General features: G+C 46.9%; 1 protein-coding gene across 1 annotated transcript; it reads left to right on the top strand.

Moving 5' to 3' along the window:
* The first annotated feature begins 67,832 nt into the window (after window positions 1–67,832).
* Window positions 67,833–217,250, top strand: LOC139248173 (probable G-protein coupled receptor 139). Its single transcript, XM_070871915.1, has 3 exons — window positions 67,833–68,060; window positions 76,584–76,716; window positions 216,340–217,250. Exons 1-3 carry the CDS (start codon window positions 67,833–67,835, stop codon window positions 217,248–217,250), a joined length of 1,272 nt encoding a protein of 423 aa, XP_070728016.1.
* The last annotated feature ends 71,108 nt before the right edge of the window (window positions 217,251–288,358 follow it).

Raw genomic sequence — 288,358 nt, 5'->3', positions numbered from 1 at the left:
GGACCCCGGGTGAAACAGTGTCTGATCTCACTGGGCTCCCGGGTTACACACGGTCTGATGCCTCCGGGGCCCAGTGTTACACACTATCTGATCTCACTGGGTCCCCGGGTTACACACTGTCTGATCTTACTGATCTCCCGGGTTACGCACTGTCTGATCTCACTGGCTCCCCGGGTTACACACTGTCTGATCTTACTGATCTCCCGGGTTACACACTGTCTGATCTCACTGTGCCCATCCTCCTCGGGTGATATACTGTCTGATCTCACTGAGCCCCGGGTTACACACTTACTTTTCTCACTGGGCCCCCGGGTTATACACTGTGTGATCTCACTGTGTCCCCGGGTTACACAATGTCTGATCTCCCTGGGGTTCCGGTTAAACACTCTCTGATCTGACTGGGCCGCATGGTTTAACTCTGCCTGATCTCATTGTAGCACCGGGTTACACACTGTCTGATCTCACTGGGCCCGCGAGAAACGCACATTCTGATCTCACTGGGCCCCCGGGTTACACACTGTTTAATCTCACTGGGCCGCCGGTTGACACAGTGTCTGATCTCACTGAACCCCGCGTTACACACTGTCTGTTTTCACTGGGCCCCCGGGTAACCAGCTGTCCGTTCTCACTGGGCGCCTGTGTTACACATTGTCTGGTCCCTCCGGGGCGCAGGGTAACACACTCCCTGATCTCACTGGGCCCCCGGGTTACACACTGTGTGATCTCGCTGGGCTCCCGTGTTACATACTGTCTGATCTCACTGGGACCCGGGTTGCACACTGTCTGATCTCACTCGGCCCCTGGGTTACACACTGTCTGATGTCACTGGGCCCCCGGGCTACACACTGTGCGATGTCACTGGGCCCCCGGAATACACACTGTCTGATCTCACTGGGCCCCCGGGTTACACAGTTTCTGATCCTTCTGGACCGCCACACACTGTCTGATCTCACTGGTCTCCCGGGTTACACACTGTCTGATCCCTCCGGGGTACCCGGCTTACCCACTGTTTGATCTCACTGGGACCCCGGGTTACACACTGTCTGATCTCACTGGGTCCCCGTGTTACACACTGTCTGATCTCACTGGGCCCACCCCCGGGTTTCACACTGTCTGATCTCACTGGACCCCCGCGTTACACACTGTCTGTTATCACTGGGCCCCCGGGTTAGACACTTTCTGATCTCACTGGGCCGACGGGTTACGCAGTGTCTGATCTCACTGGGCACCCGGGTGAAACAGTGACTGATCTCACTGGGCCCCGGGTTACACACTGTCTGATCTCTCAAGGCCACCGAGTTACACACTGTCGGATATCACTGGACCCCCGTGTTACACACTGTCTGATCTCACTGGGTCCCCAGGTTACACACTGTCTGATCTCACTGTGCCCCCGGGTTACACACTGTCTGATCTCACTGTTCCCTCGTATTTCGCAATGTCTCATCTCACTAGGCACACCCCGGTTTCACACTGTCTGATCTCACTGGACCAACTCGGGTTACACAATGTCTTTTGTCACTGTGCCCCCGGGTTAGACACTTTCTGATCTCACTGGGCCTACGGGTTACGCAGTGTCTGATCTCACTGGACCCCGAGTGAAACAGTGTCTGATCTCACTGGGCCCTCGGGTTACACACTGTCTGATCCCACTGGACCCCCGGGTTACACGCTGTCTGATCTCACTGGCTCCCCGGGTTACACACTGTCTGATCTCACTGTGCCCCCGCGTTACACACTGTCTGATCTCACCGCGCCCCCGGGTTACACACTGTCTGATTTCACTGGGGCACCGGGTGACACATTGTCTGATCTCACTGGGCCCCCGGCTTATACACTGTCTGACTCATTGGGGCACCGGGTTACTCAGTGTCTGATCTCACTGGGCCGCCGAATTACACATAGTCCAATTCCTCTGGCCCTCGCTTTGCACTCTGTCTGATCTCACTGGTCCCCCGGAATACAAGCTGTGTGATTTCACTGGGCCCCCGTATTACACACGCTCTGATCTCACTGGGCCCTACGGGTTACACACTGTCTGATGTCACTGGGCCGCCGGGCTACACACTGTCTGATTCCTCTGACTACCGGTTTACACACTGTCTGATCTCACTGTTCCCCCGGATTACAAGCAGTGTGATTTCTCTGGTCCCCCGTTTTACACACTGTCTGATCTCATTGTTCCCTCGTATTACACAATGTCTGATCTCACTGGGCCCCCGGGTTACACACTGTCTGATCTCACTGGGCCCCCTGGTTACACACTGGGTGATCTCACTGGGCGCCCGGTTTACACACCGTCTGATCTCACTGGGGCACCGGGTTACACACTGTCTGATCTCACTGGGCTCCCAGTTTATACACTGTCTGATCTCACTGGGTCACCAGGTTACAAACTGTCTGATCACACTGGGCCGCCGTGTTACACACTGTATGTCCTCACTGTGCCCCCGGGCTACACACTGTCTGATCTCACTGGGGCACCGGGTTGCACACTGTCTGATCTCACTGCGGCACCGGGTTACACACTGTCTGATCTCATTGGACCCCTGGTTTATACACTGTCTGATCTCACTGGGGCACCGGGTTACACACTGTCTGATCTCATGGGCCCCCGGGTTACAAATTGTCTGATCACACTCGGACCCCGTGTTACACACTGTATGTCCTCACTGTGCCCGCGAGTTACACACTGTCTGATTTCACTGTGGCACCGGGCTACACACTGTCTGATCTCACTGGGCCCCCGGCTTATACACTGTCTGACTCACTGCGGCCCCGGGTTAATCACTGTTTGATCCCTCTGGACCCCCGGTTTGCACACTGTCTAATCTCTCATGGCCCCCGGGTTACGCACTGACTGATCTCACTGCGCCTCCGAATAACAAACTATCTGATCTCACTGGGCCCGCGAGATACCCACATTCTGATCTTACTGGGCTCCCGGGTTACATACTGTCTGATCTCACTGGACCCCGGGTGAAACAGTGTCTGATCTCACTGGGCACCCGGGTTACACACTGTCTGATGCCTCCGGGGCCCAGTGTTACACACTATCTGATCTCACTGGGTCCCCGGGTTACACACTGTCTGATCTTACTGATCTCCCGGGTTAGACACTGTCTGATCTCACTGGCTCCCCGGGTTACACACTGTCTGATCTCACTGGGTCCCGGGTTACACACTGTCTGATCTCACTGTGCCCATCCTCCTCGGGTGATATACTGTCTTTTCTCACTGAGCCCCGGGTTACACACTTACTTTTCTCATTGGGCCCCCGTGTTGTACACTGTGTGATCTCACTGTGTCCCCGGGTTACACACTGTCTGATCTCACTGGGCTTCCGGTTAAACACTCTCTGATCTGACTGGGCCGCATGGTTTAACTCTGCCTGATCTCATTGTAGCACCGGGTTACACACTGTCTGATCTCACTGGGCCCGCGAGAAACGCACATTCTGATCTCACTGGGCCCCCGGGTTACACACTGTTTAATCTCACTGGGCCGCCGGTTGACACAGTGTCTGATCTCACTGAACCCCCGCGTTACACACTGTCTGTTTTCACTGGGCCCCCGGGTAACCAGCTGTCCGTTCTCACTGGGCGCCTGTGTTACACATTGTCTGGTCCCTCCGGGGCGCAGGGTAACACACTCCCTGATCTCACTGGGCCCCCCGGTTACACACTGTATGATCTCGCTGGGCTCCCGTGTTACATACTGTCTGATAACACTGGGCCCCCGTGTTACACACTGTATGTCCTCACTGTGCCCCCGGGTTACACACTGTCTGATCTCACTGGGGCACCGGGTTACACACTGTGTGATCTCACTGGGACCCGGGTTTCACACTGTCTGATTTCACTCGGTCCTTGGGTTCGACACTGTCTGATGTCACTGGGCCCCCGTGCTACACACTGTGTGATGTCACTGGGACACGGAATACACACTGTCTGATCTCACTGGTCCCCCGGGTTACAAGCTGTGTGATTTCACTGGGCCCCCGTATTACACACGCTCTGATCTCACTGGGCCCTACGGGTTACACACTGTCTGATGTCACTGGGCCGCCGGGTTACATACTGTCTGATTCCTCTGACTACCGGTTTACAAACTGTCTGATCTCACTGTTCCCCCGGATTACAAGCAGTGTGATTTCACTGGGCCCCCGTTTTACACACTGTCTGATCTCACTGGGGCACCGGGTTACACACTGTCTGATCTCACTGCGGCACCGGGTTACACACTGTCTGATCTCATTGGGCCCCCGGTTTATACACTGTCTGATCACACTCGGACCCCGTGTTACACACTGTATGTCCTCACTGTGCCCCCGAGTTACACACTGTCTGATTTCACTGGGGCACCGGGTTACACATTGTCTGATCTCACTGGGCCCCCGGCTTATACACTGTCTGACTCACTGGGGCACCGGGTTACACAGTGGCTGATCTCACTGGGCCGCCGAATTACACATAGTCCAATTCCTCTGGCCCTCGGTTTGCACTCTGTCTGATCTCACTGGTCCCCCGGAATACAAGCTGTGTGATTTCACTGGGCCCCCGTATTACACACGCTCTGATCTCACTGGGCCCTACGGGTTACACACTGTCTGATGTCACTGGGCCGCCGGGCTACACACTGTCTGATTCCTCTGACTACCGGTTTACACACTGTCTGATCTCACTGTTCCCCCGGATTACAAGCAGTGTGATTTCTCTGGTCCCCCGTTTTACACACTGCCTGATCTCATTGTTCCCTCGTATTACACAATGTCTGGTCTCACTGGGCCCCCGGGTTACACACTGTCTGATCTCACTGGGCCCCCGGGTTACACACTGGGTGATCTCACTGGGCGCCCGGTTTACACACCGTCTGATCTCACTGGGGCACCGGGTTACACACTGTCTGATCTCACTGGGCCCCCAGTTTATACACTGTCTGATCTCACTGGGGCACCAGGTGACAAACTGTCTGATCACACTGGGCCCCCGTGTTACACACTGTATGTCCTCACTGTGCCCCCGGGTTACACACTGTCTGATCTCACTGGGCGCCCGGTTTACACACCGTCTGATCTCACTGGGGCACCGGGTTACACACTGTCTGATCTCACTGGGGCACCGCGTTACACACTGTCTGATCTCACTGCGGCACCGGGTTACACACTGTCTGATCTCATTGGGCCCCTGGTTTATACACTGTCTGATCTCACTGGGGCACCGGGTTACACACTGTCTGATCTCATGGGCCCCCGGGTTACAAATTGTCTGATCACACTCGGACCCCGTGTTACACACTGTATGTCCTCACTGTGCCCCCGAGTTACACACTGTCTGATTTCACTGTGGCACCGGGCTACACACTGTCTGATCTCACTGGGCCCCCGGCTTATACACTGTCTGACTCACTGCGGCCCCGGGTTAATCACTGTTTGATCCCTCTGGGCCCCCGGTTTGCACACTGTCTAATCTCTCATGGCCCCCGGGTTACGCACTGACTGATGTCACTGCGCCTCCGGATAACAAACTATCTGATCTCACTGGGCCCGAGAGATACCCACATTCTGATCTTACTGGGCTCCCGGGTTACATACTGTCTGATCTCACTGGACGCCGGGTGAAACAGTGTCTGATCTCACTGGGCACCCGGGTTACACACTGTCTGATGCCTCCGGGGCCCAGTGTTACACACTATCTGATCTCACTGGGTCCCCGGGTTACACACTGTCTGATCTTACTGATCTCCCGGGTTACGCACTGTCTGATCTCACTGGCTCCCCGGGATACACACTGTCTGATCTCACTGGGTCCCGGGTTGCACACTGTGTGATCTCACTGTGCACCCGGGTTACACACTGTCTGATCTCACTGTGCCCATCCTCCTCGGGTAATATACTGTCTGATCTCACTGAGCCCCGGGTTACACACTTACTTTTCTCACTGGGCCCCCGGGTTATACACTGTGTGATCTCACTGTGCCCCCGGGTTACACACTGTCTGATCTCACTGTGCCCATCCTCCTCGGGTAATATACTGTCTGATCTCACTGAGCCCCGGGTTACACACTTACTTTTCTCACTGGGCCCCCGGGTTATACACTGTGTGATCTCACTGTGTCCCCGGGTTACACACTGTCTGATCTCACTGGGCTTCCGGTTAAACACTCTCTGATCTGACTGGGCCGCATGGTTTAACGCTGCCTGATCTCATTGTAGCACCGGGTTACACACTGTCTGATCTCACTGGGCCCGCGAGAAACGCACATTCTGATCTCACTGGGCTCCCGGGTTACACACTGTTTAATCTCACTGGGCCGCCGGTTGACACAGTGTCTGATCTCACTGAACCCCCGCGTTACACACTGTCTCTTTTCACTGGGCCCCCGGGTAACCAGCTGTCCGTTCTCACTGGGCGCCTGTGTTACACATTGTCTGGTCCCTCCGGGGCGCAGGGTAACACACTCCCTGATCTCACTGGGCCCCCGGGTTACACACTGTGTGATCTCGCTGGGCTCCCGTGTTACATACTGTCTGATCTCACTGGGACCCGGGTTGCACACTGTCTGATCTCACTCGGCCCCTGGGTTACACACTGTCTGATGTCACTGGGCCCCCGGGCTACACACTGTGCGATGTCACTGGGCCCCCGGAATACACACTGTCTGATCTCACTGGGCCCCCGGGTTACACAGTTTCTGATCCTTCTGGACCGCCACACACTGTCTGATCTCACTGGTCTCCCGGGTTACACACTGTCTGATCCCTCCGGGGTACCCGGCTTACTCACTGTTTGATCTCACTGGGAACCCGGGTTACACACTGTCTGATCTCACTGGGTCCCCGTGTTACACACTGTCTGATCTCACTGGGCCCACCCCCGGGTTTCACACTGTCTGATCTCACTGGACCCCCGCGTTACACACTGTCTGTTATCACTGGGCCCCCGGGTTAGACACTTTCTGATCTCACTGGGCCGACGGGTTACGCAGTGTCTGATCTCACTGGGCACCCGGGTGAAACAGTGACTGATCTCACTGGGCCCCCGGGTTACACACTGTCTGATCTCACTGGACCCCGGGTGAAACAGTGTCTGATCTCACTGGGCCCCCGGGTTACACACCGTCTGATCTCTCAAGGCCACCGAGTTACACACTGTCTGATATCACTGGACCCCCGTGTTACACACTGTCTGATCTCACTGGGTCCCCGGGTTACACACTGTCTGATCTCACTGTGCCCCCGGGTTACACACTGTCTGATCTCACTGGGCCCCCGGGTTACACACTGTCTGATCTCACTGGGCCCCGGGTTACACACTGTCTGATCTCACTGGGGCACCGGGTTACACACTGTCTGATCTCACTGGTCCGCCGAATTACACATAGTCTAATTCCTCTGGCCCCCGGTTTACACACTGTCTGATCTCACTGGTCCCCCGGGTTACAAGCTGAGTGATTTCACTGGGCCCCCGTTTTACACACTGTCTGATCTCACTGTTCCCTCGTATTACGCAATGTCTCATCTCACTAGGCGCACCCCGGTTTCACACTGTCTGATCTCACTGGACCAACTCGGGTTACACAATGTCTTTTGTCACTGTGCCCCCGGGTTAGACACTTTCTGATCTCACTGGGCCTACGGGTTACGCAGTGTCTGATCTCACTGGACCCCGAGTGAAACAGTGTCTGATCTCACTGGGCCCTCGGGTTACACACTGTCTGATCCCACTGGACCCCCGGGTTACACGCTGTCTGATCTCACTGGCTCCCCGCGTTACACACTGTGTGATGTCATTGGTCCTCCGAATTACACACTGTCTGATCTCACTGGGCCACCGGATTAAACACTGTTTGAACTCACTGGGGCACCGGGTTACACACTGTCTTATTTCACTGGGCCCCCGGGTTACACAGTTTCTGATCCCTCTGGACCCCCACACACTGTCTGATCTCACTGGTCTCCCGGATTACACACTATGTGATCTCACTGGACCCCCGGGTTACACACTGTCTGATCTTACTGGGCCCCCGGGTTACAAACTGTCTGATCGCACTGGGCCCCCGTTTTACACACTGTGTGTCCTCACTGTGCCCCGGATTACACACTGTCTGTTCTCACTGGGCCCACCACCGGGTTACACAGAGTCTGATCACACTGGGACCCCGGGTAAAACACTGTCTGATCTCATAGGTTCTACCCACGGATTACACACTGTCTGATCCCACTAGGCCCCCGGGTTGCACCCTGTCTGATCTCACTGGACCCCTGGGTTACACCCTGTCTGATCTCACTGGTCCCCCTGGTTACACACTGTCTGACATCACTGGACCCCTGGGTTACACACTGTCTGATCTCAGTGGGCCCCCTGGTTACACACTGTCTGACATCACTGGACCGCTGGGTTACACACTGTCTGATCTCGCTGGGCCCCCGGGTTACACACTGTCTGATCTCCCTGGCTCCCCGGGTAACACACTGCCTGATCTCACTGGGCCAGCGGGTTGCACACTCTCTGATCTCACTGGACTGCCCGGTTACACACTGTCTGATCTCACTGGGCCCCCGGGTTACACAGTGTCTGATCTCACTGTTCCCTCGTATTACACACTGTCTGATCTCACTGTGCACCCGCGTTATACACTGTCTGATCTCACTGAGTCCCCGGTTTTCACACTGTCTGATCTCACTGGACCCCTTCGGGTTACACACTGTCTTTTGTCACTGGGAACCCGGGTTAAACACTTTCTTATCTCACTGGGCCTACGGGTTACGCAGTGTCTGATCTCACAGGGCCCCCGGGTCACACACTGTCTGATCTCACTGGACCCCGGGTGAAACAGTGTCTGATCTCACTGGGGCCCCGGGTTACACGCTGTCTGATCATTCCGGGGCCCAGTGTTACACACTACCTGATCTCACTGGGCCCCCGGGTTACACACTGTATGATCCCTCCGGTGCCCAGTGTTACACACTATCTGATCTCACTGGGTCCCCGTGTTACACACTGTCTGATCTTACAGATCTCCCGGGTTACGCACTGTCTGATCTTACTGATCTCCCGGGTTACCCACTGTCTGATCTCACTGGCTCCCCGGGTTACACACTGTCTGATCTCACTGGGTCCCGGGTTACACACTGTGTGATCTCACTGTGCCCCCGTGTTACACACTGTCTGATCTCACTGTGCCCATCCTCCTCGGGTGACATACTGTCTGATGTCACTGGCGCACCAGGTTACACACTGTCTGATCTCAATGGGCCCCCGGGTTACATACTGTCTGATCACTCCGGGGCCCAGTGTTAGACACTCTCTGATTTCAATGGGCCCCCGGGTTGCACACTGTGTGATCTCACTGGGCCCCCATATTACGCATTGTCTGATCTCACTGGGCCCCGGGTTACTAACTGTCTGATCTCACTGGTGCACCGGGTTACACACTGTCTTATTTCACTGCGCCCAGGGTTACACAGTTTCTGATCCCTCTGGACCCCCACACACTGTCTGATCTCACTGGTCTCCCGGATTACACACTGTGTGATCTCACTGGACCCCCGGGTTACACACTGTCTGATCTTACTGGGCCCCCGGGTTACAATCTGTCTGATCGCACTGGGCCCCCGTTTTACACACTGTGTGTCCTCACTGTGCCCCGGATTACAAATTGTCTGATCTCACTGGGCCCGCGAGATACGCACATTCTGATCTCACTGGGCCCCCGGTTTTCATACGGTCTGATCTCAATGGGCCCCCGGATTACACACTGTCTGATCTCATTGGACCCCCGCGTTACACACTGTCTGTTCTCACAGGGACCCCGGATGACCAGCTTTCTGATCTCACTGGGCCCCCGGGAATACACACTGTCTGATCTCACTGTGCCCCTGGGTTACACACTGTTTGATCTCACTGGGCCCGCGGGTTACACACTGTCTGATCACACTGGGCCCCCGAGTTACACACAGTCTGATCTCACTCGGCCCGCGGGTTACACAATGTCTGATCTCACTCTGCCCACGAGTTACACACTGTCTGATCTCACTGGATCCCCGGGTTACACACTTTCTGATCTCACTGGGCCCACGGGTTACACAATGTCTGATCTCACTGGGCCCCCGGGTTATATACTCGCTGTTCTCATTGGGCCCCCGGGTTACCAGCTGTCTGATGTCACTGGGCCCCCGGGGTACAAACTGTCCGATCGCACTGGGCCCGCGAGTTACACACAGTCTGATCCCTCTGGACCCCGGATTACACACTGTCTGATCTCACTTGATCCCCGGGTTAGACATTGTCTGTTCTCACTGCGGCCCCGGGTTACACACTGTCTGATCCCTCTGGGCCCTCGGTTTACACATTGTCTGATCACACTGCGCCCCCGGGTTAGACACTGTCCAATATCACTCGGCCCCTGGGTTACACACTTTTTAATCTCACTGGGCCCCCGGTTTACACACTGTCAGATCTCACTGGGACCCCGGGTTACACACTTTCAGATCTCACTGGGTCCCCAGGTTACACGCTGTCTGTTCTCACTGGGCCCCCGGGTTACACACTGTCTGATCTCACTGGGCCCCCGGGTTACACACTGTCTGATCTAGCTGGGCCCCCGTTTTACACACATTCTGATCTCACTCGGCCCCCTTGATACACACTGTCTGATCTCACTGGGCCCCCGGGTTACACACTGTCTGATCTCTCCCGGGCCCAGGGTAACGCACTCTCTGATCTCACTGGGCCCCCGGGTTACACACTGTGCGATCTCGCTGGGCTCCCGTGTTACATACTGTCTGATCTCAGTGGGACCCGGGTTGCACACTGTCTGATCTCACTGGGCCCCTGGGTTACGCACTGTGTGATGTCATTGGTCCTTCGAATTACACACTGTCTGATCTCACTGGGCCACCGGATTAAACACTGTTTGAACTCACTGGGGCACCGGGTTACACACTGTCTTATTTCACTGGGCCCCCGGGTTACACAGTTTCTGATCCCTCTGGACCCCCACACACTGTCTGATCTCACTGGTCTCCCGGATTACACACTGTGTGATCTCACTGGACCCCCGGGTTACACACTGTCTGATCTTACTGGGCCCCCGGGTTACAAACTGTCTGATCGCACTGGGCCCCCGTTTTACACACTGTGTGTCCTCACTGTGCCCCGGATTACACACTGTCTGTTCTCACTGGGCCCACCACCGGGTTACACAGAGTCTGATCACACTGGGCCCCCGGGTAAAACACTGTCTGATCTCATAGGTTCTACCCACGGATTACACACTGTCTGATCTCACTAGGCCCCCGGGTTGCACCCTGTCTGATCTCACTGGACCCCTGGGTTACACCCTGTCTGATCTCACTGCCCCCCCTGGTTACACACTGTCTGACATCACTGGACCCCTGGGTTACACACTGTCTGATCTCAGTGGGCCCCCTGGTTACACACTGTCTGACATCACTGGACCGCTGGGTTACACACTGTCTGATCTCGCTGGGCCCCCGGGTTACACACTCTCTGATCTCTCTGGCTCCCCGGGTACACACTGCCTGATCTCACTGGGCCAGCGGGTTGCACACTCTCTGATCTCACTGGACTGCCCGGTTACACACTGTCTGATCTCACTGGGCAAACCGGGTTACACAGTGTCTGATCTCACTGTTCCCTCGTATTACACACTGTCTGATCTCACTGTGCCCCCGCGTTATACACTGTCTGATCTCACTGGACCCCCTCGGGTTACACACTGTCTTTTGTCACTGGGCCCCCGGGTTAAACACTTTCTGATCTCACTGGGCCTACGGGTTACGCAGTGTCTGATCTCACAGGGCCCCCGAGTGAAACAGTGTCTGATCTCACTGGGCCCCCGGGTCACACACTGTCTGATCTCACTGGACCCCGGGTGAAACAGTGTCTGATCTCACTGGGGCCCCGGGTTACACGCTGTCTGATCATTCCGGGGCCCAGTGTTACACACTACCTGATCTCACTGGGCCCCCGGGTTACCCACTGTCTGATCTCACTGGGCCACGGAGTTACACACTGTCTGATATCACTGGACCCCCGTGATACACACTGTCTGATCTCACTGGCTCCCCGGGTTACACACTGTCTGATCTCACTGGGGCACCGGGTTACACAGTGTCTGATATCACTGTGCCCCCGGGTTACAAATTGTCTGATCACACTGGGACCCCGTGTTACACACTGTATGTCCTCACTGTGCCCCAGGGTTACACTCTGTCTGATCTCACTGGGGCACCGGGTTACACACTGTCTGATCTCACTGGGCTCCCGGGTTATACACTGTCTGACTCACTGCGGGCCCAGGTTAATAACTGTCGGATCCCGCTGGGCCCCCGGTTTACACACTGTCTAATCTCACATGGCCCCCGGGTAACCAGCTGTCTAATCTCACTGGGTCCCCGGGATTACATACTGTCTGATCTCACTGTGCCCCCGGGATACACACTGTCTGATCTCACTGGGGCACCGGGTTACACACTGTCTGATCTCACTGGGGCACCGGGGTACACACTGTCTGATCTCACTGGGCCCCCGGGTTACACACTGTCTGATCTCGCTGGGCCCCCATTTTACACACATTCTGATGTCACTCGGCCCCCGTGATACACACTCTCTGATCTCACTGGGCTCCCGGGTTACACACTGTGTGATCTCGCTCGGCTCACGTGTTACATATTGTCTGATCTCACTGGATCCCCGGGTTGCACACTGTCTGATCTCACTGGGCACCTGGGTTACACACTGTGTGATGTCACTTGGCTCCCGAATTACACACTGTCTGATCTCACTGGGCCCCCGTCTTTGACACTGTCTGAACTCACGGGGGCACCGGGTTACACACTGTCTTATTGCACTGGGCCCCCGGATTACACTGTTTCTGATCCCTCTGGACCCCCACACACTGTCTGATCTCACTGGTCTCCCGGATTACACACTGTGTGATCTCACTGGACCCCCGGGTTACACACTGTCTGATCTTACTGGGCCCCCGGGATACAAACTGTCTGATCTCACTGGGCCCCCGTGTAACACACTGCCTGATCTCACTGGGCCCCCGAGTTACAAACTGTCTGATCTCACTGGACTCCCGGGTTACGCACTGTCTGACCTCACAGGTTCCACCCACGGATGACACACTGTCTGATCTCACTGAGCCCGCGAGTTACACACTGTGTGATCTCGATGATCCCCGGGGTTACACACTTTCAGATCTCACTGGGCCGCCAGGTTGCACGCTGCCTGTTATCACTGGGCCCCCGGGTTACACACTGTCTGATCTCACTGAGGTAGCGGGTTACACAATGTCTGTTCTCACTGGGCCCCCGTTTTACACACATTCTGATGTCACTCGGCCCCCGTGATACACACTCTCTGATCTCACTGGGCACCCGGGTTACACACTGTGTGATCTCGCTGGGCTCCCGTGTTACATACTGTCTGATCTCACTGGGATCCGGGTTGCACACTGTCTGATCTCACTGGGCCCCTGGGTTACGCACTGTGTGATGTCACTGGACCCCCGAATTACACACTGTCTGATCTCACTGGGCCCCCGGATTACACACTGTCTGAACTCACTGGGGCACCGGGTTACACACTGTGTTATTTCACTGAGCCCCCGGGTTACACAGTTTCTGATCCCTCTGGACCCCCACACACTGTCTGATCTCACTGGTCTCTCGGATCACACAATATGTGATCTCAATGGACCCCGGGTTACACACTGTCTGATCTTACTGGGCCCCCGATTTACAAACTGTCTGATCTCACTGGGCCCCCGTGATACACACTCTCTGATCTCACTGGGCACCAGGGTTACACACTGTGTGATCTCGCTGGGCTCCCGTGTTACATACTGTCTGATCTCACTGGGACCCGGGTTGCACACTGTCTGATATCACTGGGCCCCTTGGTTACGCACTGTGTGATGTCACTGGGCCCCCGGATTACACACTGTCTGAACTCACTGAGCCCCCGGGTTACACAGTTTCTGATCCCTCTGGACAACCACACACTGTCTGATCTCACTGGTCTCCCGGATTACACAATGTGTGATTCACTGGACACCGGGTTACACATTGTCTGATGAAGTATAATGTGGATAAATGTGAGGTTATCCACTTTGGTGGTAAAAACAGAGAGACAGACTATTATCTGAATGGTGACAGATTAGGAAAAGGAGAGGTGCAACGAGACCTGGGTGTCATGGTACATCAGTCATTGAAGGTTAGCATGCAGGTACAGCAGGCGGTTAAGAAAGCAAATGGCATGTTGGCCTTCATAGCGAGGGGATTTGAGTACAAGGGCAGGGAGGTGTTGCTACAATTGTACAGGGCCTTGGTGAGGCCACACCTGGAGTATTGTGTACAGTTTTTGTCTCCTAACCTGAGGAAGGACATTCTTGCTATTGAGGGAGTGCAGCGAAGGTTCAGCAGACTGATTCCCGGGATGGCGGGACTGACCTATCAAGAAAGACTGGATCAACTGGGCTTGTATTCACTGGAGTTCAGAAGAATGGGAGGGGACCTCATAGAAACGTTTAAAATTCTGACGGGGTTAGACAGGTTAGATGCAGGAAGAATGTTCCCAATGTTGGGGAAGTCCAGAACCAGGGGACACAGTCTAAGGATAAGGGGGAAGCCATTTAGGACTGAGATGAGGAGGAATTTCTTCACCCAGAGAGTGGTGAACCTGTGGAATTCTCTACCACAGAAAGTTGTTGAGGCCAATTCACTAAATATATTCAAAAAGGAGTTAGATGAAGTCCTTACTACTAGGGGAATCAAAGGGTATGGTGAGAAAGCAGGAATGGGGTACTGAAGTTGCATGTTCAGCCATGAACTCATTGAATGGCGGTGCAGGCTTGAAGGGCCGAATGGCCTACTCCTGCACCTATTTTCTATGTTTCTATGTTTCTATGTTTCTATGTTTCACTGGGCCCCATGTTACACACTGTCTGATCTCACTAGGCCCCCGGGTTAGACACTTTCTGACTCACTGGACCCACGGGTTACACACTGTCTGATCTCAATGGGCCCCCGGGTTACAAACTGTCTTATAGCACTGGGCCCCCGTGTTACACACTGTATGTCCTTACTGTGCCCCCGGGTTACACACTGTCTGATCTCACTGGGCCCCCGTGTTACACACTGTCTGATCTCACTTGGCCCGCGAGTTACTCGGTCTGATCCCTCTGGACCCCGGGTTACATACTGTCTGATCTCGCTGGGCCCCCGGGTAACACACTTTCTGATTTCACTGGGCCCCTGGGTTACACAATGTTTAATCTCACTGGGCCCCCGGGTTACACCCTGTCTGATCTCACTGGGCCCTTGGGTTAGACACTGGCTTATCTCACTGGGCCCCCTGGTTACACACTGTCTGATATCACTGGGCCCCCTGGGTTACACACTGTCTAATCTCACTGGACCCCCTCGGGTTACACACTGTCTTTTGTCACTGGGCCCCCGGGTTAAACACTTTCTGATCTCACTGGGCCTACGGGTTACGCAGTGTCTGATCTCACAGGGCCCCCGAGTGAAACAGTGTCTGATCTCATTGGGCCCCCGGGTCACACACTGTCTGATCCCACTGGACCCCGTGTGAAACAGTGTCTGATCTCACTGGGCCCCCGGGTTACACGCTGTCTGATCATTCCGGGGCCCAGTGTTACACACTACCTGATCTCACTGGGCCCCCGGGTTACACACTGTCTGATCTCACTGGGCCACGGAGTTACACACTGTCTGATATCACTGGACCCCCGTGATACAAACTGTCTGATCTCACTGGCTCCCCGGGTTACATACTGTCTGGTCTCACTGGCTCCCCGGGTTACACACTGTCTGATCTCACTGGGGCACCGGGTTACACAGTGTCTGATCTCACTGGGCCCCCGGGTTACAAATTGTCTGATCACACTGGGACCCCGTGTTACACACTGTATGTCCTCACTGTGCCCCCGAGTTACACACTGTCTGATCTCAGTGGGACCCGGGTTGCACACTGTCTGATCTCACTGGGCCCCTGGGTTACGCACTGTGTGATGTCATTGGTCCTTCGAATTACACACTGTCTGATCTCACTGGGCCACCGGATTAAACACTGTTTGAACTCACTGGGGCACCGGGTTACACACTGTCTTATTTCACTGGGCCCCCGGGTTACACAGTTTCTGATCCCTCTGGACCCCCACACACTGTCTGATCTCACTGGTCTCCCGGATTACACACTGTGTGATCTCACTGGACCCCCGGGTTACACACTGTCTGATCTTACTGGGCCCCCGGGTTACAAACTGTCTGATCGCACTGGGCCCCCGTTTTACACACTGTGTTTCCTCACTGTGCCCCGGATTACACACTGTCTGTTCTCACTGGCCCCACCACCGGGTTACACAGAGTCTGATCACACTGGGCCCCCGGGTAAAACACTGTCTGATCTCATAGGTTCTAGCCACGGATTACACACTGTCTGATCTCACTAGGCCCCCGGGTTGCACCATGTCTGATCTCACGGGACCCCTGGGTTACACCCTGTCTGATCTCACTGGCCCCCCTGGTTACACACTGTCTGACATCACTGGACCCCTGGGTTACACACTGTCTGATCTCAGTGGGCCCCCTGGTTACACACTGTCTGACATCACTGGACCGCTGGGTTACACACTGTCTGATCTCGCTGGGCCCACGGGTTACACATTGTCTGATCTCTCTGGCTCCCCGGGTACACACTGCCTGATCTCACTGGGCCAGCGGGTTGCACACTCTCTGATCTCACTGGACTGCCCGGTTACACACTGTCTGATCTCACTGGGCAAACCGGGTTACACAGTGTCTGATCTCACTGTTCCCTCGTATTACACACTGTCTGATCTCACTGTGCCCCCGCGTTATACAATGTCTGATCTCACTGGACCCCCTCGGTTTACACACTGTCTTTTGTCACTGGGCCCCCGGGTTAAACACTTTCTGATCTCACTGGGCCTACGGGTTAGGCAGTGTCTGATCTCACTGGGCCCCCGAGTGAAACAGTGTCTGATCTCACTGGGCCCCCGGGTCACACACTGTCTGATCTCACTGGACCCCGGGTGAAACAGTGTCTGATCTCACTGGGGCCCCGGGTTACACGCTGTCTGATCATTCCGGGGCCCAGTGTTACACACTACCTGATCTCACTGGGCCCCCGGGTTGCACACTGTCTGATCTCACTGGGCCACGGAGTTACACACTGTCTGATATCACTGGACACCCGTGATACACACTGTCTGATCTCACTGGCTCCCCGGGTTACACACTGTCTGATCTCACTGGGGCACCGGGTTACACAGTGTGCGATGTCACTGGGCCCCCGGAATACACACTGTCTGATCTCACTGGGCCCCCGGGTTACACAGTTTCTGATCCTTCTGGACCGCCACACACTGTCTGATCTCACTGGTCTCCCGGGTTACACACTGTCTGATCCCTCCGGGGTACCCGGCTTACCCACTGTTTGATCTCACTGGGACCCCGGGTTACACACTGTCTGATCTCACTGGGTCCCCGTGTTACACACTGTCTGATCTCACTGGGCCCACCCCCTGGTTTCACACTGTCTGATCTCACTGGACCCCCGCGTTACACACTGTCTGTTATCACTGGGCCCCCGGGTTAGACACTGTGTGATGTCACTGGGACACGGAATACACACTGTCTGATCTCACTGGTCCCCCGGGTTACAAGCTGTGTGATTTCACTGGGCCCCCGTATTACACACGCTCTGATCTCACTGGGCCCTACGGGTTACACACTGTCTGATGTCACTGGGCCGCCGGGTTACATACTGTCTGATTCCTCTGACTACCGGTTTACAAACTGTCTGATCTCACTGTTCCCCCGGATTACAAGCAGTGTGATTTCACTGGGCCCCCGTTTTACACACTGTCTGATCTCACTGGGGCACCGGGTTACACACTGTCTGATCTCACTGCGGCACCGGGTTACACACTGTCTGATCTCATTGGGCCCCCGGTTTATACACTGTCTGATCACACTCGGACCCCGTGTTACACACTGTATGTCCTCACTGTGCCCCCGAGTTACACACTGTCTGATTTCACTGGGGCACCGGGTTACACATTGTCTGATCTCACTGGGCCCCCGGCTTATACACTGTCTGACTCACTGGGGCACCAGGTTACACAGTGGCTGATCTCACTGGGCCGCCGAATTACACATAGTCCAATTCCTCTGGCCCTCGGTTTGCACTCTGTCTGATCTCACTGGTCCCCCGGAATACAAGCTGTGTGATTTCACTGGGCCCCCGTATTACACACGCTCTGATCTCACTGGGCCCTACGGGTTACACACTGTCTGATGTCACTGGGCCGCCGGGCTACACACTGTCTGATTCCTCTGACTACCGGTTTACACACTGTCTGATCTCACTGTTCCCCCGGATTACAAGCAGTGTGATTTCTCTGGTCCCCCGTTTTACACACTGTCTGATCTCATTGTTCCCTCGTATTACACAATGTCTGATCTCACTGGGGCACCGGGTTACACACTGTCTGATCTCATTGGGCCCCTGGTTTATACACTGTCTGATCTCACTGGGGCACCGGGTTGCACACTGTCTGATCTCATGGGCCCCCGGGTTACAAATTGTCTGATCACACTCGGACCCCGTGTTACACACTGTATGTCCTCACTGTGCCCCCGAGTTACACACTGTCTGATTTCACTGTGGCACCGGGCTACACACTGTCTGATCTCACTGGGCCCCCGGCTTATACACTGTCTGACTCACTGCGGCCCCGGGTTAATCACTGTTTGATCCCTCTGGGCCCCCGGTTTGCACACTGTCTAATCTCTCATGGCCCCCGGGTTACGCACTGACTGATCTCACTGCGCCTCCGGATAACAAACTATCTGATCTCACTGGGCCCGCGAGATACCCACATTCTGATCTTACTGGGCTCCCGGGTTACATACTGTCTGATCTCACTGGACCCCGGGTGAAACAGTGTCTGATCTCACTGGGCACCCGGGTTACACACTGTCTGATGCCTCCGGGGCCCAGTGTTACACACTATCTGATCTCACTGGGTCCCCGGGTTACACACTGTCTGATCTTACTGATCTCCCGGGTTACGCACTGTCTGATCTCACTGGCTCCCCGGGTTACACACTGTCTGATCTCACTGGGTCCCGGGTTGCACACTGTGTGATCTCACTGTGCCCCTGGGTTACACACTGTCTGATCTCACTGTGCCCATCCTCCTCGGGTAATATACTGTCTGATCTCACTGAGCCCCGGGTTACACACTTACTTTTCTCACTGGGCCCCCGGGTTATACACTGTGTGATCTCACTGTGCCCCCGGGTTACACACTGTCTGATCTCACTGGTCTTCCGGTTAAACACTCTCTGATCTGACTGGGCCGCATGGTTTAACTCTGCCTGATCTCATTGTAGCACCGGGTTACACACTGTCTGATCTCACTGGGCCCGCGAGAAACGCACATTCTGATCTCACTGGGCCCCCGGGTTACACACTGTTTAATCTCACTGGGCCGCCGGTTGACACAGTGTCTGATCTCACTGAACCCCCGCGTTACACACTGTCTGTTTTCACTGGGCCCCCGGGTAACCAGCTGTCCGTTCTCACTGGGCGCCTGTGTTACACATTGTCTGGTCCCTCCGGGGCGCAGGGTAACACACTCCCTGATCTCACTGGGCCCCCGGGTTACACACTGTGTGATCTCGCTGGGCTCCCGTTTTACATACTGTCTGATCTCACTGGGACCCGGGTTGCACACTGTCTGATCTCACTCGGCCCCTGGGTTACACACTGTCTGATGTCACTGGGCCCCCGGGCTACACACTGTGCGATGTCACTGGGCCCCCGGAATACACACTGTCTGATCTCACTGGGCCCCCGGGTTACACAGTTTCTGATCCTTCTGGACCGCCACACACTGTCTGATCTCACTGGTCTCCCGGGTTACACACTGTCTGATCCCTCCGGGGTACCCGGCTTACCCACTGTTTGATCTCACTGGGACCCCGGGTTACACACTGTCTGATCTCACTGGGTCCCCGTGTTACACACTGTCTGATCTCACTGAGCCCACCCCCTGGTTTCACACTGTCTGATCTCACTGGACCCCCGCGTTACACACTGTCTGTTATCACTGGGCCCCCGGGTTAGACACTTTCTGATCTCACTGGGCCGACGGGTTACGCAGTGTCTGATCTCACTGGGCACCCGGGTGAAACAGTGACTGATCTCACTGGGCCCCCGGGTTACACACTGTCTGATCTCACTGGACCCCGGGTGAAACAGTGTCTGATCTCACTGGGCCCCCGGGTTACACACTGTCTGATCTCTCAAGGCCACCGAGTTACACACTGTCTGATATCACTGGACCCCCGTGTTTCAAACTGTCTGATCTCACTGGGTCCCCGGGTTACAAGCTGTGTGATTTCACTGGGCCCCCGTTTTACACACTGTCTGATCTCACTGTTCCCTCGTATTACGCAATGTCTCATCTCACTAGGCGCACCCCGGTTTCACACTGTCTGATCTCACTGGACCAACTCGGGTTACACAATGTCTTTTGTCACTGTGCCCCCGGGTTAGACACTTTCTGATCTCACTGGGCCTACGGGTTACGCAGTGTCTGATCTCACTGGACCCCGAGTGAAACAGTGTCTGATCTCACTGGGCCCTCGGGTTACACACTGTCTGATCCCACTGGACCCCCGGGTTACACGCTGTCTGATCTCACTGGCTCCCCGGGTTACACACTGTCTGATCTCACTGTGCCCCCGCGTTACACACTGTCTGATCTCACCGCGCCCCCGGGTTACACACTGTCTGATCTCACTGGGCCCCGGGTTATACACTGTCTGATCTCACTGGGGCACCGAGTTACACACTGTCTGATCTCACTGGTCCGCCGAATTACACATAGTCTAATTCCTCTGGCCCCCGGTTTACACACTGTCTGATCTCACTGGTCCCCCGGGTTACAAGCTGTGTGATTTCACTGGGCCCCCGTTTAACACACTGTCTGATCTCACTGTTCCCTCGTATTACGCAATGTCTCATCTCACTAGGCGCACCCCGGTTTCACACTGTCTGATCTCACTGGACCAACTCGGGTTACACAATGTCTTTTGTCACTGTGCCCCCGGGTTAGACACTTTCTGATCTCATTGGGCCTACGGGTTACGCAGTGTCTGATCTCACTGGACCCCGAGTGAAACAGTGTCTGATCTCACTGGGCCCTCGGGTTACACACTGTCTGATCCCACTGGACCCCCGGGTTACACGCTGTCTGATCTCACTGGCTCCCCGGGTTACACGCTGTCTGATCTCACTGTGCCCCCGCGTTACACACTGTCTGATCTCACCGCGCCCCCGGGTTACACACTGTCTGATCTCACTGGGCCCCGGGTTACACACTGTGTGATCTCACTCGGCTTCCACTTAAACACTCTCTGATCTGACTGGGCCCCAGGGTTTAACTCTGCCTGATCTCACTGGGCCCCCGAGTTACAAACTGTGTGATCCCACTGGGTGCCCGGGTTACACACAGTCTGATCCCTCCGAGGCCCAGGGTTAGACACTCTCTGATTTCACTGGGCCCCCGGGTTACACACTGTCTGATATCACTGGGCCCCCGGGTTACACACTGTTTAATCTCACTGGGCCGCCGGTTGACACAGTGTCTGATCTCACTGAACCCCGCGTTACACACTGTCTGTTTTCACTGGGCCCCCGGGTAACCAGCTGTCCGTTCTCACTGGGCGCCTGTGTTACACATTGTCTGGTCCCTCCGGGGCGCAGGGTAACACACTCCCTGATCTCACTGGGCCCCCGGGTTACGCACTGTGTGATCTCGCTGGGCTCCCGTGTTACATACTGTCTGATCTCACTGGGACCCGGGTTGCACACTGTCTGATCTCACTCGGCCCCTGGGTTACACACTGTCTGATGTCACTGGGCCCCCGGGCTACACACTTTGCGATGTCACTGGGCCCCCGGAATACACACTGTCTGATCTCACTGGGCCCCCGGGTTACACAGTTTCTGATCCTTCTGGACCGCCACACACTGTCTGATCTCACTGGTCTCCCGGGTTACACACTGTCTGATCCCTCCGGGGTACCCGGCTTACCCACTGTTTGATCTCACTGGGACCCCGGGTTACACACTGTCTGATCTCACTGGGTCCCCGTGTTACACACTGTCTGATCTCACTGGGCCCACCCCCGGGTTTCACAATGTCTGATCTCACTGGACCCCCGCGTTACACACTGTCTGTTATCACTGGGCCCCCGGGTTAGACACTTTCTGATCTCACTGGGCCGACGGGTTACGCAGTGTCTGATCTCACTGGGCACCCGGGTGAAACAGTGACTGATCTCACTGGGCCCCCGGGTTACACACTGTCTGATCTCACTGGACCCCGGGTGAAACAGTGTCTGATCTCACTGGGCCCCCGGGTTACACACTGTCTGATCTCTCAAGGCCACCGAGTTACACACTGTCTGATATCACTGGACCCCCGTGTTACACACTGTCTGATCTCACTGGGTCCCCGGGTTACACACTGTCTGATCTCACTGTGCCCCCGGGTTACACACTGTCTGATCTCACTGGGCCCCCGGGTTACACACTGTCTGATCTCACTAGGCCCCGGGTTACACACTGTCTGATCTCACTGGGGCACCGGGTTACACACTGTCTGATCTCACTGGTCCGCCGAATTACACATAGTCTAATTCCTCTGGCCCCCGGTTTACACACTGTCTGATCTCAATGGGCCCCCGGGTTACACACTGTCTGATCTCACAGGGCCCCCGAGTGAAACAGTGTCTGATCTCATTGGGCCCCCGGGTCACACACTGTCTGATCCCACTGGACCCCGGGTGAAACAGTGTCTGATCTCACTGGGCCCCCGGGTTACACGCTGTCTGATCATTCCGGGGCCCAGTGTTACACACTACCTGATCTCACTGGGCCCCCGGGTTACACACTGTCTGATCTCACTGGGCCACGGAGTTACATACTGTCTGATCTCACTGGCTCCCCGGGTTACACACCGTCTGATCTCACTGGGGCACCGGGTTACACAGTGTCTGATCTCACTGGGCCCCCGGGTTACAAATTGTCTGATCACACTGGGACCCCGTGTTACACACTGTATGTCCTCACTGTGCCCCCGAGTTACACACTGTCTGATCTCAGTGGGACCCGGGTTGCACACTGTCTGATCTCACTGGGCCCCTGGGTTACGCACTGTGTGATGTCATTGGTCCTTCGAATTACACACTGTCTGATCTCACTGGGCCACCGGATTAAACACTGTTTGAACTCACTGGGGCACCGGGTTACACACTGTCTTATTTCACTGGGCCCCCGGGTTACACAGTTTCTGATCCCTCTGGACCCCCACACACTGTCTGATCTCACTGGTCTCCCGGATTACACACTGTGTGATGTCACTGGACCCCCGGGTTACACACTGTCTGATCTTACTGGGCCCCCGGGTTACAAACTGTCTGATCGCACTGGGCCCCCGTTTTACACACTGTGTGTCCTCACTGTGCCCCGGATTACACACTGTCTGTTCTCACTGGCCCCACCACCGGGTTACACAGAGTCTGATCACACTGGGCCCCCGGGTAAAACACTGTCTGATCTCATAGGTTCTAGCCACGGATTACACACTGTCTGATCTCACTAGGCCCCCGGGTTGCACCATGTCTGATCTCACGGGACCCCTGGGTTACACCCTGTCTGATCTCACTGGCCCCCCTGGTTACACACTGTCTGACATCACTGGACCCCTGGGTTACACACTGTCTGATCTCAGTGGGCCCCCTGGTTACACACTGTCTGACATCACTGGACCGCTGGGTTACACACTGTCTGATCTCGCTGGGCCCCCGGGTTACACACTGTCTGATCTCTCTGGCTCCCCGGGTACACACTGCCTGATCTCACTGGGCCAGCGGGTTGCACACTCTCTGATCTCACTGGACTGCCCGGTTACACACTGTCTGATCTCACTGGGCAAACCGGGTTACACAGTGTCTGATCTCACTGTTCCCTCGTATTACACACTGTCTGATCTCACTGTGCCCCCGCGTTATACACTGTCTGATCTCACTGGACCCCCTCGGTTTACACACTGTCTTTTGTCACTGGGCCCCCGGGTTAAACACTTTCTGATCTCACTGGGCCTACGGGTTAGGCAGTGTCTGATCTCACAGGGCCCCCGAGTGAAACAGTGTCTGATCTCACTGGGCCCGCGGGTCACACACTGTCTGATCTCACTGGACCCCGGGTGAAACAGTGTCTGATCTCACTGGGGCCCCGGGTTACACGCTGTCTGATCATTCCGGGGCCCAGTGTTACACACTACCTGATCTCACTGGGCCCCCGGGTTACACACTGTCTGATCTCACTGGGCCACGGAGTTACACACTGTCTGATATCACTGGACCCCCGTGATACACACTGTCTGATCTCACTGGCTCCCCGGGTTACACACTGTCTGATCTCACTGGGGCACCGGGTTACACAGTGTGCGATGTCACTGGGCCCCCGGAATACACACTGTCTGATCTCACTGGGCCCCCGGGTTACACAGTTTCTGATCCTTCTGGACCGCCACACACTGTCTGATCTCACTGGTCTCCCGGGTTACACACTGTCTGATCCCTCCGGGGTACCCGGCTTACCCACTGTTTGATCTCACTGGGACCCCGGGTTACACACTGTCTGATCTCACTGGGTCCCCGTGTTACACACTGTCTGATCTCACTGGGCCCACCCCCTGGTTTCACACTGTCTGATCTCACTGGACCCCCGCGTTACACACTGTCTGTTATCACTGGGCCCCCGGGTTAGACACTGTGTGATGTCACTGGGACACGGAATACACACTGTCTGATCTCACTGGTCCCCCGGGTTACAAGCTGTGTGATTTCACTGGGCCCCCGTATTACACACGCTCTGATCTCACTGGGCCCTACGGGTTACACACTGTCTGATGTCACTGGGCCGCCGGGTTACATACTGTCTGATTCCTCTGACTACCGGTTTACAAACTGTCTGATCTCACTGTTCCCCCGGATTACAAGCAGTGTGATTTCACTGGGCCCCCGTTTTACACACTGTCTGATCTCACTGGGGCACCGGGTTACACACTGTCTGATCTCACTGCGGCACCGGGTTACACACTGTCTGATCTCATTGGGCCCCCGGTTTATACACTGTCTGATCACACTCGGACCCCGTGTTACACACTGTATGTCCTCACTGTGCCCCCGAGTTACACACTGTCTGATTTCACTGGGGCACCGGGTTACACATTGTCTGATCTCACTGGGCCCCCGGCTTATACACTGTCTGACTCACTGGGGCACCGGGTTACACAGTGGCTGATCTCACTGGGCCGCCGAATTACACATAGTCCAATTCCTCTGGCCCTCGGTTTGCACTCTGTCTGATCTCACTGGTCCCCCGGAATACAAGCTGTGTGATTTCACTGGGCCCCCGTATTACACACGCTCTGATCTCACTGGGCCCTACGGGTTACACACTGTCTGATGTCACTGGGCCGCCGGGCTACACACTGTCTGATTCCTCTGACTACCGGTTTACACACTGTCTGATCTCACTGTTCCCCCGGATTACAAGCAGTGTGATTTCTCTGGTCCCCCGTTTTACACACTGTCTGATCTCATTGTTCCCTCGTATTACACAATGTCTGATCTCACTGGGGCACCGGGTTACACACTGTCTGATCTCATTGGGCCCCTGGTTTATACACTGTCTGATCTCACTGGGGCACCGGGTTGCACACTGTCTGATCTCATGGGCCCCCGGGTTACAAATTGTCTGATCACACTCGGACCCCGTGTTACACACTGTATGTCCTCACTGTGCCCCCGAGTTACACACTGTCTGATTTCACTGTGGCACCGGGCTACACACTGTCTGATCTCACTGGGCCCCCGGCTTATACACTGTCTGACTCACTGCGGCCCCGGGTTAATCACTGTTTGATCCCTCTGGGCCCCCGGTTTGCACACTGTCTAATCTCTCATGGCCCCCGGGTTACGCACTGACTGATCTCACTGCGCCTCCGGATAACAAACTATCTGATCTCACTGGGCCCGCGAGATACCCACATTCTGATCTTACTGGGCTCCCGGGTTACATACTGTCTGATCTCACTGGACCCCGGGTGAAACAGTGTCTGATCTCACTGGGCACCCGGGTTACACACTGTCTGATGCCTCCGGGGCCCAGTGTTACACACTATCTGATCTCACTGGGTCCCCGGGTTACACACTGTCTGATCTTACTGATCTCCCGGGTTACGCACTGTCTGATCTCACTGGCTCCCCGGGTTACACACTGTCTGATCTCACTGGGTCCCGGGTTGCACACTGTGTGATCTCACTGTGCCCCCGGGTTACACACTGTCTGATCTCACTGTGCCCATCCTCCTCGGGTAATATACTGTCTGATCTCACTGAGCCCCGGGTTACACACTTACTTTTCTCACTGGGCCCCCGGGTTATACACTGTGTGATCTCACTGTGCCCCCGGGTTACACACTGTCTGATCTCACTGTGCCCATCCTCCTCGGGTAATATACTGTCTGATCTCACTGAGCCCCGGGTTACACACTTACTTTTCTCACTGGGCCCCCGGGTTATCCACTGTGTGATCTCACTGTGTCCCCGGGTTACACACTGTCTGATCTCACTGGTCTTCCGGTTAAACACTCTCTGATCTGACTGGGCCGCATGGTTTAACTCAGCCTGATCTCATTGTAGCACCGGGTTACACACTGTCTGATCTCACTGGGCCCGCGAGAAACGCACATTCTGATCTCACTGGGCCCCCGGGTTACACACTGTTTAATCTCACTGGGCCGCCGGTTGACACAGTGTCTGATCTCACTGAACCCCCGCGTTACACACTGTCTGTTTTCACTGGGCCCCCGGGTAACCAGCTGTCCGTTCTCACTGGGCGCCTGTGTTACACATTGTCTGGTCCCTCCGGGGCGCAGGGTAACACACTCCCTGATCTCACTGGGCCCCCGGGTTACACACTGTGTGATCTCGCTGGGCTCCCGTTTTACATACTGTCTGATCTCACTGGGACCCGGGTTGCACACTGTCTGATCTCACTCGGCCCCTAGGTTACACACTGTCTGATGTCACTGGGCCCCCGGGCTACACACTGTGCGATGTCACTGGGCCCCCGGAACACACACTGTCTGATCTCACTGGGCCCCCGGGTTACACAGTTTCTGATCCTTCTGGACCGCCACACACTGTCTGATCTCACTGGTCTCCCGGGTTACACACTGTCTGATCCCTCCGGGGTACCCGGCTTACCCACTGTTTGATCTCACTGGGACCCCGGGTTACACACTGTCTGATCTCACTGGGTCCCCGTGTTACACACTGTCTGATCTCACTGGGCCCACCCCCTGGTTTCACACTGTCTGATCTCACTGGACCCCCGCGTTACACACTGTCTGTTATCACTGGGCCCCCGGGTTAGACACTTTCTGATCTCACTGGGCCGACGGGTTACGCAGTGTCTGATCTCACTGGGCACCCGGGTGAAACAGTGACTGATCTCACTGGGCCCCCGGGTTACACACTGTCTGATCTCACTGGACCCCGGGTGAAACAGTGTCTGATCTCACTGGGCCCCCGGGTTACACACTGTCTGATCTCTCAAGGCCACCGAGTTACACACTGTCTGATATCACTGGACCCCCGTGTTTCAAACTGTCTGATCTCACTGGGTCCCCGGGTTACACACTGTCTGATCTCACTGTGCCCCCGGGTTACACACTGTCTGATCTCACTGGGCCCCGGGTTACACACTGTCTGATCTCACTGGGGCACCGGGTTACACACTGTCTGATCTCACTGGTCCGCCGAATTACACATAGTCTAATTCCTCTGGCCCCCGGTTTACACACTGTCTGATCTCACTGGTCCCCCGGGTTACAAGCTGTGTGATTTCACTGGGCCCCCGTTTTACACACTGTCTGATCTCACTGTTCCCTCGTATTACGCAATGTCTCATCTCACTAGGCGCACCCCGGTTTCACACTGTCTGATCTCACTGGACCAACTCGGGTTACACAATGTCTTTTGTCACTGTGCCCCCGGGTTAGACACTTTCTGATCTCACTGGGCCTACGGGTTACGCAGTGTCTGATCTCACTGGACCCCGAGTGAAACAGTGTCTGATCTCACTGGGCCCTCGGGTTACACACTGTCTGATCCCACTGGACCCCCGGGTTACACGCTGTCTGATCTCACTGGCTCCCCGGGTTACACACTGTCTGATCTCACTGTGCCCCCGCGTTACACACTGTCTGATCTCACCGCGCCCCCGGGTTACACACTGTCTGATCTCACTGGGCCCCGGGTTACACACTGTCTGATCTCACTGGGGCACCGGGTTACACACTGTCTGATCTCACTGGTCCGCCGAATTACACATAGTCTAATTCCTCTGGCCCCCGGTTTACACACTGTCTGATCTCACTGGTCCCCCGGGTTACAAGCTGTGTGATTTCACTGGGCCCCCGTTTTACACACTGTCTGATCTCACTGTTCCCTCGTATTACGCAATGTCTCATCTCACTAGGCGCACCCCGGTTTCACACTGTCTGATCTCACTGGACCAACTCGGGTTACACAATGTCTTTTGTCACTGTGCCCCCGGGTTAGACACTTTCTGATCTCACTGGGCCTACGGGTTACGCAGTGTCTGATCTCACTGGACCCCGAGTGAAACAGTGTCTGATCTCACTGGGCCCTCGGGTTACACACTGTCTGATCCCACTGGACCCCCGGGTTACACGCTGTCTGATCTCACTGGCTCCCCGGGTTACACACTGTCTGATCTCACTGTGCCCCCGCGTTACACACTGTCTGATCTCACCGCGCCCCCGGGTTACACACTGTCTGATCTCACTGGGCCCCGGGTTACACACTGTGTGATCTCACTCGGCTTCCACTTAAACACTCTCTGATCTGACTGGGCCCCAGGGTTTAACTCTGCCTGATCTCACTGGGCCCCCGAGTTACAAACTGTGTGATCCCACTGGGTGCCCGGGTTACACACAGTCTGATCCCTCCGAGGCCCAGGGTTAGACACTCTCTGATTTCACTGGGCCCCCGGGTTACACACTGTCTGATATCACTGGGCCCCCGGGTTACACACTGTTTAATCTCACTGGGCCGCCGGTTGACACAGTGTCTGATCTCACTGAACCCCGCGTTACACACTGTCTGTTTTCACTGGGCCCCCGGGTAACCAGCTGTCCGTTCTCACTGGGCGCCTGTGTTACACATTGTCTGGTCCCTCCGGGGCGCAGGGTAACACACTCCCTGATCTCACTGGGCCCCCGGGTTACACACTGTGTGATCTCGCTGGGCTCCCGTGTTACATACTGTCTGATCTCACTGGGACCCGGGTTGCACACTGTCTGATCTCACTCGGCCCCTGGGTTACACACTGTCTGATGTCACTGGGCCCCCGGGCTACACACTTTGCGATGTCACTGGGCCCCCGGAATACACACTGTCTGATCTCACTGGGCCCCCGGGTTACACAGTTTCTGATCCTTCTGGACCGCCACACACTGTCTGATCTCACTGGTCTCCCGGGTTACACACTGTCTGATCCCTCCGGGGTACCCGGCTTACCCACTGTTTGATCTCACTGGGACCCCGGGTTACACACTGTCTGATCTCACTGGGTCCCCGTGTTACACACTGTCTGATCTCACTGGGCCCACCCCCGGGTTTCACACTGTCTGATCTCACTGGACCCCCGCGTTACACACTGTCTGTTATCACTGGGCCCCAGGGTTAGACACTTTCTGATCTCACTGGGCCGACGGGTTACGCAGTGTCTGATCTCACTGGGCACCCGGGTGAAACAGTGACTGATCTCACTGGGCCCCCGTGTTAAACACTGTCTGATCTCACTGGGTCCCCAGGTTACACACTGTCTGATCTCACTGTGCCCCCGGGTTACACACTGTCTGATCTCACTGTTCCCTCGTATTACGCAATGTCTCATCTCACTAGGCACACCCCGGTTTCACACTGTCTGATCTCACTGGACCAACTCGGGTTACACAATGTCTTTTGTCACTGTGCCCCCGGGTTAGACACTTTCTGATCTCACTGGGCCTACGGGTTACGCAGTGTCTGATCTCACTGGACCCCGAGTGAAACAGTGTCTGATCTCACTGGGCCCTCGGGTTACACACTGTCTGATCCCACTGGACCCCCGGGTTACACGCTGTCTGATCTCACTGGCTCCCCGGGTTACACACTGTCTGATCTCACTGTGCCCCCGCGTTACACACTGTCTGATCTCACCGCGCCCCCGGGTTACACACTGTCTGATTTCACTGGGGCACCGGGTTACACATTGTCTGATCTCACTGGGCCCCCGGCTTATACACTGTCTGACTCATTGGGGCACCGGGTTACTCAGTGTCTGATCTCACTGGGCCGCCGAATTACACATAGTCCAATTCCTCTGGCCCTCGCTTTGCACTCTGTCTGATCTCACTGGTCCCCCGGAATACAAGCTGTGTGATTTCACTGGGCCCCCGTATTACACACGCACTGATCTCACTGGGCCCTACGGGTTACTCACTGTCTGATGTCACTGGGCCGCCGGGCTACACACTGTCTGATTCCTCTGACTACCGGTTTACACACTGACTGATCTCACTGTTCCCCCGGATTACAAGCAGTGTGATTTCTCTGGTCCCCCGTTTTACACACTGTCTGATCTCATTGTTCCCTCGTATTACACAATGTCTGATCTCACTGGGCCCCCGGGTTACACACTGTCTGATCTCACTGGGCCCCCTGGTTACACACTGGGTGATCTCACTGGGCGCCCGGTTTACACACCGTCTGATCTCACTGGGGCACCGGGTTACACACTGTCTGATCTCACTGGGCTCCCAGTTTATACACTGTCTGATCTCACTGGGTCACCAGGTTACAAACTGTCTGATCACACTGGGCCCCCGTGTTACACACTGTATGTCCTCACTGTGCCGCCGGGCTACACACTGTCTGATCTCACTGGGGCACCGGGTTACACACTGTCTGATCTCACTGCGGCACCGGGTTACACACTGTCTGATCTCATTGGGCCCCTGGTTTATACACTGTCTGATCTCACTGGGGCACCGGGTTACACACTGTCTGATCTCATGGGCCCCCGGGTTACAAATTGTCTGATCACACTCGGACCCCGTGTTACACACTGTATGTCCTCACTGTGCCCCCGAGTTACACACTGTCTGATTTCACTGTGGCACCGGGCTACACACTGTCTGATCTCACTGGGCCCCCGGCTTATACACTGTCTGACTCACTGCGGCCCCGGGTTAATCACTGTTTGATCCCTCTGGGCCCCCGGTTTGCACACTGTCTAATCTCTCATGGCCCCCGGGTTACGCACTGACTGATCTCACTGCGCCTCCGGATAACAAACTATCTGATCTCACTGGGCCCGCGAGATACCCACATTCTGATCTTACTGGTCTCCCGGGTTACATACTGTCTGATCTCACTGGACCCCGGGTGAAACAGTGTCTGATCTCACTGGGCACCCGGGTTACACACTGTCTGATGCCTCCGGGGCCCAGTGTTACACACTATCTGATCTCACTGGGTCCCCGGGTTACACACTGTCTGATCTTACTGATCTCCCGGGTTAGACACTGTCTGATCTCACTGGCTACCCGGGTTACACACTGTCTGATCTCACTGGGTCCCGGGTTACACACTGTCTGATCTCACTGTGCCCATCCTCCTCGGGTGATATACTGTCTTTTCTCACTGAGCCCCGGGTTACACACTTACTTTTCTCATTGGGCCCCCGTGTTGTACACTGTGTGATCTCACTGTGTCCCCGGGTTACACACTGTCTGATCTCACTGGGCTTCCGGTTAAACACTCTCTGATCTGACTGGGCCGCATGGTTTAACTCTGCCTGATCTCATTGTAGCACCGGGTTACACACTGTCTGATCTCACTGGGCCCGCGAGAAACGCACATTCTGATCTCACTGGGCCCCCGGGTTACACACTGTTTAATCTCACTGGGCCGCCGGTTGACACAGTGTCTGATCTCACTGAACCCCCGCGTTACACACTGTCTGTTTTCACTGGGCCCCCGGGTAACCAGCTGTCCGTTCTCACTGGGCGCCTGTGTTACACATTGTCTGGTCCCTCCGGGGCGCAGGGTAACACACTCCCTGATCTCACTGGGCCCCCCGGTTACACACTGTGTGATCTCGCTGGGCTCCCGTGTTACATACTGTCTGATAACAATGGGCCCCCGTGTTACACACTGTATGTCCTCACTGTGCCCCCGGGTTACACACTGTCTGATCTCACTGGGGCACCGGGTTACACACTGTGTGATCTCACTGGGACCCGGGTTTCACACTGTCTGATTTCACTCGGTCCCTGGGTTCGACACTGTCTGATGTCACTGGGCCCCCGGGCTACACACTGTGTGATGTCACTGGGACACGGAATACACACTGTCTGATCTCACTGGTCCCCCGGTTTACAAGCTGTGTGATTTCACTGGGCCCCCGTATTACACACGCTCTGATCTCACTGGGCCCTACGGGTTACACACTGTCTGATGTCACTGGGCCGCCGGGTTACATACTGTCTGATTCCTCTGACTACCGGTTTACAAACTGTCTGATCTCACTGTACCCCGGATTACAAGCAGTGTGATTTCACTGGGCCCCCGTTTTACACACTGTCTGATGTCACTGGGGCACCGGGTTACACACTGTTTGATCTCACTGCGGCACCGGGTTACACACTGTCTGATCTCATTGGGCCCCCGGTTTATACACTGTCTGATCACACTCGGACCCCGTGTTACACACTGTATGTCCTCACTGTGCCCCCGAGTTACACACTGTCTGATTTCACTGGGGCACCGGGTTACACATTGTCTGATCTCACTGGGCCCCCGGCTTATACACTGTCTGACTCACTGGGGCACCGGGTTACACAGTGGCTGATCTCACTGGGCCGCCGAATTACGCATAGTCCAATTCCTCTGGCCCTCGGTTTGCACTCTGTCTGATCTCACTGGTCCCCCGGAATACAAGCTGTGTGATTTCACTGGGCCCCCGTATTACACACGCTCTGATCTCACTGGGCCCTACGGGTTACACACTGTCTGATGTCACTGGGCCGCCGGGCTACACACTGTCTGATTCCTCTGACTACCGGTTTACACACTGTCTGATCTCACTGTTCCCCCGGATTACAAGCAGTGTGATTTCTCTGGTCCCCCGTTTTACACACTGCCTGATCTCATTGTTCCCTCGTATTACACAATGTCTGATCTCACTGGGCCCCCGGGTTACACACTGTCTGATCTCACTGGGCCCCCGGGTTACACACTGGGTGATCTCACTGGGCGCCCGGTTTACACACCGTCTGATCTCACTGGGGCACCGGGTTACACACTGTCTGATCTCACTGGGCCCCCAGTTTATACACTGTCTGATCTCACTGGGGCACCAGGTTACAAACTGTCTGATCACACTGGGCCCCCGTGTTACACACTGTATGTCCTCACTGTGCCCCCGGGTTACACACTGTCTGATCTCACTGGGGCACCGGGTTACACACTGTCTGATCTCACTGCGGCACCGGGTTACACACTGTCTGATCTCATTGGGCCCCTGGTTTATACACTGTCTGATCTCACTGGGGCACCGGGTTACACACTATCTGATCTCATGGGCCCCCGGGTTACAAATTGTCTGATCACACTCGGACCCCGTGTTACACACTGTATGTCCTCACTGTGCCCCCGAGTTACACACTGTCTGATTTCACTGTGGCACCGGGCTACACACTGTCTGATCTCACTGGGCCCCCGGCTTCTACACTGTCTGACTCACTGCGGCCCCGGGTTAATCACTGTTTGATCCCTCTGGGCCCCCGGTTTGCACAATGTCTAATCTCTCATGGCCCCCGGGTTACGCACTGACTGATCTCACTGCGCCTCCAGATAACAAACTATCTGATCTCACTGGGCCCGAGAGATACCCACATTCTGATCTTACTGGGCTCCCGGGTTACATACTGTCTGATCTCACTGGACCCCGGGTGAAACAGTGTCTGATCTCACTGGGCACCCGGGTTACACACTGTCTGATGCCTCCGGGGCCCAGTGTTACACACTATCTGATCTCACTGGGTCCCCGGGTTACACACTGTCTGATCTTACTGATCTCCCGGGTTACGCACTGTCTGATCTCACTGGCCCCCCGGGTTACACACTGTCTGATCTCACTGGGTCCCGGGTTGCACACTGTGTGATCTCACTGTGCCCCCGGGTTACACACTGTCTGATCTCACTGTGCCCATCCTCCTCGGGTAATATACTGTCTGATCTCACTGAGCCCCGGGATACACACTTACTTTTCTCACTGGGCCCCCGGGTTATACACTATGTGATCTCACTGTGTCCCCGGGTTACACACTGTCTGATCTCACTGGGCTTCCGGTTAAACACTCTCCGATCTGACTGGGCCGCATGGTTTAACGCTGCCTGATCTCATTGTAGCACCGGGTTACACACTGTCTGATCTCACTGGGCCCGCGAGAAACGCACATTCTGATCTCACTGGGCCCCCGGGTTACACACTGTTTAATCTCACTGGGCCGCCGGTTGACACAGTGTCTGATCTCACTGAACCCCCGCGTTACACACTGTCTGTTTTCACTGGGCCCCCGGGTAACCAGCTGTCCGTTCTCACTGGGCGCCTGTGTTACACATTGTCTGGTCCCTCCGGGGCGCAGGGTAACACACTTCCTGATCTCACTGGGCCCCCGGGTTACACACTGTGTGATCTCGCTGGGCTCCCGTGTTACATACTGTCTGATCTCATTGGGACCCGGGTTGCACACTGTCTGATCTCACTCGGTCCCTGGGTTACACACTGTCTGATGTCACTGGGCCCCCGGGCTACACACTGTGCGATGTCACTGGGCCCCCGGAATACACACTGTCTGATCTCACTGGGCCCCCGGGTTACACAGTTTCTGATCCTTCTGGACCGCCACACACTGTCTGATCTCACTGGTCTCCCGGGTTACACACTGTCTGATCCCTCCGGGGTACCCGGCTTACCCACTGTTTGATCTCACTGGGACCCCGGGTTACACACTGTCTGATCTCACTGGGTCCCCGTGTTACACACTGTCTGATCTCACTGGGCCCACCCCCGGGTTTCACACTGTCTGATCTCACTGGACCCCCGCGTTACACACTGTCTGTTATCACTGGGCCCCCGGGTTAGACACTTTCTGATCTCACTGGGCCGACGGGTTACGCAGTGTCTGATCTCACTGGGCACCCGGGTGAAACAGTGACTGATCTCACTGGGCCCCCGGGTTACACACTGTCTGATCTCACTGGACCCCGGGTGAAACAGTGTCTGATCTCACTGGGCCCCCGGGTTACACACTGTCTGATCTCTCAAGGCCACCGAGTTACACACTGTCTGATATCACTCGAACCCCGTGTTACACACTGTCTGATCTCACTGGGTCCCCGGGTTACACACTGTCTGATCTCACTGTGCCCCCGGGTTACACACTGTCTGATCTCACTGGGCCCCCGGGTTACACACTGTCTGATCTCACTGGGCCCCGGGTTACACACTGTCTGATCTCACTGGGCCCCCGGGTTACACACTGTCTGATCTCACTGGGCCCCGGTTTACACACTGTCTGATCTCACTGGGGCACCGGGTTACACACTGTCTGATCTCACTGGTCCGCCGAATTACACATAGTCTAATTCCTCTGGCCCCCGGTTTACACACTGTCTGATCTCACTGGTCCCCCGGGTTACAAGCTGTGTGATTTCACTGGGCCCCCGTTTTACACACTGTCTGATCTCACTGTTCCCTCGTATTACGCAATGTCTCATCTCACTAGGCGCACCCCGGTTTCACACTGTCTGATCTCACTGGACCAACTCGGGTTACACAATGTCTTTTGTCACTGTGCCCCCGGGTTAGACACTTTCTGATCTCACTGGGCCTACGGGTTACGCAGTGTCTGATCTCACTGGACCCCGAGTGAAACAGTGTCTGATCTCACTGGGCCCTCGGGTTACACACTGTCTGATCCCACTGGACCCCCGGGTTACACGCTGTCTGATCTCACTGGCACCCGGGTTACACACTGTCTGATGTCATTGGTCCCCCGAATTACACACTGTCTGATCTCACTGGGCCACCGGATTAAACACTGTTTGAACTCACTGGGGCACCGGGTTACACACTGTCTTATTTCACTGGGCCCCCGGGTTACACAGTTTCTGATCCCTCTGGACCCCCACACACTGTCTGATCTCACTGGTCTCCCGGATTACACACTATGTGATCTCACTGGACCCCCGGGTTACACATTGTCTGATCTTACTGGGCCCCCGGGTTACAAACTGTCTGATCGCACTGGGCCCCCGTTTTACACACTGTGTGTCCTCACTGTGCCCCGGATTACACACTGTCTGTTCTCACTGGGCCCACCACCGGGTTACACAGAGTCTGATCACACTGGGACCCCGGGTAAAACACTGTCTGATCTCATAGATTCTACCCACGGATTACACACTGTCTGATCCCACTAGGCCCCCGGGTTGCACCCTGTCTGATCTCACTGGACCCCTGGGTTACACCCTGTCTGATCTCACTGGTCCCCCTGGTTACACACTGTCTGACATCACTGGACCCCTGGGTTACACACTGTCTGATCTCAGTGGGCCCCCTGGTTACACACTGTCTGACATCACTGGACCGCTGGGTTACACACTGTCTGATCTCGCTGGGCCCCCGGGTTACACACTGTCTGATCTCTCTGGCTCCCCGGGTAACACACTGCCTGATCTCACTGGGCCAGCGGGTTGCACACTCTCTGATCTCACTGGACTGCCCGGTTACACACTGTCTGATCTCACTGGGCCCCCGGGTTACACAGTGTCTGATCTCACTGTTCCCTCGTATTACACACTGTCTGATCTCACTGTGCCCCCGCGTTATACACTGTCTGATCTCACTGAGTCCCCGGTTTTCACACTGTCTGATCTCACTGGACCCCTTCGGGTTACACACTGTCTTTTGTCACTGGGCACCCGGGTTAAACACTTTCTTATCTCACTGGGCCTACGGGTTACGCAGTGTCTGATCTCACAGGGCCCCCGGGTCACACACTGTCTGATCTCACTGGACCCCGGGTGAAACAGTGTCTGATCTCACTGGGGCCCCGGGTTACACGCTGTCTGATCATTCCGGGGCCCAGTGTTACACACTACCTGATCTCACTGGGCCCCCGGGTTACACACTGTATGATCCCTCCGGGGCCCAGTGTTACACACTATCTGATCTCACTGGGTCCCCGTGTTACACACTGTCTGATCTTCCAGATCTCCCGGGTTACGCACTGTCTGATCTTACTGATCTCCCGGGTTACCCACTGTCTGATCTCACTGGCTCCCCGGGTTACACACTGTCTGATCTCACTGGGTCCCGGGTTACACACTGTGTGATCTCACTGTGCCCCCGTGTTACACACTGTCTGATCTCACTGTGCCCATCCTCCTCGGGTGACATACTGTCTGATGTCACTGGCGCACCAGGTTACACACTGTCTGATCTCAATGGGCCCCCGGGTTACATACTGTCTGATCACTCCGGGGCCCAGTGTTAGACACTCTCTGATTTCAATGGGCCCCCGGGTTGCACACTGTGTGATCTCACTGGGCCCCCATATTACGCACTGTCTGATCTCACTGGGCCCCGGGTTACTAACTGTCTGATCTCACTGGTGCACCGGGTTACACACTGTCTTATTTCACTGCACCCAGGGTTACACAGTTTCTGATCCCTCTGGACCCCCACACACTGTCTGATCTCACTGGTCTCCCGGATTACACACTGTGTGATCTCACTGGACCCCCGGGTTACACACTGTCTGATCTTACTGGGCCCCCGGGTTACAATCTGTCTGATCGCACTGGGCCCCCGTTTTACACACTGTGTGTCCTCACTGTGCCCCGGATTACAAATTGTCTGATCTCACTGGGCCCGCGAGATACGCACATTCTGATCTCACTGGGCCCCCGGTTTTCATACGGTCTGATCTCAATGGGCCCCCGGATTACACACTGTCTGATCTCATTGGACCCCCGCGTTACACACTGTCTGTTCTCACAGGGACCCCGGATGACCAGCTTTCTGATCTCACTGGGCCCCCGGGAATACACACTGTCTGATCTCACTGTGCCCCTGGGTTACACACTGTTTGATCTCACTGGGCCCGCGGGTTACACACTGTCTGATCACACTGGGCCCCCGAGTTACACACAGTCTGATCTCACTCGGCCCGCGGGTTACACAATGTCTGATCTCACTCTGCCCACGAGTTACACACTGTCTGATCTCACTGGATCCCCGGGTTACACACTTTCTGATCTCACTGGGCCCACGGGTTACACAATGTCTGATCTCACTGGGCCCCCGGGTTATATACTCGCTGTTCTCATTGGGCCCCCGGGTTACCAGCTGTCTGATGTCACTGGGCCCCCGGGGTACAAACTGTCCGATCGCACTGGGCCCGCGAGTTACACACAGTCTGATCCCTCTGGACCCCGGATTACACACTGTCTGATCTCACTTGATCCCCGGGTTAGACACTGTCTGTTCTCACTGCGGCCCCGGGTTACACACTGTCTGATCCCTCTGGGCCCTCGGTTTACACATTGTCTGATCACACTGCGCCCCCGGGTTAGACACTGTCCAATATCACTCGGCCCCTGGGTTACACACTTTTTAATCTCACTGGGCCCCCGGTTTACACACTGTCAGATCTCACTGGGACCCCGGGTTACACACTTTCAGATCTCACTGGGTCCCCAGGTTACACGCTGTCTGTTCTCACTGGGCCCCCGGGTTACACACTGTCTGATCTCACTGGGCCCCCGGGTTACACACTGTCTGATCTAGCTGGGCCCCCGTTTTACACACATTCTGATCTCACTCGGCCCCCTTGATACACACTGTCTGATCTCACTGGGCCCCCGGGTTACACACTGTCTGATCTCTCCCGGGCCCAGGGTAACGCACTCTCTGATCTCACTGGGCCCCCGGGTTACACACTGTGCGATCTCGCTGGGCTCCCGTGTTACATACTGTCTGATCTCAGTGGGACCCGGGTTGCACACTGTCTGATCTCACTGGGCCCCTGGGTTACGCACTGTGTGATGTCATTGGTCCTTCGAATTACACACTGTCTGATCTCACTGGGCCACCGGATTAAACACTGTTTGAACTCACTGGGGCACCGGGTTACACACTGTCTTATTTCACTGGGCCCCCGGGTTACACAGTTTCTGATCCCTCTCGACCCCCACACACTGTCTGATCTCACTGGTCTCCCGGATTACACACTGTGTAATCTCACTGGACCCCCGGGTTACACACTCTCTGATCTTACTGGGCCCCCGGGTTACAAACTGTCTGATCGCACTGGGCCCCCGTTTTACACACTGTGTGTCCTCACTGTGCCCCGGATTACACACTGTCTGTTCTCACTGGGCCCACCACCGGGTTACACAGAGTCTGATCACACTGGGCCCCCGGGTAAAACACTGTCTGATCTCATAGGTTCTACCCACGGATTACACACTGTCTGATCTCACTAGGCCCCCGGGTTGCACCCTGTCTGATCTCACTGGACCCCTGGGTTACACCCTGTCTGATCTCACTGGCCCCCCTGGTTACACACTGTCTGACATCACTGGACCCCTGGGTTACACACTGTCTGATCTCAGTGGGCCCCCTGGTTACACACTGTCTGACATCACTGGACCGCTGGGTTACACACTGTCTGATCTCGCTGGGCCCCCGGGTTACACACTGTCTGATCTCTCTGGCACCCCGGGTACACACTGCCTGATCTCACTGGGCCAGCGGGTTGCACACTCTCTGATCTCACTGGACTGCCCGGTTACACACTGTCTGATCTCACTGGGCAAACCGGGTTACACAGTGTCTGATCTCACTGTTCCCTCGTATTACACACTGTCTGATCTCACTGTGCCCCCGCGTTATACACTGTCTGATCTCACTGGACCCCTTCGGTTTACACACTGTCTTTTGTCACTGGGCCCCCGGGTTAAACATTTTCTGATCTCACTGGGCCTACGGGTTACGCAGTGTCTGATCTCACAGGGCCCCCGACTGAAACAGTGTCTGATCTCACTGGGCCCCCGGGTCACACACTGTCTGATCTCACTGGACCCCGGGTGAAACAGTGTCTGATCTCACTGGGGCCCCGGGTTACACGCTGTCTGATCATTCCGGGGCCCAGTGTTACACACTACCTGATCTCACTGGGCCCCCGGGTTACACACTGTCTAATCTCACTGGGCCACGGAGTTACACACTGTCTGATATCACTGGACCCCCGTGATACACACTGTCTGATCTCACTGGCTCCCCGGGTTACCCACTGTCTGATCTCACTGGGGCACCGGGTTACACAGTGTCTGATCTCACTGGGCCCCCGGGTTACAAATTGTCTGATCACACTGGGACCCCGTGTTACACACTGTATGTCCTCACTGTGCCCCAGGGTTACACTCTGTCTGATCTCACTGGGGCACCGGGTTACACACTGTCTGATCTCACTGGGCTCCCGGGTTATACACTGTCTGACTCACTGCGGGCCCAGGTTAATAACTGTCGGATCCCGCTGGGCCCCCGGTTTACACACTGTCTAATCTCACATGGCCCCCGGGTAACCAGCTGTCTAATCTCACTGGGTCCCCAGGATTACACACTGTCTGATCTCACTGTGCCCCCGGGATACACACTGTCTGATCTCACTGGGGCACCGGGTTACACACTGTCTGATCTCACTGGGGCACCGGGGTACACACTGTCTGATCTCACTGGGCCCCCGGGTTACACACTGTCTGATCTCGCTGGGCCCCCATTTTACACACATTCTGATGTCACTCGGCCCCCGTGATACACACTCTCTGATCTCACTGGGCTCCCGGGTTACACACTGTGTGATCTCGCTCGGCTCACGTGTTACATATTGTCTGATCTCACTGGATCCCCGGGTTGCACACTGTCTGATCTCACTGGGCACCTGGGTTACACACTGTGTGATGTCACTTGGCTCCCGAATTACACACTGTCTGATCTCACTGGGCCCCCGTCTTTGACCCTGTCTGAACTCACGGGGGCACCGGGTTACACACTGTCTTATTGCACTGGGCCCCCGGATTACACTGTTTCTGATCCCTCTGGACCCCCACACACTGTCTGATCTCACTGGTCTCCCGGATTACACACTGTGTGATCTCACTGGACCCCCGGGTTACACACTGTCTGATCTTACTGGGCCCCCGATTTACAAACTGTCTGATCTCACTGGGCCCCCGTGATACACAGTCTCTGATCTCACTGGGCACCAGGGTTACACACTGTGTGATCTCGCTGGGCTCCCGTGTTACATACTGTCTGATCTCACTGGGACCCGGGTTGCACACTGTCTGATATCACTGGGCCCCTTGGTTACGCACTGTGTGATGTCACTGGGCCCCCGGATTACACACTGTCTGAACTCACTGGGGCACCGGGTTACACACTGTCTTATTTCACTGAGCCCCCGGGTTATTGAGTTTCTGATCCCTCTGGACAACCACACACTGTCTGATCTCACTGGTCTCCCGGATTACACAATGTGTGATTCACTGGACACCGGGTTACACACTGTCTGATGAAGTATAATGTGGATAAATGTGAGGTTATCCACTTTGGTGGTAAAAACAGAGAGACAGACTATTATCTGAATGGTGACAGATTAGGAAAAGGAGAGGTGCAACGAGACCTGGGTGTCATGGTACATCAGTCATTGAAGGTTAGCATGCAGGTACAGCAGGCGGTTAAGAAAGCAAATGGCATGTTGGCCTTCATAGCGAGGGGATTTGAGTACAAGGGCAGGGAGGTGTTGCTACAATTGTACAGGGCCTTGGTGAGGCCACACCTGGAGTATTGTGTACAGTTTTGGTCTCCTAACCTGAGGAAGGACATTCTTGCTATTGAGGGAGTGCAGCGAAGGTTCAGCAGACTGATTCCCGGGATGGCGGGACTGACCTATCAAGAAAGACTGGATCAACTGGGCTTGTATTCACTGGAGTTCAGAAGAATGAGAGGGGACCTCATAGAAACGTTTAAAATTCTGACGGGGTTAGACAGGTTAGATGCAGGAAGAATGTTCCCAATGTTGGGGAAGTCCAGAACCAGGGGACACAGTCTAAGGATAAGGGGGAAGCCATTTAGGACTGAGATGAGGAGGGATTTCTTCACCCAGAGAGTGGTGAACCTGTGGAATTCTCTACCACAGAAAGTTGTTGAGGCCAATTCACTAAATATATTCAAAAAGGAGTTAGATGAAGTCCTTACTACTAGGGGAATCAAAGGGTATGGTGAGAAAGCAGGAATGGGGTACTGAAGTTGCATGTTCAGCCATGAACTCATTGAATGGCGGTGCAGGCTTGAAGGGCCGAATGGCCTACTCCTGCACCTATTTTCTATGTTTCTATGTTTCTATGTTTCTATGTTTCACTGGGCCCCATGTTACACACTGTCTGATCTCACTAGGCCCCCGGGTTAGACACTTTCTGACTCACTGGACCCACGGGTTACACACTGTCTGATCTCAATGGGCCCCCGGGTTACAAACTGTCTTATAGCACTGGGCCCCCGTGTTACACACTGTATGTCCTTACTGTACCCCCGGGTTACACACTGTCTGATCTCACTGGGCCCCCGTGTTACACACTGTCTGATCTCACTTGGCCCGCGAGTTACTCGGTCTGATCCCTCTGGACCCCGGGTTACATACTGTCTGATCTTGCTGGGCCCCCGGGTAACACACTTTCTGATTTCACTGGGCCCCTGGGTTACACAATGTTTAATCTCACTGGGCCCCCGGGTTACACCCTGTCTGATCTCACTGGGCCCTTGGGTTAGACACTGGCTGATCTCACTGGGCCCCCTGGTTACACACTGTCTGATATCACTGGGCCCCCTGGGTTACACACTGTCTGATCTCACTGGACCCCCTCGGGTTACACACTGTCTTTTGTCACTGGGCCCCCGGGTTAAACACTTTCTGATCTCACTGGGCCTACGGGTTACGCAGTGTCTGATCTCACAGGGCCCCCGAGTGAAACAGTGTCTGATCTCATTGGGCCCCCGGGTCACACACTGTCTGATCCCACTGGACCCCGGGTGAAACAGTGTCTGATCTCACTGGGCCCCCGGGTTACACGCTGTCTGATCATTCCGGGGCCCAGTGTTACACACTACCTGATCTCACTGGGCCCCCGGGTTACACACTGCCTGATCTCACTGGGCCACGGAGTTACACACTGTCTGATATCACTGGACCCCCGTGATACAAACTGTCTGATCCCACTGGCTCCCCGGGTTACATACTGTCTGATCTCACTGGCTCCCCGGGTTACACACTGTCTGATCTCACTGGGGCACCGGGTTACACAGTGTCTGATCTCACTGGGCCCCCGGGTTACAAATTGTCTGATCACACTGGGACCCCGTGTTACACACTGTATGTCCTCACTGTGCCCCCGAGTTACACACTGTCTGATCTCAGTGGGACCCGGGTTGCACACTGTCTGATCTCACTGGGCCCCTGGGTTACGCACTGTGTGATGTCATTGGTCCTTCGAATTACACACTGTCTGATCTCACTGGGCCACCGGATTAAACACTGTTTGAACTCACTGGGGCACCGGGTTACACACTGTCTTATTTCACTGGGCCCCCGGGTTACACAGTTTCTGATCCCTCTGGACCCCCACACACTGTCTGATCTCACTGGTCTCCCGGATTACACACTGTGTGATCTCACTGGACCCCCGGGTTACACACTGTCTGATCTTACTGGGCCCCCGGGTTACAAACTGTCTGATCGCACTGGGCCCCCGGATTACACACTGTGTGTCCTCACTGGGCCCACCACCGGGTTACACAGAGTCTGATCACACTGGGCCCCCGGGTAAAACACTGTCTGATCTCATAGGTTCTACCCACGGATTACACACTGTCTGATCTCACTAGGCCCCCGGGTTGCACCCTGTCTGATCTCACTGGACCCCTGGGTTACACCCTGTCTGATCTCACTGGCCCCCCTGGTTACACACTGTCTGACATCACTGGACCCCTGGGTTACACACTGTCTGATCTCAGTGGGCCCCCTGGTTACACACTGTCTGACATCACTGGACCGCTGGGTTACACACTGTCTGATCTCGCTGGGCCCCCGGGTTACACACTGTCTGATCTCTCTGGCTCCCCGGGTACACACTGCCTGATCTCACTGGGCCAGTGGGTTGCACACTCTCTGATCTCACTGGACTGCCCGGTTACACACTGTCTGATCTCACTGGGCAAACCGGGTTACACAGTGTCTGATCTCACTGTTCCCTCGTATTACACACTGTCTGATCTCACTGTGCCCCCGCGTTATACACTGTCTGATCTCACTGGACCCCCTCGGTTTACACACTGTCTTTTGTCACTGGGCCCCCGGGTTAAACACTTTCTGATCTCACTGGGCCTACGGGTTAGGCAGTGTCTGATCTCACAGGGCCCCCGAGTGAATCAGTGTCTGATCTCACTGGGCCCCCGGGTCACACACTGTCTGATCTCACTGGACCCCGGGTGAAACAGTGTCTGATCTCACTGGGGCCCCGGGTTACACGCTGTCTGATCATTCCGGGGCCCAGTGTTACACACTACCTGATCTCACTGGGCCCCCGGGTTACACACTGTCTGATCTCACTGCGCCACGGTGTTACACACTGTCTGATATCACTGGACCCCCGTGATACACACTGTCTGATCTCACTGGCTCCCCGGGTTACACACTGTCTGATCTCACTGGGGCACCGGGTTACACAGTGTCTGATCTCACTGGGCCCCCGGGTTACAAATTGTCTGATCACACTGGGACCCCGTGTTACACACTGTATGTCCTCACTGTGCCCCAGGGTTACACTCTGTCTGATCTCACTGGGGCACCGGGTTACACACTGTCTGATCTCACTGGGCTCCCGGGTTATACACTGTCTGACTCACTGCGGGCCCAGGTTAATAACTGTCGGATCCCGCTGGGCCCCCGGTTTACACACTGTCTAATCTCACATGGCCCCCGGGTAACCAGCTGTCTAATCTCACTGGGTCCCCGGGATTACACACTGTCTGATCTCACTGTGCCCCCGGGATACACACTGTCTGATCTCACTGGGGCACCGGGTTACACACTGTCTGATCTCACTGGGGCACCGGGGTACACACTGTCTGATCTCACTGGGCCCCCGGGTTACACACTGTCTGATCTCGCTGGGCCCCCATTTTACACACATTCTGATGTCACTCGGCCCCCGTGATACACACTCTCTGATCTCACTGGGCTCCCGGGTTACACACTGTGTGATCTCGCTCGGCTCACGTGTTACATATTGTCTGATCTCACTGGGACCCGGGTTGCACACTGTCTGATCTCACTGGGCACCTGGGTTACACACTGTGTGATGTCACTTGGCTCCCGAATTACACACTGTCTGATCTCACTGGGCCCCCGTCTTTGACACTGTCTGAACTCACGGGGGCACCGGGTTACACACTGTCTTATTGCACTGGGCCCCCGGATTACACTGTTTCTGATCCCTCTGGACCCCCACACACTGTCTGGTCTCACTGGTCTCCCGGATTACACACTGTGTGATCTCACTGGACCCCCGGGTTACACACTGTCTGATCTTACTGGGCCCCCGGGATACAAACTGTCTGATCTCACTGGGCCCCCGTGTAACACACTGCCTGATCTCACTGGGCCCCCGAGTTACAAACTGTATGATCTCACTGGACTCCCGGGTTACGCACTGTCTGACCTCACAGGTTCCACCCACGGATGACACACTGTCTGATCTCACTGAGCCCGCGAGTTACACACTGTGTGATCTCGATGGGCCCCGGGGTTACACACTTTCAGATCTCACTGGGCCGCCAGGTTGCACGCTGCCTGTTATCACTGGGCCCCCGGGTTACACACTGTCTGATCTCACTGAGGTAGCGGGTTACACAATGTCTGTTCTCACTGGGCCCCCGTTTTACACACATTCTGATGTCACTCGGCCCCCGTGATACACACTCTCTGATCTCACTGGGCACCCGGGTTACACACTGTATGATCTCGCTGGGCTCCCGTGTTACATACTGTCTGATCTCACTGGGACCCGGGTTGCACACTGTCTGATCTCACTGGGCCCCTGGGTTACGCACTGTTTGATGTCACTGGACCCCCGAATTACACACTGTCTGATCTCACTGGGCCCCCGGATTACACACTGTCTGAACTCACTGGGGCACCGGGTTACACGCTGTCTTATTTCACTGAGCCCCCGGGTTACACAGTTTCTGATCCCTCTGGACCCCCACACACTGTCTGATCTCACTGGTCTCTCGGATTACACAATATGTGATCTCAATGGACCCCGGGTTACACACTGTCTGATCTTACTGGGCCCCCGATTTACAAACTGTCTGATCTCACTGGGCCCCCGTGATACACACTCTCTGATCTCACTGGGCACCAGGGTTACACACTGTGTGATCTCGCTGGGCTCCCGTGTTACATACTGTCTGATCTCACTGGGACCCGAGTTGCACACTGTCTGATATCACTGGGCCCCTGGGTTACGCACTGTGTGATGTCACTGGGCCCCCGAATTACACACTGTCTGATCTCACTGGGCCCCCGGATTACACACTGTCTGAACTCACTGGGGCACCGGGTTACACACTGTCTTATTTCACTGAGCCCCCGGGTTACACAGTTTCTGATCCCTCTGGACAACCACACACTGTCTGATCTCACTGGTCTCCCGGATTACACAATGTGTGATTCACTGGACACCGGGTTACACACTGTCTGATGAAGTATAATGTGGATAAATGTGAGGTTATACACTTTGGTGGTAAAAACAGAGAGACAGACTATTATCTGAATGGTGACAGATTAGGAAAAGGAGAGGTGCAACGAGACCTGGGTGTCATGGTACATCAGTCATTGAAGGTTAGCATGCAGGTACAGCAGGCGGTTAAGAAAGCAAATGGCATGTTGGCCTTCATAGCGAGGGGATTTGAGTACAAGGGCAGGGAGGTGTTGCTACAATTGTACAGGGCCTTGGTGAGGCCACACCTGGAGTATTGTGTACAGTTTTGGTCTCCTAACCTGAGGAAGGACATTCTTGCTATTGAGGGAATGCAGCGAAGGTTCACCAGACTGATTCCCGGGATGGCGGGACTGACCTATCAAGAAAGACTGGATCAACTGGGCTTGTATTCACTGGAGTTCAGAAGAATGAGAGGGGACCTCATAGAAACGTTTAAAATTCTGACGGGGTTAGACAGGTTAGATGCAGGAAGAATGTTCCCAATGTTGGGGAAGTCCAGAACCAGGGGACACAGTCTAAGGATAAGGGGGAAGCCATTTAGGACTGAGATGAGGAGGAATTTCTTCACCCAGAGAGTGGTGAACCTGTGGAATTCTCTACCACAGAAAGTTGTTGAGGCCAATTCACTAAATATATTCAAAAAGGAGTTAGATGAAGTCCTTACTACTAGGGGAATCAAAGGGTATGGTGAGAAAGCAGGAATGGGATACTGAAGTTGCATGTTCAGCCATGAACTCATTGAATGGCGGTGCAGACTTGAAGGGCCGAATGGCCTACTCCTGCACCTATTTTCTATGTTTCTATGTTTCTATGTTTCTATGTTTCGCTGGGCCCCATGTTACACACTGTCTGATCTCACTAGGCCCCCGGGTTAGACACTTTCTGACTCACTGGACCCACGGGTTACACACTGTCTGATCTCAATGGGCCCCCGGGTTACAAACTGTCTTATAGCACTGGGCCCCCGTGTTACACACTGTATGTCCTTACTGTGCCCCCGGGTTACACACTGTCTGATCTCACTGGGCCCCCGTGTTACACACTGTCTGATCTCACTTGTCCCGCGAGTTACTCGGTCTGATCCCTCTGGACCCCGGGTTACATACTGTCTGATCTCGCTGGGCCCCCGGGTAACACACTTTCTGATTTCACTGGGCCCCTGGGTTACACAATGTTTAATCTCACTGGGCCCCCGGGTTACACCCTGTCTGATCTCACTGGGCCCCTGGGTTAGACACTGGCTGATCTCACTGGGCCCCCTGGTTACACACTGTCTGATATCACTGGGCCCCCTGGGTTACACACTGTCTGATCTCACTGGACCCCCTCGGGTTACACACAGTCTTTTGTCACTGGGCCCCCGGGTTAAACAATTTCTGATCTCACTGGGCCTACGGGTTACGCAGTGTCTGATCTCACACGGCCCCCGAGTGAAACAGTGTCTGATCTCATTGGGCCCCCGGGTCACACACTGTCTGATCCCACTGGACCCCGGGTGAAACAGTGTCTGATCTCACTGGGCCCCCGGGTTACACGCTGTCTGATCATTCCGGGGCCCAGTGTTACACACTACCTGATCTCACTGGGCCCCCGGGTTACACACTGTCTGATCTCACTGGGCCACGGAGTTACACACTGTCTGATATCACTGGACCCCCGTGATACAAACTGTCTGATCTCACTGGCTCCCCGGGTTACATACTGTGTGATCTCACTGGCTCCCCGGGTTACACACTGTCTGATCTCACTGGGGCACCGGGTTACACAGTGTCTGATCTCACTGGGCCCCCGGGTTACAAATTGTCTGATCACACTGGGACCCCGTGTTACACACTGTATGTCCTCACTGTGCCCCAGGGTTACACTCTGTCTGATCTCACTGGGGCACCGGGTTACACACTGTCTGATCTCACTGGGCTCCCGGGTTATACACTGTCTGACTCACTGCGGCCCCAGGTTAATCACTGTCTGATCCCGCTGGGCCCCCGGTTTACACACTGTCTAATCTCACATGGCCCCCGGGTAACCAGCTGTCTGATCTCACTGGGCCCCCGGGATTACACACTGTCTGATCTCACTGTGCCCCCGGGATACACACTGTCTGATCTCACTGGGGCACCTGGTTACACACTGTCTGATCTCACTGGGGCACCGGGGTACACACTGTCTGATCTCACTGGGCCCCCGGGTTACACACTGTCTGATCTCGCTGGGCCCCCATTTTACACACATTCTGATGTCACTCGGCCCCCGTGATACACACTCTCTGATCTCACTGGGCCCCCGGGTTACACACTGTGTGATCTCGCTCGGCTCACGTGTTACATACTGTCTGATCTCACTGGGACCCGGGTTGCACACTGTCTGATCTCACTGAGCACCTGGATTACACACTGTGTGATGTCACTTGGCTCCCGAATTACACACTGTCTGATCTCACTGGGCCCCCGTCTTACACACTGTCTGAACTCACGGGGGCACCGGGTTACACACTGTCTTATTTCACTGGGCCCCCGGATTACACAGTTTCTGATCCCTCTGGACCCCCACACACTGTCTGATCTCACTGGTCTCCCGGATTACACACTGTGTGATCTCACTGGACCCCCGGGTTACACACTGTCAGGTCTTACTGGGCCCCCGGGATACAAACTGTCTGATCTCACTGGGCCCCCGTGTAACACACTGCCTGATCTCACTGGGCCCCCGAGTTACAAACTGTCTGATCTCACTGGACTCCCGGGTTACGCACTGTCTGACCTCACAGGTTCCACCCACGGATGACACACTGTCTGATCTCACTGAGCCCGCGAGTTACGCACTGTGTGATCTCGATGGGCCCCGGGGTTACACACTTTCAGATCTCACTGGGCCGCCAGGTTGCACGCTGCCTGTTATCACTGGGCCCCCGGGTTACACACTGTCTGATCTCACTGAGGTAGCGGGTTACACAATGTCTGTTCTCACTGGGCCCCCGTTTTACACACATTCTGATGTCACTCGGCCCCCGTGATACACACTCTCTGATCTCACTGGGCACCCGGGTTACACACTGTGTGATCTCGCTGGGCTCCCGTGTTACATACTGTCTGATCTCACTGGGACCCGGGTTGCACACTGTCTGATCTCACTGGGCCCCTGGATTACGCACTGTGTGATGTCACTGGACCCCCGAATTACACACTGTCTGATCTCACTGGGCCCCCGGATTACACACTGTCTGAACTCACTGGGGCACCGGGTTACACACTGTCTTATTTCACTGAGCCCCCGGGTTACACAGTTTCTGATCCCTCTGGACCCCCACACACTGTCTGATCTCACTGGTCTCTCGGATTACACAATATGTGATCGCAATGGACCCCGGGTTACACAAAGTCTGATCTTACTGGGCCGCCGATTTACAAACTGTCTGATCTCACTGGGCCCCCGTGATACACACTCTCTGATCTCACTGGGCACCAGGGTTACACACTGTGTGATCTCGCTGGGCTCCCGTGTTACATACTGTCTGATGTCACTGGGACCCGGGTTGCACTGTCTGATATCACTGGGCCCCTGGGTTACGCACTGTGTGATGTCACTGGGCCCCGGAATTACACACTGTCTGATCTCACTGGGCCCCCGGATTACACACTGTCTGAACTCACTGGGGCACCGGGTTACACACTGTCTTATTTCACTGAGCCCCCGGGTTACACAGTTTCTGATCCCTCTGGACAACCACACACTGTCTGATCTCACTGGTCTCCCGGATTACACAATGTGTGATTCACTGGACACCGGGTTACACACTGTCTGATGAAGTATAATGTGGATAAATGTGAGGTTATCCACTTTGGTGGTAAAAACAGAGAGACAGACTATTATCTGAATGGTGACAGATTAGGAAAAGGAGAGGTGCAACGAGACCTGGGTGTCATGGTACATCAGTCATTGAAGGTTAGCATGCAGGTACAGCAGGCGGTTAAGAAAGCAAATGGCATGTTGGCCTTCATAGCAAGGGGATTTGAGTACAAGGGCAGGGAGGTGTTGCTACAATTGTACAGGGCCTTGGTGAGGCCACACCTGGAGTATTGTGTACAGTTTTGGTCTCCTAACCTGAGGAAGGACATTCTTGCTATTGAGGGAGTGCAGCGAAGGTTCAGCAGACTGATTCCCGGGATGGCGGGACTGACCTATCAAGAAAGACTGGATCAACTGGGCTTGTATTCACTGGAGTTCAGAAGAATGAGAGGGGACCTCATAGAAACGTTTAAAATTCTGACGGGGTTAGACAGGTTAGATGCAGGAAGAATGTTCCCAATGTTGGGGAAGTCCAGAACCAGGGGACACAGTCTAAGGATAAGGGGGAAGCCATTTAGGACTGAGATGAGGAGGAATTTCTTCACCCAGAGAGTGGTGAACCTGAGGAATTCTCTACCACAGAAAGTTGTTGAGGCCAATTCACTAAATATATTCAAAAAGGAGTTAGATGAAGTCCTTACTACTAGGGGAATCAAAGGGTATGGTGAGAAAGCAGGAATGGGGTACTGAAGTTGCATGTTCAGCCATGAACTCATTGAATGGCGGTGCAGGCTTGAAGGGCCGAATGGCCTACTCCTGCACCTATTTTCTATGTTTCTATGTTTCTATGTTTCTATGTTTCGCTGGGCCCCATGTTACACACTGTCTGATCTCACTAGGCCCCCGGGTTAGACACTTTCTGACTCACTGGACCCACGGGTTACACACTGTCTGATCTCAATGGGCCCCCGGGTTACAAACTGTCTTATAGCACTGGGCCCCCGTGTTACACACTGTATGTCCTTACTGTGCCCCCGGGTTACACACTGTCTGATCTCACTGGGCCCCCGTGTTACACACTGTCTGATCTCACTTGGCCCGCGAGTTACTCGGTCTGATCCCTCTGGACCCCGGGTTACATACTGTCTAATCTCGCTGGTCCCTCGGGTAACACACTTTCTGATTTCACTGGGCCCCTGGGTTACACAATGTTTAATCTCACTGGGCCCCCGGGTTACACCCTGTCTGATCTCACTGGGCCCTTGGGTTAGACACTGGCTGATCTCACTGGGCCCCCTGGTTACACACTGTCTGATATCACTGGGCCCCCTGGGTTACACACTGTCTGATCTCACTGGACCCCCTCGGGTTACACACTGTCTTTTGTCACTGGGCCCCCGGGTTAAACACGTTCTGATCTCACTGGGCCTACGGGTTACGCAGTGTCTGATCTCACAGGGCCCCCGAGTGAAACAGTGTCTGATCTCATTGGGCCCCCGGGTCACACACTGTCTGATCCCACTGGACCCCGGGTGAAACAGTGTCTGATCTCACTGGGCCCCCGGGTTACACGCTGTCTGATCATTCCGGGGCCCAGTGTTACACACTACCTGATCTCACTGGGCCCCCGGGTTAAACACTGTCTGATCTCACTGGGCCACGGAGTTACACACTGTCTGATATCACTGGACCCCCGTGATACAAACTGTCTGATCTCACTGGCTCCCCGGGTTACATACTGTCTGATCTCACTGGCTCCCCGGGTTACACACTGTCTGATCTCACTGGGGCACCGGGTTACACAGTGTCTGATCTCACTGGGCCCCCGGGTTACAAATTGTCTGATCACACTGGGACCCCGTGTTACACACTGTATGTCCTCACTGTGCCCCCGAGTTACACACTGTCTGATCTCAGTGGGACCCTGGGTTACGCACTGTGTGATGTCATTGGTCCTTCGAATTACACACTGTCTGATCTCACTGGGCCACCGGATTAAACACTGTTTGAACTCACTGGGGCACCGGGTTACACACTGTCTTATTTCACTGGGCCCCCGGGTTACACAGTTTCTGATCCCTCTGGACCCCCACACACTGTGTGATCTCACTGGTCTCCCGGATTACACACTGTGTGATCTCACTGGACCCCCGGGTTACACACTGTCTGATCTTACTGGGCCCCCGGGTTACAAACTGTCTGATCGCACTGGGCCCCCGTTTTACACACTGTGTGTCCTCACTGTGCCCCGGATTACACACTGTCTGTTCTCACTGGGTCCACCACCGGGTTACACAGAGTCTGATCACACTGGGCCCCCGGGTAAAACACTGTCTGATCTCATAGGTTCTACCCACGGATTACACACTGTCTGATCTCACTAGGCCCCCGGGTTGCACCCTGTCTGATCTCACTGGACCCCTGGGTTACACCCTGTCTGATCTCACTGGCCCCCCTGGTTACACACTGTCTGACATCACTGGACCCCTGGGTTACACACTGTCTGATCTCAGTGGGCCCCCTGGTTACACACTGTCTGACATCACTGGACCGCTGGGTTACACACTGTCTGATCTCGCTGGGCCCCCGGGTTACACACTGTCTGATCTCTCTGGCTCCCCGGGTACACACTGCCTGATCTCACTGGGCCAGCGGGTTGCACACTCTCTGATCTCACTGGACTGCCCGGTTACACACTGTCTGATCTCACTGGGCAAACCGGGTTACACAGTGTCTGATCTCACTGTTCCCTCGTATTACACACTGTCTGATCTCACTGTGCCCCCGCGTTATACACTGTCTGATCTCACTGGACCCCCTCGGTTTACACACTGTCTTTTGTCACTGGGCCCCCGGGTTAAACACTTTCTGATCTCACTGGGCCTACGGGTTACGCAGTGTCTGATCTCACACGGCCCCCGAGTGAAACAGTGTCTGATCGCACTGGGCCCCCGGGTCACACACTGTCTGATCTCACTGGACCCCGGGTGAAACAGTGTCTGATCTCACTGGGGCCCCGGGTTACACGCTGTCTGATCATTCCGGGGCCCAGTGTTACACACTACCTGATCTCACTGGGCCCCCGGGTTACACACTGTCTGATCTCACTGGGCCACGGAGTTACACACTGTCTGAGATCACTGGACCCCCGTGATACAAACTGTCTGATCTCACTGGCTCCCCGGGTTACATACTGTCTGATCTCACTGGCTCCCCGGGTTACACACTGTCTGATCTCACTGGGGCACCGGGTTACACAGTGTCTGATCTCACTGGGCCCCCGGGTTACAAATTGTCTGATCACACTGGGACCCCGTGTTACACACTGTATGTCCTCACTGTGCCCCAGGGTTACACTCTGTCTGATCTCACTGGGGCACCGGGTTAAACACTGTCTGATCTCACTGGGCTCCCGGGTTATACACTGTCTGACTCACTGCGGGCCCAGGTTAATAACTGTCGGATCCCGCTGGGCCCCCGGTTTACACACTGTCTAATCTCACATGGCCCCCGGGTAACCAGCTGTCTAATCTCACTGGGTCCCCGGGATTACACACTGTCTGATCTCACTGTGCCCCCGGGATACACACTGTCTGATCTCACTGGGGCACCGGGTTACACACTGTCTGATCTCACTGGGGCACCGGGGTACACACTGTCTGATCTCACTGGGCCCCCGGGTTACACACTGTCTGATCTCGCTGGGCCCCCATTTTACACACATTCTGATGTCACTCGGCCCCCGTGATACACACTCTCTGATCTCACTGGGCTCCCGGGTTACACGCTGTGTGATCTCGCTCGGCTCACGTGTTACATATTGTCTGATCTCACTGGGACCCGGGTTGCACACTGTCTGATCTCACTGGGCACCTGGGTTACACACTGTGTGATGTCACTTGGCTCCCGAATTACACACTGTCTGATCTCACTGGGCACCCGTCTTTGACACTGTCTGAACTCACGGGGGCACCGGGTTACACACTGTCTTATTGCACTGGGCCCCCGGATTACACTGTTTCTGATCCCTCTGGACCCCCACACACTGTCTGATCTCACTGGTCTCCCGGATTACACACTGTGTGATCTCACTGGACCCCCGGGTTACACACTGTCTGATCTTACTGGGCTCCCGGGATACAAACTGTCTGATCTCACTGGGCCCCCGTGTAACACACTGCCTGATCTCACTGGGCCCCCGAGTTACAAACTGTCTGATCTCACTGGACTCCCGGGTTACGCACTGTCTGACCTCACAGGTTCCACCCACGGATGACACACTGTCTGATCTCACTGAGCCCGCGAGTTACACACTGTGTGATCTCGATGGGCCCCGGGGTTACACACTTTCAGATCTCACTGGGCCGCCAGGTTGCACGCTGCCTGTTATCACTGGGCCCCCGGGTTACACACTGTCTGATCTCACTGAGGTAGCGGGTTACACAATGTCTGTTCTCACTGGGCCCCCGTTTTACACACATTCTGATGTCACTCGGCCCCCGTGATACACACTCTCTGATCTCACTGGGCACCCGGGTTACACACTGTGTGATCTCGCTGGGATCCCGTGTTACATACTGTCTGATCTCACTGGGACCGGGGTTGCACACTGTCTGATCTCACTGGGCCCCTGGGTTACGCACTGTGTGATGTCACTGGACCCCCGAATTACACACTGTCTGATCTCACTGGGCCCCCGGATTACACACTGTCTGAACTCACTGGGGCACCGGGTTACACACTGTCTTATTTCACTGAGCCCCCGGGTTACACAGTTTCTGATCCCTCTGGACAACCACACACTGTCTGATCTCACTGGTCTCCCGGATTACACAATGTGTGATTCACTGGACACCGGGTTACACACTGTCTGATGAAGTATAATGTGGATAAATGTGAGGTTATCCACTTTGGTGGTAAAAACAGAGAGACAGACTATTATCTGAATGGTGACAGATTAGGAAAAGGAGAGGTGCAACGAGACCTGGGTGTCATGGTACATCAGTCATTGAAGGTTAGCATGCAGGTACAGCAGGCGGTTAAGAAAGCAAATGGCATGTTGGCCTTCATAGCGAGGGGATTTGAGTACAAGGGCAGGGAGGTGTTGCTACAATTGTACAGGGCCTTGGTGAGGCCACACCTGGAGTATTGTGTACAGTTTTTGTCTCCTAACCTGAGGAAGGACATTCTTGCTATTGAGGGAGTGCAGCGAAGGTTCAGCAGACTGATTCCCGGGATGGCGGGACTGACCTATCAAGAAAGACTGGATCAACTGGGCTTGTATTCACTGGAGTTCAGAAGAATGAGAGGGGACCTCATAGAAACGTTTAAAATTCTGACGGGGTTAGACAGGTTAGATGCAGGAAGAATGTTCCCAATGTTGGGGAAGTCCAGAACCAGGGGACACAGTCTAAGGATAAGGGGGAAGCCATTTAGGACTGAGATGAGGAGGAATTTCTTCACCCAGAGAGTGGTGAACCTGTGGAATTCTCTACCACAGAAAGTTGTTGAGGCCAATTCACTAAATATATTCAAAAAGGAGTTAGATGAAGTCCTTACTACTAGGGGAATCAAAGGGTATGGTGAGAAAGCAGGAATGGGGTACTGAAGTTGCATGTTCAGCCATGAACTCATTGAATGGCGGTGCAGGCTTGAAGGGCCGAATGGCCTACTCCTGCACCTATTTTCTATGTTTCTATGTTTCTATGTTTCTATGTTTCACTGGGCCCCATGTTACACACTGTCTGATCTCACTAGGCCCCCGGGTTAGACACTTTCTGACTCACTGGACCCACGGGTTACACACTGTCTGATCTCAATGGGCCCCCGGGTTACAAACTGTCTTATAGCACTGGGCCCCCGTGTTACACACTGTATGTCCTTACTGTGCCCCCGGGTTACACACTGTCTGATCTCACTGGGCCCCCGTGTTACACACTGTCTGATCTCACTTGGCCCGCGAGTTACTCGGTCTGATCCCTCTGGACCCCGGGTTACATACTGTCTGATCTCGCTGGGCCCCCGGGTAACACACTTTCTGATTTCACTGGGCCCCTGGGTTACACAATGTTTAATCTCACTGGGCCCCCGGGTTACACCCTGTCTGATCTCACTGGGCCCCTGGGTTAGACACTGGCTGATCTCACTGGGCCCCCTGGTTACACACTGTCTGATATCACTGGGCCCCCTGGGTTACACACTGTCTGATCTCACTGGACCCCCTCGGGTTACACACTGTCTGATCTCACTGGACTCCCGGGTTACGCACTGTCTGACCTCACAGGTTCCACCCACGGATGACACACTGTCTGATCTCACTGAGCCCGCGAGTTACACACTGTGTGATCTCGATGGGCCCCGGGGTTACACACTTTCAGATCTCACTGGGCCGCCAGGTTGCACGCTGCCTGTTATCACTGGGCCCCCGGGTTACACACTGTCTGATCTCACTGAGGTAGCGGGTTACACAATGTCTGTTCTCACTGGGCCCCCGTTTTACACACATTCTGATGTCACTCGGCCCCCGTGATACACACTCTCTGATCTCACTGGGCACCCGGGTTACACACTGTGTGATCTCGCTGGGATCCCGTGTTACATACTGTCTGATCTCACTGGGACCCGGGTTGCACACTGTCTGATCTCACTGGGCCCCTGTGTTACGCACTGTGTGATGTCACTGGACCCCCGAATTACACACTGTCTGATCTCACTGGGCCCCCGGATTACACACTGTCTGAACTCACTGGGGCACCGGGTTACACACTGTCTTATTTCACTGAGCCCCCGGGTTACACAGTTTCTGATCCCTCTGGACAACCACACACTGTCTGATCTCACTGGTCTCCCGGATTACACAATGTGTGATTCACTGGACACCGGGTTACACACTGTCTGATGAAGTATAATGTGGATAAATGTGAGGTTATCCACTTTGGTGGTAAAAACAGAGAGACAGACTATTATCTGAATGGTGACAGATTAGGAAAAGGAGAGGTGCAACGAGACCTGGGTGTCATGGTACATCAGTCATTGAAGGTTAGCATGCAGGTCCAGCAGGCGGTTAAGAAAGCAAATGGCATGTTGGCCTTCATAGCGAGGGGATTTGAGTACAAGGGCAGGGAGGTGTTGCTACAATTGTACAGGACCTTGGTGAGGCCACACCTGGAGTATTGTGTACAGTTTTGGTCTCCTAACCTGAGGAAGGACATTCTTGCTATTGAGGGAGTGCAGCGAAGGTTCAGCAGACTGATTCCCGGGATGGCGGGACTGACCTATCAAGAAAGACTGGATCAACTGGGCTTGTATTCACTGGAGTTCAGAAGAATGAGAGGGGACCTCATAGAAACGTTTAAAATTCTGACGGGGTTAGACAGGTTAGATGCAGGAAGAATGTTCCCAATGTTGGGGAAGTCCAGAACCAGGGGACACAGTCTAAGGATAAGGGGGAAGCCATTTAGGACTGAGATGAGGAGGAATTTCTTCACCCAGAGAGTGGTGAACCTGTGGAATTCTCTACCACAGAAAGTTGTTGAGGCCAATTCACTAAATATATTCAAAAAGGAGTTAGATGAAGTCCTTACTACTAGGGGAATCAAAGGGTATGGTGAGAAAGCAGGAATGGGGTACTGAAGTTGCATGTTCAGCCATGAACTCATTGAATGGCGGTGCAGGCTTGAAGGGCCGAATGGCCTACTCCTGCACCTATTTTCTATGTTTCTATGTTTCTATGTTTCTATGTTTCACTGGGCCCCATGTTACACACTGTCTGATCTCACTAGGCCCCCGGGTTAGACACTTTCTGACTCACTGGACCCACGGGTTACACACTGTCTGATCTCAATGGGCCCCCGGGTTACAAACTGTCTTATAGCACTGGGCCCCCGTGTTACACACTGTATGTCCTTACTGTGCCCCCGGGTTACACACTGTCTGATCTCACTGGGCCCCCGTGTTACACACTGTCTGATCTCACTTGGCCCGCGAGTTACTCGGTCTGATCCCTCTGGACCCCGGGTTACATACTGTCTGATCTCGCTGGGCCCCCGGGTAACACACTTTCTGATTTCACTGGGCCCCTGGGTTACACAATGTTTAATCTCACTGGGCCCCCGGGTTACACCCTGTCTGATCTCACTGGGCCCCTGGGTTAGACACTGGCTGATCTCACTGGGCCCCCTGGTTACACACTGTCTGATATCACTGGGCCCCCTGGGTTACACACTGTCTGATCTCACTGGACCCCCTCGGGTTACACACTGTCTGATCTCACTGGACTCCCGGGTTACGCACTGTCTGACCTCACAGGTTCCACCCACGGATGACACACTGTCTGATCTCACTGAGCCCGCGAGTTACACACTGTGTGATCTCGATGGGCCCCGGGGTTACACACTTTCAGATCTCACTGGGCCGCCAGGTTGCACGCTGCCTGTTATCACTGGGCCCCCGGGTTACACACTGTCTGATCTCACTGAGGTAGCGGGTTACACAATGTCTGTTCTCACTGGGCCCCCGTTTTACACACATTCTGATGTCACTCGGCCCCCGTGATACACACTCTCTGATCTCACTGGGCACCCGGGTTACACACTGTGTGATCTCGCTGGGATCCCGTGTTACATACTGTCTGATCTCACTGGGACCCGGGTTGCACACTGTCTGATCTCACTGGGCCCCTGGGTTACGCACTGTGTGATGTCACTGGACCCCCGAATTACACACTGTCTGATCTCACTGGGCCCCCGGATTACACACTGTCTGAACTCACTGGGGCACCGGGTTACACACTGTCTTATTTCACTGAGCCCCCGGGTTACACAGTTTCTGATCCCTCTGGACAACCACACACTGTCTGATCTCACTGGTCTCCCGGATTACACAATGTGTGATTCACTGGACACCGGGTTACACACTGTCTGATGAAGTATAATGTGGATAAATGTGAGGTTATCCACTTTGGTGGTAAAAACAGAGAGACAGACTATTATCTGAATGGTGACAGATTAGGAAAAGGAGAGGTGCAACGAGACCTGGGTGTCATGGTACATCAGTCATTGAAGGTTAGCATGCAGGTACAGCAGGCGGTTAAGAAAGCAAATGGCATGTTGGCCTTCATAGCGAGGGGATTTGAGTACAAGGGCAGGGAGGTGTTGCTACAATTGTACAGGGCCTTGGTGAGGCCACACCTGGAGTATTGTGTACAGTTTTGGTCTCCTAACCTGAGGAAGGACATTCTTGCTATTGAGGGAGTGCAGCGAAGGTTCAGCAGACTGATTCCCGGGATGGCGGGACTGACCTATCAAGAAAGACTGGATCAACTGGGCTTGTATTCACTGGAGTTCAGAAGAATGAGAGGGGACCTCATAGAAACGTTTAAAATTCTGACGGGGTTAGACAGGTTAGATGCAGGAAGAATGTTCCCAATGTTGGGGAAGTCCAGAACCAGGGGACACAGTCTAAGGATAAGGGGGAAGCCATTTAGGACTGAGATGAGGAGGAATTTCTTCACCCAGAGAGTGGTGAACCTGTGGAATTCTCTACCACAGAAAGTTGTTGAGGCCAATTCACTAAATATATTCAAAAAGGAGTTAGATGAAGTCCTTACTACTAGGGGAATCAAAGGGTATGGTGAGAAAGCAGGAATGGGGTACTGAAGTTGCATGTTCAGCCATGAACTCATTGAATGGCGGTGCAGGCTTGAAGGGCCGAATGGCCTACTCCTGCACCTATTTTCTATGTTTCTATGTTTCTATGTTTCTATGTTTCACTGGGCCCCATGTTACACACTGTCTGATCTCACTAGGCCCCCGGGTTAGACACTTTCTGACTCACTGGACCCACGGGTTACACACTGTCTGATCTCAATGGGCCCCCGGGTTACAAACTGTCTTATAGCACTGGGCCCCCGTGTTACACACTGTATGTCCTTACTGTGCCCCCGGGTTACACACTGTCTGATCTCACTGGGCCCCCGTGTTACACACTGTCTGATCTCACTTGGCCCGCGAGTTACTCGGTCTGATCCCTCTGGACCCCGGGTTACATACTGTCTGATCTCGCTGGGCCCCCGGGTAACACACTTTCTGATTTCACTGGGCCCCTGGGTTACACAATGTTTAATCTCACTGGGCCCCCGGGTTACACCCTGTCTGATCTCACTGGGCCCCTGGGTTAGACACTGGCTGATCTCACTGGGCCCCCTGGTTACACACTGTCTGATATCACTGGGCCCCCTGGGTTACACACTGTCTGATCTCACTGGACCCCCTCGGGTTACACACTGTCTTTTGTCACTGGGCCCCCGGGTTAAACACTTTCTGATCTCACTGGGCCTACGGGTTACTCAGTGTCTGATCTCACAGGGCCCCCGAGTGAAACAGTGTCTGATCTCATTGGGCCCCCGGGTCACACACTGTCTGATCCCACTGGACCCCGGGTGAAACAGTCTCTGATCTCACTGGGCCCCCGGGTTACACGCTGTCTGATCATTCCGGGGCCCAGTGTTACACACTACCTGATCTCACTGGGCCCCCGGGTTACACACTGTCTGATCTCACTGGGCCACGGAGTTACACACTGTCTGAGATCACTGGACCCCCGTGATACAAACTGTCTGATCTCACTGGCTCCCCGGGTTACATACTGTCTGATCTCACTGGCTCCCCGGGTTACACACTGTCTGATCTCACTGGGGCACCGGGTTACACAGTGTCTGATCTCACTGGGCCCCCGGGTTACAAATTGTCTGATCACACTGGGACCCCGTGTTACACACTGTATGTCCTCACTGTGCCCCAGGGTTACACTCTGTCTGATCTCACTGGGGCACCGGGTTACACACTGTCTGATCTCACTGGGCTCCCGGGTTATACACTGTCTGACTCACTGCGGCCCCAGGTTAATCACTGTCTGATCCCGCTGGGCCCCCGGTTTACACACTGTCTAATCTCACATGGCCCCCGGGTAACCAGCTGTCTGATCTCACTGGGCCCCCGGGATTACACACTGTCTGATCTCACTGTGCCCCCGGGATACACACTGTCTGATCTCACTGGGGCACCGGGTTACACACTGTCTGATCTCACTGGGGCACCGGGGTACACACTGTCTGATCTCACTGGGCCCCCGGGTTACACACTGTCTGATCTCGCTGGGCCCCCATTTTACACACATTCTGATGTCACTCGGCCCCCGTGATACACACTCTCTGATCTCACTGGGCCCCCGGGTTACACACTGTGTGATCTCGCTCGGCTCACGTGTTACATACTGTCTGATCTCACTGGGACCCGGGTTGCACACTGTCTGATCTCACTGAGCACCTGGGTTACACACTGTGTGATGTCACTTGGCTCCCGAATTACACACTGTCTGATCTCACTGGGCCCCCGTCTTACACACTGTCTGAACTCACGGGGGCACCGGGTTACACACTGTCTTATTTCACTGGGCCCCCGGATTACACAGTTTCTGATCCCTCTGGACCCCCACACACTGTCTGATCTCACTGGTCTCCCGGATTACACACTGTGTGATCTCACTGGACCCCCGGGTTACACACTGTCTGATCTTACTGGGCCCCCGAGTTACAAACTGTCTGATCTCACTGGACTCCCGGATTACGCACTGTCTGACCTCACAGGTTCCACCCACGGATGACACACTGTCTGATCTCACTGAGCCCGCAAGTTACACACTGTGCGATCTCGATGGGCCCCGGGGTTACACACTTTCAGATCTCACTGGGCCGCCAGGTTACACGCTGCCTGTTATCACTGCGCCCCCGGGTTACACACTGTCTGATCTCACTGGGGCAGCGGGTTACACAATGTCTGTTATCACTGGGCCCCCGGGTAACATACTGTCTGATCTCACTGGACCCCGGGTTACACACTGTCTGATCTAACTGGGCACCCGATTTACAAACTGTCTGATCTCACTGGGCCCCCGTGATACACACTCTCTGATCTCACTGGGCACCAGGGTTACACACTGTGTGATCTCGCTGGGCTCCCGTGTTACATACTGTCTGATCTCACTTGGACCCGGGTTGCACACTGTCTGATATCACTGGGCCCCTGCGTTACGCACTGTGTGATGTCACTGGGCCCCCGAATTACACACTGTCTGATCTCACTGGGCCCCCGGCTTACACACTGTCTGAACTCACTGGGGCACCGGGTTACACACTGTCTTATTTCACTGGGCCCCCGGGTTACACAGTTTCTGATCCCTCTGGACACCCACACACTGTCTGATCTCACTGGTCTCCCGGATTACACAATGTGTGATTCACTGGACATCGGGTTTCACACTGTCTGATCTCACTGGACCCACGGGTTACACACTGTCTGATCTCAATGGGCCCCCGGGTTACAAACTTTCTTATAGCACTGGGCCCCCGTGTTACACACTGTATGTCCTCACTGTGCCCCCGGGTTACACACTGTCTCATCTCACTGGGACCCCGTGTTACACACTGTCTGATCTCACTTGGCACGCGAGTTACTGGTCTGATCCCTCTGGACCCCGGGTTACATACTTTCTGATCTCGCTGGGCCCCCGGGTAACACACTTTCTGATTTCACTGGGCCCCTGGGTTACACAATGTTTAATCTCACTGGGCCCTCGGGTTACACCCTTTCTGATCTCACTGGGCCCCTGGGTTACACACTGGCTGATCTCACTGGGCCCCCTGGTTACACAATGTCTGATATCACTGGGCCCCCTGGGTTACACACTGTCTGATCTCACTGGGCCCCCTGGGTTACACACTGTCTGATCTCACTGGGCCCCCTGGTTACACACTGTCTGATATCACTGGAACGCTGGGTTACACACTGTCTGATCTCACTGAACAACCGGATTACACACCGTCTGGTCTCATTGGGCCCCCGGATTACACACAGTTTAATCTCACTGGGGCCCCGGGTTACACAATGTCTGATCTCACTGGGCCCCCGGGTTACACACTGTCTGATCTCACTGGGCCCCCGGGTGACACACTGTCTGATATCACTGGCTCCCCGGGTTACACACTGTCTGATCTCACTGGGCCCCCGTGTTGCACACTCTCTGGTCTCACTGGACCGCCGGAGTTACACACTGTCTGATCTCACTGGGCTCCTGCGTGACAGGCTGTCTGATCTCACTGGTCACCCGCGTTACATACTGTCTGATCTCACTGGGCCCCCAGGTTACACAATTTCTGATCCCTCTGGACACCCGGTTTACACACTGTCTGATCTCACTGGGGCCCCGGATTACACACTGTCTGATCTCACTGGGCTCCCATGTTACACACTTTCTGATCTCACTGGGCCACCGGGTTACACACTGTGTGATCTCACTGGGCTCCCGGGTAATACACTGTCTGATCTCACAGTACCCACCACCGGATTACACACTGTGATCTTACTGGGCCCCCGGGTTACACAGTGTCTGATCGCTCTGGACCCCGGGTTAAACACTGTCTGATCTCACTTGATCCCCTGCTTAGACACTGTCTGATCTCACTGGGGCCCCGGGTTACACACTGTCTGATTCCTCTGGGCCCCTGGTTTACACAGTGTCTATTCTCACTTGGCCTCTGGGTTACACTCTCTCTGATCTCACAGGACTCACTTCCGGATTACACACTGGGCCCGCGAGATACACACATTCTGATCTCACTGGGCCCCCGGGTTACACACTGACTGATCTCACCTGGCCCCCGGGTTACACACTGTCTGCTCTCACTGGGCCACCGGGTTACACACTCTCTGATCTCACTGGGCCCCTGAGTTAAACACTGACTGATCTCACTGGATCCCCGGGTTACACACTGTCTGATCTCACTGGACCAGCGGGTTACACACTGTCTGATCTCACTTGGCCCCCGGCTTAAACACTGTCCGATCTTACTGGGCTCCCGGGTTACGCAATGTCTGACCTCACAGGTTCCACCACGGATTACAGACTGTCTGATCTCAGTGGGCCCGCGAGTTACACACTGTCTTATCTCACTGAGTCCCCGGGTTACACAATGTCTGATCTCACTGGGCCCACCCCCGTGTTTCACACTTTCTGATATCACTGGACCACCTCGGGTTACACACTGTCTGATCTCAGTGAGCCCCCGTGTTATATTTCGTCGTATCTCACTGGGCCTACGGGTTACGCAGTGTCTGATTTCACTGGGCCCCTGGGTTACACACTTTCTGATGTCACTGGGCCCCCGGGTTACACACTGTCTGATCCCTCCGGGGCCCAGGGTAACACATTCTCTGTTCTCACTCGGCCCCTAGGTTACACACTGTCTGATCTCACTGGGCCCCCGGGTTACACACTATCTGATCCCACTGTGCCCCCGGGTTACACACTGTCTGATCATGCTGGGACTGGACTGTGATCCCTGTGCGACTGGACTGAACCCCTTGTGGGACTTGACTCTGATCCCTGTGGGACTGGACTGTGATCCCTGTGGGACTCGACGAAGATCCCTGTGGGACAGGACTATGATTCGTATGAGACTGAACAATGACCAGTGTGGGACTGGACTGTGATCCCTGTGGGACTGGACTGTGACCCTGTTGGACTGGACTGTGATCCATGTGGGACTGGTCTGTGATCCCAGTGGGACTAGTCTGTGACCTCTGTGGGTCAGGACTGTGATCCCTGTGGGACTGTAATGTGACCCCTGTGGGTCTGGACGGTGGTCCGTGTGGGAGTGGACTGTTACCCCTGTGGGACTGCACTCTGATTGCTGTCTGAGTGAATTGTGGTCCCTGTGGGACATGTCTGTGACCTCTCTCTGGCTGGACTGTGATCCCAGTGGGACAGGACGGTGATCCCTGTGGGACTGCACTGTGACCATTGTGAGACTGAACTTTGACCCCTGTCGGAATGGACTGTGATCCCTGTGGGACTGAACTTTGATCCCTGTGGGACTGGACTGTGATCCCTGTGGGACTGGACTTTGATATCGGTGAGACAGGAATGATATCCTTGTGGGACAGGACGCTGATCACTGTGGGATTGGACTGTGTTCCCTGCGTGACTGGACTGTGATCCCTGTGGGACTGGACTGTGATCCCTGTGGGACTGGACAGTGATCATTGTGGGTCTGGACTGTGATCCCTGTGCGACAAGACTCTGATCCAGTGGGACTGGACTGTGATCCCTGTGGGACTGGAATGTGATCCCTGTGGGACAGGACGGTGATCCCTGTGGGACAGGACTGTGATCCCTGTGGGATTGGACGCTGATCCTTGTGGGACTGGACTGTGACCCCATTCGGACAGGACTGTTAACCCTGTTGAAGGGTTGCGAAAAATTCCCATGAGTCCCCCTCCCTGAAAATTAAAGAAATTGGATTGCTAAAAATGAGCTTTGGATTATTCAAGTGGAGATCTAAGTTTTAAAAGGAAAAAGGCAAAAGGAGGCCAACCTCATGGAACCCCCTCCCCCACCAGCGTTTGGACTTTTTGAAAAGAGAATTCAAAATCGGCCTAAATTATAGAATCCTGAGATAACCTAAACATCCCTGGGAAGGAGCATATCAATTTTAAGATTCTATAACATTTTGGCTGCGAATACAGGAGGTGGGGCTAACCTCTGTGAAGCAAATTCGTGTATTAAGGATCTCAGACTGTCTGGGGGAGCTCTGCAGCACCAATTCACCCCCGAAGAGATAATCAAATTACCAGCCATTATCTACACTGCAGAACTCATCCAAAATATGCAAGAAGCCAATTACCCAATCAACCACTGTGAAAATCATGGGCACAACTTGATGGTCAGGAAATTGGACAATCCTAAAACAGTGCAAAACCAGTGATAGCACATTATCACACCCTAATTGAGTTCCTGCTGACTAGCCCACCAAAAACACTGACAAAGGAGACATTTGAAAATCAATGGACAGAACAGTTTAAACAAAGCCCAAGAACTCATTCGGACCAAAGATAAGGAAGCCTGTTTTATTATAACTGAAGGCCTGTTTGGCATTTAAGGGTGCTTCTAGAGACACTATTCAGGTAGTAGTCTCTTGGCATCAGTTTAACCCCAGCCTCGAAAAGTGGGACCCAGATACATCGACGAGAGGAACCTCTTAAACTCAAAAGGACAGCACCACGACAGAAAACATGCTTTCAAAACAACTATCGGAGAGTTTCGGACCATCGCGAACAATCAAATGGTCAACGGGAACCAACCTGACAAAACCGAAGAAAAACCGAACATTTTTTCCACTCTACAAGCTGGTCCAACGCTACCAAAGGGTAATATATTACCTATCTGAACTTTTAAGACTACCCTGACCAAGGAAAAGTGAATACTCACCCCACAAGTCCGATACAACCGGGACAACTAAGGCAAACCCCGTAGTTGGAACTCAGGAAAGGGAACTGTTGAGCATGGTCCCTGAATCCCCAGAGTTCTAATCAAGCGAGATCGTGGGTCTGGGAGGTTGGGGTTTTTCTTACTGTTCCAACCTGTTGATGTTCTGGTGTGTTTTCCCCTTCTAGGATTAGTGCATATGTACTTTGGTAGGTGGGAGGACTGTTTTCTTTTAATTTGTTCTTTGTGTTATGTGTTCTTCGCAAAAAGAGAGCATTTGAGTTGCCATTTCTCCCTATTTGTACCTGTTTACTGTGATTATTAAACCGTGCCATTTTACTCTATTTGTACACAATAAAATCAGTTTTGCATCCTACCAAACTGACCCTGTTTCAGTTTCTCACAACCCCCAAATCAGTCCACAGTCCAGAATCCAACGTGTGGGGCGCCTCGAAAACGCCAAGGAGTCAGAGAAACCTGACCAAAAACCACCCGCGACATAATGGCGATCATAAAGGGACTGTGGCAAAAGGGATGTGAGGAGACAGACTTTGGTTGTAAGAAAAGAAGTAAAATGGAAGAGAGGATTGCTTCCTATGTGGTCAAAAGAGTGAATGTAACAAAGAAGTGGGTCCGCGATCTCTTGCACGCTGAGCCTCCAGGGGACGCTGCAGGCCAGTTGATAGAGGGTAAAACTCACAAAAAGACAGTGGAAAAGGCAATGTGCCAAGTATGTCTGCATAAACAGGTCCAACTCTTAGATTCGACAGTCAAGAAACAAAGGGCTGAACTGAGAGAGGCAGAGGAACAGTCTAGTGCACAGACTATCAAAGGGGAAAGGTTAATGAAAGAGTTACATGAGCACAACGAGGAAAGGCTTTACACAGGGAGGTAGTTCAGGAATGGGTTGGATTATATGCAGTGTCAGGTCACATAGGCTAAGAAAAATGAAAGGGTACTGCAAGAAGAGAATGCTCGCCTTAATGAACAAATTAAAGAGCAGGAGGAGAGAGTCAAAGACATCCAGGCAGCCTACAGAGTAATCAGCACTAAGGGGTTTGAGTCGGGAGATCACGGCCCCTGCCAGCAGCAAATTGAAAGTGTAAACCGCGCTCTGTCCAGTGCAAGAGGCATGGTGTGATTCATAAGTCCGGGTACGACCCGGGCAGACCTGGAAGAGCAGGAGAAAACTGTTCAGTCACCCCCTGTGGCACCGGGGAACAACCCGGTTGGTGCAGCAGGAGGGAGGGATAATTGCTCAGGCAGGCAGCGAGTACGGAACACCACCACCTGTGGTGCCGGGGTTTAACTCGGTTTGGCAGCAGGGAGAGAAGGGTGAGCCAGAACTGAAAGGGTCGGAGCCGGGAGCAATGTGTCTGGTCCTGCAGCAAAAGTTCAGCGTGTGTGGCTGGAGCACCGGGGGTTGTTGAGAGCCAATTCGTTGTTTCCCACACTACCCAACAGTGGAGGGCTGTGGTAAGCAACCTGAGTAAGCTCACACATAAGGGAGACCCCCTCCGTCTACTTCATGGAAGTGGAATAGGCAGCCGAGATTAGCGGATGTGATGACTCAGAGCATGTAAAACTGTTCCTATTTTCCCTGGACAGCAAGTTGTACAAGTCCCTTTCGGCGGAGTGCAGAAAGGGCAGGGGTACATATGATGATGTCCGGGATGAAGGTCTGGAGTCCATGGGTCTAAATGAGGGAAGTACCTTATCCCGAGTGGAGAGGACAGTGCAGTTGGTGGGAGAAACCCCTCAGGCTTTCGCTGACATGCTGTGGTCTGTGTATCAGCGAGCCTGCAGTATGGCTCTCGACCGGGCTAACCTTACACCGGGCAAACGGGCACAATGGCTCCGGAGCATAGGGGGGAACAGCCTGCCCCGGATCACAGCCAGAACAGAGCTTTGGTTTGACCAGAGGGTCCCCCAAGCCACCGAGGAAATAGTGATCAGGCAACTGACCATGGCATATCGGAACTGCAGGGGGGAAGAGCACCCACCCAAGGGAAAGGTACATGAGTTAAAACACAGTCAGGGAAAGAAAGAGTGGCATCAGGAAGCCGATAACCCTTCCAAAACCAAGCGTAACTGCTTTGGGTGCGGGGAGAATGGGCTTTGGAGGAAGGACTGTAGGAATCCCTGGAAGGACAGGGTAGGAAAGAATCCCACAGTCCCAGCCCAAAAGACAGAGACGTCGGTCTCTCCCCAAACATTTGAGATCATGGTGGCTGCATTCCGAACCGTACTAATGGGTCCGGAGAAGGTAGCCACGGCCACCGGTACAGAGATACCATCTGCCTCATCTCACCCAGATTTATGACTAAAACCAGCGCAGCCTGTCGACCTGTGTCCCAAGTGTACGGTGCCTGGAAGCGACCGTATGTCGAAATGGAGGTGGGGAGAGTAAAGGGGACTTATTGTCTGGACACTGGAGCATCTTGCACCATAGCCTATGCAGATGACCCCACAGCCTCACCTCTATCAAACGGGACCTCGTACAGCCCAGTGGGATTCACGGGCAATGAATAGGCTGGCTCATTCTCCATCCCGCTGTCCATTCAATTACGAACACTGCACAATCAGTGGACGAGTGTCCTGATGAAGTGGGAGCAGGAGGGAAAAGGAATCCTTGGGACCGACTTTATTATAGGTCACCGGATTCTAGTGGATAGAAGAAGCCATTGTCTGTGGGGGCAGCCTGTACCGGTAAAGAAAGTGAGGTAGCAGTCATCCCGGAGAAACAGGGAAAGGGGACCCTGTGTACAATGAAGACAAAGGAGGGTTACGACCTTGAATTACTGGTCAGTAACACTCCAGTGGAGTAGCAGGCTGCTCTGCGAGCACACCTCGCCGCATTTGCCATTCACAAACATGATTGTCGGAGAGTAAACGGATCGAGGTCAGTGTGAGTGGGGACCCCATGACCCCACCATAAAAGCTGTACAATTTCCCCAGGGAAGCAGAGGCAGACATGGAAACGGCCATGAGTTCTTTGGTTAGACAGCGGGTATTGAGACCGATAACCACCCAAGTGAACTCTCCACTGTGGCCGGTTACGTAACCGGACAATTCCAGGTGAGCCACGGTGGACTACCGGCTACTCAACCGTAACATCCCCGCCTGTGCACCCATGGTCGCAGCTGTCGCCGACCTCATTGGAGGTATCCCAGCATCCGCAACTACCTTCACGGTGCTGGATATTTCCAAGGGGTTTTGGTCCATTCCCTTGCGAAGCGAGAACCAGTACAAGTTCGTTTTCACATTGGAACTGCCTGCCCCAGGGTTTTCAAAACAGCCCCAACATTTTTCATCAATGCATGGCTCACTGCTTGAAGGGTTTTAGCAGACCCCGGCAGCTGGTCCAGTATGTGAACAATCTGCTCCTATTCACCGATGAGGGTGAGGAGCATGGCCCACTGCTGGCCGAGCTGCTGGAGCTAATTAGGGAGGAAGGTTTTAATGTTAACCCCAAGGCGGCGCAGATCTTCCAAAACAAAGTAAAGTTCCAGAGACTGACGGTGCGTGCTGGGGAAAGAGCCTTTGACAAAGGCTAGAAGGGAGGCAGTACAGGAATTACCAGCCCCCAACACAGTAACGGGAGTGAGATCTTTTCTGGGACTAACAGGGTACTGCAGTGACTTCATGGAGGATTATGCTGCCATAGCAGCCCCTCTGTTCCGGCTCTACACAAGGGAGTGGAGTAGGATTGGGACGAGGGTTGCGAGGCAGCATTTAAACAACTCAAGGAAAGGCTGCAGACCGCACCTGCCCACGGAGCGATTGATCGGGGGAAAGAGTTTTTCCTGGAGGTGTCAGCCAGTGAAGACAGTCTGAGTGCAGTGCTGTTGGAGGAACGGCATGCCAAGCTGAGACCGGTGGTTTACTCCTCCAGGATACTCACCGATGTGGAAAAGGGGTACTCCATCGTTGAGAGGCACTTATTAGCCACACACTGTCTGTGAAGAGATCTTTAATCTTCACAGCAGGGTCCCTATCACACTCCTCACCCACCATACGCCTACCCAGATGCTCCTGAATGGGAGGATTAAGGATGGGACAGTGAGCAGGGCTCGCGTCGCTCGCTGGACCCTACTCCTCTGCCAGATGGACCTAAGGGTAAAAGGCCTGTGCGAGCCAAGGCTCGCAGCTGACATGATCTAACGGGAACAGCCAACCGGTGCTCTGTAGAAGGGGTATGGGAAGTCAACGTCGGTTTTCGGGCCGGGATACACCGCTCGGGCCGCGAAATCTACGTGGAAGGTTCGAGCACAGTAACTGCTGGTGAATGACTCACAGGGTGCGGAGTCTATGACCCAGAGGAGAACATTGCCCGGGATATTAAACTCCCCAGCACCATGAGCACCCAACATGCTGAACTGTTCATGGTGGTATATGTGGTCACACACCCCAAGAAATTCCCTAATCCGTACACGATTTGCTCGGACATTATGTTTACATGCAACTCCTGTCCGGAGTACCTGGCCATCTGGTCCCGTCAGGAGACCTTTGGCAATCAAGCCCCTGCTGGAAAAGATCATGACAGCCTTCGGGGAGGAAAGGGAGATTTACATTCACAAGGTGAAAGCCCACTCGACCGCTGAACCTCGAGGTCAGGGAAACCAGCAGGCAGACGTGCTGGCTAAAGAGGGTGCTCGCACAGGGATGTTTTGGGATCCTTACGCCCTGGACCCCATAGCACCATTTAGGGGCAGGGTATGAACGGCAGGTAGGGCAGGGGTAGTATTACCGCCGGACCTGAAAACAGTTCAAACCCAGGATCCAGTCCTAAGAACCGTGTTAAATGCACTTACCAAGGGAGAAAAGGTAGAAGAACCATACGGCGCAACAGCCATGACCATTAAAGAAGGCATGCTGTTCAGGGAAGAGCAATGGGTAGTGCCACAACAACAAAGGAAGTAATTTCTCCAACTGGCCCATGAGGGTCCTGTAGCGGGGCACCCCGGACCTGAGACCACCTGGCAACGGGTGAAACAAGCAGGCGGGTGGCCGAGACTCAGGGAGGATGTCCGCGAGTTCTACGCCGACTGCCTAGTGTGTGCTGCTAACAATTCTGACACACAGAAAAGAATGGTTTCTATGGGACACATCAGGAGGATAGAGGTACCATGGCAGTCGATTCAGATCGACTACATCGGGCCACTACCCACCGCCAAGGGCGGCGATAAATACTGCCTAGTCCTGGTGCATGTGTTCTCCAAATGGGTTGAAGCCTTTCCATGCCGAACAGCCATCGCTTTAGGAACGGCTAGGATCCTTGTGAAAGAGGTATTCCCCGATGTGGAGTCTGATCAGGGGACCCACTTCACAGGTCAGCTAATGCAGGCACTCTTTAATACGCTCGGCATTCAAGGGAAATGGCATGCTGCCCACAACCCACAGTCATCAGGTATTGTGGAGCGTTAAACCGCACCATTAAAGGAAGGCTGCGGAAGGAGACGGGAAATTCACCCCAAAAATGGGTAGAGGTTTTACCGCTGATCCTAATCCGGGGGAGCCAGTCACAGAGCACGGGGTATTCCCCACATGACTCATGACTGGGAGGGCCATGCGAATCCCCACCCATGTCCTAGCCCCAGTGCTCACGCAAGGTCAGCTCAGTGAGGTGAACCGGGACTGTTTTGTCAAGAATCTGTTTGAACACCTCAATCAGATTCACTGGCAAGCTGTTGATAATATGGGGAAGCAGCATCGGAGCAACCGATTGCTGCTAGAACACCGCAAGCACCACGAATGGGAGATAGCGGATCAGGTGATGCTTAGGAATTTTGCTCGGGTTGGAACATTTGAAGCACTATATATGGGACCATATCACATTGTGGTCAAGGCAAGCTCCATGGTCTATGCCACAAAGACGCTCCGCTGCACGAAGTGGTTCCATATCAACCAGTGAAAGCTGTTTAAACCAGGGGAGCCCGAAAAACGTAAGAAGCAGCCAGCAGCCGCTGGCTGTGAAAGTCCCAAAGGGGCCGGGGCAGCCAGACAAACAGGACAGCTGGGAGCGGGGAACTGCGTTACTGGAGGGACGATCCCACCAATTGCTTGGGACTTGGATGCACCCCCAGTAACAGTAGCCCCAAGAAGGACTACCCGCACACCACAGCCAAATGCCCCGTGGTCACAAGCGCCCCAGTTCTAGTGGCTAGGTCCAGGTAAGGCCGCCACCAGAAAAGGGACACCCAAGGTCATGAAGCGTTCTAAAGATAAGGGCCCCCAGCCTACAGCTTCAGACTGCGCAAAACCTACAGAGCAGGACACTGCGGCCACACCAAAAGGGGCAGTGTGCTGCATCATCGAAGGGAACAGTTCCCCGATCGCCTGGGACACAGAGCAAACCCCAGTAACATTAGTGAGAGCCCTCCGGATGTTGTGGCTCAGGCCGCCTTACTTGCAGCCTTACAAGATGCCCAGGAGCTGTCCCAAGTGGAGGTAATCAGGAATTAGCCTGGCCACCCGGAGACGAGTGGCAGATGTACATCTATAGCGATGTGAATTTAAGGATGTTTAAAATATATGAATTTATGTATGTTTAGTGAATGATTTAGAATAGTGTAAGATTTATCTGTGTAAAGATAAGTATATATGTATTAGTTAACTGAGGTAAGGAAAATAATCTACCTGTGCAGCTGGTAAAAGAAGCACAGGCCGGGTAACACCTGGGAGTAAGAGGAATCTACCGCTATGGCTATTAAGGAAGCGCCGGAAAGATAACAAGCAGACGATTGTGAGACAAAGTTAAAAGCAATCAGTCCACAAGGAACTGAATAAGACAGCCAGTCAATTAAAGACTATGAGCCCAACTTGGAACTCAGTCACCTTTGTCAAGCCAGAGCTTTCTCAGTGCAAGACAATCTGTTTTATGTGCCCCTACAGGAAAGAGGACAGTATGAGAAGGATTCTGTTCCTGCTCGCCATTATAAGGATGAGCAGCAGCGACTGAGGAGACGTGGAAGAATCCCTCATTTACGGGTGTCCAGTCATTGAGAGCAGTTTTTCCATTAAATTTAAGGCACCAGTTAAAGTGGCCCAAGAATGGATTGTATCCATTCCTGAGCCCGATACTGTTCACATCACAGTCACCGACAATTTCACACATCTACAAGACTATGGAACATATTTCGGTTATGCAATTTCTCCTCTACCCGAACATCTTGCCTCTTTGTTGAAAGCTATGGAAATATCGCAAAAACATTTCTACACTCGAGAACAAAAGACATTTAAGATAGGGAGTGAGATCATGGCTATCAGAGTTCCACCCTGGTGGGACATTTTCGGAAATATAGAAGTCCCTTCTTGGATCAGGATAGCCTCCCATCTTTTGGTAGTATGTCAGCTCTCGCTAGTGCTGTATCTGTGGTGTTCCAAGTGCAGAGGGGAGAACCGAAGGCACCAATATCGATATTACAGGGTGGTGGACAAACCTTAGGAACCCTGTTAGCAATTTAAGTTTATAATGTTGTGTGATGTAATTGAAATATGTATTAATCTTGTGAAGTGTAGCGTAACTTTCCTATATGCCTGTAAATGGAAGAGGATGTAACTGAATGCTGTAACATGTAAAGCGGAATGTTTGCTATGGCTGCGGGAAGGTTAGCTCTTGAGAGTCAGGAATGTCTACTCACCTGTAAAGTGATACTATGGTTGGATAGTGTCATAGAGGGGACTGAAGTGTTCCCAAAAATTCCCATGAATCCCTCTCCCTGAAAATCAAAGAAAAGCTCCTCTTGGAATGTTAAAAATGAGCTTTAGATTTTTCAAGAGGAGATCTAAGTTTTAAAAGGAAAAAGGCAAAAGGGGGCCAAACTCATGGAAACACCACCCCCCGCACCCCCCCCCCCCCCGCAGTGTTTGGCTTTTCTGAAAAGAAAATACAAAATGGTCCTAAATTGCAGAAGCCTGAGATCTCAAAAAAATCTATGAGAAGGAGCGTATCAATTTTAAGATTCTGCAACATTTTGGCTGCAAAAACGAGTTACCGAATACAGGAGGTGGGGCTAACCTCTGTGAAGCAAATTGGTGTGTTAAGGATCCCAGACTGCTTGGGGGAACTATGCAGCAAAAATTCACCCCCGAAGAGATATTCAAATTACCAGCCATTATCTACACTACTGAACTCATCCAAAATAAGCAAGAAGCCAATTACCCAATCAACCACTATGGAAATCATTGGCCCAAATAGGTGGCCAGGAAACTTGGCAATCCTAAAACAGTGCAAAACCAGTGATAGCACAGTATCACACCCGAATCGAGTTACTGCTGACTAGCCCACCGAAAACACTGACAAAGGAGACATTTGAAAATCAATGGACAGAACAGTTTAAACATAGCCCAAGAACTGATTTGGCACGAAGATAAGGAAGCCTGTTTAAGTATAATTGAAGGCGTGTTGTGGCAGTTAAGGGTGCTTCTAGAGACACTATTAAGGTACCAGACTCTTTGCATAAGGTTAATACCAGGCTTGAAAAGTGGGACCCCGAAACATCCATGAAAGGAATCTCTAATACACAGAATGACAGCACCACGACCGCAAACATGCTTTCAAAATGACTATCGGAAAGTTTCACAGAGGAGAATCTGTGCTCCTATTATCTGTGTACGTGACACTAAGCTGGCGCTGTTCTACCAGAGAGGGCTTTCCCATCAGCTCACTTACTCCTATTGGTAAATGAAGTCCTTACTACTCGGGGGATCAAGGGTTATGGCGAGAAAGCAGGAAGGGGGTACTGAAGTTTCATGTTCAGCCATGAACTCATTGAATGGCGGTGCAGGCTAGAAGGGCTGAATGGCCTGCTCCTGCACCTATTTTCTATGTTTCTATGTTTCTATGTCTAATCTCCATCCTTCATCTCCATGGAGACTGATGTCGGGAGAACATTCCATTTCGTGAGACATTACTTTTAAAAGTATTTTTTTTTGAAAGACCAATTTGTCCTCCACTGCTGAGAATCTAAGATCCATTGCTGTGTCTGTTCCCGCAGTTAAACATGTGGGTTTTCCTTGTCTCTTTGTGATCCACATGTTTTAGAGTTTCCACTCGGGGACTTTGAAGATTGAAGTGACATGGATTGTACTGTTGAATTGCTCTGAGTGTCCATCCTCAATATTTCCGTTTAAATATTTTGTTCTGTTGTAACCATGAGTGGCAATAACGCTGCTGTGTGCAACCGACTGTCACTAATAGGGGAATGTAACCTGAGAGTCTCAGTGCAGGTTTCCTTTGTGTGTAAATCAGGCATCCTGTCAAGCGATCAACAGCCTCTACAAGAAGCACAGAAATCACCAGTTCTCACAGCAAATGGGAGACGATTCGGAGGTTGTTGCTGCTAAAGATGATTTCAGCGTTTCTACCTCAACCGGTGAGCTGAGTAAGTTTTGCTGCACAGTTTGTACTGTGTAAATATCTAGCTGTTTCTCTCCGGGCGATCTGAGGTGTCAGCCCCTTCGTTCCGAGATGATACTTAAACAGGCGACTGTTTAGTGAGGCCAGTGCCGAGAATATAGTGATTTACCTTTTATGAATTATTCCATGTGATCGCGTTGTCCAGGCTGGAATAATTTTGGAATCTACAACATCAGTAAATAATGTTTTAATTCAACTTTTAACGGTTTCTGACTCAGGTCACGGTCTGCCATTATTTTCGGGCGATGGGTTATTTACTGTTTCTGCCTCAGTTCATTGATACAGGAGCAGTTTGTGGGTGTTGGGTAAGTTTGCATGTGTTTGGGCAGGTGGTCATTTTTCAATGTTTCTGTGCTGGGTCAGTTTACTTGTGCCGGGTTAGATGATGCTCAATTGGTCAGCTTCCAGGTGATGGGTCTGTTTACTTATGCAGGGTGATTTGCTGCTCACTTTTTAACTTTCCGCTGTGGTTAAGTCTGGCTTGCTCAATGGACAGAGCTTGAATCTCTTCATTTCAGCGTCAATGGTTCAAGCCTCCATTGGTCGGTTTGAACTTTCCAATTTTTGTCAGATTTCACAGGTGATCCCCAGCTCTGAATTTTTCTGTACAGTTCAAGGTATGTTTGATATAAGTTAGTTTCAGCAACAGGATCTGAAAATATCTTCCTGATCCTGGACCCGCTGCTGGAGATTAAACTATATTTATGTTCGCCTGCAGCTGGGGGTCACTCTGGCTCAATGCATCTTCGGGCCCATCTCTCCCTTTACGACCCATCGCATCGGTGCCGAGAAAATGATGAGGAATGTGTACTGTGTACTGTTTTAGTCTGCTTACTGAAGCAAATGAAAAATCGTCTTCAGAGATGAAGGTTTACTCGATTAATTCCTCGGACAATTGTTCTATTTGATGAGTAGAGTGTGAGTAGAATTGGCTTGATTTTTTGGGTTATTGGAAGAATTAAGAAGAAAATCTACTGAGAATTAAAACATTTGTAGAGGGCTTGAACCGTCTAATTCTTATGCGAGCCACTGCCTGCGGGGCAGACAGATGACGATTCAGACAACCTTTAAGTTAGTGGTGCAATTCATAACTCAGAATTGGCAATTCACCTGCTTCGCGTGACGTAATTAATTGTTAACGTCCTCGTTGGTATTATGTTTAATGCCTCTTCAAGGTCTTCCCCTGTGTGTCTTTCTCCTGGTCTGTCCCATGGAATGTGCTCTCTTTCTCCATTAAGAATGGCTGCTCTGATAACATTCCTGCTGACAGAAACATGTGAATTGCAACAAGGCAAGTGACTGTGAAATCTATCTGCCCCAAGGCTGCACACGCTGAAGCTAAGAGACAGTATCTGCTGTTGACAGCGGTGCCCCACAAGCTGTTGAGGCCTCCACATCTGTAGCTTTCCAGACAGCCTGAGTCAAACTTTTGGAATTGGCCAAGCTTCCCAGTAAGCCTTCTTGAACAGTTAGTTTCACAGTTCATTCGTTGAATTATAATTGTAACCGACCTCAGCATCTATAGCAGGTCAGTAATACAAGAATTCTTTCGTACCCTTAAAAGCATTATTGAAATGACTAAACCCAAGTAGAGTAAGTGGATTAAAGAATATAAACTATTACACACATTGAGGCAATCAATGCGCAGTTTGTGCTGCGAACAAGGTTTGAACCTGTACGGGGAAACAAAGGCAGCGCCCCTGAGTTTGAATTCTCAAATTGCTCACACTGCACTGTGTGTTAAATCGCTGCAATGGCTATTGTGCTGTGGTCGTGATGTATAATTTGATGCAAATTCGTGAAATCCAAAAGAATCGCAGAGATCATTAAAATATTCTAACCCCTCCGAAGTAATATATAACTTATTGAGAACATTTGCAAACCCATATTTTTCATGACTGCGATTTTTGGTACCTCTTTATGCCAGAGGTACACAAACGAGAGTCTGTTTCCCTATTCTCTGTGTACCTGGCACTAAGCCGCCACTGTTCTACCGGAAAGGGATTTTCCTGCAGCTCATTTGCTCATATTTATAAATCATTGTCGATTCTTCAGCTCAATACAAACTGATGCGGGGATAACTTTTCAGTGCCTGAGACAATACTCATAAATGTCATTTTATTGAGAAGCAGGAATTTCCTCCCGCACTGCTGGGAAACTAAAATCATTGCTAAGCCTGTTCTAGCAGTTAAACAGGTGAGTTTATCTGTCTCTGTGTGATCTACATGCTTTATGGTTTGTGCATTCCGGTACTTTGGTGTTTGAATTGACATTGGCTGGACTATTGAATTACTCTGAGCGCTCATCTTCAATATTTCGGTTGGAATATATTTTGTTCTGTGTAACCATGAGTGGGAACAATGCTGCTGTGTGCAACCGACTGTCACTAATAGTGGAATGTAACCTGAGAGTCTCAGTGCAGGTTTCCTTCGTGTGTAAATCAGGCATCCTGTCAAGCACTCAGCAGCCTCTCCAAGAAGAACAGAAATCAACAGTTCTCACAGAAAATGCGCGAAGCTTCGGTCGTTATTACTGCTAAAGATGATTTAAGGATTATTTCCTCAACCTGTGCGGTCAGTAATTTTTTCTGGACAGTTTCGTATAGTGTAAATATATATCTGCTTCTCTCCGGGCGATCTGAGATGTCAGACCATTCGTTCCGAGCTGTTTCTTAAACAGGCGGCTGTTCAGTGAAGTCACTGCCCAGAATATCCTGCTTGTACCGTTTACTCTTTATTCCAAGTGATCGAATTATTCAGACTGGTTTCGTGTTGGAATCTGCAGCATCGGCAAATTAATGTTTTAGTTCAACATGTAAAGATCTCTGACACAGTCCGAGGTCTGCCGTTATTTCCGAGCTCAGGTTGATTTCATTGTTTCTGGTTAATGTTAATATTTAAGAAGAGGTTCAGTTCATTGGAATCAAAGCAGCCTCTAGATCCTGGGTCAGTTTTCATGCGCTGGGTTTGGTGTTCGTCACTTGTATTGTTTCTGCTACTTGGTTAGTTTACAAGTGTTGGCTGAGGTGATTGTCACTTGGTCAGTTTAAGGATATTTGGACAGTTTTGTTCCACTTGGTTAGGCATAGGTCACTTGGTCAGGTTCTCGAAGTTGGGTCTGTTAACGTCTGCTTGATTATGTGCAGGTCATGTGCTCATGTTTCTGGCGGTGGGTCTGTTTACACGCATTCGGTTAGTTGCTCACCTGTCAGCTTCTAGGTGCAGGGTAGCTTCACGTGACCTGCGTTAGGTGATGGTCACTTGCTTAGTTCAAGATAGCTGGTTCAACTTTATGTTTTGGGTTCGGCTGTGATCAACTTTTCAGTTTCCTTATACTGTCCCTGCTTACGTGTATTGGCTTAGCTGATGGTCACTTAAACAAATTCTGAGTGCTGGGATCGTTTTCGTATCCCAGCGTGGTGATGAAATGTTGTTACTACCTGGGTATTGTTTCAGTTTAAGTCTGCTTGGTTCGGTGATTTACAACTGACCAGATCACGAGTACTCATTCATGTACTGCGATGCCTGTGTTTAATATGATCAGTTTCTGGGCGATGTTTCAGTTGATGCATCTGTAGTAGGAGATGGTCACTTGATCAGTTTATGTGTATTGGGATAGATGATGTGTGTTGGATTAGGTGATGAACTCTAGTTCAGTTTCTGGGTATTGGTTCGGTTGATGCATCTGTAGTAGGAGATGGTCACTTGGTCAGTTTATGTTTATTGGCACAGATGATGTGTGTGGGTTAGAAAATAATCTCAAGGACAGTTTCTGAGTATTGGTTGAGTTGATGTGTTATGTGTTTGATGTTGATACTTTCGTCAGTTTCTGGTACTGAGTACTGAGTTTGTTTATATGTGCTAGGTTAGGAGATGGTCAATTGGTTACTTTCTGGGTGCTGTCCAGTTTACCAGTAATGGATGATTTGCTGGTGACGCGGTCATTTTAAAGTGTGTGGGTACGTTTATGTGTGCTTGGTTAGATAATGTTAATGTGTTCATTTCTGAATTCTCGGACAGTTTCCGTGAGATTGGTTATGTGACCACCACTTGATCAATTTCCAGCTGCTGGATCGCATTAATTGTATTGCTTTAATTGATGATTATATTCAGGACATTTGGTCAATTTTCTTTCATTGGGTGAGTTGATAGTAACTTGGATAGTGTGTTGGTGCAATTAACATAAGCTGGGTTATATGATGGTCAATTGGTCAGTTGTAGGGCACTGAGATAATTTACCTGTGTTGATATAAGTTATGATCACTTACATCAGGAATAGGAGACGGATTAGGCCTATTGGCCACTCAAGCCTGCTCTGCCATTCAACACGAGTGTCCACCTCAACTCCACCTTCCTCCACTTCCCCAAATCCCTTAACTCTGTTAGTTCCACAAAATGTAATTTCCTCTATCTTGAATATAGTCAACGACTCAGCATTCACAGCCGTCTAGGCTAGATAATTCCAATTATTCACAACCCTTTGAGTGAAGACATTTCTCCTCATCACAGTATTAAATGGTCGTCCCGTTAACCTGAGAGAGTGACCTCCTGTTTTAGATTACCCAGAACAGGAGGAACATTTTCTCAGCTTTAACCCTGTAAACTCACGTTCATATGTTATATATTTTTATTTATTTCAATAAGATTACATCTCATTCTTCTAAACTCTAGCGAATATAGGAATAGTCTACTCAATATCAACTCATAGGGCAATTCCCTCATCCCATGTACCAGTCAAGTGAACCTTCGTTGCACTCCCTATAAGGCAAGTATGTCTTTCCTTAGTAAGGAGTAATCTGAAAACGTCCCATTTATTCCTACTCTCAGTTTTCTGTCCATTAAACATCCTCAATCCATGCTAATATATCCCCCAATATCATGAGTTCTAATTTTGTGTAATAACCTCCTGTGTAGCACCTATCGCATCCTTTTTTGGAAATCCAAATAAACTGCATCACTGATCCCTCCTTGGTGCATCCTACTAGTTACAGCTTCAAAAGAAGTTAACAGATTTGTCAAACTCGATTTCCCTTTCATAATTCTGTGTAGGCTATGCCTAACCATATTAAGACTTTCTAAATCCATTCTACCAGGTCCCTGATAATGGATTCTGTCATTGTCTCAAATATTGACGTCAGGCTAACAGGACTATAGTTCCCAGGTTTTTTTTATCTTCCTTCTTTCTTAACTAAGCCGTTATTTCCTGCTAAATTACAATCCTTAGGAACAATTCCAGAATCTATGTAATTATATACGGTTAATATCAGTGAACCCACTATGTCTGCAGCTACGTGTTTTAAAACCCCAGGATATAGGTCGCCGGTTCCAGTGAATTTGCCGCAACATACTACCATCAATTTTCCAGTACTATGTATTTATTTACACTAATTTCTTTAAGATCCACATTCTTACTTAATCCTTGGTTCCTCCTTATCTCTGGAACATTTATGCAGTTTAAAAACATAAGAAACATAAGAACATAAGAAATCGGTGTAAGAGTACTCCCAATGGTCAATCGACCTTGCTCAGACATTCAATAAGATCATGGCTGATCATTGACCTCAACTCTACTTCCCCGCCAGACTTCCATATCCCTTATCTCGCCAAGACTCCAAAAATATATCTATCTCAGCTTGGCCATAAGCAGAGATTCAGTATCCAAAGACCTCCGGGGAAAATAATTCAATAGATTCACTACACTCTGAGTGAGGAATTCCTTCTCGCCACTATTTAAATGGCCTTCCCCTTATCCAAAGACTGTAATTATAGACACCCCAGCTAGGGAAAACAACCTCTCAGCATCTACGATGTTAAGCCCCTTCCAAATATTGTATGTTTCAATGTGATCACCTCCTATTCTTCTAAACTGCAGAGTATAGGCCCATTCTGCAGAATCTCTCAGCATAAGACAGCCCTCTCATCTCAGGAAATAATGTAGTGAACCTCTGTTGTATCATCTCTCAGGCAAATATATACTTCTTTAAAAAAGAAAAGGAGACCAAAACTGTGCACAGTCGTCCAGGTGTCGTCTCAGCAAAGCCCTGCATAATTGAAGCAAGACTTCCATACACTTGTACTCCAATCCCTTTGCAAAAAAGCACACAATTCCATTTGCCATTCTTATTACTTGCTGCAGATCTATGCTGGCTTTCTGTGTTTCTTCACAAGGACACACAAATCTCTCTGAAGGCCAACATTTCAACGTGACTTATCATTTAAAACATATTTAGTTTTTTTATGATTTCTACCAAAATGAATAACCTCCCTTTTCTCTAGATTATGCTCCATCTGCCAGCATACTGCCCCTCACTAATTCTATCTGTATCCCTTTGCAGACACTTTGTGTTTCCATCACAGCTTACTGTCTCACCTAGCTTTGTATCATCAGCAATCTTGGATACATTACACTCGGTCCCTTCATCTAGGTCATTAATATAGGTTGTAAATAGCTGAGGCCCCAGCATTGATCCTTGTTGTACCCCATCAGTTATAGGCTACCAATCTGCAACACACCCGATTATCACAATTCCTTTTTTTTTGTCCGTTAACCAATTATCTATCCATGCTAATACATTACCTTCATTCCATTAATTACTTATCTTGTGCAATAACCTTACATGTGGCACTTTATCGAATGTCTTTTGGAATTCCAAATATATGACATCCTCTGGTTGCCCTTTATCCACCATTCTAGTTACATCCTCAAAAAACTCTACTAATTTGTCAACAAGATGTTCCTTACATAAAACCACGTTGACGCTTCCTAACCTTGTTTTGATTATCTCAGTGCCCTGTCACCATGTCCGTATGATTGGATTCCAGCATTTTCATGATGACTGATGTCAGTCTAACTGGCCTGTATTTTCCTGTGTTCTCTCTCCCTCCTTTCGTTAATAGCGATGTTAAATTTGCTATATTACAATCCACTGGGACCGGTTTAGATTCGAGGTAATTTAGAAAGTTTAAAACCAAATAATCCATTAATTCTGCAGCCACCTCTAGGCTTTTAGCCCCAACAGTTTCTCCAGATATGTTTCCTCAACTTATATTAATTACACTGAGTTCCTCGCCTTTTGTTTCCCACCAATGTAAGTGTGCTTTTTGCGTCTTGTACTGTGAAGACAGGTACAGAATATTTGTTGACATTTTCTGCCATTTCCTTACTCCTCAAAATAATTTCTGCTGCCTCAGTCTCTAAGGGACCAATGTTTATGTTCAATACTCTCTTCATTTTTAAGAAATTGTATAAGCTCGCACAATATGTTTTTAAGTTTCCTGTTACTTTTCTTCCATAGTCTATTGTTTCCTTTTTTATCAATAGTTTGGTCACCTTTTGTTCGTTTCTGAAATTCTTCCAATCTTCATGCTTACTACTATTTATCGCAACATTATTCGCCTCTTCTCTCAATCAAAAGTTATCCTTAACTTCTTTAGTTAGTCACGGATGGATCACTTCCAATATGGAGTTTTTGCTTCTCAGTTGAATGGATTACTGTTGAGAATTATGAAATATTTATTTAAGCGCTGGCCACTGCTTATCTATTGCCATAGCGTTTAATCTATGTTTCCAATCAACTTTAGCCAACACGATATTCATCGATATTCTTATTTGAGTTAAAGAATCTAGTTTTGGACTTGGGCAAATCACTCTCCAACGTAAAGCGAAATTCTATCGTATTGTGTACACTCTGCCCGAGAGGATCCTTCACTATGAGATTGTTAAGGAACATTGTCTCATTGCCGAATACAATATCCGAAATTGCCTGTTTCCTGGTTGGTTTCAATACGTAATGTTCTCTAAAACTGACCGGAATGAAGTCCCTGAACTCGTCCTCCTGACTACAGTAACAAATTTGATTTCTCCAGTCTATATGCAGATTAATGTCCCCCACCATTGTTGCATTCTTCACAAGTTCATACTATATCTTGATTAATATTCTGTCCAACAGGTATAGCTACTTTTAGGGGGATATATATTCCTCCCACCAATGTTTTCTGTCCCTTGTTATTCCTTAACTCCACCCATTCTAATTCTACTTCCTGATGTTCCGATCCAAGATCCTTTCTCACTTCTGTCCTTATTGCATTATTTATTATCAGTGATACCCCCCCATACTTTAGAATTCTGCATGTCTTTTCGAAACTTATGTATCCTGGAACATGTAGTTTCCAACCTTGGACAAGTTACAACCACGTCCCTGTAATGGCCATTGGATCAAACCCATTCATCGATATTTGAGCCACTATTTCAATCATCTTATTACGAATGCTACGTATATTCAGGAAAATATATGTTTTACTATTATTCCCTGCTTTGAAATTATTCACTGCTGCACTGCTACGTTTAAAATCTTTGTCTGTAACTTTCATACTCTGCCTATTTTTACACAAATAGCGAGGTCACTACCCATCCAGATATATCACTGAATTCACTCATACTGTAACTACCCATCTAAGTACATCACTGACCTCACTCATACTTTCACTACCCATCCAAGAACATCACTGACCTCGGTTTATACTGTCACTACCATCTAGATACATCACTGACCTAACCATTACTGTCACTACCCTTCCAGATATATCACTGAACTCACTCATAATGTTCCTACCCATCCAGATACATCACTGACCTCACTCATACTGTCACTACCCATCCAGGTACATCATTGATCTCACTCATACTGTCACTACCCATCCAAGTACATCACTGACCTCTCTCATACTGTCACTACCCATCCAGATGCATCACTGACCTCACTCATACTGTCATTATCCATATAGGTACATCACTGACCTCACTCATACTGTCACTACCCATCCAGCTACATTACTGACCTCACTCATACTGTCACTACCAATCCAGCTACATTACTGACCTCACTCAGACTGTAATTATCCACACAGGTACGTCACTGACCTCACTCAAACTTTCACTACCCATCCAGATACAATGCAGTCTTCACTCATACTGTGTCTACCCATCCAGATATCTCACTGACCTGACAAACTGTCACTATTCATTCAGATACATCACTGATCTCACACATACTGTCACTACACATGCAGGTACAGTACTGACCACATTCATATGTGAGTACCCATCCAGGTTCATCACTGATCTCTCTCATACTGCCACTACCCATCTAGATACATCACTGACTTCACTCATACTGTCACTACTCGTCCAGATACAGCACTGATCTCACACATCCTGTCACTACCCATTTAGGTACATCGCTGACCTCACACATACTGTCACTAGCCATCCAGGTACAGTACTGACCTCATTCATACTGTGAGTACCCATCCAGGTTCATCACTGACCTCACTCATACTGTCACTACCCATCCAGGTACATCACTGACCTCACTCATACTGTCACTATCCATCCAGGTACATCACTGACCTCACTCACACTATCACTCCCCATCTAGATACAAGACTGACCGCACTCATACAGTCACTACTCATACAGGTACATCACTGACCTCACTGATACTGTGACTACACATCCAGATACATCACTGACCTCATTCATATAGTCACTACCCATCCAGGTACATCACTGATCTCACTCTTACTGTCACTACCCATCCAGGTACAACACTGACCTCACTCATTCTGTCACCACCCATATAGATACGTCACTGACCTCTCTCATTCTGTCACTGGCCATCCAGATACATCACTGACCTCACTCATGCTGTCACTACCCATCCAAATACATCACTTACCTCCCTCGTACTGTAACTACCATACTTTCACGACCCATCCAGATACATCACTGAACTTATTCATACTTTCGCTACCCATACAGATACATCACTGATCTTACTCATAGTTTCACTACCGATCCAGATACATCACTTATCGCACTCATACTGTCACTACGCATCCAGATACATCACTGACCACACTCATACTGTCACTACACATCCAGATACATCAGTAACCTCACTCATACTGTCACTGCACATCCAGATACATCACTGACCTCACTCATACTGCCACTGCTGGGAATTCCGCAGCATCTAGGAGATTGTGATAAATTGCAATCAATGCATCAACTATCCCTGCTTCTACACCTCTTACGACCATAGGATGCAGGCCATCAAGTCCAGGGGATTTAGCTGCCTTTAGACCCATTATTTTGCTGAGTACCACCTCCTTAGTTATTGTGACTTTGTTAAGTTCCTCCCTCCTATAGCCCCTTGGCTATCTACTGTTGGAATATTTTTAGTGTACACTACAATAAAGACTGGTACAAAATCGTTGTTCAAAATTTCTGCCATCTCCATGTTCCCCATCACTAATTCCCTGGTCTCGTCCACTGAGAAACCAACATTTGCTTTGTTGCATATTACTAATTTCTTGCTTCCAGGTCATGTACACAACAATGATCCTTATTCTCTATATTCTCCTGAACAACCAGTCTACTAACCAGTTCAATTATTGGCCTTCAATTCTAGTTTTCACTTTAACTAACATTCCCTAACGTGGAACCTTACTTCTTGCCTTCTGGAAGTCCATAGAAACTACATCCACAGACATTTCCTTGCCTGATAATTTGGTTATTTCCTCAAAAAAAATATCACAATTGTTCGTTAGACATGACCTACCTTTTTTGATTCCATGTTGGCTCTAACCAAACATTAACGTTTATCTAATTGCTCAATAACAATTGGTGGAAACCATCAGGTCTTGGTGTTTGTCATTTTTTCGTGATATTAATTTTTCTAATACTAGTTTCTTGCTTAGGTTAACTTTAGTGAGTTCCAGTCCTTGATCAATGAATCATTTTCCTGGAATTTCACGTAATGTATCGACTTTCTCTACTGTGAGTGTGGAGATAATGTAATTACTCAAAAACTATTTGATTTCATTGTTTTCATTTGGAATATTACCCATATCTATTTTAAAGGGCTCACATTTCCACTGAATCCTCTTTCCTTACATAATAATAAAATGTTATGTTTTATTCTTGATGTCCATCGCAAGTTTAATTTCTTATTACTTCATTGAAGCTCTTGGTATCTTATATTGTCCAACTTTGCTGTTCCTTACATCTCTGACAGTCCACTCGGACTATTATTATCACATTTTTATGTTCTTTCCATTAGCTTGATGTTGTCTCCCATCTCGTCTGTTCAACACTTTCCAGGAGTCCTGCTCATGATCAGTGATGCTGGTATATATTGGGGCAATCCCCTGGGTCCGGCCCCTGATCAGTGATGCTGGTATATATTGGGGCAATCTCCTGGGTCCTGCCCCTGATCAGTGATGCTGGGATATATTGGGGCAATCTACTAGGTCCTGCCCTTGATCAGTGACGCTGGGATATATTGGAGCAATCCCCTGGGTCCTGCTCCTGAACATTGATGCTGGGATATATTGGAGCAATTCCCTGGATCCTGCCTCTGATCAGTGATGGTGGGATATATTGGTGCAATCCCCTGGTTCATGCCCCTGGTCAGTGATGTTGGGATATATTGGAGCAATCCCCTGGGTCCGGCTCCTGATCAGCGATGCTGGGATATATTGGAGAAATCCCCTGGGTCCTGACCCTGATCAGTGATGCTTGGATATATTGGAGCAATCCCCTAGGTCCTGCTCTTGATCAGCGATACTGGGATATATTGAGGCAATCTCCTGGGTCCTGGCCCTAATCAGTAATGCTGGGATATATTGGGGTAATTCCCAGGGTCCTGCCCCTGATCATTGACGCTGGGCTATGTTGGGGCAATGCCCTGCGTCCAGCTCCTGAGCAGTGATGCTGGTCTATATTGGGGTAATCCCCAATGTCCTGATCCTGATCAGTGATGATGGGATAAATTGGGGCAATCCCCTGGGTCCTGCTCCTGATCAGTGACACGGGGATATGTTGCAGCTAATCTCCTGTTTGAGTGGCCAAACTCCAGAAAACAGCACAGTCAGAGTGAGGCTGAATCTTCTCTATCTGGGCAAGAAACATCTGGGGTGTGAAACAACTCCAGCAAAATGCACCACAGGAGAATGTTATGAAATCACATGTGGCACATGAGGTACCTCTGTTGTAAAAACTCAAAAAGGACTCAAATCCTTTGGGGCAGGAACAGCGAGACATATTTAAAAAAATGGGTATTGGCAATAATAGCGGAATTTTCTGTTTTGCTCCCGGTTATTTAATGGAAGTAGCGGATTGACTGAGGGTTTTTTACTCTGCCCCATTTCAGTAATTGATCACTGGTGCAACCTTTCAACTTTCGGCGAAGAGGTAAACCGGATGCTGTCGCATGGGCCGATGTTTCTGAAACCCTACTCGGTTTTGTTACCCATTAAATCAATGAAAATGAAATTACTCAACTCTGTACAATCTATCTGTCTGTCTGTCTAAATATTTGTCTATATATCCATCTATCTCTATCTCTCTGTATCTCCATGTCTCTATCTCTCTAAAAATCTATATCTATATATCCAGAAATTTCTCTCTCTCACTCTCTCTCTCTATCTCTCTCTCTCTCTATATATATATATATCTACATTTAGCTGCCTCTCTCCCCTTATCTCACTTTCTGTGTCTCTGTCTATCTGTCCATAAAACTATTTGTGTCTGATTGCCTGTCTCTCTGTCTGTCTGTCTGTCTATCTCTTTATCCATCCCTTTATCTCTATCTATCTATTTCTAATAATTCCTGTAATGTGAGAAATTCCACTTACATCTCAAAGTTATTCACGACAGTCACTATGAATGGGCTGGTCGTGTAACTAACAATGTGATGTTCCACCTTGACGTAGAGTAGCTATCTGAATAGAAGCGGATGAATGCTATTCTGCTGTTTTCCACCTGTGAGTGAGAACTGAGTAGGTAACAGTTTGATCGAGGGAATGTAAAGCGATTAAATCACTAAACATTACTCCATTTACAATCAATTTGAAATAAAATCAATTTAATGGTTTTTGGCCAATTGCAGATATGTATCATTCAGTTTACCCAGTAGATATAAAAACAATATCCTGAAAGCAATGAATATCTGTCTGATTTGATGTGAAATGGTTTTCACTGTCCAACAATTAACACCCCCTGTCCAGAGCACACAATGATAACCGGACGGGGAATAGACTGCTCAGCAATAATAGAACCCATCCATTCACCTTCCTTTCAATTCAATACAAGGACTATGGCTGGTTATGTAAATCATTCAATACTCACTTTTGATTCCACTGGTGTCATCAGTTGTTGTTTAACGCCAGGACGATAAAGATTCAAATTTGCTTCCAGGGCTCAGAGTAGACAGCAGACTATAAACTAATCATTAAATAAACCACCCAGTGACAATGGCGAAGCAACAATATACTTTCATTCAAATAACAAGTGGAATAAACTGAATACAAGGAATTGTAGGATATGGAAACTTGTGCAATGAGCACAATGTTTATAGTTTACTGTTATGTTTACCTAATGAAATAGGGATATGGTCATTTAAAAGGAACATCGACAGAAACTGGGATTTGAATGTTAGAATCCGGAACACAATTAAAATGGTTGTATAATAAATATCTCGAAATGGAGACTTATCAGGAACGCCAATAAAAGCGAGGGCAGGAAAATACATTTTCTGTGTACGTTTAATTATCCTCCATACCTTATAAAAAACTGACTGACTCCGATTCATTCATTCTACATCTGCAGACCGCTGCATCGTTTGTTCTGCAGACCAAACTTCGAGAGACAATTTGGGTTAACACATTGAGCGAATGCCCTTATGTAAGGTGGGAGAAATCCCCACTAATATAATTAGAGTGTAAGGAGAATGTATTAGTTACAGCGACTAAACCATCAGATTCAGTTCATCAGTTTTTAAAAAACATATTGCAATATCACATTTACATTTCGTCAGATATTGCACAGATGGAAAGTGAATCTCCCCAAAGGCCAGGGAAGAACATACTATGTGAAATCTTCAGTCCGACAGCACTGGGTGATCGAGAACAGGTTTGGTAAAGGGTTATGATTCATTCTCTGGTTCCGTTATTTCAGAAAATCTCTCTCCCATTCTCAGTGTGCACTTTAAATTCAAACAGTGAAATCAAATTATGTGGATGAACCCTCGGTAATATATTTATTTCGTTTCCACAGCCCTTAAAATGCTGACACGCTCCTGGAGACCACAACGAAAGTTTAGTCATGCCGATGAATCGTTCCCAGAAATGTACAACCACTGACCCTATACAATGCCAGATGTGACCATGTACCTGCTCTAAATATTGAAACATCCCTGAGGGCTTCCCACCAATGTTGATACACATCCAGGAGCCTGTCCGGCAACTGTACAAGCGCCTCATCCCTGTAAATGCTGATGCAATCATTGTTAACTGAATAAAGATTGACAATTTCAATAGACATACTGATTTATGACACAATTCCTGAGAACCCATCCCCAAATACAAACTGATCCACAGAACCACTGCAAATAACTCACTCCCAGGAGTTTGTTGCAGTTATGTTCCTACTTCCAGGGACAGAGTAAAAAACACTTATTACCGGGGATTCTCACCAGACCTAAACCTGAATTGTTACCAGGCACCTCAGTTATGTGGAGATATTAGAGGAACTGGGAATGTTCTCCTTCGGGAGAGGTTTGATAGATTATATCAGGAGAAACTGCTTCCACTGGAAGGAGAGTCGATAGCAAGATGGTACAGCAGATAATATTCCCCCAAAAATCCATTGAGTAGAAACTTAACTTTGCCAGCTACATAAATAATATGGCAACAAGTGAACGTAGGAGGCTGGATATTCTTGGCGAGTGTCTCACCTCCTCACTCAGATTTTCTACCATCAACAAGGCACATGACATGAGTGTGAAGGAATACTCTCCAAGTGCCCGGATCGAGTGCAGCTTGAACAACACTCAAAAAGCTCGACACGATCCAGGACAAAGCAGCCCTCATGATTGGCAAAGCAACGACCACATTAAAGATTCACTCCCTCCAACACCAGTGCACCGTGGCTGCATTGTGTAGCATCGACAAGGTGCACTGCAGCAACTCGCCCAGGCTTCTTCGGCAGCACCTGCCAAACCCGCGAACTCTACCAGTTAGAAGGACAAGGGCAGCAGGCGCATGGGGACATCATCACATGGAAGTCCCCCTCCAAGCTACACAACGTCCTTACATGGTAATATTTTGCCTTTCCTCCATCGTCGCAGAGTAAATTTTTGGAACTCCCTTCCGAACAGTACATTTACCACAAGGGCAGCAGCAGGTCAAGAAGTCGGTTCACCACCACCTTCACAAGGGTAATTAGGCGATGGGCAATAAATGCTGGCTTTGCCAACGATTACCATATCCGGGAATGAATAAAAAAATCTAGGGGATCCACACTTATATCCGCTGATTTGAATTACCCGTCGGAGGATTCGAAATTCTCGACACAGAGGTCACTGGATACTTGTGCGGAGCATAATTGTGGGTAATGGTGAATGCTTTGATTTGCCACCTACCTCAAATTCCGGGGTAATAATTGGCATAGAATTGGTGTAAAAAGTAGAGAGAGCGTGGTAGTCATAAAATATATTGAGGTGAGCATTTTTAGCCAGTACTTAGAAAGACAAACAAGAGAGGGAGAAGTTATGAACTTAGTTTTAGTGAATGGAGTTGGGTAGGTGTGTGAGATTATTTTGGTGGTATTGATCATACTTCAGTAATTTTATATTAGTTGTATAAAAGGAGAAAGATAAACTAGGAATTACATTTTTTAATTGGGGAAACGCCAATTTAACGAACGTGGACTGGAAAATACTGAAGGTAAATCAATATCGGAATATTTTGAAGCATTCAATAAGGAAATAGTGAGGTTTCAGAGCAAATATCTTCCTACAACGAGTGTGAGGCTCAACATCTAGAGCCTTCTGTATGTCAATTAAAAGATAAAACGTAAAAGGGAAGCTTAAGTCAGATACAGAAATCTAACTCCTGCAGAAAGCCAAGCAGAGTGTAGAAAGTGGAATTAAAAAGGAAATTAAGAAAGCATGAAAAATATTGGCAAGTTAAATCAAAGATAACACAAAGATGTGTTTTAAATACGTGAAAGACAAACGCCTAGCTAATGAAAGTGTATGACCTATTAGAAATCAAAAAAGTAACGTGTGTATGGATTTGGACGACGTGGGAACGTTCCTCAATGAAAAATGTTTACCTGTCTTCACAAGGGACACGATGCAGACATATTAGTTAAGTGGCTGGTATGTGAAATATTAGATTAGATGAAGGTAGTGAGAGAGGAAATGTTAAGTACTTTAGCATATTTGAAAGAAGATACTTCACTAGGCCCAGAAGAAATGTATCCCAGGCTGTTAATATAATCAATGGAGGAAATAGCGGAGGCTCTGACCATCAATTTCCAATCCGCTCATGTTAAAGGTGTGGTGCCGGAGGTCTGGTGGATTGGTAATGTTGCAGCATTATGTAAAATGAAGAAATGGATTCACCGAGTAATTAAAGCTATGTGAGCCCAACGTAGACCGTGGGAAAATTATTGGTAAAAGATCTGAGGGACAGTATTACTCATCATGTGTAAAGGCACGGATTAATCAATGACAGTCAGCATTGATTTGTTAAGGTACAGTCATGCCTAACTAATTTGATTGCATTTTTTGAGGAGGTAACAAGGAGAATCTATGAGGGCAGTGCGTTTGATGTACTCTGCATCGATTTTTACCATTGCTTGCAACAATCTCCCACATGGAAGAAAAATAGCAACCTTGGGATTGAAGGGAAAGTGTCAAGTTGGATCCATAACTGTCCCAGTGGCAGGAAGCAAAGGGTAATGGTTGACGGGTGTTTGTGACTGCAAGACTGTTTCCAGTGGGGTTCGGCAGCGCTCAGTCTTGCGTTTTGTTTTTTGATCAATTATTTAGGGCGAGACTTTCCATTAGTTTCTGCCCGTTACCGACGAATTACCTCCCATTTAAACGCTCTGATGCAATAACGCCTGTTTATCTCCTATATACCCAAAAAATGGAAACTAACGTCCATTGATCGCCCATTTATTACCCATTTACTGCCAGCATTAGTTGAGGCATCAAGTTAACGCCGAGAGTTAATTTAACCGCCCGTCTATATTTTTTGACACTAATGTTCAGAATACAGTTTTATAAAGAAAGTAATGCCCAGAAGGTGAGTAAGTAGTGTCTCAAACGAGCGTACTATGCTTAAAAAAAGGGTACTAGAGTAGGATGAGGGCAGAGTTGGCTAAAGTAGACTGGGAACACAGATTAAACTGTGGTACAATTGAGGAACAGTGGAGCACTTTTAAGGAGTTATTTCATAGTGCTCAACAAAAATATATTCCAGTGAAAAAGAAGTAAGAGAAGGGATAAACAGCCGTGGATAACCAAGGATATAAAGCAGAGTATCAAAATAAAAACCAATGCGTATAAGGTGGCCAAGGTTAGTGGGAAACGAGAAGATTGGGAAAAATTTAAACGACATCAAAGAATGACTAAGAAAACAATAACGAAAGGAAAGCTAGATTACGAAAGTAAACTTGCGCAAAATATAAAAATAGATAGTAAAAGGTTTTACCGAGATATAAAATGGAAAAGAGTAACCAAAGTAAATGTTGGTCTCTTAGAAGATGAGAAGGGGGATTTAATAATGGAAAATGTGAAAATGGCTGATATATTAAACAATTATTTTGCTCGGTTTTCACAGTGGAAGACACAAAAACCATGCCAAAAATTGCTGGTCATGGGAATGTGGGAAGGGAGGACCTTGAGAAAATCACTATCACTACAGGGGTAGCGCTAGACAGGCTAATGGGACTCAAGGTAGACAAGTCCCCTGGTCCTGATGAAATGCATCCCAGGGTATGAAAAGAGATGGCGTAAGTTATAGCAGATGCATTGGTTATAATCCACCAAAATTCACTGGACTCCGGAGAGGTACCAGCGGACTGGAAGGCAGCGAATGTAACGCCTCTGTTTAAAAAAGAGGGCAGACAAAAGGCAGGTAACTATAGGCCGGTTAGTTTAACATCTGTAGTGGGGAAATTGCTTGAAGCTATCATTAAGGAAGAAATAGCGGGACATCTAGATAGGAATAGTGCAAGCAAGCAGACGCAACATGGATTCATGAAGGGGAAATCATGCTTAACTAATTTACTGGAATTCTTTGAGGATATAACGAGCATGATGGTTAGAGGTGTACCGATGGATGTGGTGTATTTAGATTTCCAAAAGGCATTTGATAAGGTGCCACACAAATGGTTACTGCAGAAGATAAAGGTACGCGGAGTCAGAGGAAATGTATTAGCATGGATCGAGAATTGGCTAGCTAACAGAAAGCAGGGAGTCGGGATAAATGGGTCCGTTTCGAGTTGGAAATCGGTGGTTAGTGATGTACCACAGGGATCGGTGCTTAGACCACAACTGTTTATAGTATACATAGATGACCTGGAAGAGGTGACAGAGTGTAGGTGAACAAAATTTGCAGATGACACAAAGATTAGTGGGAAAGCGGGTTGTGTAGAGGACACAGAGTGGCTGCAAAGAGTTTTAGATAGGTTAAGCGAATGGGGTAAGGTTTGGCAGATGGAATATAATGTCGGAAAATGTGAGGTCATCCACCTTGGAATAAAAACAGTAAATGGAATATTATTTGAATGGGGAGCAATTACAACATGCTGCGATGCAGAGGGACCTGGGGGTCCTTGTGCATGAAACTCGTTTGGAATCCCAAAAAGTTAGTTTGCAGGTGCAGCAGGTAATCAGGAAGGCAAATGGAATGTTGGCCTTCATTGCGAGAGGGATGCAGGACAAAAGCAGGGAGGTCGTGCTGCAACTGTACATGGTATTGGTGAGGCCGCACCTGGAGCACTGTGTGTAGTTTTGGTCAGCTTACTTAAGGAAGGATATACTGGCTTTGGAGGGGGTACAGAGACGATTTACTAGGCTGATTCCGGAGATGAGGGGGTTTCCTTATGATGATAGATTGAGTAGACTGGGCCTTTACTTGTTGGAGTTCAGAAGGATGAGGGGTGATCTTATAGAAACATTTAAAATAATGAAAGGGATAGACAAGATAGAGGCAGAGAGGTTGTTTCCACTGTTCGGGGAGACGAGAACTGGGGGGCACAGACTCAAAATACGGGGGAGCCAACTTAAAACCGAGTTGAGAAGGAATTTATTTTCCCAGACGGTTGTGAATCTGTGGAATTCTCTGCCCAAGGAAGCAGCTGAGGCTAGCTCATTGAATGTATTCAAATCACAGATAGACAGATTTTTAACCAATAAGGTAATTAAGGGTTATGGGCAACGGGCGGGTAAGTGGAGCTGAGTCCCCGCCAGATCAGCCACCATCTTGTTGAACGGCGGAGCAGGCTCGAGGGGCTAGATGGCTTACTTCTGTTCCTAACTCTTATGTTCTTATGTAGAAACCGCCCAGAATTTCGCTCACTCAAGAAAACGCTGAATAAAAACTGCTCTCACCTGACCTTAACCCAGTGGCATGGAATCTATTTTGTAAATAGAAGGACTTTTCATGGAAAAAGGCAGGTTCAAGTGCTGAGAGCTTTGAGTTACTCTGTGAATTATTGTAAGGTGAATATACAATCTGTAGAAACGTTTTATCATATTTTGGACTAATTTACGTTATTTGATGAAATTTCGGATGAAAATGTATTATTTCTGAAAAATAGGTCCAATAGTAATTGTAATGGGGCCTGCAATTTCTCAGCCTACATTGATGACTTACTCAAATGCTGCAGACTAGAGATGGAAGAAGGTATGTTGAAGAGCATTATGTGCCCAATCAAGGACGTGGCAGACTGAGGAGGAGGAGGAGAATGTACACCCGACGCACTTACAGGCAGAAACGGTCTTACCTGAACATGTGCCTCAGGAGAGTGTGATTGGAAAAGAAGGTCACCGCTGAGATAAGCCAGCTCATAAAGGAGATATGCAGACTAACAGCACCAACATGACCGCACTGCCCATTGAGGTCAATTTACTGCACCACTTTCCTTCCATGCATCTGGCTCCTTTCTGGCCTCAGCAGGCGAAATGTGTTGTATCTCTCAGCATGCCACACATTGCTGCTTTCGAAGGTGACTGAAGCCCTTTACACTCAGAGGATGGACTTTATAAGCTTCCCTTTGACAATGGAGGCGCAGACTGAGAGGGCTTTGGGTTTCTACAGAATAGCAAATTTCCTCAAGGTACAGGGAGGAATATACTGAATGCACATCGCCAAGCCAGCACCCTTTTAGGATGCAGAAGTGTTTATGAACCGAAAGCGATTCCACTCCCTGAATGTGCAGCTTGTTGTTCACCACAAGCAAATCATTATGGCAGTCAAAGCAACATTTCCAGGCAGCATCCATGGTGCAAAGATCTTGTCTGACCTGATTAGGAGTCAGCCACAAGGTCACGGTTGGAAATGGGTGATAAAGGAGAGGCCTGACCAGCTGACTGATGACCCGCCCTGCGTAAGCCCGAGAGATAAGCCGAGAAGCATTACACTGAAAGCCACATAGCCCCACACAATGTCGTCGAAAAGAAAATTGGAGTGCTCAAGCAGCACGTTAGATGCCTGGACCAGTCAGGAGACGAATTGCAATCCCACACTGAGCAGGTTACTCAGTTCATTGTGATGTGCTGCATGCTGCATACCTTGGATATCAGGAAGGGACAAGAATTGGCAGATGGGACTGCCGATCCATCTCTGGAGAGAGGAAAAGAGGAAGAAGATGAGGTGGATGATGACCCTGGGGAAGACACTCAGGCTGACGGTGAAACCATGCCCTCACCCCGCTCTAGACCGCAGGAAAGTGCCCGTGATGGCTACACAGCTGCAAGACTGTTGTGTCAGCAGCTCATAAATGAAAGGTTTGGGATACATTGGTGACAGTTACCGTTACGTTTGATGTTCACCTTTCATGGTATGGACTCGCCATTTTTAACTTTACAACTATCTAAATACAATGTGCAACAATGTTAAAGTTATTTTAAAAAGTTAACTTAACGATAATTATTTTTATTCAGAAAAAAACATAATACAATACAACACAAAACAACAATAAACCCCTCTCGCACCCTCAACCCAAACTTTGAACATTTTAACAACACAACAACAACAGATTTTAATAAAAAAAGCATGCATACTGCACTCTTCCCCAAACCATCCCAACAATGAAATATTTCCAAACAGCAACAATTTAATCAACAAACACTAAACCGTAACACACACCAACCACACAAACAACAATATTAATGCATAACAAAAACCACTCCCTCGCTCCCTGCGGCCACGCCCCTCTTTCCCTTTCCCCACCGGGTCAGAGCACCACCTCTTCCCTTCCCCCTACCAACACCAAGCCGCTTTGCCACAGTGTTCCTCAAGCTCTGCTTCGATGGCCGGCGGAGGGAGGGGGTGATGGTTGATCGTCCAATTGGGGTGATGATGGTGGAGAGGACAGTTATGCAGAAATATCCTCTGAGCCTGATGCAAGATCTTCCTCCTGGCTCACATGAGTCTCATGATGAGGTACGGCATGTTGGGGTGCAGTGCCGGTTTCCGGGAACACTAATAGTCCTCTAGCACCAGTGTACCTGCTATTATCTCCAGGGCCACCGCTATCCCCTTAATTTTTTCCTTCATGTTAGCGGATAGGGTGGCCATCTGCTGAGATATTCCACCCATTGCCTGGAGGAGCTCTTGACCAATCTCAACGCTTCTCCTGGACAAGCTAACCATGTACAGGCTAAGAACTTCCGTTTGTGGAGCAGTCCGACTGCGCCGAACCAACCTCCACGTGGTTGTCACCGGCAGTGAATCACTAGAGAGACCTTGCGGGGAAGCGCTTGGCCCCACTACATCCTCGTTCGAGGATGACATGGCCGCAGGAACACTGGAAGCTATTGCTGCTGAAGACTCCTCCGCCTCGTCACTACACTCAGTGGAGAGGTAGGCACGCAGCAGAACGGGCGAGATTCGGGGCTCCACGAACCCAGAAATAAGTATGACAGGCTGCATCGGTTGAAGTGGTGGTTCGAATCCATGGCCCGCGCTCTTGGTTGTGCTAGAAAACAAAAATGACCGAATTAGAGGAGAAGCGGTTGCTCGGGTAACATGGGAATCCAAACTCTATACAGGCATATGAAGGAGAGCAACTCTAATGTTGTAAGAATGATGACAGACTTCACATTTGATGAACATCATGATAGTATAAAATCAGCATTACAATGATTTTCATGATCCCATCATTAATTACATAACATGACATAACATTACATAACATAACATTACATAACATTGCATCAATAAACCATCAATGATATATTTCATGGATATAAGTGGCATCAAATGACTTTACATCTTGCCAATGATTTATGGTTTACTCACGTGGCATGTGGACAGGTTCTGACGCAGCATGGGTGGGCAAACGATTGTGGAACCCCAAAAGTGGCAGTGCCCGCTCCTCGAGATCGGTGAGGGTGCATAGATCAGCTGGGCTGCCACCCGTGCTCCGCTTTTTGAGGATATAACGAGCATGGTGGATACAGGTGTACCGATGGATGTGGTTTATTTAGATTTCCAAAAGGCATTGGATAAGGTGCCACAACAAAGGTTACTGCAGAAGATAGAGGTACACGGAGTCAGAGGAAATGTGTTAGCATGGATAGAGAATTGGCTGGCGAACAGAAAGCAGAGAGTCGGGATAAATGGGTCCTTTTCGGGTTGGAAATCGGTGGTTAGTGGTGTGCCACAGGGATCGGTGCTGGGACCACAATTGTTTACAATATACAATCTACATAGATGACCTGGACGAAGGGACAGAGTGTAACAAAATTTGCAGATGACACAAAGATTAGTGGGAAAGCCGGTTGTATAGAGAACACAGAGAGGCTGGAAAGAGATTTGGATAGATTAAGCGAATGGGCTAAGGTTTGGCAGAGGATTACAACGTCGGAAAGTGTGAGGTCATTCACCTTGGTAAAAAAAAAACAGTAAAAGGGAATATTATTTGAATGCGGAGAAATTACAACATGCTGGGGTGCAGAGGGACCTGGGGGTCCTTGTGCATGAAGCACAAAAAGTTAGTTTGCAGGTGCAGCAGGGAATCAGGAAGGCGAATGGAATGTTGGTCTTTATTGCGAGAGGGGTGGAGTACAAAAGCAGGAAGGTCCTGCTGCAACTGTACAGGGTATTGGTGAGGCCGCACCTGGAGTACTGCATGCAGTTATGTTCACCTTACTGAAGGAAGGATTTACTGGCTTTGGAGTGGGTAAAGAGACAATTCACGAGGCTGATTCCGGAGATGAGGGGTGACCTTATGATGATAGATTGAGTAGTCTGGGTCGATACTCGTTGTAGTTCAGAAGGATGAGGGGTGATCTTATGCAAACATTTAAAATAATGAAAGGGATATACAAGATAGAGGCAGAGAGGTTGTTTCCACAGGTAGGGGAGACTAGAACGAGGGGGCACAGCCTCAAAATACGGGGGAGCCAATTTAAAACCGAGTTGAGAAGGAATTTCTTCTCCCAGAGTGTTGTGAATCTGTGAAATTCTCTGCCCAAGGAAGCAGTTGAGGCTAGTTCATTGAATTGATTCAAGTTCAGATAGATAGATTTTTAACCAATAAGGGAATTAAGGGTTACGGGGAGCGGGCGGATAAGTGGAGCTGAGTCCACGGCCAGATCAGCCATGATCTTGTTGAATGGCAGAGCAGGCTCGAGGGGCTTGATGGCCTACTCATGTACCTAATTCTTATGTTCTTATGTTCTTATGTTCTGCTCGTTCCTGTTTATGAAAGTTTTTCTGCAGAAGGTGAAATTGGCATGGCATGGCGTAAGCTCATTGCCAGATATTGTCACAGATACAGATACATAGATTACTGACAGATATTTTATTATCATTATTATTATTAATATTTTTTATTATTACGCAAAACAACACAACACACATGATTGTCCACCGTAAATGTTATACATATCGCATGCATGGTTACCTCTGACGTCTGCAAAAATATTGTTTAAGATCCAGATTTGTATTAAATGCTGAATGAGAGGTGATCTTATCGAAACGTTTAAGAATATGAGTGGGATTGACAAGGTGGATGCAGACAGGATGTTTCCACTAATAGTGGAGACTAGAACTAATGGGCATAATCTTAGAATACGGGGTCACCCATTTAGGACTGAGCTGAGGAGGAATTTCTTCTCTCAGAGGGTTGTAAATCTGTGGAAATCGCTGCCTCAGAGAGCTGCAGAATGTTGTTTCATTGAATAAATTTAAGACAGCGATAGACAGATTCTTAAACGATGATGAATAAGGGGTTATGGGGAATGGGTGGGGACGTGGAGCTGAGTGCATGATTGGATTAGCCATGATCTTATTAAATGGCAGAGCAGACTCGCGGGGGGGGGGGGGTTGTATGGCCTACTCCTGTTCCTATTTCTTATGTTCTTATCTTCTTGTTTCTAATTAAACACTCACTGCATCGCCGTAAATTATCCAGTTCAACATTTCTAATTAAACACTCACTGTGGTCCCCTAAATATCCAGTCCTCTTTTTCTCATTAAAGAGTTACTGTCCCCCTAAATTCTCCAACACTCTATTTCAATTTAACTCTCACTGTGTTCCCCTAAACTCCCCAGTCCTCTATTTCTAATTAAACACTCACTGTATGCCCCTAAATTCCCCAGTCTTCTATTTCTAATGAAACACTCAATGTGTTCCCATCAATTCCCCAGTCCTCTATTTCAAATTAAACACACACTGTGGTCCAGTAAATTCCCCAGTCCTCTATTTCTAATTAAACATTCACTGTGGGAACTCAACATCCAATGGTATTCAACATTCAGGAAGGATAGAATAAAAGGAAAAGGAGGTGGGGTAGCATTGCTGGTTAAAGAGGAGATTAATGCAATAGATAGGTAGGACATTAGCTTGGATGATGTGGAATCTATATGGGGAGAGCTGCAGATTCCAAAGGGCAAAAAACGTTAGTGGCAGTTGTGTACAGACCTCCAAACAGTCGTAGTGATGATTGGGAGGGCATCAAATATGAAATTAGGGGTGCATGCAATAAAGGTGCAGCAGTTAACATGGTTGACTTTAACATGTATATAGATTGGGCTAACCAAACTGGAAGCAATACGGTGGATAGAGTATTTCCTGGAGTGCATAAGGGATGGTTTTCTAGAACAATATGTCGAGGAACCAACTAGCGGGTGGCCATCTTAGACTGGGCGGTGTGCAATGAGAGAAGATTAATTAGCAATCTCATTGCGTGAGGCCCCTTGGGGAAGAGTGACCATAATATGGTGGCATTCTACATTAGAATGGAGAATGAAACAGTTAATTCAGCGACCATGATCAAGAACTTAAAGAAGGGTAACTTTGAAGGTATGAGGCGTAAATTGGCTAGGATAGATTGGCGAAGGATACTGAAGGGTTGACTGTGGATGGGCAATGGCAGACATTTAAAGACCACATTGATGAACTACAACAATTGTACATCCCTGTCTGGCATAAAAATAAAAAAGGGAAGGTGGCTCAACCGGGGCTATCAAGGGAAATGAGGGATAGTATAAAAACCAAGGAAGTGGCATGCAAATTAACCAGAAATAGCAGCGAACCCGGGGACTGGGAGAAATCTAGAACTCAGCAGAGGAGGACAAAGGGTTTGATTAGGGCAGGGAAAATAGAGTACGAGAGGAAGCTTGCAGGGAACATTAAGACGGATGGCAAGAGCTTCTATAGATATGTAAAGAGAAAAATATTCGTAAAGACAAATGTAGGTCCCCTGCAGTCAGAATCAGTGGAAGTCATAACAGGGAACAAAGAAATGGCAGACCAATTGAACAAGTACTTTGGTTCGGTATTCACTAAGGAGGACACAAACAACCTTCCGGATATAAAAGGGTCAGAAGGTCTAGTAAGTAGGAGCAACTGCGGGACATCCTTATTAGTCGGGAAATTGTGTTGTGGAAATTGATGGGATTGAAGGCCGATAAATCCCCAGGGTCTGATGGACTGCATCCCAGAGTACTTAAGGAGGAAATAGCGGATGCATTGACAGTCATTTTCCAACATTCCATTGACTCTGGATCAGTTCCTATCGAGTGGAGGGTAGACAATGTAACCCCACTTTTTAAAAAAAGAGGGAGAGAGAAAACAGGGAATTATAGATGGGTCAGCCTGACCTCAGTAGTGGGTAAAATGATGGAATCAATTATTAAGGATGTCATAGCAGCGCATTTGGAAAGAGGTGAGATGATAGGTCCAAGTCAGCATGGATTTGTGAAAGGGAGGTGGGTGGGGTGGATTGACCCATCCACCTCCATGGCACGAACCTGGTATTGCAGTACTTCCAGGAACGGTGCAGTGGCTCTCGGCCTTTTTGCTAAGAGCTTTGGCGCAGAGTGATCCTTGATGTGTGCAAGGTGACCTCTGGCGTTTGTGATTAGACAAAGAATTGGAAAGATTGGCTACGAAAAAAAAAATGGATTTGTGAAAGGGAAATCATGCTTGACAAATCTTCTGGAATTGTTTGAGGATGTTTCCAGTAGAGTGGACAAGGGAGAACCAGTTGATGTGGTATATTTGTACTTTCAGAAGGCTTTCGACAAGGTCCCACACAAGAGATTAATGTGCAAAGTTGAAGCACATGGGATTGGGGGCAGTGTGCTGTCATGGATTGAGAACTGGTTGTCAGACAGGAAGCAAAGAGTAGGAGTAAATGGGTACTTTTCAGAATGGCAGGCAGTGACTAGTGGGGTACCGCAAGGTTCTGTGCTGGGGCCCCAGCTGTTTACACTGTACATTAATGATTTGGACGAGGGGATTAAATGTATTATCTCCAAATTTGCGGATGACACGAAGTTGGGTGGCAGTGTGAGCTGCGAGGAGGATGCTATGAGGCTGCAGAGCGACTTGGATAGGTTAGGTGAGTGGGAAAATGCATGGCAGATGAAGTATAATGTGGATAAATGTGAGGTTATCCACTTTGGTGGTTAAAAACAGAGAGGCAGACTATTATCTGAATGATGACAGATTAGGAAAAGGGGAGGTGCAAAGAGACCTGGGTGTCATGGTAGATCAGTCATTGAAGGTTGGCATGCAGTTACAGCAGGTGGTTAGGAAAGCAAATGGCATGTTGGCCTTCATAGCGAGGGGATTTGAGTACAGGGGCAGGGAGGTGTTGCTACAGTTGTACAGGGCCTTGGTGAGGCCACACCTGGTGTATTGTGTACAGTTTTGGTCTCCTAACCTGAGGAAGGACATTCTTGCTATTGAGGGAGTGCAGCGAAGGTTCACCAGACTGATTCCCGGGATGGCGGGACAGACCTATCAAGAAAGACTGGATCAACTGGGCTTGTATTCACTGGAGTTCAGAAGAATGAGAGGGGACCTCATAGAAACGTTTAAAATTCTGACGGGGTTAGACAGGTTAGATGCATGAAGAATGTTCCCAATGTTGGGGAAATCCAGAACCAGGGGACACAGTCTAAGGATAAGGGGGAAGCCATTTAGGACCGAGATGAGGAGGAATTTCTTCACCCAGAGAGTGGTGAACCTGTGGAATTCTCTACCACAGAAAGTTGTTGAGACCAATTCACTAAATATATTCAAAAAGGAGTTAGATGAAGTCCTTACAACTAGGGGAATCAAGGGGTATGGTGAGAAAGCAGGAATGGGGTACTGAAGTTACATGTTCAGCCATGAACTCATTGAATGGTGGTGCAGGCTAGAAGGGCCGAATGGCCTACTCCTGCACCTATTTTCTATGTTTCTATGTCTATGTTTCTATGTTGGAAAATTGTGTTGGGGAAATTGATGGGTTTGAATTCCGATAAATCCCCAGGGCCTCATGAACTGCATCCCAGAATACTTAAGGAGGTGGCCTTGGAAATAGCTGATGCATTGACAGTCATTTTCCAACATTACATAGGCCCTGGATCAGTTCCTATGGAGTGGTGGGTAGCCGATGTAACCCCACTTTTAAAAAAAGAAGGGAGAGAGAAAACAGGGAATTATAGAACGGTAAGCCTGACATTAGTAGTGGATGAAATGATGGAATCAATTATTAAGGATATCACAGCTGCGCATTTGGAAAGAGGTTACATGATAGCTCCAAGTCAGCATGGATTTCTGAAAGGGAAATCATGCTTGACAAGTCTTCTGTAATTTTTTGAGGTTGCTTCCAGTAGAGTGGACAAGGGAGAACCATTTGATGTGGTGTATTTGGAATTTCAGAAAGCTTTCGACAAGGTCCCACACAAGAGATTAATATGCAAAGTTAAAGCACATGGGATTGGGGGGCAGTGTGCTGACGTATATTGAGAACTGGTTGTCAGACAGGAAGCAAAGTGCAGGATTAAATGTGTACTTTTCAGAATGGCAGGCAGTGACTAGTGGGTATCGAAAAGATCTATGCTGGGGCCCCAGCTATTTACATTGTACATTAATGATTTAGACGAGGGGATTGAATGTAATATCTCCAAATATGCGGATGACACTAAGTTGGGTGGCAGTGTGAGCTGTGAGTAGGATCCTATGAGGTTAGGTGAGTGGGCAAATGCATGGCAGATGAAGTATAATGTGGATAAATGTGAGGTTATCCAATTTGGTGGTAAAAAGATAGAGATAGACGAATATCTGAATGGTGACAGATTAGGAAAAGGGGAGCTGCAACGAGACCTGGGTGTCATGGTACATCAGTTATTGTAGGTAGGCATGCAGGTACAGCAGACGGTTAAGAAAGCAAATAGCATGTTGGCATTCATAGCGACGGGATTTGAGCAAAGGGGCAGGGAGGTGTTACTCCAGTTGTACAGGGTCTTGGTGAGGCCACACCTGGAGTATTGTGTCCAGTATTGGTCTCCTAACTTGAGGAAGGACACTCTTGCTATTGAGGGAGTGCAGCGAAGGTTCATCAGACTGATTCCCGGGATGGCGGGACTGACCTATCAAGAAAGACTGGATCAACTGGTCTTCTATTCACTGGAGCTCAGAAGAATGAGAGGGGATCTCATAGAAACGTTTAAAATTCTGACGGGTTTAGATAGGTTAGATGCAGGAAGAATGTTTCCAATGTTCGGGAAGTACAGAACGAGCTGTTACAGTCTTAGGATAAGATGTAACCCATTTAGGACCGAGATGCGGGGAAACCTCTTCATCCAGGCAGTGGGGAACCTGTGGAATTCTCAACCACGGAAAGATGTTGAGGCCAATTCACTAAATATATTCAAAAAGGAGTTGGATGTAGTCCCGAATAAAAGGGGGATCAAGGGGTATGGCGAGAAAGAAGGAATGGGGTACTGAATTTGCATGTTCAGTCATGAACTCATTCAATGCTGGTGCAGGTTCGAAGGGCCGAATGACCTATCCCTGCACCTATTTTCTATGTTTCTATTTTCCTATGTTTCCCCAAATTTCCCCTGTTCTCTATTTCTAATTGAACCCTCACTTTGTGCCCCGAAATTGCCCAGTCCTCTATTTCTAATGAAACACTCAGTGTGTTCCCCTAAATTTCCCAGTCCTCTAATTCTATTTAAACTCTCACTGTGTCCCCTTAAATTCCCTAGTTCTCTATTTCTAATTAAACTCACACTGTATCCCGTAAATTCCCCAGTTCTCTATTTCTAATTAAACTCACACTGTGTTCCCTAAAATTCCCCAGTCCTCTATTTCTAATGAAACACTCACTGTTTTCCCTTAAATTCCCCAGTCCTCCATTCCAAATTAAAAACTCACTGTGTTCCAATAGATTCCGCACTCCGCTATTTCTAATGAAAAAGTTAATGTCTCCCTAAATTCCCGAGCCCTCTATTGCTAATTAAAAGCTCACAGTTTTCCTCTAAATTCCCCAGTCCTCTATTTCTACTTAAACACTCACTGTGTTCCCCAAAATTCTCCAGTCCTCTAATTCTAATCAAACTCTCATTGTGTTCCCCTAGATTCCCCAGGCGTCAATTACAAATTAAACACTCACTTTATTCCCCAAATTACCCAGTCCTCTATTTCTAATGAAACACTCACTGTGTTCCCTTAAATTCCCCAGTCCTCTATTTCTAATAAAACACTCACGGTGTTCCCCTAAATTCCCCAGTCCTCTATTTCGAATTAAACACTCACTGTGTTCCCCTAAATTCCCCAGTCCTCTATTTCTAATTAAAATCTCACTGTGTTCCCCTAAATTTCGCAGTTCTATATTTCTTATTAAACACTCACTGTGTTCCCTTAAATTCCCCAGTCCTCTATTTCTAATTAAACACTCGTTGTGTTCCCCTTAATTACCCAGTCCTCTTTTTCTAACTTAAAACTCATTGTGTTCCAATACATTTAGCAGTCCTCTATTTCTAATGAAAACGTTAATGTTTCCCAAAATTCCCGAGCCCTCTATTGCTAATTAAACACTCAATGTGTTCTCCTAAATTCCCCAGTTCTCTATTTCTAATGAAAAACTTAATGTCTCCCTAAATTCCCGAGCACGCTATTGCTAATTAAACAGCCACAGTGTGCCTCTAAATTCCCCAATCCTCTATTTCGAATTGAACACTCACGGTGTTCCTCTCAATTCCCTAGTCCTCTATTTCGAATTAAACACTCACGGTGTTCCCCTAAATTCCACAGTCCTCTATTTCTAATTAAATTCTCATTGTGTTCCCCTAAATTTCGCAGTTCTATATTTCTTATTCAACACTCACTGTGTTCCCTTAAATTCCCCAGTCCTCTATTTCTAATTAAACACTCGTTGTGTTCCCCTTAATTAACCAGTCCTCTTTTTCTAACTTAAAACTCATTGTGTTCCAAATATTTAGCACTCCTCTATTTCTAATGAAAACGTTAATGTTTCCCAAAATTCCCGAGCCCTCTATTGCTAATTAAACACTCAATGTGTTCTCCTAAATTCCCCAGTTCTCTATTTCTAATGAAAAACTTAATGTCTCCCTAAATTCCCGAGCACGCTATTGCGAATTAAACAGTCACAGTGTGCCTCTAAATTGTCCAATCCTCTATTTCGAATTGAACACTCACGGTGTTCCTCTCAATTCCCTAGTCCTCTATTTCGAATTAAACACTCACGGTGTTCCCCTAAATTCCCCAGTCCTCTATTTCTAATTAAATTCTCATTGTGTTCCCCTAAATTTCGCAGTTCTCTATTTCTAATTATATCTCACTTTGTTCCCCAAAATTCCCCAGACGTCAATTACAAATTAAACACTCACTGTGTTCCCCTAAGTTCCCCAGTCCTCTAATTCTAATTAAACTCTCACTGTGTCTCCTTAAATTCTCCAGTCCTCTATTTCTAATGAAACACTCATTGTGTTCCCTTAAATTCTCCAGTCCTCTATTTCTAATTAAACACTCACTCTGTTCCCCGAAATTAACCAGGCCTCTATTTCTAAATAAAAACTCACTGTGTTCCAATATATTCCGTTCTCATTAATTTCTAGTGAAAAAGTTAGTGTCTCCCTAAATTTCCGAGCCCTCTATTGCTAATTAAGCATTCAATATGTTCCCTTAAATTCCGCAGTTCTATATTTCTAATGAAAAATTAATGTCTCCCCAAATTCCGGATCTTCTATTGCTAATTAAACACTCACAGTGTTCTTCTAAATTCCCCAGCCCTCTATTTCTAATTAAACTCTCACTGTGTTCCCCTAAATTCCCCAGACGTCAATTACAAATTAAACACTCCCTGTGTTCCACTAAATTCCTCAGTCCTCTATTTCTACATAAACATTCATTATGTTCCTCTACATTCCCCTATTCTCTGTTTCTAATTAAACTCTCACTGTGTTCCCCTAAGTTCCCCAGTCCTCTAATTCTAATTAAACGCTCATTGTGTCCCCTTAAATTTCCCAGTCCTCTATTTCTAATTAAACTCTCACTTTGTTCTCTTAAATTCTCCAGTCCTCTATTTCTAATTAAACACTCACTGTGTTTCCCTAGATTTTCCAGACGTCAATTACATATTAAACACTCCCTGTGTTCCCCTAAATTCCTCAATCCTCTATTTCTACTTAAACAGTCATAATGTTCCCCTAAATTCCACAGTTCTCTATTTCTAATGTAAAAGTTAATGTCCCCCCAATTTCCCGAGCCCTCTATTGCTTATTAAAAGCTCACAGTCTTCCTCTAAATTCCACAGTCCTCTATTTCTAATTAAACTCTCACTGTGTTCCCCTAAATTCCCCAGACGACAATTACAAATTAAACACTCCCTGTGTTCCCCTAAATTCCTCAGTCCTCTATTTCTACTTAAACATTCATTATGTTCCCCTAAATTCCCCAGTCCTCTATTTCTAGTTAAACTCTTACTGTGTTCCCTTAAATTCCCCAGTCCTCTATTTCTAATGAAACACTCACTGCGTTCCCCTTAAATAACCAGTCCTCTATTTCTAAATAAAAACTCATTGTGTACCAAAGAATTTCGCACTCATCTATTTCTCATGAAATAGTTAATGTCTCCCTAAATTCCCGAGCCCTCTATTGCTAATTAAAAACTCAATGTGTTCTCCTAAATTCCCCAGTTCTCTATTTCTAATGAAAAAGTTAAAGACTCCCCAAATTCCCGAGCCCGCTATTGCTTAATAAACACTCACAGTGTTCCTCTAAATTCCCCAGTACTCTATTTCGAATTAAACACTCACGATATTCACCGAAATTCCTCAGTCCTCTAATTCTAATTAAACCCTCACTGTGTTCCCTTAAATTCTCCAGTCGTCTACTTCTAATGAAACACTCATTGTGTTCCCATAAATTCTCCAGTCCTCTATTTCTAATTAAACACTCACTGTCTTCCCCGAAATTAACCAGGACTCTATTTCTAAATAAAAACTCACTGTGTTCCAATATATTCCGTTCTCATTTATTTCTAGTGAAAAAGTTAATGTCTCCCTAAATTTCCGGGCCCTCTATTGCTAATTAAGCATTCAATGTGTTCCCTTAAATTCCCCAGTTCTATATTTCTAATGAAAAAGTTAATGTCTCCCCAAATTCCGGATCCTCTATTGCTAATTAAACACTCACAGTGTTCTGCTAAATTCCCCAGCCCTCTATTTCTAATTAAACTCTCACTGTGTTCCCCTAAATTCCCCAGACGTCAATTACAAATTAAACACTCCCTGTGTTCCACTAAATTCCTCAGGCCTCTATTTCTACTTAAACATTCATTATGTTTCCCTACATTCCCCTGTTCTCTGTTTCTAATTAAACTCTCACTGTGTTCCCCTAAGTTCCCCAGTCCTCTAATTGTAATTAAACGCTCATTGTATCCCCTTAAATTCCCCAGTCCTCTATTTCTAATTAAACTCTCACTGTGGTCCCTGAAATTCCCCAACCCTCTATTTCTAATTAAACTCTCAATGTGTTCCCCTAAATTCCCCAGACGTCAATTACAAATTAAACACTCCCTGTGTTCCTCTAAATTCCTCAGTCCTCTATTTCTACTTAAACATTCATTATGTTCCCCTAAATTCCCCAGCTGTCTATTTCTAATGTAAAAGTTAATGTCCCCCCAATTTCCCGAGCCCTCTATTGCTAATTAAAAGCTTACAGTCTTCCTCTAAATTCCCCAGTCCTCTATTTCTAATTAAACTGTCACTGTGTTCCCCTAAATTCCCCAGACGTCAATTACAAATTAAACACTCCCTGTGTTCCCCTAAATTCCTCAGTCCTCTATTTCTACTTAAACATTCATTATGTTCCCCTAAATTCCCCAGTCCTCTATTTCTAATTAAACTATTACTGTGTTACCTTAAATTCCCCAGTCCTCTATTTCTAATGAAACACTCACTGCGTTCCCCTTAAATAACCAGTCCTCTATTTCTAAATAAAAACTCATTGTGTACCAAACAATTTCGCACTCATCTATTTCTCATGAAATAGTTAATGTCTCCCTAAATTCCCGATCCCTCTATTGCTAATTAAACACTCAATGTGGTCTCCTAAATTCCTCAGTTCTCTATTTCTAATGAAAAAGTTAAAGACTCCCCAAGGTCCCGAGCCCGCTATTGCTTAATAAACACTCACAGTGTTCCTCTAAATTCCCCAGTCCTCTATTTCGAATTAAACACTCACGATGTTCCCCTAAATTCTCCAGTCCTCTATTTCTAAATAAACACTCTCGGTGTTCCCCTTAATTCCCCAGTCCTCTATTTCGAATTAAACACTCACAGTGTTCCCCTAAATTCCCCAGTCCTCCCTTTCGAATTAAACACTCACTGTCTTCCTCTAAATTCCCCAGTCCTCTATTTCGAATTAAACACTCACTGTGTTGCAATAAATTACACACTCCTCTATTTCTAATGAAAAAGTTAATATCTCCCTAAATTCCAGAGCCCTCTATTGCTAATTAAACACTCAATGTGTTCCCCTAAATTCCCTAGTTCTTTATTTCAAATGAAAAAGTTAATATCTCCCCAAATTCCCGAGACATCTGTTGCTAATTAAACACTCACAGTGTTCCTCTAAATTCCCCAGCCCTCTATTTCTAATAAAACTCTAACTGTGTTCCCCTAAATTCCCCAGATGTCAATTACAAATTAAACACTCACTGTGTTCCCCTAAATTCTTCAGTCTTCTATTTCTACTTAAACTTTCATTATGTTCTGCTAAATTCCCCTGTTCTCTATTTCTAATTAAGCTCTCTCTGTGTTCCCCTAAGTTCACCAGTCCTCTAATTCTAATTGAACTCTCATTGAGTCCCCTTAAATTACCCAGTCCTCTATTTCTAATTAAAGTCTCACTGTGTTCCCTTAAATTCCCCATTTCTCTATGTCGAATGAAACACTCTATGTGTTCCCTTAAATTCCCCAGTCCTCTATTTCTAATTGAACACTCAGGGTGTTCCCCTAAATTCCCCAGTCCTCTATATCGAATTAAACACTCACGGTGTTCCCCTAAATTACCAAAGTCCTCTATTTCGAATTAAACTCTCACTGTGTTCTACTAAATTTCGCAGTTCTCTATTTTTGATTAAACCCTCACTGTATTCCCCTAAATTACCCAGTCCTCTATTTCTAATTAAACTCTCACTGTGTTCCCCTAAATTCCCCAGACGTCAATGAAAATTAAATACTCACTGTGTTCCCCTAAATTCCTCAGTTCTCTATTTCTACTTAAACATTCATTATGTTCCCCTAAATTCCCCAGTTCTCTATTTCTAATTAAACTCTCACTATGTTCCCCTAAGTTCTCCAGTCCTCTAATTGTCATTAAAATCTCACTGTGTTTCTTTAAATTCGCCAGTCCTCTATTTCTAATTAAACTCTCAATGTGTTCCCTTAAATTCCTCAGCCATCTATTTCTAATAAAACACTCACTGTGTTCCCTTTAATGCCCCAGTCCTCTATTTCTAATTAAACACTCACTGTGTACCCCCAAATTACCCAGTCCTCTATTTCTAAATAAAATCTCACTGTTTTCCAATAAATTCCGCACTCCTCTATTTCTAATGAAAAAGTTAATGTCTCCCTAAATTACCGAGCCCTCTATTGCTAATTAAACACACAGTGTGTTCCCCTAAATTCCCTAGTTCTTTATTTCAAATGAAAAAGTTAATATCTCCCCAATTTCCCGAGACATCTATTGCTAATTAAACATTCACATTGTTCCTCTAAATTCCCCAGCCCTCTATTTCTAATTATACTCTCACTGTGTTCCACTAAATTCCCCGGACGTCAATTACAAATTAAATACTCCCTGCGTTGCCCTAAATTACGCAGTCCTCTAATTTTACTTAAACATTCATTATGTTCCGCTAAATCCCCCTGTTCTCTACTTCTAATTAAACTCTCAATGTGTTCCCCTAAGTTGCCCAGTGCTCTAATTCTAATTAAACTCTCATTGTGTCCCCTTAAATTCCCCAGTCCTCTATTTCTAATTAAACTCCCACTGTGTTCCCTTAAATTCCCCAGTCCTCAATTTCTAAAGAAACACTATATGTGTTCCCTTAAATTCTCCAGTCCTCTATTTCTAAATCAACACTCTCGGTGTTCCCCTTAATTCCCCAGTCCTCTATTTCGAATTAACACTCACGGTGTTCCCCTAAATTCCCCAGTCCTCTCTTTCGAATTAAACACTCACTGTGTTCCTCTAAATTCCCCAGTCCTTTATCTCGAATTAGACTCTCACTGTGTTCCCCTAAATTCCACGGATGTCAATTACAAATTGAACACTCACTGTGTTCCCCTAAATTCATCAGTCCTCTATTTCTACTTAAGCATTCATTATGTTACCCAAAATTCCCCAGTGCTCTATTTCTAAATAAACTCTCCTGTGTTTCCCTTGATTTCCCAGACGTCAATTACAAATTAAACACTCACTGTGCTCCTCAAATTCCCCAGTCCTCTATTTCTAATGAAACACTATATGTCCTCCCTTAAATTCCCCAGTCCTCTATTTCTAATTAAACATCACTGTGTTCCTCTAAATTAACCAGTCCTTTATTTCGAATTAAAATCTCACTGTGTTCCCCTAAATTTCACCGTTCTCTATTTCTGATTAAAACCTCACTGTATTCCCTAAATTCCCCAGTCCTCTATTTCTAATTAAACTCCCACTGTGTTCCCCTAAATTCCCCAGTCCTCTATTTCTAAATAAACTCTCACTGTGTTCCCCTGAATTTCACAGTTATCTTTTTCTGATTAAACACTCACTGTATTCACCTAAATTACCCATTCCTCTCTTTCTAATTAAACTCTCACTGTGTTCAACTAAATTCCCCAGACGTCAATTACAAATTAAACACTCACTGTTATCCCCTCAATTCCTCAGTTCTCTATTTCTACTTAAGCATTCATTATGTTCCCCTAACTTCCCCAGTACTCTAATTCCAATTAGACTCTCAGTGTCCCCTTAAATTCCCCAGTCCACTATTTCTAATTAAACTCTCACTGTGTTCCCTTAAATTCCCCAGTCCTCTATTTCTAATTAAAGACTCACGGTGTTCCCCTATATTCCCCAGTCCTCAATTTCGAATTAAACATTCACGATGTTCCCCTAAATTCCCCAGTCCTCTATTTCGACTTAAACTCTCAATGTGTTCCCCTAAATTCCCCAATCCTCTATTTCCAATTAAACTCTCACTGTGTTCTTCCAAATTTCGCAGTTCTCCATTTCTGATTAAAACCTCACTTTATTCCCCTATATTACCCAGTCCTCTATTTCTAATTAAACTCTCACTGTGTTCCCCTAAATTCCCCAGACGTCAATTACAAATTAAACACTCCCTATGTTCACCTAAATTCCTCAGTCCTCTATGTCTACTTAAACATTCATTATGTTCCCCGAAATTCCCCAGTCCTCTATTTCTAATTAAATATCACTGTGTTCCCTTAAATTCCCCAGTCCTCAATTTCTAATGAAACACGATATGTGTTCCCTTAAATTCTCCAGTCCTCTATTTCTAAATAAACACTCTCGGTGTTCCCCTTAATTCCCCAGTCCTCTATTTCGAATTAAACACTCACGGTGTTCCCCTAAATTCCCCAGTCCTCCCTTTCGAATTAAACACTCACTGTATTCCTCTAAATTCCCCAGTCCTCTATTTCGAATTAAACTCTCACTGTGTTACCCTAAATTCCCCAGATGTCAATTACAAATTAAACACTCAATGTGTTCCCCTAAATTCCTCAGTCCTCTATTTACAATTTAGCATTCATTATGTTCCCCTAACTTCCCCAGTTCTCGATTTCTAATTAAACTCTCACTGTGTTCCCCTAGATTCCCCAGACGTCAATTACAAATTATACACTCACTGTGCTCCCCAAATTCCTCAATCCTCTATTACAACTTAAACATTCATTATATTCCCCTAACTTCCCCAGTCCTCTATTTCTAAATAAAAACTCATTGTGTACCAAAACATTTCGCACTCATCTATTTCTCATGAAAAATTAATGTCTCCCAAAATTCCCGAGCCCTCTATTGCTAATTAAACACTCAATGTGTTCTTTTAAATTTCCCAGTTCTCTATTTCTAATGAAAAAGTTAATGACTCCCCAAATTCCCGAGCCCGCTATTGCTTAATAAACACTCACAGTGTTCCTCTAAATTTCCCAGTCCTCTTTTTCGAATTAAACACTCACGATGTTCCCCTAAATTCTTCAGTCCTCTATTTCGAATTAAACACTCACTGTGTTCCCCTAAATTCTTCAGTCCTCTATTTCTAAATAAACTCTCACTGTGTTCCCCTTAATTTCACAGTTATCTTTTTCTGATTAAACACTCACTGTATTCACCTAAATTACCCATTCCTCTCTTTCTAATTAAACTCTCACTGTGTTCACCTAAATTCACCAGACGTCAATTACAAATTAAACACTCACTGTGTTCTCCTAAATTCCTCAGTCCTCTATTTCTACTTAAGCATTCATTATGTTACCCTAAATTCCCCAGTTCTCTATTTCTAATTAAACTCTCACAGTTTTCGCTAAGTTCCCCAGTCCTCCAATTCTAATTAATCTCTCACTATCTTCCATTAAATTCCCCAGTCCTCTATTTCTAACGAATCACTCACTGTGTTCCCCCAAATTACCCAGTCCTCTATTTCTAAGTAAAAACTCACTGTGTTCAAATAATTTACGCACTCCTCTATTTCTAATGAAAAAGTTAAATTTTCCATAAAATAAAAGAGCACTCTATTTCTAATTAAACACTCAATGTATTCCCCTAAATTCCCCAGTTCTCTATTTCAAAAGTAAAAGTTAATGTTTCCCCAAATTCCCAAGCCCTCTATTGCTAATTAAACACTCACTGTGTTCCTCTAAATTCCCGAGTCCGCTATTTCTAATTAAACTCTCACTGTGTTCCCTTAAATTCTCCAGTCCTCTATTTCTAATGAAACAATCATTGTGTTCCCTTAAATTCCTTGTCCTCTATTTCAACTTAAACATTCATTATGTTCCCCTAAATTCCCCTGTTCTCTATTTCTAATGAAACGCTCATTGTGTCCCCTTAAATTCCCCAGTCCTCTATTTCTTTTTAAACTCTCACTGTGTTCCCTTAAATTCCCCAGTCCTCTATTTCGAATTAAACACTCACTGTGTTCCTCTAAATTCCCCAGTTCTCTATTTCGATTTAAATTCTCACTGTGTTCCCCTACATTCCCCAGTCCTCTTTATCTAATTAAACTCTCATTGTGTTCTCCTAAATTTCGCTTTTCTCTATTTCTGATTAAACACTCACTGTATTCCCCTAAATTACCCAGTCCTCTATTTCTAATAAAACTCTCACTGTGTTCCCCTAAATTCCCCAGACGTCAATTACAAATTAAAAACTCACTGTGTTCCCCTAAATTCCTCAGTCCTCTATTTCTACTTAATCATTCATTATGTTCCCCTAAATTCCCCAGTTCTCTATTTCTTATTAAATTCTCACTATGTTCCCCTAGATTCCCCAGAGGTCAATTACAAATTAAACACTCACTGTGCTCCCCAAATTCCTCAATCCTCTATTACTACTTAAACATTCATTATGTTCCCCTAAATTCCCCAGTCCTCTATTTCTAATGAAACACTCACTGCGTTCCCCTTAAATAACCAGTCCTCTATTTCTAAATAAAAACTCATTGTGTACCAAAACATTTCGCACTCATCTATTTCTCATGAAATAGTTCATGTCTCCCTAAGTTCTCGATCCCTCTATTGCTAATTAAACACTCGATGTGTTCTCCTAAATTCCCCAGTTCTCTATTTCTAATGAAAAAGTTAAAGATTCCCCTAATTCCCGAGCCCGCTATTGCTTAATAAACACTCACAGTGTTCCTCTAAATTCACCAGTCCTCTATTTCGAATTAAACACTCACGATGTTCCCCTAAATTCCGCAGTCCTCTCATTCTAATTAAACGCTTACTGTGTTCCCTTAAATTATCCAGTCCTCTATTTCTAATGAAACACTCATTGTGTTCCCTTAAATTCTCCAGTCCTCTATTTCTAATTAAACACTCACTGTGTTCCCCGAAATTACCCAGGCCTCTATTTCTAAGTAAAAACTCACTGTGTTCCAATATATTCCGCTCTCATTTATTTCTAGTGAAAAAGTTAATGTCTCCCTAAATTTCCGAGCCCTCAATTGCTAATTAAGCATTCAATGTGTTCCCTTAAATTCCCCAGTTCTATATTTCTAATGAAAAAGTTCATGTCTCCCCAAATTCCGGATCCTCTATTGCTAATTAAACACTCAGAGTGTTCTTCTAAATTCCCCAGCCCTCTATTTCTAATTAAACTCTCACTGTGTTCCCCTAAATTCCCCAGACGACAATTACAAATTAAACACTCCCTGTGTTCCCCTAAATTCCTCAATCCTCTATTTCTACTTAAACATTCATTATGTGCCCCTAAATTCCCCAGTCCTCTATTTCTAATTAAACTCTTACTGTGTTCCCTTAAATTCCCCAGTCCTCTATTTCTAATGAAACACTCACTGCGTTCCCCTTAAATAACCAGTACTCTATTTCTAAATAAAAACTCATTGTGTACCAAAGAATTTCGCACTCATCTATTTCTCATGAAATAGTTAATATCTCCCTAAATTCCCGAGCCCTCTATTGCTAATTAGAAACTCAATGTGTTCTCCTAAATTCCCCAGTTCTCTATTTCGAATGAAAAAGTTAAAGACTCCCCAAATTCCCAAGCCCGCTATTGCTTAATAAACACTCACAGTGTTCCTCTAAATTCCCCAGTACTCTATTTCGAATTAAACACTCACGATGTTCCCCGAAATTCCTCAGTCCTCTAATTCTAATTAAACCCTCACTGTGTTCCCTTAAATTCTCCAGTCCTCTACTTCTAATGAAACACTCATTGTGTTCCCTTAAATTCTCCAGTCCTCTATTTCTAATTAAACACTCACTGTCTTCCCCGAAATTAACCAGGACTCTATTTCTAAATAAAAACTCACTGTGTTCCAATATATTCCGTTCTCATTTATTTCTAGTGAAAAAGTTAATGTCTCCCTAAATTTCCGGGCCCTCTATTGCTAATTAAGCATTCAATGTGTTCCCTTAAATTCCCCAGTTCTATATTTCCAATGAAAAAGTTAATGTCTCCCCAAATTCCAGATCCTCTATTGCTAATTAAACACTCACAGTGTTCTGCTAAATTCCCCAGCCCTCTATTTCTAATTAAACTCTCACTGTGTTCCCCTAAATTCCCCAGACGTCAATTACAAATTAAACACTCCCTGTGTTCCACGAAATTCCTCAGGCCTCTATTTCTACTTAAACATTCATTATGTTTCCCTACATTCCCCTGTGCTCTGTTTCTAATTAAACTCTCACTGTGTTCCCCTAAGTTCCCCAGTCCTCTAATTGTAATTAAACGCTCATTGTATCCCCTTAAATTCCCCAGTCCTCTATTTCTAATTAAACTCTCACTGTGGTCCCTGAAATTCCCCAGCCCTCTATTTCTAATTAAACTCTCAATGTGTTCCCCTAAATTCCCCAGACGTCAATTACAAATTAAACACTCCCTGTGTTCCCCTAAATTCCTCAGTCCTCTATTTCTACTTAAATATTCATTATGTTCCCCTAAATTCCCCAGCTGTCTATTGCTAATGTAAAAGTTAATGTCCCCCAAATTTCCCGAGCCCTCTATTGCTAATTAAAAGCCTACAGTCTTCCTCTAAATTCCCCAGTCCTCTATTTCTAATTAAACTGTCACTGTGTTCCCCTAAATTCCCCAGACGTCAATTAAAAATTAAACACTCCCTGTGTTCCCCTAAATTCCTCAGTCCTCTATTTCTACTTAAACATTCATTATGTTCCCCTAAATTCCCCAGTCCTCTATTTCTAATTAAACTATTACTGTGTTACCTTAAATTCCCCAGTCCTCTGTTTCTAATGAAACACTCACTGCGTTCCCCTTAAATAACCAGTCCTCTATTTCTAAATAAAAACTCATTGTGTACCAAACAATTTCGCACTCATCTATTTCTCATGAAATAGTTAATGTCTCCCTAAATTCCTGATCCCTCTATTGCTAATTAAGCACTCAATGTGGTCTCCTAAATTCCTCAGTTCTCTATTTCTAATGAAAAAGTTAAAGACTCCCCAAGTTCCCGAGCCCACTATTGCTTAATAAACACTCACAGTGTTCCTCTAAATTCCCCAGTCCTCTATTTCGAATTAAACACTCACGATGTTCCCCTAAATTCCTCAGTCCTCTCATTCTAATTAAACTCTCACTGGGTTCCCTTAAATTCTCCAGTCCTCTATTTCTAATGAAACACTCATTGTGTTCCCTTAAATTCTCCAGTCCTCTTTTTCTAATTAAACACTCACTGTGTTCCCCGAAATTACCCAGGCCTCTATTTCTAAATAAAAACTCACTGTGTTCCAATATATTCCGTTCTCATTTATTTCTAGTGAAAAAGTTAATTTCTCCCTAAATTTCCGAGTCCTCTATTGCTAATTAAGCATTCAGTGTGTTCCCTTAAATTCCCCAGTTCTATTTTTCTAATGAAAAAGTTAATGTCTCCCCAAATTCCGGATACTCTATTGCTAATTAAACACTCACAGTGTTCTTCTAAATTCCCCAGCCCTCTATTTGTAATTAAACTCTCATTGTGTTCCCCTAAATTCCCCAGACGTCAATTACAAATTAAACACTCCCTGTGTTCCCCTAAATTCTCAGTCCTCTATTTCTAATGTAAAAGTTAATGTCCCCCCAATTTCCCGAGCCCTCTATTGCTAATTAAAAGCTCACAGTCTTGCTCTAAATTCCCCAGTCCTCTAATTCTAATTAAACTCTCAATGTGTTCCCTTAAATTCCCCAGTCCTCTATTTTTAATCAAACACTCACTGCGTTCCCCTAAATTAACCAATCCTCTATTTCTAAATAAAAACTCATTGTGTACCAAAAAATTTCGCACTCATCTATTTCTCATGAAAAAGTTAATGTCTCCCTAAATTCCCGAGCCCTCTATTGCTAATTAAACACTCAATGTGTTCTCCTAAATTCCCCAGTTCTCTATTTCTAATGAAAAAGTTAAAGACTCTCCAAATTCCCGAGCCCGCTATTGCTTAATAAACACTCACAGTGTTCCTCTAAATTCCCCAGTCCTCTATTTCGAATTAAACACTCACGATGTTCCCCTAAATTCCTCAGTCCTCTATTTCGAATTAAACACTCACTGTGTCCCTCTAAATTCCGCAGTACTCTACTTCGATTTAAACTCTCACTGTGTTCCCCTAAATTCCCGAGTCCTCTATTTCTAAATAAACTCTCACTGCGTTCCTCTTAATTTCGTTGTTCTCTTTTTCTGATTAAACACTCACTGTTTCCCCTAAATTATCCATTCCTCTATTTCTAATTAAACTCTCACTGTGTTCCCCTAAATTCCCCAGTTCTCTATTTCTAATGAAAAAGTTCATGCCTCCCCAAATTTCCGTCCCCGCTATTTCTTAATATACACTCACAGTGTTCCACTAAATTCCCCAGTCCTCTATTTCGATTAAACACTCACGGTTTTCCCCTAAATTCCCCAGTCCTCTATTTCGAATTAAACACTCACTGTGTTCCTCTAAATTACGCAGTACTCTATTTCGATTTAAACTCTCACTGTGTTCCCCTAAATTCTCCAGACGTCAATTACAAATTAAACACTCACTGTGTTCCCCTAAATTCCTCAGTCCTCTATTTCTACTTAAGCATTCATTATGCTCCCCTAAATTCCCCAGTTCTCTATTTCTAATTAAACTCTCACTGTGTACCGCTAAATTCCCCAGTCCTCTAATTCTAATTGAACTCTCACTGTGTCCCCTTAAATTCCCCAGTCCTCTATTTCGAATAAAACTCTCACTGTGATCCCTTAAATTCCCCAGTCCTCTATTTCTAATGAAACACTCACTGTGTTCCCTTAAATTCCCCAGTCCTCTATTTCTGATTAAACACTCACTGTGTTCCCCTAAATTACCCAGTCCTCTATTTCTAAATAAAAACTCACTGTGTTCCAATAAATTACACACTCCTCTATTTCTAATGAAAAAGTTAATATCTCCCTAAATTCCAGAGCCCTCTATTGCTAATTAAACACTCAATGTGTTCCCCTAAATTCCCTAGTTCTTTATTTCAAATGAAAAAGTTAATATCTCTCCAAATTCCCGAGACATCTGTTGCTAATTAAACACTCACAGTGTTCCTCTAAATTCCCCAGCCCTCTATTTCTAATAAAACTCTAACTGTGTTCCCCTAAATTCCCCAGATGTCAATTACAAATTAAACACTCACTGTGTTCCCCTAAATTCTTCAGTCTTCTATTTCTACTTAAACTTTCATTATGTTCTGCTAAATTCCCCTGTTCTCTATTTCTAATTAAGCTCTCTCTGTGTTCCCCTAAGTTCACCAGTCCTCTAATTCTAATTGAACTCTCATTGTGTCCCCTTAAATTACCCAGTCCTCTATTTCTAATTAAAGTCTCACTGTGTTCCCTTAAATTCCCCATTCCTCTATGTCGAATGAAACACTCTATGTGTTCCCTTAAATTCCCCAGTCCTCTATTTCTAATTGAACACTCAGGGTGTTCCCCTAAATTCCCCAGTCCTCTGTATCGAATTAAACACTCACGGTGTTCCCCTAAATTACCAAAGTCCTCTATTTCGAATTAAACTCTCACTGTGTTCTACTAAATTTCGCAGTTCTCTATTTTTGATTAAACCCTCACTGTATTCCCCTAAATTACCCAGTCCTCTATTTCTAATTAAACTCTCACTGTGTTCCCCTAAATTCCCCAGACGTCAATGAAAATTAAATACTCACTGTGTTCCCCTAAATTCCTCAGTTCTCTATTTCTACTTAAACATTCATTATGTTCCCCTAAATTCCCCAGTTCTCTATTTCTAATTAAACTCTCACTATGTTCCCCTAAGTTCACCAGTCCTCTAATTGTCATTAAAATCTCACTGTGTTTCTTTAAATTCCCCAGTCCTCTATTTCTAATTAAACTCTCAATGTGTTCCCTTAAATTCCTCAGCCATCTATTTCTAATGAAACACTCACTATGTTCCCTTTAATGCCCCAGTCCTCTATTTCTAATTAAACACTCACTGTGTACCCCTAAATTACCCAGTCCCCTATTTCTAAATAAAATCTCACTGTATTCCAATAAATTCCGCACTCCTCTATTTCTAATGAAAAAGTTAATGTCTCCCTAAATTACCGAGCCCTCTATTGCTAATTAAACACACAGTGTGTTCCCCTAAATTCCCTAGTTCTTTATTTCAAATGAAAAAGTTAGTATCTCCCCAATTTCCCGAGACATCTATTGCTAATTAAACATTCACATTGTTCCTCTAAATTCCCCAGCCCTCTATTTCTAATTATACTCTCACTGTGTTCCACTAAATTCCCCGGACGTCAATTACAAATTAAATACTCCCTGCGTTGCCCTAAATTACGCAGTCCTCTAATTTTACTTAAACATTCATTATGTTCCGCTAAATCCCCCTGTTCTCTACTTCTAATTAAACTCTCAATGTGTTCCCCTAAGTTGCCCAGTGCTCTAATTCTAATTAAACTCTCATTGTGTCCCATTAAATTCCCCAGTCCTCTATTTCTAATTAAACTCCCACTGTGTTCCCTTAAATTCCCCAGTCCTCAATTTCTAAAGAAACACTATATGTGTTCCCTTAAATTCTCCAGTCCTCTATTTCTAAATCAACACTCTCGGTGTTCCCCTTAATTCCCAATCCTCTATTTCGAATTAAACACTCACGGTGTTCCCCTAAATTCCTCAGTCCTCTCTTTCGAATTAAACACTCACTGTGTTCCTCTAAATTCCCCAGTCCTCTATCTCCAATTAGACTCTCACTGTGTTCCCCTAAATTCCACGGATGTCAATTACAAATTAAACACTCACTGTGTTCCCCTAAATTCATCAGTCCTCTATTTCTACTTAAGCATTCATTATGTTACCCAAAATTCCCCAGTGCTCTATTTCTAAATAAACTCTCCAGTGTTTCCCTAGATTTCCCAGACGTCAATTACAAATTAAACACTCACTGTGCTCCTCAAATTCCCCAGTCCTCTATTTCTAATGAAACACTATATGTCCTCCCTTAAATTCCCCAGTCCGCTATTTCTAATTAAACATCACTGTGTTCCCCTAAATTCCGCCGTCCTTTATTTCGAATTAAAATCTCACTGTGTTCCCCTAAATTTCACCGTTCTCTATTTCTGATTAAGACCTCACTGTATTCCCCTAAATTCCCCAGTCCTCTATTTCTAATTAAACTCCCACTGTGTTCCCCTTAATTTCGCAGTTCTCTTTTTCTGATTAAACACTCACTGTATTCCCCTAAATTACCCATTCCACTCTTTCTAATTAAACTCTCACTGTGTTCACCTAAATTCCTCAGACGTCAATTACAAATTAAACAATCACTGTTATCCCCTCAATTCCTCAGTTCTCTATTTCTACATAAGCATTCATTATGTTCCCCTAACTTCCCCAGTACTCTAATTCCAATTAGACTCTCAGTGTCCCCTTAAATTCCCCAGTCCACTATTTCTAATTAAACTCGCACTGTGTTCCCTTAAATGCCCCAGTCCTCTATTTCTAATTAAAGACTCACGGTGTTCCCCTATATTCCCCAGTCCTCAATTTCGAATCAAACATTCACGATGTTCCCCTAAATTCCCCAGTCCTCTATTTCGACTTAAACACTCAATGTGTTCCCCTAAATTCCCCAATCCTCTATTTCCAATTAAACTCTCACTGTGTTATTCCAAATTTCGCAGTTCTCCATTTCTGATTAAAACCTCACTTTATTCCCCTATATTACCCAGTCCTCTATTTCTAATTAAACTCTCACTGTGTTCCCCTAAATTCCCCAGACGTCAATTACAAATTAAACACTCCCTATGTTCACCTAAATTCCTCAGTCCTCTATGTCTACTTAAACATTCATTATGTTCCCCGAAATTCCCCCGACCTCTATTTCTAATTAAATATCACTGTGTTCCCTTAAATTCCCCAGTCCTCAATTTCTAATGAAACACGATATGTGTTCCCTTAAATTCTCCAGTCCTCTATTTCTAAATAAACACTCTCGGTGTTCCCCTTAATTCCCCAGTCCTCTATTTCGAATTAAACACTCACGGTGTTCCCCTAAATTCCCCAGTCCTCCCTTTCGAATTAAACACTCACTGTGTTCCTCTAAATTCCCCAGTCCTCTATTTCGAATTAAACTCTCACTGTGTTACCCTAAATTCCCCAGATATCAATTACAAATTAAACACTCAATGTGTTCCCCTAAATTCCTCAGTCCTCTATTTCTACTTAAGCATACATTATGTTACCCTAAATTCCGCTGTGCTCTATTTCTAATTAAACTCTCACTGTGTTTCCCTAGATTTCCCAGACGTACATTACAAATTAAACAGTCACTGTGCTCCTCAAATTCCTCAGTCCTCTATTTCTAATGAAACACTATATGTCCTCCCTTAAATTCCCCAGTCCTCTATTTCTAATTAAACACTCACTGTGTTCCCCTAAATTCCGCAGTCCTCCATTTCGAATTAAACACTCACGGTGTTCCCCTAAATAAACCCGTCCTCTATTTCTAAATAAAAACTCATTGTGTTGCAATAAATTTCCCACTCATGTATTTCTCATGAAAAATGTAATGTCTCCCAAAATTACCGAGCGCTCTATTGCTAATTAAACTCTCACTGTGTTCCCCTAAGTTCTCCAGTCCTCTAATTCTAATTAACCTCTCATTGTATCTCCTTAAATTCCCCTGTCCTCTATTTCGAATTAAACTCTCACTGTGTTCCCCTAAATTACCCAGTTCTCTATTTCTAATTAAACTCTCACTGTGTCCCCCTAAATTCCCGAGACGTCAATTACAAATTGAACTCTCACTGTGTTCCCCTAAATTCCTCAGTTCTGTATTTCTACTTAAGCATTCATTATGTTCCCCTAAATTCCCCAGTCCTTTAATTCTAATTAAACTCTCAATGTGTCTCCTTACATTCCCCAGTCCTCTATTTCAAATTAAACTCTCACTGTGTTCCCCTAAATTCCCCAGACGTCAATTACAAATTAAACACTCACTGTGTTCCCCTAAATTCCTCAGTTCTCTATTTCTACTTAAACATTCATTATGTTCCCCTAAATTCCCCAGTCCTCTATTTCTAATTAAACTCTCACTATGTTCCCCTAAGTTCACCAGTCCTCTAATTGTCATTAAAATCTCACTGTGTTCCTTTAAATTCCCCAACCTCTATTTCTAATTAAACTCTCAATGTGTTCCCTTAAATTCCTCAGCCATCTATTTCTAATGAAACACTCACTGTGTTCCCTTTAATGCCCCAGTCCTCTATTTCTAATTAAACACTCACTGTGTACCCCTAAATTACCCAGTCCTCTATTTCTAAATAAAATCTCACTGTATTCCAATAAATTCCGCATTCCTCTATTTCTAATGTAAAAGTTAATGTCTCCCTAAATTACCGAGCCCTCTATTGCTAATTAAACACAGAGTGTGTTCCCCTAAATTCCCTAGTTCTTTGTTTCAAATGAAAAAGTTAGTATCTCCCCAATTTCCCGAGACATCTATTGCTAATTAAACATTCACATTGTTCCTCTAAATTCCACAGCCCTCTATTTCTAATTATACTCTCACTGTGTTCCACTAAATTCCCCGGACGTCAATTACAAATTAAATACTCCCTGTGTTGCCTTAAATTACGCAGTCCTCTAATTTTACTTAAACATTCATTATGTTCCGCTAAATCCCCCTGTGCTCTATTTCTAATTAAACTCTCACTGTGTTCCCCTAAGTTGCCCAGTGCTCTAATTCTAATTAAACTCTCATTGTGTCCCCTTAAATTCCCCAGCCTCTATTTCTAATTAAACTCCCACTGTGTTCCCTTAAATTCCCCAGTCCTCAATTTCTAATGAAACACTATATGTGTTCCCTTAAATTCTCCAATCCTCTATTTCTAAATAAACACACTCGGTGTTCCCCTTAATTCCCCAGTCCTCTATTTCGAATTAAACACTCACGGTGTTCCCCTAAATTCCCCAGTCCTCTCTTTCGAATTAAACACTCACTGTGTTCCTCTAAATTCCCCAGTCCTCTATCTCGAATTAGACTCTCACTGTGTTCCCCTAAGTTCCACGGATGTCAATTACAAATTAAACACTCACTGTATTCCCCTAAATTCCTCAGTCCTCTATTTCTACTTAAACATTCATTATGTTCCCCTAAATTCCCCAGTGCTCTATTTCTAAATAAACTCTCCTGTGTTTCCCTAGATTTCCCAGACGTCAATTACAAATTAAACACTCACTGTGCTCCTCAAATTCCTCAGTCCTCTCTTTCTAATGAAACACTATATGTCCTCCCTTAAATTCCCCAGTCCTCTATTTCTAATTAAACACTCACTGTGTTCCCCTAAATTCCGCAGTCCTTTATTTCGAATTAAACACTCACGGTGTTCCCCTAAATTAACCAGTCCTCTATTTCGAATTAAACTCTCACTGTGTTCTCCTAAATTCCCGAGTCCTCTATTTCTCATTAAATTCTCACTGTGTTCCCCTAAATTTCACCGTTCTCTATTTCGGATTAAAACCTCACTGTATTCCCCTAAATTCCCCAGTCCTCTATTTCTAATTAAACTCTCACTGTGTTCCCCTTAATTTCGCAGTTCTCTTTTTCTGATTAAACACTCACTGTATTCCCCTAAATTACCCATTCCCCTCTTTCTAATTAAACTCTCACTGTGTTCACCTAAATTCCTCAGACGTCAATTACAAATTAAACACTCACTGTTATCCCCTCAATTCCTCAGTTCTCTATTTCTACTTAAGCATTCATTATGTTACCCTAACTTCCCCAGTCCTCTAATTCCAATTAGACTCTCATTGTGTCCCCTTAAATTCCCCAGTCCACTATTTCTAATTAAATTCTCACTGTGTTCCCTTAAATTCCCCAGTCCTCTATTTCTAATTAAAGACTCACGGTGTTCCCCTATATTCCCCAGTCCTCAATTTCGAATTAAACATTCACGATGTTCCCCTAAATTCCCCAGTCCTCTATTTCGACTTTAAAATCTCAATGTGTTCCCCTAAATTCCCCAGTCCTCTATTTTCAATTAAACTCTCACTGTGTTCTCCCAAATTTCGCAGTTCTCCATTTCTGATTAAAACCTCACTTTATTCCCCTATATTACCCAGTCCTCTATTTCTAATTAAACTCTTACTTTGTTCCCCTAAATTCCCCAGATGTCAATTACAAATTAAACACTCCCTATGTTCAACTAAATTCCTCAGTCCTCTATGTCTACTTAAACATTCATTATGTTCCCCGAAATTCCCCAGTCCTCTATTTCGAATTAAATATCATTGTGTTCCCTTAAATTCCCCAGTCCTCAATTTCTAATGAAACACTATATGTGTTCGCTTAAATTCTTCAGTCCTCTATTTCTAAATAAACACTCTCGGTGTTCCCCTAAATTCCCCAGTCCTCCCTTTCGAATTAAACACTCACTGTGTTCCTCTAAATTCCCCAGTCCTCTATTTCGAATTAAACTCTCACTGTGTTACCCTAAATTCCCCAGATGCCAATTACAAATTAAACACTCAATGTGTTCCCCTAAATTCCTCAGTCCTCTATTTCTACTTAAGCATATATTATGTTCCCCTAAATTCCGCTGCGCTCTATTTCTAATTAAACTCTCACTGTGTTTCCCTAGATTTCCCAGACGTACATTACAAATTAAACAGTCACTGTGCTCCTCAAATTCCGCAGTCCTGTATTTCTAATGAAACACTATATGTCCTCCATTAAATTCCCCAGTCCTCTATTTCTAATTAAACACTCACTGTGTTCCCCTAAATTCCGCAGTCCTCTATTTCGAATTAAACTCTCGCTGTGTTCCCCTAAATAAACCAGTCCACTATTTCTAAATAAAAACTCATTGTGTTCCATTAAATTTCCCACTCATGTATTTCTCATGAAAAGTGTAATGTCTCCCAAAATTACCGAGCGCTCTATTGCTAATTAAACTCTCACTGTGTTCCCCTAAGTTCTCCAGTCCTCTAATTCTAATTAAAATCGCATTGTATCCCCTTAAATTCCCCTGTCCTCTATTTCGAATTAAACTCTCACTGTGTTCCCCTAAATTACCCAGTTCTCTATTTCTAATTAAACTCTCACTGTGTCCCCCTAAATTCCCGAGACGTCAATTACAAATTAAACTCTCACTGTGTTCCCCTAAATTCCTCAGTTCTGTATTTCTACTTCAGCATTCATTATGTTCCCCTAAATTCCCCAGTCCTTTAATTCTAATTAAACTCTCAATGTGTCTCCTTACATTCCCCAGTCCTCTATTTCAAATTAAACTCTCACTGTGTTCCCATTAATTCCCCAGTCCTCTATTTCTAATTAAATACTCACTGTGTTCCTCTAAATTACCCAGTCCTCTATTTCTATATAAAAACTCACTGTGTTCCAATAAATTTGCACTCCTTTATTTCTAATGGAAAAGTAAATGTCTCCCTAAATTCCCGAGCCCTCTATTGCTAATTAAACACTCAATGTGTTCCCCTAAATTCCCCAGTCCTCTATTTCTAATGAAAAAGTTAATGACTCCCCAAATTCCGGGGCCCTCTATTGCTAATTAAACACTCACAGTATTCCTCTAAATTCCCAAGCCCTCTATTTATAATTAAATTCTCACTGTGTTCCCCTAAATTCCCCGAACGTCAATTACAAATTAAAGACTCCATTGTTCCCCTAAATTCCTCAGTCCTCCATTTCTCCTTAAACATTCATTATGTTCCCCTAAATTACCCTGTTCTCTATTTCTAATTAAACTCTCACTGTGTTCCCCTAAGTTCACCAGTCCTCTAATTCTAATTAAACTCTCATTGTATCCACTTAAATTCCCCAGTCCTCTATTTCGAATTAAACACTCACTGTGTTCCCTTAAATTCACCAGTCCTCTATTTCCGAATTAAACACTCACTGTGTTCCTCTAAATTACCCAGTCCTCTATTTCTATATAAAAACTCACTGTGTTCCAATAAATACCGCACTCCTCTATTTCTAATGGAAAAGTTAATGTCTCCCTAAATTCCCGAGCCCTCTATTGCTAATTAAACATTCAATGTGTTCCCCTAAATTCCCCAGTTCTCTATCTCTAATGAAAAAGTTAATGTCTCCCCAAATTCCGGAGCCCTCTATTGCTAATTAAACACTCACAGTGTTCCTCTAAATTCCCCAGTCCTCTATTTCTAATTAAACATTCTCGGTGTTCCCCTTAATTGCCCAGTCCTCCATTTCGAATTAAATACTCATGTGTTTCCCTAAATTCCCCAGTCCTCTATTTCTAATTAAACTCTCACTGTGTTCCCCTAAATTTCGCCGTTCTCTATTTCTGATAAAACGCCCACTGTATTCCCCCAAAATTACCAAGACCTCTATTTCTAATTAAACTCTCACTGTGTTCCCCTAAATTCCTCAGACGTCAATTACAAATTAAACACTCCCTATGTTCCCCTAAATTCCTCAGTCCTCTATTTCTACTTAAATATTCATTATGTTCCCCTAAATTCCCCTGTTCTCTATTTCTAATTAAACTCTCACTGTGTTCCCCTAAGTTCTCCAGACCTCTAATTCTAATTAAACTCTCATTGTATCCCCTTAAATTCCCCAGTCCTCTATTTCGAATTAAACTCTCACTGTGTTTCCCTAAATTACCCAGTTCTCTATTTCCAATTAAACTCTCACTGTGTTCTCCTAAATTTCGCAGTTCTCTATTTCTAATTAAACTCTCACTGTGTCCCCCTAAATTCCCGAGACGTCAATTACAAATTAAACTCTCACTGTGTTCCCCTAAATTCCTCAGTTCTGTATTTCTACTTAAGCATTCATTATGTTCCCCTAAATTCCCCAGTCCTTTAATTCTAATTAAAATCTCAATGTGTCCCCTTACATTCCCCAGTCCTCTATTTCAAATTGAACACTCACTGTGTTCCTCTAAATTACCCAGTCCTCTATTTCTATATAAAAACTCACTGTGTTCCAATAAATTTGCACTCCTCTATTTCTAGTGGAAAAGTTAATGTCTCCCTAAATTCCCGCGCCCTCTATTGCTAATTAAACACTCAATGTGTTCCCCTAAATTCCCCAGGTCTCTATTTCTAATGATAAAGTTAATGACTCCCCAAATTCCGGAACCCTGTATTGCTAATTAAACACTCACAGTGTTCCTCTAAATTCCCCAGCCCTCTATTTCTAATTAAATTCTCACTGTGTTCCCCTAAATTCCCCAGACGTCAATTACAAATTAAAGACTCCATTGTTCCCCTAAATTCCTCAGTCCTCTATTTCTGCTTAAACATTCATTATTTTCCCCTAAATTACCCTGTTCTCTATTTCTAATTAAACTCTCCCTGTGTTACCCTAAATTTCCCAGTCCTCTAATTCTAATTAAACACTCATTGTATCCACTTAAATTCCCCAGTCCTCTATTTCAAATTAAACACTCACTGTGTTCCCTTAAATTCACCAGTCCTCTATTTCGAATTAAACACTCACTGTGTTCCTCTAAATTACCCAGTCCTCTATTTCTATATAAAAACTCACTGTGTTCCAATAAATTCCGCACTCCTCTATTTCTAATGGAAAAGTTAATGTCTCCCTAATTTCCCGAGCCCTCTATTGCTAATTGAACACTCACAGTGTTCCTCTAAATTGCCCATTCCTCCATTTCGAATTAAATACTCACTGTGTTCCCCTAAATTCCCCAGTCCTCTATTTCTAATAAAACTCTCACTGTATTCGCCTAAATTTCGCAGTTCTCTCTTTCTGATTAAACACTCACGCTATTCCGCTAAATTACCCAGTCCTCTAATTCGAACTCAACTCTCACTGTGTTCCCCTAAATTCCCCAGACGTCAATTACAAATTAAACACTCACTGTGTTCCGCTAAATTCCTCAGTCCTCTATTTCTACTTACCATTCATTATGTTCCCCTAAATTCCCCAGATCTCTATTTCTAATTCAACACTCACTGTGTTCCCTAGATTTCAGAGACGTCAATTACAAATTAAACACTCCCTGTGTTCCCCGAAATTCCTCGGTCCTCTATTTCTACTTAAACATTCATTATGTTCCCCTAAATTTCCCAGTTCTATATTTCTAATTACACTCTCACTGTGTCCCCTTTAATTAACAAGTCCTCTATTTCTAATTAAACTCTCACAGTGTTCCCTTAAATGACCCAGTCCGCTTTTCCTAATGAAACACTCATTGTGTTCCCTTAAATTACCCAGTCCTCTGTTTCTAATTAAACACTCACTGTGTTCCCCTAAATTACCCAGTCCTCTATTTCTAAGTAAAAACTCATTGTGTTCCAATAAATTTCCCACTCATGTATTTCTCATGAAAAATGTAATGTCTCCCAAAATTACCGAGCGCTCTATTGCTAATTAAACACTCTATTTCTACTTAAACATTCATTATGTTCCCCTAAATTCCCCAGATCTATATTTCTAATTAAACTCTCACTGTGTTCCCCTAAGTTCCCCAGTCCTCTAATTCTAATTAAACTCTCATTGTATCCACTTAAATTTCCCAATCCTCTATTTCTAATGAAACACTAAATGTGGTCCCTTAAATTCCCCAGTCCTCTATTTCTAATTAAACACTCTCGGTATTCCCCTCAATTGCTTGGTCCTCCATTTCGAATTAAATACTCACTGTGTTCCCCTAAATTCCCCAGTCCTCTATTTCTCATTAAACTCTCAGTGTATTCGCCTAAATTTCGCAGTTCTCTATTTCTGATTAAACACTCACGATATTCCGCTAAATTACCGAGTCCTCTAATTCGAACTCAACTCTCACTGTGTTCCCCTAAATTCCCCAGACGTCAATTACAAATTAAACACTCACTGTGTTCCGCTAAATTCCTCAGTCCTCTATTTCTACTTACCATTCATTATGTTCCCCTAAATTCCCCAGATCTCTATTTCTAATTCAACACTCACTGTGTTTCCCTAGATTTCAGAGACGTCAATTGCAAATTAAACACTCCCTGTGTTCCCCGAAATTCCACAGTCCTCTATTTCTACTTAAACATGCATTATGTTCCCCTAAATTCCACAGTTCTATAGTTCTAATTACACTCTCACTGTGTCCCCTTTAATTACCCAGTCCTCTATTTCTATTGAAACACTCACTGTGTTCCCTTAAATTACCCAGTCGTCTATTTCTAATTAAACACTCACTGTGTTCCCCTAAATTACCCAGTCCTCTATTTCTAATTAAACACTCACTGTGTTCCCTTAAATTCCCCAGTCCGTTATTTCTAAATAAAAACTCATTGTGTTCCAATAAATTTCCCACTTATCTATTTCTCATGAAAAAGTTAATGTCTCCCAAAATTCCCGAGCCCTCTATTGCTAATTAACTCTCACTGTGTTCCCCTAAATTCCCCAGACGTCAATTATAAATTAAACACTCCCTGTGTTCCCCTAAATTCATCAGTCCACTATATCTACTTAAACATTGATTATGTTCCCCAAAATTCCCCTGTTCTCTATTTCTAATTAAACTCTCACTGTGTTCCCCTAGGTTACCCAGTCCTCTAATTCTAAATAAACTCTTACTGTGTCGCCTTAAATTCCCCAGACCTCTATTTCTAATGAAACTCTCACTGTGTTCTCTTAACTTCCCCAGAACTCTATTTCAAATTAAACTCTCACTGTGTTCCCTTAAATTCCCCAGTCCTCTATTTCAAATGAAACTCTCACTGTGTTCCCTTAAATTCCCCAGAACTCTATTTCTAATTAAACACTCACTGTGTTCCCCTAAATTACCCAGTCCTCTATTTCGAAATAAAAACTGACTGTGTTCCAATAAATTCCGCACTCCTCTATTTCTAATGAAAAAGCGAATGTCTCCCTGAAGTCCCGAGCCCTCTATTGCTAATTAAACATTCAATGTGTTCCCCTAAATTCCCCAGTTCTCTATTTCTAATGAAAACGTTAATGTCTCCCCAAATTCCCGAGCCCTCTATTGCTAAATAAACACTCACAGTGTTTCTCTAAGTTCCTCAGCCCTCTATTTCTACTTACCATTCATTATGTTCCCCTAACTTCCCCAGATCTCTATTTCTAATTAAACTCTCACCGTGTTCCCCTTAAGTTCCCGGACGTCAATTACAAATTAAAAACTCACTGTGTTCCCCTAAATTCCTCAGTGCTCTATTTCAACTTAAACATTCATTATATTCCCCTAAATTCCCTGTTCTCCATTTCTAATTAAACTCTCACTGTGTTCCCCTAAGTTCCCCAGTCCTCTAATTCTAATTAAACTCTCATTGTGTCCCCTTAAATTCACCAGTCCTCAATTTCTAATTAAACTCTCACTGTGTTCCCTTAAATTCCCCAGTCCTCTATTTCGAATGAAACACTATATGTCTTCCCTTAAATTCCCCAGTCCTCTATTTCTAATGAAACACTCACGGTGTTCCCCTAAATTCCGCAGTCCTCTATTGCGAATTAAACACTCACTGTGTTCCCCTAAATTTCGCAGTTCTCTATTTCTGATTAAAACCTCACTGTATTCCACTAAATAACCCAGTCCTCTATTTCTAATTAAACTCTCACTGTGTTCTCTTAAATTCCCCAGTTTTCTATTTCTAATGAAACACTTACTGTGTTCCCTTAAATTCCCCAGTCCTCTATTTCTAATTAAACACTCACTGTGTTCCCCTAAATTACTCAGTTCTCTATTTCTAAATAAAAACTCACTGTGTTCCAATAAATTCCGCACTTCTCTATTGCTAATGAAAAAGTTAATGTCTCCCTAAATTCCCGAGCACTCTATTGCTAATTAAACACTCGCAGTGTTCCTCTAAATTCCCCAGCCCTCTATTTCTAATTAAACTCTCACTGTATCCCCCTAAATCGCCCAGACGTCAATTACAAATTAAACACTCAATGTGTTCCCCTAAATTCCTCAGTCATCTATTTCTACTTAAACATTCATTATGTTCCCCTAAATTCCCCAGTTCTCTATTTCTAATTAAACTCTCACTGTGTTCCCCTAAGTTCCCCAGTCCTCTAATTCTAATTACATTCTCATTGTGTCCCCTTAAATTCCCCAGTCCTCTATTTCTAATTAAATTCTCACTGTGTTGCCTTAAATTCCCTAGTCCTCTATTCCTACTTAAACACTCACGGTGTTTCCCTAAATTCCCCAGTCTTCTATTTCTAATTAATCTCTCACTGTGTTCCTCTAAATTTCGCAGTTCTCTATTCTGATTAAACACTCACTGTATTCCCCAAAATTACCCAATCCTCTATTTCTAACTAAACGCTCAATGTGTTGCCCTAAACTCCCCAGTCCTCTATTTCAAACTAAACACTCACAGTGTTCCACTAAATTCCCCACTCCTCTATTTCTAATGAAAGAGTTACTGTCTCCCTAAATTCCGAGAATTATATTGCGAATTAAATGCTCACTCTGTTCCGCTAAATTCCAGAGTACTTTATGTCTATTTAAACGCAATGTGTTCCCCTAAATATCGCAGTTTTCTATTTCTAATTAAACTCTCACAGTGTTCACCTAAATTCCTCAGTTCTCTATTTGTAATTACACTCTCACTCTTTTCCCCTATATTCCCGAGTGCTCTATTTCTAATTAAACTCTCACTGTGTTCCCTTAAATTCTCCGGTCCTCTATATCTAATTAAACTCTCGCTGTATTCCCCTAAATTTCGCAGTTCTGTTTCTGATTAAACTCGCACTGTGTACCCCTAAATTACACAGTCCTCAATTTCGAATAAAACACTCACTGTGTTCCCCTAAATTACCCAGTCCTCTATTTCTAATTAAAAACTCACTGTGTTCCAATAAATTCCGCTCTCAGTATTTCTATGAAAACGTTAATGTCTCCCTAAATTCCCGAGCCCTCTATTGCGAATTAAACACTCAATGTGTTCCTCTAAATTCCCCAGTTCTCTATTTCTAATGAAAAAGTTAATGTCTCCCCAAATTCCCGAGCCCTCTATTGCTAATTAAACACTCAATGTGTTCCACTAAATTCCCCAGTTCTCCATTTCTAATGAAAAAGTTAATGTCTCCCCAAATTCCCGAGCCCTCTATTGCTAATTAAATGGTCACAGTGTTCCTCTAAATTCACCAGCACTCTACTTCAAATGAACTCTCACCGTGTTCCCCTAAATTCCCCAGAAGTCAATTACAAATTAAACCCTTACTGTGTTCCCCTAAATTGCTCATTCCTCTATTTCTACTGAAACATTCATTATGTTCCCCTAAATTCCCCAGTTCTCTATTTCTAAGTAAACTCTCACTGTGTTCCCCTAAATTCCCCAGTCCTCGATTGCTAATTAAACTCTTACTGTGTTCCCCTAAATTTCGCAGTTCTCTATTTCTGATTAAACCCTCACTGTATTCCTCTAAATTACCCAGTACTCTATTTCTAAATAAAAACTCATTGTGTTCCTATAAATTTCGCACTCATCTATTTCTCATGAAAAAGTTAATGTCTCCCAAAATTCCCGAGCCCGCTATTGCTAATTAAACACTCACAGTTTTCCTCTAAATTCCCCAGTCATCTATTTCTCATTAAACTCTCACTGTGTTCCCCTAAATTTCGCAGTTCTCTATTTCTGATTAAACACTCACTGTATTCCCCAAAATTGCCCAGTCCTCTATTTCTAATTAAACTCTCACTGTGTTCGCCTAAATTCCCCAGACGTCAATTACAAATTAAACACTCAATCTGTTCACTAAATTCCTCAGTCCTCTATTTCGAATAAAACTCTCACTGTGTTCCCCTAAGTTCCCAAGTCCTCTAATTCTAATTAAACTCTCACTGTGTTCCCTTAAATTCCCCAGTCCTCTATTTCTAATTAAACACTCACTGTGTTCCCCTAAATTACCCAGTCCTCTATTTCTAAATAAAAACTCACTGTGTTCCAATAAATTCCGCACTCCTCTACTTCTGATGAAAAAGTTAATGTCTCCCTAAATTCCAGAGCTCTCTATTGCTAATTAAGCACTCAATGTGTTCCCTTTAATTCCCCAGTTAACTATTTCAATTGAAAAAGTTAATGTCTCCCCAAATTCCAGAGCCCTCTATTGCTAACTAAACACTCACAGTGTTCCTCTAAATTCCCAAGCAATCTATTTATAATTAAACTCTCACCGTGTTCCCCTAAATTCCCCAGACGTCAATTACAAATTAAACACTCACTGTGTTCCCCTAAATTCCTCAGTGCACTATTTCTACTTAAACATTCATTATATTCCCCTAAATTCCCTGTTCTCTATTTCTAATTAAACTCTCACTGTGTTCCCCTAAGTTCCCCAGTCCTCTAATTCTAATTAAACTCTCACTGTGTCCCCTTAAATTACCCAGTCCTCTATTTCTAATTAAACTCTCACTGTGTTCCCTTAAATTCCCCAGTTCTCTATTTCTAATGAAACACTATATGTCTTCCCTTAAATTCCCCAGTCCTCTATTTCTAATTAAACACTCACGGTGTTCCCCTAAATTGTGCAGTCCTGTATTTCGAATTAAACACTCACGGTGTTCTCCTAAATTAACCAGTCCTCTATTTCGAATTAAACTCTCACTGTGTTCCCCTAAATTTCGCAGTTCTCTATTTCTGATTAAAACCTCAATGTATTCCATTAAATAACCCAGTCCTCTATTCCTAATTAAACTCTCACTGTGTTCCCTTAAATTCACCACTCCTCTATTTCTAATGAAACACTCACTGTGTTCCCTTAAATTCCCCAGTCCTCTATTGCTAATTAAACACTCACTGTGTTCCCCTAAATTACTCAGTCCTCTATTTCTAAATAAAAACTCACTGTGTTCCAATAAATTCCGCACTTCTCTATTTCTAATGAAAAAGTTAATGTCTCCCTAAATTCCCGAGCACTCTATTGCTAATTAAACACTCGCAGTGTTCCTCTAAATTCCCCAGCCCTCTATTTCTAATTAAACACTTACTTTGCCAAACTAAATCGCCCAGACGTCAATTACAAATTAAACACTCAATGTGTTCCCCTCAATTCCTCAGTCCTATATTTCTACTTAAACATTCATTATGTTCCCCTAAATTCCCCAGTTCTCTATTTCTAATTAAACTCTCACTGTGTTCCCCTAAGTTCCCCAGTCCTCTAATTCTAATTACATTCTCATTGTGTCCCCTTAAATTCCCCAGTCCTCTATTTCTAATTAAATTCTCACTGTGTTGCCTTAAATTCCATAGTCCTCTATTTCTAGTTAAACACTCACGGTGTTCCCCTAAATTCCCCAGTCTTCTATTTCTAATTAAACTCTCACTGTGTTCCTCTAAATTTCGCAGTTCTCTATTCTGATTAAACACTCACTGTATTCCCCTAAATTACCCAATCCTCTATTTCTAACTAAACGCTCAATGTGTTGCCCTAAACTCCCCAGTCCTCTATTTCAAACTAAACACTCACAGTGTTCCACTAAATTCCCCACTCCTCTATTTCTAATGAAAGAGTTACTGTCTCCCTAAATTCCGAGAATTATATTGCGAATTAAATGCTCACTCTGTTCCGCTAAATTCCAGAGTACTTTATGTCTATTTAAACGCAATGTGTTCCCCTAAATACCGCAGTTTTCTATTTCTAATTAAACGCTCACTGTGTTCACCTAAATTCCTCAGTTCTCTATTTGTTATTATACTCTCACTCTTTTCCCCGATATTCCCGAATGCTCTATTTCTAATTAAACTCTCACTGTGTTCCCTTAAATTCTCCGGTCCTCTATATCTAATTAAACTCTCGCTGTATTCCCCTAAATTTCGCAGTTCTGTTTCTGATTAAACTCGCACTGTGTACCCCTAAATTACCCAGTCCTCAATTTCGAACAAAACACTCACTGTGTTCCCCTAAATTACCCAGTCCTCTATTTCTAATTAAAAACTCACTGTGTTCCAATAAATTCCGCTCTCCTCTATTTCTATGAAAACGTTAATGTCTCCCTAAATTCCCGAGCCCTCTATTGCTAATTAAACACTCAATGTGTTCCTCTAAATTCCCCAGTTCTCTATTTCTAATGAAAAAGTTAATGTCTCCCCAAATTCCCGAGCCCTCTATTGCTAATTAAATGGTCACAGTGTTCCTCTAAATTCACCAGCACTCTACTTCAAATGAACTCTCACCGTGTTCCCCTAAATTCCCCAGACGTCAATTACAAATTAAACCCTCACTGTGTTCCCCTAAATTGCTCATTCCTCTATTTCTACTGAAACATTCATTATGTTCCCCTAAATTCCCCAGTTCTCTATTTCAAAGTAAACTCTCACTGTGTTCCCTTAAATTCCCCAGTCCGTTATTTCTAATGAAACACTCACTGTGTTCCCTTAAATTCCCCAGTCCTCTATTTCTAATTAAACACTCACGGTGTTCCCCTAAATTCCCCAGTCCTCGATTGCTAATTAAACTCTTACTGTGTTCCCCTACATTTCGCAGTTCTCTATTTCTGATTAAACCCTCACTGTATTCCTCTAAATTACCCAGTACTCTATTTCTAAATAAAAACTCATTGTGTTCCTATAAATTTCGCACTCATCTATTTCTCATGAAAAAGTTAATGTCTCCCAAAATTCCCGAGCCCGCTATTGCTAATTAAACACTCACAGTTTTCCTCTAAATTCCCCAGTCATCTATTTCGAATTAAACACTCACTGTGTTCCTCTAAATTACGCAGTACTCTATTTCGATTTAAACTCTCACTGTGTTCCCCTAAATTCCCCAGTCCTCTATTTCTCATTCAACTCTCACTGTGTTCCCCTAAATTTCGCAGTTCTCTATTTCTGATTAAACACTCACTGTATTCCCCAAAATTACCCAGTCCTCTATTTCTAATTAAACACTCACTGTGTTCCCCTAAATTCCCCAGACGTCAATTACAAATTAAACACTCAATCTGTTCACTAAATTCCTCAGTCCTCTATTTCGAATAAAACTCTCACTGTGTTCCCCTAAGTTCCCAAGTCCTCTAATTCTAATTAAACTCTCACTGTGTTCCCTTAAATTCCCCAGTCCTCTATTTCTAATTAAACACTCACTGTGTTCCCCTAAATTACCCAGTCCTCTATTTCTAAATAAAAACTCACTGTGTTCCAATAAATTCCGCACTCCTCTACTTCTGATGAAAAAGTTAATGTCTCCCTAAATTCCAGAGCTCTATATTGCTAATTAAGCACTCAATGTGTTCCTTGTAATTCCCCAGTTAACTATTTCAATTGAAAAAGTTAATGGCTCCCCAAATTCCAGAGCCCTCTATTGCTAACTAAACACTCACAGTGTTCCTCTAAATTCCCAAGCAATCTATTTATAATTAAACTCTCACCGTGTTCCCCTAAATTCCCCAGACGTCAATTACAAATTAAACACTCACTGTGTTCCCCTAAATTCCTCAGTGCACTATTTCTACTTAAACATTCATTATATTCCCTTAAATTCCCTGTTCTCTATTTCTAATTAAACTCTCACTGTGTTCCCCTAAGTTCCCCAGTCCTCTAATTCTAATTAAACTCTCATTGTGTCCCCTTAAATTACCCAGTCCTCTATTTCTAATTAAACTCTCACTGTGTTCCCTTAAATTCCCCAGTTCTCTATTTCTAATGAAACACTATATGTCTTCCCTTAAATTCCCCAGTCCTCTATTTCTAATTAAACATTCACGGTGTTCCCCTAAATTGTGCAGTCCTCTATTTCGAATTAAACACTCACGGTGTTCCCCTAAATTAACCAGTCCTCTATTTCGAATTAAACTCTCACTGTGTTCCCCTAAATTTCGCAGTTCTCTATTTCTGATTAAAACCTCAATGTATTCCATTAAATAACCCAGTCCTCTATTCCTAATTAAACTCTCACTGTGTTCCCTTAAATTCCCCACTCCTCTATTTCTAATGAAACACTCACTGTGTTCCCTTAAATTCCCCAGTCCTCTATTTCTAATTAAACACTCACTGTGTTCCCCTAAATTACTCAGTCCTCTATTTCTAAATAAAAACTCACTGTGTTCCAATAAATTCCGCACTTCTCTATTTCTAATGAAAAAGTTAATGTCTCCCTAAATTCCCGAGCACTCTATTGCTAATTAAACACTCGCAGTGTTCCTCTAAATTCCCCAGCCCTCTATTTCTAATTAAACTCTTACTGTGCCACCCTAAATCGCCCAGACGTCAATTACAAATTAAACACTCAATGTGTTCCCCTAAATTCCTCAGTCCTCTATTTCTACTTAAACATTCATTATGTTCCCCTAAATTCCCCAGTTCTCTATTTCTAATTAAACTCTCACTGTGTTCCCCTAAGTTCCCCAGTCCTCTAATTCTAATTACATTCTCATTGTGTCCCCTTAAATTCCCCAGTCCTCTATTTCTAATTAAATTCTCACTGTGTTGCCTTAAATTCCCTAGTCCTCTATTTCTAGTTAAACACTCACGGTGTTCCCCTAAATTCCCCAGTCTTCTATTTCTAATTAAACTCTCACTGTGTTCCCCTAAATTTCGCAGTTCTCTATTCTGATTAAACACTCACTGTTTTCCCCTAAATTACCCAGTCCTCTATTTCTAACTAAACGCTCAATGTGTTGCCCTAAATTCCTCTATTTCAAACTAAACACTCACAGTGTTCCACTAAATTCCCCACTCCTCTATTTCTAATGAAAGAGTTACTGTCTCCCTAAATTCCGAGAATTCTATTGCGAATTAAAGGCTCAGTCTGTTCCGCTAAATTCCAGAGTACTGTATTTCTATTTAAACGCAATGTGTTCTCCTAAATACCCCAGTTTTCTATTTCTAATTAAACTCTCACTGTGTTCACCTAAATTCCTCGGTTCTCTATTTGCAATTATACTCTCACTCTTTTGCCCTATATTTCCGAGTGCTCTATTTCTAATTAAACTCTCAATGTGTTCCCTTAAATTCTCCGCTCCTCTATAACTAATTAAACTCTCGCTGTATTCCTCTAAATTTCGCAGTTCTCTGTTTCTGATTAAACTCGCACTGTGTACCCCTAAATTACCCAGTCCTCTATTTCGAACAAAACACTCACTGTGTTCCCTTAAATTACCCAGTCCTCTATTTCTAATTAAAAACTAACTGTGTTCCAATAAATTCCGCTCTCCTCTACTTATATGAAAATGTTAATGTCTCCCTAAATTCCTGAGCCCTCTATCGCTAATTAAACACTCAATGTGTTCCTTTAAATTCCACAGTTCTCTATTTCTAATGAAAAAGTTAATGTCTCCCCAAATTCCCGAGCCCTCTATTGCTAATTAAACACTCAATGTGTTCCACTAAATTCCCCAGTTCTCTATTTCTAATGAAAAAGTTAATGTCTCCCCAAATTCCCGAGCCCTCTATTGCTAATTAAATGGTCACAGTGTTCCTCTAAATTCACCAGCACTCTACTTCGAATTAAACTCTCACCGTGTTCCTCTAAATTCCCCAGACGTCAATTACAAATTAAACATTCACTGTGTTCCCCTAAATTGCTCATTCCTCTATTTCTACTGAAACATTCATTATGTTCCCCTAAATTCCCCAGTTCACTATTTCTAAGTAAACTCTCACTGTGTTCCCTTAAATTTCCCAGTCCTTTATTTCTAATGAAACACTCAATGTGTTCCCTTAAATTCCCCAGTCCTCTATTTCTAATTGAACACTCAAGGTGTTCCCCTAAATTTCCCAGTCTTATATTTCTAATTAAACACAACTGTGTTCCCCTAAATTTCCCTGTCCTCTATTTCTAATAAACGCTCACTGTGTTCCCCTAAATTTCGCAGTTCTCTATTTCTGATTAAACGCTCAGTGTGTTGCCCTGAACTCCCCAGTCCTGTATTTCAAACTAAACACTCACAGTGTTCCACTAAATTCCCCACTCCTCTATTTCTAATGAAAGAGTTACTGTCTCCCTAAATTCCGAGAAATCTATTGCGAATTAAATGCTCACTCTGTTCCGCTAAATTCCTGAGTACTGTATTTCTATTTAAACGCAATGTGTTCCCCTAAATACCCCAGTTTTCTATTTCTAATTAAACTCTCACTGTGTTCACCTAAATTCCTCAGTTCTCTATTTGCAATTATACTCTCACTATTTTGCCCTATATTTCCGAGTGCTCTATTTCTAATTAAACTCTCAATGTGTTCCCTTAAATTCTCCGGTCCTCTATAATTAATTAAACTCTCGCTGTATTCCCCTAAATTTCGCAGTTCTCTGTTTCTGATTAAACTCGCACTGTGTACCCCTAAATTACCCAGTCCTCTATTTCGAACAAAACACTCACTGTGTTCCCCTAAATTACCCAGTCCTCTATTTCTAATTAAAAACTCACTGTGTTCCAATAAATTCCGCTCTCCTCTATTTCTATGAAAAAGTTAATGTCTCCCCAAATTCCCGAGCCCTCTATTGCTAATTAAACACTCAATGTGTTCCACTAAATTCCCCAGTTCTCTATTTCTAATGAAAAAGTTAATGTCTCCCCAAATTCACGAGCCCTCTAATGCTAATTAAATGCTCACAGTGTTCCTCTAAATTCACCAGCACTCTACGTCTAATTAAACGCACACCGTGTTCCCCTAAATTCCCCACACGTCAATTACAAATTAAACCCTCACTGTGTTCCCCTAAATTGCTCATTCCTCTATTTCTACTGAAACATTCATTATGTTCCCCTAAATTCCCCAGTTCTCTATTTCTAAGTAATCTCTCACTGTGTTCCCTTAAATTCCCCAGTCCTTAATTTCTAATGAAACACTCACTGTGTTCCCTTAAATTCCCCAGTTTTCTATTTCTAATTAAACACTCAAGGTGTTCCCCTAAATTCTCCAGTCCTCTATTTCTAATTAAACACAACTGTGTTCCCCTAAATTTCCCTGTCCTCTATTTCTAATTCAACTCTCACTGTGTTCCCCTAAATTTCGCAGTTCTCTATTTCTGATTAAACACTCAAAGTGTTCCCCAAAATTACCCAGTTCTCTATTTCTAACTAAACACTCACTGTGTTCCACTAAATTCCCCAGTCCCCTATTTCTGAAGAAAGAGTTACTGTCTCGCTAAATTCCGAGAATTCTATTGCGAATTAAATGCTCACTCTGTTCCCCTAAATTCCACAGTACTATATTTCTAATTAAACGCAATGTGTTCACCTAATAACCCAGTCCTCTATTTCTAAATAAAAACTCACTGTGTTCCAATAAATTCTGCACTTATCTATTTCTAATGAAAAAGTTAATGTCTCCCTAAATTTCAGAGCCCTCTATTGCTAATTAAACACTCAATGTGTTCCCCTAAATTCCCCAGTTCACTATTTTAAATGAAAAAGTTAATGTCTCCCCAAATACCCTAGCCCCCTATTGCTAATTAAACACTCACAGTGTTCCTCTACATTAGCCAGCCCTCTATTTCTAATTAAACTCTCACCATGTTCCCCTAAATTCCCCAGACGTCAATTACAAATTAAACACTCACTGTGTTCCCCTAAATTCCTCAGTGCTCTATTTCTACTTAAACATTCATTATATTCCCCTAAATTCCCCTGTTCTCTAATTCTAATTAAACTCTCATTGTGTCCCCTTAAATTCCCCAGTCCTATATTTCTAATTAAACTCTCACTGTGTTCCCTTAAATTCCCCAGTTCTCTATTTCTAATGCAACACTACATATCTTCCCTTAAAATCCCCAGTCCACTATTTTTAATTAAACACTCACGGTGCTCCCCCAAATTCCGCAGTCCTCTATTTCGAATTAAGCTATCAAGGTGTTGCCCTAAATTAACCAGTCCTCTATTTCTATTTAAACTCTCACTGTGTTCCCGTAAATTTCGCAGTTCTCCATTTCTGATTAAAACCTCACTGTATTCCCCTAAATTCCCCAGTTCACTATTACTAATTAATCTCTCCTTGTGTTCCCTTAAACGCCCTAGTCCTCTAATTCTAATTAAACACTCACTGTGTTCCCCTAAATTAACCAGTCCTCTATTACTAATGAAACACTCACTGTGTTCCCTTAAATTCCCAGTTCCTCTATTTCTAAATAAACACTCACTGTGTTCCCGTAAATTACCCAGTCCTCTATTTCTAAATAAAAACTCACTGTGTTCCAATAAATTCCGCACTTCTCTATTTCTAATGAAAAAGTTAATGTCTCCCTAAATTCCAGAGCCCTCTATTGCTAATTAAACACTCAATGTGTTCCCCTAAATTCCCCAGTTCACTATTTCAAAGGAAAAAGTTAATGTCTCCCCAAATTCCCGAGCCCTCTATTGCTAATTAAACTCTCACCGTGTTCCCCTAAATTCCACCAGACGTCAATTACAAATTGAACACTCACTGTGTTCCCCTAAATTCCTCAGTGCTCTATTTCTACTTAAACATTCATTATATTCCCCTAAATTCCCCTGTTCATAATTCTAATTAAACTCTCATTATGTCCCCTTAAATTCCCCAGTCCTCTATTTCTAAGGAAAGACTATATGTCTTCCCTTAAATTCCCCAGTCCTCTATTTCTAATTAAACACTCACGGTGTTCCCCTAAATTCCACAGTCCCCTATTTCGAATTAAACACTCACGGTGTTCCACTAAATTAACCAGTCCTCTATTTCGAATTAAACTCTCACTGTGTTCAACTAAATTCCCCAGACTTCAATTACATATTAAACACTCACTGTGTTCCCCTAAATTCTTCAGTTCTCTATTTCTACTTAAGCATTTATTATGTTCCCCTAAATCCCCAGATCTCTATTTCTAATTCAACACTCACTGTGTTTCCCTTAATTTCAGAGACGTCAATTACAAATTAAACACTCCCTGTGTTCCCCGAAATTCCTCAGTCCTCTATTTCTACTTAAACATTCATTATGTTCCCCTAAATTCCCCAGTTCTATATTTCTAATTACACTCTCACTGTGTCCCCTTTAATTAACCAGTCCTCTATTTCTAATTAATCTGTCCTTGTGTTCCCTTAAATGCCCTAGTCATCTAATTCTAATTGAACACTCACTGTGTTCCCCTAAATTACCCAGTCCTCTATTTCTAATGAAACACTCACTGTGTTTCCTTAAATTCCCTAGTCCTCTATTTCTAATTAAACACTCACTGTGTTCCCGTAAATTACCCAGTCATCTATTTCTAAATAAAAACTCACTGTGTTCCAATAAATTCAGCACTTCTCTATTTCTAATGAAAAAGTTAATGTCTCACTAAATTCCCGAGCACTCTATTGCTAATGAAACACTCGCAGTGTTCCTCTAAATTCCCCAGCCCTCTATTTTTAATTAAACTCTCACTGTGTTCCCCTAAATTCCCCAGATGTCAATTACAAATTAAACACTCAATGTGTTCCCCTAAATTCCTCAGTCCTCTTTTTCTAATTAAAAACTCACTGTGTTCCAATAAATTCCGCACTCCTCTATTTCTATGAAAAAGTTAATGTCTCCCTAAATTCCCGCGCCCTCTATTGCTAATTAAACACTCAATGTGTTCCACTAAATTCCCCAGTTCTCTATTTCTAATGAAAAAGTTAATGTCTCCCCAAATTCCCGAGCCCTCTATTGCTAATTAACTGCTCACAGTGTTCCTCTAAATTCAACAGACGTCAATTACAAATTAAACCCTCACTGTGTTTCCCTAAATTGCTCATTCCTCTATTTCTACTGAAACATTCATTATGTTCCCCTAAATTCCCCAGTTCTTTATATCTAATGAAACACTCACTGTGTTCCCATAAATTCCCCAGTCCTCTATTTCTAATTAAACATCAAGGTGTTCCCCTAAATTCCCCAGTCCTCTGTTTCTAATTAAATGCTCACAGTGTTCCTCTAAATTCACCAGCCTTCTATTTCTAATTAAACTCTCACCGTGTTACCCTAAATTCCCCAGACGTCAATTACAAATTAAAGACTCCATTGTTCCCCTAAATTGCTCATTTCTCTATTTCTACTGAAACATTCATTATGTTCCCCTAAATTCATCAGTTCTCTATTTCTAAGTAAACTCTCACTGCGTTCCCTTAAATCCCCCAGTCCTTTATTTATAATTAAACACTCAATGTGTTCCCCTAAATTCCCCAGTTCTATATTTCTAATTAAACACTACTGTGTTCCCCTAAATTTCGCAGTTCTCTATTTCTGATTAAACACTCACTGTGTTCCCCAAAGTTACCCAGTCCTCTATTTCGAACTAAACACTCACTGTGTTCCATTAAATTTTCTACTCCTCTATTTCTAATGAATGAGTTACTGTCTCCCGAAATTCCGAGAATTCAATTGTGAATTAAATGCTCATTCTGTTCCCCTAAATTCCCCAGTTCTCTATTTGTAATTATACGCTCACTCCGTTCCCCTATATTCCCCAGTGCTCTATTTCTAATTAAACTCGCACTGTGTTCCGTTAAATTCCACAGTCCTCTATTTCTACTTAAACACTCATTGTGTGCCCTTAAATTCCCCAGTCATCTATTTCTAACTAAACACTCACTGTGTTCCCCTAAATCCCCCAGTTCTGTATTTCTAATGAAAAAGTTAATGTCTCTCTAAATTCCCGAGCCCTCTATTGCTAATTAAACGCTCACTATCTTGCACTAAATACCCCAGTCCTCTATTTGTGATGATCAAGTTATGTCTCCCTAAAATCGCGAGCCCTCTATTGCTAATTAAACAATCAATGTGTTCTACTAAATTTCACAGTTCACCATTTCTAATGAAAAAGATAATGACTCCCTGAATTACCGAGCTCTCTATTGCTAATTAAACGCTCACAGTGTTCCTCTAAATTCCCCAGCCCTCTATTTCTAATTAAACTCTCACTGTGTTCCACTAAATTCCCCAGATATCAATTACAAATTAAACAGTCACTGTGTTCCCCTAAATTTCCCAGTCCTCTATTTCTACTTAAACATTAATTATGTTCCCCTAAATTATACAGCTCTATTTCAAATTAAATATTCATTATGTTCCCCTAAATTCCCCATTGCTCTATTTCTAATTAAACTCTCACTGTGTTCCTCTACATTTCCCTTTCCTCTATTTCTAATAAAACACTCACTGTGTTCCCCTAAATTCCCCATTCCTATGTTTCTAATTAAACACTCACTGTGTTCCCCTAAATTTCCCAGTTCTCTATTTCTAATTAAACTCTCACTGTGTTCCCCTAAATTTTCCAGTTCTCTATTTCTAGTTAAACACTCACTATGTTCCCCTAAATTCCCCAGTCCTCTATTTCTAATTAAACTCTCACTGTGTGCGGCGACATTCCCAGGTTCTCTATTTCTACTTAAACATTCATTGTGTTCCACGAAATTCCCCAGTCCTCTATTTCTATTTAAATGGTCACTGTGTTCCCCTACATTCTCCAGTTCTCTTTTTCTAATTAAACACTCACGGTGTCCACTAAATTCCCCAGTTCGCCAGTTCTAATTAAACACTCACTGTGTTCCCCTAAATTTCCCAGTTATCTATTTCTAATTAAACTCTCACTTTGTTCTCCTGAATTTCCCAGTTCTCTATTTCTAATTAAACACTCACTGTGTTCCCCTAAAGTCCCCAGTTCTCTATTTCTAATGAAACAATCACTGCGTTCCCCTAAATTTCCCAGTGCTCTATTTCTCATTAAATGTTCACTGTGCTCACCTAAATTCCCCAATCCTCTATTTCTGATTAAAAACTCACTGTGTTCTCCTAAATTACCCAGGCCTCTATTACTAATTAAACACTCACTGTGTTCCCCTTCATGCCCCAGATCTCTACTTCTATTTAATATTCATTATGTTCCCCAAAATTCCCCATTCCTCACTTTCTAATTAAACTGTCACTGAGTTCCACAATATTCCCCAGTCCTCTATTTCTAATTATATTCTCACTGTGTTCCCCTAAATTCCCCAGTTCTCTATTTCTAATTCAACTCTCACTGTGTTCCCCTAAATTTCCCAGTTCTCTATTTCTAATTACACTCTCACTGTGTTCCCCTAAATTTCCGAGTCCTCGATTTCTAATTAACACTCACTCTGTTCACCTAAATCTCCGATTTCTCTATTTGTAATTAAACACTCACTGTGTTCTCCAAATTTTCCCAGTCCTCTATTTCTAATTAAACACTTACTGTGTTCCCCGAAATTCCCCAGTTCTCTTTTTCTAATTAAACCCTCACTTGTGTTCCAATAAATTCCCCAGTCCTTTATTTCTAATTAAACTCTCACTTTGTTCCCCTAAATTCCCCAGTTGTCTATTTCTAATTAAACCCTAACTTGTTTTCCGCTAAATTCGCCATTACTTTATTTCTAGTTAAACTCTCACTGTGTTCCCCTATATTCCCCAGTCCTCTATTTTTCATTAAACACTCACTGTGCTCCCCTAAATTCCCCAGTCCTTTATTTCGAATTAAACACTCACTGCATACCCCTAAATTCCCCAGTGCTCTATTTCTAATTTAACTCTCACTGTGTGCCCCTAACTTCCCCAGCCCCCTAATGCTAATTAAAATCTCACTGTTTTTCCCTAAATTCCCCAGCCCCCTATTTCTAATTAAACATTCACGGTGTCCACTAAATTTCCCAGTCGACTAGTTCTAATTAAAATCTCACTGTGTTTCTCTAAATTCCACAGTTCTTTATTTCTAATTGAACACTCATGGTGTCCACTAAATTCCCCAGTTCTCTAGTTCTAATTAAACAGTTACTGTGTTCCCCTAAATTTCCCGTTTCTATATTTCTAATTAAACTCTCACTGTGTTCCCCTAAATTTCCGAGTCCTCGATTTCTAATTAATCACTCACTCTGTTCCCCTAAATCCCCGTTTTCTCTATTTGTAATTAAACACTCACTGTGTTCCCCTAATTTTCCCAGTCCTCTATTTCTAATTAAACACTTACTGTGTTCACCAAAATTCCCCAGTTCTCTTTTTCTAATCAATCCCTCACTTGTGTTCCCCTAAATTCCCCAGTCCCTTATTTCTAATTAAACTCTCACTTTGTTCTCCTAAATTCCCCAGTTGTCTATTTCTAATTAAACCCTAACTTGTCTTCCACTAAATTCCCCATTGCTATATTTCGAGTTAAACTCTCACTGTTTTCGCCTATATTCCCCAGTCCTCTATTTTTCTTTAAACATTCACTGTACTCCCCTAAATTCCCCAGTCCTCTATTTCTAATTAAACACTCACTGCATTCCCCTAAATTCCCCAGTGCTCTACTTCAAATTAAATACTCAATGTGTTCCACTAAATTCCCCAGTGCTCTATTTCAAATTAAACTCTCACTGTGTGCCCCTAAATTCCCCAGCCCCCTAATGCTAATTAAAATCTCACCGTTTTTCCCTAAATTCCCCAGCCCCCTATTTCTAATTAAACATTCACGGTGTCCACTAAATTTCCCAGTCGACTAGTTCTAATTAAAATCTCACTGTGTTTCTCTAAATTCCCCAGTTCTCTATTTCTAATTGAACACTCATGGTGTCCACTAAATTCCCCAGTTCTCTAGTTCTAATTAAACAGTTACTGTGTTCCCCTAAATTTCCCAGTTCTATATTTCTAATTAAACTCTCACTGTGTTCCCCTAAATTTCCGAGTCCTCGATTTCTAATTAATCACTCACTCTGTTCCCCTAAATCCCCGTTTTCTCTATTTGTAATTAAACACTCACTGTGTTCCCCTAATTTTCCCAGTCCTCTATTTCTAATTAAACACTTACTGTGTTCACCAAAATTCCCCAGATACTTTTTCTAATCAATCCCTCACTTGTGTTCCCCTAAATTCCCCAGTCCCTTATTTCTAATTAAACTCTCACTTTGTTCTCCTAAATTCCCCAGTTGTCTATTTCTAATTAAACCCTAACTTGTCTTCCACTAAATTCCCCATTGCTATATTTCGAGTTAAACTCTCACTGTTTTCGCCTATATTCCCCAGTCCTCTATTTTTCTTTAAACATTCACTGTGCTCCCCTAAATTCCCCAGTCCTCTATTTCTAATTAAACACTCACTGCATTCCCCTAAATTCCCCAGTGCTCTACTTCAAATTAAACTCTCACTGTGTGCCCCTAAATTCCCCAGCCCCCTAATGCTAATTAAAATCTCACCGTTTTTCCCTAAATTCCCCAACCCCCTATTTCTAATTAAACATTCACGGTGTCCATTAAATTTCCCAGTCGACTAGTTCTAATTAAAATCTCACTGTGTTTCTCTAAATTCCCCAGTTCTCTATTTCTAATTGAACACTCATGGTGTCCACTAAATTCCCCAGTTCTCTAGTTCTAATTAAACAGTTACTGTGTTCCCCTAAATTTCCCAGTTCTATATTTCTAATTAAACTCTCACTGTGTTCCCCTAAATTTCCGAGTCCTCGATTTCTAATTAATCACTCACTCTGTTCCCCTAAATCCCCGTTTTCTCTATTTGTAATTAAACACTCACTGTGTTCCCCTAATTTTCCCAGTCCTCTATTTCTAATTAAACACTTACTGGGTTCACCAAAATTCCCCAGTTCTCTTTTTCTAATCAATCCCTCACTTGTGTTCCCCTAAATTCCCCAGTCCCTTATTTCTAATTAAACTCTCACTTTGTTCTCCTAAATTCCCCAGTTGTCTATTTCTAATTAAACCCTAACTTGTCTTCCACTAAATTCCCCATTGCTATATTTCGAGTTAAACTCTCACTGTTTTCGCCTATATTCCCCAGTCTTCTATTTTTCTTTAAACATTCACTGTGCTCCCCTAAATTCCCCAGTCCTCTATTTCTAATTAAACACTCACTGCATTCCCCTAAATTCCCCAGTGCTCTACTTCAAATTAAATACTCAATGTGTTCCACTAAATTCCCCAGTGCTCTATTTCAAATTAAACTCTCACTGTGTGCCCCTAAATTCCCCAGCCCCCTAATGCTAATTAAAATCTCACCGTTTTTCCCTAAATTCCCCAGCCCCCTATTTCTAATTAAACATTCACGGTGTCCACTAAATTTCCCAGTCGACTAGTTCTAATTAAAATCTCACTGTGTTTCTCTAAATTCCCCAGTTCTCTATTTCTAATTGAACACTCATGGTGTCCACTAAATTCCCCAGTTCTCTAGTTCTAATTAAACAGTTACTGTGTTCCCCTAAATTTCCCAGTTCTATATTTCTAATTAAACTCTCACTGTGTTCCCCTAAATTTCCGAGTCCTCGATTTCTAATTAATCACTCACTCTGTTCCCCTAAATCCCCGTTTTCTCTATTTGTAATTAAACACTCACTGTGTTCCCCTAATTTTCCCAGTCCTCTATTTCTAATTAAACACTTACTGTGTTCACCAAAATTCCCCAGTTCTCTTTTTCTAATCAATCCCTCACTTGTGTTCCCCTAAATTCCCCAGTCCCTTATTTCTAATTAAACTCTCACTTTGTTCTCCTAAATTCCCCAGTTGTCTATTTCTAATTAAACCCTAACTTGTCTTCCACTAAATTCCCCATTGCTATATTTCGAGTTAAACTCTCACTGTTTTCGCCTATATTCCCCAGTCCTCTATTTTTCTTTAAACATTCACTGTGCTCCCCTAAATTCCCCAGTCCTCTATTTCTAATTAAACACTCACTGCATTCCCCTAAATTCCCCAGTGCTCTACTTCAAATTAAATACTCAATGTGTTCCACTAAATTCCCCAGTGCTCTATTTCAAATTAAACTCTCACTGTGTGCCCCTAAATTCCCCAGCCCCCTAATGCTAATTAAAATCTCACCGTTTTTCCCTAAATTCCCCAACCCCCTATTTCTAATTAAACATTCACGGTGTCCACTAAATTTCCCAGTCGACTAGTTCTAATTAAAATCTCACTGTGTTTCTCTAAATTCCCCAGTTCTCTATTTCTAATTGAACACTCATGGTGTCCACTAAATTCCCCAGTTCTCTAGTTCTAATTAAACAGTTACTGTGTTCCCCTAAATTTCCCAGTTCTATATTTCTAATTAAACTCTCACTGTGTTCCCCTAAATTTCCGAGTCCTCGATTTCTAATTAATCACTCACTCTGTTCCCCTAAATCCCCGTTTTCTCTATTTGTAATTAAACACTCACTGTGTTCCCCTAATTTTCCCAGTCCTCTATTTCTAATTAAACACTTACTGGGTTCACCAAAATTCCCCAGTTCTCTTTTTCTAATCAATCCCTCACTTGTGTTCCCCTAAATTCCCCAGTCCCTTATTTCTAATTAAACTCTCACTTTGTTCTCCTAAATTCCCCAGTTGTCTATTTCTAATTAAACCCTAACTTGTCTTCCACTAAATTCCCCATTGCTATATTTCGAGTTAAACTCTCACTGTTTTCGCCTATATTCCCCAGTCTTCTATTTTTCTTTAAACATTCACTGTGCTCCCCTAAATTCCCCAGTCCTCTATTTCTAATTAAACACTCACTGCATTCCCCTAAATTCCCCAGTGCTCTACTTCAAATTAAATACTCAATGTGTTCCACTAAATTCCCCAGTGCTCTATTTCAAATTAAACTCTCACTGTGTGCCCCTAAATTCCCCAGCCCCCTAATGCTAATTAAAATCTCACCGTTTTTCCCTAAATTCCCCAGCCCCCTATTTCTAATTAAACATTCACGGTGTCCACTAAATTTCCCAGTCGACTAGTTCTAATTAAAATCTCACTGTGTTTCTCTAAATTCCCCAGTTCTCTATTTCTAATTGAACACTCATGGTGTCCACTAAATTCCCCAGTTCTCTAGTTCTAATTAAACAGTTACTGTGTTCCCCTAAATTTCCCAGTTCTATATTTCTAATTAAACTCTCACTGTGTTCCCCTAAATTTCCGAGTCCTCGATTTCTAATTAATCACTCACTCTGTTCCCCTAAATCCCCGTTTTCTCTATTTGTAATTAAACACTCACTGTGTTCCCCTAATTTTCCCAGTCCTCTATTTCTAATTAAACACTTACTGTGTTCACCAAAATTCCCCAGTTCTCTTTTTCTAATCAATCCCTCACTTGTGTTCCCCTAAATTCCCCAGTCCCTTATTTCTAATTAAACTCTCACTTTGTTCTCCTAAATTCCCCAGTTGTCTATTTCTAATTAAACCCTAACTTGTCTTCCACTAAATTCCCCATTGCTATATTTCGAGTTAAACTCTCACTGTTTTCGCCTATATTCCCCAGTCCTCTATTTTTCTTTAAACATTCACTGTGCTCCCCTAAATTCCCCAGTCCTCTATTTCTAATTAAACACTCACTGCATTCCCCTAAATTCCCCAGTGCTCTACTTCAAATTAAATACTCAATGTGTTCCACTAAATTCCCCAGTGCTCTATTTCAAATTAAACTCTCACTGTGTGCCCCTAAATTCCCCAGTCCCCTAATGCTAATTAAAATCTCACCGTTTTTCCCTAAATTCCCCATCCCCCTATTTCTAATTAAACATTCACGGTGTCCACTAAATTTCCCAGTCGACTAGTTCTAATTAAAATCTCACTGTGTTTCTCTAAATTCCCCAGTTCTCTATTTCTAATTGAACACTCATGGTGTCCACTAAATTCCCCAGTTCTCTAGTTCGAATTAAACAGTTACTGTGTTCCCCTAAATTTCCCAGTTCTATATTTCTAATTAAACTCTCACTGTATTCCCCTAAATTTCCGAGTCCTCGATTTCTAATTAATCACTCACTCTGTTCCCCTAAATCCCCGTTTTCTCTATTTGTAATTAAACACTCACTGTGTTCCCCTAATTTTCCCAGTCCTCTATTTCTAATTAAACACTTACTGTGTTCACCAAAATTCCCCAGTTCTCTTTTTCTAATTAATCCCTCACTTGTGTTCCCCTAAATTCCCCAGTCCCTTATTTCTAATTAAACTCTCACTTTGTTCTCCTAAATTCCCCAGTTGTCTATTTCTAATTGAACCCTAACTTGTCTTCCACTAAATTCCCCATTACTATATTTCGAGTTAAACTCTCACTGTTTTTGCCTATATTCCCCAGTCATCTATTTTTATTTAAACATTCACTGTGCTCCCCTAAATTCCCCAGTCCTCTATTTCTAATTAAACACTCACTGCATTCCCCTAAATTCCCCAGTGCTCTACTTCAAATTATATACTCAATGTGTTCCACTAAATTCCCCAGTGCTCTATTTCAAATTAAACTCTCACTGTGTTCCACTAAATTCCCCAGTTCTCGATGTCTAATTAAACACTCACTATGTTCATCTAAATTCCTCAGTCCTCTATTTCTAATTAAACTCTCACTGTGTGCCCCTAAATTCCCCAGCCCCCTAATGCTAATTAAACTCTCACTGTGTTTCCCTAAATTCCCCAGCCCCCTGTTTCTAATTAAACATTCACGGTGTCCACTAAATTTCCTAGTCGACTAGTTCTAATTAAAATCTCACTGTGTTTCTCTGAATTACCCAGTTCTCTATTTCTAATTAACTACTCACGTTGTCCACTAAATTCCCCAGTTCTCTAGTTCTAATTAAACACTCACTGTGTTCCCCTAAATTTACCAGTTCTATATTTCTAATTCAACTCTTACTGTGTTCCCCTAAATTCCCCAGTTCTCTATTTCTAATTAAACTCTCACTGTGTTCCCCTAAATTTCTGTGTCCTCGATTTCTATTTAAACACTCACTCTGTTCCCCTAAATTCCCGATTTCTCTATTTCTAATTAAACACTCACGTGTGTTCCCATGAATTCCCCAGTCCTTTATTTCTAATTAAATTCTCACTTTGTTCACATTAATTTCCCAGTTCTATATTTCTAATTAAACTCTCACTGTGTTCCCCTAAATTTCCGAGTCCTCGATTTCTAATTAATCACTCACTCTGTTCCCGTAAATCCCCGTTTTCTCTATTTGTAATTAAACACTCACTGTGTTCCCCTAATTTTCCCTGTCCTCTATTTCTAATTAAACACTTACTGTGTTCACCAAAATTCCCCAGTTCTCTTTTTCTAATTAATCCCTCACTTGTGTTCCCCTAAATGCCCCAGTCCCTTATTTCTAATTAAACTCTCACTTTGTTCTCCTAAATTGCCCAGTTGTCTGTTTCTAATTAAACCCTAACTTGTCTACCACTAAATTCCCCATTACTATATTTCGAGTTAAACTGTCACTGTTTTCGCCTATATTCCCCAGTCCTCTATTTTTCTTTAAACATTCACTGTGCTCCCCTAAATTCCCCAGTCCTCTATTTCTAATTAAACACTCACTGCATTCCGCTAAATTCCCCAGTGCTCTACTTCAAATTAAATACTCACTGTGTTCCACTAAATTCCCCAGTTCTCTATGTCTAATTAAACACACACTGTGTTCATCTAAATTCCACAGTCCTCTATTTCTAATTAAACTCTCACTGTGTGCGCCTAAATTCCACAGCCCCCTAATGCTAATTAAAGTCTCACTGTGTTTCCCTAAATTCTCCAGCCCCCTGTTTCTAATTAAACATTCACGGTGTCCACTAAATTTCCTAGTCGACGAGTTCTAATTAAAATCTCACTGTGTTTCTCTAAATTACCCAGTTCTCTATTTCTAATTAACTACTCACGTTGTCCACTAAATTCCCCAGTTCTCTAGTTCTAATTAAACACTCACTGTGTTCCCCTAAATTTCCCAGTTATCTATTTCTAATTAAACTCTCACTTTGTTCCCCTGAATTTCCCAGTTCTCTATTTCTAATTAAACACTCACTGTGTTCCCCTAATTTTCCCTGTCCTCTATTTCTAATTAAACACTTACTGTGTTCACCAAAATTCCACAGTTCTCTTTTTCTAATTAATCCCTCACTTGTGTTCCCCTAAATTCCCCAGTCCCTTATTTCTAATTAAAGTCTCACTTTGTTCTCCTAAATTGCCCAGTTGTCTATTTCTAATTAAACCCTAACTTGTCTACCACTAAATTCCCCATTACTATATTTCGAGTTAAACTCTCACTGTTTTCGCCTATATTCCTTAGTCCTCTATTTTTCTTTAAACATTCACTGTGCTCCCCTAAATTCCCCAGTCCTCTATTTCTAATTAAACACTCACTGCATTCCCCTAAATTCCCCAGTGCTCTACTTCAAATTAAATACTCAATGTGTTCCACTAAATTCCCCAGTGCTCTATTTCAAATTAAACTCTCACTGTGTTCCACTAAATTCCCCAGTTCTCTATGTCTAATTAAACACTCACTATGTTCATCTAAATTCCACAGTCCTCTATTTCTAATTAAACTCTCACTGTGTGCGCCTAAATTCCCCAGCCCCCTAATGCTAATTAAAGTCTCACTGTGTTTCCCTAAATTCCCTAGCCCCCTGTTTCTAATTAAACATTCACGGTGTCCACTAAATTTCCTAGTCGACTAGTTCTAATTAAAATCTCACTGTGTTTCTCTAAATTACCCAGTTCTCTATTTCTAATTAAATACTCACGTTGTCCACTAAATTCCCCAGTTTTCTAGTTCTAATTAAACACTCACTGTGTTCCCCTAAATTTCCCAGTTATATATTTCTAATTCAACTCTTACTGTGTTCCCCTAAATTCCCCAGTTCTCTATTTCTAATTAAACTCTCACTGAGTTCCCCTAAATTTCTGTGCCCTCGATTTCTAATTAAACACTCACTCTGTTCCCCTAAATTCCCGATTTCTCTATTTCTAATTAAACACTCACTGTGTTCCCCTAATTTTCCCAGTCCTCTATTTAGAATTAAACGCTCACTGTGTTCCCCGAAATTCCCCTGTTCTCTTTTTCTAATTAAACACTCACGTGTGTTCCATAAATTCCCCAGTCCTTTATTTCTAATTAAATTCTCACTTTGTTCACATAAATTACCCAGTTCTCTATTTCTAATTAAACCCTATCTTGTCTTCGGCTAAATTCCCCATTACTTTATTTCTAGTTAAATTCTCACTGTGCTCCGCTAAATTCACCAGTCCTCTCTTTCGAATTAAACACTCACTGCATTCCCTTAAATTCCCCAGTACTCTATTTCAAATTAAACACTCAATGTGTTCAACTAAATTCCCCAGTTCTCTATTTCTAATTAAACTCTCACTGTGTTCCCATAATTTCCTCAGTTCTCTATGTCTAATTAAACACTCACTGTGTTCCCATAATTTCCTCAGTTCTCTATGTCTAATTAAACACTCACTGTGTGCCCATAAATTCCCCAGCCCCCTAATGCTAATTAAACTGTCCCTGTGTTTCCCTAAATTACCCAGCCCCCTATTTCTAACTAAACACTCACGGTGTCCACTAAATTTCCAAGTCGACTATTTATAATCAAAATCTCACTGTGGTTGTCTAAATTCCACAGTTCTCTATTTCTAATCAAACACTCACGGTGTCCACTAAATTCCCCAGTTCTCTAGTTCTAATTAAAAACTCACTGTGTTCCCCTAAATTTCCCACCTAATCCTATTTTTCCAGTCAAACACTCACTGTGTTCGCCTAATTTTCCCAGTCATCTATTTCGAAATAAACACTCACTGTGTTCCTCTAATTTCGCCAGTTTTCTATTTCGAATTAAAGCCTCACTTGTGTTCCCCTAAATTCACCGGTCCTGTATTTCTAATTAAACACTCACTTTATTCCACTAAATACACCAGTTCTCTATTTCTAATTAAACCTTCACTTGTCTTACGCTAAATTCCCCAGTACTTTATTTTTAGTTAAACTCTCACTGTGTTCCCCTATATTCCCCAGTCCTCTATTTTTCATTAAACACTCACTGTGTTCCCCTAAATTCCCCAGTTCTCTATTTCTAATTCAACTCTCACTGTGTTCCCCTAAATTTCTCAGTTCTCTATTTCTAATTCAACTCTCATTGTGTTCCCCTAAATTTCTCAGTTCTCTATTTGTAATTAAACTCTCACTGTGTTCCCCTAAATTCGCCAGTCGTCTATTTCTAAATAAACCCTCACTTGTCTTACGCTAAATTCCCCAGTACTTTATTTCTAGTTAAACTCTAACTGTGTTTCCCTAAATTACCCAGTCCTCTATTTTTCATTAAACACTCACTGCGATCCCCTAAATTCGCCAGTCCTCTATTTCTAATTAAATTCTCACTCTGTTCCCATAAATTCCCCAGTTCTCTATTTCTAATTAAACTCTTACTGTGTTCCCCTAAATTTCCAAGTCCTCGATTTCTAAATAAACACAAACTGTGTGCCCCTAACTTCCCCAGTCCTTTATTTCTAATGAAACTCTTACATTGTTCCTCTAAATTCCTCAGTTGTCTATTTCTAATTAAATCCTAACTTGTCTTCCATTAAATTTCCTCTTAACTTTATTTCTATTAAAACTCTCACTGTTTTCGCCTATATTCCCCAGTCCTCTATTTTTCATTAATCATTCACTGTGCTCCCCTAAATTCCCCAGCCCTCTATTTCGAATTAAACACTCACTGCATTCCCCTAAATTCCCCAGTGCTCCATTTCAAATTAAACACTCAATGTGTTCCACTTAATTCCCCAGTTCTCTATTTTTAATTAAACTCTCACTGTGTTCCCATAAATTCTCCAGTCCTCTATGTCTAATTCAACGTTCACTGTGTTCACCTAGATTCCACAGTCCTCTATTTCTAATTAAAATCTAACTGTATGCCCCTAAATTCCCCAGCCCCCTAATGCTAATTAAACTCTCACTGTGTTTCCCTAAATTTACCCAGACCCCTATTTCTAATTAAACATTCACGGTGTCCAGTAAATTTCCCAGTCGACGAGTTCTAATTAAAATCTCAGTGTTCCCCTAAATTTCCCAGTTCTATATTTCTAAATAACTCTCACTGTGTGCGGCTACATTCCCAGGTTCTCTATTTCTACTTAAACATTCATTATGTTCCACTAAATTCGCCAGTCCTCTATTTCTATTTAAACGCTCACTGTGTTCCCCCAAACTCTCCAGTTCCCTTTTTCTAATTTAACACTCACGGTGTCCACTAAATTCCCCAGTTCTCCAGTTCTAATTAAACACTCGCTGTGTTCCCCTAAATTTCCCAGTTCTCTACTTCTAATGAAACGTTCACTGTGTTCCCCTAAATTCCCCAGTCCTCTATTTCTAATTAAACTCTAACTGTGTTCCACTAAAGTCCCCAGTTCTCTATTTCTAATGAAACACTCACTGCGTTCCCTTAAATTTACCAGTTCTCTATTTCTCATTAAATTTTCACTGTGCTCACCTAAATTCCCCAATCCTCTATTACTCATTAAAAACTCACTGTGTTCTCCGAAATTCCCCAGGCCTCTATTACTAATTAAACACTCACTGTGTTCCACTTAATGCCCCAGTTCTCTACTTCTATTTAAATATTCATTATGTTCCCCTAAATTCCCCATTCCTCACTTTCTAATTAAACTCTCACTGTGTTCCACTAAATTCCCCAGTCCTCTATTTCAAATTATATTCTCACTGTGTTCCCCTAAATTCCCCAGTTCTCTATTTCTAATCAAACACTAATGGTATCCAATAAATTCCCCAGTTTTCTATTTCTAATTAAACTCTTACTGTGTTCCCCTAAATTCCCTATTTCTCTATTTCTAATTCAACTCTCACTGTGTTCCCATAAATTCCCCAGTTCTCTATTTCTAATTCAACTCTCACTGTGTTCCCCGAAATTCCCGTGTCCTCGATTTCTAATTAAACACTCACACTGTTCCCCTAAATTCCCGATTTCTCTATTTATAATTAAACACTCACTGTGTTCCCATAATTTCCCCAGTCCTCTATTTCTAATTAATCGCTCACTGTGTTCCCCGAAATTCCCCAGTTCTCTTTTTCTAATTAAACCCTCACTTGTGTTCCCCTAAATTACCCAGTCCTTTATGGCTAATTAAACCCTAACTTGTCTTCCACTAAATTCCCCATTACTTTATTTCTAGTTAAACTCTCACTGTGTTCCCCTATATTCCCCACTCCTCTATTTCGAATTAAACACTCACTGCATTCCCTTAAATTCCCCAGTACTCTATTTCAAATTAAGCACTCACTGTGTTCCCATTAATTCCCCAGTTCTCTATTTCTAATTCAACTCTTACTGTGTTCCCCTAAATTCCCCAGTTCTCTATTTCTAATTAAACTCTCACTGTGTTCCCCTAAATTTCCGAGTCCTCGATTTCTAATTAAACACTCACTCTGTTCCCCTAAATTCCCGATTTCTCTATTTCTAATTAAACACTCACTGTGTTCTCCTAATTTTCCCAGTCCTCTATTTCTAATTAAACACTGACTGTGTTCCCCGAAATTCCCCAGTTCTCTTTTTCTAATTAAACCCTCACTTGTGTTCCAATAAATTCCCCAGTCCTTTATTTCTAATTAAACTCTCACTTTGTTCCCCTAAATTCCCCAGTTGTCTATTTCTAATTAAACCCGAACTTGTCTTCCGGTAAATTCCCCATTACTTTATTTCTAGTTAAACACTAACTGTGTTCCCCTAAATTCCCCAGGTCTCTATTTCTAATTAAACACTAACGGTATCCACTAAATTCCCCAGTTCTCTATTTCTCATTAAACTCTCACTGTGTTACCCTAAATTCCCCATTTCTCTATTTCTAATTCAACTTTCACTGTGTTCCCCTAAATTTCCCAGTTCTTTATTTCTAATTAAACTCTTACTGTGTTCCCCTAAATTTCCGAGTCATCAATTTCTAATTAGACACTCACTCTGTTCCCCTAAATTCCCCAGTCCTCTATTTCGAATTAAACACTCACTGCATTCCCTTAAATTCCCCAGTACTCTATTTCAAATTAAACACTCAATGTGTTCCACTAAATTCCCCAGTTCTCTATTTCTAATTCAACTCTCACTGTTTTCCCCGAAATTTCCGTGTCCTCGATTTCTAATTAAACACTCATACTATTCCCCTAAATTCCCGATTTCTCTATTTGTAATTAAACTCTCACTGTGTTCCCCTAATTTCCCCAGTCCTCTATTTCTAATTAATCGCTTACTGTGTTGCCCGAAATTCCCCAGTTCTCTTTTTCTAATTAAACCCTCACTTGTGTTCCCCTAAATTACCCAGTCCTTTATTTCTAATTAAACCCTAACTTGTCTTCCACTAAATTCCCCATTACTTTATTTCTAGTTAAACTCTCACTGTGTTCCCCTATCTTCCCCAGTCCTCTATTTCGAATTAAACACTCACTGCATTCCCTTAAATTCCCCAGTACTCTATTTCAAATTAAACACTCACTGTGTTCCCTTAAATTCCCCAGTTCTCTATTTCTAATTCAACTCTTACTGTGTTCCCCTAAATTCCCCAGTTCTCTATTTCTAATTAAACTCTCACTGTGTTCCCCTAAATTTCCGTGTCCTCGATTTCTAATTAAACACTCACTCTGTTCCCCTAAATTCCCGATTTCTCTATTTCTAATTAAACACTCACTGTTTTCCCCTAATTTTCCCAGTCCTCTATTTCGAATTAAATGCTTACTGTGTTCCCCGAAATTCCTCAGTTCTGTTTTTCTAATTAAACCCTCACTTGTGTTCTCATAAATTTCCCAGTCCTTTATTTCTAATTAAACTCTCACTTTGTTCACATAAATTGCCCAGTTCTCTCTTTCGAATTAAACCCTAACTTGTCTTCCGCTAAATTTCCCATTACTTTATTTCTAGTTAAACTCTCACTGTGCTCCCCTAAATTCCCCAGTCCTCTATTTCGAATTAAACACTCACTGCATTCCCTTAAATTCCCCAGTACTCTATTTCAAATTAAAAACTCAATGTGTTCCACTAAATTCCCCAGTTCTCTATTTCTAATTAAACTCTCAATGTGTTCCCATAAATTCCCCAGTTCTCTATTTCTAATTCAACTCTCACTGTGTTCCCTGAAATTTCCGTGTCCTCGATTTCTAATTAAACACTCACTCTGTTCCCCTAAATTCCCGATTTCTCTATTTGTAATTAAACTGTCACTGTGTTCCCCTAATTTTCCCAGTCCTCGATTTCTAATTAAACCCTCACTTGTGTTCCCCGAAATTCCCCAGTCCTTTATTTCTAATTAAACTCGAACTTGTCTTCCGCTAAATTCCCCATTACTTTATTTTTAGTTAAACTCTCACTGTGTTCCCCTATATTTCCCAGTCCTCTATTTCGAATTAAACACTCACTGCATTCCCTTAAATTCTCCAGTAATCTATTTCAAATAAAACACTAAATGTGTTCCACTAAATTCCCCAGTTCTCTATTTCTAACTAAACTCTCACTGTGTTCCCCTATATTCTCCAGTCCTCTATTTCGAATTAAACACTGACTGCATTCCCTTAAATTCCCCAGTACTCTTTTTCAAATTAAACACTCAATGTGTTCCAGTAAATTCCCCAGTTCTCTATTTCTAACTAAACTCTCACTGTGTACCCATAAATTCCCCAGTCCTCTATGTCTAATTTAACACTCACTGTGTTCCCATAAATTGCCCAGTCCTTTATTTCTAATTAAACTCTCAATGTATTCCCCTAAATTCACCAGTTCTCTATTTCTAACTAAAGTCTCGCTGTTTTCCGCTTAATTATCCAGCCCTATATTTCTAACTAAACTCTCACTGTGTTCCCCTAAATTCCCCATTTCTCTATTTTTAATTAAACCCTCACTTGTCTGCCCTCATATTTCACTGTCCTTTATTTCTAATTAAACTCCCACTGTGTTCCTCCAAAAATTCCCTTGTCCTCTATTTCACAATAAACACTCACTGTGCTCCCCTAAATTCCCCAGTCCTCTATTTCTAATTTAACACTCACAGTGTTCCCCTAAATTCCCTAGTCCTCTATTTGAAATTAAACTCTCACTGTGTGCCCCTTGATTCCGCAGTTCTCTATTTTTAATTAAAATCTCACTGTGTTCCCCGAAATTCCCCAGTCCTCTATTTCTAATTAAACTCTCAATGTGTTCCCCTAAATTCCCCAGTCCTCTATTTCTAATTAAACACTCACTGTGTTCCCCTAAATTCCCCAGTTTCTATTTGTAATCAGATAATTACAATATTTCTCTGCAATTACATTTATATGATTCATAACTAAACAGTTGTTCTATTGCCCTAAATGCCCCACATCTCTGTTTCTGATTAAACTATGTCTGTGTCCCTCGCTGTGCACCTGCCCTATTTTTGCACTTAAAAACTAACTGTATTTCCAAGAATATCCTGATGATCCCCATTTCCTGTCGTGTCTCGCCGAGCTCATTCTCACCGCGTGATCCACCTCGTGTTCTCTCCACCCCATTTCCAGTCATTCCACGCTGACCTCTCCAATTCCGATCCTGGCCCACCATGCTAGTTGTTACTCTGAATGTTTCCCTCTGTTCACTTACTGTCCCCCTTCCTTTCAAATCTGCCGTCAAGGTTAACTACTAACAGATCCAAATTAATCCCCCTTTTTGAAAACTTTCCCCCCAATCTCCAACTTCCCACTCCTCTCCAAGATCTTTGAAAATATTGTGTACATGTTGCCCGAAGTTCCATGTTTGAAACTGCCCAATCAATGTTCTGCCCTTGCCACAGCACTTCTTCATCTTGGAGTAAACCAAATCAAATGTCAATATATAATTCAAACATCCGGGACAAAGCTTGCGGTGTACCAGCACAGATATCTGATAGTCTGCCTCCGAATTCCCTCTGTGGGCAGTGCACAATGATGTGCTCCATGTCTGATCAATAGCTGCAAAGTCGCTTGAATCTTCCAGCTCTGGTGAAGTTGGCAACATTTACAATGACCAGTTCTGAGGAGGGTGATTGTTGTCCACTGTTAGGAGGAAGGTTAGATCCCTCAGGTTGCATTATTGGTCCTTGGTGAGGAACTCATTCCTTCTTACATTTAATATGGAGTGTGGGAGAGTGGGCCTCAGTACACCCAGGGCAGGGAGGGAGGGACTGTGGGCCTCAGTTCCCCAGGGGAGGGAGAGCGGGAGGGAGATTGGGCCTCAGTACCCCCAGGGCAGGCAAGGAGTGAGCATGGGCCTCAGCACCACCAGGGCAGGGAGGGAGGGAGGGAGGGAGTGTGGGCCTCAGTACCCCATGGCAGGGAAGGTGAGAATGTGGGCTTCAGCACACCCAGGTCAGCGAGGGAGGGAGTATGGTCCTCAGCATCCCCAGGGCAGGGCGGGAGGAAGGGAGTGTGTGGCTCAGTACCCCAAGGGCAAGGAGGGTGGGAGTTTGACCTCAGTACCTCCAGGGCAGGGAGGGAGGGAGTGTGGGCCTCATTGCCCCGGGCAGGGACGGAGGGAGAATGGGCCTCAGTACCCCAGTGCAGGAAGGGAGGGAGTATGGGTCCCAGTAACCCACAGCAGGGAGGGAGGGAGTATGAGCCTCAATACCCCAGGGCAGGGAGGGAGACAGTTTGGGACTCAGAACCCCCGGCAGGGAGCGAGTGTGTGCCTCAGTACACACAGGGCAGGGAGGGAGGTAGGGAGTGTGGGACTCAGCACCTCCAGGGCAGGGCGGGAGGGAGGGAGTGTGTGCCTAAGTACCCCCAGGTCATGGAGGGAGGGAGTGTGCGCTTCAGTATCCCCAGAGCAGTAAGTGAGGGAGCGTGGGCCTCAGTATTCCCAGGGCAGGGAGGGAGGGAGCGTGGGCCTCAGAATCCCCGGGCAGGAAGGGTGGGAGTGAGGCCCATTCTCCCTCCTTGCCCTTGGGGTACTGAGCCACACACTCCCTTCCTCCCGCCCTGCCCTGGGGATGCTGAGGACCATACTCCCTCCCTCGCTGACCTGGGTGTGCTGAAGCCCACATTCTCACCTTCCCTGCCATGGGGTACTGAGGCCCACACTCCCTCCCTCCCTCCCTCCCTGCCCTGGTGGTGCTGAGGCCCCGGGGTTGGGAGGGAAGGAGTGGGGACTCAGTAACCCTGGGGCAGGGAGGGAGGGAGTGGGGACTCAGTAACCTCAGTGCTAGCTGGAAATAGGTTTGGACATTGTAGAAACATAAAAACATAGAAAATAGGTGCAGGAGTAGGCCATTCGGCCCTTCGAGCATGCACCGCCATTCATTAAGATCATGGCTGAACATTCTACCTCAGTACCGAATTCCTGCTTTCTTCCATATCCCTTCATCCCTTTAGCAGTAAGGGCCACATCTAACTGCCCTTTGAATGTATGTAACGAACTGGCCTCAACAAATTTCTTGGCAGATTATTCCACAAGTTCACAATTATCTGAGTGAAGAAGTTTCTCCTCATCTCGGTCCTAAATGGCTTACCACTTATCTTTAGACTGTGACCCCTGGTTCTGGACTTCCCAACATCAGGAACATTCTTCCTTCATCTAACCTATCCAATCCCGTCAGAATTGTATATATTTCTAAGAGATCCCCTCTCATTCTTCTAAATTCCAGCGAATTTAAGCTTAGTTGATCCAGTCTTTCTTCATATTTCAGCCCTGCGATCCCGGCCCGGGAGTCAGTCTGGTGAACCTTCACTGCAGTCCTTCAGTTGCAAGAATGTCCTTCCTCAGATTAGGAGAGGAAAACACTGTACAATATTCAAATTGTGGCCTCACCAAGGCCCGGTATAAATGCATTAAGACCTCCCTGCTCCTACAGTCGAATCCTCTAGCTATGAAGGCCAATATGCCATTTGCTATCTTCACTGTCTGTAGTACCTGCATGCCAACTTTCTATGAATGATGAACCATGACACCCAGGTCTCATTACACCTCCCCTTTTCCTAACCTGACATCATTCAGATAATATTCTGCCTTGCTGTTTTTGCCACCAAAGTGGATAACCTCACATGTATCAACATTATACTGCATCTGCCATACCTTTGACAACTCACCTAACCTGTCCAAGTCATGCTGCAGCCTCTTGATGTTATTGAAGTCTTCCCTTGTTGGCAGTAGTCTCAGGAGGTATGGAAAATGGTCCACGTTGTCGAATGCCTCGTGATGGAACAGATACCGGGGGGGCAGTGCAGTGTGTTGTGGGCAGGTTGTTATTGGACCTTTCTCTTACAGACGTTTAGTGTAAGGCCCATGCTCTCGTATGTCTCGGGGAAGGTGTTGATGATGGCTTCCTGTTCGGCCAATGAATGTGTGCAGACATAGGCGTCGTCATCATACTGTAGTCCCATGAAGGAGGTTGGGATGAACTTCCCTCTGGCCGGGCGGTGGCGGATGTTGAACAGATTCCCGTTTGTCCTATAATTTAGCTCCTCTCCAGCGGGGAGCTTGCTGAATGTGAGATGAAGCATTGCAGCAAGGAAATCTAGTAGAGCGTGGTGCGATGACACAGCCTTGCTTGACCTTGGTCCGTACGTGCAATGGTTCTGCGGTGGATGCATTGATCTGAAGCACGGCTAGCATTTCATCCTGGAGCATGGTGATATACCTTTAAGTGCAGCCGAATCTGAGGAGGACGCTCCATAATCCCTCACGGTTAACTGTGTTGGAGCCTTTCGTGAGATCAAAGAAGGCCATGTACAAGTGTTGGTGCTATTCCCTGCATTTCTCTTGTATCTGCCGCATGGTGAAGATCATATCCATTGTGCAAATTAGTGGGCGGAATCCGCATTGGGACTCTGGGAGGAGTTCTTCAGCCACAGGGAGAAGGTGGTTGAGGAGAATTATTGCGATTACTTCGCTGTTGGTCGAGGGGAGCAAGATTCCTCTGTAATTGTATTCTTCACCTTTCTTTAAGATCATCACAATTGAAGCTACTCTGAGATCTCCCGGCATGATCTCCTCCTTCCAGATAAGACAGTTGAGGTCATGAATCCGTGCCAGTAGTGCTTCGCCGCCAAGCTTCAGTACTTCTGAGGGGATTCCAACCGCTCCTGAGGCCTTGTTGTTTTTAGTTGTCGGATGGCCTTTTCAAACTCTTGCCGAGCTGTAATTGTGTCAAGGATGTGATGGGTAGCATGCTGTGGGATGCAGTCAACGACACTCACGTCGAAGACAAATTGTTGGTGGTGAAGATTCTCGAAGTGTTCTTTCCAGCGGGCACTGACAGCCTCACTGTCCTGGATCAGCACCTCTCCATTCTTGGCTGTCACTGGATTAGGACCTTGGGCCATAGGCTATACCGCACTGAAAAATCCATCCACTTGATTATTGTCGGATAGATGCTAGATCCATTGCGCTATTAATTATCTATTAGTTGGAGTTTCTTTATTAAATCCAGGTTCTCTATTAGTATGAGGTTCTATAATAGTTTCAAGGGCTGTATTAGTTTGAGTTTATCTAATAGTTAGAGGTGTATGATTTTAGGTGGCTCCATTTGTTTGAGGTTCTCATATTGCTTTAAGTTTCTCTCACAGTTTGAGGTTCGATATTAGCTTGAGTTTCTGTCAATGGTTTGAAGTGTTATATTATTTTATGATGCAGTACGTATTTGAGATTCTGCATTAATTTGAGGTTTTTTTTATCAGTTTAAGTGTCTTTAGTGTTTTGAGGTTCTCTAGTAGTTTGCGGTTATCTATTAGTTTCAGATTCTTTATTGTTTTATGGACTGTATTTGTTTCACGTTCTCTATTAGTTCCAGGGGCTGTATTAGTTTGATGGACTGTATTAGTTTGAGGGACTGTATTAGTTTGATGGACTCTATTAGTTTGATGGACTGTATTAGTTTGATGGACTGTATTATTTTGATGGACTGTATTAGTTTGAGGGGCTGTATTAGTTTGATGGTCTGTATTAGTTTGATGGACTGTATTAGTTTGAGGGGCTATATTAGTTTGAGGGTCTGTATTAGTTTGATGGACTGTATTAGTTTGAGGGGCTGTATTAGTTTGATGGTCTGTATTAGTTTGATGGACTGTATTAGTTTGAGGGGCTATATTAGTTTGAGGGTCTGTATTAGTTTGATGGAATTTATTAGTTTGAGGGACTGTATTAGTTTGATGGACTCTATTAGTTTGAGCGACTGTATTAGTTTGAAGTACTGTATTAGTTTGAGGGGCTGTATAAGTTTGAGTTTCTCTATTAGTTTGAGGGACTATATTAGTTTGAGTTTCTCTAATAGTTTGATGAAGTGTATTAGATTGATGGGCTGTATGAGGTTAAGTTTCTCTATTAGTCTGAGCTGCTGTCTTTGATCGGGCTATGTTATTTTGACGTTTGGTATTAGTTTCATGCTCTTTATTAATTTGCAGTAGTGTATTAGTTTGATTTTCTGTATCTGTTTGAATAGTTGGATTATTTTGAGCATCCCTATTAGTTTGATGTTCTCTATTAGTTTGAGTGGAATATTATTTGAGGGTCCCTATTATTTTGAGTTTATTAGTTTCAGGTTCTCCCTTAGTTTGAATTTCAATATTAGTGTGAGTTTCGTTAATAGTGTACTGTCTCTGTTAGTTTGAGGTTCTGTATTAGTTTTAGTTTCTTGATTCTGTTGAGGGTCCGTATTATTTTGAGGTTATCTATAGATTTATTAAAACTTAGTTTGATATTCTTTATTCGTTTGAGGTTCTCTATTACTTTGATGTTCTCTTTTAGTTTGAGGTTCTCTTTTAGTTTGATGGGTTGTATTAGTTTTAGTTTAATTTGAGGTACATTGTAATATTAAAGGATTGTTTTAGTTTGAGTTTCTCTTGGTTTGAGGGGCTATACTAGTTTGAGGTTTTCCATTCGTTTGATGTGCTGTATTATTTTGAGTGTGTGATGAGAAGAGTTCTATCGGTTTGTATTGTTTTTGCCGTATGAGTCAGAGGATCTGAATTACTTTTAGGTCCCGCATGTGTATGAGGTGCCGTAAGGATATGAGAGGCTTAGTGAATATGATTTGACTGTATTAGTTTGAGGAATATTATAGAAATTCCCCACTTTAATTGTTTAACTGGATTTCGGTAGTTAAAGAGATTAGTCACTTCCTGGACCGCAATAGAACAGCCTGGAGAAGGACATTCTAACATTTGTCATTGAAGTACTGAATGCCTGCATTTAAAAGGGCAGCCACGGCCCCCTTTGTAGTACAGCAGGCCTGAGAGGGAAACTCTAACATTGGGAAAGTAATTACTGAATCGCTACAGTTAAAGAAGGCAGCCACATCACAGAATGCAGTAGAGCAGCATTGAGGGACATACACTATCATTGGGAATGTAATTACTGAATAGTCACAGCAGATTAATGGACATGACTCGAAACAATATGCGATCTTCGGTTTGGCCTGATGGTTTTTGAAACAACAACCCAACTGCTGGGAGAATAGAGCTGGAAACTTTCATGAGTTTATTAATGTCAACAGAATTGTCCAGTCTTTGGGGTTTCCAATTTGAATCTCTGCCGTAAATATATTCGTTCACAACAAGGAATTAAATCGGCTGTCGTAATCTGTTGTTCAAATTTTAAAAATAACTATTTTGAACGATGTTGCAACATCAATGTCCCCGTGGAGCGCCCGCAGTGTATAATTTAAAGGCGCTGGAATTGTACCGCCTCAGAGTATAATTAAGGGAGATTGCATGCAGCATGAAGGGGCACATCGTTTCACGCAAAAAATGGATCCAATTTTTTATGCCCAGAAAATATGCTACATGATCATTGCCGTCATTGGTGTTCCTGGTAAGTGATTATAACCATTGAAGTTATGTAAATTTGTGTGTGAGCCGGTCTCTAGTTTTGATCTGTGACTGATAATGTTACATCCTGGACTAGTGGTCACTGGTATAGACAATTGATCGGTGATATCATTCCATTCAATTGGCCTGAATAAACACTGTGGTTTGATTCCATTGCAACATCTGAACATAAACTTGTGTTTGTAACTAACAGGCTGACTGTATTAACAAGCTATTGTCTTTCGTGGAATATTGTGTACTTTTCAATTAGTCCTTACTCTGCGCAACTATCTGAGAGAAGGTATTAGTAGGATTGTCTGTCCCTGTAGGATTTGTTGAGTGTGGGTCACCAACCGGTGTGGAACACAATACCCCAGTGATCAAGTATTACTGGGAGAGTGTGTCACTTTAGGATATACTCAGTGTGGGTCACTAACCGATGTGGAACACCGTACCCTAGTGATCAAATATTACAGGGAGTGTGTGTCACTGTAGGATATACTGAGTGTGGGTCACTAACCGGTGTGGAACACCGTACCCCAGTGACCATGCCTTACTGGGACTGTGTATCACTGTTGGATATACTGAGTGTGGGTCACTAAATGGTGATCAACACCACACCACAGTGACCATGTAATACTGGGAGTGTATGTCACTGTAGGATGTACTGAGTGTGGGTCACTAACCAGTGTGGAACATCATGGCCAAGTGACCATGTATTACTGGGAGTCTGTGTCACTGTAGGATATACTGAGTGTGGGTCACTAAAAGGTAAGGAACACGGAACCCCAGTGACCATGTATTACTGGGAGTGTCTGTTACTGGAGGATATACACAGTGTGGGTCACTAGCCGGTGTGGTACACTGTACTGCAATGATCATATATTACTGGGAGTGTGTGTCACTGTAGGATATACCGAGTGTGGTTCATTAACTGGCGTGGAACACTGTACCCCAGTGACCATGTATTACTGGGAGTGTGTGTCACTGTAGGATATACAGATTGTGGAACACTGTACCCGAGTGGGCATTTATTACTGGGAGTGTGTGTCACTCTAGGACATACAGAGTGTGGGACACTAACCGGTGTGGAACACATTACTCCAGTTACTATGTATTACTGGGAGTGTATGTTACTAACATATACTGAGTGGAGGTCACTAAACGGTGTGGAACACTTTACCCCAGTGACCATGTATTACTGGGAGCGTCTGTCACTGTCGGATATACTCAGTGTTGGTCACTAACCTGTGTGGATCACTGCAACCCAGAGACCATGTATTACTGGGAGTGTGCGTCACTGTAGGATACACACAGTGTGGGACACTAACCGGTGTGGAACACTGTACCCGAGTGACCATCTATTACTGGGAGTGTGTGTCCCTGTAGGATATACTGAGTGTGGTTCATTAACTAGCGTGGAACACTGTACCCCAGTGACAAAGTTTTACGAGGAGAGTATGTCACTGTACGATGTACTGAGTGTGGGTCACTAACCGGTGTGGAACACTGTGTCCCAGTGACCATGTATTACTGGCAGTGTGTGTCACTGTAGGATATACTCATTGTGGGTCACTAACCGGTTTTGAACACTGTAACCATGTGAACATGTATTATTGCTATTGTGTGTCACTGTCGGATATATTGAGTGTGGTTCACTAACCGGTGAGTAGCACTCTACCCCAATGATCAAGTATTACTGTGATTGTGAGTAACTGTAGGATGCACTGAGTGTGGTCACTAACTCGTGTGGAAAACTGTACCACAGTGACCATGTATTACTGAGAGTGTGTGTCACTGTAGGATATACAGTTTGTGGAACACTGTACCCGAGTGGTCATTTATTACTGGGAGTGTGTGTCACTGTAGGACATACAGAGTGTGGGACACTAACCGGTGTGGAACACATTACTCCAGTGACCATGTATTACTGGAAGTGGATGTCACTGACATATACTGATAGTAGGACACTAAACGGCGCGGTACACTGTACCCCAGTGACCATGTATTACTGGGAATGTCTGTCACTGTAGTATATACTCAGTGTGGGTCACGAACCTGTGTGGATCACTGCAACCCAGAGACCATGTATTACTGGGAGTGTATGTTACCGAAGGATATACTGAGTGTGGTCATTAACCGGTGTGGAACACTGAAGCCGAGTGACCATGTATTACTGGGAATATCCGTCAATGTAGGAAATACTGACTGTAGGTCACTAACCGGTGTGAAAAAGTGCCACAGTGATCATGTATTACTGGGTGTGTATTTTATTGTAGGATATACTGAGTGTGGTTCACTAACCAGTGTGGGACACCGTGCCCCAGTGACCATGTATTACAGGGAGTGTGTGTCACTGTAGAATATACAGAGTGTGAGTCACTATCCAAAGTGGAATACGGTACCCCAGGAACCATGTATTAATGGGATTGTGTGTCAATGTAGGATATACTGATCGTGGGTCACTAATCTGTGTGGAACACTGTAACCCAATGACCATGTATTACTGGCAGTGTCTATCATTGTAGGATATACTGAGCGTGGGTCACTAACTGGTGTGGAACACTCTAACCCAGTGACCATATATTACTGGGAATGTGTGTCACTGAATGATATACTGAGTGTGGGTCAGTTACCGGTGTGGAACACCATACAGCAGTGAACATGTATTACTGGGAGTGTCTGTCACTGTAGGATGCACTGAATGTGGGTCATTAACCGGTGTGGAACACTGTACTCCAGTGACCATGTATTACTGCGAATGTGTGTCACTGTAGCATATACTCAGTGTGGGTCACTAACCGGTGTGGAACACTGTACACCAGTCACCATGTATATCTGGGAGTGTCTGTTACTGTAGGATATACTGAGCGTGGGTCACTAACCAGTGTGGATCACTGTACTGCAGTGACCATGTATTACTGGGACTGTGTGTTACTGCAGGATATACTGAGTGTGGGTCACTAACCGGCCTGGAAAACCATACCCCAGTGAGCATGTATTACTGGGAGTGTGTGTCACTGTTGGATATACTGAGTGTGGGACACTAATTGGTGTGGAACACTGTACCGCAGTGACCATGTATTACTGAGAATGTGTTCCACTGTAGGATATATTCAGTTGTGGGTCACAAACCAGTGAGTTAGACCGTAACCCAGTGGCCATCAATTACAGGGAGTTTCTGTCGCTGCAGGTTACAGAGTGTGAGTCACTAACGGGTGTGGAACACTATACCCCAGTGACCATGTATTACTGGGTGTGTGTGTCAATGTAGGATATACTGAGTGTGGTTCACAACACAGTGTGGAACACTGTACCCCAGTGACCAGGTATTACTGGGAATCTGTGTCACTGTAGAATATGCTGAGTGTGGGTCACTAACCTGTGTGGAACACTTTACCGCAATGTCCATGTATTCCTGGGAGTGTGTGTCACTGTAGGATATACTGAGTGTGGGTCACTAACCTGTGTTGAACATTTTACCGCAGTTACCATGTATTACTGGGAGAGTCTGTCACTGTAGGATATACTCAGTGCGGCTCACTAACAGGTGTGGAACAACGTACCACAGTGACCATGTATTGCTGGGAGTGTGTGTCACTGTATGATATACTGAGTGAAGTTCACGAACCTGTGTGGAACACTTTACCGCAGTGATCATGTATTACGGGGCGTGTGAATCGCTGCAGGATATACTGAGCGTGGGTCACTAACCGTTGTGAACACTGTTACCCAGTGACCATGTATTACTGGGAGTGTCTGTCACTGTTGGATACACTGAGTGTCGTTCACTAACCAATGTGCAAAACTGTAACCCAGTGAACATGTATTACTGTATATGTCTTTCGGTGTAGGATATAATCAGTGTGGGTCACTAACCGGTGTGCAACACCATATCCCAGTGATCATGTATTATTGGGAGTGTGCGGCACTGTCGGATATACTGAGTGTGGGTCACTAACAGTTGTGGAACACCGTGCCCACGTGACCATGTATTACTGGAAGTGTCAATCAATGCAGGAAATACTGAGTGTGGGTCACGAACCAGCAATGAACACCGTTCCCCAGTGACCATGTATTACTGGGAGTAAGTGTCACTGTAGGATAAACTGAGTGTGGGTCACTAACCAGTAAGCAACACCGTACGACAGTGACCATGTATTACTGGGGGTGGCTGTCACTGTGGGATATACAGAGTTTGGGTGCTAATCGGTGTGGAGCACCATACCCCAGTGACCATGTATTAATGGGAGTGTGTGTCACTGTAGCATGTACTGTGTGTGGGTCACGAACCAGAGTGTAAATGCGTACCCGAGTGACCGTGTTTTACTGGGAGTGTATTTTACTGCAGGTTATACTCATGTAAGTCACTAACCGGTGTGCGACATTGTACCACAGTGAACATGTCTTACTGTAAGTGTATGTTACTGTAGGATATACTCAGTGTGAGTCACTAACCGGTGTGGAACACTGTACCCCAGTGACCATGTATTACTGAAAGTGTGTGTCACTGTAGGATATACTGAGTGTGGGTCACTAACCGGTGTGGAACACCGTACCACAGTGACCATGTATTACAGGGAGTGTGTCTCGCTGTAGGATATACTGAGTGTGGATCACTAACAGGTCTGGATCACCTTACCCCAGTGACCATGTTATACTGGGAGAATGCGTCACTGTAGGTTTTACTGAGTGTGAGTCACTAACCGGTGTGGAACACCGTACCCCAGTGACCATGTATTACTGGGAGAGTGTGTCACTGTAGGATGTACTTAAGAACAGAAGAACATAATAATTAGGAACAGGAGTAGGCCATCTAGCCCCTCGAGCCTGCTCCGGCATTCAATATGATCATGGCTGGTCTGGCCGTGGACTCAGCTCCACTTCCCCGCCCTCTCCACATAACCCTTAATTCCTTTATTGGTTAAAAATCTATCTATCTGTGACTTGAATACATTCATTGAGCTAGCCTCAACTGCTTCCTTGGGCAGAGAATTCCACAGATTCACAACCCTCTGGGAGAAGAAATTCCTTCTCAACTCGGTTTTAAATTGGCTCCCCCGTAATTTGAGGCTGTGCCCCTAGTTCTAGTCTCCCCTACCAGTGGAAACAACCTCTCTGCCTCTATCTTGTCTATCTCTTTCATGATTTTAAATGTTTCTACAAGATCACCCCTCATCCTTCTGAACTCCAACGAGTAAAGACCCAGTCTACTCAATCTATCATCATAAGGAAACCCCCTTATCTCCGGAATCAGCCGAATGAATCGTCTCTGTAGTCCCTCCAAAGCCAGTATATCCTTCCTTATGTAAGGTGACCAAAACTGCACGCAGTACTCCAGGTGCGGCCTCACCAATACAGTTCCAGGAGGACCTCCGTGCTTTTGTACTCCACCACTCTCGCAATGAAGGCCAACATTCCATTCGCCTTCCTGATTACTTGCTGCACCTGCAAACTAACTTTTTTTGGGATTCATGCACAAGGATGGAGTGTCACCCAGGTCGGGTGGCACCGTTTAATGTTTTATGTTTTTGCAGGTGAACTCCAAAAAGAGTTTCATGCACAAGGACCCCCAGGTCCCTCTGCACCTCAGCATGTTGTAATTGTTCACCATTCAAATAATATTCCCTTTTACTGTTTTTTTCCCAAGGTGGATGACCTCACACTTTCCGACATTGTATTCCATCTGCCAAACCTTAGCCCATTCGCTTAACCTATCCGAATCTCTTTGCAGCCTCTCTGTCTCCTCGACACAACCCGCTTTCCCACTAATCTTTGTGTCATCTGCAAATTTTGTTATACTACACTCTGTCCCCTCTTCCAGGTCATCTATATATATTGTAAACAGTTGTGGTCCCAGCACCGATCCCTGTGGCACACCACTAACCACTGATTTCCATCCCGAAAAGGACGCATTTATCTGCTTTCTGTCCGCCAGCCAATTATTTATCCATGCTAATATATTTCTTCTGACTCCGCGAACCTCTATCTTCTGCAGTAACCTTTTGTTTGGCATCTTATCGAATGCCTTTTGGGAATCTAAATAATCCACCTCCATCGGTACACCTCTATCCACCATGCTCGTTATATCCTCAAAAAATTCCAGTAAATTAGATTTCCCCTTCATGAATCCATGCTGCGTCTGCTTGATTGCACTATTCCTATCTAGATGTCCTGCTATTTCTTCCTTACTGATAGGTTCAAGCATTTTCCCCACTACAGATGTTAAACTAACCGGCCTGTAGTTACCTGCTTTTTATCTGCCCCCTTTTTTAAACCGAGGCGTTACATTAGCTGCTTTCCAATCCGCTGGTACCTCCCCAGAGTCCAGAGAATTTTGGTCGATTATAACTAATGCATCCGCTATAATTTCCGCCATCTCTTTTAATACCCTCGGATGCATTTCATCCGGACCAGGGGACTTGTCTATCTTGAGTCCCATTTGCCAATCCAGCACTACCCTCATAGTGATAGTGATTGTCTCAAGGTCCTCCCTTCCCACATTCCTGATGTACTGAGTGTGGGTCACTAACCGGTGTGAACACTGTACCCAAGTGACTATGTATTACTGGGAGTGTGTGTCACTGTAGTATATAATGAGTGTGGGTAACAAGCCAGAGTGGAATACCGTACCCCAGTGACTTGTATTACTGCGACTATGTGTCACAGTAGGATATACTGAGTGTGGGTCACTAGCCAGTGTGGAACAGCGTACACCAGTGAACATGTATTGCTGGGAGTGTGTGTTACTCTAGGATACAGTGAGTGTAGATCACTAAACGGTGTGGAACACTGTGCCCCAGTGACCTTGAATTACTGCGAGTGTGTGTCACAGTATGATATACTGAGTGTGGGTCACTAACCGGTGTGGAACACCATACACCGGTGACCATGTATTCCTGGGAGTGTGTGTCACTGTACGATATACTAGTGTGGGTCACTAACCGGTGTTGAAAACCGTACCCGAGTGACCATGTATTACTGGGAGTGGCTATCCCTGTAGGATATACTGGTGTGGGTCAGTAACCGGTGTGGAACACCGTACCCCAGTGAACATGTATTACTGGGAGTGTGTGTCACTGTAGGATATACTGAGTGCGGGTCACTATCCGGTGTGGAACACTGTACCTCAGTGACCATATATTACTGGGAGTGTGTGTCACTGTAGGATATACTCAGTGTGGGTCACTAACAAGTGTGGAACACCGTACCCCAGTGACCATATATTACTGGGAGTGTGTGTCACTGTAGGATATACTGAGATTGGGTCACTAACCGGTGTGAACACTGTACCCAAGTGACCATGTATTGCTGGGAGTGTGTGTTACTGTAGGATACATTGAGTGTAGATCACTAACCGGTGTTGAAAACTGTACCCGAGTGACCAAGTATTACTGGGAGTGTCTATCTCTGTAGGATATACTAGTGTGGGTCAGTAACCGGTGTGGAACAGCGTACCTCAGTGACAATGTACTCTCGGAGTGTGTGTCACTGTAGGATATACTGAGTGTGGGTCACTAACTAGTGTGGAACACCGTACCCCAGTGACCATGTATTACTGGGAGTGTCTGTCACTGTCGTATATATTGAGTGTTGGTCACTAACCGCTGTAGAACGCTGTATCCCAGTGACCATTTATCACTGGAAGTGTGTGTCACTATAGGATATACCGAGTGTGGAGCACGAACTGGTGTGGAAACCGTACCACTGTGCCCATGTATTTCTGAGAGTATGTTACACTGTCGTATGTAATGAGTGTGTGTCACTAACCAGAGTTGAACATTGTACCCCAGTGAACAGGTATTAATTGGAGTGTCTGTCACTGCAGGACATACAGAGTGTCGATCACTAACCGCTGTGGATAACCTTACCCCAGTGACCATATATGACTGGGAATGTGTATCACTGTAGTATATACTGAATGTGGGTAACTAACCGGTGTGGAACACCATACCTCAGTGACCATGTATTACTGGTAGTGTCTGTCACTGTAGGAAAAACTGAGTGTGGGACACTGACAAGTGTGCAACACTATACCCCAGTGACCATGTGTTACTGGGAGTGTCTGTCACTGTATGATAAACTGAGTGTGGGTCACTTACTGGTGTTAAACACTGTACCCCAATGGCCATGTCTTACTGGGAGTGTGTGTCACTGCAGGAAATAGCGAGTGTGGAGCACTAACCGGTGTGGAACACCATATACCAGTGACCATGGATTTCTCGGAGTGTGTTTTACGAAAGGATGTACTGAGTGTAGGTCACTAACCAGAGTTGAACATTGTACCCCAGTTAACATATATTAATTGGAGTATCTGTCACTGCACAATATACTGAGCATGGGACACTGATCAATGTGGATCACCGTTTTCCAGTGATCATGTATTACCGGTAGAGTGTGTCACTTTGGAATATACCGCGTGCAGGTGACTAACCGGTATGGAACACTGTACCCCAGTGAATATGCATTACTGGAAGTGTCTATCACTGTAGGATATACTAAATGTGGGTCACTAACCAGTGTGAAACACCATACCCCTGTGACCTTGAATTTCTGCGAGTGTGCGTCATCGTAGGATATACTGAGTGTGGTCACTAACCGGTGAGGAACACCGTTCCCCCGTGACCATGTATTACTGGGAGTGTCTGTCACTGTAGGTTTTATTGACTGTGGGTCACTAACCGGTGTAGAACACCGTATCCCAGTGACCATGTATTATGAGAGTGTCTGTCACTGTAAGATATACTGAGTGTGGGTCACTAATTGGTGTGAAACACTGTACACCAGTGACCATGTATTACTGGAAGTGACTGCCACTGTAGGTTTTATTGACTGTGGGTCACTAACCGGTGTGGAACACCATACCGCAGTGAGTAAGTATTCCTGGGAGTGAGTATCACTGCAGGATGTACTCAGTGTAGGTCACTAACCGGTGTGGAACACCGTACTCCAGTGACCATGTGTTACCGGGAGTGTGTGTCACTGTAGAATATACTGATTCTAGGTGACTAACCGGTGTGGAACCCTGTAGCCCAGTGACCATGTATTCCTGGGAGTGTGTATCACTGCAGGATATACTGAGTGTGGGTCACTAACCGGTGTAGAGCACTGTACCCCAGTGACCATGTATTATGGGAGTGTCTGTCACTGTAGGTTTTACTGACTGTGGGTCACTAACCGGTGTGGAACACCATACCTGACTGACCATGTATTACTGGGATTGTGTGTCACTGTAGGATATACTGAGTGTGGGTCACTAACCAGCGTGGAACACCGTACTCCAGTGACCATGTGTTACCGGGAGTGTGTGTCACTGTAGAATATACTGATTCTAGGTGACTAACTGGTGTTGAACCCTGTAGCCCAGTAACCATGTATTCCTGGGAGTGTGTATCACTGCAGGATATACTGAGTGTGGGCACCTTACCTCTGTGTAACACCGCCCACCAGTGACCATGTATTACTGGGAGTGTGTGTCACTGTAGGATAAATTGAGTGTTGGTCACTAAGCAGTGTGGATCACCGTACCCCAGTGAACATGTATTAATTGAAATTTGTTTCACTGTAGGATATACTGAGTCTGGGTCACTAACCGCAGTGGAACACCGTAGCCCAGTGACCTTGAATTACTGCGAGATTGTGACACAGTAGGATCGAATCATAGAAACATAAAAACATAGAAAATAGGTGCAGGAATAAGACATTTTGCCCTTCGAGTCTGCACCGTCATTCAATAAGTTAATGGTAAAGATGCAACTTCAGGACCCCATTCCTGCTTTCTCGCCATATCCCTTAATCCCCCGAGTAATAAGGACTACATCTAACTCCTTTTTGAATATATTTAGTGAATTGGCCTCTACAACATTCTGTGGTAGGGAATTCCACAGGTTCACCACACTCTGGGTGAAGAAGTTTCTCCTCATCTCGTTCCTAAATGGCTTACCCCTTATCCTTAGACTGTGATCCCTGGTTCTGGACTTCCCCAACATTGGGAACATTCTTCCTGCATCTAACCTGTCTAAACCTATCAGAATTTTAAACCTTTCTATCAGATCCCCTCTCATTCTTCTGGACTCCAATGAATACAAGCCCAGTTGATCCAGTCTTTCTTGATATGTCAGTCCTGCCATCCCGGGAATCAGTCTGGTGAACCTTCGCTGCACTACCTCAATAGCAAGAATGTCCTTCCTCATGTTCGGAGACCAAAACTGTATGCAAAGCTCCAGGTGTGGCCTCACCAAGGCCCTGGACAACTGTAGTAACACCTCCCTGCCCTGTACTCAAATCCCCTCGCTTTGAAGGCCAACATGTCATTAGCTTTCTTCACCGCCTGCTGTACCTGCATGCCAACCTTCAATGACTAATGTACCATGACACCCACGTCTCGTTGCAGCTCCCCTTTTCCTAATCTGTCACCATTCAGATAATAGTCTGTCTCTCTGTTTTTACCACCAAAGTGGATAACCTCACATTTATCCACATTGTACTTCATCTGCCATGCATTTGCCCACTCACCTCACCTATCCAAGTCACTCAGCTGCCTCATAGCATCCTCCTCGCAGCTCACACTGCCACCCAACTTAGTATCATCCGCAAATTTGGAGATACTACATTTAATCCCCTTGTCTAAATCATTAATGTACAATGTAAACAGCTGGGGCCCCAGCACAGAACCTTGCGGTAACCCACGAGTCACTGCCTGCCATTCTGAAAAGTACTCATTTACTGCTTCCTGTCTACCAACCAGTTCTCAATCCATGTCAGCACACTACCCCCAATCCAATGTGCTTTTATTTTCACATTAATCTCTTGTGTTGCGCCTTGTCGAAAGCTTTCTGAAAGTCCAAATACACCACATCAACTGCTTCTCCCTTGTCCACTCTACTGGAAACATCCTCAGAAGATTCCAGAAGATTTGTCAAGCAAGATTTCCCTTTCACAAATTCATGCTGACTTGGACCTATCATGTCACGTCATTCCAAATGCGCTGCTATGACATCGTTAATAATTGATTCCATCATTTTACCCACCACCGATGTCACACTGACCGCTTTATAATTCCCTGTTTTCTCTCTCCCTCCTGTTTTTAAAAAGTGAGGTTACATTGGCTATGCACCACTCCATAGGACCTGTTCCAGAGTCTATGGAATGTTGGTAAATTACTGTCAATGCATCCGCTATTTCCAAGGTCACCTCCTTAAGTACTTTGGGATGCAGTCCATCAGGCCCTGGGGATTTATCAGCCTTCAATCCCATCAATTTCCCCAACACAATTTCCCGACTAATAAGGATTTCCCTCAGTTCCTCCTACTTCTCTAGACCCTCTGACACCTTTTATATCGGGAAGGTTGTTTGTGTCCTCCTTCGTGAATACCGAACCAAAGTACTTGTTCAATTGGTCTGGCATTTCTTTGTTCCCCATTATGACTTCCCCTGATTCTGACTGCAGAGGATCTACGTTTACCTTTACAAACTTTGACCATGTATTACTCGTAGTGTGTGTAATTGTAGGATATAATGAGTGTTGGTCACTAACCGGTGTGGAACACTGTACCCCAGAGACCATGTATTACTGGGAGTGTGCGTCACTGTAGGATCAACCGAGTTTGTGTCATTAACCGGTGTGGAACACTCTATCGAAGTCACCATGTGTTACTGGGAGCGTGTGTCCCTGTAGGATACTCTGAGGATGGTCACTAACCGGCGGGGAACACTCCACTCGAGTGATATATATTATTGGCAGTGTGTGTCAATGTAGGATATATTGAGTGTGGTTCACTGACCGGTATGGAACACGGTAACCAAGTAACCATGTATTACTGAGAGTGTGTGAAAATTTAGGATATACTCAGTGCATGTCACTAGCCGCTGTGGAACACCTTGCCCCAGTGGCCATGTATTACTGGGAGCATGTGTCACTGTAGGATGTACTGAGTATGCGTCACTCACCGGTGAGGAACACTGTACCCCAGTAAAATGTATTATTGGCAGTGTGTGTCATTGTAGGATATACTGAGTGTGGATCACCAACCGGTGAGGAACACTGTACCCCAGTGACATGTATTATTGGGAGTGTGTGTCACTGTAGGATACATTGAGTGTGGATCACTAACCGTTGTGGAACACTGTACCCCAGTGACCATGTATTGCTGGGAGTGTGTGTCACTGTAGGATATACTGAGTGTGGATCACTAACCGATGTCGAGCACCATACTCCAGTGACCATGTTTTTCTGGGAGTGTCTGACACTTTCGGATATATTGAGTGTCGTTCACTAAGCGGTGTGGAACACTGTAGACCAGTAATCATGTAATACTGGGAGTGTGTGTCACTGTAGGATATACTGAGTGTGGTTCACTAACCGGTGTGGAACACCATACCCCAGTGATCATGTATTACTGGGAGTGGGTGTCACTGCAGGATATACTGAGTATGGGTCAATAACCGGTGTGGAACACTGTACCCCAGTGACCATGTATTATTGGGAGTGTGTTTCACTGGAAGATATACTGAGTGTGGGTCACTAACCGGTGTGGAACACGGTACCCCAGGGACCATGTATTACTGGGAGTGTATGGAACTGTAGGATATGCTGAGTGTGGCTCACTAACCGATGTGAACACTATACCCAAGTGATCATGTATTACTGGGAGTGTGTGTCACTGTAGCATATGCTGAGTGTGGGTCACAAACTGGTGTGGAAAACTGTACCCCATTGACCATGTATTAATGGGAGTGTGTGTCACTGTAGTATATAATGAGAGTGGGTCACTAGCCAGAGTGGAATACCGTACCCCAGTGAACATGTATTGCTTGTAGTGTGTGTAACTGTAGGATACAATGAGTGTAGATCACTAAACGGTGTGGAACACTGTGCCCCAGTGACCTTGAATTACTGCGAGTGTATGGAATTGTAGCATATACTCAGTGTAGGTCACTAACCGGTGTGGTGCACCTTGCCCCAGTGACCATGTATTACTGGGAGTGTGTGTCACTGTAGGATATACTGAGTGTGGGACACTAACCGGTGTAGAGCACCTTGCCCCAGTGACCATGTAATACTGGAAGTTTGTGTCAGCGTAGGATATACTGAGTGTGGGTCACGAACTGGTGTGGAAAACCGTACCCCAGTGACCATATTTACTGAGAGTGTGTGTCACTCTAGGCTGGACTGAGTGTGGATCACTAACCGGTGTGGAACACTGTACTCCAGTGACCATGTATTGCTGGGTGTGTGTGTCACTGTATGATATACTGAGTGTGGATCACTAACCGATGTCGAGCACCATACTCCAGTGACCATGTTTTTCTGGGAGTGTCTGACACTTTTAGATATATGAGTGTAGTTCACTAAGCGGCGTGGAACACTGTACACCAGTGATCATGTATTAGTGGGAGTATGTGTCACTGTAGGAAAGACTGAGTGTGGTTAACTAACCAGTGTGAAACACCATGCCCCATTGACCATGTATTACTGGGAGTGTGTGTCACTGTAGGATATACTGAGTGTGAGTCACAAACCGGTGTTGAAAACCGTCCCCGAGTGACCATGTATTACTGGGAGTGTCTATCCCTGTAGGATATACTAGTGTGGGTCAGTAACCGGTGTGGAACACCGTACCCCAGTGAACATTTATTACTGCGAGTGTGTGCCACTGTAGGATATACTGAGTGCGGGCCACTAACCGGTGTGGAACACTGTACATCAGTGACCATGTATTACTGGGAGTGTCTATCCCTGTAGGATATACTAGTGTGGGTCAGTAACCGGTGTGGAACACCGTACCCCAGTGAACATTTATTACTGCGAGTGTGTGCCACTGTAGGATATACTGAGTGCGGGCCACTAACCGGTGTGGAACACTGTACATCAGTGACCATGTATTTCTGGGAGAGTGTATCACTGTAGGATATACTCAGTGTGGGTCACTAACCAGCGTGGAACACCACACCCCAGTGACCATGTATTACTGGGAGTGTGTGTCACTGTCGCATATACTGAGTGTGGGTCACAAACCGGTGTGGAACACTGTACATCAGTGACCATGTATTTCTGGGAGAGTGTATCACTGTAGGATATACTCAGTGTGGGTCACTAACCAGCGTGGAACACCGCACCCCAGTGACCATGTATTACTGGGAGCATGTGTCACTGTCGAATATACTGAATAGTGGTCACTAACTAGTGTGGAACACCGTACCCCAGTGACCATGTATTGCTGGGAGTGTATGTCACTGTAGGATATACTGAGTGTGGATCACCAACCGGTGAGGAACACTGTACCCCAGTGACATGTATTATTGGGAGTGTGTGTCACTGTAGGATACATTGAGTGTGGATCACTAACCGTTGTGGAACACTGTACCCCAGTGACCATGTATTGCTGGGAGTGTGTGTCACTGTAGGATATACTGAGTGTGGATCACTAACCGATGTCGAGCACCATACTCCAGTGACCATGTTTTTCTGGGAGTGTCTGACACTTTCGGATATATTGAGTGTCGTTCACTAAGCGGTGTGGAACACTGTAGACCAGTAATCATGTAATACTGGGAGTGTGTGTCACTGTAGGATATACTGAGTGTGGTTCACTAACCGGTGTGGAACACCATACCCCAGTGATCATGTATTACTGGGAGTGGGTGTCACTGCAGGATATACTGAGTATGGGTCAATAACCGGTGTGGAACACTGTACCCCAGTGACCATGTATTATTGGGAGTGTGTTTCACTGGAAGATATACTGAGTGTGGGTCACTAACCGGTGTGGAACACGGTACCCCAGGGACCATGTATTACTGGGAGTGTATGGAACTGTAGGATATGCTGAGTGTGGCTCACTAACCGATGTGAACACTATACCCAAGTGATCATGTATTACTGGGAGTGTGTGTCACTGTAGCATATGCTGAGTGTGGGTCACAAACTGGTGTGGAAAACTGTACCCCATTGACCATGTATTAATGGGAGTGTGTGTCACTGTAGTATATAATGAGAGTGGGTCACTAGCCAGAGTGGAATACCGTACCCCAGTGAACATGTATTGCTTGTAGTGTGTGTAACTGTAGGATACAATGAGTGTAGATCACTAAACGGTGTGGAACACTGTGCCCCAGTGACCTTGAATTACTGCGAGTGTATGGAATTGTAGCATATACTCAGTGTAGGTCACTAACCGGTGTGGTGCACCTTGCCCCAGTGACCATGTATTACTGGGAGTGTGTGTCACTGTAGGATATACTGAGTGTGGGACACTAACCGGTGTAGAGCACCTTGCCCCAGTGACCATGTAATACTGGAAGTTTGTGTCAGCGTAGGATATACTGAGTGTGGGTCACGAACTGGTGTGGAAAACCGTACCCCAGTGACCATATTTACTGAGAGTGTGTGTCACTCTAGGCTGGACTGAGTGTGGATCACTAACCGGTGTGGAACACTGTACTCCAGTGACCATGTATTGCTGGGTGTGTGTGTCACTGTATGATATACTGAGTGTGGATCACTAACCGATGTCGAGCACCATACTCCAGTGACCATGTTTTTCTGGGAGTGTCTGACACTTTTAGATATATGAGTGTAGTTCACTAAGCGGCGTGGAACACTGTACACCAGTGATCATGTATTAGTGGGAGTATGTGTCACTGTAGGAAAGACTGAGTGTGGTTAACTAACCAGTGTGAAACACCATGCCCCATTGACCATGTATTACTGGGAGTGTGTGTCACTGTAGGATATACTGAGTGTGAGTCACAAACCGGTGTTGAAAACCGTCCCCGAGTGACCATGTATTACTGGGAGTGTCTATCCCTGTAGGATATACTAGTGTGGGTCAGTAACCGGTGTGGAACACCGTACCCCAGTGAACATTTATTACTGCGAGTGTGTGCCACTGTAGGATATACTGAGTGCGGGCCACTAACCGGTGTGGAACACTGTACATCAGTGACCATGTATTACTGGGAGTGTCTATCCCTGTAGGATATACTAGTGTGGGTCAGTAACCGGTGTGGAACACCGTACCCCAGTGAACATTTATTACTGCGAGTGTGTGCCACTGTAGGATATACTGAGTGCGGGCCACTAACCGGTGTGGAACACTGTACATCAGTGACCATGTATTTCTGGGAGAGTGTATCACTGTAGGATATACTCAGTGTGGGTCACTAACCAGCGTGGAACACCACACCCCAGTGACCATGTATTACTGGGAGTGTGTGTCACTGTCGCATATACTGAGTGTGGGTCACAAACCGGTGTGGAACACTGTACATCAGTGACCATGTATTTCTGGGAGAGTGTATCACTGTAGGATATACTCAGTGTGGGTCACTAACCAGCGTGGAACACCGCACCCCAGTGACCATGTATTACTGGGAGTGTGTGTCACTGTCGAATATACTGAATAGTGGTCACTAACTAGTGTGGAACACCGTACCCCAGTGACCATGTATTGCTGGGAGTGTATGTCACTGTAGGATATACTGAGTGTGGGTCACTAACCTTGTGGAACGTTGTACCCCAGTGACGCTGTATTACTGGGAGTGTCTGTCACTGTCGGATATATTGAGTGTCGGTCACTAACCACTGTAGAACGCTGTATCCCAGTGACCATTTATCACTGGAAGTGTGTGTCACTATAGGTTATACCGAATGTGGAGCACGAACTGGTGTGGAAACCGTACCACTGTGCCCATGTATTTCTGAGAGTATGTTACACTGTCGGATGTACTGAGTGTGGTTCACTAACCAGAGTTGAACATTGTACCCCAGTGAACAGGTATGAATTGGAGTGTCTGACACTGTAGTACAAACTGAGTGTGGGTCACTCACCAGTGTGCAACACTATACCCCAGTGACCATGTGTTACTGGGAGGGTCTGTCACTGTAGGATAAACTGAGTGTGGGTCACTTACTGGTGTTAAACACTGTACCCCAATGGCCATGTCTTACTGGGAGTGTGTGTCACTGCAGGAAATAGCGAGTGTGGAGCACTAACCGGTGTGGAACACCATATACCAGTGACCATGGATTTCTCGGAGTGTGTTTTACTAAAGGATGTACTGAGTGTGGGTCACTAACCAGAGTTGAACATTGTACCCCAGTGAGCATATATTAATTGGAGTATCTGTCACTGCACGATATACTGAGTATGGGTCACTGATCAATGTGGATCACCGTTTTCCAGTGATCATGTATTACCGGTAGTGTGTGTCACTGTAGAATATACCGAGTGTAGGTGACTAACCGGTATGGAACACTGTACCCCAGTGAATATGCATTACTGGAAGTGTCTATCACTGTAGGATATACTAAGTGTGGGTCACTAACCAGTGTGGAACACCATACCCCTGTGACCATGTATTACTGGGAGTGTCTGGCACTGTAGGTTTTATTGACTGTGGTCACTAACCGGTGTCGAACACTGTACCCCAGTGACCATGTATTACTGGGAGTGTGTGGCACTGTAGGATATACTGAGTGTGGGTCACTAAGCAGTGTGGAACACTGTACCCCAGTGACCATGTATTACTGGGAGTGTCTGTCACTGTCGGATATATTGAGTGTCGGTCACTAACCGGTGTAGAACGCTGTATCCCAATGACCATTTATCACTGGAAGTGTGTGTCACTATAGGATATACCGAGTGTGGAGCACGAACTGGTGAGAAAACCGTACCACTGTGCCCATGTATTTCTGATGTTACACTGTCGGTTATACTGAGTTTTGGTCACTAACCAGAGTTGAACATAGTACCCCAGTGAACAGGTATTAATTGGATTGTGTGTCACTGCAGGACACTGTACCCTAATGAACATGTATTCCTGGGAGTGTGTGTCACTGTAGTATATACTGTGTGTGCGTCACGAACCGGTGTGGAACACTGTACCCCAATTACCATGTATTACGGGGATTGTCTGTCACTGCAGGATATACTGAGTGTGGGTCAATAACCAGTCTGGAACATTGTACCCATGTGACCATGTATTACTGATAGTATTTGTCACTGAAGGCTAGACTGAGTGTGGGTCACTTACCCGTGTGGAACACCATGCCCTAGTGACCATGTATTGCTTGGAGTGTTTATCACTGTAGGACATACTGAGTGTGGATCACTAACCGAGATGGAACACTGTATCCCAGTGATCTAATAATACTGGGAGTGTGTTTCACTGTAGGATGTACTCAGTGTGTGGAACTAACAGGTATGGAACACTGTACCACAGTGACCATGTATTACTGGGAATGTCTGTCACTGTAGGATATACTGAGTGTGCGTCATTAACGGGTGTGGAACACGGTGTCCGAGTGATCATGTATTGATGGGAGTGTGTCTCACTGTAGGATATACTGAGTGTGGACGCTAACCGGTTGGAACACCGTACCCCAGTGACCATGTATTACTGGGAGTGTGTGCCACCATAGGATATACTGAGTGTGCATCACTAACCGGTGTGGAACACCTTACTCCAGTGACCATGTATTACTGGGAGCGTGTGTCACTGGAGATATACTGAGTGTGGATCACTAACCGATGTCGAGCACCATACTCTTGTGACCATGTTTTTCTTGGAGTGTTTGACACTTTCGGATATATTGAGTGTAGTTCACTCAGCGGTGTGGAACACTGTACACCAGTGATCATGTATTACTGGGAGTGTGTGTCACTGTAGGATATACTGATTGTGAGTCACTAACCAGTGTGGAACACCATGCCCCAATGACCATGTATTACTGGGAGTGCGTGCAACTGTTGGATATACTGAGTGTGAGTCACTAACCGGCGTGGAACACCATGCCCCAATGAGTATGTGTTACTGGGAGTGTGTGTCACTGTAGGATCTACTGAGTGTGGGTAACTCACCGCTGTGCAACAATGTACTCCATTGACCATGTATTACTGGGAGTGTCTGTCACTGTAGGATATACTGAGTGCGCGTCATTAACGGGTGTGGAACACCGTATCGAGTGACCATGTATTGATGGGAGTGTGTGTCACTGTAGGATATACTGAGCGTGGACGCTAACCGGTTGGAACACCGTACACCAGTGACCATGTATTACTGGGAGTATCTGTCACTGTAGGATATACTGAGTGTGGGTCACTGACCGGTGTGGAACACCGTACCCCAGCGACCATGTATTACTGGGACTGTGTATCACTGTAGGATATACTGAGCGTGGGTCACTTACCGGTGAGGGACATCATAAACCAATAACCATATATTGCTGGCAGTGTGTAACACTGTCGGATGTACTGAGTGTGGATCACTAACCGGTGTGGAAAACTATGCCAGTGACCATGCATTACTGTGAGAGTCTGTCACTGTTGGATATACTGAGTGTGGGTCACTAATCGGCGTGGAACGCTGTACCCCATTGACCATGTATTATTGGGAGTGTGTGTCACTGTCGGATATACTTTGTGTGGGTAACTCACCGCTGTTGAACACTGTACTCCAGTGACCATGTATTACTGGGAGTTTGTTTCACTGTAGGATATACTGTGTGTTGGTCACTAACCGGTGTGGAACACCATACAACAGTCAGCATGTATTGCTGGGAGTGTGTATCACTATCGGATGTACTGAGTGTGGATCACTGACCGGTGTGGTAAACTGTACCCCAGTGACCATATATTACTGGGAGAGTCTGTTACTGTTGGATATACTGAGTGTGGGTCACTAACCGGCGTGGAACGCTCTACCACAGTGACCATGTATTATTGGGAGTGTGTGTCACTGTCGGATATACTGTGTGTGGGTAACTCACCGCAGTGTCACTGTACTCAAGTGACCATGAATAAGTGGGTGTGTGTTTCACTGTAGGATATATTGTGTTTTGGTCACTAACCGGTGTGGAACACCATAAAACAGTGAGCATATATTGCTGGGAGTGTGTATCACTGTCTGATGTGGTGAGTGTGGGTCACTAACCGGTGTGGAACAATGCACCCCAGTGACATGTATTGCTGGGAGTGTGTATCACTGTCGGATATACTGAGTGTGGGTCAATAACCAGTGTGGAACACTGTACCCCTGTGACCATATATTACAGGGAGTGTGTGTCACTGTAGGATATCCTGAGTGTGGTTCACTAACTGGTGTGGAACACCATACTCCAGTGACCATGTATTACAGGGAGTGTGTTTCACTGTAGGATATAGTGAGTGTTGGTCACTAACCAGTGTGGAACACTGTACCCCAGTGACCAGGAATACTGGGAGTGTGTGTCACTGTTGGATATACTGAGTGTGGGTAAATAACCGGTCTTGAACATTTTACCAAAGTGTCCATGTATTACTGGGAGTGTGTGTCACTGTCGGCTAGACTGAGTGTGCGTCACTTACCTGTGTGGAACACCATGCCCCAGTGACCATGTATTACTGGGAGTGTGTGTCACTGTAGGATATACTGAGTGTTGGTCACGAACCAGTGTGAAACACTGTACCCCAGTGACCATGTAATACTGGGAGTGTGTGTCACTGTAGGATATACTGTGTGTGGTTTACTAACCGGTGTGGATCACCATACCCCAGTGACCATGTATTACTGGGAGTGTGTGTCACTGTCGGATATACTGAGTGTGGGTCAATAACCAGTCTGGAACATTGTACCCAAGTGACCATGTATTACTGGGAGTGTGTGTCACTGTCGGCTAGACTGAGTGTGGGTCACTAACCCTTGTGGAACACTGTACCCCAGTGACCATGTATTGCTGGGAGTGTGTGTCACTGTAGGATATACTGAGTGAGGTTCACTGACTGGTGTGGAACACGGTACCCAAGTGACCATCTTTTACTGGGAGTGTTTGAAACTGTAAGATATACTCAGTGTAGGTCACTAACCGGTGTGGAACACCATAACCCAGTGACCATGTATTATTAGGAGTGTCTGTCACTATAGGATATACAGACTGTGGGTCACTCACCAGTGTGGAACACCATACCCCAGTGAGCATGTATTAATGGGAGTGTGTGTCACTGTAGGATATACTGAGTGTGGTTCACTAACCGGTGTGAAACACCATACCCCAGTGACCATGTATTACTGGGAGTGTCTGTCACTGTCAGATATACTGAGTGTGTGTCACTAACCGGTGTGGAACACTGTACCCCAGTGATCATGTATTACTAGGAGTGTCTGTCACCGTAGCATATACTGAGTGTGTGTCACTAACCGGTGTGGAATACTGTACCCAATAAACATGTATTACTGGGAGTGTCTATCACTGTCGCATGTACACAGTGTGGGTCACTAACCGGGGTGGAACACCATACCCCAGTGACCAAGTATTACAGGGTGTGTGTTTCACTGTAGGCTGTACACAGTGTGGGTAACTATCTGTATGGATCACCATACCCCAGTGAACATGTATTACTTGGAGTGTGTGTCACTGTAGGACATACTGAGTGTGGGTCACTAACCGGTGTGGAACACTGCACCCCAGAGACCATGTATTACTGTGAGTGTGTGTCACTGTAGGATATAATGAGTGTGGATCACGAACCGCTGTGGCACACTGTACTCCAGTGACCACGTATTACTGGGAGTGTCTGTCACTGTACCATATACTGAGTGTGGGTCACCAACCGGTGTGGAACACCGTACCCCAGTGAACATGAATTACTGGGATTGTTCGTCACTGTATGATGTATTCAGTGTGGGTCACTAACCGGTGTGGAACACTATACCCGAGTGCCCATGTATTACTGCGACTGTGTGTCCCTGCAGGATATACTGAGGGTGGGTCACTAACCGGTGTGTAACACCGTACCCCAGTGACCATGTATTACTATGAGTGTGTTTCTCTGCAGGATATACTGAGTGTGGGTCACTTACCGGCCTGAAACACCGTACCCTCGTCACCATGTATTACTGGGAGTGTCTGTCACTGTAGGATTTTCTGAGTGGGTGCCACTAACAAGTGTGGAAACCGTACCCCAGTGACCATTTATTACTTGGAGAGTGTGACACTGTTGGATATACTGAGTGTGGGTCAGTACCAGGTGTGAAGCTCCATACCCCAGTGACCAGGTATTGCTGGGTGTGTGTTTCACTGTAGGATATGCTCAGTGTGGTGATTAACTGGTATGGAACACCGTACCCAAGTGACCATGTGTTCCTTGGAATGTCTTTCACTGCAGGTTTTACTCACAGTGGGTCACTAAACGGTGCCGAACACTGTTCCCAAGTGACCATGTATTACTGGGAGTGTGTGTCACTGTAATATATACTGAGTTTGGTCACTAATAGGTGTGGAACACCGTACCCCAGTGACATGTATTATTTGGAGTGTGTGTCAGTGTATGATATACTGAGTGTGGTTCACTAACCGGTGTGGAACACTGTAACCCAGTGACCATGTATTACTGGGAGTGTCTGTCACTGTAGGTTGTACTCAGTGTGGTTCACTAACTAGAGTGGAACACCGTACCCCAGTGATCATGTACTACTGGGAGTGTGTGTCACTCTGGGATATACTGAGTGTGGTTCACTAAACGTTGTGGAACATCATACACCAGTGACCATGAATTACTGGGAGTGTGTGTTACAGTAGGATATACTGAGTGTGGTTCACTAACCGGTGTGGAACACCATACCCCAGTGATCATGTATTACTAGGAGTGTCTGTCACCGTAGCATATACTGAGTGTGTGTCACTAACCGGTGTGGAACACCGTACTCCAGTGACCATGTATTAATTGGAGTGTCTATCACTGTAGGATATACTGAGTGTGGTCACTTACCGGTGTGAACACTCTACCCCAGTATCTATGGATTACTGGGCCTGTCTGTCACTGTAGGATAAATTCAGTGTGGCTCACTAACCTATGTGGAACGTTGTACACCAGTGACTGTGTATTATAGCCAGTGTGTGTCACTGTAGGATATCCTGAGTGTGGATCAATACCCAGTGTGGAACACCATAACCCAGTGACCATGTATTATTAGTAGTGTCTGTCACTATAGGATATACAGACTGTGGGTCACACACAAGTGTGGAACACCATACCCAGTGAGCATGTATTACTGGGAGTGTGTGTCACTGCAGGATATACTGAGTGTGTGTCACCAACCGGTGTCGAACACCGTATCCCAGTGACCATGTATTACTGGGAGTGTGTGTAACTGTAGGATATACTGAGTGTGGGACATTAACCGGAGTGGAACACTGTACCCCAGTGACCATGTATTACTGGGAGTGTGTCACTGTAGGATGTACTGAGTGTGTGACACTAACCGGTGTGAAACACTGTACCCAGTGACTATATATTACTGGGAGTGAGAGTCACTGTAGGATATACTCAGTGTGGGTCACTCAACGCTGTGGAACACCGTACCCCAAAGACCATGTATTACTGGGAGTGTCTGTCACTGTAGGATACACTTAGCGTGGGTCATGAACCGTTGTGGAACAACGTACCCCAGTTGCCATTTATTACTGGGAGTGTGTGAAACTGTAGGATATACTTTAAGTTTTTCACAAACCGATGTGGAACACTGTACCCCCAGTGAGCGTGTATTACTGGGAATGTCTCTCTCTGTAGGATATATTCGCTGCGGGTTATTAAACGTTGTGGAACACTGTACCCAAGTGAACATGTATTACTGGGAGTGTGTTTCACTGTAGGATGTACTCAGTGTGGGGCACTAACCGGTGTGAAACACCGTACCCCAGTGACCATGTATTACTGGGTGTGTCTCTTACTGTGGGATGTACTTAGTGTGGGTCACTAAACGGTGTGGTCCACCGTACCCCAGTGATCATGTATTACTAGGAGTGTCTGTCACCGTAGCTTATACTGGAGTGTGTGTCACGAACCGGTGTGGAACACTGTACCCGAGTAAACATGTATTACTGGGAGTGTATTTCACTGTAGGACATACTGAGTGTGGGTCACTAACCGATGTGGAACACTGCACCCCAGTGACCATGTATTACTGTGAGTGTGTGTCACTGTAGGATATAATGAGTGTGGATCACGAACCGCTGTGGCACACTGTACTCCAGTGACCATGTATTACTGGGAGTGTCTGTCACTGTACCATATACTGAGTGTGGGTCACCAACCGGTGTGGAACACCGTACCCCAGTGAACATGAATTACTGGGATTGTTCGTCACTGTATGATGTATTCAGTGTGGGTCACTATCCAGTGTGGAACACTATACCCGAGTGACCATGTATTACTGCGACTGTGTGTCCCTGGAGGATATACTGAGGGTGGGTCACTAACCGGTGTGTAACACCGTACCCCAGTGACAATGTATTACTATGAGTGTGTTTCTCTGCAGGATATACTGAGTGTGGGTCACTTACCGGCCTGAAACACCGTACCCTCGTCACCATGTATTACTGGGAGTGTCTGTCACTGTAGGATTTTCTGAGTGGGTGCCACTAACCAGTGTGGAAACCGTACCCCAGTGACCATTTATTACTTGGAGAGTGTGACACTGTTGGATATACTGAGTTGGGTCAGTACCAGGTGTGGAGCTCCATACCCCAGTGACCAGGTATTGCTGGGTGTGTGTTTCACTGTAGGATATGCTCAGTGTGGTCACTAACTGGTATGGAACACCGTACCCAAGTGACCATGTGTTCCTTGGAATGTCTTTCACTGCAGGTTTTACTCACTGTGGGTCACTAAACGGTGCCGAACACTGTTCCCAAGTGACCATGTATTACTGGGAGTGTGTGTCACTGTAATATATACTGAGTTTGGTCACTAACCGGTGTGGAACACCGTACCCCAGTGATCATGTACTACTGGGAGTGTGTGTCACTCTGGGATATACTGAGTGTGGTTCACTAAATATTGTGGAACATCATACACCAGTGACCATGAATTACTGGGAGTGTGTGTTACAGTAGGATATACTGAGTGTGGTTCACTAACCGGTGTGGAACACCATACCCCAGTGATCATGTATTAATTGGAGTGTCTATCACTGTAGGATATACTGAGTGTGGTCACTTACCGGTGTGAACACTCTACCCCAGTATCTATGGATTACTGGGCCTGTCTGTCACTGTAGGATAAATTCAGTGTGGCTCACTAACCTATGTGGAACGTTGCACACCAGTGACTGTGTATTATAGCCAGTGTGTGTCACTGTAGGATATCCTGAGTGTGGATCAATACCCAGTGTGGAACACCATAACCCAGTGACCATGTATTATTAGTAGTGTCTGTCACTATAGGATATACAGACTGTGGGTCACTCACAAGTGTGGAACACCATACCCAGTGAGCATGTATTACTGGGAGTGTGTGTCACTGCAGGATATACTGAGTGTGTGTCACCAACCGGTGTCGAACACCGTATCCCAGTGACCATGTATTACTGGGAGTGTGTGTAACTGTAGGATATACTGAGTGTGGGACATTAACCGGAGTGGAACACTGTACCCCAGTGACCATGTATTACTGGGAGTGTGTCACTGTAGGATGTACTGAGTGTGTGACACTAACCGGTGTGAAACACTGTACCCAGTGACTATATATTACTGGGAGTGAGAGTCACTTTAGGATATACTCAGTGTGGGTCACTCAACGCTGTGGAACACCGTACCCCAAAGACCATGTATTACTGGGAGTGTCTGTCACTGTAGGATACACTTAGCGTGGGTCATGAACCGTTGTGGAACAACGTACCCCAGTTACCATTTATTACTGGGAGTGTGTGAAACTGTAGGATATACTTTACGTTTTTCACAAACCGATGTGGAACACTGTACCCCCAGTGAGCGTGTATTACTGGGAATGTCTCTCTCTGTAGGATATATTCGCTGCGGGTTATTAAACGTTGTGGAACACTGTACCCAAGTGAACATGTATTACTGGGAGTGTGTTTCACTGTAGGATGTACTCAGTGTGGGGCACTAACCGGTGTGAAACACCGTACCCCAGTGACCATGTATTACTGGGTGTGTCTCTTACTGTGGGATGTACTTAGTGTGGGTCACTAAACGGTGTGGTCCACCGTACCCCAGTGATCATGTATTACTAGGAGTGTCTGTCACCGTAGCTTATACTGGAGTGTGTGTCACGAACCGGTGTGGAACACTGTACCCGAGTAAACATGTATTACTGGGAGTGTATTTCACTGTAGGACATACTGAGTGTGGGTCACTAACCGATGTGGAACACTGCACCCCAGTGACCATGTATTACTGTGAGTGTGTGTCACTGTAGGATATAATGAGTGTGGATCACGAACCGCTGTGGCACACTGTACTCCAGTGACCATGTATTACTGGGAGTGTCTGTCACTGTACCATATACTGAGTGTGGGTCACCAACCGGTGTGGAACACCGTACCCCAGTGAACATGAATTACTGGGATTGTTCGTCACTGTATGATGTATTCAGTGTGGGTCTCTATCCAGTGTGGAACACTATACCCGAGTGACCATGTATTACTGCGACTGTGTGTCCCTGGAGGATATACTGAGGGTGGGTCACTAACCGGTGTGTAACACCGTACCCCAGTGACCATGTATTACTATGAGTGTGTTTCTCTGCAGGATATACTGAGTGTGGGTCACTTACCAGCCTGAAACACCGTACACTCGTCACCATGTATTACTGGGAGTGTCTGTCACTGTAGGATTTTCTGAGTGGGTGCCACTAACCAGTGTGGAAACCGTACCCCAGTGACCATTTATTACTTGGAGAGTGTGACACTGTTGGATATACTGAGTGTGGGTCAGTACCAGGTCTGGAGCTCCATACCCCAGTGACCAGGTATTGCTGGGTGTGTGTTTCACTGTAGGATATGCTCAGTGTGGTCACTAACTGGTATGGAACACCGTACCCAAGTGACCATGTGTTCCTTCGAATGTCTTTCACTGCAGGTTTTACTCACTGTGGGTCACTAAACGGTGCCGAACACTGTTCCCAAGTGACCATGTATTACTGGGAGTGTGTGTCACTGTAATATATACTGAGTTTGGTCACTAACCGGTGTGGAACACCGTACCCCAGTGACATGTATTATTTGGAGTGTGTGTCAGTGTATGATATACTGATTGTGGGTCACTAAACTGTGTGGAACACTGTAACCCAGTGACCATGTATTACTGGGAGTGTGTGTCACTGTAGGATATACTGAGTGTGGTTCACTAACCGGTGTGGAACACCATACCCCAGTGACCATGTATTACTGGGAGTGTCTGTCACTGTCAGATATACTGAGTGTGGGTCACTAACCGGTGCGGTACACCGTACCCAATAAACATGTATTACTGGGAGTGTCTGTCACTGTCGGATGTACACAGTGTGGGTCACTAACCGGTGTGGAACACCATACCCCAGTGACCATGTATTACTGGGAGTGTCTGTCATGTAGGATGTACTCAGTGTGGGTCACTAACCGGTGTGGCACATTGTAACCAAGTGACCATGTCTTACTGGGAGTGTGTGTCACTGTAGATATACTGAGAGTGGGACACTAACCGGTCTGGAACACCGTGCCCCAGTGACCATGCATTGCTGGGAGTGTATATCACTGTAGGCTATAATGAGTGTGGGTCACGAAACGGTGTGGAACACAATACCCCAGTGACCTTGTATTACTGGGAGTGTCTCTTACTGTGTGATGTACTGAGTGTGAATCACTAACAGGTGTGGTACACCGTACCCCAGTGACCATGTATTACTGGGAGTGTCTGTCACTGTAGGATGTATTCAGTGTGGGTCACTAACGGGTGTGGCACATTGTAACCAAGTGACCATGTCTTACTGGGAGTGTGTGTCACTGTAGATATACTGAGAGCGGGACACTAACCGGTCTGGAACACCGTGCCCCAGTGACCATGTATTGCTGGGAGTGTATATCACTGTAGGCTATAATGAGTGTGGGTCACGAAACGGTGTGGAACACCATACCCCAGTGACCTTGTATTACTGGGAGTGTCTCTTACTGTGTGATGTACTGAGTGTGAATCACTAACAGGTGTGGTACACCGTACCCCAGTGACCATGTATTACTGGGAGTGTCTGTCACTGTAGGTTGAACTCAGTGTGGGTCACTAACTGGAGTGGAACACCGTACCCCAGTGACCATGTGCTACTGGGAGTGTGTGTCACTCTGGGATATACTGAGTGTGGTTCACTAAACGGTGTGGAACATCATACCCCAGTGACCATGAATTACTGGGAGTGTGTGTTACTGTCGGATATACTGAGTGTGGGTCACTAACCGGTGTGTAACACCGTGCCCCAGTGACCATGTATTGCTGGGAGTGTATATCACTGTAGGCTATAATGAGTGTGGGTCACGAAACGGTGTGGAACACCATACCCCAGTGACCTTGTATTACTGGGAGTGTCTCTTACTGTGTGATGTACTGAGTGTGAATCACTAACAGGTGTGGTACACCGTACCCCAGTGACCATGTATTACTGGGAGTGTCTGTCACTGTAGGTTGAACTCAGTGTGGGTCACTAACTGGAGTGGAACACCATACCCCAGTGGCCATGTGCTACTGGGAGTGTGTGACACTCTGGGATATACTGAGTGTGGTTCACTAAACGGTGTGGAACATCATACCCCAGTGACCATGAATTACTGGGAGTGTGTGTTACTGTCGGATATACTGAGTGTGGGTCACTAACCGGTGAGTAACACCGTACCCCAGTGACCATGTATTACTGGGAGTGTCTGTCACTGTCAGATATACTGAGTGTGGGTCACTAACCAGTGTGGTACACCGTACCCCAGTGATCATGTATTACTAGGAGTGTCTTTCACCGTAGCATATAATGAGTGTGGGTCACTAACCGGGGTGGAACACCATACCCCAGTGACCAAGTATTACAGGGTGTGTGTTTCACTGTAGGCTGTACCCAGTGTGGATAACTATCTGTATGGATCACCATACCACAGTGAACATGTATTACTGGGAGTGTGTGTCACTGTAGGACATACTGAGTGTGGGTCACTAACCGGTGTAGAACACTGTACCCCAGTGACCATGTATTACTGTGAGTGTGTGTCACTGTAGGATATAATGAGTGTGGATCACGAACCGCTGTGGCACACTGTACTCCAGTGACCATGTATTACTGGGAGTGTCTGTCACTGTACCATATACTGAGTGTGGGTCACCAACCGGTGTGGAACACCGTACCCCAGTGAACATGAATTACTGGGATTGTTCGTCACTGTATGATGTATTCAGTGAGGGTCAATAACCGGTGTGGAACACTATACCCGAGTGACCATGTATTACTGCGACTGTGTGTCCCTGGAGGATATACTGAGGGTGGGTCACTAACCCGTGTGTAACACCGTACCCCAGTGACCATGTATTACTATGAGTGTGTTTCTCTGCAGGATATACTGAGTGTGGGTCACTTACCGGCCTGAAACACCGTACCCTCGTTACCATGTATTACTGGGAGTGTCTGTCACTGTAGGATTTTCTGAGTGGGTGCCACTAACCAGTGTGGAAACCGTACCCCAGTGACCATTTATTACTTGGAAAGTGTGACACTGTTGGATATACTGAGTGTGGGTCAGTACCAGGTGTGGAGCTCCATACCCCAGTGACCAGGTATTGCTGGGTGTGTGTTTCACTGTAGGATATGCTCAGTGTGGTCACTAACTGGTATGGAACACCGTACCCAAGTGACCATGTGTTCCTTGGAATGTCTTTCACTGCAGGTTTTACTCACTGTGGGTCACTAAACGGTGCCGAACACTGTTCCCAAGTGACCATGTATTACTGGGAGTGTGTGTCACTGTAATATATACTGAGTTTGGTCACTAACCGGTGTGGAACACCGTACACCAGTGACATGTATTATTTGGAGTGTGTGTCAGTGTATGATATACTGAGTGTGGGTCACTAACCTGTGTGGAACACTGTAACCCAGTGACCATGTATTACTGGGAGTGTGTGTCACTGTAGGATATACTGAGTGTGGTTCACTAACCGGTGTGGAACACCATACCCCAGTGACCATGTATTACTGGGAGTGTCTGTCACTGTCAGATATACTGAGTGTGGGTCACTAACCGGTGCGGTACACCGTACCCAATAAACATGTATTACTGGGAGTGTCTGTCACTGTCGGATGTACACAGTGTGGGTCACTAACCGGTGTGGAACACCATACCCCAGTGACCTTGTATTACTGGGAGTGTCTCTTACTGTGTGATGTACTGAGTGTGAATCACTAACAGGTGTGGTACACCGTACCCCAGTGACCATGTATTACTGGGAGTGTCTGTCACTGTAGGATGTACTCAGTGTGGGTCACTAACGGGTGTGGCACATTGTAACCAAGTGACCATGTCTTACTGGGAGTGTGTGTCACTGTAGATATACTGAGAGTGGGACACTAACCGGTCTGGAACACCGTGCCCCAGTGACCATGTATTGCTGGGAGTGTATATCACTGTAGGCTATAATGAGTGTGGGTCACGAAACGGTGTGGAACACCATACCCCAGTGACCTTGTATTACTGGGAGTGTCTCTTACTCTGTGATGTACTGAGTGTGAATCACTAACAGGTGTGGTACACCGTACCCCAGTGACCATGTATTACTGGGAGTGTCTGTCACTGTAGGTTGAACTCAGTGTGGGTCACTAACTGGAGTGGAACACCGTACCCCAGTGACCATGTGCTACTGGGAGTGTGTGTCACTCTGGGATATACTGAGTGTGGTTCACCAAACGGTGTGGAACATCATACCCCAGTGACCATGAATTACTGGGAGTGTGTGTTACTGTCGGATATACTGAGTGTGGGTCACTAACCGGTGTGTAACACCGTACCCCAGTGACCATGTATTACTGGGAGTGTCTGTCACTGTCAGATATACTGAGTGTGGGTCACTAACCGGTGTGGTACACCGTACCCCAGTGATCATGTATTATTGGAGTGTCTTTCACCGTAGCGTATAATGAGTGTGGGTCACTAACCGGGGTGGAACACCATACCCCAGTGACCAAGTATTACAGGGTGTGTGTTTCACTGTAGGCTGTACCCAGTGTGGGTAACTATCTGTATGGATCACCATACCCCAGTGAACTTGTATTACTGGGAGTGTGTGTCACTGTAGGACATACTGAGTGTGGGTCACTAACCGGTGTGGAACACTGCACCCCAGTGACCATGTATTACTGTGAGTGTGTGTCACTGTAGGATATAATGAGTGTGGATCACGAACCGCTGTGGCACACTGTACTCCAGTGACCATGTATTACTGGGAGTGTCTGTCACTGTACCATATACTGAGTGTGGGTCACCAACCGGTGTGGAACACCGTACCCCAGTTAACATGAATTACTGGGATTGTTCGTCACTGTATGATGTATTCAGTGTGGGTCACTAACCGGTGTGGAACACTATACCCGAGTGACCATGTATTACTGCGACTGTGTGTCCCTGGAGGATATACTGAGGGTGGGTCACTAACCGGTGTGTAACACCGTACCCCAGTGACCATGTATTACTATGAATGTGTTTCTCTGCAGGATATACTGAGTGTGGGTCACTTACCGGCCTGAAACACCGTACCCTCGTTACCATGTATTACTGGGAGTGTCTGTCACTGTAGGATTTTCTGAGTGGGTGCCACTAACCAGTGTGGAAACCGTACCCCAGTGACCATTTATTACTTGGAGAGTGTGACACTGTTGGATATACTGAGTGTGGGTCAGTACCAGGTGTGGAGCTCCATACCCCAGTGACCAGTTATTGCTAGGTGTGTGTTTCACTGTAGGATATGCTCAGTGTGGTCACTAACTGGTATGGAACACCGTACCCAAGTGACCATGTGTTCCTTGGAATGTCTTTCACTGCAGGTTTTACTGACTGTGGGTCACTTAACGGTGCCGAACACTGTTCCCAAGTGACCATGTATTACTGGGAGTGTGTGTCACTGTAATATATATTGAGTTTGGTCACTAACCGGTGTGGAACACCGTACACCAGTGACATGTATTATTTGGAGTGTGTGTCAGTGTAAGATATACTGAGTGTGGGTCACTAACCTGTGTGGAACACTGTAACCCAGTGACCATGTATTACTGGGAGTGTGTGTCACTGTAGGATATACTGAGTGTGGTTCACTAACCGGTGTGGAACACCATACCCCAATGACCATGTATTACTGGGAGTGTCTGTCACTGTCAGATATACTGAGTGTGGGTCACTAACCGGTGCGGTACACCGTACCCAATAAACATGTATTACTGGGAGTGTCTGTCACTGTCGGATGTACTCAGTGTGGGTCACTAACCGGTGTGGAACACCATACCCCAGTGACCATGTATTACTGGGAGTGTCTGTCACTGTAGGATGTACTCAGTGTGGGTCACTAACCGGTGTGGCACATTGTAACCAAGTGACCATGTCTTACTGGGAGTGTGTGTCACTGTAGATATACTGAGAGTGGGACACTAACCGGTCTGGAACACGGTGCCCCAGTGACCATGTATTGCTGGGAGTGTATATCACTGTAGGCTATAATGAGTGTGGGTCACGAAACTGTGTGGAACACCATACCCCAGTGACCTTGTATTACTGGGAGTGTCTCTTACTGTGTGATGTACTGAGTGTGAATCACTAACAGGTGTGGTACACCGTACCCCAGTGACCATGTATTACTGGGAGTGTCTGTCACTGTAGGTTTAACTCAGTGTGGGTCACTAACTGGAGTGGAACACCATACCCTAGTGACCATGTGCTACTGGGAGTGTGTGTCACTCTGGGATATACTGAGTGTGGTTCACTAAACGGTGTGGAACATCATACCCCAGTGACCATGAATTACTGGGAGTGTGTGTTACTGTCGGATATACTGAGTGTGGGTCACTAACCGGTGTGTAACACCGTACCCCAGTGACCATGTATTACTGGGAGTGTCTGTCACTGTCAGATATACTGAGTGTGGGTCACTAACCGGTGTGGTACACCGTACCCCAGTGATCATGTATTACTAGGAGTGTCTTTCACCGTAGCATATAATGAGTGTGGGTCACTAACCGGGGTGGAACACCATACCCCAGTGATCAAGTATTACAGGGTGTGTGTTTCACTGTAGGCTGTACCCAGTGTGGGTAACTATCTGTATGGATCACCATACCCCAGTGAACATGTATTACTGGGAGTGTGTGTCACTGTAGGATATAATGAGTGTGGATCACGAACCGCTGTGGCACACTGTACTCCAGTGACCATGTATTACTGGGAGTGTCTGTCACTGTACCATATACTGAGTGTGGGTCACCAACCGGTGTGGAACATCGTACCCCAGTGAACATGAATTACTGGGATTGTTCGTCACTGTATGATGTATTCAGTGAGGGTCAATAACCGGTGTGGAACACTATACCCGAGTGACCATGTATTACTGCGACTGTGTGTCCCTGGAGGATATACTGAGGGTGGGTCACTTACCGGCCTGAAACACCGTACCCTCGTCACCATGTATTACTGGGAGTGTCTGTCACTGTAGGATTTTCTGAGTGGGTGCCACTAACCAGTGTGGAAACCGTACCCCAGTGACCATTTATTACTTGGAGAGTGTGACACTGTTGGATATACTGAGTGTGGGTCAGTACCAGGTGTGGAGCTCCATACCCCAGTGACCAGGTATTGCTGGGTGTGTGTTTCACTGTAGGATATGCTCAGTGTGGTCACTAACTGGAATGGAACACCGTACCCAAGTGACCATGTGTTCCTTGGAATGTCTTTCACTGCAGGTTTTACTCACTGTGGGTCACTAAACGGTGCCGAACACTGTTCCCAAGTGACCATGTATTACTGGGAGTGTGTGTCACTGTAATATATACTGAGTTTGGTCACTAACCGGTGTGGAACACCGTACCCCAGTGACATGTATTATTTGGAGTGTGTTTCAGTGTATGATATACTGAGTGTGGGTCACTAACCTGTGTGGAACACTGTAACCCAGTGACCATGTATTACTGGGAGTGTGTGTCACTGTAGGATATACTGAGTGTGGTTCACTAACCGGTGTGGAACACCATGCGCCAGTGACCATGTATTACTGGGAGTGTCTGTCACTGTCAGATATACTGAGTGTGGGTCACTAACCGGTGCGGTACACCGTACCCAATAAACATGTATTACTGGGAGTGTCTGTCACTGTCGGATGTACACAGTGTGGGTCACTAACCGGTGTGGAACACCATACCCCAGTGACCATGTATTACTGGGAGTGTCTGTCACTGTAGGATGTACTCAGTGTGGGTCCTAACCGGTGTGGCACATTGTACCCAAGTGACCATGTCTTAATGGGAGTGTGTGTCACTGTAGATATACTGAGAGTGGGACACTAACCGGTCTGGAACACCGTGCCCCAGTGACCATGTATTGCTGGGAGTGTATATCACTGTAGGCTATAATGAGTGTGTGTCACGAAACGGTGTGGAACACCATACCCCAGTGACCTTGTATTACTGGGAGTGTCTCTTACTGTGTGATGTACTGAGTGTGAATCACTAACAGGTGTGGTACACCGTTCCCCAGTGACCATGTATTACTGGGAGTGTCTGTCACTGTAGGTTGAACTCAGTGTGGGTCACTAACTGGAGTGGAACACCGTACCCCAGTGACCATGTACTACTGGGAGTGCGTGTCACTCTGGGATATACTGAGTGTGGTTCACTAAACGGTGTGGAACATCATACCCCAGTGACAATGTACTCCTGGGAGTGTGTGTCACTGTAGGATATACTGAGTGTGGTTCACTAACCGGTGTGGAACACCATACCCCAGTGACCATGTATTACTGGGAGTGTCTGTCTGTCAGATATACTGAGTGTGGGTCACTAACCGGTATGGAACACTGCACCCCAGTGACCATGTATTACTGTGAGTGTGTGTCACTGTAGGATATAATGAGTGTGGATCACTAACCGCTGTGGAACACTACCCCAGTGACCATGAATTACTGGGAGTGTGTGTTACTGTCGGATATACTGAGTGTGGGTCACTAACTGGTGTGTAACACCGTACCGCAGTGACAATGTACTCCTGGGAGTGTGTGTCACTGTAGGATATACTGAGTGTGGTTCACTAACCGGTGTGGTACACCGTACCCCAGTGATCATGTATTACTCGGAGTGTCTTTCACCGTAGCATATACTGAGTGTGTGTCACTAACCGGTGTGGAACACTGTACCCAATAAATATATATGACTGGGAGTGTCTATCACTGTCGCATGTACACAGTGTGGGTCACTAACCGGGGTGGAACACCATACCCCAGTGACCAAGTAATACAGGGTGTGTGTTTCACTGTAGGCTGTACCCAGTGTGGGTAACTATCTGTATGGATCACCATACCCCAGTGAACATGTATTATTGGGAGTGTGTGTCACTGTAGGACATACTGAGTGTGGGTCACTAACCGGTGTGGAACACTGCACCCCAGTGACCATGTATTACTGGGAGTGTCTGTCACTGTACCATAAACTGAGTGTGGGTCACCAACCGGTGTGGAACACCGTACCCCAGTGAACATGAATTACTGGGATTGTTCGTCACTGTATGATGTATTCAGTGTGGGTCACTAACCGGTGTGGAACACTATACCCGAGTGCCCATGTATTACTGCGACTGTGTGTCCCATGTAGTGACCCACACTGAGTATATCCGACAGTGACATACACTCCCAGTAGTACATGGTCACTGGAGTACGATGTTCCTACACCAGTTAGTGACCCACATTCAGTATATCCTACAGTGAGAAACACTCCCAGTAATACATGGTCACTGGGGTACGGTGTTCCACACGAGTTAGTGGCCCACACTCAGTACATCCTACAGTGACAGGCACTCCCAGTAATACATCGTCACTCGGGTACGGGGTTCCACAACAGTTAGTGAACTACACTCAGTATATTCTACAGTGGCAGACATTCCCAGTAATACCTGGTCACTGGGGTACGGTGTTCCACACCGGTTAGTTAACCCCAAAGAGTATATCATACAGTGCCAGACACTCCCAGAAATACATGGTCACGGGGGAACGGTATTCGACACCAATTAGTGACCCACCATGAGTATATCCGACAGTGACACACACTCCCAGTAATACATGCTCACTGGGATACAGTGTTGCACACCGATTAGTGACCCGCACAGAATACATCCTGCAGTTACACACACTCCCAGTAATACTTGCTCACTGTGGTATGGTGTTCCACACCGGTTAGTGCCCCACACTGAGTACATCCGACAGTGACAGACACTCACAGTAATACATGTTCACTGGGGCACGGTGTTCCACATCGGTTAGTGACCCACACTGAGTACAACCTACAGTGACAGACATTCCCAGCAATACATGATCACTGGGGCACGGTGTACCACACCGGTTAGTGACCCACACTCAGTACATCGCACAGTAAGAGACACTCCCAGTAATACATGGTCACTGCGGTACAGTGGTCCACACCGGTTAGTGCCCCACACTGAGTACATCCTAAATTGAAACCCACTTCCAGTAATACATGGGCACTGGGGTACAGTGTTCCACAAAGTTTAATGACCTACAGTGAGTATATCCTACAGTGAGATACATTCCCAGTAATATATGGTCACTGGGGTACGGTGCTCCACAACAGTCAGTGATCCACACTGCGCACATCCGACAGTGACACACACTCCCAGTAATACATGGTCACTGGGGCACTTTCTTCAACACGGGTTAGTGACCCACACTCAGTATATCCTACAGTGACACACACTCCAAATAATACATGTCACTGGGGTATGGTGTTCCACATCGGTTAGTGACCCACACTCAGTATATCTTAGAGTGACACACACTCCCAGTAATACATGGTCACTTGGGTACTGTGTTCCGCACCGTTTAGTGACCCACAGTGAGTATATCCTACAGTGAGAGACATTCCAAGGAACACATGGTCACCTGGGTAAGGTGTTCCATACTAGTTAGTGACCACACTGAGCATATCATACAGTGACACACACACCCAGCAATACCTGGTCACTGGGGTATGGAGTTCCACACCTGGTAGTGACCCGCACTCAGTATATCCAACAGTGACACACTCTCCAAGTAATACATGGTCACTGGGGTACGGTTTCCACACTGGTTAGTGGCACCCACTCAGAAAATCATACTGTGACAGACACTCCCAGTAATACATGGTGACTGGGATACGGTGTTTCAGGCCGGTAAGTGACCCACACTCAGTATATCCTACAGGAAAATACACTCTCAGTAATACATGGTCACTGAGGTACGGTGTTCCACATCGGTTAGTGATCCACACTCAGTATATCCTACAGTGACACGCATTCCCAGCAATACATGGTCACTGGGGTATGGTGTTCCACACTGGTTAGTGACCCACCCTCAGTATATCATCCAGGGACACACAGTCCCAGTAATACATGCTCACTCGGGTATAGTGTTCGACACCGGTTAGTGACCCACACTGAATACATCATATAGTGACGGACACTCCCGGTAATTCATGTTCACTGGGGTACGGTGTTCCAAACCGGTTAGTGACCACACTCAGTATATCCGACAGTGAAACACACTCCCAGTAAAACATGGTCACTGGGGTACGATGTTCCACACCGGTTGGTGACCCACACTCAGTATATGGTACACCGTGACCCAGTGACCATGTGTTACTGGGAGTGTGTGTCACTGTAGGATATACTGAGTGTGGGTCACTAACCGGTGTGGAAACCGTTCCCCAGGGCACATTTGTTGCTGGGAGTGTCTGTCTCTGCAGGATGTACTCAGTGTGGGTCACTATTTCTTCCGCTTCCGCTTCTGAGGCATACCCTCGGACCCGAGCATGACTCGATTCCACACTACAATCATTTCCCAGAATGCTGAAGAGTAGAGTGCATGACCTACATTCTCTGTCACAGGTCGGGCAGTCGCTGGTTGAACGAACGGGAGTGTGGGGTGCCTAGATTGCAGCGCACTCCTTCCACTATCTACGCTTGGCTTCAGATTGCTCTGGGCTATAAGACTCGAGGTGCTCTGCACCATGCGGATGTCTTTCCTCCACTTTGGGCTGGCTTGGGCCAGGGGATTGCTAGGTGTACGTGGGGACGTTTCAATTCTTCAAGCAGGTTTTGTGTGTGTCATAATGCGTGTCCTCTGCCCACCTGTGGCTCACTTGCAATAACGAATCACCGAGCAAAGCGTTTGCTTTTTGAATCTCATGTCAGGCATGCCGATGATGTGGCCGAACAACAGAGCTGATCGACTGTGGTCAATGCTTCGATGATGGGGATGTCGGCCTGACCGAGAACACTCCGGCCAACTAATTTGCAAGAAATTGCAGAGGCAGCGTTGCTACTTCTCCAGTGCTTTGAGGTGCCTGGTGTAAATAATCCATGTCTCTGATCCATATAAGAGGGCAGGTATCACTACTGCCCTGTAGACCATGTGCTTGGCCCGGTGTATGGTGTCCTGTTCTTCAAACACCTTCCCTCAGGCGTCCGAAGTCTGCACTGACACACTGAAGGCAGTGTTAGACTTTGCCATCAAAGTCTGCCCTTGTTGACTGTAGGCTCCCAAGGTATGGAAAATGGTCCACATTGTACAGTGTATAGCCCAGTAAACCTGAGCTCCCCTGAAACTCGCAGCGGATGGCGAGTTTCCCTCCATCTATCGCCGCTGATACATTCTGAGTGCCCCATTTACAATTTAATTCACTCACCATTCACACTGGAAGTCCTTTCGCCCTCACCGGCTTTGGGCTGGGAATGAAAACCCTTGCAGGTTGCTGATCCTGATCCTGATCCCAGTGCACTGCCCCTGCTGAAAGTACAAGTGCTGGACCTCTGGTCTGAACAATGTTCTGTCCCCACGCTCCATTGGTGCTGGTATGGGAGCTCGGATGGTCCCGAGCTATGCTGCCTTTTCTTGGCATACAGGGAACCTTCGTTGTTCCAATTCTACTCCGGTCCCCTCCTTCACATATTGTTCAGGTACATTGATGACTATGTTCGCGCAACTTCGTTTTCTAGCCATGAACTGGAAAATGTCATAACTCGCACAAAGTCATGATCACCCATCACCTCAGACCTATGCTTTCTGACCTACATTGGCTCCTGGTTAAAGAACGCTTCGATTTTGAAAATTCTCATCCTTGTTTACAAATCTCTCCGTGGCCTTGCACCTCCCTACCTCTGTAATCTTATTCTGCCTCATAACCACTCAAGATATCTCCTCTCTTCAAATTCTGCCCTCTCGAACATCCCTCATTATACTGCTCAATCATCGGTGGCCTTATCTTCAGGTGTTTGGGCCCTAAACTCTGAAAGTCCCTCCCTAAACCTCTTTGCTTCTCTAACCATCTTTCCATTTTAAAGATATCCTGAAAATCAACTATTTTACCAAGCTTTTGTACATATGCCTTAATTTCTTCTTTTTTACCTCGGTATGATATGTATCTGTGTTGTCCTGTTAACCCTTGTTAGCGTTAGTGTTTTCTTAGAAGAATCACTCAACACTCAGAGTCGGTTCCAATGCCTGGCGGCATTTAATAACGCTCAGCGGGAAGGAAAAACTCAGGACCGTATCCAGGTTTCTCTTCACAGAACAAAGAGTTACATGTACCTTTATATGTTTCACAACAGTTACAAAACAGTTTACTACAGTTACACAGCCCATCACGGCTGGACACAAGCCAATCACAACGATTATAGATTACATATAGGTTCTTTTAACCCAATAGAATTCTCCTAGTATCCAGGGAACCATTGTCAACTTGGGCTGATCGATGACTTTATATGTTCTCTCCCTAGTTCTTTCATCTGGGAGAAATAATTGGTTTGTAGCCTTGTTTACAGCAAATGGCTTCCCTCTTATCTTTCTTCCTGGGGAATTAATTGGTTTATGGCCTTGTTCACAGGAGATGGTTTCCTTCTTATCTCTGTCTTCCCAGGCATTCCTACAGTGGGCCTCACAGGGTTATTGCTCGGTCAGTGAACGTTCAACAGTTCACAGTTTGACTACCTGGTTTCCCATCATGCCTGGGCAGCCATTTTGTGTGTGTCCATTTAAGCTTATGTGAGTTTTAAATATCCAGCAGGTGCCTAATGCCTAAGTCTATATATATATTTCTACTCTCTACAACAATTCCCCCTTTCGGTAAAGGGACTAGTCCTAGTCCCCTTTTAACCGAAATACTGCCTTTATCTGATATTTGTGCACGGCCCGGTATTCCTTGCCTCAACGTGCTGGCCAGTCACGCGGTTTCAGGAGTTCCGGTTGCTTAAATCAAATTAACAAAGGCTAGCTCCTCCCGTCCCCTTATCAAACAGGCTTGTTTAATATCCAGGGAACGGTGATTAGTCCGTTTCCGCCATTTGTGGCGCCTGCATACCTGGCAGGCCATCACGCCCCATGTTATTGCTAAGATTAATTGTATTCCGACCAGTGTGTGTGAAATAATTCGGATCCATGGGTGGATGTTCACATTTATTCCCCAGTCCCAGACCTTTCTCCACCAACTCTGACTTTGTAAGTCTACCTCGGTATCTTCTTCCAGTTCTTTGATTTTAGTTTGTAGCTGGTGATAGATTTTTACGGATTGCCCCACTCTGAGCCTTAACTCCCGTAATACCTCGGTTAGATGTGGGATAGGGACCTGCTCTGGCTCGTCATAATCCTGTAAATGATCATGGAGCTGATCGGTTACCTCGATAACTTCGGACTTCCGGCGCCTAACCTGGGTGATATGCGCTTGCCCGATCGCGACAGGTCGTAGTGGTGTAAAGCAAAAGTTTGGCTGCGGTATAGGGCACTGCAGGTCATTATACTGGTATGAACGCTCAGTAGTAGAGACGCAGTATCTTCCCCTCCCTCCGTAGCCTGCCCTCGCGAAGTGCATGTGTGCGGGCACTATTTCTAGTACACACCCGTTGGTTCGGTTAAACCCGCACTCGTCTAGTTCCCCTCGGCCCACCGGGTGAGGGCATACTGTGATTTCCCCCCTTTGCTTGCAATCTGCTAGGGAAATCCCAGTAAGTATGTTGTTTCGACGAACGGCAGAGGTGGTGGTTAGGTAGTAGCGTATGGAGACATTTTCCCGTATTACTCCGATATTCTCTAGTTGGGATAAGGGGAACGGCCCTGAGTCCGGCGTTGCTATGGGGATCAACAGGACTATCCCTATCCCGGTAGTCCTACCCATCTGGCAATCTGGAATTGCGGGGTATACTCGGGTCAGTCCCTTCAGAGTACAATTATCCAGTGTCCCCCTTTGGTTCGCCAACTGAGCCAAATGTGAACTGTCTATCCAATCGGGTACTTCCCCGCGTTGGATCTGGTCGAGGTTGTGGCGGATCTGTCCCACCATCCACAGACCATAAGCATGACAGAGTTGCCCCTGTCTTTGCTTTATTGTATCTTCTTGTTCTCTATCAATGAGGTGGTTGATGGTTTTAGCGTGAGCTTCCAGGACTGAGATGCCATCCAACTGGATTTCGGCACCCTCCTTTCCTAGGTTGGCCTGGTCTTCCTGATTTTGCTCCACCCTCTCCAATAACCCCTTCATCACCCCTTTAAGCTGTTCTACCCTCTCATTTAGCCCTTGTATGTCTATCGAGTTCACTACGGAGGTTCCTGTATTGAAAACGGTAGCAACATCATTTACTATTTCCCTCTTCACCCTGGGTGCTAACCCCTGTCCCCGGAATTTACTGGCACCCATGGCATCGGCAGCCTGCTGCATTACGACTTTACTTAATACATTGTACATCTTCCTTGACTGTTCGGTACAATATTCCGGCATCTGGATGCCTGAAATATTGATCAGAACAGGCACAATTTCATGTTTAACATTATCATACAATAATTCCCCTTCGTTGTACATTGCAATCCCATTTTCTGGTCCCTTAGTAGTTATGGGACAAGGCAGTTCTTCGGGCAATGTAGTGATTCTTATGGGGCGCGGTGTCGGAGGGGGTGAGAAACATATATACAATTATATTGCAGCCGCCCCCGCCTCCTCGTAATACCCACACAGCCCCATTCCCTTCTTGCGGATGACTGATTGCTGGGATTGTCCCGGAGGCGCGCAAATTATGCCGAAAGTACATTCATCAGGCCCTTTGACATCCCTCCGTTTAATGCATCTGCTCCTTATACCCGTGGAGCACTGTACACATACTCTTATTCTTATTAGGATTCTTATTAGGATTCACTTGTAACCATGCATTAAAATAAGTCCTGTCCTTGCTCCAGTCCTTGGCTGCTGGGATGCACATTCCGTCCGTTAAATTAAACAAGACTCCATAGTTCATATAGTTGTTTATTTCCAGCGTGCTCTGCTGTCCGTCGGTGTTGCCCAGGGTTCGTGTATGTCGCAGGGTTATCCATATTACGAGTAGCGCCGTTCGTATTCCCATTCCGGTAAGTATTATCTGTAATTTTAAACAGACAGCCTGGTCGTCACCAGGGGTTAAGTTTTTTTGCTCTACGAGTGTCCCTGTCACCCTGCAAAATCAGAAGCACAAGGTTATAATCGAACCATTTCGAGCTGAATCTGTAGGGCGTGCGCCCGTGTCTTTACCCACTTAAATATTACCCAAACTCCTATGACCAAGGCCAAAGCTATTCCTCCAAACATCGCTGTCTGCTTTACCGTTAGGTTGGGTTTGTGGACTACACCTACCCACCGTGGGGTACATTGGCTCTATTGCCAGAGGTGATGGTGCTATGGCTGCGCACTGCACTATCCGTCTAGTCCCGTTATCTCTTCCAGCCTGTTTATCTTAGCTTTTAACTCTTCAATTTGTTTTATTGAATATCTATTTCTTTATTGTATCAGGCAAGTAATATTACATAAGCTAGTTCTGTTTTTATTTTTGTTTCCTCTGTTAGGTGAGTCTTTTTTTTTCTATTAAGAAATCCAAATTAATAATGTTCAGTATAAAACGGCTGTCACTGGAAAGAGTTAACTCCTTTCCAGGTTTGTAAGAAGACCTGATGTCATTACGTGACTTCACGTAATCATCTGAAAAAAAAAGTCTTTGTGCCTTCAAAACTGGCTTCGAAATTAGGAATCCGTTAAAAACAGCATAAATCATTAGAGTAAACTCCAATGTTTTCTTAACTTCTAATTCAAGTACTTGCCAAAGAATTTTTTTTTTAATTGTTTTAAAACAAGACCACACATACAATAGCAATTTTGTTTACTGAAATTCAATTCTGTTTTTTTTATTTCTCTCTTTCTCCTCGTTATCTTCAAAACCCTCCTGCTTGTTTAGACTGTTCGGGACATTTTTGATAAACACTGTCCATTTTGGAAATCTTTTCAAACTGCATTGAAACTTTTGAAAATTCGAATCCATGTAGAGTGTGTTTTACTTATTCCAATTTTTTTTTCTCTTCTAATTAAACCAATATCTTTTTCACAGCAAACATCAACTAGTATTTAGTAAGTTATGTCTTTTTCCATTTAGTCCGTTACATCTTTTTTTCCTTTCTTCAAATTAGGTTTTGTATTTTACACGGAGGGTTCGTAACTCCATAAAGTTGTTAATTTAAAATCATTTGTTTACTTTCAAAGTGGCGTCTTTATCTTTTTCTTTTTCTCCATAACTGGAATGAAGTCCATCTTTGAGAGTTTGAGTGCTTTTTCGTTATCTCAAAATGCTCCAGTTTCAAAGTCGTTACTAAAGCTTGCTGTTTTTTTTTAACATTTTCCAAAAGTTCCTTTTACACCTTCGCAGATAGCTCGCCACTTGCCCAGGAGTTTGACCTGATCAGATTTAATTTAATCTTTTTCTTTTTTTTTTTTTAAATCCACCTCAGTATTTCCTGTGCCTTCTCTGAATATCTCAAAATCCCAATTCAAACTTTGTAATTTCAATCTTTATTTAAAACTTTTTTTTTAGAAGCTCTTTTTTTTTTAAAGCATTCTTTATCTCATTCCGAGACTAAATTTATGTCTTTCAACCCAATCAATCATTGCATGTTTTCTTTCGGCAAGTAAGTGAGCATGTCAAATAAATATTTTGCTCAACAAACCTATTCTTTATTTGTTTATTTTCCTAGCTCCGTAACTTATCATCCGAATAAATCCACACCTGCATTTCTAACTTAAATGTCTTAAAACTTCCCACATACTGGACAACATTACAAAGGGTTTAAAAAAAGACTTTCACTCTGTTTCTAAAATAAACAGACACTTGCATTCCTCTTCCAACCAGGCTTTCGGAACATGAAAACATAAAAAAATTCATTCTGCAGTCAAAAATCACACAGACACTTCTCACTCAACGATCAGACATTTACAACAGTCTCTCTTCTTGTTTTGGCCGGCTCTATTTTTGGATCCATGACCTTTCAGGGAATTCGTAGTTTTATCTAAATAATTCCTCACATAACTAATTCCTGAGGATTCCACCCTGCTTTAATCATTTTTTCAATTAGCTTCTTTTGTTTTTCCGCCAGGTGGCGGGTAAGCGACCCTTCTGGTCCCCACTCGAGTTTACTTGTTTTCAATGCCATTCCTGGGTAGGACTAGTACCGTTAGGAATCTACTCTCAGAGGTCCGCTTTCTTTCTAGCGCGACTTGTAGTAAACTGTCTCTTGGCTACTGTCATGTCACAAGTTCTGCTGTTACACAAACTTATACAATTCTTAAAAACGCGTTTAAGCAATTCCCGCAGTGCTCTACGTATCCTTAACGACTACCTACCACCGCTCAGCCCGTTGGTCCGACCCTGTTCACAGGTTTGGATTCCGTTAGCCGCTGTACACCGCTTGGTTCTATCCCGGGGTATTTCAAATTACACTACTGGGTCCGGAAGATGTCTCTCGGTATCACGATCCCACGGTCTAAGTGTGTTCCCTACGCCTACTTGGTTCCTGGCCGTCACGTGGGACAAAAGTCCTCTTAATTCAGGCTCAGGCTAGGCGTTTGAGATATTAGACCGTCTCCTCATGTCGATCAACCAGCTTCCACCTTCCGCACCCTTTATACTTAAAAATTGTTTTTTATACTCACCCGGGTTTTTTCCAAGGGCGTCCAGCGACTCCGGGAAATCCTGCCGACTACGCCATTGTTAGCGTTAGTGTTTTCTTAGAAGAATCACTCAACACTCAGAGTCGGTTCCAATGCCTGGCGGCATTTAATAACGCTCAGCGGGAAGGAAAAACTCAGGACCGTATCCAGGTTTCTCTTCACAGAACAAAGAGTTACATGTACCTTTATATGTTTCACAACAGTTACAAAACAGTTTACTACAGTTACACAGCCCATCACGGCTGGACACAAGCCAATCACAACGATTATAGATTACATATAGGTTCTTTTAACCCAATAGAATTCTCCTAGTATCCAGGGAACCATTGTCAACTTGGGCTGATCGATGACTTTATATGTTCTCTCCCTAGTTCTTTCATCTGGGAGAAATAATTGGTTTGTAGCCTTGTTTACAGCAAATGGCTTCCCTCTTATCTTTCTTCCTGGGGAATTAATTGGTTTATGGCCTTGTTCACAGGAGATGGTTTCCTTCTTATCTCTGTCTTCCCAGGCATTCCTACAGTGGGCCTCACAGGGTTATTGCTCGGTCAGTGAACGTTCAACAGTTCACAGTTTGACTACCTGGTTTCCCATCATGCCTGGGCAGCCATTTTATGTGTGTGTCCATTTAAGCTTATGTGAGTTTTAAATATCCAGCAGGTGCCTAATGCCTAAGTCTATATATATCTTTCTACTCTCTACAACACCCTGCTTTGAAGCGCTTTGGGATGTTTAATTACATTAAAGGCGCGATATAAATAAAAGTTATTGTCATTATTATTAATAATATTTGTTATTATTAATGTTATTAATAATAATTATTATTATTATTATAATTCTAATTATATTGTCAACCTTGCTTCTAATTTACATCCCTCTCCTTCACATGCTCCGTCTTCCCTTCCCTTCCTCGACATCTCGAAAACCATTTCGGAGGACAGTCTCTCGACAAATATCTACCATAATCCGGCCGACTCCTCCAGCTTCCTTGATTATATGACCTCTCACCCAGCTTGCTGGAAGGACTCTATTACATTCTCCGCGTGTCGCTGCCTGCGTTGCATCTGTTCCGATCATGCCACCTTGCACACCAATGCTTACAATATGTCTTCCTTTTTCTGAGCTGAAGATACCCGCCCACTGTGGTCCTGATCCTGTGGGCCTGTAACCTAGTGTGGAGTGGGTAGGAGAGGAGGGACGAGGCAGAGTCATGGAGGCAGTGACCAGTTGAGTAAATAACTTGGGATGAGGGGCTACAGTAGTGGGATGGTTCCACGGCCCCCGACACTCTCTGGTTGATTATCTTCCTGCAGTGACCATGCCCTGTTCCGAGAAGGTTCACCAGGCTGTTTCCTGAGATGAAGGTCTTGTCTTATGAGAAAATGTTGAGCAGGCTGGGTCTATAATGTTGGAGTTTAGAGGAATCAGCGGTGATCTTATTGAAAGGTATAAGATTCTGAGGGGGCTCGACAGGGTAGATGCAGAGAGGGTGTTGCCCCTCGTGGGGGAATATTGAACTGGGGTACATAGTTTCAGAATGTTCCCGATGTTGGGGAAGTCCAGAACCAGGGGACAGAGTCTAAGGATCAGGAGTAAGCCATTTAGGACCAAGATGAGGAGAAACTAATTCACTCAGAGAATTGTTAACCTGGAATTCCCTGCCGCAGAGAGTTGCTGATGCCAGTTCATTGGATATATTTAACAGGGAGTTAGATGTGGCCCTTACGGCTAAAGGGATCAAGGGGTATGGAGAGAAAGCAGGAATGGGGAACTGAGGGAATGATGAGCCATGATCTTATTGAATGGTGGTGCAGGCTCGAAGGGCCGAATGGCCTACTCCTGCACCTATTTTCTATGTTTCTATGTTTCTATTAATATTTCCCACCCGCCCGCTGGGATGGCTCGGCTTCCCTCCCACTGCCCCGTCTCTGCTAAACTGGGAAGCAGTGGGTTGGAGGTAGGTTGCGTTGGGATGATATACTTTACATGTTAATCCCTGACCCGATGTCCACCCGGCTGTTTTTGTGCTAAATGACAGGTCTTACTGTCTGGGCTCAGTCATCGCGAATATGTGACCAATAATTGACCCTCTCTTTTCCCTTCTGTTTATTACAGTGAATTTAGTGGCGATTGTGATCCTGTCCCGGGGAAAGTGCGGGCTGTCCACCTGCACCACTCGCTACCTGGTGGCCATGGCAGCGGCCGATCTACTGGTGGTCATCACTGGAGTCATACTGTGGCAGATCAGTTGGTATTATTTCCCGGGATCTTTCCTGGATATCACCCCTTTGTGTACTGTTAGATATCTCCTGGTCCGTGTAGCCACAGACTGTTCTGTCTGGTTCACCGTCACTTTCACCTTTGACCGATTTGTGGCCATTTGTTTGCAGAAGCTGAAAACCAAATATTGCACCGGGAGAACTGCGGCTGTGGTTCTGGCAACAAGCTGCATTCTGCTCTCTTCAAAAAACATTCCCTTCTACTTTACACGTGAACCTTTATATATAATCGACAATGTTCCGTGGAGCTGTGTCACAATAATAGCCTATTTTACTGAGCCCGGATGGGTGGGATTTGACAGGTTTGATAGCGTTGTAACCCCACTGCTCCCATTCGCTCTAATTTTGTTGCTCAACGCTCTGACAGTCAGGCACATTTTAGTGGCCAGTCGAGTCCGGAAGGGACTGAGGGGTGAGAGCAAGGGGGGGAATGGCAGTGACCCAGAGATGGAGAGCAGGAGGAAGTCTGTAATTTTACTCTTCACCATATCCGGCAGCTTCATACTGCTGTGGCTGGTAATTGTTATAGATTTCCTATATTATAGCATTGCAGGAATAAATCCCGATTTTTACAGTCTTTCTTTATATACCTTTGCAGAAGTGGGTTTTATACTGCAGAATTTAAGTTGCTGTACAAACACATTTATTTACGGGGTGACCCAGTCCAAGTTCAGAGAGCAGTTGAAGAGTGCGGTGAAATATCCGCTTACCTCAATTATACAATTAATTAATAAACAGAACAACTGAACACAGCCCAGAGGCGGGTCCCAGTGTTTCCAGTCCAGGAATATAATATTTTGCCCGAGACTTCCATCCCCTGAATTACACCAGGAATGGCTGGTGATCTGATAATACACCCAGCGACGTGTTTAGGACACGGCACTATTTCTGATTGACATCGCCCACGTTGTCTTTCTGGACAGGACCACGAGCTTGTTGCATTCTGTCCGAGCTCTTCTGTAAAGGGTCACAACCGTTATTTAGTGAAGGAATTCATTGCAGCTTCCAGAGTGAGAGGCTCGTCAATAGAAAGGTCGGAAGAGTGGAGCTGTAGTTCAGAGGATACATTACATAGAACATACAGCACAGAAAAATACACTTCGGCCCTACTAATCTGTGCTGGTGTTTATGCTCCATACCAGACTCATCCCATTGCAAATACTTCGTCTCAGCCTCTCAGCATATATTTTATTTCATTTTCTTTCATTTACTCGTCTAGTTTCCCTTAAACATCATCTGAACTATGCACCTCAAACATTTCCTGTCGCAGGGAATTCCACATTCTAACCACTCTCTGAGTAAATACATTGTTCTTATTTCGCTATTGGTGTTATTAGTGATTATCTTGCATTTATGGCTCCACAGATCTGGATGCTCCCACGAATATAAACTTTTCTCTCCCCATCGACCCGGTCAAAACAATCATAATTTACAAGACTTCTATCAGGACTCCACTATGTTCTCTGTCTTCTAGAGGAACCATGCACAACCTGTTCAATCGTTCCTGATAACTGTTATCTTTCAGTTCTGGTGCCGTTCAACCAAAACTTTTTGAGACCGTACTAGTGACCCCCATCACCATCTCCATTGCTCTAGCCACCGACTCCATCCCTCTCCCTGTCACCAGTCTAAGGCTGAACCCAGCCGTTAGCAACCTTGGTGTCTTATTTGAGCGGGAGATGGACTTCCGACCCCATATCCACTCCATCACAGGACGGCATCTTTGTACCTCTGTCACATTGCCTGACTCAGTTCATTTGCTGTTCAAACTTTCATCCGTGCCATTACTAGCTCGAGATATGACTCCTCCAATGCTCTCCTGGGGTGCTTTCAATCTCACGCGATCCATATACTTGAGTTCATCCAAAACTCTGCTGCCTGTGTCCTAACTTGCACCTTATCGCAATACCCCATCTCACCTGTGCTCGCTGACCTACATTGGCTCCCTGTCCAACAGCGCCTCTATTTTAAAATGATCATTCTTGTTTTCAAATCACTTCACGGGCTCTGTAACCTGCACAAGCACATAGACCTCCTGAGATCTCTATGCTGCTCCAAATCTGGCAGATTGCACATCCCCGCTTTAAACTGCTCCACCAATATCAGCCATGATTTCAGCTACCTGGGTCCCAAGCTCTGGGATTCCCTCCCTAAACCTCTCCACCTCTAACTCCCCTCCTCCTTCAGCTGCCTGGGTCCCAAGCTCTGGGATTCCCTTCCTAATCCTCTATTCCTCTCTAACTCTCCTCCTCCTTTAAGATTCTCCTTAAGAATAAATATTTGATCAAGATTATTTGCTAAAACCTCCTTTTGTGCCTTGGTGTTAAGATGTCCTCTATTCCCTGTTGGATTTATTAATGACTGTCTTAAATCTATGCCCCTGAGTTTTGGTCTCTCCGACAAGTGGAAACATCTTTTCTCCCTCTACCCTATCAAAGCCTTTTATATCCTGAAAGATACAATCTGACCATCCCTCTGTCTTCTCTTTGCTAAAGAAAAGAGCCATGGCCTGTTGAGCATTTCCTGATAATACACCCTCTCAGTTCTGGTATAATTGCAGGAAATACACTTTGCACTTCTCCAGTGCCTCGATGTCATTTTAAAATATCAAGAATCCAAACAAGTTTACATAACTTCAATGTTTTACAATTCTATCCCTCCAGACATGAACCCAAGCTTGTTCTTTGTTTTTTTATGGATTGATGAACCTGCATCGTTACATTTAGTGAATTATGTAACTGACCCGTCCCATCCCTCTGTTCCTCGTTCCCGTTTAGGTCATTATTTTCCAAGCAGAATATCACCTTCATATTCTTCCTATTAAAAGGCACCAAATCACATTCCTCTATATTGCAGTATTGTGTTCCGAACACAGATGATACGGCACACAGGGAGGTTAAAGTAACAGTGACCTCAGTCTTTAACAAGACACTCCAGAGTGAGGAACAGGCCTTAGGGGCCGGCTTATATACAGTGCTCCCAACTGATACTGGGATCCCTTGGGACTTCAGGGGATGCGCTCACTGGTGGCGGAACATGGGAGTGCATGCTTTATAGATACACAACAGATGTTCCTTTGCCAATTACACGCCCAGTTTGCAAGTTTATTATTGTATTCAATGTTTTTGCCGCTTACATCCTCAGTGTTAACGACACAAGCCCATTGTGGAAGCATCCACAAAGTTTGAAATTTCACTCCCTATTCCCGAGTCCGAATTGGTTATGTAAATGTTGAACAGGAGTGGTCCCAGCACCGATGCTTGTGGAACACCACTTCTCACTTTTGTCAATTTCGCTGCTTTTGATTTAAATTGGCTTAGAAATAAACCCTAATTCACTGTTTCATTTGAATCGCTTTGCTGACCTGTGATACAGCTTTGAATAATTTGTTCACCTGAACCACAAGTTCACTTTGCTCTTCTGGCCCATTCAGTTTCTTATTTTCTAATGTGCAGGTGATTGTAGAACCATAGAATTGTACAGCGCAGAGAGAGTCCATTCAACAAATCGTGCCGGCACTGTCTCTTTGGTGAAGCTTTCCAATTAATCCCACTCCTCTGCTCTATCCCCTGTATCTTTTTTACTTCAAGTATTTTTCCCAAATTCCCTTTTGAAAGTTACGATTGAATCTGCTTCCACCTCGCTTTCAGACAGTTCATTCCAGATCACAACATCTCGCTGTTTAAACAAAATCTTCCTTCAGTCGCTTCTGGTTATTTTGTCAATCACATTAAATCTGTGTCCTCTGGTTACCGACCAACCTGTCATTGGAAACATTTGCTCCTTTATTACTTTATTGAAACTATTTAGGACTTTGAAGACGTCTATTGAATCTCTTCTTAGCCTTTTCTGCTCTAAGCACAACATACCCAACTTCGACTATCTCTCCACATAACTGAAATCCCCCATCCCTGGAGCAATTCTGATCAATCTCCCTTAACCACCTCAGCTCAAAGGAGAACAACCCCAGCATCTCCCATCTCTCCATGTAACTGAAGGACCATATTCCGGGAACCATTCTGGTCAATCTCTCATTAACATAAGAATATGAGTACTTAAGAAATAGGAACAGGTGTAGGCAATTCTGCCCCTCGAGCCTGCTCCGCCATGCAATAAGATAATGGCTGATCTGATCCTGGACTCAGCTCCACATCCCCGCCCACTCCCCATAATTCCTTATCTCCTTATTGCTCAAGAAACTGTCTACCTCTGTCTTAAGTGTATTCAATGTCCCAGATTCCACAGCTCTCTGAGGCAGCAAATTCCATAGATTTACAATGCTCTGAGAGAAGAAATTCCTCTTTATCTGTTTAAATGGGCGGCCCCTTATTTTAAGATTATGCCCCATAGTTCTAGTCTCCCCTATCAGTGGAAACATCCTCTCTGCATCCACCCTGTCAAGCCCCCTCATAATCTTATACGTTTCGATAAGTTCAGCTCTCATTATTCTGAACTCCAATGAATAGAAGCCCAACCTACTCAACCTTTCCTCATAAGTCTAATATCCCATCCTCGGAATCAACCGAGTGAACCTTCTCTGAACTGCCTTCAAAGCAAGCATAGTCTTTCGTAAATACAGAAAACAAAACTACACGCAGTATTCTAGGTGTGGCCTCACCAATACGTTGTCCAACTGTAGCAAGACTTCCCAGCTTTTATACTCCAACCCCTTTCAATAAAATCTAAGATACCATTGGCCCTCATGATAAATATCTTTACCTGCATACTATCCTTTTGTGTTTCAACTGCAAGTACCCCAAGTTCCCGCTGTACTGCGGCACTATGCAATCTTTCTCCATTAAATAATAACTTGCATTTTGATTTTTTTTTTCTGCCAAAGTGCATGACCTCACATTTTCCAACATTATACTCCATCTGCCAATTTTTTGCCCACTCACTTAGCCTGTCTCTGTACTTTTGCAGATTTTTTGTGTCCTCCTCACACATTGCTTTTCCTCCCATCTTTGCATCGTCAGTGAACCTGGCTACGTTACACTCAGTTCCTTCTTCCAATTCGTTAGTATAGATTGTAAATAGTTGGGGTCGCAGCACTGATCCCTGTGGCACCCACTAATTACTGATTGCCAAACAATATAACTCGTAGAGTGGACAAGAGAGAACCAGTAGATGTGGTATATTTGGACTTTCAAAAGGCTTTTGACAAGGTCCCACACAAGAGATTGGTGTGCAAAATTAAAGCACATAGTATTGGGGGTAATGTACTGACGTGGATAGAGAACTGGTTTGCAGACAGGGAGCAGAGAGTCGGGATAAACGGGTCCTTTTCAGAATGGCAGGCAGTGACTATTGCAGTGCCGCAAGGCTCAGTGCTGGGACCCCAGCTCTTTACACTATACATTAACTATTTAGATGAAGGAATTGAGTGTAATATCTCCAAGTTTGCGGATGACACTAAACTGGGTGGTTTTGTGAGCTGTGAGGAGGACGCTAATAGGCTGCAGGGTGACTTGGACAGTTTAGGTGAGTGGGCAAATGCATGGTAGTTGCAGTACAATGTGGATAATTGTGAGGTTATCCATTTTGGGGGCAAAAACACGAAGGCAGAATATTATCTGAATGGCGGCAGATTAGGAAAAGCAGAGGTGCAGGTGGACCTGTGTGTCATGGTTCATCAGTCACTGAAAGTGGGCATGCAGGTACAGCAGGCGGTGAAGAAGGCAAATGGTATATTGGCCTTCATAGCGAGCGCATTTGAGTATAGGCGGAGGGAGGTCTTACTGCAGTTGTACAGGGCCTTAGTGAGGCCTTACCTGGAATATCGTGTTCAGTTTTGGTCTCCGAATCTGAGAAAGGACGTTCTTACTATTGAGGGAGTGCAGCGAAGCTTCACCGGACTGATTCCAGGGATGGCTGGACTGACGTATGAGGAGAGACTGGATCAACTGGGCATTTATTCACTGGAGTTTAGAAGGATGAGAGGGGATCTTACAGAAACATATAAGATTCTGACCAGACTGGATAGGTTAGATGCGGGAAGAATGTCCCCGATGTTGGGGAAGTCCAGAACCAGGGGACATAGATTAAGAATAAGGGGGAGGCCATTTAGGACTGAGCTGAGGAGAAACTTCTTTATTCAGAGGGTTGTTAACCGATGGAATTCCTTGCCGCCGAGAGTTGTTGATGCCAGTTCATTGGATACATTCAAGAGCGAGTTCGATATGGTCCTTAGGCTAAAGGGATCAAAGGGTATGGAGAGAAAGCAGGAAAGGGGTACTGAGGTGAATGATCAGCTGTGATCTTATTGAATGGTGGTGCAGGCTCGAAGGGCCGAATAGCCTACTCTTGCACCTATTTTCTATGTTTCTATATAGCATTTAACTCAGTGAGGAGATAACTTGATATTCAGGAATCAGAATTAGTTGGAGAATGTTAAATCATTATCCTTTTTACCAATGATCAGCCTGAACTTTCTCATGTTCACCAGTCAGTCTATAACCCTCCTGAAAGCTATTATTATTGTCCTCATTGTGTACTGCACTTCTTCATCTTGTATCATCTACAAACTATAAATGGTACCATAGACACCCAGATCTAGGGTTCATGAATATATATCAAAAAGGGCAGTCCTCCTAAAAAGATTGGAGGGAGCAGTATAGCTCCCTCTAGTCTGAACAACAACCAGTCATCAATGCTCTCTGTTATCTGTTTCTGAGCCATTGTCATGTCCATGCTGCCCTGACCATTTAATCCCATGGGTTAGAATTTTATCGACAACAGTTAAGTGGTAGTTTGTCAAACGCCCTTCGAAAGTCTGCATACACATCATCAAAAACCGGATATATCTATAGATATACACATGGATTCCCAACAAAATGTATCACCTCGCATTCATCTACATTAAAGTTTACTTTCCCAATTGCAGAGTCTGCATGTATTAAAATGTCTATTGTGAATCTCCTGTAGAGAAATATCTCTTCAATATAGGATGGGGAGCATCTGTTTATTCAATAAAAACAACAATTATTAATAACGGCAGCCACCCACAGCTTTGTGCGGTGTGGGAATTTGATCAGTAATTCCAAAGGTTAAATAGAGGAGCAGGCTCGAGGAGACAAATAGCCCACTCCTGCTCCTATTCCTCATGTTATGTCACTGGGTACCGCTGCTTTTCATTAAAGTTGGTGAAGATATTATTAATTACAAATAAAAGCTCCGCTGCTCTCTTAACATCAGCCTCACTTTGTATCAATCTGTATCTAAAAATGCACCCAATATTCTCAGCTCCTCCCCCCCCACCCAATATCCTCAGACACTCCACACCCCACCCAATTTCCTCAGACCCTCCACACCCCACCCAATATCCTCAGACCCTCCTCACCCCACCCAATATCCTCAGATCCTCCCCACCCCAGCCAATATCCTCAGACCCTCCCCACCCCACCAAATATCCTCAGACCCTCCCCACCCCACCCAATATCCTCAGATCCACCCCACCCCACCCAATATCCTCAGATCCTCTCCACCCCACCCAATATCCTCAGACCCTCCCCACCCCACCCAATATCCTCAGACCCTTCCCAACGCCACCCAATATCTTCAGCTCCACCCCAACCCACCCAATATCCTCAGATCCTCCCCACCACACCGAATATTCTCAGACCCTCCCCACCCCACCCAATATCCTCAGACCCTCCCCACCTCACCCAATATCTTCAGACCCTCCCCACCACACTAAATATCCTCAGACCACCCCGACCCCATCCAATATCCTCAGACCCTCCCCACCCAATATCCACAGACCCTCCCCACCCCACCCAATATCCTCAGACACTCCACACCCCACCCAATATCCTCAGACGCTCCAAACCCCACCAAATATCCTCAGACCCTCACCACCCAATATCCTCAGACCCTCCCCACCCCACCCAATATCCTCAGACCCACCCCACCCAATATCGTCAGACCCTCCCCACCCCACCCAATATCTTCAGACCCTCCCCACCCCATCAAATAACCTCAGACCACCCCGACCCCACCCAATATCCTCAGACCCTCCCCACCCAATATTCTCAGACCCTCCCCACCCCACCCAATATCCTCAGACTCTCCCCACCACACCCAATATCCTCAGACGCTCCCCACCCCACCTAATATCCTCAGACCCTCACCACCCAATATCCTCAGACCATCCCCACCCCACCCAATATCCTCAGACCCTCCCTACCCAATATCCTCAGACCCTCCCCACCACACCCAATATCCTCAGGCCCTCCCAACCCCACCCAATATCTTCAGACCCGCCCCACCCCACCCAATATCCTCAGACTCTCCCCACCCCACCCAATATCCTAAGACCCTCCTCACCCAATATCTGCAGACCCTCCCCACCCCACCTAATATTCTCAGACACTCCCCACCCCACCCAATATCCTCAGACCCTCCCCACTCCACCCAATATCCTCAGACCGTCCACACTCCACCCAATATCCTCAGACATTCTCCACCCCACCCAATATCCTCAGTCCCTCCCCACCCAATATCCTCAGACACTCCCCACCCCAACCAATATCCTCAGTCCCTCCCCACCCAATATCTTCAGACCCTTTCCACCCCACCCAATATCCTCAGACCCTCCCCACCCCATCCAATATCTTCAGACCCTCCCCACCCCACGCAATATCCACAGACCCTCCCCACTCCACCCAATATCCTCACACACTCTCCACCCCACCCAATATCCTCAGTCCCTCCCCACCCAATATCCTCAGGCCCTTCCCCCTACACCCAATATCCTTAAACCCTCCCCACCCAATATCCTCAGACCCTCTCCCTCACCACCCAATATCCTCAGACCCTCCCTACCCCAACCAATATCCTCAGTCCCTCCCCCCCCAATATCTTCAGACCCTCCCCACCCCACCCAATATCCTCAGACTCCCCCCACCCCACCCAATATCCTCAGACCCTTCCCAACGCCACCCAATATCTTCAGCTCCACCCCAACCCACCCAATATCCTCAGATCCTCCCCACCACACCGAATATTCTCAGACCCTCCCCACCCCACCCAATATCCTCAGACCCTCCCCACCTCACCCAATATCTTCAGACCCTCTCCACCACACTAAATATCCTCAGACCACCCCGACCCCATCCAATATCCTCAGACCCTCCCCACCCAATATCCACAGACCCTCCCCACCCCACCCAATATCCTCAGACACTCCACACCCCACCCAATATCCTCAGACGCTCCAAACCCCACCAAATATCCTCAGACCCTCACCACCCAATATCCTCAGACCCTCCCCACCCCACCCAATATCCTCAGACCCACCCCACCCAATATCGTCAGACCCTCCACACCCCACCCAATATCTTCAGAACCTCCCCACCCCATCAAATATCCTCAGACCACCCCGACCCCACCCAATATCCTCAGACCCTCCCCACCCAATATTCTCAGACCCTCCCCACCCCACCCAATATCCTCAGACTCTCCCCACCACACCCAATATCCTCAGACGCTCCCCACCCCACCTAATATCCTCAGACCCTCACCACCCAATATCCTCAGACCATCCCCACCCCACCCAATATCCTCAGACACTCCCTACCCAATATCCTCAGACCCTCCCCACCACACCCAATATCCTCAGGCCCTCCCAACCCCACCCAATATCTTCAGACCCGCCCCACCCCACCCAATATCCTCAGACTCTCCCCACCCCACCCAATATCCTAAGACCCTCCTCACCCAATATCTGCAGACCCTCCCCACCCCACCTAATATTCTCAGACACTCCCCACCCCACCCAATATCCTCAGACCCTCCCCACTCCACCCAATATCCTCAGACCGTCCACACTCCACCCAATATCCTCAGACATTCTCCACCCCACCCAATATCCTCAGTCCCTCCCCACCCAATATCCTCAGACCCTTCCCCTCTCCACCAAATATCCTCAGACCCTCCCCACCCCAACCAATATCCTCAGTCCCTCCCCACCCAATATCTTCAGACCCTCCCCACCCCACCCAATATCCTCAGACCCTCCCCACCCCACCCAATATCCTCAGACCCTCCCCCCCCAACGCAATATCCACAGACCCTCCCCACTCCACCCAATATCCTCACACACTCTCCACCCCACCCAATATCCTCAGTCCCTCCCCACCCAATATCCTCAGGCCCTTCCCACTACACCCAATATCCTCAAACCCTCCACACCCAATATCCTCAGACCCTCTCCCTCACCACCCAATATCCTCAGACCCTCCCTACCCCAACCAATATCCTCAGTCCCTCCCCCCCCAATATCTTCAGACCCTCCCCACCCCACCCAATATCCTCAGACCCCCCCCACCCCACCCAATATCCTCAGACCCTTCCCAACGCCACCCAATATCTTCAGCTCCACCCCAACCCACCCAATATCTTCAGACCCTCCCCACCCCACCCAATATCCTTAGACCCCCCCCACCCCACCCAATATCCTCAGACCCTCCCCACCCCACCCAATATCCTCAGACCCGCCCCACCCCACGCAATATCCACAGACCCTCCCCACCCACCCAATATCCTCACACACCCACACCCCAGCCAATATCCTCAGATCCTCTCCACCACACTCAATATTCTCAGACCCTCCCCACCCCACCCAATATCCTCAGACCCTCCCCACCCCACCCAATATCTTCAGACCCTCCCCATCCCACTAAATATCCTCAGACCACCCCGACCCCACCCAATGTCCTCAGACTCTCCCCACCCAATATCCTCAGACCCTCCCCACCCCACCCAATATCCTCAGACCCTCCCCACCCCAACCAATATCCTCAGACGCTCCCCACCCCACCCAATATCCTCAGACCCTCACCACCCAATATCCTCAGACCCTCCCCGCCCCACCCAATATCCTCAGACCCACCTCACCCAATATCCTCAGACCCTCCCCACCCCACCCAATATCTTCAGACCCTCCCCACCCCACCAAATATCCTCAGACCACCCCGACCCCACCCAATATCCTCAGACCCTCCCCACCCAATATTCTCAGACCCTCCCCACCCCACCCAATATCCTCAGACCCTCCCCACCCCACCCAATATCCTCACACCCTCCCTACCCAATATCCTCAGACCCTTCCCACCACACCCAATATCCTCAGACACTCCCCACCAAATATCCTCAGACCCTCCCCACCCCACCCAATATCCTCAGACGCTCCCCACCCCACCCAATATCCTCAGACCCTCACCAATTAATCTCTTCAGACCCTCCCCACCCAACCCAATATCCTCAGACCCTCCCCACCCAATATCTGCAGACCCTCCCCACCCCACCTAATATTCTCAGACCTTCCCCATCCCACCCAATATCCTCAGACCCTCCCCACTCCACCCAATATCCTCAGACCGTCCACACCCCACCCAATATCCTCAGACACTCTCCACCCCACCCAATATCCTCAGTCCCTCCCCACCCAATATCCTCAGACCCTTCCCATCACACCCAATATCCTCAGACACTCCCCACCCAATATCCTCAGACCCTCCCCCTCTCCACCCAATATCCTCAGACCGTCCCCACCCCAACCAATATCCTCAGTCCCTCCCACCCAATATCTTCAGACCCTCCCCACCCCACCCAATATCCTCAGACCCTCCCCACCCCACCCAATATCCTCAGACCCTCCCCACCCCACCCAATATCCTCAGACCCTCCCCACCCCACGCAATATCCACAGACCATCCCCACTCCACCCAATATCCTCACACACTCTCCACCCCACCCAATATCCTCAGTCCCTCCCCACCCAATATCATCAGACCCTTCCCACCACACCCAATATCCTCAAACCCTCCCCACCCAATATCCTCAGACCCTTTCCCTCACCACCCAATATCCTCAGACCCTCCCTACCCCAACTAATATCCTCAGCCCCTCCCCCCCAATATCTTCAGACCCTCCCCACCCAACCCAATATCCTCAGACCCTCCCCACCCCACCCAATATCCTCAGACCCTCCCCACCCCACCCAATATCCTCAGACCCTCCCCACCCCATGCAATATCCACAGACCCTCCCCACCCACCCAATATACTCACACACCCCCACCCCACCCAATATCCTCAGACCTTCCCCACCCCACCCAATATGCTCAGAACCTGCCCACCCCACCCAATAGCCTCAGACATTCCTCACCCCACCCAATATCCTCAGACCCTCCCCTCCCCACCCAATATCCTCAGACCCTCCGCACCCCACCCAATATCAGCAGACCTTCCCCACCCCACCCAATACCCTCAGACCCTCCCCACCAATGTTGCCTCTAATTGTTTGTACTGAGCGGACCAGAAACTCCTTTTAGCGCGACCTTTTCACCTCTGGGCAAAGTTTGCAACAACATTATTTACAACAACTTTTATAACAACAACAGCAGCAGCAACCACTTGAAATCATATGTAGATTTATACCATATTGGCAGCCAACCGTCTCAGGTCATTAGACAATCAGACAATGTTCGGTACAGGGTTTACATAATGTCTCTGCTGTTTAATGATAATCCTCTATAAATGATCTCTAGTGCTTCATTTGCACTTGTATGGCCTTATTCTCCTCCATTTGCTACATTTAGTGACTTGTGTATCTGTACCCAGAGATCCCTTTGCACTTCTACCCCATTCGTACACTTAGTTTCCAAGGGTAGCTTGGGTCTTTATCTCTATGACCAAAATGCTCCAACTCACACTGATCCATATTGAAGATCGTTTGATATTTGCAGGACTCTTATGCATGTTGTTTACGATAGAATTAATTAAATGTTTTTAGTTCCTCATGTACAAAATCAATTTAAAAAATGATAACTGATCAAAAATGAGTGGGATATAAAAGAACTGCATAATAATGCGTTGACACTACATAACCCTCACTCAGTTACACGGTTATGCATCGACAAATAATCTGTTGGAGCGGATTTTTGGACATATACTTGATTGTATACGGGACCAAACATTTGTTTTATTTTCCCCTTTAATGAATTTTGTAAGGGGCAATACTGATGCATTATGCTTTATAAAAAGAAACAGTTAGACGTCAAGGTATGCTGGCCTTGATTTATGGAGATAGGAAAGTGAGATAATGAACACTGGAAAAATAAATGCTGGGTATGTTTGTTTATACCGGTGGCAAAAGCCTGCACTTGTTTATACTGCCCTGTCACAATGCAGGATGGTTTATATCAAAAGCTTAGCCTTCGATAGTAAAAGCTTTGTAGTGCTAAAGCATGTTATGTAAAGTGACGTAATTTGTAAGATAAAAGAACCTCACTGAAGATAACAATTTGAGAAATGGTTCAGAGACAGGGGTCTCTAACACTTCTCCCAAAGCTTTGTCTCCGATTTAATAAACCTCTCTTTATATATTATACAGTCTTGGAAATATTTTTCCATAACAAATCCAAAAGCCCAAGGTGAGCTGAAAGAGGCATATATATTCGTACAATTTGTATTAATTTTAAAGTTGTCAACCTATTAGCCGCATCTCTCATGTGACCATAGCAATGGCAGCACAAGCAACAGGAACAGTGACTTTCATAGGATACTTATGTCCACATAAGTAATTAGAATATTAATCATAATACAAACAGACAACCAGCACATTAAATTGCCGCAATTCTTTAGTTTAAGGTGTAAAAAGGAATTGAACAAAATGTACCGCAATTTCCAACTGCAATCACTTCCATTAATAAAGGTGGCCTTCGTGTACCAGCACCATGCCATGTAACATGTCAGAAATTAGACACTTATTCACAAGTGCAGAAAAACACATAGACACTGTGCATCACCGAATTAAAAACTAAAATGCAGGGAGAACTATGATTTAACTGAAATAAACATTCATCTTTCTTCCTGGACAGGACAACCAATCTGACTTGGAAATGTTTACTGATATGGTGAATTAAAGATGTTAAAATACAAATGTTGTTTCTCATGTTTTTCTCTCAAACATTCGGCACGATATTAATCCCTGCTCTTATTACCAAAAGTGTTGAATTAGTTTAGGTACTTCCCAATTATATATTGGGAAACAAACTTAATTGTACTCTCATTTTTTTTCCTCCTATTTCAAACATATATACAAAATCTAAGTTGTACATTGTCAGTTTATCAAAGTATTTTCTGTGTAGTTGTCAAAAAACAAATAGTGGTTTGTTCTAAACTCACTTCCTGCTATTTGATACATCATTACATAACTCGTGTTTCTATTAACATTCCATAAAACGTTTAGGAGGAAATCTAAATTTACATTTTCCCTGAGACTTGTTTGGACTGTAGAACGTCAGACAAAAAAAAATCGTTCACAACAGCAATAAACAGCGGATGCTGGAATCTGAAACTAAAACAGAAAATGCTGGAACTACTCAGAAGGTCAGACAGCTTCTGTGGAGAGAGAAACTAAGGTAACCATTTAGGTCTCTGAGCTTTTGGTCAGAACTGGAAGAAGTTAGAGATGTAAGAGATTTTAACCAGGTGCAGAGGCAGGATTTAACCTCAACTGTCTTCCACCATAACACAGACCTTCCCTTTTGTTCTTTCCTCGCCTCCCAACTTTCTCTGCCTCTGCACCTGGTTTAAATCTTTTACATCTCGATCATTTTACAGTTCTGATGAAAGCTGACAGACTTGAAACATTAAATCTGTTTCTCTCTCCTCAGTTACTGCCTGACCTGCTGGATATTTCCTGCAATTTCTGTTTTTATGTTATGTAAAATAAAAAGGTTTGCGTTTTTAACTCTTTTTTGCTTCTCTTCCTAAACGGCTTAACGATACATTTTAATGTCAATAAAAAGTAACGTGTAACTCCGACACCTCCTCCACCGCCCTTCCCTCCTCAACAGCATGGGGAGCGTGTTTGTGAAAAGCTGCTCACTTTATTCAATTGCTCAACGTCAAATATTGAAGACCATCAATTTTAAATGTGTTAAGCAATTCGGAGCCTCTTTTGAAGCGTTTGGATTTCAAGACCCGGTTGGGAATTGTCTACCCTCAGACTTGACGAGGAGTTGGGATCAGTTTTGGAGAAGTTGTTTTCTCTTTGCCTGCCGCCGTTCCCTTCCTCTCTCACAGACTATGAGATACAAGCTGGTCCACAAACCTTATCCCGTTTCTCGTAACATGATTGGAATACCCCTGAGAAACACTTTCAAAAAGAGGAACAAAACCTTGCAAAATGTAACTGGAACTGAGCTGGGAACTCTGTGAGCCGAAGGATTGTTGTATTTAGCCCCCTCCCAGCAGCCACAGAACATGTGCTGCACGTCCACCTGTGTTGTTCCGGATGAGCAGAAATTTTGTCCAATTCAATATTGGGAAGACCGAAGCCATTGTTTTCGGTCCCCGCCACAAACTCCGGTCCCTAGCTCCTGACTCCATCCCGTTCCCCATCTCCTGTCTGAGACTGAACCAGGCTGTTACATGTGATCCTGAAATTAGCCACAGCAGAAGTAAGACCACCTATTTCCATCCCGTAACATCGCCCATCTCCGCACCTTGCCCCAGCTTGTCTGCTGCTGATATCCCTCATCCGTTCCTCCGTTACATCTAGACATGACTATTCCAACACACCCCTGGTCGGCCTCCCGACGTATATTGGAGGTTATCCGAAACTCTGCTGCCCATGACACAACTCGGACCAAATTCCAGTCACCCATCTCCCCTGTGCTCGCTGAACTACATTGACTCCCGGTTAAACAACGTCTCGATTTCAAAATTCTCATTCGTGTTTTAACATCCCTCCATTGCCCTTAGCCCCTCTCTAACTATGTAACCTCTTCCACCCCACAACCCTAGAGATGTTTGCAACCCGCTAATTCTGCCCTCTTGGCCATCCCTGATTATAATCGCTCCACCATTGGTGGCCATGACTTCTGTTGCCTGGGCTACAACTCTGGAATTTGTCCCGAATCCTCTCCAACTCCCAACCTCTTTTTCCCCTTAAAGATGTTGCTTATAACGTGCCTCTTGATCACTTGCACTAATTTCAACTTGTGTGGTTCAGTGTCAACTTTGTTTTATCTCATAATACACATATGGAGCATATTTCTGTCACTGTATGTCTGTCTGTATGTTTGTCTGTGTCTCTGTCTCTGTTTCTCTCAGTCTCTCTCTCACTCACACCACTATCTCTCTGTTCCTCTCCCTCACTCTCTGTCATTGTATGTCTGTCAGTGTCTCTGTCACCGTTTCTCTCAGGCTCTCTCTTACTCACACCACTATCTCTCTGTCCCCCGCTCTCTCCCTGTCACTGTATGTCTGTCTGTGTCTCCATTTCTGTTTATCTCAGTCTGACTCTCACTCACACCACTATCTCTCTGTCCCTCTCTCTCTCTCTCTCTCTGTCACTGTATGCTTGTCTGTGTCTCTGTCTCTGTTTCTCTCAGTCTCTCTCACTCACACCACGATTACTCTGTCCCTCTCTCTCTCTGTCACTGCATGTCTGTCTGTCTGTCACTCTTTCTCTCATTCTCTCTCTCACTCACACCACTATCTCTCTGTCCCTCTCTCTCTCTCTCTGTCACTGTATGTCTGTCTGTGTCTCTGCCGCTGTTTCTCTCAGTCTCTCTCTCACTGACACCATTATCGCTCTGTCCCTCTCTCTCACTGTCACTGCATGTCTGTCTGTGATTCTGTCTTTCTTTTTCTCAGTCTCTCTCTCACTCACACCACTATCTCTCTGTCCCTCTCCCTCTCTCTCTCTGTCACTGTATGTCTGTCTGTGTTTCTGTCACTGTTTCTCTCAATCTTTCTCTCACTCAGATCACTATCTCTCTGTCCCTCTCCTCTCTCTCTCTGTATTTCTGTCTGTGTCTCTGTCACTGTTTCTCTCAATCGTTCTCTCACTCAGACCACTACCTCTCTGTCCCTCTCCCTCTCTCTCTCTGTATTTCTGTCTGTGTCTCTGTCACTGTTTCGCTCAGTCTCTCTCTCACTCACACCACTATCTCACTGTCCCTCCCTCTCTCAGTCACTGTACCTCTCTCTGTGTCCCTGTCACTGTTTCTCTCAGTCAGTCTCTCACTCACACCATTATCTCTCTGTCCCTCTCCCTCTCTCTCTGTCACAGTATGTCTGTCTGTGTCTCTGTCACTGTTTCTCTCAGTCTCACTCTCACTCACACCACTATCTCTCTGTCCCCCGCTATCTCTCTGTCACTATATGTCTGTCTGTGTGTCTCTCTCTGTTTCTCGCTGTCTCTCTCTCTCACACCACTATCTCTCTGTCCCTCTCCCTCTCTCTCTGTCACTGAATGTCTGTCTGTGTCTCTGTCACAGTTTCTCTCAATCAGTCTCTCATTCACACCATTATCTCTCTGTCCTCTCCCTCTCTCTCTGTCACTGTATGTCTGTCTGTATCTCTGTCACTGTTTCTCTCAGTCTCTCTCTCACTCACACCACTATCTCTCTGTCCCCCGCTATCTCTCTGTCACTATATGTCTGCCTGTGTCTCTCTCTCTGTTTCTCTCAGTCACGCTCACTCACACATACCACTATCTCCCTGTCCCCAGCTAACTCCCTGTCACTGTATGTCTCTCTGTGACTCTGTCTCTGTTTCTCGCACTCTCTCTCTCATTCACACCACTATCTCTCTGTCACTCTCTCTCACTCTCTCCCTGTCACTGTATGTCTGTCTGTGTCTCTTTCTCTGTTTCTCACAGTATGTCGCTCACACCAATATTTCTCTGTCCCTCTCCCTCTCTCTCACTGTCACTGTATTTCTGTCTGTGTCTCTGTCTCTGTTTCTCTAGTCTCTCTCTCACTCACACCACGATCTCTCTGTCCCTCTCTCACTCTGTCACTGTATGTCTGCCTGTGTCTCTGTCTCTGTTTCTCTCAGTCGCTCTCTCACTCACGCCACTATCTCTCTGTCCCTCTCCCTCTCTCTCTCTGTCACTGTATGTCTGTCTGTGTCTCTGTCACTGTTTCTCCCAGTCTCTCTCTCACTCACACCACTATCTCTCTGTCCCTCTCCCTCTCTCTCTCTATCACTGTATGTCTGTCTGTGTTTCTGTCACTGTTTCTCTCAATCTTTCTCTCACTCAGACCACTATCTCTCTGTCCCTCTCGACTCTCTCTCTGTATATCTGTCTGTGCCTCTGTCACTGTTTCTCTCAATCGTTCTCTCAAACAGACCACTATCTCTCTGTCCCTCTCCCTCTCTCTCTCTCTGTATTTCTGTCTGTGTCTCTGTCACTGTTTCTCTCAGTCTCTCTCTCTCACTCACACCACTATCTCTCTATCCCTCTCTCTCCCTGTCACTGTATGTCTGTCTGTGTCTCTGTCTCTGTTTCTCTCAGTCTCTCACTCACTGACACCATTATCCCTCTGTCCCTCTCTCTCTCGGTCATTGTATGTCTGTCTGTGTCTCTGTCTCTGTTTCTCTCAGTCTCTCTCTCACTCACACCACTATCTCTCTATCCCTCTCTCTCCCTGTCACTGTATGTCTGTCTGTGTCTCTGTCACTGTTTCTCTCAGTCTCTCTCTCTCACTCACACCATTATCTCTCTATCCCTCTCTCTCCCTGTCACTGTATGTCTGTCTGTGTCTCAGTCACTGTTTCTCTCAGTCTCTCTCTCACTCACCCCACTATCTCTCTTTTCCTCTAACTCTCTCTGTCACTGTATGTCTGCCTGTGTCTCCGTCTCTGTTTCTCTCAGTCTATCTCTCACTCACACCACTATCTCTCTGACCCCGCTCTCTCTCTGTCACTGTATGTCTGTCTCTGTCTCTGTCACTGTTTCTCCCAGTCTCTCTCTCACTCACAGCACTATCTCTCTGTCCCATCTCTCTCTCTCTCTGTCACTGTATGTCTCTCTTTCTCTCTCTCTCTGTTTCTCTCAGTCTCTCTCTCACTCACACAACTATCCCTCTGTCCCCCGCTATCTCTCTGTCACTACATGTCTGACAGTGTCTCTGTCTCTGTTTCTCCCAGTCTCTCTCTCACTCACACCATTATGGCTCTGTCCCTCTCCCTCTCTCTCTGTTACTATATGTCTGTCTGTGTCTCTGTCACTGTTTATCTCAGTCTCTCTCTCTCACTCACACCACTATCTCTCTGACCCTCTAACTCTCTCTGTCACTGTATGTCTGTCTGTGTCTCCGTCTCTGTTTCGCTCTGTCTCTCTCTCTGACTCACGCCACTATCTCTCTGTCCCTCTCTCTCTCTGTCACTGTATGTCTGTCTGTGTCTCTGTCACTGTTTCTCCCAGTCTCTCTCTCACTCACAGCACTATCTCTCTGTCCCTCTATCTCTGTCACTGTATGTCTGTCTGTGGCTATCTCACTGTTTCTCTCAGTCTCTCTCACTCACACCACTATCTCTCTGTCCCACTCTCTCTCTGTCACCGTATGTCTGTCTGTGTCTCTGTCACTGTTTCTCTCAGTCTCTCTCTCACTGACACCATTATCGCTCTGCCCCTCTCTCTCACTGTCACTGTATATCTGTCTTTGTCTCTGTCTCTGTTTCTCTCAGTCTCTCTCTCACTCACACCATTATGTCTCTGTCCCTCTCCCTCTCTCTGTTTCACTGTATGTCTGTTTGTGTCTCTGTCACTGTTTCTCTCAGTCTCTCTCTCTCACTCACACCACGATCTGTCTGTCCCTCTAACTCTCTCTGTCACTGTATGTCTGTCTGTGTCTCTGTCTCTGTTTCTCTCAGTCTCTTTCTCTCACTCACACCAGATCTCTCTGTCCCTCTCCCTCTCTCTCTGTCACTGTATGTCTGTCTTTGTCTCTGTCTCTGTTTTTCTCAGTCTCTCTCTCACTCACACCACTATCTCTCTTTCCCTCTCCCTCTCTCTCTCTGTCACTGTATGTCTGTCTGTCTCTGTCTCTGCTTCTCTCAGTCTCTCTCTCACTCACACCAATATCTCTCTATCCCCCACTACCGCTCTGTCACTGTATGTCTATCGGTGTCTCTGTCACTGTTTCTCTCAATCTTTCTCTCACTCAGAGCATTATTTCTCTGTCCCACTCCCTCTCTCTCTCTGTATCTCTGTCTGTGTCTCTGTCTCTGTTTCTCTCAGTCTCTCTCTCACTCACACCAATATCTCTCTATCCCCCGCTATCGCTCTGTCACGGTATGTCTGTCGGTGTCTCTGTCACTGTTTCTCTCAGTCTCTCTCTCACTCACACCAATAACTCTCTGTACCCCGCTATCGCTCTGTCATTGTATGTCTGTTGGTGTCTCTGTCTCTTTCTCTCAGTCTCTCTCTCACTCACACCACTATCTCTCTGTCCCTCTATCTCTGTCACTGAATGTCTGTCTGTGGCTATCTCTCTGTTTCTCTCAGTCTCTCTCTCACTCACACCACTATATATCTGTCCCTCTCCCTCTCTCTCTTTCACTGTATGTATGTCTGTGTCTCTGTCACTGTTTCTCTCAGTCTCTCTCTCTCACTCACACCACTATCTCTCTGTCCCTCTGACTCTCTCTGTCACTGTATGTCTGTCTTTGTCTCCGTCTCTGTTTCTCTCAGTCTCTCTCTCACTCACACCATAATCTCTCTGTCCGTCTCCCTCTCTCTCTGTCAATGTATGTCTGTCTGTGTCTCTGTCTCTGTTTCTCTCAGTCTGTCTCTCACTCACGCCACTATCTCTCTGTCCCTCTCTCTCTCTGTCACTGTATGTCTGTCTGTGTCTCTGTCACTGTTTCTCTCAGTCTCTCTCTCACTGACACCATTATCGCTCTGCCCCTCTCTCTCACTATCACTGTATATCTGTCTTTGTCTCTGTCTCTGTTTTTCTCAGTCTCTCTCTCACTCACACCAATATCTCTCTTTCCCTCTCCCTTTAGCTCTCTGTCACTGTATGTCTGTCTGTCTCTGTCTCTGTTTCTCTCAGTCTCTCTCTCACTCACACCAATATCTCTCTATCCCCCACTACCGCTCTGTCACTGTATGTCTATCGGTGTCTCTGTCACTGTTTCTCTCAATCTTTCTCTCACTCAGAGCATTATTTCTCTGTCCCACTCCATCTCTCTCTCTGTATCTCTGTCTGTGTCTCTGTCTCTGTTTCTCTCAGTCTCTCTCTCACTCACACCAATATCTCTCTATCCCCCGCTATCGCTCTGTCACTGTATGTCTGTCGGTGTCTCTGTCTCTTTCTCTCAGTCTCTCTCTCACTCACACCACTATCTCTCTGTCCTATCTCTCTCTCTCTCTGTCACTGTATGTCTCTCTTTCTCTCTCTCTCTGTTTCTCTCAGTCTCTCTCTCACTCACACCACTATCCCTCTGTCCCCCGCTATCTCTCTGTCACTACATGTCTGACAGTGTATCTTTCTCTGTTTCTCTCAGTCTCTCTCTCACTCACACCACTATATCTCTGTCCCTCTCCCTCTCTCTCTGTCACTGTATGTCTGTCTGTGTCTCTGTCGCTGTTTCTCTCAGTCTCTCTCTCTCACTCACACCACTATCTCTCTGTCCCTCTAACTCTCTCTGTCACTGTATGTCTGTCTGTGTCTCTGTCTCTTTTGCCCTCAGTCTATCTCTCACTCATACCACTATTTCTCTGTCCTTCTCTCTCTCTGTCACTGTATGTCTGTCTGTGTCTCTGTCTCTGCTTCTCTCAGTCTCTCTTTCACTCACACCACTATCTCTCTGTCCCCCTCGATCTCTGTGTCACTGTATGTCTGTCTGTGTATCTGTCACTGTTTCTCTCAGTCTCTCTCACTCACACGACTATCTCTCTGTCCCTCTCTTTCTCTCTCTCTCTCTGTCACTGTATGTCTGTCTGTGTCTCTGTCACTGTTTCTCTCAGTCTCTCTCTCTCACGCACATGACTATCTCTTTGTCCCCCGCTATCTCTCTGTCACTGTATGTCTGTCTGTATCTATGTCTCTGTTTCTCTCAGTCTCTCTATCAATCACACCACTATTTCTCTGTCCCTCTCTCTCTCTCTTTCACTGTATGTCTCTCTCTGTTTCTGTCTCTGTTTCTCGCAGTCTCCCTCTCACTAACAGCACTATTACTCTGTCACTCTCTCCCTCTTTCACTGTATGTCTGTCTGTGTCTCTCTCTCTGTTTCTCTCAGTCTCTCTCTCACTCACACCAATATCTCTCTTTCCCTCTTCCACTCTCTCTGTCACTGTATGTCTGTCTGTGTCTCTGTCACACTTTCTCTAAGTCTCTGTCTCACTCACACCACGATCTCGCATTCCCCCACTCTCTCTCTGTCACTGTATGTCTGTCTGTGTCTCTGTCACCGTTTCTCTCAGTCTGTCTCTCACTCACGCCACTATCTCTCTGTCTCTCTCTCTCTCTATCGCTGTATTTCTGTCTGTGTCTCTGCCACTGTTTCTCTCAGTCTCTCTCTCACTGACACCATTATCGCTCTGTCCCTCTATCTCACTGTCACTGTATGTCTGTCTTTGCCTCTGTCTCTGTTTTTCTCAGTCTCTCTCTCACTCACACCACTATCTCTCTGTCCCTCTCCCTCTCTCTCTCTGTCACTGTGATTCTGTCTGTGTCTCTGTCTCTGTTTCTCTCAGTCTCTATCTCACTCACACCAATATATCTCTGTCCCCTGCTATCACTCTGTCATTGTATGTCTGTCGATGTCTCTGTCACTGTTTCTCTCAATCTTTCTCTCACTCAGACCACTATCTCTCTGTCCCTCTCCCTCTCTCTCTCTGTATTTCTGTCTGTGTCTCTGTCACTGTTTCTCTCAGTCTCTCTCTCACTCACACCACTATCTCTCTGTCCCAACTCTCTCTCTCTCTGTCACTGTATGTCTCTCTTTCTCTCTCTCTCTGTTTCTCTCAGTCTCTCTCTCACTCACACAACTATCATTCTGTCCCCCGCTATCTCTCTGTCACTACATGTCTGACAGTGTCTCTGTCTCTGTTTCTCTGAGTCTCTCTCTCACTCACACCATTATGTCTCTGTCCCTCTCCCTCTCTCTCTGTCACTGTATGTCTGTCTGTGTCTCTGTCACTGTTTCTCTCGGTCTCTCTCTGTCACTCACACCACTATCTCTCTGTCCCTCTAATTCTCTCTGTCACTGTATGTCTTTCTGTGTCTCCGTCTCTGTTTCGCTCTGTCTCTCTCTCTGACTCACACTACGATCTCTGTGTCCCTCTCCCTCTCTCTCTGTCACTGTATGTCTGTCTGTGTCTCTGTCTCTGTTTCTCTCAGTCTGTCTCTCACTCACGCCACTATCTCTCTGTCCCTCTCTCTCTCTATCACTGTATGTCTGTCTGTGTCTCTGTCACTGTTTCTCCCAGTCTCTCTCTCACTCACAGCACTATCTCTCTGTCCGTCTCCCTTTCTCTCTCTGTCACTGTATGTCTGTCTGTCTCTGTCTCTGTTTCTCTCAGTCTCTCTCTCACTCACACCAATATCTCTCTGTCCCCCGCTATCGCTCTGTCACTGTATGTCTGTCGGTGTCTCTTTCACTGTTTCTCTCAATCTTTCTCTCACTTAGAGCATTATCTCTCTGTCCCTCTCCCTCTCTCTCTCTGTATCTCTGTCTGTGTCTCTGTCTCTGTTTCCCTCAGTCTCTCTCTCACTCACACCAATATCTCTCTGTCCCCCGCTATCGCTCTGTCACTGTATGTCTGTCGGTGTCTCTGTCATTGTTTCTCTCAGTCTCTCTCTCACTCACACCAATAACTCTCTGTCCCCCGCTATCGCTCTGTCAATGTATGTCTGTCGGTGTCTCTGTCTCTTTCTCTCAGTCTCTCTCTCACTCACACCACTATCTCTCTTTCCCTCTCCCTCTCTCTCTCGGTCACTGTATGTCTGTCTGTCTCTGTCTCTGTTTCTCTGAGTCTCTCTCTCACTCACACCAATATCTCTCTATCCCCCGCTATCGCTCTGTCACTGTATGTCTGTCGGTGTCTCTGTCACTGTTTCTCTCAATCTCTCTCTCACTCACACCAATAACTCTCTGTCCCCCGATATCGCTCTGTCACTGTATTTCTGTCGGTGTCTCTGTCTCTTTCTCTCAGTCTCTCTCTCACTCACAGCACTATCTCTCTGTCCCTCTCCCTCTCTCTCTCTTTCACTATATGTCTGTCTGTGTCTCTGTCACTGTTTCTCTCAGTCTATCTCTCACTCACACCACTATCTCTCTGACCCCCTCTCTCTCTCTTTCACTGTATGTCTGTCTCTGTCTCTGTCACTGTTTCTTCCCAGTCTCTCTCTCACTCACAGCACTATCTCTCTGTCCCTCTATCTCTGTCACTGTATGTCTCTCTTTCTCTCTCTCTCTGTTTCTCTCAGTCTCTCTCTCACTCACACCACTATCCCTTTGTCCCCCGCTATCTCTCTGTCACTACATGTCTGACAGTGTATCTTTCTCTGTTTCTCTCAGTCTCTCTCTCAATCACACCACTATATCTCTGTCCCTCTCCCTCTCTCTCTGTCACTGTATGTCTGTCTGTGTCTCTGTCACTGTTTCTCTCAGTCTCTCTCTCTCACTCACACCACTATCTCTCTGTCCCTCTAACTCTCTCTGTCACTGTATGTGTGTCTGTGTCTCTGTCTCTTTTGCCCTCAGTCTTTCTCTCACTCACACCACTATTTCTCTGTCCTTCTCTCTCTCTGTCACTGTATGTCTGTCTGTGTCTCTGTCTCTGTTTCTCTCAGTCTCTCTTTCACTCATACCACTATCTCTCTGTCCCCCTCGATCTCTGTGTCACTGTATGTCTGTCTGTGTATCTGTCACTGTTTCTCTCAGTCTCTCTCTCTCACTCACACGACTATCTCTCTGTCCCTCTCTTTCTCTCTCTCTCTCTGTCACTGTATGTCTGTCTGTGTCTCTGTCACTGTTTCTCTCAGTCTCTCTCTCTCACGCACATGACTATCTCTTTGTCTCCCGCTATCTCTCTGTCACTGTATGTCTGTCTGTATCTATGTCTCTGTTTCTCTCAGTCTCTCTATCACTCACACCACTATCTCTCTCTCCCTCTCCCTCTCTCTCTCTGTCACTGTAGGTCTGTCTGTGTCTCTGTCTCTCTTTCCCTCAGTCTCTCTATCAATCACACCACTATTTCTCTGTCCCTCTCTCTCTCTCTTTCACTGTATGTCTCTCTCTGTTTCTGTCTCTGTTTCTCGCAGTCTCCCTCTCACTAACAGCACTATTACTCTGTCACTCTCTCCCTCTTTCACTGTATGTCTGTCTGTGTCTCTCTCTCTGTTTCTCTCAGACTCTCTCACTCACACCAATATCTCTCTTTCCCTCTTCCTCTCTCTCTGTCACTATATGTCTGTCTGTATCTCTGTCACACTTTCTCTAAGTCTCTGTCTCACTCACACCACGATCTCGCATTCCTCCACTCTCTCTCTGTCACTGTATGTCTGTCTGTGTCTCTGTCACCGTTTCTCTCAGTCTGTCTCTCACTCACGCCACTATCTCTCTGTCCCTCTCTCTCTCTATCGCTGTATTTCTGTCTGTGTCTCTGCCACTGTTTCTCTCAGTCTCTCTCTCACTGACACCATTATCGCTCTGTCCCTCTATCTCACTGTCACTGTATGTCTGTCTTTGCCTCTGTCTCTGTTTTTCTCAGTCTCTTTCTCACTCACACCACTATCTCTCTGTCCCTCTCCCTCTCTCCCTCTGTCACTGTGATTCTGTCTGTGTCTCTGTCTCTGTTTCTCTCAGTCTCTATCTCACTCACACCAATATCTCTCTGTCCCCCGCTATCGCTCTGTCATTGTATGTCTGTCGGTGTCTCTGTCACTGTTTCTCTCAATCTTTCTCTCACTCAGACCACTATCTCTCTGTCCCTCTCCCTCTCTCTCTCTGTATTTCTGTCTGTGTCTCTGTCACTGTTTCTCTCAGTCTCTCTCTCACTCACACCACTATCTCTCTATCCCTCTCTCTCTCTCCCTGTCACTGTATGTCTGTCTGTGTATCTTTCACTGTTTCTCTAAGTCTCTCTCTCACTCACACCACTATCTCTCTGTCCCTCTCTCTCTATGTCACTGTGTGTCTGTCTGTGTCTTTGTCACTGTTTATCTCAGTCTATCTCTCACTCACACCACTATCTCTCTGACCCCCGCTCTCTCTCTGTCACTGTATGTCTGTCTCTGTCTCTGTCACTGTTTCTCCCAGTCTCTCTCTCACTCACAGCACTATCTCTCTGTCCCTCTATCTCTGTCACTACATGTCTGACAGTGTCTCTGTCTCTGTTTCTCTCAGTCTCTCTCTCACTCACACCATTATGTCTCTGTCCCTCTCCCTCTCTCTCTGTCACTGTATGTCTGTCTGTGTCTCTGTCACTGTTTCTCTCGGTCTCTCTCTGTCACTCACACCACTATCTCTCTGTCCCTCTAACTCTCTCTGTCACTGTATGTCTGTCTGTGTCTCCGTCTCTGTTTCGCTCTGTCTCTCTCTCTCTGACTCACACCACGATCTCTCTGTCCCTCTCCCTCTCTCTCTGTCACAGTATGTCTGTCTGTGTCTCTGTCTCTGTTTCTCTCAGTCTGTCTCTCACTCACGCCACTATCTCTCTGTCCCTCTCTCTCTCTGTCACTGTATGTCTGTCTGTGTCTCAGTCACTGTTTCTCCCAGTCTCTCTCTCACTCACAGCACTATCTCTCTATCCCTCTATCACGGTATGTCTGTCTGTGGCTATCTCTCTGTTTCTCTCAGTCTCTCTCTCACTCACACCACTATCTCTCTGTCCCATCTCTCTCTCTCTCTGTCACTGTATGTCTCTCTTTCTCTCTCTCTCTGTTTCTCTCAGTCTCTCTCTCACTCACACAACTATCATTCTGTCCCCCGCTATCTCTCTGTCACTACATGTCTGACAGTGTCTCTGTCTCTGTTTCTCTCAGACTCTCTCTCACTCACACCATTATGTCTCTGTCCCTCTCCCTCTCTCTCTGTCACTGTATGTCTGTCTGTGTCTCTGTCACTGTTTCTCTCGGTCTCTCTCTGTCACTCACACCACGATCTCTCTGTCCCTCTCCCTCTCTCTCTGTCACTGTATGTCTGTCTGTGTATCTGTCACTGTTTCTCCCAGTCTCTCTCTCACTCACACCACTATCTCTCTTTCCCTCTCCCTTTCTCTCTCTGTCACTGTATGTCTGTCTGTCTCTGTCACTGTTTCTTCCCAGTCTCTCTCTCACTCACAGCACTATCTCTCTGTCCCTCTATCTCTGTCACTGAATGTCTGTCTGTGGCTCTCTCTCTGTTTCCCTCAGTCTCTCTCTCACTCACACCACTATCTCTCTGTCCTATCTCTCTCTCTCTCTGTCACTACATGTCTGACAGTGTATCTTTCTCTGTTTCTCTCAGTCTCTCTCTCACTCACACCACTATATCTCTGTCCCTCTCCCTCTCTCTCTGTCACTGTATGTCTGTCTGTGTCTCTGTCACTGTTTCTCTCAGTCTCTCTCTCTCACTCACACCACTATCTCTCTGTCCCTCTAACTCTCTCTGTCACTGTATGTCTGTCTGTGTCTCTGTCTCTTTTGCCGTCAGTCTTTCTCTTACTCACACCACTATTTCTCTGTCCTTCTCTCTCTCTGTCACTGTATGTCTGTCTGTGTCTCTGTCTCTGTTTCTCTCAGTCTCTTTCTCACTCACACCACTATCTCTCTGTCCCTCTCCCTCTCTCTCTCTGTCATTGTATGTCTGTCGGTGTGTCTGTCACTGTTTCTCTCAATCTTTCTCTCACTCAGACCACTATCTCTCTGTCCCTCTCCCTCTCTCTCTCTGTTTTTCTGTCTGTGTCTCTGTCACTGTTTCTCTCAGTCTCTCTCTCACTCACACCACTATCTCTCTATCCCTCTCTCTCTCTCCCTGTCACTGTATGTCTGTCTGTGTATCTTTCACTGTTTCTCTAAGTCTCTCTCTCACTCACACCACTGTCTCTCTGTCCCTCTCTCTCTATGTCACTGTGTGTCTGTCTGTGTCTCTGTCACTGTTTCTCTCAGTCTATCTCTCACTCACACCACTATCTCTCTGACCCCCGCTCTCTCTCTGTCACTGTATGTCTGTCTCTGTCTCTGTCACTGTTTCTCTCAGTCTATCTCTCACTCACACCACTATCTCTCTGACCCCCACCTCTCTGTCACTGTATGTCTGTCTCTGTCTCTGTCACTGTTTCTCCCAGTCTCTCTCTCACTCACAGCACTATCTCTCTGTCCCTCTATCTCTGTCACTGTATGTCTGTCTGTGGCTCTCTCTCTGTTTCTCTCAGTCTCTCTCTCACTCACACCACTATCTCTCTGTCCCATCTCTCTCTCTCTCTGTCACTGTATGTCTCTCTTTCTCTCTCTCTCTGTTTCTCTCAATCTCTCTCTCACTCACACAACTACCATTCTGTCCCCCGCTATCTCTCTGTCACTACATGTCTGACAGTGTCTCTGTCTCTGTTTCTCTCAGTCTCTCTCTCACTCACCATTATGTCTCTGTCCCTCTCCCTCTCTCTCTGTCACTGTATGTCTGTCTGTGTCGCTGTCACTGTTTCTCTCAGTCTCTCTCTCTCACTCACACCACTATCTCTCTGTCCCTCTAACTCTCTCTGTCACTGTATGTCTGTCTGTGTCTCCGTATCTGTTTCGCTCTGTCTCTCTCTCTGACTCACACCACGATCTCTCTGTCCCTCTAACTCTCTCTGTCACTGTATGTCTGTCTGTGTCTCTGTCTCTTTTGCCGTCAGTCTTTCTCTCACTCACACCACTATTTCTCTGTCCTTCTCTCTCTCTCTCTCTCTCTCTGTCACTGTATGTCTGTCTGTGTCTCTGTCACTGTTTCTCTCAGTCTCTCTCTCTCACGCACATGACTATCTCTTTGTCCCCCGCTATCTCTCTGTCACTGTATGTCTGTCTGTATCTATGTCTCTGTTTCTCTCAGTCTCTCTATCACTCACACCACTATCTCTCTCTCCCTCTCCCTCTCTCTCTCTGTCACTGTAGGTCTGTCTGTGTCTCTGTCTCTCTTTCCCTCAGTCTCTCTATCAATCACACCACTATTTCTCTGTCCCTCTCTCTCTCTCTTTCACTGTATGTCTCTCTCTGTTTCTGTCTCTGTTTCTCGCAGTCTCCCTCTCACTAACAGCACTATTACTCTGTCACTCTCTCCCTCTGTCACTGTATGTCTGTCTGTGTCTCTGTCACTGTTTCTCTAAGTCTCTGTCTCACTCACACCACGATCTCGCATTCCCCCACTCTCTCTCTGTCACTGTATGTCTGTCTGTGTCTCTGTCACCGTTTCTCTCAGTCTGTCTCTCACTCACGCCACTATCTCTCTGTTCCTCTCTCTCTCTATCGCTGTATTTCTGTCTGTGTCGCTGCCACTGTTTCTCTCAGTCTCTCTCTCACTGACACCATTATCGCTCTGTCCCTCTATCTCACTGTCACTGTATGTCTGTCTTTGCCTCTGTCTCTGTTTTTCTCAGTCTCTCTCTCACTCACACCACTATCTCTCTGTCCCTCTCCCTCTCTCTCTCTGTCACTGTGATTCTGTCTGTGTCTCTGTCTCTGTTTCTCTCAGTCTCTATCTCACTCACACCAATATCTCTCTGTCACCCGCTATCGCTCTGTCATTGTATGTCTGTCGGTGTCTCTGTCACTGTTTCTCACAATCTTTCTCTCACTCAGACCACTATCTCTCTGTCCCTCTCCCTCTCTCTCTCTGTATTTCTGTCTGTGTCTCTGTCACTGTTTCTCTCGGTCTCTCTCTGTCACTCACACCACTATCTCTCTGTCCCTCTAACTCTCTCTGTCACTGTATGTCTGTCTGTGTCTCCGTCTCTGTTTCGCTCTGTCTCTCTCTCTGACTCACACCACGATCTCTCTGTCCCTCTCCCTCTCTCTCTGTCACTGTATGTCTGTCTGTGTCTCTGTCTCTGTTTCTCTCAGTCTGTCTCTCACTCACGCCACTATCTCTCTGTCCCTCTCTCTCTCTGTCACTGTATGTCTGTCTGTGTCTCTGTCACTGTTTCTCCCAGTCTCTCTCTCACTCACAGCACTATCTCTCTGTCCCCCGCTATCGCTCTGTCACTGTATGTCTGTCTGTCTCTGTCACTGTTTCTTCCCAGTCTCTCTCTCACTCACAGCACTATCTCTCTGTCCCTCTATCTCTGTCACTGAATGTCTGTCTGTGGCTCTCTCTCTGTTTCTCTCAGTCTCTCTCTCACTCACACCACTATCTCTCTGTCCTATCTCTCTCTCTCTCTGTCACTGTATGTCTGTCTGTGTCTCTGTCTCTTTTGCCCTCAGTCTTTCTCTCACTCACACCACTATTTCTCTGTCCTTCTCTCTCTCTGTCACTGTATGTCTGTCTGTGTCTCTGTCTCTGTTTCGCTCAGTCTCTCTTTCACTCACACCACTATCTCTCTGTCCCCCTCGATCTCTGTGTCACTGTATGTCTGTCTGTGTCTCTGTCACTGTTTCTCTCAGTCTCTCTCTCTCACTCACACCACTATCTCTCTGTCCCTCTAACTCTCTCTGTCACTGTATGTCTGTCTGTGTCTCTGTCTCTTTTGCCCTCAGTCTTTCTCTCACTCACACCACTATTTCTCTGTCCTTCTCTCTCTCTGTCACTGTATGTCTGTCTGTGTCTCTGTCTCTGTTTCTCTCAGTCTCTCTTTCACTCACACCACTATCTCTCTGTCCCCCTCGATCTCTCTGTCACTGTATGTCTGTCTGTGTCTCTGTCACTGTTTCTCTCAGTCTCTCTCTCTCACGCACATGACTATCTCTTTGTCCCCCGCTATCTCTCTGTCACTGTATGTCTGTCTGTATCTATGTCTCTGTTTCTCTCAGTCTCTCTATCACTCACACCACTATCTCTCTCTCCCTCTCCCTCTCTTTCTCTGTCACTGTAGGTCTGTCTGTGTCTCTGTCTCTCTTTCCCTCAGTCTCTCTATCAATCACACCACTATTTCGCTGTCCCTCTCTCTCTCTCTTTCACTTCATGTCTCTCTCTGTTTCTGTCTCTGTTTCTCGCAGTCTCCCTCTCACTAACAGCACTATTACTCTGTCACTCTCTCCCTCTTTCACTGTATGTCTGTCTGTGTCTCTCTCTCTGTTTCTCTCAGTCTCTCTCTCACTCACACCAATATCTCTCTTTCCCTCTTCCTCTCTCTCTGTCACTGTATGTCTGTCTGTGTCTCTGTCACTGTTTCTCCCAGTCTCTCTCTCACTCACAGCACTATCTCTCTGTCCTCCGCTATCGCTCTGTCACTGTATGTCTGTCGGTGTCTCTGTCATTGTTTCTCTCAGTCTCTCTCTCACTCACACCAATAACTCTCTGTCCCCCGCTATCGCTCTGTCACTGTATGTCTGTCGGTGTCTCTGTCTCTTTCTCTCAGTCTCTCTCTCACTCACACCACTATCTCTCTTTCCCTCTCCCTCTTACTCTCGGTCACTGTATGTCTGTCTGTCTCTGTCTCTGTTTCTCTCAGTCTCTCTCTCACTCACACCAATATCTCTCTATCCCCCGCTATCGCTCTGTCACTGTATGTCTGTCGGTGTCTCTGTCATTGTTTCTCTCAGTCTCTCTCTCACTCACACCAATAACTCTCTGTCCCCCGCTATCGCTCTGTCACTGTATGTCTGTCGGTGTCTCTGTCTCTTTCTCTCAGTCTCTCTCTCACTCACACCACTATCTCTCTTTCCCTCTCCCTCTCTCTCTCGGTCACTGTATGTCTGTCTGTCTCTGTCTCTGTTTCTCTCAGTCTCTCTCTCACTCACACCACTATCTCTCTGACCCCCTCTCTCTCCCTTTCACTGTATGTCTGTCTCTGTCTCTGTCACTGTTTCTTCCCAGTCTCTCTCTCACTCACAGCACTATCTATCTGTCCCTCTATCTCTGTCTCTGAATATCTGTCTGTGGCTCTCTCTCTGTTTCTCTCAGTCTCTCTCTCACTCACACCACTATCTCTCTGTCCTATCTCTCTCTCTCTCTCTGTCACTGTATGTCTGTCTCTGTCCCTGTCACTGTTTCTCTCAGTCTACTCTCTCACTCACACCACTATCTCTCTGTCCCTCTAACTCTCTCTGTCACTGTATGTCTGTCTGTGTCTCTGTCTCTTTTGCCCTCAGTCTTTCTCTCACTCACACCACTATTTCTCTGTCCTTCTCTCTCTCTGTCACTGTATGTCTGTCTGTGTCTCTGTCTCTGTTTCTCTCAGTCTCTCTTTCACTCACACCACTATCTCTCTGTCCCCCTCGATCTCTGTGTCACTGTATGTCTGTCTGTGTATCTGTCTCTGTTTCTCTCAGTCTCTCTCTCTCACTCACACGACTATCTCTCTGTCCCTCTCTTTCTCTCTCTCTCTCTGTCACTGTATGTCTGTCTGTGTCTCTGTCTCTGTTTCTCTCAGTCTCTCTTTCACTCACACCACTATCTCTCTGTCCCCCTCGATCTCTGTGTCACTGTATGTCTGTCTGTGTATCTGTCTCTGTTTCTCTCAGTCTCTCTCTCTCACGCACATTACTATCTCTTTGTCCCCCACTATCTCTCTGTCACTGTATGTCTGTCTCTGTCAATGTCTCTGTTTCTCTCAGTCTCTCTCTCACTCACACCACTATCTCTCTCTCCCTCTCCCTCTCTCTCTCTGTCACTGTCGGTCTGTCTGTATCTCTGTCTCTCTTTCCCTCAGTCTCTCTATCAATCACACCACTATTTCTCTGTCCCTCTCTCTCTCTCTTTCACTGTATGTCTCTCTCTGTTTCTGTCTCTGTTTCTCGCAGTCTCCCTCTCACTCACACCACTATCTCTCATTCCCTCTTCCTCTCTCTCTGTCACTGTATGTCTGTCTGTGTGTCTGTCACAGTTTCTCTAAGTCTCTGTCTCACTCACACCACGATCTCGCATTCCCCCACTCTCTCTCTGTCACTGTATGTCTGTCTGTGTCTCCGTCTCTTTTTCTCTCCGTCTCTCTCTCACTCACACCACTATTTCTCTGTCCTTCTCCCTCTCTGTCACAGTATGTCTCTCTGTGTTTCTGTCTCTGTTTCTCACAGTCTCCCTCTCACTAACAGCACTATTACTCTGTCACTCTCTCTCTCTGTCATTGTATGTCTGTCTGTGTCTCTGTCTATTTTTCTCTCAGTCCCTCTCTCACTCACACCACTATCTCTCTGTCCCTCTCCCTCTCTCTCTCTCAAATTCACTGTATGTCTGTCTGTGTCTCTGTCTCTGTTTCTCTCAGTCTCTCTCTCACTCACACCTCTATCTCTCTGTCCCTCTTCCTCTCTCTCTGTCACTGTATGCCTGTCTGTGTCTCTGTCTCTGTTCCTCTCAGTCACTCTCTCACTCACACCACTATATCTCTGTCCATCACCCTCTTTCTATTTCACTGTATATCTGTCTGTGTCTCTGTCACTGTTTCACTCAGTCTCTCTCTCTCACTCGCAACACTATCTCTCTCTCTCCCGCTATCTCTCTGTCACTGTATGTCTGTCTGTGACTCTATCACTGTTTCTCTCAGTCTCTCTCTAACTCACACCACTAACTCTCTGTCCCTCTCTGTCCCTCTCCCTCTCTCTCTCACTGTCACTGTATGTCTGTCTGTGTCTCTGTCTCAGTTTATCTCAGTCTCTCTCTCACTCACACCACTATCTCTCTTTACCTCGCACTTTCTCTCTGTCACTGTATGTCTGTCTTTGTCTCTGTCTCTGCTTCTCTCAGTCTCTCTCTCACTCACACCACTATCTCTCTGTCCCTCTCCCTCTGTCACTGTATGTCTGTCAGTGTTTCTGTCACTGTTTCTCTCAGTCTCTCTCTCACTCACACCACTATTACTCTGTCCTTTTCTGCCTCTGTCACTGTATGTCTCTCTGTGTCTCTGTCACTGTTTCTCTCAGTCTCTCGCTCACTCACACCACTATCTTTCTTTCCCCCGCAATCTCTCTGTCACTATATGTCTGTCTGTGTTCCTCTCTCTGTTTCTCTCAGTCTCTCTCTCACTCACACCACTATTTCTCTGTCCCTCACCCTCTCTCTCTCTGTCACTGTATGTCTCTCTGTGTCTCTGTCTCTGTTTCTCACAGTCTGTCTCTCAATCATACCACTATCTATCTGTCCCACTCTCTCTCTGTCACTGTATGTCTGTCTCTGTCTCTGTCACTGTTTCTCCCAGTCTCTCTCTCACTCACACCACTATCTCTCTGTCCCTCTCTCTCTCTGTCACTGTATGTCTGTCTTTGGCTCTCTCTCTGTTTCTCTCAGCCTGTCTCTCACTCACACCACTATCTCTCTGTCCCCCGCTATGTCTGTTTCCCTGTATCTCTGTCGGTGTCTCTGTCAATGTTTCTCTCAGTCTCTAACTCACTCACACCACTATCTCTCTGTCACTCTCTCTCTATGTCACTGTATGTCTGCCTGTGTCTCTGCCACTGTTTCTCTCAGTCTCTCTCTCACTGACACCATTATCCCTCTGTCCCTCTCTCTCACTGTCACTGTATGTCTGTCTGTGTCTCTCTATCTCTGTTTCTCTCAGTCTCTCTCTCACTCACACCACTCTCTCTCTGTCCCCCGCAATCTCTCTTTCACTGTATGTCTGTCTGTGTCTCTGCCGCTGTTTCTCCCAGTCTCTCTCTCACTCACACCACTATCTCTCTGTCACTCTCTCTCTCTCTGTCACTGTATGTCTGTCTGTGTCTCTGCCACTGTTTCTCTCAGTCTCTCTCTCACTGACACCATTATCCTTCTGACCCTCTCTCTCTCTTTCACTGTATGTCTGTCTGTGTCTCTGTCGATGTTTCTCCCAGTCTCTTTCTCACTCACACCACTATCTCTCTGTCACTCTCTCTCTATGTCACTGTATGTCTGTCTGTGTCTCTGTCTCTGTTTTTCTCAGTCTCTCTATCACTGACACCATTATCCCTCTGTCCCTCTCGCTCTCTCTGCCACTGTACGTCTGTCTGTGTCACGGTCTGTGTTTCGCTCAGTCTTTCTCTCACTCACACCAATATTTCTCTGTCCCTCTCCCTCTCTCTCTCTGTCACTGTATGTCTGCTGTATCTCTGTCACTGTTTCTCTCAGTCTCTCTCTCACTCACACCACTATCTCTCTGTCATTCTCTCTCTCTGTCACTGTATGTCTGCCTGTGTCTCTGCCACTGTTTCTCTCAGTCTCTCTCTCACTGACACCATTATCCCTCTGTCCCTCTCTCTCACTGTCACTGTATGTCTGTCTGTGTCTCGGTCTCTGTTTCTCTCAGTCTCTCTCTCACTCACACCACTATCTTTCTGACCCCCGCTATCTCTCTGTCACTCCGTGTCTGTCTGTGTCTCTCTCCCTGCTTCCCTCAGTCTCTCTCTCACTCACACCACTATTACTCTACCCCTCTCTGTCTCTGTCACTGTATGTCTGTCTGTGTCACTGTCACTATTTCTCTCAGTCTCTCTTTCACTCACACCACTATCTCTCTGTCCCCCGCTATCTCTCTTTCACTGTATGTCTGTCTGTGTCTCTGTCACTGTTTCTCTCAATCTCTCTCTCACACACACCACTATCTCATTGTCCCTCTCTCTCTCTCTCTCTCTCTCGTTCACTGTATGTCTGTCTGTGTCTCTGTCTCTGTTTCTCTCAGTCTCTCTCTCACTCACATCACTATCTATCTGTCCCTCTCCCTCTCTCTCTCTCTGTATGTCTGTCTGTGTCTCTGTCTCTGTTTCTCTCAGTCTCTCTTTCACTCACACCACTATCTCTCTGTCCCCCTCGATCTCTGTGTCACTGTATGTCTGTCTGTGTATCTGTCTCTGTTTCTCTCAGTCTCTCTCTCTCACTCACACGACTATCTCTCTGTCCCTCTCTTTCTCTCTCTCTCTCTGTCACTGTATGTCTGTCTGTGTCTCTGTCACTGTTTCTCTCAGTCTCTCTCTCTCACGCACATTACTATCTCTTTGTCCCCCACTATCTCTCTGTCACTGTATGTCTGTCTGTGTCTATGTCTCTGTTTCTCTCAGTCTCTCTCTCACTCACACCACTATCTCTCTCTCCCTCTCCCTCTCTCTCTCTGTCACTGTCGGTCTGTCTGTATCTCTGTCTCTCTTTCCCTCAGTCTCTCTATCAATCACACCACTATTTCTCTGTCCCTCTCTCTCTCTCTTTCACTGTATGTCTCCCTCTGTTTCTGTCTCTGTTTCTCGCAGTCTCCCTCTCAATCACACCACTATCTCTCATTCCCTCTTCCTCTCTCTCTGTCACTGTATGTCTGTCTGTGTGTCTGTCACAGTTTCTCTAAGTCTCTGTCTCACTCACACCACGATCTCGCATTCCCCCACTCTCTCTCTGTCACTGTATGTCTGTCTGTGTCTCCGTCTCTTTTTCTCTCCGTCTCTCTCTCACTCACACCACTATTTCTCTGTCCTTCTCCCTCTCTGTCACAGTATGTCTCTCTGTGTTTCTGTCTCTGTTTCTCACAGTCTCCCTCTCACTAACAGCACTATTACTCTGTCACTCTCTCTCTCTGTCATTGTATGTCTGTCTGTGTCTCTGTCTATTTTTCTCTCAGTCCCTCTCTCACTCACACCACTATCTCTCTGTCCCTCTCCCTCTCTCTCTCTCAAATTCACTGTATGTCTGTCTGTGTCTCTGTCTCTGTTTCTCTCAGTCTCTCTCTCACTCACACCTCTATCTCTCTGTCCCTCTTCCTCTCTCTCTGTCACTGTATGTCTGTCTGTGTCTCTGTCTCTGTTCCTCTCAGTCACTCTCTCACTCACACCGCTATATCTCTGTCCATCACCCTCTTTCTATTTCACTGTATATCTGTCTGAGTCTCTGTCACTGTTTCACTCAGTCTCTCTCTCACTCGCAACACTATCTCTCTCTCTCCCGCTATCTCTCTGTCACTGTATGTCTGTCTGTGTCTCTATCACTGTTTCTCTCAGTCTCTCTCTAACTCACACCACTAACTCTCTGTCCCTCTCTGTCCCTCTCCCTCTCTCTCTCACTGTCACTGTATGTCTGTCTGTGTCTCTGTCCCAGTTTATCTCAGTCTCTCTCTCACTCACACCACTATCTCTCTTTACCTCGCACTTTCTCTCTGTCACTGTATGTCTGTCTTTGTCTCTGTCTCTGCTTCTCTCAGTCTCTCTCTCACTCACACCACTATCTCTCTGTCCCTCTCCCTCTGTCACTGTATGTCTGTCTGTGTTTCTGTCACTGTTTCTCTCAGTCTCTCTCTCACTCACACCACTATTACTCTGTCCTTCTCTGCCTCTGTCACTGTATGTCTCTCTGTGTCTCTGTCACTGTTTCTCTCAGTCTCTCGCTCACTCACACCACTATCTTTCTTTCCCCCGCAATCTCTCTGTCACTATATGTCTGTCTGTGTTCCTCTCTCTGTTTCTCTCAGTCTCTCTCTCACTCACACCACTATTTCTCTGTCCCTCACCCTCTCTCTCTCTGTCACTGTATGTCTCTCTGTGTCTCTGTCTCTGTTTCTCACAGTCTGTTTCTCAATCATACCACTATCTATCTGTCCCACTCTCTCTCTGTCACTGTATGTCTGTCTCTGTCTCTGTCACTGTTTCTCCCAGTCTCTCTCTCACTCACACCACTATCTCTCTGTCCCTCTCTCTCTCTGTCACTGTATGTCTGTCTTTGGCTCTCTCTCTTTTTCTCTCAGCCTGTCTCTCACTCACACCACTATCTCTCTGTCCCCCGCTATGTCTGTTTCCCTGTATCTCTGTCGGTGTCTCTGTCAATGTTTCTCTCGGTCTCTAACTCACTCACACCACTATCTCTCTGTCACTCTCCCTTTCTCTCTCTGTCACTGTATGTCTGTCTGTGTCTCTGCCACTCTTTCTCTCAGTCTCTCTCTCACTCACACTACTCTCTCTCTGTCCCCCGCAATCTCTCTTTCACTGTATGTCTGTCTGTGTCTCTGCCGCTGTTTCTCCCAGTCTCTCTCTCACTCACACCACTATCTCTCTGTCACTCTCTCTCTCTCTGTCACTGTATGTCTGTCTGTGTCTCTGCCACTGTTTCTCTCAGTCTCTTTCTCACTCACACCACTATCTCTCTGTCACTCTCTCTCTATGTCACTGTATGTCTGTCTGTGTCACGGTCTGTGTTTCGCTCAGTCTTTCTCTCACTCACACCAATATTTCTCTGTCCCTCTCCCTCTCTCTCTCTGTCACTGTATGTCTGCTGTATCTCTGTCACTGTTTCTCTCAGTCTCTCTCTCACTCACACCACTATCTCTCTGTCATTCTCTCTCTCTGTCACTGCATGTCTGCCTGTGTCTCTGCCACTGTTTCTCTCAGTCTCTCTCTCACTGACACCATTATCCCTCTGTCCCTCTCTCTCACTGTCACTGTATGTCTGTCTGTGTCTCTCTATCTCTGTTTCTCTCAGTCTCTCTCTCACTCACACCACTATCTCTCTGTCACTCTCCCTCTCCTTCTCTGTCACTGTATGTCTGTCTGTGTCTCGGTCTCTGTTTCTCTCAGTCTCTCTCTCACTCACACCACTATCTTTCTGACCCCCGCTATCTCTCTGTCACTCCGTGTCTGTCTGTGTCTCTCTCCCTGCTTCCCTCAGTCTCTCTCTCACTCACACCACTATTACTCTACCCCTCTCTCTCTCGTTCACTGTATGTCTGTCTGTGTCTCTGTCTCTGTTTCTCTCAGTCTCTCTCTCACTCACATCACTATCTATCTGTCCCTCTCCCTCTCTCTCTCTCTGTATGTCTGTCTGTGTATCTCTCTGTTTCTCTCAGTCTCTCATTCAAACCAGTATCTCTCTCTCCCTCTTCCTCTCCCTCTGTCACTGTATGTCTGTCTGTGTCTGTCACAGTTTCATTGAGTCTCTCTCTCACTCACACCACTATCTCTCTTTCCCCTACTCTCTCTCTGTCACTGTATGTCTCTCTGTGTCTCTGTCTCTTTTTCTCTCAGTCTCTCTCTCACTCACAGCACTATTTTTCTGTCCTGCTCGCTCTCTGTCACTATATGTCTGTCTGTGTCTCTGTCACTGTTTCTCTCAGTCTCTCTCTCACTCACACCACTATTACTCTGTCCCTCTCTGTCTCTGTCATTGTATGTCTCTCTGTGTCTCTGTCACTGTTTCTCTCAGTCTCTCTCTCACTCACACCACTATCTCTCTGTCACTGGCCCTCTCCCTCTCTTTCACTGTATGTCTGTCTGTGTCTCTGTCTCTGTTTCTCTCATTCTCTCTCTCACTCACACCACTATCGCTCTGTCCCTCTCTCTCTCTCTCTCTTTCACTGTATGTCTGTCTGTGTCTCTGCCACTGTTTCTCTCAGTCTCTCTCTCACTCATACCACTATCTCTCTTTCCACCGCTATCTCTCTGTCACTATATGTCTGTCTGTGTCTCTCTCTTACTGTTTCTCTCAGTCTCTCTCTCACTCGCACCACTGTCTCTCTGTCCCTCTCCCTCTCTCTCTCTGTCACTGTATGTCTGTCTGTGTCTCTGTCTCAGTGTCTCTCGGTCTCTCTCTCACTCACACCACTATCTCTCTGTCCCTCTCCCTCGCTCTCTGTCACTGAATGTATGTCTGTGTCTCAGTCTCTGTTTCTCTCATTCTCTCTCTCACTCACACCACTATCTCTCTGCCCCTGTCTCTCTCTCCCTGTCACTGGATGTCTGTCTGTGTTTCTTTCACTTTTTCTCTAAGTCTCTCTCTCACGCACACCACTATCTCTCTGTCCCTCTCTCTCTCTGTCACTGTGTGTCTGTCTGTGTATTTGTCTCTGTTTCTCTCAGTCTGTCTCTCACTCACACCACTATCTCTCTGTCCCCCGCTATGTCTGTTTCCCTGTATCTCTGTCTGTGTCTCTGTCAATGTTTCTCTCAGTCTCTAACTCACTCACACCACTATCTCTCTGTCACTCTCCCTTTCTCTCTCTGTCATTGTATGTCTGTCTGTGTCTCTGTCTCTGTTTCTCTCAGTTTCTCTCTCACTGACACCACTATCTCTCTGTCCCTCTCTCTCTCTGTCATTGTATGTCTGTCTGTGTCTCTGCCACTGTTTCTCTCAGTCTCTCTCTCAATCACACCACTTTTACTCTGTCCCTCTCTGGCTCCGCCACGGTATGCCTGTCTGTGTCACTGTCACTCTTTCTCTCAGTCTCTCTCTCACTCACACCACTCTCTCTCTGTCCCCCGCAATCTCTCTTTCACTGTATGTCTGTCTGTGTCTCTGTCGCTGTTTCTCCCAGTCTCTCTCTCACTCACACCACTATCTCTCTGTCACTCTCTCTCTCTCTGTCACTGTATGTCTGTCAGTGTCTCTGCCACTGTTTCTCTCGGTCTCTCTCTCACTGACACCATTATCCCTCTGTCCCTCTCTCTCTCTTTCACTGTATGTCTGTCTGTGTCTCTGTCTCTGTTTTTCTCAGTCTCTCTATCACTGACACCATTATCCCTCTGTCCCTCTCTCTCTCTCTGTCACTGTATGTCTGCTGTATCTCTGTCACTGTTTCTCTCAGTCTCTCTCTCACTCACACCACTATCTCTCTGACACCCGCTCTCTCTGTCATTGTATGTCTGTCTCTGTCTCTGTCGCTGTTTCTCCCAGTCTCTCTCTCACTCACACCACTATCTCTCTGTCATTCTCTCTCTCTGTCACTGTATGTCTGCCTGTGCCTCTGCCACTGTTTCTCTCAGTCTCTCTCTCACTGACACCATTATCCCTCTGTCCCTCTCTCTCACTGTCACTGTATGTCTGTCTGTGTCTCTCTATCTCTGTTTCTCTCAGTCTCTCTCTCACTCACACCACTATCTCTCTGTCACTCTCCCTCTCCCTCTCTGTCACTGTATGTCTGTCTGTGTCTCGGTCTCTGTTTCTCTCAGTCTCTCTCTCACTCACACCACTATCTTTCTGCCCCCCGCTATCTCTCTGTCACTACATGTCTGTCTGTGTCACTGTCACTATTTCTCTCAGTCTCTCTTTCACTCACACCACTATCTCTCTGTCCCCCGCTATCTCTCTTTCACTGTATGTCTGTCTGTGTCTCTGTCACTGTTTCTCTCAATCTCTCTCTCACACACACCACTATCTCATTATCCCTCTCTCTCTCTCTCTCTCGTTCACTGTATGTCTGTCTGTGTCTCTGTCTCTGTTTCTCTCAGTCTCTCTATCACTGACACCATTATCCCTCTGTCCCTCTCTCTCTCTCTGCCACTGTACGTCTGTCTGTGTCTCGGTCTGTGTTTCGCTCAGTCTTTCTCTCACTCACAGCACTATTTTTCTGTCCTGCTCGCTCTCTGTCACTATATGTCTGTCTGTGTCTCTGTCACTGTTTCTCTCAGTCTCTCTCTCACTCACACCACTATTACTCTGTCCCTCTCTGTCTCTGTCATTGTATTTCTCTCTGTGTCTCTGTCACTGTTTCTCTCAGTCTCTCTCTCACTCACACCACTATCTCTCTGTTCCTCTCCCTCTCCCTCTCTGTCACTATATGTCTGTCTGTGTCTCTGTTACTATTTCCCTCAAACTCTCTCTCACTCCCACCACTATCTCTCTGTCCCTCTCTTTCTCTCTCTCTCTCTGTCACTGTATGTCTGTCTGTGTCTCTGTCACTGTTTCTCTCAGTCTCTCTCTCACGCACACGACTCTCTCTCTATCCCCCGCTATCTCTCTGTCACTGTATGTCTGTCTGTGTCTCTCTCACTCACACCACTATCTCTCTGTCACTGGCCCTCTCCCTCTCTGTCACTGTATGTCTGTCTGTGTCTCTGTCTCTGTTTCTCTCTCTCACTCACACCACTATCGCTCTGTCCCTCTCTCTCTCTCTTTCACTGTATGTCTGTCTGTGTCTCTGCCACTGTTTCTCTCAGTCTCTCTCTCACTCATACCACTATCTCTCTTTCCACCGCTATCTCTCTGTCACTATATGTCTGTCTGGGTCTCTCTCTCACTGTTTCTCTCAGTCTCCCTCTCACTCACACCACTGTCTCTCTGTTCCTCTCCCTCTCTCTCTCTGTCACTGTATGTCTGTCTGTGTCTCAGTCTCTGTTTCTCTCATTCTCTCTCTCACTCACACCACTATCTCTCTGCCCCTGTCTCTCTCTCCCTGTCACTGGATGTCTGTCTGTGTTTCTTTCACTTTTTCTCTAAGTCTCTCTCTCACTCACACCACTATCCCTCTGTCCCTCGCGATCTGTCTGTCACTTCATGTCTGTCAGTGCCTCTGTCTCTGTTTCTTTCAGTCTCTCTCTCACTCACACCACTATCTCTCTGTCCCTCTCCCACTCTCTCGCTGTCAATGTATGTCTGTCTTTGTCTCTGTCACTGATTCTCTCAATCTTTCTCTCACTCACACCACTATCTCTCTGTCCCTCTCTCTCTCTCTGTCACTGTATGTCTGTCTTTGGCTCTCTCTCTGTTTCTGACAGTCTGTCTCTCACTCACACCACTATCTCTCTGTCCCGCTCTCTCTCTGTCACTGTATGTCTGTCTGTGTCTCTGCCACTGTTTCTCTCAGTCTCTCTCACTGACACCATTATCCCTCTGTCCCTCTCTCTCACTGTCACTGTATGTCTGTCTGTGTCTCTCTCTCTCTCACGGTTTCTCTCAGTCTCTCTCTCACTCACACCACTATCTCTCTGTCACTCTCTCTCTCTGTCACTGTATGTCTATCTGTGTCTCTGTTTCTGTTTCTCGAATTCTCTATCTCACTCACACCACTATTACTCTGTCCCTCTCTGTCTCTGTCACTGTATGTCTCTCTGTGTCTCTGTCACTGTTTATCTCAGTCTCTCTCTCACTCACACCACTATCTCTAATTCCCCCGCTATCTCTCTGTCACTATATGTCTGTCTGTCTCTCTCTCTCTGTTTCTCTCAGACTCTCTCTCACTCACACCACTATCTCTCTGTCCCTCTCTCTCTCTGTCACTGTATGTCTGTCTGCTTCTCTGTCAATGTTTCTCTCAGTCTGTCTCTCACTCACACCACTATCTCTCTGTCCCTCTCCCTCTCTCTCTCTGTCACTGTATGCCTGTCTGTGTCTCTGTCACTGTTTCTCTCAATCTCTCTCTCACTGACACCACTATCTCTCTTTCCCCCGCTATCTCTCTGTCACTATATGTCTGTCTGTGTCTCTCTCTCTGTTTCTCTCAGTCTCTGTCTCACTCACACCACTATCTCTCTGTCCCTCTCCCACTCTCTCTCTGAACCTGTATCTCTGCTTGTGTCTCTGTCTCTGTTTCTCTCGGTCTCTCTCTCTCTCTCACACCACTATGTCTCTGTCCCTCTCCCTCGCTCTCTGTCACTATATGTCTGTCTGTGTTTCGGTCTCTGTTTCTCTCAATCTCTCTCTCACTCACACCACTATTACTCTGTCCCTCTCTGTCTCTGTCACTGTATGTCTGTCTGTGTCTCTGTCTCTGTTTCTCTCAGTCTCTCTCTCACTGACAACTCTATCCCTCTGTCCCTCTCTCTCTCTCTGCCACTGTATGTCTGTCTGTGACTCTGTCTCTGTTTCGCTCAGTCTCTCTCTCACTCACACCACTATTTCTCTGTCCCTCTCCCTCTCTCTCTCTCTGTCACTGTATGTCTGTCTGTGTCTCTGTCTCTGTTTCTCTCAGTCTGTCTCTAACTCACTCCACTATCTCTCTGTCCCTCTCTCTCTGTCACTCGATGTTTGTCTGCGTCTCTGTCACTGTTTCTCTCAGTCTGTCTCTCACTCACTCCACTATCTCTCTGTCCCTCTCCCTCTCTCTCTGACACTGTATGTCTGTCTATGTCACTGTCACTGTTTCTCTCAGTTTCTCTCTCACTCACACCACTATTACTCTGTCCCTCTCGGTCTCTGTTACTGTATGTCTCTCTGTGTCTCTGTCACTGTTTCTCTCAGTCTCTCTCTCACTCACACCACTATCTTTCTTTACCCCACTATCTCTCTGTCACTTTATGTCTGTCTGTGTCTCTCTCTCTGTTTCTCTCAGTCTCTCTCTCACTCACATCACTATTACTCTGTCCCTCTCTGTCTCTGTCACTGTATGTCTGTCTGTGTCTCTGTCAATGTTTCTCTCAGTCTCTCTCTCACTGACACCTCTATCTCTCTTTCCCCCGCTATCTCTCTGTCACTTTATGTCTGTCTGTGTCTCTCTCTCTCTGTTTCTCTCAGTCTCTCTCTCACTCACACCACTATCTCTCTGTCCCGCGCTATCTCTCTTTCACTGTATGTCTGTCTGTGTCTCTGTTTCGCTCAATCTCTCTCTCACTCACACCACTATTACTCTGTCCCTCTCTCTCTGTAACTGTATGTCTGTCAGTCTCTCTCTCTCTGTTGCTCTCAGTCTCTCTCTCACTCACACCACTATCTCTCTGTCCCTCTCCCTCTCTCACTGTCACTGTATGTCTGTCTGTGTCTCTCGTTTTCTGTTTCTCTCAGTCTCTCTCTCACTCACACCACTATCAGTCTGTCCCTCTCCCTTGCTCTCTGTCACTGTATGTCTGTCTGTGTCTCTCTCTCTTTTTCTCTCAGTCTCTCTCTCACTTACACCACTATTACTCTGTCCCACTCTGTCTCTGTCACTGTATATCTCTCTGTGTCTCTGCCACTGTTTCTCTCAGTCTCTCTCTCACTCACACCACTATCTCTCTTTCCCCCGCTATCTCTCTGTCACTATATGTCTGTCTGTGTGTCTCTCTCTGTTTCTCTCAGTCTCTCTCTTACTCACACCTCTATTACTCTGTCCCTCTCTGTCTCTGTCACTGTATGTCTGTCTGTGTCTCTGTTACTGTTTCTCTCAGTCTCTCTCTCACTCACACCATTATCTCTCTGTCCTCCGCTATGTCTCTTTCACTGTATGTCTGTCTCTGTCTCTGTCTCTGTTTCTCTCAGTCTCTCACTCACTGACACCACTATCTCTCTGTCCCTCTCTCTCTTTGTCACTGTATGTCTGTCTGTGTCTCTGCCAATTTTTCTCTCAGTCTCTCTCTCAATCACACCACTATTACTCTGTCCCTCTCTGTCTCCACCACTGTATGTCTGTCTGTGTCTCTGTCACTATTTCTCTCAGTCTCTCTCTCACTGACACCACTATTTCTCTGTCCCTCTCCCTCTCTCTCTCTGTCACTGTATGTCTGTCTGTGTCTCTGTCTCTGTTTCTCACAGTCTTTCTCTCACTCACACCACTATCTCTCTGACCCCCGCTCTCTCTGTCATTGTATGTCTGTCTCTGTCTCTGTCACTGTTTCTCCCAGTATCTCTCTCGCTCACACCACTATCTCTCTGTCCCTCTCTCTCTCTCTGTCACTGTATGCCTGTTTTTGGTTCTCTCTCTGTTTCTCTCAGTCTGTCTCTCACTCACACCACTATCTCTCTGTCCCTCTCTCTCTCTGTCACTGTATGTCTGTCTGTGTGTCTCTCTCTCTGTTTCTCTCAGTCTCTCTCTCACTCACACCACTATCTCTCTGTCACTCTCCCTCTCCCTCTCTGTCATTGTATGACTGTCTCGGTCTCTGTCACTGTTTCTCCCAGTTTCTCTCTCACTCACACCACTATCTCTCTGTCCCTCTCTCTCTCTGTCACTGCATGCCTGTCTTTGGCTCTCTCTCTGTTTCTCTCAGTCACTCTCTCACTCACACCACTATCTCTCTGTCCCTCTCTCTCTCTGTCACTGTATGTCTGTCTGTGTCTCTGTCACTGTTTCTCTCAGTCTCTCTCTCACTCACACCACTATCTCTAATTCGCCCGCTATCTCTCTGTCACTATATGTCTGTCAGTCTCTCTCTCTCTGTTGCTCTCAGTCTCTCTCTCACTCACACCACTATCTCTCTGTCCCACTCCCTCTCTCTCTCTGTCACTGCATGTCTGTCTGTTTCTCTGTCTCTGTTTCTCTTGGTCTCTCTCTCTCTCACACCACTATCTCTCTGTCCCTCTCCCTTGCTCTCTGTCACTGTATGTCTGTCTGTGTATCGGTCTCTGTTTCTCTCATTCTCTCTATCATTCACACCACTATCTCTCTGTCCCTCTCTTTCTCTGTCACTGTATGTCTGTTTGCGTCTCTGTCACTGTTTCTCTCAGTCTGTCTCTCACTCAAACGACTATCTCACTGTCCCTCTCCCTCTCTCTCTGTCACTGTATGTCTGTCTGTGTCTCTGTCACTTTTTCTCTCAGTCTCTGTCTCACTCACACCACTATCTCTCTGTCCCTCTCTCTCTCTGTCACTATATGTCTGTCTGTGTCTCTCTCTCTGTTTCTCTCAATCTCTCTCTCACTCACACCACTATCTCTCTTTCCCCCGCTATCTCTCTGTCACTATATGTCTGTCTGTGTCTCTCTCTCTGTTTCTCTCAGTCTCTCTCTTACTCACACCTCTATTACTCTGTACCTCTCTGTGTCTGTCACTGTATGTCTGTCTGTGTCTCTGTTACTGTTTCTCTCAGTCTCTCTCTCACTCACACCATTATCTCTCTGTCCCCAGCTATGTCTCTTTCACTGTATGTTGTCTGTGTCTCTGTCTCTGTTTCTCTCAGTCTCTCTCTCACTGACACCACTATCTCTCTGTCCCTCTCTCTCTTTGTCACTGTATGTCTGTCTGTGTCTCTGCCAATTTTTCTCTCAGTCTCTCTCTCAATCACACCACTATTACTCTGTCCCTCTCTGTCTCCACCACTATATGTCTGTCTGTGTCTCTGTCACTATTTCTCTCAGTCTCTCTCTCACTGACACCACTATTTCTTTCTCCCTCTCCCTCTCTCTCTCTGTCACTGTATGTCTGTCTGTGTCTCTGTCTCTGTTTCTCACAGTCTTTCTCTTACTCACACCACTATCTCTCTGACCCCCGCTCTCTCTGTCATTGTATGTCTGTCTCTGTCTCTGTCACTGTTTCTCCCAGTATCTCTCTCGCTCACACCACTATCTCTCTGTCCCTCTCTCTCTCTCTTTCACTGTATGCCTGTTTTTGGCTCTCTCTCTGTTTCTCTCAGTCTGTCTCTCACTCACACCACTATCTCTCTGTCCCTCTCTCTCTCTGTCACTGTATGTCTGTCTGTGTGTCTCTCTCTCTGTTTCTCTCAGTCTCTCTCTCACTCACACCACTATCTCTCTGTCACTCTCCCTCTCCCTCTCTGTCACTGTATGGCTCTCTGTGTCTCTGTCTATATTTCTCTCGGTCTCTCTCTCTCTCACACCACTATCTCTCTGTCCCTCTCCCTCGCTCTCTGTTACTGTATGTCTGTCTGTGTCTCGGTCTCTGTTTCTCTCAGTCTGTCTCTCACTCACACCACTATCTCTCTGTATCTCTCTCTCTCTGTCACTGTATGTCTGTCTGTGTCTATGTCACTGTTTCTCACAGTATCTCTCTCTCTCACACCACGATCTCTCTGTCCCTCTCTCTCTCTGTCACTGCATGTCTGTCTTTGGCTCTCTCTCTGTTTCTCTCAGTCTCTCTCTCACTCACACCACTATCTGTCTGTCCCTCTCTCTCTCTGCCACTGTATGTCTGTCTGTCTCTCTCTCTCTGTTTCTCTCAGTCTCTCTCTCACTCACACCACTATCTCGCTGTCACTCTCCCTCTCCCTCTCTGTCACTGTTTGTCTGTCTGTGTCTCTGTCTCTGTTTCTCTCAGTGTCTCTCTAACTCAAACCACTATCTCTTTGTCCCTCTCCGTCTCTCTCTGTCACTGTATGTCTGTCTGTGTCTCAGTCACAGTTTCTCTCAGTCTCTTTCTCTCTCTCACTCACACCACTATCTCTCTGTCCCTCTCCAACTCTCACTCTCTCAATTTTTGCCTGTCTGTGTCTCTCTCTCTGTTTCTCTCAGTCTCTCTCTCACTCAAACCAGTATCTCTCTGTCCCTTTCTCTCTGTCACTGTATGTCTGTCCGTGTATCTGTCATTGTTTCTCTCAGTCTCTCTCTCACTCACACCACTATCTCTCTGTCCCTCTCCTTCTCTCTGTCACTGTATGTCTGTCTGTGTCTCTGTCTCTGTTTCTCGCAGTCTCTCTCTCACTCACACCACTATCTCTCTGTCCCTCTCCCTCTCTCTCTCTTTCACTGCATGTCTGTTTGTGTCTTTGTCTCTGTTTCTCTCAGTCTCTCTCTCACTCACACCACTATTTCTCTGTCCCTCTCCCTCTCTCTCTCTCTGTCACTGTATGTCTGTCTGTGTCTCTGTCTCTGTTTCTCTCAGTCTGTCTCTAACTCACTCCACTATCTCTCTGTCCCTCTCTCTCTCTGTCACTCGATGTTTGTCTGCGTCTCTGTCACTGTTTCTCTCAGTCTGTCTCTCACTCACACCACTATCTCTCTGTCCCTCTCCCTCTCTCTCTGTCACTGTATGTCTGTCTGTGTCACTGTCACTGTTTCTCTCTGTTGCTCTCAGTCTCTCTCTCACTCACACCACTATCTCTCTGTCCCTCTCCCTCTCTCACTGTCACTGTATGTCTGTCTGTGTCTCTCGTTTTCTGTTTCTCTCAGTCTCTCTCTCACTCACACCACTATCTCTCTGTCCCTCTCTCTCTCTGTCACGATATGTCTGTCAGTCTCTCTCTCTCTGTTGCTCTCAGTCTCTCTCTCACTCACACCACTATCTCTCTGTCCCACTCCCTCTCTCTCTCTGTCACTGCATGTCTGTCTGTTTCTCTGTCTCTGTTACTCTCGGTCTCTCTCTCTCTCACACCACTATCTCTCTGTCCCTCTCCCTCGCTCTCTGTCACTGTATGTCTGTCTGTGTCTCTCTCTCTTTTTCTCTCAGTCTCTCTCTCACTTACACCACTATTACTCTGTCCCACTCTGTCTCTGTCACTGTATATCTCTCTGTGTCTCTGTCACTGTTTCTCTCAGTCTCTCTCTCAGTCACACCACTATCTCTCTGTCCCTCTCTCTCTCTGTCACTATATGTCTGTCTGTGTCTCTCTCTCTCTGTTTCTCTCAATCTCTCTCTCACTCACACCACTATCTCTCTGTCCCTCTCCCTCTCCCTCTCTGTCACTGTTTGTCTGTCTGTGTCTCTGTCTCTGTTTCTCTCAGTCTGTCTCTCACTCCCACCACTATCTCTCTGTCCCCCTCTCGCTCTCTCACTATATGTCTGTCTGTGTCTCTGCCACTGTTTCTCTCAGTCTCTCTCTCACTCACACCACTATCTCTCTTTCCCCCGCTATCTCTCTGTTACTATATGTCTGTCTGTGTGTCTCTCTCTGTTTCTCTCAGTCTCTCTCTTACTCACACCTCTATTACTCTGTCCCTCTCTGTCTCTGTCACTGTATGTCTGTCTGTGTCTCTGTTACTGTTTCTCTCAGTCTCTCTCTCACTCACACCATTATCTCTCTGTCCTCCGCTATGTCTCTTTCACTGTATGTCTGTCTCTGTCTCTGTCTCTGTTTCTCTCAGTCTCTCACTCACTGACACCACTATCTCTCTGTCCCTCTCTCTCTCTGTCACTGCATGTCTGTCTTTGGCTCTCTCTCTGTTTCTCTCAGTCTCTCTCTCACTCACACCACTATCTGTCTGTCCCTCTCTCTCTCTGCCACTGTATGTCTGTCTGTCTCTCTCTCTCTGTTTCTCTCAGTCTCTCTCTCACTCACACCACTATCTCGCTGTCACTCTCCCTCTCCCTCTCTGTCACTGTTTGTCTGTCTGTGTCTCTGTCTCTGTTTCTCTCAGTGTCTCTCTAACTCAAACCACTATCTCTTTGTCCCTCTCCGTCTCTCTCTGTCACTGTATGTCTGTCTGTGTCTCAGTCACAGTTTCTCTCAGTCTCTTTCTCTCTCTCACTCACACCACTATCTCTCTGTCCCTCTCCAACTCTCACTCTCTCAATTTTTGCCTGTCTGTGTCTCTCTCTCTGTTTCTCTCAGTCTCTCTCTCACTCAAACCAGTATCTCTCTGTCCCTTTCTCTCTGTCACTGTATGTCTGTCCGTGTATCTGTCATTGTTTCTCTCAGTCTCTCTCTCACTCACACCACTATCTCTCTGTCCCTCTCCTTCTCTCTGTCACTGTATGTCTGTCTGTGTCTCTGTCTCTGTTTCTCGCAGTCTCTCTCTCACTCACACCACTATCTCTCTGTCCCTCTCCCTCTCTCTCTCTTTCACTGCATGTCTGTTTGTGTCTTTGTCTCTGTTTCTCTCAGTCTCTCTCTCACTCACACCACTATTTCTCTGTCCCTCTCCCTCTCTCTCTCTCTGTCACTGTATGTCTGTCTGTGTCTCTGTCTCTGTTTCTCTCAGTCTGTCTCTAACTCACTCCACTATCTCTCTGTCCCTCTCTCTCTCTGTCACTCGATGTTTGTCTGCGTCTCTGTCACTGTTTCTCTCAGTCTGTCTCTCACTCACACCACTATCTCTCTGTCCCTCTCCCTCTCTCTCTGTCACTGTATGTCTGTCTGTGTCACTGTCACTGTTTCTCTCTGTTGCTCTCAGTCTCTCTCTCACTCACACCACTATCTCTCTGTCCCTCTCCCTCTCTCACTGTCACTGTATGTCTGTCTGTGTCTCTCGTTTTCTGTTTCTCTCAGTCTCTCTCTCACTCACACCACTATCTCTCTGTCCCTCTCTCTCTCTGTCACGATATGTCTGTCAGTCTCTCTCTCTCTGTTGCTCTCAGTCTCTCTCTCACTCACACCACTATCTCTCTGTCCCACTCCCTCTCTCTCTCTGTCACTGCATGTCTGTCTGTTTCTCTGTCTCTGTTACTCTCGGTCTCTCTCTCTCTCACACCACTATCTCTCTGTCCCTCTCCCTCGCTCTCTGTCACTGTATGTCTGTCTGTGTCTCTCTCTCTTTTTCTCTCAGTCTCTCTCTCACTTACACCACTATTACTCTGTCCCACTCTGTCTCTGTCACTGTATATCTCTCTGTGTCTCTGTCACTGTTTCTCTCAGTCTCTCTCTCAGTCACACCACTATCTCTCTGTCCCTCTCTCTCTCTGTCACTATATGTCTGTCTGTGTGTCTCTCTCTCTGTTTCTCTCAATCTCTCTCTCACTCACACCACTATCTCTCTGTCCCTCTCCCTCTCCCTCTCTGTCACTGTTTGTCTGTCTGTGTCTCTGTCTCTGTTTCTCTCAGTCTGTCTCTCACTCCCACCACTATCTCTCTGTCCCCCTCTCGCTCTCTCACTATATGTCTGTCTGTGTCTCTGCCACTGTTTCTCTCAGTCTCTCTCTCACTCACACCACTATCTCTCTTTCCCCCGCTATCTCTCTGTTACTATATGTCTGTCTGTGTGTCTCTCTCTGTTTCTCTCAGTCTCTCTCTTACTCACACCTCTATTACTCTGTCCCTCTCTGTCTCTGTCACTGTATGTCTGTCTGTGTCTCTGTTACTGTTTCTCTCAGTCTCTCTCTCACTCACACCATTATCTCTCTGTCCTCCGCTATGTCTCTTTCACTGTATGTCTGTCTCTGTCTCTGTCTCTGTTTCTCTCAGTCTCTCACTCACTGACACCACTATCTCTCTGTCCCTCTCTCTCTTTGTCACTGTATGTCTGTCTGTGTCTCTGCCAATTTTTCTCTCAGTCTCTCTCTCAATCACACCACTATTACTCTGTCCCTCTCTGTCTCCACCACTGTATGTCTGTCTGTGTCTCTGTCACTATTTCTCTCAGTCTCTCTCTCACTGACACCACTATTTCTCTGTCCCTCTCCCTCTCTCTCTCTGTCACTGTATGTCTGTCTGTGTCTCTGTCTCTGTTTCTCACAGTCTTTCTCTCACTCACACCACTATCTCTCTGACCCCCGCTCTCTCTGTCATTGTATGTCTGTCTCTGTCTCTGTCACTGTTTCTCCCAGTATCTCTCTCGCTCACACCACTATCTCTCTGTCCCTCTCTCTCTCTCTGTCACTGTATGCCTGTTTTTGGTTCTCTCTCTGTATCTCTCAGTCTGTCTCTCACTCACACCACTATCTCTCTGTCCCTCTCTCTCTCTGTCACTGTATGTCTGTCTGTGTGTCTCTCTCTCTTTTTCTCTCAGTCTCTCTCTCACTCACACCACTATCTCTCTGTCACTCTCTCTCTCCCTCTCTGTCATTGTATGACTGTCTCGGTCTCTGTCACTGTTTCTCCCAGTTTCTCTCTCACTCACACCACTATCTCTCTGTCCCTCTCTCTCTCTGTCACTGCATGCCTGTCTTTGGCTCTCTCTCTGTTTCTCTCAGTCACTCTCTCACTCACACCACTATCTCTCTGTCCCTTTCTCTCTCTGTCACTGTTTGTCTCTCTGTGTCTCTGCCATTGTTTCTCTCAGTCTCTCTCTCACTGACACCATTATCCCTCTGTCCCTCTCTCTCACGGTCACTATATGTCTGTCTGTGGTCTCTGTCTCTGTTTCTCTCAGTCTCTCTCTCACTCACACCACTGTCTCTCTGTCCCTCTCCCTCTCTCACAGTCACAGTATGTCTGTCTGTCTCTCTCGTTCTCTGTTTCTCTCAGTCTCTCTCTCACTCACACCACTATCTCTCTGTCCCTCTCTCTCTCACAGTCACAGTATGTCTGTCTGTCTCTCTCGTTCTCTGTTTCTCTCAGTCTCTCTCTCACTCACACCACTATCTCTAATTCGCCCGCTATCTCTCTGTCACTATATGTCTGTCAGTCTCTCTCTCTCTGTTGCTCTCAGTCTCTCTCTCACTCACACCACTATCTCTCTGTCCCACTCCCTCTCTCTCTCTGTCACTGCATGTCTGTCTGTTTCTCTGTCTCTGTTTCTCTTGGTCTCTCTCTCTCTCACACCACTATCTCTCTGTCCCTCTCCCTCGCTCTCTGTCACTGTATGTCTGTCTGTGTATCGGTCTCTGTTTCTCTCATTCTCTCTATCATTCACACCACTATCTCTCTGTCCCTCTCTTTCTCTGTCACTGTATGTCTGTTTGCGTCTCTGTCACTGTTTCTCTCAGTCTGTCTCTCACTCAAACGACTATCTCACTGTCCCTCTCCCTCTCTCTCTGTCACTGTATGTCTGTCTGTGTCTCTGTCACTTTTTCTCTCAGTCTCTGTCTCACTCACACCACTATCTCTCTGTCCCTCTCTCTCTCTGTCACTATATGTCTGTCTGTGTCTCTCTCTCTGTTTCTCTCAATCTCTCTCTCACTCACACCACTATCTCTCTTTCCCCCGCTATCTCTCTGTCACTATATGTCTGTCTGTGTCTCTCTCTCTGTTTCTCTCAGTCTCTCTCTTACTCACACCTCTATTACTCTGTACCTCTCTGTGTCTGTCACTGTATGTCTGTCTGTGTCTCTGTTACTGTTTCTCTCAGTCTCTCTCTCACTCACACCATTATCTCTCTGTCCCCCGCTATGTCTCTTTCACTATATGTTGTCTGTGTCTCTGTCTCTGTTTCTCTCAGTCTCTCTCTCACTGACACCACTATCTCTCTGTCCCTCTCTCTCTCTGTCACTGTATGTCTGTCTGTGTGTCTCTCTCTCTGTTTCTCTCAGTCTCTCTCTCACTCACACCACTATCTCTCTGTCACTCTCCCTCTCCCTCTCTGTCACTGTATGGCTCTCTGTGTCTCTGTCTATATTTCTCTCGGTCTCTCTCTCTCTCACACCACTATCTCTCTGTCCCTCTCCCTCGCTCTCTGTTACTGTATGTCTGTCTGTGTCTCGGTCTCTGTTTCTCTCAGTCTGTCTCTCACTCACACCACTATCTCTCTGTATCTCTCTCTCTCTGTCACTGTATGTCTGTCTGTGTCTATGTCACTGTTTCTCACAGTATCTCTCTCTCTCACACCACGATCTCTCTGTCCCTCTCTCTCTCTGTCACTGCATGTCTGTCTTTGGCTCTCTCTCTGTTTCTCTCAGTCTCTCTCTCACTCACACCACTATCTCTCTGTCCCTCTCTCTCTCTGCCACTGTATGTCTGTCTGTCTCTCTCTCTCTGTTTCTCTCAGTCTCTCTCTCACTCACACCACTATCTCGCTGTCACTCTCCCTCTCCCTCTCTGTCACTGTATGTCTGTCTGTGTCTCTGTCTCTGTTTCTCTCAGTCTCTCACTCACTGACACCACTATCTCTCTGTCCCTCTCTCTCTTTGTCACTGTATGTCTGTCTGTGTCTCTGCCAATTTTTCTCTCAGTCTCTCTCTCAATCACACCACTATTACTCTGTCCCTCTCTGTCTCCACCACTGTATGTCTGTCTGTGTCTCTGTCACTATTTCTCTCAGTCTCTCTCTCATTGACACCACTATTTCTTTCTCCCTCTCCCTCTCTCTCTCTCTGTCACTGTATGTCTGTCTGTGTCTCTGTCTCTGTTTCTCACAGTCTTTCTCTTACTCACACCACTATCTCTCTGACCCCCGCTCTCTCTGTCATTGTATGTCTGTCTCTGTCTCTGTCACTTTTTCTCCCAGTATCTCTCTCGCTCACACCACTATCTCTCTATCCCTCTCTCTCTCTCTCTTTCACTGTATGCCTGTTTTTGGCTCTCTCTCTGTTTCTCTCAGTCTGTCTCTCACTCACACCACTATCTCTCTGTCCCTCTCTCTCTCTGTCACTGTATGTCTGTCTGTGTGTCTCTCTCTCTGTTTCTCTCAGTCTCTCTCTCACTCACACCACTATCTCTCTGTCACTCTCCCTCTCCCTCTCTGTCACTGTATGGCTCTCTGTGTCTCTGTCTATATTTCTCTCGGTCTCTCTCTCTCTCACACCACTATCTCTCTGTCCCTCTCCCTCGCTCTCTGTTACTGTATGTCTGTCTGTGTCTATGTCACTGTTTCTCACAGTCTCTCTCTCACTCACACCACTATCTCTCTGACCCGCGCTCTCTGTCATTGTATGACTGTCTCGGTCTCTGTCACTGTTTCTCCCAGTTTCTCTCTCACTCACACCACGATCTCTCTGTCCCTCTCTCTCTCTGTCACTGCATGTCTGTCTTTGGCTCTCTCTCTGTTTCTCTCAGTCTCTCTCTCACTCACTCCACTATCTCTCTGTCCCTCTCTCTCTCTGCCACTGTATGTCTGTCTGTCTCTCTCTCTCTGTTTCTCTCAGTCTCTCTCTCACTCACACCACTATCTCGCTGTCACTCTCCCTCTCCCTCTCTGTCACTGTTTGTCTATCTGTGTCTCTGTCTCTGTTTCTCTCATTCTCTCTCTCACTCATACCACTGTCTCTCTGTCCCTGTATGTCTGTCAGTGTCTCTGTCTCTGGTTCTCTCAGTGTCTCTCTCACTCAAACCACTATCTCTTTGTCCCTCTCCGTCTCTCTCTGTCACTGTATGTCTGTCTGTGTCTCAGTCACAGTTTCTCTCAGTCTCTTTCTCTCTCTCACTCACACCACTATCTCTCTGTCCCTCTCCCTCTCGGTCTCTGTCACTGTATGTCTCTATGTCTCTCTCTCTCTGTTTCTCTCAGTCTCTCTCTCACTCAAACCAGTGTCTCTCTGTCCCTTTCTCTCTGTCACTGTATGTCTGTCCGTGTATCTGTCACTGTTTCTCTCAGTCTCTCTCTCACTCACACCACTATCTCTCTGTCCCTCTCCTTCTCTCTGTCACTGTATGTCTGTCTGTGTCTCTGTCTCTGTTTCTCGGTTTCTCTCTCTCACTCACACCACTATCTCTCTGTCCCTCTCCCTCTCTCTCTCTTTCACTGCATGTCTGTTTGTGTCTTTGTCTCTGTTTCTCTCAGTCTCTCTCTCACTCACACCACTATCTCTCTGTCCCTCTCCCTCTCTCTCTCTTTCACTGCATGTCTGTTGTGTCTCTGTCTCTGTTTCTCTCAGTCTCTCTCTCACTCACACCACTATCTCTCTGTCCCTCTCCCTCTCTCTCGCTGTCACTGTAGGTCTGTCTGTGTCTCTGTCTCTCTTTCTCTCAGTCTCTCTATCAATCACACCACTATTACTCTATCCCCCTCTCTCTCTCTGTCACTGTATTTGTCTCTGTGTTTCTGTCTCTGTTTCTCGCAGTCTCCCTCTCACTAACAGCACTATTCTTCTGTCCCTCTCCCCTTCTCTCTCTGTATGTCTGTCTGTGTCTCTGTCACTGTTTCTGTCAGTCGCTCTCTCACTCACACCACTATCTCTCTATATCTCTCCCTCTCTGTCACTGTCACTGTATGTCTGTCTGTGTCTCTGTCTCTGTTTCTCTCAGTCTCTCTCTAACTCACACCACTATCTCTCTGTCCCTCTCCCTCTCTCTATCACTGTATGTCTGTCTGTGTCTCTGTCACTGTTTCTCTCAGTCTCTCTCTCACTCACACAACTGGCTCTCTGTCCGTCTCCCAATCTCTCTGTCACTGTATGTCTGTCTGTGTGTCTGTCACTGTTGCTCTAAGTCTCTCTCTCACTCACACCACTATCTCTTTGTCCCTCGCCCTTTCTCTCTCTGTCACTGTATGTCTGTATGTGTCTCTGTCTCTGTTTCCCTCAGTCCCTCTCTCACTCACACCACCATCTCTCTGTCCCTCTCTATCTCTCTCTCTGTCACTTTATGTCTGTCTGTTTCTCTGTCTCTGTTTATCTCAGTCTCTCTCTCACTCACACCACTATCTCTCTGTCGCTCTCCCAAGCTCCCTGTCACTGTATGTTTGTCTGTGCCTCTGTCTCTGCTTCTGTCAACCTCTCTCTCACTCACACCACTATCTCTATGTCCCTCTCCCTCTCTCTCTGTCACTTTATGTCTGTCTGTTTCTCTGTCTCTGTTTAACTAAGTCTCTCTCTCACTCACACCATAATCTCTCTGTCCTCCGCTATCTCTCTGTCACTGTATGTCTGTCTGTGTCTCTGTCACAGTTTCTCTCCGTCTCTCTCTCACTCACACCACTATCTCTCTGTACCGCTCTCTCTGTCATTGTATGCCTTTCTGTGTCTCAGTTTCTGTTTCTCTCAGTCTCTCTCTCACTCACACCACAATATATATCTGTCCCTCTCCCTCTCTCTCTCTGCCCCTGTATGTTTGTCTGTGTTTCTGTCTCTGTTTCTCTCAGTCTCTCTCTCACTCACACGACTATCTCTCTGTCCCCAGCTATCTCTCTGTCACTGTAAGTCTGTCTGTGTCTCTGTTTCTCTCAGTCTCTCTCTCACTCACACCACTATCTCTCTGTCCCTCTCTCTGTCTGTCACTGTATGTCTGTCTGTGTCTCTCTCACTGTCTCTCTCGGTCTCTCTCTCACTCACACCACTTTCTCTCTGTCCCTCTCCCTCTCTCTCTCTGTCACTGTATGTCTTTCTATGTCTTGTCACTGTTTCTCTCAGTCTCTCACTCACTCACATCACTATCTCTCTGTCCCCCGCTATCTCTCTGTCACTATATGTCTGTCTGTTTCTCTGTTACTGTTTCTCTCAGTCTCTCTCTAACTCACACCACTATCTCTCTGTGCCTCTCCCTCTCTCTGTCACTGTATGTCTGTCTCTGTCTCTGTCACTGTTTCTCTCAGTCTCACTCTCACTCACACCACTATCTCTCTGTCCCTCTCCCAATCTCCCTGTCACTGTATGTTTGTCTGTGCCTCTGTCTCTGCTTCTGTCAATCTCTCTCTCACTCACACCACTATCTCTATGTCTCTCTCCCTATCTCTCTGTCACTGTATGTCTGTCTGTGTTTCTGTCTTTGTCTCTCTCAGTCTCTCTCTCACTCACACCACTATTTCTCTGTCCCCCTATATCTCTCTTTCACTGTATGTCTGTCTCTTTCTCTGTCAATGTTTTTCTCAGTCTCTCTCTCACTCACACCACTATCTCTCTGTCCCTCTCTCTCTCTCTCTCTGCCACTTTATGTCTGTCTGTTTCTATGTCTCTGTTTCTCTCAGGCTCTCTGTCACTTACACCACTATCTCTCTGTCCCTCTCTCTTTCTGTCACTGTATGTCTGTCTGTGTCTCTGTCACTGTTTCTCTCAGTCTCTCTCTCACTGACACCACTATGCTCTGTCCCCCGCTATCTCTCTGTCACTGTATATCTCTCTGTGTTTCTGTCATTGTTTCTCTCAGTCTCTCTCTCACTCACACCACTATCTCTCTGTCCCCCGCTATCTCTCTGTCACTGTATGTCTGACTGTGTCTCTGTTACTCTCACTCTCTGTCTCACTCACACCACTATCTCTCTGTCCCTCTCTCTCTATCTCTGTCACTGTATGTCTGTCTGTGTCTCTGTCACTGTTTCTCTCAGTCTCTCTCTCACTCACAACACTATCTCTCTCTCTCCCGCTATCTCCCTGTCACAGTATGTCTGTCAGTGTTTCTGTCACTGTTCCTCTCAGTCTCTCTCTCACTCACACCACTATCTCTCTGTCCCCCGCTATCTCTCTGTCACTGTATGTCTGACTGTGTCTCTGTTTCTCGCAGTCTCTCTCTCACTCACACCACTATCTCTCAGTCCCTCTATTTCTCTCTCTGTCACTGTATGTCTGCCTGTGTATCTGCCACTGCTCCTCTCAGTCTCTCTCTCATTCACACCACTATATCACTGTCCCTCTCTCTCTCTCTCTGTCACTGTATGTCTGTTTGTGTATCTGTCAGTACTCCTCTCAGTGTCTCTCTCACTCACACCACTATCTCTCAGTCCATCTCTCTATCTGTCACTGTATGTCTGTCTGAGTCTCTGTCTCTGTTTCTCTCATTCTCTCTCTCACTCACAACACTATCTCTCAGTCCCTCCCCCTCTCTCTCTGTCACTATATGTCTGTCTGTGTCTCTGTCACTGTTTCTCTCAGTCTCTCTCACACTCACACCACTATCTCTCTGTCGCTCTATCTCTCTCTCTCTCTCTTTGTCACTTTATGCTTGTCTGTTTCATTGTCTCTGTTTCTCTCAGTCTCTCTCTCACTCACACCACTATCTCTCTGTCCCCCGCTGTCTCTCTGTCACTGTATGTCTGTCTGTGTCTCTGTTTCTCTCAGTCTCTCTCTCACTCACACCACTATCTCTCTGTCCCTCTCTCTCTCTCTCTTTCACTGTATGTCTGTCTGTGTCTCTGTCACTGTTTCTCTCAGTCGCTCTCTCACTCACACCACTATCGCTCTGTCCCTCTCCATCCCTCTCTCTGTCACTGTATGTCTTCTGTGTCTCTGTCTCTGTTTCTCTCATTCTCTCACTCACTCAAACCAGTATCTCTCTGCCACCCTCTCTCTCTCACTTAATGTCTGCCTGTATCTCTGTCACTGTTTCTCTCAGTGTCTCTCTCACTCACACCACTATTTCTCTGTCCCTCTCCCTCTCTCTCTCTGTCACTGTATGTCTGTCTGTGTCTCTGTCTCTGTTTCTCTCAGTCTCTCTCTCACTCACAACATTATCTCTCTGTCCACCGCTATCTCTTTGTCACTGTACGTCTGTCTGTGTCTCTGTCACTGTTTCTCTCAGTCTCTCTCTCACTCACACCACTATCTCTCTGTCGCACTCTATCTCTCTCTCTGTCACTTTATGTCTGTCTGTTTCTCTGTCTCTGTTTATCTCAGTCTCTTTCTCACTCACACTACTATCGCTCTGTCAACCGCTATCGCTCTGTCACTGTATGTCTGTCTGTGTCTCTGTCACTGTTTCTCTCAGTCTCTCTCTCACTCACACCACTATCTCTCTGTCCCGCTGTCTCTGTCACTGTATGTCTTTCTGTGTCTCTGTCTCTGTTTCTCTCAGTCTCTCTCTCACTCACACCACAATATATATCTGTCCCTCTCCCTCTCTCTCTCTATCACTGTTTGTCTGTCTGATCTCTGTCTCTGTTTCTCTCGGTCTCTCTCTCACACACACCACACTCTCTGTCCCTCTCTCTCTCTGTCACTGTATTTCTGTCTTTGTCTCTGTCACTGTTTCTCTCAGTCTCTCTCTCACTCAAACCACTATCTCTCTGTCCCCAGCTATCTCTCTGTCACTGTAAGTCTGTCTGTGTCTCTGTTTCTCTCAGTCTCTCTCTCACTCACACCACTATCTCTCTGTCCCTCTCCCTCTCTCTCTCTGTCACTGTATGTCTGTATGTGTCTCTGTCTCTGTTTCTCTAATTCTCTCTCTCACTCACACCACTATCTCTCTGTCGCTCTCCCTCTCTCTCTCTGTCACTGTATGTCTGTCTATGTCTCTGTCACTGTTTCTCTCAGTCTCTCTCCAACTCACACCACTATCTCTCTGTACCTCTCCCTCTCTCTCTCTGTCACTGTATGTCTGTCTCTGTCTCTGTCACTGTTTCTCTCAGTCTCTCTCTCTCACACACACCACTATCTCTCTGTCTGACTCCATCTCTCTCTCTGTCACTGTATGTCTGTCTGTGTCTCTGTCTCTGTTTTTCTCAGTCTCTCTCTCACTCAAACCAGTATCTCTCTGTCCCCCTATACCTCTCTTTCACTGTATGTCTGTCTCTTTCACTGTCAATGTTTTTCTGAGTCTCTCTCTCACTTGCACCACTATCTCTCTGTCCCTCTCTCTTTCTGTCACTGTATGTCTGTCTGTGTCTCTGTCACTGTTTCTCTCAGTCTCTCTCTCACTCACACCACTATATCGCTGTCGCTCTCCCTCTCTCTCTCTCTGTCACTGTATGTCTGTCTATGTCTCTGTCACTGTTTCTCTCAGTCTCTCTCTCACACACACCACTATCTCTCTGTCCCTCTCCCTCTCTCTCTCTGTCACTGTATGTCTGTCTGTGTCTCTGTCTCTGTTTCTCTCAGTCTCTCTCTCACTCACACCACTATCTCTCTATCGCTCTCCCTCTCTCTCTCTGTCAATGTATGTCTGTCTATGTCTCTGTCACTGTGCCTCTCAGTCTCTCTCTCACTCACACCACGATCTCTCTGTCCCTCTCCCTCTCTCTCTCTGTCACTGTATGTCTGTCTGTGTCTCTGTCTCTGTTTCTCTCAGTCTCATTCTCACTCACAACACTATCTCTCTCTCCCCCGCTATCTCCTGTCACTGTATGTCTGTCTGTGTCTCTGTCACTGTTTCTCTCAGTCTCTCTCTTACTCACACCACTATCTCTCTGTTTCTCTCCCTCTCTCTGTCACTGTATGTCTGTCTGTGTCTCTGTCACTGTTTCTCTCAGTCTCTCTCTCACTCACACCACTATCTCTGTGTCCCTCTCCCAATCTCTCTGTTACTGTATGTCTGTCTGTGTCTCTGTCACAGTTTCTCTCAGTCTCTCTCTCACTCACACCACTATCTCTCTGTCCCACGCTAACTCTCTGTCACAGTATGTCTGTCAGTGTTTCTGTCACTGTTCCTCTCAGTCTCTCTCTCACTCACACCACGATCTCTCTGTCCCCCGCTATCTCTCTGTCACTGTCTGTCTGACTGTGTCTCTGTTTCTCGCAGTCTCTCTCTCACTCACACCACTATCTCTCTGTCCCTCTATCTCTCTCTCTGTCACTGTATGTCTGCCTGTGTATCTGTCAGTACTCCTCTCAGTCTCTCTCTCACTCACACCACTATCTCTCTGTCCATTTCTCTCTCTGTCACTGTATGTCTGTCTGAGTCTCTGTCTCTGTTTCTCTCATTCTCTCTCTCACTCACAACACTATCTCTCAGTCCCTCCCCCTCACTCTCTGTCACTATATGTCTGTCTGTGTCTCTGTCACTGTGTCTCTCAGTCTCTGTCACACTCACACCACTATCTCTCTGTCGCTCTATCTCTCTCTCTCTCTCTCTGTCACTTTATGCTTGTCTGTTTCATTGTCTCTGTTTCTCTCAGTCTCTCTGTCACTTGCACCACTATCTCTCTGTCCCTCTCTCTCTCTGTCACTGTATGTCTGTCTGTGTTTCTGTCACTGTTTCTCTCAGTCTCTCTCTCAATAACACCACTATCTCTCTGTCCCTTTCTCTCTCTCTGTCTGTCACTGTATGTTTGTCTGTGTTTCTGTCTCTGTTTCACTCAGTCTCTCTCTCACTCACAACATTATCTCTCTGTCCACCGCTATCTCTTTGTCACTGTATGTCTGTCTGTGTCTCTGTCACTGTTTCTCTCAGACTCTCTCTCACTCACACCACTATCTCTCTGTCGCGCTCTATCTCTCTCTCTGTCACTTTATGTCTGTCTGTTTCTCTGTCACTGTTTATCTCAATCTCTTTCTCACTCACACCACTATCGCTCTGTCCCCCGCTATCTCTCTGTCACTGCATGTCTGTCTGTGTCTCTGTCACTGTTTCTCTCAGTCTCTCTCTCACTCACACCACTATCTCTCTGTCCCGCTGTCTCTTTCACTGTATGTCTGTCTGTGTCTCTGTCAATGTTTCTATCAGTCTCTCTCTCACTCACACCACAATATATATCTGTCCCTCTCCCTCTCTCTCTCTGTCACTGTTTGTCTGTCTGATCACTGTCTCTGTTTCTCTCGGTCTCTCTCTCACTCACACCACACTCTCTGTCCCTCTCTCTCTCTGTCACTGTATGTCTGTCTGTGTCTCTGTCACTGTTTCTCTCAGTCTCTCTCTCACTCAAACCACTTTCTCTCTGTCCCTCTCTCTCTCTCTCTCTCTGTCCCTGTATGTTTGTCTGTGTTACTGTCTCTGTTTCTCTCAGTCTCTCTCTCACTCAAACCACTATCTCTCTGTCCCCAGCTATCTCTCTGTCACTGTAAGTCTGTCTGTGTCTCTGTTTCACTCAGTCTCTCTCTCACTCACACCACTATCTCTCTGTCAATCTCTCTCTCTGTCACTGTATGTCTGTCTGTGTCTCTGTCACTGTCTCTCTCAGTCTCTCTCTCACTCACACCACTATTACTCTGTTCCCCGCTATCTCTCTGTCACTGTATGTCTGTATGTGTCTCTGTCTCTGTTTCTCTCAGTCTCTCGCTCAGTCACATCACTATCTCTCTGTCCCTCTCCCTCTCTCTCTCTGTCACTGTATGTCTGTATGTGTCTCTGTCTCTGTTTCTCTCAATCTCTCTCTCACTCAAACCAGTATCTCTCTGTCCCTCGCTCTCTGTCACTGTATGTCTGTCTATGTCTCTGTCACTGTTTCTCTCAGTCTCTCTCTCACTCACACCACTATCTCTCTGTCCCTCTCTCTCTCTCTCTCTGTCACTGTATGTCTGTCTGTGTCTCTGTCTCTGTTTCTCTAAGTATCGGTGTGGGGGCTGGGTCAGTGGGGTATTGGCGTGGGGCCGGGTCAGTAGGGCATTGGTGTGCAGCTGGGTCAGTGGTGTATCGGTGTGGGGCTGGGTCAGTGGGGTATCGGTGTGCGACTGGGTCAGTGGGGTATCAGTGTGGGACTGGGTCACTGGGGTATCGTTGTGGGGCTGGGTCAGTGGGGTATTGGTGTGGGGCTGGGTCAGTGGGCTATTGGTGTGGGGCTGGGTCAGTGGGGTATCGGTGTGGGGCTGGGTCAGTGGGGTATTGGTGTGGGGCTGGGTCAGTGGGGTATTGTTGTAGGGCTGGGTCAGTGGGGTATCAGTGTGGGGCTGGGTCAGTGGGGTATCGGTGTGTGCTGGGTCAGTGGGGTCTGGAGCTGGGTCAGTTGTGTATCATTGTGGGGCTGGGTCAGTGGGGTGTGGGGCTGGTCAGTGGGTTGTCGGTGTGGGGCTGGGTCAGTGCGGTATCGGTGTGGGGCTGGGTCAGTTCGGTATCGGTGTGGGACTGGGTCAGTGGGGTATCGGTTTGTGGCTGGGTCAGTGGGGTGTGGGGCTGGGTCAGTGAAGTATCGGTGTAGGGCTGGGTCAGTGGGGTATCGGTGAGGGGCTGGGTCAGTGGGGTATCGGTGAGGAGCTGGGTCAGTGGGGTATTGGTTTGGGGCTGGGTAAGTGGGGTAATGGTGTGGGGCTGGGTCAGTGGGGTATTGGTGTGGGGCTGGGTCAGTGGGGTATCGATGTGAGGACAGGTCAGTGGGGTATCGGTGTGGGGCTGGGTCAGTTCGGTATCGGTGTGGGGCTGGGTCAGTGGGGTGTGTGGCTGTGTCAGTGGGGTATTGGTGAGGGGCTGGGTTGGTGGGGTATCGGTGTGGGGATAGGTCAGTGGGGTATCGGTGTGGGGACAGGTCAGTGGGGTATCGGTGTGGGGCTGGGTCAGTTCGGTATCAGTGTGGGACTGGGTCAGTGGTGTGTCAATGTGGGGCTGGGTCAGTGGGGTGTGGGGCTGGGTCAGTGGAGTATCCGTGTGTGGCTGAGTCAGTGGGGTATCAGTGTGGGGCTGGATCAGTGGGGGTGGGGCTGAGTCAGTGGGGTATCGGTGTGGGGCTGGTTCTGTGGGGTATCAGTGTGGGACTGGGTCAGTGGGGTATTGGTGTGGGGACAGGTCAGTGGGGTATCGGTGTGGGTCTGGGTCAGTGGGGTATCGGTGTGGGTCTGGGTCAGTGGGGTATCGGTGTGGGTCTGGGTCAGTGAGGTATCAGTGTGGGTCTGGGTCAGTGGGGTATCAGTGTGTGGCTGGGTCAGTGGGGTATTGGTGTGGGGCTGGGTCAGTGGGGTATTGGTGTGGGGCTGGGTCAGTGGGGTATTGGTGTGGGGCTGGGTCAGTGGGGTATCGGTGTGGGGACAGGTCAGTGGGTTATCGGTGTGGAGCTGGGTCAGTTCGGTATCGGAGTGGGACTGGGTCAGTGGGGTATCGGTGTTGGGCTGGGTCAGTGGGGTGAGGGGCTGGGTCAGTGGGGTATTGGTGTGGGGCTGGGTCAGTGCGGTATCGGTGTGGGGACAAGTCATTGGGGTATCGGTGTGGGGACAGGTCAGTGTGGTATCGGTGTGGGGCCGGGTCAGTTCGGTATCGGTGTGGGACTGGGTCAGTGGGGTATCGGTGTGTGGCTGGGTCAGTGATGTGTGGGGCTGGGTCAGTGGGGTATTGGTGTGGGACTGGGTCAGTGGGGTATCGATTTGTGGATGGGTCAGTGAGGTGTGGGGCTGGGTCAGTTCAGTATCGGTGTGGGACTGGGTCAGTGGGGTATCGATGTGTGGATGGGTCAGTGAGGTGTGGGGCTGCGACAGTGGGGTATCCGTGTGGGGCTGAGTCAGTGGGGTATCAGTGTGGGGCTGGATCAGTGGGGGTGTGGCTGAGTCAGTTGGGTATCGGTGTGGGGTTGGGTCAGTGGGGTATTAGTGTGGGGCTGGGTCAGTGGGGCATTGGTGTGGGGCTGGCTCAGTGGGGTATTGGTGTGGGGCTGGATCAGTGGGGTATTGATGACGGGCTGGGTCAGTGGGGTATCGGTGTGGGGCTGGGTCAGTTCTGTATTGGTGTGGGGCTGGGTCAGTGGGGTGTGGGGCTGGGTCAGTGGGGTATCAGTGTGAGGCTGGATCAGTGGGGATGAGGCTGAGTCAGTGGGGTATCGGTGTGGGGCTGGGTCAGTGGGGTATTGGTGTGGGGCTGGGTCAGTGGGGTATTGGTGTGTGGCTGGGTCAGTGGGATATCGGTGTGGGGACAGGTCAGTGGGGTATCGGTGTGGGGCTGGGTCAATGGGGTATCGGTGTGCGGCTGGGTCAGTGGGGTATCGGTGTGGGACTGGGTCAGTGGGGTGTTCGTGTGGGGCTGGGTCAGTGGGGTATCGGTGTGGGGCCGGGTCAGTGGGGTATCGGTGTGGGGCTGGGTCAGTGGTGTATCGGTGTGGGGATAGGTCAGTGAGGTATTGGTGTGGGTCTGGTTCAGTGGGGTATCAGTGTGGGACTGGGTCAGTGGGGTATTGGTGTCGGGCTGGGTCAGTGGAGTATTGGTGTGGGGACAGGTCAGTGGTGTATCGGTGTGGGTCTGGGTCAGTGGGGTATCAGTGTGGGACTGGGTCAGTGGGGTATCGGTGTGGGGCTGGGTCAGTGGGGTATTGGTGTGGGGCTGGGTCAGTGGGGTATCGGTGTGGGGACAGGTCAGTGGGGTATCGGTGTGGGGCTGGGTCAGTTCGGTATCGGTGTGGGACTGGGTCAGTGGGGTATCGGTGTGGGGCTGGGTCAGTGCGGTGAGGAGCTGGGTCAGTGGGATATTGGTGTGGGGCTGGGTCAGTGGGGTATCGGTGTGGGGCCAGGTCAGTGGGGTATCGGTGTGGGGACAGGTCAGTGGGGTATCGGTGTGGGGCTGGGTCAGTTCGGTATCGGTGTGGGACTGTGTCAGTGGGGTATCGGTGTGTGGCTGGCTGAGTGAGGTGGGCGGCTGGGTCAGTGGGGTATCCGTGTGGGGCTGAGTCAGTGGGGTATCAGTGTGGGGCTGGATCAGTGGGGTTGGGGCTGACTCAGTGGGGTATCGGTGTGGGGCCGGGTCAGTCGGGTATCGGTGTGGGGGCAGGTCAGTGGGGTATCGGTGTGGGTCTGAGTCAGTGGGGTATCAGTGTGGGACTGGGTCAGTGGGGTATTGGTGTGGGGCTGGGTCAGTGGGGTATCGGTGTGGGGCTAGGTCAGTGGGGTTTTGGTGTGGGGACAGGTCAGTGGGGTATCGGTGTGGGGCTGGGTCAGTGGGGTATTGGTGTGGGGCTGGGTCAGTGGCGTATCTGTGTGGGGACAGGTCAGTGGGGTATCGGTGTGGGGCTGGGTCAGTTCGGTATCGGTGTGGGACTGGGTCAGTGGGGTGACGGGCTGGGTCAGTGGGGTATTGGTGTGGGGCTGGGTCATTGGGGTATCGGTGTGGGGACAGGTCAGTGGGGTATCGGTGTGGGGACAGGTCAGTGGTGATCGGTGTGGGGCTTGGTCAGTGGGTTATTGGTGTGGGGCTGGGTCAGTGGCGTATTGGTGTGGGGCTGGGTCAGTGGGGTATTGGTGTGGGGCTGGGTCAGTGGGGTATCGGTGTTGGGCTGGGTCAGTGGGGTGTGGGGCTGGGTCAGTGGGGTATTGGTGTGGGGCTGGGTCAGTGGGGTATCGGTGTGGGGACAGGTCATTGGGGTATCGGTGTGGGGACAGGTCAGTGTGGTATTGGTGTGGGGCCGGGTCAGTTCGGTATCGGTGTGGGACTGGGTCAGTGGGGTATCGGTGTGTGGCTGGGTCAGTGAGGTGTGGGGCTGCGACAGTGGGGTATCCGTGTGGGGCTGAGTCAGTGGGGTATCAGTGTGGGGCTGGATCAGTGGGGGTGGGGCTGAGTTAGTTGGGTATCGGTGTGGGGTTGGGTCAGTGGGGTATTGGTGTGGGGCTGGGTCAGTGGGGTATTGGTGTGGGGCTGGGTCAGTGCGGTATCGGTGTGGGGCTGGGTCAGTTCGGTATCGGTGTGGGACTGGGTCAGTGGGGTATCGGTGTAGGGTTGGGTCAGTGGGGTGTCGGTATGGGGCTGGGTCAGTGGGCTATCCGTGTGGGGCTGGGTCAGTGAGGTATCGGTGTGGGGCTGGATCAGTTGGGGTGGGGCTGAGTCAGTGGGGTATCGGTGTAAGGCTGGGTAAGTGGGGTATCGGTGAGGGGATGGGTCAGTGGGCTATCGGTGAGGGGCTGTGTCAGTGAGGTATCGGTGTGGGGCTGGATCAGTGGGATATCGGTGAGAGGATGGGTCAGTGCGGAATCGCTGTGAGGCTGGATCAGTGGGGTATCGGTGTGGGGCTGGGTCAGTGGTGTATGGGTGTGGGGATGGGCCAGTGGGGTAGAGGTGTGGGCCGGGTCAGTGGGGTATCGGTGTGGGGCCGGGTCAGTGGGGTATCGGTGTGATCCGGGTCAGTGGGGTATCGGTGTGGGGCTGGGTCAGTGGGGTATCGGTGTGGGACTGGGTCAGTGGGGTATTGGTGTGGGGCTGGGTCAGTGGGGTATTGGTGTGGAGCTGGGTCAGTGTGGTATTGGTGTGGGGCTGGGTCAGTGGGGTATTGGTGTGGGGCTGGGTCAGTTCGGTATTGGTGTGGGGTTGGGTCAGTGGGGTGTGGGGCTCGGTCAGTGATGTATCAGTGTGGGGCTGGATCAGTGGGGGTGGGGCTGAGTCAGTGAGGTATCGGTGTGGGGCCGGGTCAGTGGGGTATCGGTGTGGGGCTGGTTCAGTGGGGTATCGGTGTGTGGACAGGTCAGTGGGGTATCGGTGTGGGTCTGGGTCAGTGGGGTATTGATGACGGGCTGGGTCAGTTCGGTATTGGAGTGGGGCTGGGTCAGTGGGGTATCGGTGTGGGGCTGGATCAGTGGGGATGAGGCTGAGTCAGTGGGGTATCGGTGTGGGGCCGGGTCAGTGGGGTATCGGTGTGGGGCTGGTTTAGTGGGGTATCGGTGTGGGGACAGGTCAGTGGGGTATCGGTGTGGGTCTGGGTCAGTGGGGTATCAGTGTGGGACTGGGTCAGTGGGGTATTGGTGTGGGGCTGGGTCAGTGGGGTATCGGTGTGGGGCTGGGTCAGTGGGGTATTGGTGTGGGGCTGGGTCAGTGGGGTATTGGTGTGGGGCTGGGTCAGATGGATATTGGTGTGTGGCTGGGTCAGTGGGATATCGGTGTGGGTACAGGTCAGTGGGGTATCGGTGTGGGGCTGGGTCAGTGGGGTATCGGTGTGGGGCTGGGTCAGTGGGGTATCGGTGTGGGGCTGGGTCAGTGGGGTGTTGGTGTGGGGCCGGGTCAGTGGGGTATCGGTGTGGGGCCGGGTCAGTGGGGTATCGGTGTGGGGCTGGGTCAGTGGTGTATCGGTGTGGGGATAGGCCAGTGAGGTATTGGTGTGGGTCTGGTTCAGTGGGGTATCAGTGTGGGACTGGGTCAGTGGGGTATTGGTGTCGGGCTGGGTCAGTGGAGTATTGGTGTGGGGACAGGTCAGTGGGGTATCGGTGTGGGTCTGGGTCAGTGGGGCATCAGTGTGGGACTGGGTCAGTGGGGTATCGGTGTGGGGCTGGGTCAGTGGGGTATTGGTGTGGGGCTGGGTCAGTGGGGTATCGGTGTGGGGACAGGTCAGTGGGGTATCGGTGTGGGGCTGGGTCAGTTCGATATCGATGTGGGACTGGGTCAGTGGGGTATCGGTGTGGGGCTGGGTCAGTGCGGTGAGGAGCTGGGTCAGTGGGATATTGGTGTGGGGCTGGGTCAGAGGGGTATCGGTGTGGGGCCAGGTCAGTGGGGTATCGGTGTGGGGACAGGTCAGTGGGGTATCGGTGTGGGGCTGGGTCAGTTCGGTATCGGTGTGGGACTGGGTCAGTGGGGTATCGGTGTGTGGCTGGGTGAGTGAGGTGGGCGGCTGGGTCAGTGGGGTATCCGTGTGGGGCTGAATCAGTGGGGTATCAGTGTGGGGCTGGATCAGTGGGGTTGGGGCTGACTCAGTGGGGTATCGGTGTGGGGCCGGGTCAGTGGGGTATCGGTGTGGGGCTGGTTCAATGGGGTATCGGTGTAGGGCTGGGTCAGTGGGGTTTTGGTGTGGGGCTGAGTCAGTGGGGTATTGGTGTGGGGCTGGGTCAGTGGGGTATTGGTGTGGGGAAAGGTCAGTGGGGTATCGGTGTGGGGCTGGGGCAGTCGGGTATCAGTGTGGGGCCGGGTCAGTGGGGTATCGGAGTGGGGCTGGGTCAGTGGGGTGTGGAGCTGGGTCAGTTGGGTATCAGTGTGGGGCTGGGTCTGTGCGGTGTGGAGCTGGGTCAGTTGGGTATCAGTGTGGGGAGAGGTCAGTGGGGTATCGGTGTGGGGCCGGGTCAATGCGGTATCGGTGTGGGGCTGGGTCAGTTCGGTATCGGTGTGGGACTGGGTCAGTGGGCTATCCGTGTGGGGCTGGGTCAGTGAGGTATCGGTGTGGGGCTGGATCAGTTGGGGTGGGGCTGAGTCAGTGGGGTATCGGTGTAGGGCTGGGTCAGTGGGGTATCGGTGAGGGGATGGGTCAGTGCGGAATCGCTGTGGGTCTGGATCAGTGGGGTATCGGTGTGGGGCTGGGTCAGTGGTGTATCGGTGTGGGCCGGGTCAGTGGTGTATCGGTGTGGGGCTGGGTCAGTGGGGTATCGGTGTGATCCGGGTCAGTGGGGTATCGGTGTGGGGCTGGGATAGTGGGGTATCGGTGTGGGGAGATGTCAGTGGGGTATCGGTGTGAGTCTGGGTCAGTGGGGTATCAGTGTGGGACTGGGTCAGTGGGGTATTGGTGTGGGGCTGGGTCAGTGGGGTATTGGTGTGGGGACAGGTCAGTGGGGTATCGGTGTGGGACTGGGTCAGTGGGGTATCAGTGTGGGACTGGGTCACTGGGGTATCGGTGTGGGGCTGGATCAGTGGGGTATTGGTGTGGGGCTGGGTCAGTGTGGTATTGGTGTGGGGCTGGGTCAGTGTGGTATTGGTGTGGGGCTGGGTCAGTGGGGTATCGGTGTGGGCCTGGGTCAGTTCGGTATTGGTGTGGGGCTGGGTCAGTGGAGTGTGGGGCTGGGTCAGTGGGGTATCAGTGTGGGACTGGATCAGTGGGGGTGGGGCTGAGTCAGTGGGGTATCGGTGTGGGGCTGGTTCAGTGGGGTATCGGTGTGGGGCTGGTTCAGTGGGGTATCGGTGTGGGGACAGGTCAGTGGGGTATCGGTGTGGGTCTGGGTCAGTGGGGTATCAGTGTGGGACTGGGTCAGTGGGGTATTGGTGTGGGGCTAGGTCAGTGGGGTATCGGTGTGGGGCTGGGTCAGTGGGGTATTGGTGTGGGGCTGGGTCAGTGGGGTATTGGTGTGGGGCTGGGTCAGTGGGGTATTGGTGTGGGGCTGGGTCAGTGGGGTATCGGTGTGGGGACAGGTCAATGGGGTATCGGTGTGGGGCTGGGTCAGTTCGGTATCGTTGTGGGACTGGGTCAGTGGGGTATCGATGTGTGGATGGGTCAGTGAGGTGTGGGGCTGGGTCAGTGGGATATCAGTGTGGGGCTGGATCAGTGGGGGTGGAGCTGAATCAGTGGGGTATCGGTGTGGGGCCGGGTCAGTGGGGTATCGGTGTGGGGCTGGTTCAATGGGGTATCGATGTGGGGGCAGGTCAGTGGGTTATCGGTGTGGGTCTGAGTCAGTAGGGTATCAGTGTGGGACTGGGTCAGTGGGGTATTGGTGTGGGTCTGGGTCAGTGGGATATCGGTGTGGGGCTGGGGCAGTGGGGTATCAGTGTGGGGCCGGGTCAGTGGGGTATCGGAGCGGGGCTGGGTCAGTGGGGTGTGGAGCTGGGTCAGTTGGGTATCAGTGTGGGGCTGGGTCAGTGGGGTGTGGTGCTGGGTCAGTGGGGTATCGGTGTGGGGCTGGGTCAGTGGGGTATCAGTGTGGGGCCGGGTCAGTGGGGTATCGGTGTGGGGATAGGTCAGTGGGATATCAGTGTGGGGACAGGTCAGTGAGGTATCGGTGTGGGGCCGGGTCAGTGCGGTATCGGTGTCGGGCTGGGTCAGTGCGGTGTCGGTGTGGGACTGGGTCAGTGGGGTATCGGTGTGGGGCTGGGTCAGTGGGGTATTGGTGTGGGGCTGGGTCAGTGGGGTATCGGTGTGGGGACATGTCATTGGGGTATCGGTGTGGGGACAGGTCAGTGGGGTATCGGTGTGGGGACAGGTCAGTGGGGTATCGGTGTGGGGCCGGGTCAGTTCGGTATCGGTGTGGGACTGGGTCAGTGGGGTATCGGTGTGGGGCTGGGTCAGTGAGGTGTGGGGCTGCGACAGTGGGGTATCCGTGTGGGGCTGAGTCAGTGGGGTATTGGTGTGGGGCTGGGTCAGTGGGGTATCGGTGTGGGCCTGGGTCAGTTCGGTATTGGTGTGGGGCTGGGTCAGTGGAGTTTGGGGCTGGGTCAGTGGGGTATCAGTGTGGGACTGGATCAGTGGGGGTGGGGCTGAGTCAGTGGGGTATCGGTGTGGGGCTGGTTCAGTGGGGTATCGGTGTGGCACTGGTTCAGTGGGGTATCGGTGTGGGGACAGGTCAGTGGGGTATCGGTGTGGGTCTGGGTCAGTGGGGTATCAGTGTGGGACTGGGTCAGTGGGGTATTGGTGTGGGGCTAGGTCAGTGGGGTATCGGTGTGGGGCTGGGTCAGTGGGGTATTGGTGTGGGGCTGGGTCAGTGGAGTATTGGTATGGGGCTGGGTCAGTGGGGTATTGGTGTGGGGCTGGGTCAGTGGGGTATCGGTGTGGGGACAGGTCAATGGGGTATCGGTGTGGGGCTGGGTCAGTTCGGTATCGTTGTGGGACTGGGTCAGTGGGGTATCGATGTGTGGATGGGTCAGTGAGGTGTGGGGCTGGGTCAGTGGGATATCAGTGTGGGGATGGATCAGTGGGGGTGGGGCTGAGTCAGTGGGGTATCGGTGTGGGGCCGGGTCAGTGGGGTATCGGTGTGGGGCTGGTTCAATGGGGTATCGATG

Source organism: Pristiophorus japonicus, unplaced genomic scaffold, assembly GCF_044704955.1.
Source record: "Pristiophorus japonicus isolate sPriJap1 unplaced genomic scaffold, sPriJap1.hap1 HAP1_SCAFFOLD_29, whole genome shotgun sequence".
Classification (NCBI taxonomy): domain Eukaryota; kingdom Metazoa; phylum Chordata; class Chondrichthyes; family Pristiophoridae; genus Pristiophorus; species Pristiophorus japonicus.
Note: the sequence above shows the minus strand (reverse complement) of the source record. Positions and strands in the feature narration are given on the sequence as shown.

Bases quoted from the DNA above. Each gene is read 5' to 3' on its own strand.
- LOC139248173 (XM_070871915.1), top strand. From the start codon at position 67,833: ATGGCGATCATAAAGGGACTGTGGCAAAAGGGATGTGAGGAGACAGAC. The intron at 68,061-76,583 runs GTATGTCTGCAT...TGTGTAAATCAG, and splicing joins TGGAAAAGGCAATGTGCCAA to GCATCCTGTCAAGCGATCAA. The intron at 76,717-216,339 runs GTAAGTTTTGCT...TGTTTATTACAG, and splicing joins TACCTCAACCGGTGAGCTGA to TGAATTTAGTGGCGATTGTG.